Source organism: Emydura macquarii, unplaced genomic scaffold, assembly GCF_026122565.2.
Source record: "Emydura macquarii macquarii isolate MOO-44397 ecotype Brisbane River unplaced genomic scaffold, CSIRO-AGI_Emac_v2 contig_1551, whole genome shotgun sequence".
NCBI classification, from domain to species: Eukaryota; Metazoa; Chordata; order Testudines; family Chelidae; genus Emydura; species Emydura macquarii.
This window is the reverse complement of record NW_027131688.1, coordinates 14050538-14338895: the sequence shown is the minus strand read 5'-3', so window position 1 is coordinate 14338895 and position 288358 is coordinate 14050538. Positions and strand designations below refer to the sequence as shown.

Sequence of the window (288358 nt, the reverse complement as noted above, 5' to 3'; positions counted from 1 at the left end):
TCGTTCCCAGAGAGTAGTTATCAGTCAAGTTGGAAGGGCATATCGAGTGGGGTCCCGCAGGGATCAGTTCTGGATCCAATGCTGTTCAATATCTTCATCAATGATTTAGATAATGGCAGAGAGAATACACTTATATAGTTTGCAGACAATACCAAGCTGGGAAGGGTTGCTAGGGCTTTGGAGGACAGGACTAAAATTCAAAATGATCTTGAAAAAGTGGAGAAATGGTCTGAAGTAAAAAGGATGAAATTCAGTAAGGACTAATGCAAAGTACTCTAATTAAGAAGGAACAATCAGTTGCACACGTACAAAATGGGAAATGACTGCCTAGAAAGGAGCACTGCAGAAAGGGATCTGAGTGTCCTAGTGGATCACAAGCTAATTATGAGTCAGCACTGCACTTCTGCAAAAAAAAGCAAACCTCATTCTGGGCTGTATTAGCAGGAGTGTTGTAAGCTTCTGCTCTACTCTGTGCTGATTAGGCCTCAGCTGGAGTATTGTGTCCAGTTCTGGGTGCTGCGTTTCAGGAAAGATGTGGACAAATTGGAGAAAGTCCAGAGAAGAGCAACAAAAATAATTAAAGCTCTAGAAAACATGTCCTATAATGGAATATTAAACTAACACAGTTGTTTCAGTCTGGAGAAGAGAAGACTGAGGGGGAACATGATAATAGTACTCGAGTACATGTAAGGTTGTTACAAGGCCGAGGGAGGTAAATTGTTCTCATTAGCCTCTGAGGATTGGACAAGAAGCAATGGACTTAAATTGCAGCAAGGACAGTTTAGGTTGGACATTAGGAAAATCTTCCTGCCAGGGTAGGTAAGCAGTGGAATAAATTGTCTAGTGAAATCTCTGTCATTGGAGATTTTTAAGAGCAGGTTAGACAAACACCTGTCAGGGATGGTCTAGATAATACTTAATCTTCCCTTGAGTGCAGGGGAGTGGACTAGAAGACCTTTCGAGGTCCTTTCCAGTCCTATGATTTTATGATTCTATAAGGAATGATCTAAGAGCACCCATTAGTATATGGTACTCCTTCTCAGAACACATCAGGTCTCATTTACTGATCTCATTTACACTAATGTAAATCAGGAGCAGCTCCATTGAAGGTAATGGAATAAAACCAATGTCAATCAGATCAAAATTAGGCCCACAGAAAGGAACTCATTGCCAATCACCTGAATTAGCAACTATATAGAGGAACAAGCCTCTATTTACATCCAAAAGCGTTCTACACATGTAACGTCCCAGACAACCAACAGAGTCGCAAAACACTGACTATCCTTAATCTTTCTAACCTATGTATTAATACCAAGCAATTAAAAACTACCATGTAGTAGTCATTTCTGTTTCCTGGTATATATAAAACTTTGTTTCAAACTTTGACTATTAAAGCATTAGAAGAGAAGATTTACAAGAATTCTTCCAGTAAAATTGAAGCAAAGGTTATGAAAGTGACATGTTCAAAATGCTATTGATTTAACTTCTTGGGAAGCTATACAATCAAGGAAAGAGAGGGTTTTCTAGACCCATTGCCAAATTGAAATAAACTCAGCAAATCACACAGGCATTTCTGAGAGTGCAGAATGAAGGGAGGACAAAGTAAACCCAAAGGAGATCTTCAGCTTCTAAACCTCCAGCAGGCATGCCCTTGGAAATTAAAATAAAATCTTAAAGGTTTCCATCCATTAAACAAGATATAACAATATTTAACTAAACACTAATTTATTTGCTTTCTTTTTTGGTCAGCCACTCCAAGACTATAAAGTGCATGCAGTATATCAACTGCAAGTTCTGTTGCCTCAACTTGGAGAATGAGAAACTTTAAGCAATTTTCAGAGGAGTAGCCGTGTTAGTCTGTATACAGCAAAAACAACGAGAATCCTGTAGCACCTTAATGCATCTTCATGCATCTGACGAAGTGGGTTGCAGCCCATGAAAGCTTATGCCCACAGAAATTTGTTAGTCTTTAAGGTGCTACAGGACTCTCGTTGTTTTTAAGCAATTTGCTGGAATAAGATCAACACTTAAGTGCAGTTGGTCACTTTGGCTCCTAGGTTGCCTCTGTGGTTGTGCTTACAAGCAAAAAACCCAAGAGAGGTAAATTTTCTTCTGGTGTAAACTGGCACAGCTCTGCAGACTTCAATGGAGCTATGTCTCTTTACACCAGCAGATAATTCGGCCCAAGAATGGAAAACGGCAGCCCCAAATCTGTTCCCAGCAAAACTTCCTTTGAATTTCATGGGAGCAGGACTAGGTCCTGTGTCTGCTGAAATACTTTGTATACATTGTTTTTATGGTCAGAAGGGCCTTATGATCATATTGTCAACATCCTGCGTAACACAGACAATAGAATTGAGGTAATGGAGAATCTACCCCATCACTAGGTAAATTGCTCCAATGGTTAATTCACCTTATTGTTAAAAACGTACATCTTATTTCTAGTCTGAATTTGTCTAGCTTCAGCCTCCTGCCACTGGGTCTTTTTATGTCTTTACCTGCTAGATTAAAGAGCCCTCTTGCTTTTAACATATTACTCACTTATAGATTGTAATCAAGTCCTCTCTCTGTTACACTGAAGAGATTGAGCATTTTTGGTGACTTTCTAGCTCATGTCCGAATCTTTTCTTATTAGTCAACAGCCTTTTTAAAGTGTGGACATCAAAACTGGAGAGGGTATTCCAGTAATGCTCTCACTAATGCTGTATAGAGTGGTAATGACAGCTCCCTATATCTACCCAAGTGCCCAGCCTGAATAACTGAGCTAATCTCTAGAGAAATGCAAGAGCAGAGGAATCCCCTCACCCCCCTAATCTGATGAATAGCAACAGGGCCACTCCCTGGGTGCTAGTGAAGCTCAATGGCTGTAATCAGCCTGCAGACATCAAGTGTCCTCTTTGCAGGACAGAAGCAAGGACTATAAGAAGAGCCATGCAGCAGCAGCTCCTGCCATAAAAGAAGGTGCTATGGGGCCTCTCTCTGCCCCACATGCATGCTATGTGCCCAAGGCTCACCACTTCCAAATCCAGTCATCCATCTTGTTCTTGGCTGCGGAGGAGGGAACAGGATCCTCAATAATTATTTGAGGAAAATATAGTGTTCTGGCTGCCTGATTCCTTAATGTCCATTAAGCATCTTTGCCCTCAAACTCTACCAGTACCATTGGTTTAACATATTGTAACAGGCTCCAGGATTTTAACTTCCTGTCCTACCTACCTTCAATAGCCATTTCCACCAATGCAACATAATTCACCTACTTGGGTAATACCATATTAGCCAATGAGGACTTCAAGAAGACAGTGACATCAAAGATAGAAAAGGCATCCAGAACATTAAGTAGACTCAACAACATATGCAAAGCAAAGATATACAGCATCAGAACAAAACTGAGAATTTTCAGTTCAAGCATAATAATCTAGAGTGCCAAAATATGGCTGTGAGCGCTGGAGATTCACTAAAATATTACACAGAAAACTAGAAAGACTCCATCACCAATGAAGAGAGCTGAGAGATCACCAACCAGCAGCTCATTTCCACCAGAACCAGACATGTACTCCGGATGCCAACACACAGACTCCCACTTCAAGCTGCCATGTGGTATGAGGCAACAAGGGCCACAAGAGAAGTCTCAGGGAGAACCCATAGCAGGGAAGGCAGAACTCGGCACCAGAGAGCATATGGAAACTGCAAAAAATGACAGAGAGCAATGGAAGAGACTGGTTTCTGCTTTGTGCGCCAACATGAGGGTGGCAAGGATGGTAAAAAAAAAAGTGTAGTGCAAAATACTACCATTTAGATCTGGGAGAATTTTTACACCCACTTTACAAATGACTCTTCAGTGCCCTGCACTGTGTGTAATCTATATAGCTACAATGAATAGCACATTGCGGGCCCCTGGTATAGGCCCAACAGCTGCCACATCCCAAGAGATGTCTTGTCCATTTTGGAGCACTAAAGAACTTATTTAAAGCAAACACAGGCCTTTCTACTGTAACCCCCCATTTTCCCCCTTAGTAACTATTGCATCATCTCCCCCCCCACAAATATAATCCCCCATTGTGGTTGAGCCAATTAGATCCCCTCTTTAGACCAAGTTCTTTGGGGCAGAGACTGTCTACTACTGTGTTTGTACAGTGCCTCGCTCCATGGCAGCACCATTTTTGGTGGGTCATTAGGCTCTATTGTAATAAACATACATGATTAATAATAAATGACCCTAGCAGGTATGTTCTCAACAGAGTGCAGTCATGCAGTTTTTTCCAAAGTATAAATTTTCCAAATAAGTCACTGATCTTTTTTCAAATCTTCCCAAAAGAGATTAATTTTTTTTAAAATACCACCCTCATCTGATCTAAATAAGATTTGCTTTTCCCATCAAAAATTCACTGAGCAGATGGGAGATAGACCTCAGCAGTAACAATATCATCACTGGCAGGAATCTAGCAGCTAACACAAGCAATGTTGCTGTTTCAAAGCCCTGACTGGGAATTAAAAGAATATCCAACTTTTCAACCACAACAAAATAATTTTGTTATCTGATTACTTTATACTCTGCAATTTACAATGATTTACTTAGTTACATTACTTCTCATGGTCTTTGGTTAGAAAAAAAAAGAGTTTAGATTGGAGCCCAGAATGTGCATTCTAATTACTATAAATAAATGATTGAGTCAATGTATTTTCCATGGCAACTCCTGCGTCACACGATATATATGCTACACTTCTGAGAGAGACAAAGCCCCATACTTTAAGACATATATCAGTTTAATTTTGGAGTTTCTCTTTGGGCATAACACACTTGCCAATGTGTGAGCAGAAATTTAATGAAACAGAACAGTCTTGGCGCAGAACTAATGTATTCATGAACTAGACTCTAAAGCCCACAAACTGTTCTCTATCAGTGTGGGTCTTGTGAGTTTCACAAAACGAAGGGCTACATGGTACAATGTGTGTGAAGCTTCAATACAAGAACTGAAGTTATCTTCAAATATGAGACTTATCACATCCTTTTGCTTTAAGTTTTTTTAGTCTTCAAAAACTGCTTAAAAGTTGCTTATGAAAACAGCATTAACTGTGATCTCTACTTCTGTATATTTTAAAACAGCCAAATTCTGCACAGACTGCAATCATATTGAGGTTAACAGGACCACAATCAGCAGAGAAATTGGGTGTAGTATCATGCAAAAAGCAAAACCAGGATTTGTATTTATGTTAAGATTTGTTGTGTCTTAATTATCTATTTGCTTTCGGTGGATCATTTCCAGAGCACTTGTATTATTACCGCCACACATTTTATACCTATTTGCTGAAAATAGCCCATAACTCTTTAAGTATTGATTATGCCAACGTCATGTTTTGATCTTGGAACGTAAGATTTGTGCCCCCAGTTTGGAAATTTTATATGCATGCACAGTAACCTATCAATATGGATCCAATAAAAGCAAAGCATGAGCATCTGGAAAGCTTCTGCTACAACCCCCTAAATGTTTTGTAGCTGGAACAGTGCAATTCAAATGCAAGTCTCTGGAAAGAAAAGTGGCTAGAGTTTTGATTCAAGGACAGATCCAGAACCACCAAAGGGCCATGCTCCAGTACCAATGCAAGCAGAATTTCACACAAAGAGCAATTCTCATGAGATTTCTGTGGTGTTTGCTATGAATGTTTAGCACCATTATCCGGGTGGCCACTAGGGGGGATATAGTAAGAAGGCAAGTGTGTGTAAACAGGAAATAGCATCTTGCATTCACCCTCTTTCCTTTTAGCAGATGTGTTCTGTGGTTTGTTGGGTCCATATATTTCCTAAAATGTAGCACCCAGGATTGGACACAGTACTCCATCTGAGGCCTCACCAGTGCTGACTAGAGTGGGACTATTACCTCCTATATTAATACACCCCAGAAAGATGTTAGCCTTTTTTGCAGCTCCATCATATTGTGGACTCATATTCAACTGTGATCCACTATAACTCCCAGATTTTTGTCAGTAGTATTACCACCGAGCCAGTTATTCCCCATTTTGTAGTTTTGCATTTTATTTTTCCTTCCTAAATGAGCTGCTTTGCACTTGTCTTTATTGAATTTCATCTTAGTGAATTTGGACCAATTCTCAAATTTGTCAATTTGGCATAAGTAACCCACCTAAATAGGCAGCTTTGGAGATAAGGGTAAATGTGAAATTTCTTGTACAGTTTATATTAACATCTCTCTCACTAATAATGAATGTTGGTTAATCGCAAGAAAACCATTCAAGTAATAGCAATCTAGACTGTATTAATTGCCACAGCTATCCTGTTAAGGTGCCTGACTGCCTCAGAGCATACAAATGTGATGTCAAATTAAAATGACTTGTACCTCATCATGACAGTAAAGCAAAATCGTTTTATCCATACTCCAATGGGATTCCAAGACTTTTAAGCCAACGTGACATGAGTCATATGTTTCTCTCTGTTTGGGGAAAGTTACTAAATAGCAAAATTGGGAAAATCCTATTTGAAAGAGATAAAGTGCAATCTGTAGCACATCTTTCAGCTGAGAAAACACAATTCTCATGACAATGGGATGAATTTCCGACTACGCTAACCTGCAGTTTTCTAGATTATAGAATGAAATTATGTAGCCAGATCCTCAGCAGATGTAAATCAATATAGTTGCAGAATGGAGCTATGCCAGTTTACACCAGCTAAGGACCTGGCCCCATATGTAGCCTGTCATAGGTGGTGCAGGTATTCACGTGTTCAGAAGAATTCTAATATCGAGCCAAATTATATGTCATGTCCGTAACTATGAGTCCTACAGGAGGGGGAATTTAATTTTTCAACACTTGACAAGTATGGCATGCTTGCTGTTTTGTATCCTGAGCTAGACACACTTATCTTAAAATTGTAATGGTAGGAAATGTTTTGTAACCAAAAGATCCCTGTCCAAACTAGCCTCTTTGGTTCAGCTTAATTAGTGGTAGCCAATGTCTCACTCCCTGAAGCAACAGAGACAAATTGTTGCTGCACTGGTGGATGACGCAAGCAGTCGGGCAGTAGAGGATCAGAGACATTAGAGTTCCCTTCTAGCTCATTTAGTGGAATTGCTCCAACAATATTGAAAGTTTCCAACCACTTCCATGTTCTGCTAATTAGAAAAATTCCCAGCCAACAAAAAAGAAATGCAACAACATTGCAATGTGCACACCACCCAGTCAGCTGCTATGCTCCTGGAAGTACAGTACCCAATGAAGTATAGCAGTGAGAGTCCTTTTAATAAAGGCGCGGCCTGAGTTTTGAACAAACACATTCTTAAATAGTTCAACTCCAAGATTTTGTTTAAACAGTGTTAAGAGGATGAAATAGCCACACCAAAGCAATGAACCTGAGAATTTGGTCTGCAAATCAGCGTTGACACTGCAACGTTCCTTCTCGCTATTGTGCTAAGAGAAAGAAAAAGCAGGAAAAGACCCACAGGAACATTGGCAGTTTGAGTTAAGACAACAGTGTTTAAGCCTAGTTTCTCAGCCTTAACGCAGTGGTTCCTGGCTTAGCCATCTGACTCGTCTTTTTCCTTTTTGAAATTCCTGTGTCTTTGTCTTTAGGGAAGCACTTTTCACTCCTGTCATTTGCTTTTGAGTAACTAAACCGTTATTTCGTCATGAAACAGTAACGAATAAAACAACATTTGACGCTCTAACAGAAATCAGAAGGCGTAGAATTGTACTTACTCAGAGACAGACTGAGTAAAGGCCCAATGCCACAAGTATGGGTTACTGTCCAGCTGCCCCCACCCCTCAAGGAGATCTTAGAAAAGGAACTGTGACTCTTTGCTCCACCTCTTCACCCGGGGCAGATTGGTGAAGTAAGCATTCACTGCCTGTTCTGTCAAACAGCACATCAGGGGGCAGAGTCAAGTCTCTACCAACTCCTTGCCCACTTGCTTCTGGTGGGAAAGGACAGCCCATCAAGACCACTTTTTCTCAGGGGGCTTCAAAAAGAGCTGGTTAAAACTCAGAATTTCTGATCCAGGGGAAATTCTGATATTTTGAAATTGTCCCAAAAATCTGAACGAAAATTTTAAAAATCTTGACATTTCCAGCAAAACAAAATTTCTGAAAACTTTAATTTTGGAAATATGAAAATTATCTTGTCAAAGTGTTTCATTCTGAATGTACATTAGATTTTATATATTATAATAATTCATTGCGCTGTATTTGAAACAAATCACTTTGATAATTTTCACCAAAACTGATACATTTCCATGAAACATTTAAATTTGTTTGAATCAGTATTTTCTGGGAGAAAATTGTTCTGTCAGAAGATTTTCAACCAGCCCTGCTGCTAACATCAGAATATTTCTTCGCTACCCCTTCAGCAATCCTCACTGACACCAGCAAAGCCAGTTCTGAAGTCTCCAAAGGGGTGCTTGCTCCTCACTCCCTCTGCTGCTACTGCTGCTTAGCCAATGGCCAGAAGTCCCCTGGGAGTCCAAAGTGAGAAAAGGGTTTTTGCTGGATTTTCCATCCTTATTTACATCAGTTGCTCTGAAAAACTGGTGATTTGCTACCTGCAGCTGTTCAGTTAACTTCCCTAACAGCATTTCCTCTTCTAACTATAGGGAATACTGTAAATACACTAGCTGGAAAGAGTATAAAATTAGATCCCCTTTCAGCCTTCTTTTCAAAGTTAAACACATTGAGCTAACAAAGCTTTTTATTTTTTTTTATTTTGCCTTTAATTTAAAAAAAAAAAAAAAAAAAAAGATACTCACTCTATCCTGCAAATAATTCATGTTGTCTCATTTGGACTTTTTCCAGGTTTTTCATGCTTTTTTCTCCCAGTGTGGGGCCAAAATAGCAGGATTCCAAGAGAGACCTGACAAGTGAACCCATTATATAATGGAATCATTAGTTCCTTAGCTTTGTAACTAATTCCATTGTGAATGCATCCAAGCATTTGATTTGTTTATCTTACAGCTTCCATATACCATCCCTGCTCTCCCTCCAACACCCTCTTACCGTAAATTATTCACCAGCATCCCTTGATCAATTTCTTCAGAAGTTACTCTCAGCTCTTTATCCATTTAGATTTATTTGTTCTCCCAAAGTGCGCCAGCCTTGCTCTTTGGGATACTGAATTTAATTTAACACCTCCTTGCTCATTTCTCTAACCTGTCTAGACCCTGTTGTAATTGAATGAAGCCCTGAAGAGTGCCAGTGGAACCCCCTGTCTCAATATTCACCACAAATTTAGAAACCCAGCCATGAATCCTGGCCTTCAGATCATTTAGATATTGAAAAGCATAGCTCACAGCACTGAGTCTTGTAGGAGTCCACTCCAGACTTTTTTCTATGTGGCTACATTATCATTTATACCATCCTTCCGTTCTCTTACCATAAGCCAATTCTTCCCCAAGTCAGCACATTGGTAATTGTTCCTAAATCTTTCACCTCGTCGTTGATTAGCAGTCTTTGCGATATTGGTATAGTAACTCACCACAAGCTTTGATGAAAATGAGGTAGATTACAAACCCACCACCATCTGTTTACACCCCAGCTTGTGAGAACTCACATACCACATAGACAAGCTCTTTATCCACTGGAAGTCAGAGGCTTAGGGACACCCAGAGCATAGGTGAAATATGATTTGTTTAAGTGTGCTGTTGTGAGTTGGCTTACATTTCGCAAAACGGGAAAGCATTTCTCCAGTTCTCTTTGGACTATTCACCTCGCACCATCATCTCAGATCATGTCCCACTCCTCCGCAACTTACTCTAAAAAAACGCCAGGGAACTTGTTAATTATTTCAGAATTCCAAAGCGAATGTATAAGGATCTGACAATTTATTGATTTATTTTTAACTAACACATCTTGTACCATTTACATCTGCAGTAAGTCCAGCGATGTTAGTAGTTTTACACCAGTTTTTCCACAGAAGAGTTTTATTTGAACTTTATGATCTTTGTCGAAGTTGCTAGATATCATACTCCTATTGCTCTGTTTTTCTGCCCCCTCAATAATTTTAGTCCTTTCATGCACACAGTTTTTCTTCAGAATTCTCATCCACAATCTCCTTAGTTTATCTGGCACAACCATTTTTTTCCCTCTGAATATTTATTTCCGAGAAGAATACAATTTTGCTGAGCCTCATTATTGCACTCAAATCTATTCCAACCTTCCTGTGTATCCTGACCCTGCAGTAACACTGGCCAATTAACTGTGCCTATCAATTGTCTCATGCTGTTGAAACTGGGTCTTTCAAATTCAGAACCTAGTTGCCCCTTCCACCTCTACTTCTTTGTATATGAAGTTTAATCTAATAGGTATGTGATTACTGTTCCCCAATTTATATATCCCTTACTAGGTCTCATAATTAGTCATTATGAGATCTAAGGTTGCCTCATTTCTAGTTTTTTCCAATATAATTTGCATTAAAATTGTGTCCTCATCCAGTTCTAGAAAATGTATAATTCAGTCCCATAAATCCCACCAAGATGCCCAGCAATTATAGCCTTGATTCAGCAAGGCACGTTTATGTACATGTTTAAGCATGTCCGTCATCTCAATGACTTCATTAGGTGTACTCCCGTGCTTAAAACCAGGCATGTGCTGAAGTCTCTCTCTGAAAGAGGACATACAGCATGGTAACTGGAGTTGATTTAATATTTGTCACCTATAATAATTACATAATTAGCTGTCTGCTCTCAGGCAGACCAACGTACAGCGCACCCATACTGTGATCATCATCATTACAAACTTGCCAGTTTTACCTCTGATAAATAAGATTACCTCAAAATTCATCTCATTCTCTATATAAAATGTAGACCTTGATTCAGCAGGCTATTCAAGCACCTGAGTATTCCCACTGATTTCAGTGGGCTCACTCCTGTGCCTAAAGTTAGGCACATACTTAAGCGCATTGATGGCTCAAGAGAAGAGTGCTTAGCACCTTGTGACCTCAAACCCACACTCAGATACTCTTAGTATTTATCTAAGTCCATAGCAGGTTTTTAAGGGAGGGAACCACTGTAACTATCCATGAAAGTACTGGGGGTGAATTTTCCTCTTTGTCATTAGCCATTTGTATATTTCACCTATAAACAAACAGAGTTGGTCAAAAGTTTTAGGAAATGTCTTCACAAAAAAGTTCCCAAAAAAATTTTGCATGAAAAATAGTCACCAGTTGTTGCTCAGTTCTACAGATAATGGAGTCTGGATAGAGAAATCCAACGACAGGTGTCCCTGTTGACAGGTCTGCATTCATTAAAAGATATCACACCAAGTCATCTAAGGCATTATAGTTTTCCACTATGCTTCAAATAATAACTAATTTAGGTAACTTTGTTGTTTAAATGCCATCATCAGAGGCGATCTGATTGATTACTCTGCCAATGCAGGTTTGTTGTCTATAGTCTATTCTGAAGTGCTATGTGAAGTCTCCATTTTAAAATTCTACAGGAGGCAGTGTAGCCTGATGAAGTGCACACTGGCCTGGCGGTTGAGAAACGAGTTCTATTCCAAGGTCTGCTGTTGATCTACTCTATGACCTTGGGCCAGTCACCTCGCCTCACTTTGGCTCTTTTCCCTTTTGCCTATTTAGATTATAAAACTCTTCAGGGAATGAACTGTCTCCCATTACGTATTTGTACAGCACCTTGCACAGTAGGGCTATGATCACAGATAGTTCTAGCATGACTAATACAAATAAATGATTATTATAATAATGTGCCCCAAATTATGGGTGTTTTATCATTTGTATAAAACCAGTCACTTATTTTCCAGAGTGCAGGTGTGTTTATCATTTTCAAAAATCTCATTAAAAAGATAGTAAAAACTTTCCAGTGAATTCAGTAATAAAGGACCTTTTTGAATGTGTTGTAATCACTAAATTATAAATATCATATACACATATTAAGAACACAAGAATGGCCATAGTGGCTCAGACCAGTGCTCCATCTAGCCCATTATTCTGTCTACCAACAGTAGCCAGTGCCAGATGCTTCAAAGGAAATTAACAGAACTGGGTTACTGAGTGATCCATTCCCTGTCATCCAGTCTCAGCTTCTGGCAGTCAGAGGTTTAGGGACACCCAGAGCATGGGGTTGCATCCCTGATCATCTTGGCTAATAGCCATCGATGGACCTATCCTCCATGAACAGACTGATTCTTTTTTGAACCCAGTTATACTTTTGGCCTACACAACATTCCCTGGCAAATTGTTCCACAAGTTGACTGTGCGTTGTGTGAAGTACTTCCTTTTGTTTGTTTTAAACCTGCTGCCTATTAATTTCATTGGGTGACCCCTGGTTCTTGTGGAATGTGCAGGAGTAAATAACATTTCTCTATTTACTTTCTCTACACCATGCATGATTTTCTAGGTCTCTATCATGTCTCCCCTTAGTCGTAATTTTTCTAAGATGACCAGTCTCAGTCTTTTTAATCTCTTGTCCTTATATTTATACACAATGTTATACACACACTCAGATTAAATATGTGCACATTGCACAGGTATTTACTTTTCCTCCAAGGACATTATATAGTCTAGTTTGTTCAAAGGAAGTTAGAAAATATTTATTATATAGTTCAATACCCTGATAGATCTGAAAAACCAATAAAAAACACCACTCTTTCCTTAAGACTAAAAGCAAATAACCAAGATGTCTGGATACCAAGCTCAGCATTTTACTGCAATTAAAGAGAGTAAAATGGATTTTTCTATATTTAAAGGAAACTTGGCTGAATTTAATACCTTCAGCAGGCTCATGCTCTCTGCAGTACATCTGACTTACATCAGTCACCACCCACGTATGCCCTAAAGACTAAAGTTATTTGGTAGGCTAGCAGAACATCACAGTGGGACTTGTTTGCCTCTACTTTAGCCACCACAGCTGTACTTTTGTGCTGCCTTAACAGTAGGCCTGCAAAAGGTGGCCATAAAAAGGTGCTGAACTTTGGCTCAATTAACCATCCCTCACTGAAATCTCTTTGGTCTCAAAAGAGAACTAGTAACTGGCTCTCTCATGAGACTCAGATATAGTTTCATAGATTATTACAGTCAGGAAGGACCATTATGACCATCTAGTCTGACCTCCTGCATAATCAGAGACATAGAATTTCACCTAGATCAAGTCCATAACTTCCAATTGAATTACAGCTTATCTTGATATGAAATCTCCATGTGATGAAGAATCCACCAGATTGATTTCAGTTGTGTTGGAAATAGCACAAGACTAGCTTTTCTCATGGGCTATCTACTTCCCTCCTAAAATAAATTTAAGTAGAAAGAGACAAAAATGAAACTTACAAAGGTTCACTTTGGATTTGATTTGATTTTTGGATGAAGGTTCAGGTCAGTTCTATTCTGCATGAAGCAGTGTGCAAACCCCTAACATAATCACTTATCTATTGTTTACTTCCGGGCTAAACTGCTTTTCTCCTTGTCCTCCACTGTGGCAACAAAGATCAGTGGAAAATCAGGGATGCATTTGTAACATCAGTCAGTGAATATTAATAAGACACACAGACAAGCCTTCCAAAAATCTGGATTTGTGCCATGTGACTGGCCAGAAAATAAAGTTCAGGTTCTGTGTGTGTCAGACCAGTGTGCCTTTTGCTCTTGACACAACAAAAACAGAAGGAGGAAACCATGTGCATGTAACTGGGTCCCAATTAATGGTGTTTAGTAAATATACATAAACATGTAAGACCCAGTTACAGACACTCACTACTGCTCTGGGTGCATCTGGCAGTTTTAAAAACAGAACACAGTGAGCACCTCTAGAAAACTCACAAATTATTTAAAGGGATAATACCCTATTCTGATACACTACACAGACCTTTATTACAGCATATCATCAAACAGCTCTGGCCAGTGCTGCCTATTTTTTGGCTAGTGTTATCCCCTACTATATGGGGGGCAGAGGGATGTGACAGTCACACTCATCCATCTTGTTGGACTTTCTCTCCATTAGGGCTGTGCTCCAGGGTTTCCTACTGGCACAGGTGCTGGAATGAGCCTAGTTCAAGGATGACAGTTGTTAATAACGTTTTATATTTCATGATTTTTTAAAAGGCACTTCTGTGCGCTCAGCGATGGCCTGGGTGTGTTTCATAATATCGCAGAGGAAAAGTTAAAATGCTTCAGAAACTGGAAAAATATTCCCCTCCCCCCCGCCCCCCGTATCTGCAGAACACAGCTAAATTCTCTGCCAGGCACAGTTCACATAGGACAAGTTTCAGCCTGAAGTCAAATAAAATGACTGGGTTATAAACTGCTCAAAAGAGGGAATTTATAATAGAAAATCCAAGTGGTCCTTAGCTACAGTTTCACTGCCATTTTCCCTGTGTGGGTGGGAGGGCGAAGACTGGTTTGTTTACAAATAGATGAGCAAAGTCTTTGCGAAGGTGGATAGGGATTTATTTAGATCTTATCAGTTTGGATGCTGCTGAAGTAAAGAAATGGTATTGTGCTGCCTTACTAGTGTCATTACTGCCTTCCCCAGACTTTGACTAGAAAATAGAACACTGCTCCCACTTCTGTATTTTAACAGCAATATATTGGAGATTAGACACTGTCTGAATGATTATGCCTGTTTTATTATTCATATCAAACACAAGGCATTTGTTTCAAGCACCAGTAACTTTACAATGGTGTATTTGTATTTTCATTGTCTCCATACTGAACTGATTTTATCTCCCCTAGTGATTTGTATTTATTTTGTCATCTAGGCTGTAATTTCCAGTGCACATTTGTTTACTGATTCCAACTACAGACGATCATTAAAGGTGCGGGAGTGTAATGTGTGCTACCTTTTGCTCCTAGCATAGGAAGGATTAAGGAATAATTTCCTGAGGACCCCATCCAGAGTCCGTTGAAGTCAGTGGAAAGTTTTCCATTGACTTCAATGGGCACTGGATCAGGCTTGGAGTTGAGGAAGGATCAAGGGAGAAGTGGAAATAACAGGCAACCTTATGAGTGTGACGTAGGCATCTGGCTCAGTGATGCTGCTCTCTGGGTCCCTATGTACAGGGGCAATTTAGGAACCAGCCAGGTGTCCAAGCCCCTGCCAATTATTAGGATGGACTACCACTTTTAGCCACTTGTAGGCCTCAGTAGGTATAAACTAGTCAAATCAGGAGGGAGGGTTGGACAGTGAATGCATGAAGTGAGCCTGGCTCTATGCATTCTCTTTCTCTGAACATGCTGGGGCAGATGTCTATGAAAAAGAGGAAGTCTGGATATATTTTAGAATTGTCAGTAATGTAGCTATCAGACTAACAGTTAAAAAACTGCTTGCTTAACACAATTTTTTTTTAGTGATATGTCTCTGTAACTCCTGTTTTTGCCCAATGATTGATCTGTTTAGTCAGCTATGTAACATTCTTTTGACTGACATGTCTCTGTAACTTTTGGGGTATAAGAGGGAGGTAGCGAATATGAGTCAGACAGATCGCTGTGTGAACACATTGAAAAGATCTCCAGGCACAGACAGAAGGACAGGCCATCTGGAAATTGGTGACTGATTCACCCGAAGACTGCTCCAGAGTTGTGGAGTAACTATCAAGTTTTGGGGTACTCTAAGCACCTATTGTATTTGTATGCGCTTAAGACTAATAAATGGAGACTTCTGGTAAAAGTAATTCCAATGGAAATTGCTGGAGACCAATGAAGTAAAGCTTTATGTTAAAAGCACTTGGTTTTGACTTGTCGATATCAGCCATATAGCAGGCGGAGGTACTGCATTTCCTTTGGTTTATTTCCTGATGCCGACTCAGAGACTAAAAGTTACTGGGTCGAGGAACCCTGTGTAACACTTACAGAATGAAAATCACACTACAGAGTACAACTGGTCAAAAAATGGGATGTAGTTTTGTGGCTTTAAAATCTCAGACTAGTAGAATCTTTCAAAATGGAAGACATTTTATAAGTGCTAGTATGGTACCAAGAGAAAGACACAGGCAATACAACAGAGCTAACCCAAATGTTAATGCCAGGAGATTATCCATTTCTGTGGAACAGAAGGACAAAGACAAGGTCATCCAGGGGGACAGAAAGAACTGGACTTCAAAATCCCAGCAAACAGGATCAGAAGATAATTTCCTTGGCAAAGCCTTACTACATTTTGGCACCGGGAGAGATAAAACCTGAAGCAATTGAGTATACTAACCAGACTGACACTTGGGGCTACAAAATGAAAAAAAAAAGTTCTTTCAGTTCTTATCAGATTAAGAAATGTGGTACGACTCCAATAATGATATGTGACCATCATACAACATTATTATTGACACAACATAAAAAGGAATGTGTATTCCCTTGGAGTGTGTCCCAGTTCTCATTGAAGACTTCTTACAAGTGACCAAAATGTATTTTTAGTGGATAAAGAAAGGGATGTCACCTGTATGTTGGTCTTTATTCTTGTTGGCTGTTTGATTTTTGGGAATGATGCAGCATATCTCAGTCTTGTGCACTCTGGTCCCTCAACAGCTTCTGTCAAGTATAAACCCATATTAAAACGATGGGACAGATGATTTGGCACCTAGTCATAATGTAATATTTTGTTAAGAAGATCGAGGCCCAGGGACCATAAAGAATTGTACTCCCTCTCCAAAGAGAAAATGGTGAGATGGCGGCTTCAGCTGGGAGGGCAGCTAACACTAAATTATCCCACATTAGATTGGTAATATTTTAACATTTCATTATGAAGTTCAGCCACAGGAAACATACTAGAGCCAAGCAGATAAATTAATCAAATAAATAATTCATTATGAATTCCCTCTCTTTTTCAGTTTGCAAACTGAAGCAGATTACAAGCAGATTACAATTTTCTCCAGTTTACTCATGTGAAATGTATCTGCTGAACAATTTCTGCCTATAATTCTTGATCTGTAGATCATTGCAAACAATTGATATTCAAAATTAGAATTTCATTAGTTGCTTCTGAGTAGGACACAAGTCGCATAATATATTTCTTGTTCCCTGGGTGGATGAGTCTAACTCTCAAAATCAGGTTTAAAATGCAAATACTCAAAACACACTTTCTGCAAATATTCTCCAACGTTCAATTTAAAATTTGCTTAAAATTTAGTCACTAGCCAGTCTTGAAAATCTTGGTTTGAAGTTCCAATTCTTTCTGGAATCCTGCTAAGCACTTGGTCCAGTTTCACTGAGTATCCCCTTGTTCTTGTATTATGAGACAGAAGGAACAGACTTCTTGATCTATCTTCTTTGCCATTCATTATTTTGTATAGCCTTATATCCTCACTTATTTGTCTCTTCTCTATGGTAAACAATCCTACTCTTTTCAATTTTTCTTCATAAAAGGATTTCTGTGCCCATAGACATTTTTATCCATCACTGAACTCCTTCAAATTCAGTTATATCTTTTTTTTTTCCAGGAGATCACCACAAAGAGTGAAAGCACTAAAAAATTGATGGGAAATGTATTAGTGATCTCAGTCCAGCTCCTGGTGGACAGGTATCCACATCACAAGTCGTACCTTGTTCACAGCTTCTGCTGGGTGGAGTGGATTAGCATTGAGACTGAGTTCTGAGATGACCCTTCGAAATGCACCTTCCAGGCATACTGGACATACATTAGGAAGTGGTATATGGAAGCTAACCCTCCTATTGCCTGTGTGCTGTATGCAGTGGTCTTTTGGTCTCCAGGGCTGATCTTGACACCTTTCAGGAGAATTAAATTCCTACCCACCCACAATGTTTGTTTCACTTTAACGGTTATTTTTAACAAAGGCTTCCTTCCCTGATGACTCACGGACACCTGGGAATTAGCTGTGCTTTTCATTCATCTTAATAGAATCCCTTTTTCCCTTCTCCCTAGCAACCAACTGCCCAGTTTAAAGAAGCTAAAAGAAACAGGAAGGAACATGTAAAGATGCTCACTTTCTTATGGTACGAACTATGGCAGACGATGGAAATTAAATGCTAAATTTCTCAAGTTGGCTAGAGGTAGGGAAAGACTTTTTTAATTGTTTTTGTAAGTGGCTTCTTCTTTTGCTTTCCACCTGTGTGTTGTAACCACTTCCACCAACCCCCTTCCACTAAGTCATTCCAGATCAGGATTTCACTCAGGGCTCATCACCCACCCAAGCAGGAGTTTCTCCCTATATAGTACGTTTGCCCCCAGCAAACACCAGATGCACCAGAAACATGAGAGCAGCTAGTCCTGATGACAGTGTCATTCTTAGCTTTGCCACTATTGGCTTGACTAGTATTTTCCTAAGTGCACTAAGGGAAAGACAAAATGGAAACAGAACGTTTTTTTATTTGGGTCCATTCACTTCTGGAAAATCATTGCATGTGTTGCAGGATCGATTGAAGAAAGATTAAGCTGGGTGGAGTGATAAGGAGCGTTTATTTGGTTACAGCCTCTAGACTACTCGTTTCCTTCTCCTCACCACCAATGAAGTGAGCCCCAAATTAACTACTCTACAACTTTTTATCTAAAATAATATGTACAACACACACTTTTACAGCGCCCCATAAAACCCCTATTTGGTGACATAAATGGTTATAAAATGAATATTAATGGCTATAGGAGGCATATAATTATACCCGTCCCTGTTTATTATTTACTACTTAACCTGCATAACATATGCATTTTCGCCATGAATTTGGCTATCTTGACAACAGGAATGGCCATAAATTTCCTTAACGAACCAACTGCAAGGGAAGAACAAGAAGGAGATATCCAAGCTTTCTCTAACAGGCATGCTGTCTGAGAAAGAAAAGATAACACACTTCTAGATGGTGAGGGGAGGAATAGAAGGGAGGACGTGGCCTGCCCGTATTATAGCCCCGTTACCATGGTATCTATGGTATCCATGGCTCAGGTCATTTTGCCCTGCTGCAGCGTTTATTTCCCCCCATCCCTAACTCCAAGGCTAGGAAGCTGTTGTGTGATCAGCGCATGATTATTGCATGGCCTTTTTAGCCCAAGCCAGGGGTTCCGGGGAGGACAATTCATGCCTAAAGCCTGGGCCTAATTCCCAGCCCCCCAGGAATTTGGCCCAGCACTGACTTCCTTTGTCCCCATGCCGACAGCATGGTGTGTTATTTTGTTGCATTTTTTCTTTTATGGGATGTAAACTTTTAAGATAGCAGTCAAAAGTAAGGCTATCACTTAAGCCCTGATCCAGCAAAGCACTTGATTAACTTCACGCATAGGCATAGTCTCAGTCAATTCAAGAGAGCTCTTCACTTGCTTAAAGTTTAGTGCTTAAAGTGCTTTGCTGGACTGGGGTCCTAATCTCTGTCTTGTCATATAAGGGCCTGATCCAAAGCTCAATGAAGTCAGAGAGTGCCTTTCCATTGACTTCAGTGGGGTTTGGGTCAGATGCATAATGTACTTAAGTGGAAGCAAGTTGCATTGTTCATTTATAACTAATGAAAATCTTCTAAAAAGAAGAAAATATGTTGTGCAAAACCACTGCATCCCTACAGTTACAGAAGCAGAGAGGTTGATAAACAAATGACATGAAATGCTCAAGAATTTAAATATTTTGTTTTGTACAATTAGGGCAGAGGATTAGAAAGCAGAGTGTCATGGAAAGGAAGCCAGAAGAGGATGAGGGAGAGGAACAGTAACCAAAGTCACCAAGTGGGGGATTCCAGAAAACTCATTGAGGATGTGCAGATAAGAAGGGAAATGATATGAAGACATGTGCTTGGATGGGGTCTGCCAGTGGGGGGTTGTGGAAAAAGCAGGGATGATTTGGGGTCTGGTGAAGGTGTAGGTGTGTCTATTGAGAGAATATTCAAAATATTTGAGCCTTTAAAAAAAAAGGGGGAGAGGGATTCAGGAGAAAGGCTGGAGTCCTGATTGATTTTTAATTATTCTGAACTAATTTTTGTCTTTATAAATCTTGGTCAAACTGTTCATTGTTATTCTGTCACCTAATTTACTTCCAGTGTAGATAATCTTGCTTAGTCAGGTAACTACTTCTTTCTATTAGCATTTCATAGCTGTGGGACTATTTGTGAAAGGAAAGCGGATAATAATTAGGGATTCATAAACCAATCTATCTAAAATAAGAACTGGGTCCAATTTTTCCCCAAAACTAGAAGTGAACTGAACCCAAACTTTTTTTTGAGGAGGGACCAAAGTTCAGCTATCTATTTCTTCCTCTCCTTGTCTGTGCTACAAGCTTTCAGGCAGGACTGCAAGTGACACCAAAATATTGTGTTGCCATAGAGTAGTAGCTCCTTAGCAAGGATATTATATAATATATATAATTACTAGTGCTAATACGGATTTTTTCCAACACAACTTAGCTCCTGGCCCACCCTCCGGAAGCTGAAACTCATTTTGCATAAGGACTGGTATTGTGCATAGGCTAGAGAAGTGACTTCCTAGAACACTACATTTCTCACTCACCCACTCAAATGTACTAAAACGAGGGTAACAAAAAGATGTGAGTGTGCCATGTACATGGTGCTATTCCTCAAGTATTTTCCTGATTCTTTGGTGTACTGGTCAGAAGATTAAATATTGGGCTCCTTCCTACACACTCTTCGTTTGGGTAGAGCTATTTATGAGCTCATGGAAGTTTTGCCCAAGAAAGGCTAATAGGATTATGCCTAAGAATCGTGGGTGGAAAATAAGGGGTTATGTCACACCCTAATTTATGAAAAAAAATAGGAGAGACTCAGGAAAGACATGAGGACACATTGTCAGCAGGTACAAATGGTTATTGTCATCAGCCCATTGAAGTTGATTTATACTTGCTGAGGATCCTCCCCCATGGAAGGTATCAAAGCACAATTAAAAGTTGGAGTGTGGTGGGTAGCAGGACATACCATCTTCCCCTCACCTTGATTCCTGATTGCTGGTAATAGCAGCAAGAGAAAAGGAGAGCGACAGATGGCAAATAGAGACAGCAATTGAGGGATATACTGTCTATCTCTGAAGCAGAAATATCTTCCTGTGGAACAGAGAATATGAACAACTGCATTGACGGGTTACATTAACAGGATTTACCTGAAGGATTGAGGCAAAGCTGTGGGACACTTTCACACACTATATTTACTTTGGTACAAGTGATGCAGTGATGTCAGTGGAGTCCCATTTAGATCCTGGTCAGTACCTTGCTAGCCAGCCAATCAGGGCCCTGCTGCAGAACAACTGATAAAGACATTCATGGTATACATTGCTGACTGCAGCAGTAAGAACTTAACAGATGGCTCTTTGAAAGTAATTGGAAGGATTCTGGAAATAAATTGAATGATTTTTTTAAAAATCAAGTTATTTTAACATTTCAACAATATCAGCGTAGAGCCATAGTAGGACACTCAAGTGATTTCATAAACAGAACTGGACAATTAATCCCCTTCTCCTTAATAGTTATAATACCTTCTCCCTGAAACAAATACTGCTTTGTTATTGTTGCCGTAATCAAGTCAAAGGTAGATATTTCAACATGGGAATATCATTTATGGTAAGAGGATTCCATGCAAATGTCTTTTGTCTCACATGCAAATGTATGCAATACATAGAGCCTAGCTCAGTAACCAACACAGTAGAGTGGTTCTATTCAGCCAATGTCTCTACAGATACACAGATATATAACCCTTCAATAACTGCCACTGACAAGAAAGAAATGCATGAAGATCGAGATGTTGAAGAAGTGCCATTAGTTGATAAAAGGCTAAAAAAAATGCGATTTGAACACCAGCCTTGGTAATGTTAAAGAAACAGTAGATTTTAAACACCATAACACACATGCTGTATCCAAGTCTCCATTAACCTATGTTGACATAAACTAGGAGATAAACATCATTAAAGTCAATGAGTATACCAATGTAAGTGAGAAGAGACTAATTCTCCTCATCTTCCGGAATGATGTCACAAAACAAACAGTCATTGCATTGGCCACTGTAAACATTCCTCTGACTTTCATCCTTCCAATGGAAAAATATTTATGCAGACTAAACAGTAGTAAAGCCCAATGTGTGATGCTAATTACCCTCATTAGTGATCTGCAAAGGAGTGTAAATTCTTTCATACAGATGTGACCACACCTCTGGGATACATGTTCATTGGATAACCCAAATTCATTTGCCACCTCTGAATTCAGGTTACTCGAATTCGTGTCTGAATTTAGGTTACGTTAATTCTCAACATCAAAGATACACATACAGGGATAGATCTTCAACGTCATTGAAGCCAACGGAGCTACATCAGCTGGGACACTGGCCTGAGATTTATAAATCAAAAGGCTTAATATTTATAGAACAGCCTAACCCAAAAGCCTCCAGAACTTTGATAAAGTGGAGATACAGATGTAAATGTTGCATCACTACTAATAATGAAACAGAAATTAGAGTGATATCCTGATATCAAGAGTTAATAACTAAAATGGCTAATTAACCTTGTATTATAGCCTTCGGTTACGGGTATCAGTAGGAGGAAGGTACTAGACAAGCACAGAGAGACAAATGAGCCATTCAATGACAGAAGCAATGCTGAAGGAGGAGGGAAGGGGGGATTCTGTAGCCCTTCCTATTTCCACTACTTTAAATCTAATCACATAGATCAAACTGTTGCTTGAAGAATGGTTCCCCATCTTTTTAAGCTTTTTGTTTTGTAGCTAAATCTTGCTGTGAGCCTTTGTATGCATTAAATATTGCTATTTCCATTATACATTGAAGGTTGTCAGATCTAATAGTCATCTGACTGAAGTTATGGCTTCACGGCTCACGTTAAGTTAAATATGTTCATAAATGATTATGAAAGCAATAAATGAATGTGCATTAATGCTTGCAAATGGATTAGACAGTTTTTGACTGCATTGGTAAAGGCCTTTAAGGAACTCTTTACTGTTGGTAGGAGGCCAAAACTTCAGACCAATAGTATCTTTACCTAGACCACTAACCTCTCTTTTCCCCCCATAAATAAGAGGTGATACATGCCATTAACTTTCACTTCAATTATTCTGCAAAGTGGAAGCTTCCTTTAGTATTCACTTTCTCAGAAAGCTCCTAACAGGAAAACAGCAAAGCTGAACCCTGAGTGGCTGCCTGGTAATGGTAGTTATTTAAAATGAAGAAACTGATGGATAAACCATACACCTCCAGCCCAGTAGCATTCTGCATTACAATACTATTTTCTGGGTTTTATCTACTGGCTCTCTGTGCAGTAAATCACAAAAGGCTCCTCTGCCACAAGCGATCTGTCTCTAACTGATCTTTCGCAGTGAGGAAGAGGTCAAAGCTCTGGTTTCCAACCCCAGACAAAAGTGATCATACCACGGAATTCCCCTATCCCCAGTTTTGCTCATGTCTCCCACAGAACATTCATCCTTATGAGCAGAACTGGACTGAAAAGTTGCAAAGTTTGGATACTGCCTTGAAACACACAGAAGCTCAGAGTTTCCAGACTTGGTGTTTGAGTTCAGCCTGTTATTAAAAAAAAAAGCCCCACATGAACTGATGTAAGCCAGGCTAAACTCACCAACTTTGTAACGAAAAGAAGAGTTTTGCTGCTACCTTCCTTGTAGATCCATATCCCTGACAGGCCCTTTTATCTTTATCTCTTTCAAGGCTGGACAGTGTACTGTATCTGCTCCTGCCTCACCAACATCTTCAGGTGGTAGTTGGCTGTATCATGCCCCATTTCCCTGCCGTGTTTAGATGACAGGGGGCTAATGAGAAGCCCGACTATCCCCTCATTGCCCATGGTAATGCTGGTGGTACATGACTCACCATGCATATGCAATTGAAGGTGACATTTGACCCAAACTTTGTTCTTTTGCAGGCACAGCGAAGGGTTGTTCAGAATGCCCAAGTCCTTGGCTTTTCTAACATTATGCAGCTTTACTTTAACTAATCTCAAGAAGCAGAGAAAAAAGTCCACTCCCCAGCACTGCGGCAGCACCACAGTACAAGTAGTACCATTCTATCAAGAATTTTATATTCACATCTTAAACCATGCACATTAATACTTTGCTTTGTTCCCAGACAGCAGATTATTGCAGCCTGGCTGCCAAACATGATTAATAACTCAGAGAGCCTTTGTACTGCATGCAGCATTTGCCAAAAACAGCAGAAATCAAAGGGTGCATTGCAATGACAGTTATTTCACAGCCAGATGACTGTTTCTTTGTGAATAAAGAACAAACCCAATTACATGGAGTAAATTCAATGACAGGGTTTTTTCCTTTCCCTCACCCCAACCCCCACCACATCTTTTTTAAAGTGTTGCTTGGCATTCTTGAGATTAATTTCACAGATCTAAAATAAACACTTCCAAAAATAACAAGAGGCAATATGGTAATCCTGTAAAGTGGAGTCTCCATTAGCTTATTTTCCAGAGCCCAGAACCCCTGCCAGCCTGAAAATCTTATTACTGTACACAGTAAGCACAAGATGATAAATGACTTTCAGTGTCAGCAAATAAGGAGCTAGTGCTTTGGTGCAAAGGCCCAGGCTTTAGTGTATGTTAAAAATGGGTAAAATCCAGGAGAAAACCCAGGAACTAAAGTGGACTTCTTTTCTAGGATATGATGCCCAGCTTCTTTCTGCTGAACATATTAGTTATTACTAGTGCAATATGTTCTCCACAAAGATAATGTCTAAACAGAAGCTGATCCAACTAAGTACTAAATACCACCCACAAGCATCCCCAAAATGTCTGCTAGCCTAGTTCGATAAGTAAACCTATTATGCAATTTGACACCCCTCCTACATACGTGCGCACGCGCACACACCACTATCCAGAATAGAGGTAAGGATTTCTGATAGCCTAAGCCCTAAACTCTCACACTAGTGGAAAGCATCATCCTGTCTACACTAGTGATTCAAGTAATGAGCTTGCTGTGGACAATTGTTAGGAAAGGATTTTGGTTTATGCTGTAAACTACACCACCCTCCAGAAAGCTCACAGACACACTAGTAACCACAAGGAAAATTGAAGAGTCGTAAATGTAGATGGCTGCATTATAAAAAGAAGGGGACTGCTGGCAGAGCACACTATATGGTCTCCTTTCCTTTGAATCTCCCTCCCCTCTCAACCTGCCAAGGTTTGAAAAATCCCAGATTTGTTGAGCTCTCATGCATGCAGAAAAACCCATCCTTTGAACAGGCATTGGAGGAGGGCAGGACATCTTTCTGGTCGGGGTTGTAAGTTGTATCGGTCAGATGACTGCTGATTAAATAATGCTTGGTAGAGTGAGAGCAAGGTGAAGGGCTGCTACTTTGGACAGTTTTATGTTTTGTAACACTTCTGTGTTACCATATGTCAAGAGAAGTCAAAGTTTTGGATGGACACCCTTTGGGGTGGGATTAATTTTCTAAACAAATAAAATTCTACATTGATGTTGTACTTGCGGGGAGGGGGGGGGGGGGAAGAAATCCCGTTGGCAAAAGGAGTATCTCTATGGATTGTTTAAATGTGGGGATTGAACTAGATATCCTTCAAGACAAGCAAGTTCCATTGCAGAGTAGTCACCATGGCAAAGACTGGATTATCAGCCAACCTCAGTCACAACGGTGGAAACATTAATGTAAATTACTGGAGAATTCTGCTCCCCAAATGTGCTGCAGCTTTTGCCACAAAACTATGTTCTAGTAGCTAACCTTTCAGGAAAAAGTTTCTAAAACTCCTCCCACCAACCCAAGAAACCACAAGAACAAATCAGATGGTAAAGTTTTGCTTTCCTGAGTCTGCAGGCATCCTGAAACAATAGTTCTAAGAGGTAGAAACCACTTCTATCAATCTCCGAGGGGATGTTATATTTGAAACCTAAAGGGGATAATTTAAAATGGCAGCTCTTTCAGGGATGTTCATTCCACTAAATGTGCAACAGCAGCCAAACCAAAGCCAATCTGTACAGGACTAGACAACAGGTTATCACGGTTCAAGCATTACATCAGAGTAAACTGCTATGGGCAGAACATATCCTGAAGGCATCTCAGCACTGTCACTAACAAAGAGAAAGGTTTTTACCTTTTTTATGGCTGTCAAATACAATGCAGTCACCATTCTAGCTTAACAATTTTTGGCTGTCTCTTGATGAAGTCACACAAGAAGGACAGAAATGAATAATTAGACTGACTATTGAATAACCAAGCACTGATTTAGCAAGTAGTAACCATAAAACAGGAGTTAAGACATTCAGTAAACCTGTCAATCAAAAAGGCATAGATTAATTCCAGACTAAGACCCTGTAATCACCTAATTGTGATTAATCATAAAAGCATGAGGAGAACAATCTTGACCAAGCTACCTATGCATTAGTTACTCGTTTCCCATAAAATATTTCTTCTTCCACAGAAAGCAAAAATACTCAGCAATGCTCACTAGTGTCAAAGTATATAGAACTACTAGAATCTACGTGCCCTCAGTGAGCAGGACGTTATTGCTAATAATTTTCAATGGCATTGTCTTTTTTCCTGTTACAGCAAATTATGCTTAAAAATCAGACTACCTGCATGCTTAAAATTAAGCATGCACTAAAGTGCTTTGCTGAATAGGGACTGGATTATTCATTTGCTTAAAGTACCTTGCTGAATCAGGGCCCATAGCGCAAAGGGATGGCTAAAGTTTCCATGGCGGATGCCAGTTTTTCATGTTTATTTTGGTGCAAAATATTTGTAATTCTTTTTGAAGTGATGTGCAATATAGCACTGGGCAAAGTTTTTCAGATGAGTAGCACATTGGCCAAAAAAAAATGCAGTTTTGGGTTGACCAAAAGTATTCACGGGTTCGGTTTGAATTTGGTGAATAGTTTCCACCAAGAAAAATGAAGAAAAAATTAAGTCAAACCCTTTTATTTCAACTTTTTGTCCTGAAACAACATTTTGTTTAGAAATTTAGCTACATTTATTTAAAAACAAAAAAAGAGTAAGACCAACATAAAACAATGAGAAAAACCAAAAACAACAACAAAATGTTTTTCAGATTTTTCTGTTTGGCCCCTGAATAATCAATTATTCTCTCAGATCTAGTTCAATAGTGCTAAGGTTTGTTGCAACCACACACGCACAGCCCTGATTACAATCAGATATACTCACTTTCAGGGGGAAAAGAAAAAGAGTAAAACTAATTGTACCACAACAGGAGCGCTTGAGAACCTCTTCCAGGTTTAAGTTTGGAGTTCACTAAATCGTTCTCTTCTTATCTGTCTTGAGAAGTTACACAACGTGCTTTCAAAAGAACTGCTTAGATTCTAACACAGCATTTTTTAAACTTTTTGAGCTAAGCCCCCCACCTCTTTGAGTTACAATTTTCATTGCGCCCCACAACCCAGACAAAAAGAGACACATTCAAACATATGCTTGATAGCCCACTCATAAACATAAGAGACCTTAAGACAACTTTAATTACGTTACCTACACCTGTAAGTTTCAAATACACAGATACGTACCAAAGGCACAACCAAGGTTCTTAGCTGCGGGCTATTTCTACCCAGCAGCCAGGCTGCTCCGCTAGGGCAGGACCCACACCTGCCCCTCTGCCCCTCTGGTTTTCAGGGTGTGGGGCGGCACATGCGACAGTCTCTGGGGGCAGAGCTGGGCACGGAGGCTGCTGGGAGCAGAAATGGGGACAGCAGACATTGACCCACAGAGTGGGTGGCCTGCTGAGGTGAGTCAGGAGGTGAAGGGAGCCCCCCCCCCCCTCAGGCATTGAGGGCTTGCACAAGCTGCCTGGCATTGCCGCTTCCCCCTCCCCCTCAATATTCCTCCATGCCCCCACACATTGAAAACCTCTGTTCTAGAGCATATTGAGGCAGTAAATGGAGTGCCACTAGCAGTCCAGTTACCTCACGGCTAACCTACTCATTGGGCCCTTGCACGTGAGTGGCTGTAACAGCATCTTTACCTCTTCCCAGAGTGAGGACATAGCCACGCCCTCATTTTCTCCCTCTCCCACACAGCAAAGGCCTTCCCGGCTGGTAAAGTGATTTGGGCTTTGGTCCTGTGACCATGCCCAACGAAAGTCCTACCCTGTGGGGTAAGCAAGGCATCCTGACACAAGTCCTTCCCCAAGAGGCAGCGTTCCACCCTGGGTCCCACTCAGGCCAAACAAGGAATTAGTCCCTTCCCCCAAGGTCCTTCTCTGGCCTTTCCCCTCCTGGGGTAAGAAGGAAATGGGGGCTTCCTCCCACACACTCCACAAGACCTAGCCATGCCCCACCCAAGAAAGGAAGCTAGCACTTTGTGCCCCTCTGCAAGGGGGCCTTCCTCACCTGGCCTGTCTCTAGGCCTCCTCAGAGACTCTCCCTCTCAGTCCTGCCACAGGCTGCCTCCTCAGCTCTGCAGACAGAGCTGCGCTCTCAGTCTTGGCCCATCCCTGGTTTCTCCCAACACCCTTTGCTCCTTGCAGGTCTCTCACTTTAGATAGAAGGCTTCATTCACCTTATATTTGTTGGTACTCTTTCCCATCATGCCTTGCAGCAGCCTACAATTCCCAGGGTCCCCCAAGGAACTACATCTCCCAGAAGCCCCTTGTTCCACACTATATTTGCCCTATAACCTGTCTTAAATGCCCAATATTAGGAGCAGGGATGGATGGCCTACCCTTGAAGGGACAGTGCACCTTGTGACAGAAAAGAATCATATAAAAAAAAGGCACATCATCAGAAACAGATTAAAGCTTCAATCTTGCAAACACATAAGCAAATGTAACTTTACCCCTGTGAACAGCAGAAGTATGTGCAGAAATGGAATTCCTATTTTAGTCTCAAAACAGGTTTTACTAAACTTTCTAACTGGGTCTAAACATTCTTTCAAAAATATATGCATTTACTGCTGGAAGGCTGTAAAATAAAAAATTAAAGGAAGTCAAAATGATCATTCAAATGCCTTATAATTGATTGTTAAGCACACACAAGAACTGAGAAAACATCAACGAATACACTTAATTTTATTAAAGCCAGAGGGAAGGATTGAAGACGGAAAGAACAAATAAAAAGCATAAAGGCAAGGCTAAAATCCTGTAAATACAGAGGTTTGTTGAGCAAATGTTGTGAGAAAAATCTCTCCCAGATGGTGAAACAAGAAAAAATATTTCTGTGAATTCACTGAAAACTGGTCTATTTTATTTTATTTTGGTAAAAATGACAAGCAGTTTTCCTGGATGAGAAAGTTCCATTTCATTGCAAACAGGTGATTTTTTTTCGAAAGAAATGGCAAACTCCCAGTGGTGGCAAGCTTAAGAAACTTTACCCAGATGGTGGAATTGCAAAACTTTTCACTCAAACCTTCCCTCCTCAGTGAAATGACAGTGAGTGTAAACCCAAACCAGAAAGCAATCTGATGACTGAGAAGGAAGAAAGACTGTGGACCACATCCTCATCAGGTGTAAATTGGCATATGTCTTTGGCTGGCTGGCAATCTAACCCAGTTTACGTTGCAAGATTAAATGAAAGCTGGACCATGTTTAAACTAGGGTGGGAGGGGAAGGAAAGAATCCCAGACAAAAAAGATATGAACTGAAATCCCATGCAGAACCCAGTTCATCGCATTTAGTGCAGGATAGAGGTGCTTACCCCACCATGGGGAGGCATTGGCAGATGATAGATTCTGAACTGCGCTGTTTCTCTCTGGACACACATAACATTTCAATATGTGGTTGTACAATGCCTAGCAAAATGAGAACTGGATCTCTGTTGGTAACTGCAATAGAGAGCCAAATCTGTTTTGTTAAATGTTCTCCAACAACAGATGTTCCGTGAATGCAAGTCATAAACACAGCAGAAGACAGGGATAGAAGCATTTGCTCTTTGGAGACAGACACCTTTGTGGGATGTCACAGAGCATTGCCTGAGAACTCTAAGCACTTAGGATGATGTTACCTCGCCATAATGGCAGAAAACAATTGTAGATAGGTGAAAATCTCCTTACAGCAGCAATTTAGCAGATTGCAATAACATTGTCAATTGAGCAATGCTCTTCATACATTAATCCAAGGTGAACATTCCCAAAATCCAAGCAGGTTTTCTAATGAATAATTAATCTGTTTTCTTCTAATCCTGAATATTCTTCAGGGGCTTGTTAGTAAATATTTCAGTTCTTTGATACACACCATATTTCCTGATGAGCAACTCAGCCTGGGGTTTTTTGTTGTTGGTTTTTTTTTTAATGATATCTGTTGGAAAGTTCTGACTTTCCTCCACACCTCATTCATTTCACAGCTCCCCAACTCATCCCTTCTTAAATTTAGCCTGCAGCAACAACAAGTATCAGAAGACATTTCATTCCACCACTAACTTTTGTTTGGAAAATTTGCCATTCTGATGCAAACAGTTTATCTGTGGGCCCAGATATTTACTGTGTTACAAAGTCTCCCCAGGTATCTCAAGAGGAAGAAGTGAAAGCTGGAGCAAGTAGAAATGTGGAGATGTCAGTGTGAATGATATCATCATCAACAACACTCCTCGGGTGTCATAAGAGAAATACTTTGTGCTGCTAAAAGTGTGGTTCTATTCTGAAGAGATGTGTTTCAAGCATAAGATTGTGGGGATGCCATGCTTATTGTTATTCACTTATTTCTATATCAGATATTCTCTGTGTGGAAGTAAAGATATGTTTTTAGAAACACAGGAATTGGCATATGAGATCAGAGCAGGGGTCTAATAACAGGCAATACCAGATGCTTCACAGGAAGGTGTACAAATAGCTGTGGTGGACAATTAAGGAATAACCCACCCACAGAGAAAGGAAATTAGTGTTTGGTTTATGTACAGGTTGTACATCCCTTGGTATATTGTTATCCTACCACCCTAATTGTGGACATTCTCATCACCAATATAAATGCCCCGCATGATTCAAAAAAGGATTAAATGCTTCAACGCATGGCCCAGATTCTGAGGTCTGGCTCAGCTTATGCTCAGCACAAGACACAAAGTGAAGGTGGGACAAGGTGACTTAAAGCCTTTATGCTCCCCTGATCCTGGACCAGCCTTGGGGCCAGACCACTAAGCGTAGCAAATTCACAGCTGTCAGATCGATTTCTTGGGATTGATTGAGTGGAAGTGAAGACTCGCTCAATCGATCTGGAATCAACTTAATAAATCTACCCCCGGAAAAAGAATAACGCTGCTTCAATGGGACTGCATTTCCCGTCAGCACAGCATAGTGGAGGCAGCGTGTGGAAAAGTCTTTAAGAAGTCGACATAAGATACACAAGCTACTCTATGTAGAGATGGTGCTGAAGCAGAAATCTTCTCTCCTCTTCACTATGTGGATAAGAGGAGGGAAATAGCCCATATAGCCAGAGCTCAAGAGAGTCTTATGGGTGAAATACACCCTTCTGCAAAGGACCAGATCAGCAATAGGTCTATGCACCCATTAAGTTTAATGCAAGCTCAATTTTTAGGACGTAAGGGAAGCACAGGCTTTGTGCTGGCCCTTCTGAATAGGGGTGAGTTTCTCCCTACAAGCAGCACTCCGATTCAAGTAGAGAAGCACTGATCACATACTCGTAGCTCCAATCTGTTAGCAGCATACTAGGACAAGAGAATGGGGATCCAAATATGCTGTGCATTGCTGAAAAGTATTGGGTCAAATTCTCCTCTCACACCCACCAGTTTTACACTCATATACTTCTACTGACTGAAGTGGAGTCGCATCCTATTTACAGTGGTCAGTCAGGTTCATGAGTTGTAGTTGTATGGCCAGCTTTGTTGTTGTATGGCCAACATTTCCATGTTAAGGGAAATGTGTTATTTGATTTATTTAGTGTGCTGTGTAACATAGCCAATATTTTCAATAATTACAGCATTGTCAACAAGCATTTCTGACGAGGTAATGAAAGCCTTGTACATCTGACAAAAGGTTCTTTGGAAATACTGAGAATAGGCTCTCTCTCATATCATGGATTCTGTACTGTAATTCACCTTTTGAGAGCCTTACCATGTACATCATACTTCATGCTACTGACAACATGTCGCATTGTGAACGTTAATATTTACTGCAGCCAGAGAAGTAACATTCACTATATTTAACATAAGTTTCCACTAAAGTTAATGGGAATTTGGTCATTGATTTACATGGAGTTGGATCAACTCACAGGATGGCTTCCTATTATAAATAACAGGAATGTATTTTATTGGCAATGCAGCAGGAAATGGAAAGAAGTAGTTTATGCAACTCCTTGGCAAATTCCTAATGATATTTCCATAAAGTGTTATTTTAAATGCAACAAGTGTCATACTAAGGGCCCAACACTGGAACAGACTGCAGCTGAAACCGTGAGACCATGCAGGAGAATAAGAGGACATGAGGCACTCTCTTGGTCCCCAGCACCAACTTCCCTATACTCTGGGCAGCTGCACAGGGGGCAGAGCAGACTTTGTGGGATTGCTGCATCCCCAACTCCAGTGCATGGGGTAAATGTAGAAAGGAACAGGGCAAGGAATGGGGGTGGCTTGGCCCATTTTCACACTGGCCAGTACAGTTGCACCAACAGACATGGATGCTGCCAGACATAGGGCAGGGTCCAAATCAAGAGGAGATCCAGGAGAGAAATCATGGTTCTGAGTAGAGCCGAGAAAAAGTTTTCAACCAAAACTTTTTTCTGCCAAAGAAATGCAGATTCGGCAACACCAAAATGTTTTTCTGAACGGGTGTCAGTTTTGCCAAATTGTTTTGGTTTAAAAAAAAAAAAAAAAAAAAAAACAGAAAAAATTCTAAATGAAACATTCTGATTTTTCAGTTCAAAATGACTTTTCATTTCAAAATTTTCTATAATTTTCTTAAGAAGCAAGCATTTTGAAATGGTCAAAATCAAAATAAAATGTTTCATTCTGCCCAAAATGTTTTTTTCCCCCAAATTTTCAGAATTGCTAGAGAACCGGAAAAAAATCCATTGTTTGCACCGTTCTAGTTGTGAGTCACAACAGAGGGTCCCAGACACAGGCCCATGGTAAAGCCATGACTGAGCCCATTGTGTGTGTTAAAGTCTCTAGCAGAACTCCCATTGACATCAGTTGAAACAAGATACAGCCCTTACATTCTGTTGTAATGCACCAACTCAACTGGCAGAGGGAACAGACATTCTAGAGTTTTAAATGACATGATACAACAGAAGCATCAACTGCAACGTTTTCCAGAGGTGGTGTGTGCTCTCACTCTATCCCAGTATAAAACCGTTAATATCTTTATATTGCCCACCGAATGGGCTACAATAAATTTTAAAAAGATATATATCAAGTCCAAGGTTCTAAGTATGATTCATGCAGCACATAAATGCTTCTGAGCCAAGCTACTGTTTCTGTGCTTTTATTTTTCCTCTCAACTTTTTTGGGGGCAATGAATATCTGTGTTGAGCTGCAGATGAAAGCTATGAGGATTTTTTTCTATTTATCTGGCACTTCATGTGTCTTGCTACACAAGCTGTCCTCCAACTGACCTCAACCCTGAACTGAAGGGAGGGAAGCTATTAGGTGAGCGAAATAACAATATGCTTTGCCAGCTTTTCCTTGGATGTTTGCCTGGCTGACTGCCAGCTACTCCTCACTGTGCATGGCAGATTTGTGATGTGCACTACTACTCAGTGCCTTGGACCAAGATTAGGGTGCAAAGCTAAGTCACTTACTGTGAATTGGGGGTCGATTCTGGATCATTTCATCCTCCTGTTTTGTTGAGCAGCACATTGAATACCTCAAAGATAAGCATCTTTGGTGCAATCTAATGAAAGCAGCCATCCAGAAAGGGACATGGAATCCCGTCAATTTCATTACTCCTTTCCCTCTTGATTTCAAGTTGCATTCAGTAGCTTTCAGGAAAATTAGTTTATAATGTTTAGTGGTTACAGGTTCATCAGACATGCTCTATTTAAAATGTGTTCTACACTATGTAGCAAAACTAAGTTAATGTTTTTTCCTTGTATCTTCCCATTTCAAAGAATATTGACCTTTAACACCAGAGGTGCCAACCCACCTCTCCCTTTTTTCCTCCTCTTATAATCTTCCCTCACTTTCTTTTAAAATTTTTTACTAGAGATGATGCACAAATTTAAAGGACCTGCAGGCACATTTTTTTTCTATCACACCATTGAAAGAGAAATTTGGAATGCTTGGTCCTACTTGGCAATAGCCTAGCCTCTAATGGACTTCATGGAATCTCTCTCTTCTCCCTTTTTGGGTTATAGAAAGTTTTGCATACAGTAGAGTATTTTTAAAGGGGTGGGAGGAGAAGGGTGGTTGATTATGAGAATGTTGTTCTGATTCTGGTGGAACAGTTTTAGCAAAGAGGAAGTTTTTGCAGCATTCCTATAGGTGGGTAGACTCTGGATTCATCTAATCTCCTCTGGAAGCTGATTCGACAACTGGACCATCTCATCCAAGAACATTAAGTCTCCAGCTCTCGGATTTCATTCTGCATAGGCCTTAGAGAAGCACTACTCTCCGGGCAGGTCAGTCATCCTGCTAGTACAGGAGTGTTCCCTAAAGTTAGGTCACATGTAGAATTCTTATTTCTTTGGTATTTTCAGCACCAGCCTTTTCTGGTAGTGGAAGGCTGCTATGCTCCCTTCCTCCCAGAAGAACTATCTTGCACTTCTGAAAATGATCAGAATGGGGAGAAGTTTTGGGGAAAACAGCCCCACATGCAAAACCAGTTTCTGAAAGAGTCTGCTGCCATCTTAGACAGCCTAATTAAAGTTAATGGAAATTCCTTGTCTTTTAGATGTGCAAGAATAAAAATCATAAAAAACAAACTCTTAAAATTGTCTTTAGGGGCTTAGTCCTCTCTCTAACTTTCTCTGCTTTCTTTCTATGTCACTTTCACTGTTGCTTAAGTTTTGTCTCCAATACAAATACATCACCATGGTATCTGAACACTTCTTGCTTGAGAATGTCTTCACCACGCAGGTTTAAATCTCCTGGAATAATAATTTAACATGGTTATGTGGTTTTCCATATAAACACAAATAAAAGAGAGCAGGCCCTGTAGAAATATATAGTTATTGGATCATCTGTATAGCCCATAGGGCTAGGTTGTCTTTACTATATTCACTGCCTTCCCTTCATTATATTTAGCTGATTTTATTATATTCAGCAGTAATGCAAGAAACCTACAGGCCTGTATCCTGTAAGACATTAGCTTCAGCAAGTTAGCATAACGCTTGAGGCCTATGAACTTTTAACAGATAAACTTTGAACAGATAAATGGCCCAATGGAAAACCCCAAATATTGGGGAGCTGAAAATAAAGTATTTAAGGAGAACTTCTGCCCCCAGAAACAATCAACCACAAAAGCATCCAAGAGACCAATCATAAGAGTGTCATGGCAATGAATTGATGTATATAACAGGTACATGAGCAACATCTGCAGATACCTAACCACAACAGGGCCATGGTAACGAACTGTCATATATGATAATAAGTTGAAATCATTGCTATACTAACTTATAGGAAAAAGACACTCCAATGTTAGTAGGTGAGGATATACAAATAAGGAAAAGGGGAAATACCCCTATGAATATGCATCAAACATAGTCAGCATATCATATTATAAAAGTTGCATCGCAGCATAGGGGCAGCAGGAGGAGGGGGAGATGTAATCCTTGGGAAGTGCCAGAATGATGGTCCCTGGTGATGAGGAGGAAGGTGATGGTGATGAGGAAGATGGTGGCTAAAAAGCTAAAAAGGCTAAAAACGGAGCCAAGGAGGGGATAATATGGCAGCCACAATTCCAGTCAGCCCCAATATCCAAAAAAGAAAAGATTGAATGAATTGATTTAGTAGCACTACAGAAAAAGGATCCAGAGATAAAGAAACTAATATTAAAAGAGAAATATCTGGGATGGAAAATTTGGCAAAATAAAATGGGATTAGCACTAGCTACCAAATCAGAAGATAATATGTCTGTATGGGTAGCTCCAACAGAAATCAAATCTGAAATGATAGCCTTAGTTCATGATAATGGACATTTGGGAATACATAAAACTCTTAACAGGCTACAGATGACAGAGAGGTGGCCAAGTATTAGAACAGATGTAGAACAATATGTGAACAACTGTTTACCCTGTGAAACAAATAATGCAGATAATAAAATAGTAAAAGGACCACTAGGACTCCAAAGAATAGCGGGTCCTTGGTCCAGATTACAAATTCATTATATAGGGCCACTTGTAAGACTGCAAAAGGGAATCAGAATTGTCTGGTGATAATAGATCCTTTCACCAAATGGGTAGAAACAATCCCTACAAGAAATAATACCACATTAATTAGCGCTAAGGTTTTGGTGGATCATGTAATTACAAGATGGGGTATCTCTAAAGAAATAGATTCAGATCAGTGCCACACTTTAACAGGAGAAATTACAAAGGGATTATGTCAAGTTTCTGGCATCAAGCAAAGATTACACATAGTTGGACGCCCCCGACGCTCAGGTCAAGTAGAAAGAGTGAATAGAACATTGAAAACAGCATTAAGAAAAGTAGTGAATCAGTCGGGTAAGGATTGGAATCAGAAGCTTCCTTTAATATAATGGCTGTTAGAGGAACAGTAGCTTCACATGGAGTAACTCCATTTAAAGCCATCAGTGGGTGAGACATGAGAATGCCAGAACAATGGTGAGTGACTAGAGAGCCTCCAGATGGATTGCAATTTAGAATACGAACAGACCAATGGATGCAACAGTTGTAAAAATCCACTGCTGAAATACACAAATAGGTGGTAATCACACTCAAAACAAAAATATCCAACAAATGAAAATGGGGCCAATTTTACACCCTCAAGAATGGCAAATCGATGATATGATTATGTATAGACAAGTTAGAGAAAGAGGTCATGTGCTCAGCCCAATATGGGTAGGACCAGTAAATATAAATAACAAAGCTAGTCTTACAGTGTATCAATTGGATGTTTGACAGGGGAAAGAAAAGTATCAAAATGGATCCACAATTAAAAAGGTGGAAGGGAGAATCAAAAGAGCAACAACAGTGTCTTCTATAAAAAAAAGAAAAGAATAGAATAGAGGAAATAAAATGCAACAGGAAGGAATACATAAGGAAATGAATGAAAGAGAGTGGTATGAGTAATAAAATATATTGTTATAGAAAGTATTTAATAACATTATTTAACATATTGTATTCAAATGATTTAAATAAACAATTAATAAAAATTGTTACAAATAATAGTCCCAAGGGAGAAAAGATGTCTGTTATTTGTTTTACAGAAAGAGCCAAGATGAATAATCTTCTGGGTATCAGTGATTATGGGATTCTACTATGGTGGTGCAAATTCGGAAGCTACAAAGATGACAGCAACAATCCAGTGGACCAAGCCTAACCAGACCGCTATCCAAAACAGTAATGTTAGCTGTGTATTTACATTGCTGCATTTAGACAAAAATAAGATAATTCAAGTTACAATGGGGCCTGTGAGAGATGTGAGCTTCCTAATATAGACTAAATCAGGTAAAACATCTGTTACAGAAATCTCTCACAAGAGTTTCATTGCATTTGCCCCTTAAAACTTTGAGGAACTTTGAATTCTCATAATCTCCCCTCACCAGGGTTAACAGGATGTAAATGGACCCATCAAAAATATAAAGGCTTTATATGAGGAAGAGCAGTTACAACTGGACAATGGCAATGTAACCTAATAGATAGTTCAGAGATATTTGCACGTTCCACTGGTCTCCTTATAGCCCCTGACAAAATAACTAAATTCTCCTGTTATTAAACTACCAGCAAATAGCATACAGGAAACAGAAGGAAAAAACAACATTACAATGATATGTATATAGGAAAGAATGGAATTTAGACCATCATACTGGGATAATGAATGTAAAAGAGGGCCACACCCATTGGGTGACTGCACCCAACCCATGGGATGAAGGAGATAACATGCAGAGCTCCATCATTTTGAATGAACAAAAATGTCAATGGATCTGGACGAGCACAAGGAGAACATGGGATGTAATGGATATGGCATGTGCACAGCAGAGCACATCAGTTATAAATGATGGCCCAGGAAAAGACAAGCCCATGTTATGGTACCGAGAAGGAGGGGTCTGCATATGGTATTATACAAGATTAAATAATTGCACCCAGGTCTTAAAAGAGAACTCTTCTCATGTTTTTGTAGCATGAGGTTCCCTTAAGGGGATAAAGGAAGAAAGGAAAACCATAGTGATAAATTGGGCCCATAACGATGTTAAAATAGGTAATGTTTTATTTAATATCATTGATCCACAAGGAGGATGTATGACGATAATTCATTGTACCTCAGCAAAAACTGTGTCAGGGAATGAGTCAAGCTTACATGCACCTTGGTATGAACAATTGGTAGAACATCATCTTTGGTGTGAAGAGTGGTCTAAATTAGACTATTTGCTTATTGGTATAAGATCAGTTAGATGTAACCAGGAAAAGAGGAAGTGGGATCTGGAGAATTATCAACCCTAATAATTTTAATAAAATTGTTACCATTCTATGGGTATTCAAGCCTAAACAAATTAACATCAGTCCTTACATAGTGAAGAGAGATGTCAAAAGGCAATTAGAAATAGATCCCACTGATTCTTTAAAGAAAGTAGTGGTAGACCTAACTTCCATGAACATTTCATCCACATAGCCACTGTGTGTCAAATATACTGAGCCTCTGTTTTTAAGATGGAAAAGATGGCTAGAAACCCAACTCTTACCAAAGACTCTTATTAAGAAGGTAAAAAGAAGTTTGGTAGATACAGCTCTAGGAGGAGCAGAACCAGGTCTGGGAGTATTAACTAGCATAGATGTGGAAGTGCTAACTAACAAGTTAAATGCAGAAGAACGGCATTTGGGGGCTTTGTCTAAGCCCTTGAAAATTTCTCTAAATGAGATAAGCACTAGTCATCATCTAATGGCCAGTTTGCTTCCTGGTTGGGAAAAATTACAAGAGGCAGACAACTTAACTATATTACACTCAGTAGAGATTTTACAAAGCAATGTATCTTTGGCATTAGCTTGTATATAAGCAGACATGGACTAATGATGTGGTTAAAGACATAAGGGATGGAATGAGCGGAATTCTACCACTAGAAATAAGCATAATGTGGAAACATGTTACTACTTTCAAGCACAAATTATATTCCTGGTGGAAAATGGTGAATTTCACATATGAAATACAATTAAACCAAATTAATATATATATAATTATAATGACTGATGCTCAGATAGAATGGATATCCCCTATTGTAGCATTAGGATTGAATATCAACAACAGTGTGATGTATCCAGTAGAACACAAACTATGGGCTATAAAACAAACTTCCGTATGGAAGATGGTAGAACTTGAAGCATGTATGGAAGAACGTGGTATTGGATATGTTTGTAATAAAGATGCAGTACAGCCGTTGATATATGTCTAAATGCAGAAAGAGGACAACCCCATCATCAATTAGATCCTTTTACATGTAATGGATCAGTCATTGTGTATATAGGAAACAAATGTGTCTGTATTAGAAGCTGGTATAACTTACTTAAGTTTAATCATTTGTTTAATATAATTTATAATCCATATAAAAACAATGTTTTTCTCGTGTAACCTCGATGATTGATTGCGATTTTAATTTCATGATACCTGAAATTAAAAATGAGGAGATTAGGGATCAATTTCAATTATATGAAAAGATTAATCCAATATCAATCAGGATGAATATAAGTTTAGTCAGGTTACTGATAAACCCTCCAGACGTACAGAAACAATTGGAAAAGGCCCAAGAAAATGTACAAAAAGTTATGATTACTGTTCACCACTCAATTAACAAAACTGAACAAATTATAGAATGTATAAAAGGGGACACCAAACACAACTGGTGGGAAGAATTCTTGGGATGGTCCCCTATGGCAACAGGCTACTTTAATACAATTCTACATCCTGTTGTAGTAGTCTTAGCATTTCAGATTGTGAAGCATTTGTGCTTATTGTCCTGGAATGCTGGATTAAACAAAAATTTAGGTAGCTATGACATATACAGTTCATAAGTATTGGAAGAAACCATGATGGTGCACAAGAAAGTGTAGCCCTGGTGAGAATCAAGGATGGTGAGGAATTGTGCCAGTAAGAAGTGGTATCTGTTCAGTATCAAGGGAGAGCCTTGAGCCAATACTGGACAAAACCAAACATCCACTGAGCTCACCAAAACAATAAGCATTCGGTTGATAAATAAGTATATCATCCAATAAGGAGGCGACTGATAAGAGATTGCCAAACTGCTCTAGTCCACATAAGGAGATCTGCATCAGAGACAGTATTTAATCACAGCTGAAAATCTGACAGAGAGGGGGAGAAAACATCATGGATTTTATCTGTTCTAATTTTAATAACAAAGATGGTGACAGCATCATATTGATTCAGCATGAATAGAAATCTAGTTAGTTTTAAGTTTAAGGCTTTTGATAAGCAGTAAATAATGATAGTTTAAAGCAAGTTTTAGCTATTAATCTAAAATGGTGGCCGATGATATGCTGAGAGGGAGAGAGAAACAAAATAGAGGCGTTAAGAAACTGACCAATAGCAGAAAGGTAGACTGGGGGTGAAATAAAGGTTACTCCTAATTCCTGCAGGGACGGGTCAGTAGGTAGGAAGGACGATCGCAAAAAATTCCAAGTTTGAGGTAAACAAGTAAAGCTAATTACCATATCAGACAGTTGATTGGTTGAAAATGATATCATCCCTGGGTGGGGAAGATGCTGTTGATTCACATTAAGAAAGCAACCAATAAGGAAAGGGCAGAAAATCCTATATAATGCAGAAAGCTGACAGGCTTGAGTGTGGGCGATTGGAGGAGCAGGAGAAGACATCTAGAGCAACATCAGCAGTAGTGACAGCAGAACACAGCAGCAGCAGTTTGACAGAGCAGAAGAACCCGAGATGAAACAGAAGGATTTAACCAATAAGAAGGAGAGTAAGTACGACTCCTCTAAATATAAGGAATGTATGGGTATGATTGTAAATAAACCTGGATACTTGCATTTGAAGGCCTGCCTAACCCCACCCATTCTATGATTTCCTGATCAACACTCACAGAATGTTAGTTTGTAGCAGTATTATTAAGTGTGTTATTGTAATGTCACCATATACATATGTATAAGGGAATTGTATGTAATATTGTAATAAGTTTGATATGCTAATACAACATTGTATTAAGGCTTTATACATATGTATGAAAGCTTTCTTTCTCTCTCTCTTTCGTGTTATATGCTGCAACATTGTATGTTTGTCATGCCAAACTGCAGTTAAGTATTCATAGCATTATAATATGCACTAAGGAACTATTGTTTTGTGTTATGAGTACTGTATTGCAATTTTAGAGTTTTATGTTATATTTGATGGTGCACCGCATTAGGTTATATAGTTTATGATGTCTTGTATTGTCTTAAGCAGCTCATTTCATTTGTGTGACATTGATTTTCTATTTAAAATTGTATTAAAATTAGCATTTAATAAAAAAGAAACATTTTGTTTTAAAAAAAATTACAGTCTAAGTATCAATCCTTAGATCAGAAGACTGTATCCATGTCCTCCCAAGGATAAAGTGAGGCAGGAAAGTCTAGGGAGTTTGCCAATAATTTAAATGGAAACCCCTGGTGAACCCTTGTAAATTTCCTAGGGCAGACTGCTACCCCGCTTTTAGAATTAAGGCTTGGACTGGTTCATTAGTATACCTAAGCCACTATGGGATCACTTGGGTCCAAAAGTTTAGGGTAATACCCCCACTATAAAAATTGTTCCAGCACCCCTGGCAGAAAGGACTTTCTTCCAAAAAAGCAGGCATAACAAGGCATAAAAATTCCTGAGGCTTTTGCCATCAGCAAGTAACTGGGATACCAAGTTTTCTCAAACACCTCCAGAAAATGTAACTGAGCAAGGCAGTCAATGACTCAGACAAATGAATTGAAATACACTGGGGCAGAGGTTAGTACCATCTTGAAGGAGTATCAGTAAGGCCACATTAGCAAACTAAATGTACCTGTTAGTTGGTTTAGAGTTTTCCTTCTTCTTTTAATTAAATTTTCTTAGCAAAGTTTTTAACATGTTTATTATTATATTTAAGACCCATATCAAAGAATCTACAATCAGAACTAAAAAGACTAAAAGTGGAAGTAAGGATTACTATCTCCACTCTACTCATAGGGAACTGAGGCACAGAGAAATTAAATGACTTGACCAGTGTCATGCAAGGTGTCTGTGGCAGAGCCAAGAACTGAACACCAATCTCTTGAGTACTCGTCCAGCTTGGGCTAACCGCAAGACAATACGGTGAAGTGATAAGATGAAAATATTTAACAGCATTATTTCCTAATGTAAAATAAATTTTTATATTAAGGTTCCACATTAATTTGCAAGCAAACCCAGGAGCTTTTTTTGGTTTCTTTTTTGTCTTTTGCTGAACACAGTAAAATGCCAATTCAAGGCAAACATCACTGAGCAAGTGTGTTTCTAATGGGGTCCTGCAGGGATCAATTCAATGACCTGGAAGAAAACGTAAAATCACCACCAATAAAGTTTGCAGATGATGCAAACAGAGAGTAGTAAAGAATGAAGAGGCTTGGTCATTGATCTGGATTAAGCGATCTGGATCACTTGGTAAGCTGAGCACAAACAAAAAATATGCATTTTAATATGGTTAACTGTAAATATAAACATCTAGGACCAAAGGATATAGGCCATAGCTACAGGATGGGGGACTCTATCCCTGGAAGCAGTGACTGAAAAAATGTGGCGGTCCTAATGGATGATCAGCTGAACATGAGTTCCTAGCATGAAGCTGTATCAAAAAGGGCTATGTGACAACATGCCTGTTAGTGATCAGACTCACGGAGCTCAATTTATTTAATTTAACAAAGAGACAGTTAAGGAGGTGACTTGATCACAGTTGATAAGTATGGGGAACAAATATATAACAGGCTCTTCCATCTAGCACAGTGTTTCTCAACCTTTTAAGTAGCAAGTACCCCCTAACTTCTCAAAAATTTTAATAAGTGCCCCAACACTCAATTTTCCACTCTGGGAGTGGGAACCGGGCAGGAAGAGGGTGGCTGCCGCCTGCCTCCCTTCACTGGGTTTTTCACCGCATACCCCCTGCCTGTGTCTCGCGTACCCCCAGGAATATGCGTACTACAGGCTGAGAAACTATGATCTAGCAGACAAAGGCATGAGATGATCCAACAGCTGGCAGTTGAATCCAGAGTAAAATAAGGCGTAAATTTTTAACCACTACACCAATTTACCAACTGTTGTGGTGGATTCTCCGTCACTGGCAATTTTTAAAGCAAAACTGGATGTTTTTGTAAAAGATAGGCTCTTGGAATTATGATGTGGCAAGTTCTTTGGCCTGTATTAATCAGCAGGTCAGATCAGATGATCAAAATGGTCCCTTCCAGCCATGGAATCTGTGAATCTAGCTTGACCCAGAGAGGTACGTGAACAAATACAGAAGAACTAACCTCCAAGATAGATAGAAAAAACACAATATAATTTTTGTTAAACTGGCATGTCACATTGTTCCAGTCCTCGTTTACAGTGACCCGCTGCTGTGTATTGTTAATTGCTGTACTTTCCACTGTTCCACGTAGACACTGCAGCCTACCTCTGCACCAGACGGCTCAGTTACTTGGGGTGACAAGCTACACCTGCCCTTTTGCATCACTACTAAAAATTAACTGACAACTAAAATGAAGTAACGTTATCCCTTATTTTCTAATGCCAGTTTGGATAAAAGCCATGCCTGGAAAGTGTACATCTAAAATTTCAGATACTGGATAGATGACATTAGGTAAAGCTAGTTTTTATTTCAAGGCTTTGGCAAGTTTTTTGGATGCTGCTATCTGACTATCAGCTACTTAGCAGAAGTGTCTTTTTGTGCCCAAGCCCATCAGTCTCTTTGGCTATTGACGACACATAAACGCCACATACAGAATTTCCCACAAACAGTGCTGACACCTTAGCTTCTTCATGATGAGGCGATACACTGGCCACAGGCCAGCAGGGGCACTCACTGGAGCAGTGTGATGTCATTTTGGTGAGCAGGGAGTGATGCAGCCCCCTTCGGGCTCATGCTACAATAATGCCTCCCTCTCCCATTCCAAAACCAAATTCAACAGGCACTTTTTAGGACAGCCAACCACATGTATTTATAGGTATTTCTAGACATAGCCGTTTTGGAGTTAAGATCAGCTAAAATGCAGGAAACCTTTCCAAAAGTGAACAGGTTCATTTTCAAAATACCACAACCCCACTTCTGAGATGCCCTCAGCACTAAAATAAGGGGTCAGGGTTGGGCAAGCCTTCTACGTCTTGACTTTAAGCACAGGGCCTGCCCCCCCAATGTATGTTATGTCAAGCTCAGGACTGCTGTAACTCATCTAGATTATGTCAATTGTGTATAGGCAAGACAAGCAAGGCAAGGTTTAAAATAATAAAAAGAAAAGTTAAATGGTCTGGAGCCTCTGAATCAGCAGTGTTCAGTTTGAGAAAACCTCCTGGGAGCCCAGCACAAAAAGACCAGCCATCCAGCACATGTGATGCATCCTCCACATATGCACAGTAGGTTGTTTTGGGTGCTCCAGGCATGGTTGGTGTTGATGCAGTGAACGATGCGACATCCAAACTTCTTACGCTGGCTTTAGAGGTAGTGTGGGAGCCCAAAGCCAAGCAACCATTCATCTGGCCTAATGATGTCGTGGCAGAGGCTCTCTCCCATTCTGTCCACCTCTGTGAGCCAATGATGTTATCAGCTGATGGGGAGTGGGAAGCACTGTCCAGACAGGATTTCTGCTATGCAGTTGGTGTCAGGGTGCATCCCAGATACCCCTGAATAATGGCAAGTATGGTGTTTTGCTGTACCTTGATGATCAGTTTGTTGGCTGAACTCTGATCAACCATTCTCTAGAGAAGAAACAGAAGTAGAAAAGGCATTGAAATCAGTGAAAAGAGGGAAAGTTTTCAGTTTTGACAATGTACCATAAGAAATACAACAACCACTTGGGGGGAAAAAAGCCAATATTGTTTGTCTATCTTTATGTCCCACGTCATAGAGGAGGACATGATGGCCAAGATATGACAGAAAGCTAAGGTGGTAGCTTTCCCAAAGACAGGTACAGACCACTCTTTAGCAGCCAGCTATTGCCCAGTATCACTCCTGAGTTATAGCTATAAACTCCTGGAACAGATGGTCCTCCAAAGAACTACTTTTGACTGATGACCAGGCAGGTTTCCAATCATTCAAGCAGCTGTACCAAGTGCTAGCACTTACTACATACATGAGAATGGATTTCAAGAGAAGAAGAAATCTGGAGCTGTCATTTTTGATATTACAGCTGCCTGTGACTGGTCTGCTGTATAAAATGTAAAGAGTCCTTCCTAGATGGGTTGTCATGGCAATTGAGCCATGGGGCTTCTGGCCCACAAAATCAGCACCTGCAGGTTCCAGAAGAACAGATTACCACAAGGCTCAGTACTGGCACCAACTTTATGGTTAACGGTCCTAGCCAGAATTCCTCCATTTAATATCCAGTACCCACTAGGGGCCAAGGAAAGCAGAGAATAGCTAGAACACAGTGTGCTTCAGTCATATCTTCTCCTTCCCTCCTCTGACGATCCCCCAGCATACCCCCTAGGATGGGGAGCTGGTGTAACCATCCTGCCTATTCTGCACTATTAGGGAAGCCCCTCACACAGGGGTATTCCATGGGAGCCATTTAGAACATTACATTTATAATTGAAAGGTACCTTCATCGTTGGCTGTGGCTACCGTGTTCCATAAACTTTGAATGACTTTTTTAATACAATCCCTTTCCATAATGCATAATGAAATTCTTAGAAACAATAGTCAGACAAACTCTGTTCTCATTCACACAGGACATACTTATTAACTGCCATAGAAATTGTCCCACCGTGAGAGGGTAGAACTTGGCCCAAAGCGTTTCTAACAGTCATATTTACACTGAAGAGAAACTAATAAAATATAGACTCTAAATTTAAAAATAATTTTAGTCACAAACTTGGTTTTAGTTTAAACCATTTCTATGCAGTGTTCAGTTCTAAACTGCTGCTCAACAGAAGTACAGCTGTACGAATAATAGCTTTTCCAGTTGGATGGCAAATCTGAGAAATTGAAAATAAATTTATATTGCGTCTAACTGAAAACAAATTTTGGCAAATCTAAAAGCTGAAAAAAAAATCTATGTTAGGCCAAATGAAACACTTTCAAATTCAAGTATTTTTTTTACTGTTTTTAAATGTTTAAAAATAAAAATTAAAGGAAGTTTCAAAACAAAATGTTGTTTCAAATTGAAATGTTTTGTTTCAAAAGTGCTGAAAAGTTTTGCCCAGCTCTATAACAGAAGCAGCTGGATGAAATTCAGTGACCTGTGTTATACAGCAGAAACATAGCTTGGATGATTTAATGGTCCCATCTGGCTTTAAAATCTATTAAAATAATACAGACTAGTAAATAACTAAAATAATAATAGATTGTATTTATATGGCACCTATCTGCAATAATTCTCAGGCATCCTACAAGTAATATATTAAAATATGACACAGATAAGGCAGTTAGAACATCAGAAGGTGTGAGAACAATGTGATCTAGCAGTCTGAGAAGAGGGCTGGGAACCAAGAAAGTCCAAGCTGTAATCCCAGTGCTGACAGTTGGGATAGTGACTCTGGTGATGCTGAACTTACTTTTCTTCCCGAGATATCCTAGCTCTGAAAGTGAGGATAAGAAACACTTACTGAACTATGCACAGGATTGTTGAGGATAAATTAATGTTTGTCTGGCACGTGGAGGGTCCAAATTAAATTATTTCATTAAGCAAAATCACTGAGAAAGTGCTTGCAAATCATTCTTAAGAAACATTTTTTTTTAAAGAGAGACATGCTTATTCTTTTTAAGAGGCAAATGTAAATACATTTAAAGCATTACACTATTATAAACAACTAATAAAAATCCATTTTTAGTCAGAAAATCATTGTTTTGTAATATTAATATTAGGCCACTCTAATGCATACCAGTTTTCCACATATCAAGCAAATCCCTATGTTTAAAATGCTGACTAATTTTAAGTTCTAGATGTGATGCAATATGAGTGAAATTCATCTCCATAATAGTGAATGGGAAATACACAATGCCCCATCTTCATCTCTTAACATAGATCTTAAGTGGAGCTGTAGTGTTGCATTGAGGTGAATTTCACTCAGGGTCCTGAAATTAGAATTGCAGAAGACAAATTAAAGAACATATATGGGAATATACAAAATGCTATTAAAGCTTCGGAGGAAACGGGGAAGGAAATAAAAAACTGAGTTCAAATATAATTTGTTGGGCTGACATTGTACAGTATAACAAAGGGGCCATTCTGTAAAACATTACCTCCCAGACAGAGCCTTATCCAAAGCCCACTGAAGTCAATGGGCATCTTTCCACTCCCTACAATGGACTTTGGATCCGGCCCATAAATCTGACATGCCTGGAGTTAAGTAGTGTCTTCTACCCTCTAACTGAGTTGGCTGTTTTTGGAACCACTGAGTGCCAGAGTCTGGGCACTGACAGTCAATGACCTACAAGCACCAGGTTTGAGAGCCGGGACTAAGTCAGTGGGGCTCTTCTTTTGTAATCAAGTGGATCTAGCTCCCAGAAGTTTTGACTCTAATATTAGCAATAGACACAGGGTTTGATTCTCATATACACTGAACCCTTGAAGTGAAGTGTGGTCCTTTACACTGCCAATGTGGTGTGAAAGGGCCTTACTATAAATTAGAAGCAGGCTCAAAGTGTATGAAGTGGCAATAATTAGAGAACATTTACCATGATGTTTAGGAGGTTATGAACAGCATCTTCACATGGTGATTGTCTTTCTCAAGTGTGGGAATAAGACTGATCTAAAGCCTAATTAAAAATGGTTAGTTTTTCCATTTTCCAGTTGAAACAGCCAGCCAAGGGCTTTGAATGTGAAAAGCTTTTAACGGGAACGCAGTGAGCCTTTATTTATTTGGACACATCAATAGTAAACTAAAATTTTCAAACTACATTTCTATGTCCTTTATGAAAAAGTAATGAAGTTTTTATCTAGCAATTGGGTATTTATAGCTCTTCATGAATTTAGAATGAGTAGCAGCAAAGCACTTTTTTGAGAGCTAGCAGAACAATAGTGAATAAAGCATAAAGATCTGGACTTAAACTTTGGATGGGATGGCTTCTTTTCTTTTGATTCTAATTAGCTACAGGGCACCTTATAAGGAAGACCTTGAAATATGTAGGGTTTTTTTTTAACTATACATAAGTATTATCTTCACTCATTGAACTTCCACTCACTGTTTTGCCTGAATAAAAACTCAGATTTTATCACCAGAAGGGTCCATTATGATCATTTATAATAATCATAAACATTATATCCACATAGGCCAGAGATTTTCATCTAGTGGGGAGACCCAGATAAAAAGCACATGGCGTGTTGAGTGTGTTACGTGCACAGTACACACAGCTTCCAAGGAGAAGGCTTGAACTGGAGGTTTTTGGGTTCAAGAGTTAGTGTCCTGTTCTCTTAACACACCATGTGAGTATCAAGGTAAGAGTGTCAGTGTCAAACCAATTAATATAGCTCTGGCCTCAGTTAAACTCCAGTGATCCCTACCTAGCTGTTTGCTCTCTAAGGTTCAAATGAGCCTCAAATAAGGGACACTCTCTTGTATTGCCCCAGGAGGTTTATGGGCATAAGATTAAGATTTAGGGAATCACAATTTCCATCCAGTCTGCCTGCCACTTTGGGGAGACTGCACATAGTCTATGCACAACCACCTACATGCAGAGCAGGGGTGGGGAGAATAGCAACTCTGCTGAGCTGCCTTTAATGCAGGGGCATCTTGTGTCCCACTGTACTCCTGTGCCACCTTGTAGCCAGGCCATGATCCAGCCCTACCTAAATCAGCAAGGAACGAGATTGGCTGATCTCTCCTAAAATATAAGTGCCGTGGCAAAATAAAGAGCAGTTGTGACAAACACCAGCACAGAGCTACACAGCTGACAAGGTGCACTGTGAGATTTTTTTTTCCTTCCTCCACAGCATCAGTTTGTGCCTCCCGGTGCCCAATGGTCTGATCCAACAAACCCTGGGTTTGAGTCCCATCCAGGTCTTCTTCAATCTGAAGAGTAGTGACCACATTGTGAGTTCTCAAACATAGGTGAGGTTATAGAAAAGAGGGAAATGGGGGAGGGCTTCAGAGTTCCAGACATGATGCCCTCCTTAGGGGAAATGGCAACTTTATGTTTCAAAGTTGAAACAATCCATGCATGGTAGAGGTAGGCAGATGTTGTGCTCATCCTGAGCGTGCCATTGGAATATTTCATTTATTTGCACGGGAACATCAATAGTGTTTCCAAACTACAATGTGGGCCTATGTTCTTTCTGAAAAAATAATGGGGATTTTTTCTCTGAGTTGTGTATTTATGACTCTTCATGAATTGGGCATGAGTGACAGCAACGCTTTCAAAGAGCTAATTGAAGAATAGTAAATGAAGCACCAGCGTGTGGACTGCAGACAAACTTTTGATAGGATGCTTTGTTGAATATGATGAGGGAATGTTCCCCTTTGGTTAAAAAAGTCTAATAGTTCTAACTGCAGCAATGAGGTCTTGAATCAGCGCATTACCTTACATTTATGAGCAGGTGAACAAAGCCTGGGGGATGTACTTTTAAAAATATATGAACATTTTCGTGACAAAAGAAATACATGCACAAATGAAAGGAGAACAGGCCAAAAGAATCCATTAACCAGCTCCAGGGAGACAGAGGCTACGTAAGATGAAGCTTTCATTGTGATGAAAAGGTGTTGGTAGCCTATGTCATTCTTACAAAAATCCACAAAGAATAGGTTACAACATGCTATTCTTAACTGTAAAGTGGTAGGGATGCAGCCAGCCAGTCTGAGATCAGGGCCCCATGAAGCCAGACACTTTCCCTAGCTACTGTCCAATGCTGGGCACACTTGAAGCAGACAGGGCTTACCATTAAGAAGTCAGCATTTGCCAATATTCATCAGGCAGTGGTATCTGAAATTCTGGGTTTTCCCTGTACTGTACTTAGAACATGAAGTAATTTTGCAACATCCATTGGCAAGTGTTGGCTATTTAAATGGAGATCAAGGTAGGTTAGAGTAGAGAAATAGCAAAGTGATGGCATAGAAGAAAACTGGAACATCAGACCTCGCATACAATTAGTCTGGGGCTTATGCCAAGGCTGAGCCACATTAGTTGAAGAAGGAGCCCCGGTACCGAACAAAGTGAGGTCAGACTAGATGCTGTTGGCAGCCCCGCTAGATGTGACAAATGAGTCCTGGGACTGTCAGGATAATATTGTCAAATTACTGCAATGCTGTTCTTATTTTAAAACAAGTGCCTACATTTGCACTAACTTTTTTGTGCCCTAATTTTTGTCTACTGTGCTTTGATTTGTTAAATAGCTTCCTGCCGTGAGGAAAAGTAACAAGCTATCAACTTTCTGAAGTCTTTCTAGGCAACTGAATTCCAGACTTCAGCTGTTTTTTACCTCTCTCGATGATCTCATTCCTTATTAAAAACCAAACAAACAAACAAACCATGCCCTCAGCCTTCCACTGTTGTTAAAAGCTCTAATAGGACTAATAGAATAAATATCCAGTATTCCAAAGCGGGCATTGAACTCCCAAAGAATGAACTACGTTGCTTAAAGAAAGGGCTCATTAGGGTAACAAAGTGACAGTTTTGTGCAAGCTTCTTTCACTATTTCTAAATGAATGTGTTCTGACAGGAGTCATGATGCACTCCACCTATGAGTAAAGAATATCCTTAATGACGGATCCACCCTTGGCTATATAATTAAGCATTAAAACATGACAGGCAGTGCATCCTAGGTTATTTTTGCATGCCTCAGGTACATTGTGAGGTATAGTTGTGAAGACCAAGCAATCTCAGCCCCCTGAGTATAATAATCCCAGCAACATACTGCCTTATTATTATTATTCCAGACAAAAGTACTAAAACAAAAATCCCAATCTTATAATGTTGACAGCCAATCAGAGAACACCATGTGTATCCAAAGTTCTGAAGTTCCCAAGCATCGGGGACAAAATTCACCCCGGCTGCATAAATTCAGTATCAGGTTTTATACAGAACAACACAAGCATCTCTCTTCTATTTGACGGTGCATATTGTCATTTTATAGCTGCTAATAATCAGCCAAATCCTGCAGAAGACCCTGAATGCAGCAAGAATGAATGTAGCTCTGTGACACTAGAGGGCAGGATACACAGAAACAGCATAACGCTCATTTCTCTATAGCTTGTTGCTGACACGACTCCACCTGGTGTGTTAAGAGTGGAAAAATGAGGAATGGAAATATGTCACTATGTAAAGCCACCAGCCAAACCACCTCCCCACAGCACAAGCTTTGGAGGGCTACTGACACCTTAGGGTGGCAGTAATGACCATGAAGCAACCATAATACTGCCTAGAGGCACAGTGAGGTGGTAGGATCCCATCCACAATCACAGGTTGATTCTGCAACATGTATGTTGGCACAAAGGCAGACTACATATGCCCTCACCTAAACTGAGTGGCCAAATATGGTAGAAATCTGAATTTGGCACAGTCCATCTGCTATTCTTTCTGTACTTCCCCAAACACTCTCTGCTGTGGCTCTATATTCCTTGGGCCTCACATTTCCAAAAGTGACTAGTGATTTTGGGTGTCTGAGTTTTTGGGTGCTCATCTCAAGATACCTTCAATGGGCACTGTGTTTAGAGGGAGGGTGCTTCAAGGCATCTCAAGTTGAACACTCAGAAATGGAGACGCCCAAAAGGACGGGTCACTTTTGAAAACGTGATCATTCCAAGACTCTTGGAAACAGACTTCAGTGAATGAAAAGCTTAGTTCACATGTTTTGCTGTAAAGAAGACAGCCTGCACATTTTCTGTTTCTGAAAAACAGAATGCAAATTGACCGCATATGAGATCTCGATGTGTGACCCATACACAAAGTGCAAATCATTTAAAAAACAAAACAAAAATGAGACCTCACTTGGGAAATATTCCTTCGGCTCACAAAAGGCTAAATCATATGATCAAACATGACACGCACAATAAAATAGCCAAAACACTCAGAAATATGAATTTAGTCTATTCACAGTGTGTGTTCTGCATCTAGCAGGCATTCTTGCATTAAATTATAAAGACATCTAAACCATCATAGGAAAAAATATGAGTTAACCCAAGCATAACTTTTACACCTATTGGAGCCATTAAAGGCTGTATTCAAAAGAAATGGTAGGAGGTTTTCTGACTGGTATTACAATATTGAAATGTCTTGATTTGTCTGCAGATTTCTTCTCTGTTACTTTCCTGGACATTTAACAGTTCCTTACTGTACTCTACTTCTCTGGTACAGAAACAATGTGAAAGAGATCACAGAATGAGGCCCCAATTCAGGGTGGAATTCATGTTTAGGACAGCACTTTTACCTGTGCTTAACTAAGCACATGCTTAAGTCCTATTAAAATCAATGATAGTCTACTTTGAAGTCAAAGGCATGCTTAAGTCCATCCCCATTCAGGATAGCTCATAAGTACATGCTTAAGTGCTTTGCTAAATTGGGGTTTTAACCAATATACTGTGCTATTTGGAGGTTAAGTGAGAAGGACCCCAATCCTGGAATGAACTTCTTCTGGATGAATCCCTGCACAGTACATGGTCCTGATCCCACAATGAGTACCAGAATAGAAATGAAGAACTGTCTTTTGCTCCTGCTGCTCATGAAGCAGTTCAATTGGTACAATTACTACCATTTAACAATGGCATCTCACACAGAGCCACATTCTTCTAACTCAGCAAGAAGTTATTTTAATAACAAAAACAGGGTAAGTCCTAAAACCACTCCTTGGTGCCCTCTGGAACTTTGGCTTATAACCTCTGATCGTCTTGCCCCCTACCAGTCTCCCTGCTACAGTTTTAAAGAAACTGTCACATATCCTCATATGGCTCCTATGTGAATCTGCAGTAGATGTTAATGCTATGTTCACAGCACACACATAGAGAGATTAGATAAAAGCTCTAACAGGAAGTTTGCAGTGTAACATTACTTTATTTCTTAGAACTACTAAGAATGTGAACACACAAGAATCAGAAAACAGGCAGCTCCCAGACACAATTAAATCCATGTTACTCTAGACTGGCTTCCTGCAGGCTGGCTTCTGCCATCCCCAGCTCACATGCTTCCCTACAGAGCTTCCTAGCCTGCAAGCAGGACCAGGGAAAACCCTTACACTTAAAGGGCTATCTTACCATTTTAATACAGATTTCAATACACCACAGTTAATACAAGCAGAGTTATAACAATGATGAGTTTTGTAGCCCTTGCAGGACTACAGCTGGATAGCAATTTTCAGGTGTTTTAAAAGTTGCTTAAATGAACTGCTTGGTGCATGGGTGGCTAATGGGAGTTTCAGTGCAGCTCACTACACTCATTTTGTCCCAGTAAGTAAATCATCACTGACATTTTTCTCTAAGCATGCACAGAGTCCCTTTGGGTCTTGTCTTAATGTGAAGTTTCTGTGAATGCACATGCTGGGATACTTTTTTATTTATGCTTATCAAAAATTTCATCAGCTCCAGATTTACACAGCCCTCACATCCCCATTTCCTGAGTGTAGGGCCCATTGCACCATTGCCCTACATCTTGTGTAGTCAGTTACTTGTGTGCAAAGTGGATATAATATAATACTGTTCTGATTGACTAGCACATTACACCACTTTGGACTCATTTGACACAGGCATGAATGACCACCCAAGGTGCGGAGCAACAGTAAATCAGGACTGGGAGAGGGGTGAGTAATTGCTGGGCTAGGGGCTGAGCAGATGTGGGGGGCACAAAATTAATGAATTAGAGTTTTGGGGTTTGGGAAGAAGCTAGAAGCTCTTTAGTGAGAGCTCCTGCAACAGGGGCAAGAAATACTTTTTTAAATCTTTTTTTAAAAAATCTCATGAATTTGGGGGGTTCTGACTCATGATTTTTGAAATTTTTGGGGTTGTCACTATAACATTGCCTGCGGTGACTCAGGGGCATGAGTAGCAACCTCAGGGCAGATTGTTCAGAAGCAGGAGACAAGCCCCAAATTGATTGTGAATTCTATATTTCAATTTCACCATCCAATTATCAAGTGTAAACTTCTCAGGCACTATAACAACCTTAACATGGAATCACAGACAGTCCTCTTGGGTACTCTGATCTATCTTGCCACCTTGGTGAGTTTACCTTTGTGATAGATGGTCCCTTACACCAAGAAATCACAACAATATATAGGTTCCTCTCAGTCCCAAAGGACCAGTCATTTACCCCAGGTCAGTTGCTTCTCAGATAGCACACCAAAGACAGTGTTTGTAGCCAATTCTATAATGAACTATATAAAGATTTATTAAATAGGAAAAGGGAACAGGGTGTCATTTACAAGGTAAAAGCAGGTAAACAGATATACAAATGAGTTACAATCTTAAGTTTAAAAAAAAAAAATAATAAAAACTTCTATAATCAGCAAACTCTATATGTCCTTTAGGGCTAACCCAGGCTAAGCAGCTGGGGATCTCTCACTTCGGCCTAGAAACAATCTATCCCCCACCTCCACCCCGAGTCCAAGCAGCATAGAGAGATACCAAGCTCCTTTTATTTGGGGTTTTTATCCTCCTCCTGCCATGAGCTCTGAGCTGCAGACCACCGGATGGGAGGAGTACATTTGAATGACTCATCTTCATGGAGAGGAGAGTAGAACAGGAAAAGTCTTTTGTTCTGTTGTTGACAGTACATAGGGACATCCCAGTTGCACATAACACCTTCTGTTGAAGATTAGCCCTTCACGCAAATCAACATCTCTCTCCTGTCTAGTGATTTACACAGTCACAGAGATTCACAATACAACCACTCAAATATTATTGCTTAGGGTAAAAGTTGGGAAACTGAGTCGCAAGTCCACCCAAGTTAGCCTTACTCAATTTTCATCTCTCTTTATACAATTTCAGACATAATTATTGTCACATAATGCCTGGCCATACATTTATGCCAGACAAACAACAACACACAAGAGAGAATTTGTAAATGGGTCCAAGTTACCACATTCTGGGGCATCAGGAAGGTCTTCCAATGGCCGACTGTCATTAGCCCTCAAGTACCCAGCTTTCATCCACCTCCCCCATTGTTCTCTATGCACTTGTATATCTATGTTTCCTATTTCCTGTACCATTCTACCTCTGCATCTGACGAAGTGAGCTGAGTCTCACGAAAGCTTATGCCTACAAAAATTAAATTTGTTAGTCTCTAAAGAGCCACAGAACTCTCGTAGTTATTGTCTTCTCTGATTCCTTGGTCTGGTCCATCAGTCCTGCTCTTCAGTGTCTGGTCTGGTGTGTCTCCAGTTTGGGCCCATGTTCACGTAGGGCTTTTATACATTTCCACATTTCAGATGATTTAATCTCTACCCAATTGGCTTTTAGCATATCCACCCTTTGGGGTTTGGGTTACCCATACATTATGCATGGGCAAGCTTCAATTACCCAGTTTCTGCACTTTTTTCCTCCTGATTTTGGTGTCACGTTTGTGTTTCTTCCCAGAAAAAGGTGGGAGTTTGTGTGTCAATGTTTGTGTACCTTTTACTTATATCTTCCAGCACAACATGTTACCTTTGTTCTTTCTGCAAGAACATTTTAAGCAGATTAGCCATTCTGTGTAAAAGAAGACTTGGCAAACCCACACTTATGCTTCTAAAGCCTTGGCCTCAGTGTTACCTCATCTGCACTCATTCACTATACAGAATTACAAGTCATTCAAAATGCAGCTATCAGATCTTTTAACCTTACCATTGACTGTTCTTCATTGTACATCTCTGTTATAAATCAGTGCGTTATCCTGTGCAACCCTTAATCTATTAGAAAGGGCCACAGCAGTTATAGAAAACATGATGGTTCTTTAATGTCAACGTTTCTGATCTTCATTAAACATGGGCTTTTTATTCAAAGTTCAGTTTCATTAGTGAATCATTGCAAAGAAAATTATTAGAAATTTTCCTGTGAATGCATTTTGAGGGGGTGTCTCAATTTTAGGGCCTTGATATTGTCGCTTTTAATGGTACCCCAACAAGTACCTTACAATATGGGATACAGATGTTATAAGTGAGAGTAAATCAAGCATTCAATGAAGTCTACACACTAAACATATTCTGATAATTCTAACACCTATTTTAACAATACCACCACACAGGGAAGCCAGTCCAAGTCCAGCTGTGTATTTGTCAGTGTTCAGTTGAGACATGGGGACCGTGGCATGAGCTGGCACCTGGTCACTATCAAATTCAGGCTCCGTAGTTCTAATTACACCTTAACAAATTATTGATGATAATATTAAAATCTCAATGAACCCTTTCACAAAACTAAAAAAAAAAGTTTAAATCTGTCTCTGGATTTGAAAAAAATAATTTCCTTTTTGGAGAGGGCAGAAGAGGAAAACCAGATTAAAATCACTATTGTCACCCTGCTTTAGGGAAGGGAAGGATGGGTGAGTGTACAACACATGGTTCAGGACAGTGGTTTCTGTACAAGCCTTCTAATCTTAAAGGGACACTTCCCACAGCCAATCGATTCTAATTGTATACTTATTGCAAAACTGTCTTCCCTTTCCTACCTGTCTGCGCATTTAACAATTAACAAGGCTTATGTTCTCAAACTCTAGAGCTGCTCTTACCCAGTACTGAAAGTAACAGCCTTGCATTAGCAGCATGAATATTTAACAGGCAATGTTTTGCAATATTTAAAATCAATAAGAGCAAAGTGGCTGAATAGCGTCTTGCAAATTCTGACTAAAGCTGGTGCGCCAAAAAAATGTTTCCATCAGTAACTCCGCTCAGATCTTTTATTTACAGAAAATAACAATTAATGAATTGCAGAACTCTTTATAAATCCATTAAAAGAGACTCAGTTGGGCTATTCTGAGGATTCGTTTGTAAACAGCATCTGAATACGTGGCTCTGTAGAATGCATCCCCCCTGTCCTTCCCAGGAGTATAGAATGCTGGTATGTTTCAGAACCTAACAGTCCCCATTGAAATTAAACCCCATTCAATGATGTACAGTTAGGGCATGAATTGGCTATGAAACAGGAAGTTTACAGTATTTTAAAATTTGTATTTATTATATTCTCAGATAGCCTTCCATTATAAATTATTTTGGGGCAAGAAATCAGTCTTATTCTGTGCTTGATTCTCCTCCATCAGACTCAAAGGGAATTTCACTATTGACTTCATTGGGTGCAAGATCAAGCCCTCTAGTTATAATCAGAGCTTCGGCAAACTTTTGCAGCTAAATATTTTTGGACAAAAAAAATCCAATTTTTTTTGGCATTTTTGGAACAAAATGTTTTGATTTTAACTTATTTCTTGTTTTGAATTTTACCAAAAAAAAGGTTCAAAACCCTCAAAAATGAAATGAACTATTTCACTGTGGGTTAAATTAAACAAATTTTTTCACCTTTCAATGAAAAATTCAAAAAATTTCCATTGCAAGTAAATCGGAAACAATTTTTTAGTTTGGCCACCCAACTGACATCAATTATTTGCACAGCTCCAGTTTGAATGCATTGTGTCCATTTACACCAAGGGATAGGGCACTGCTTTGAAACTCAGGACACCGGAGCTCTACCCTGGCTCTGGCCTGCAGAGTAAACATGTGCAAATCATCTCACCTATCTGAGCCTCAGTTTCCTTATCTGTAACATAGGAATAATGAAACTTCTCTTCTTTGTAAGGTGCTCTGTGATCCACTGAGGTAAACTGCTATATTAAATCTTGCTTATTATATAACTGTCAATAATAAATTAAAAATATGACTGGGGAACCCCCTGGCCAGGGGCCTTTTACCATGGCAAGATAACCATTCAGAATTCTCTTCTAAAGGATCTAAAGGCATTTGAAAAAGGGAACTTTTAAGGAGGGGTCCAAGAATAGTACATCCACCTGAACCAGACAATAGGACTTCAGGAAACCCAGGTAGTGAGTTTTTCTTTTACATGAAACTTTAAAACTAACTAACTAAATCGTAGAATGAACATACCCTTTGCTGCTATCACATTGTTCTCTTTGCTGGTGTGTTATACCCCTTGCCACTATGGTGTGTCTGGCCTGTATATTAGATTGCAAGCACTTTGGAGCAGAGATTGTCTGCTATTCTGTTTGTGCAGCGCCTAGCACAAAAGAGGCCCTGGTCTCCAGGGACTACCATAATAAATATCAATAAATAAAATAATAAGCATAAGTGAAAAATGTGCTGTTGGTGCTCAGCACGGACCAAAATTTTCCTGCTGTCATCTCAGATAAAACAATCAAATGTGTAATTTTAAAAAGGGTTTAAAACAAAAAAAACCTTGTGTCTCATCCTGTAGCCATCAACACAGCTAAGTTACATTGAGAAATTTCTACTGTTAGTGAGGGATGGCGGTTCAAAACAAGGTTTGATTCTTTAGTTTGATTTAGAGAAGCATCCAAGGGTGCAGTTACTTGTGACTCATTACCACCATCATTCTCTCTAGGCAGCTTTAGTCTTGAAATGGGCCTGGAAACCTCATGTGACCAGGCTTTCTTGTGAGATTCCTAGCACTTCCTGCCATAGACCAGGCCTGAAGTACTCCAAAGACCCCAGCTTCACCCTGTGTTTTGTCACTTGAACTTGTCTGTTTTTCTTCAAGTGTTTGAGGTGGGTCTTGTTTTTGCTAAATGGATTATTCCAGTTTTGTCCCTCATTCATTCTCCATGAGTCCAAGAAATTTCTGTAGGTAGAGATCTCATTTCTATGACAAAATGCCCTGTAAATTAAATATTGCCCAATAAAGGCCCAATCTTCCACCTGCATAGAGCAGGTCCTAAAGACTTCCTATGTGCCTGTATAATATAGTGAAAATAAAAGGGACTCTCCACAGCACCATAAATGCTGGCACATTCATAATATCTGGCAGAATCCCATCGGTAGAGATGGGCCCTGTTAAAATATAGATATTTAGGCCTGCCTGTAAAGGCCTATGATTGTTTAAGTATATTCTTATCACTTAGCTAGTTATAGGGGTATAGAAACAAAGAATCAAAATCACAGGCCACCTGTCTATGGGCCTTCTCTCACGGTGATAGTCTGAGGCCTTGTACTTCGGCTAAGCAGCAGAGGCAGCCATAAACTGGGAAGCGTGCGGTCACATCCACACATTCCGAACAAGTTACATTAAAACAAGGCAATACCAGGCTGTTAAGAAGGCGATCCAGTCTAATACCTCCAGATAAAGGAAGGCTCCTAGAATGTTTAAAGAAAACTTTGTTTGATAGCATTCTGTCTGGTTTTTAAACACTTGTCAACATTTGTGGTTTTAGAATCATTTGGTTGGTCATTACGGTATCCACTCTTCTGATAATTTGTCTGATTCTTTGATTGTTTCTGCCTGTCCATAATTAATTGTAATCAGTTACGGTGATGGACTATGATTGGATAGAGAATTATGTTACAATGTTAGGATTGGTTAAAGAAATATCTTGTAATATTTTTAAGAAAGTGATTGGTTAAGATACACTATAAAAATGGAGGTCAAACAGGAAGTAAGGTGGGAAGAAGAAAATTACTGGTGTGAAGAATTGGGATTCTTGCTTGATTACCTTAATAAACCCATGGTATTGCCTGCTGCTGGTCTCTGGACTTCTGCTTCTGTCAGCAAACCAAGAACTGAGGGAGGGGGTCCTAATAGGCCTGAACCAAATCCTGTCTTGGAAGCCCCACTGATTTGGAGGATGTTTGGAACCTGAATATGTATGGATCCAAAGTATCTTTATAATGAATTGAACCAAAACCCCAAATCCAATCCCCCCAGGACTCTGGGTGTTCACACTCTGGATCTAAATTTTCTCTTTATCATGCAGTTAGCATATTCATCCTTAAATGATCAATCACCACAAATCAAAGCTGCATCAGGTTAAATCAAAAATAGCCAAAATATGGACTAGAAAATGTAATGAGGTAGGGTGAGACTGTGGTAAACATTTGGAATGATCTATTCCTAAATTCAAACACATGTGTAAAGAAAACATATTTATATAACAATTTTAAAATTGCAGTTTTTTAGGTATATGTTACCCTAATAGGAAAAGTGAAAATAAACTCCTTAATTAGTTTTCAGGATAATAAACTAATGGTGCCTTCTATAGGGAGGTAAAATATTTGCAGAGTGCTACAAATTCAGAGAATACATCATGTAAATACTTTTTAAAGAATCTGTATTTCTCCTCCTCCCGTAATACCGGGCAAACCAACTGAAGACTAGGAAATGACATTTGGAAGAAGTTATTGCTTTTTCATTTCTTTACAGTCTGACATGAAAGATCTGAATCTTCTTTGGCATCTAACACAAACACGAATAAATCTTATCCCAACCATCACCAAAGAGAATGAGAAATTCTCAGCTGATTCAGAGACAACTGGTGTCTGAGTTTTGATTTGTTTTTGAGCTTGTCAGTTTACCCCTTTAGGTAGTTTCAGGTTGTGTCCTGGAGAAATTCTGTGACCCTGTTGACTGTTTAATCACATATCAGAGATATTTTAAGTATTCAAGTAGAGCGAAGATCACGCAGTGAAAGAAGGAAGACACGGGATGATGTACAGGCATCATTCTTATATGATGAACTGTAGCTGCAGGCAGAGAGACATGACTGTTGTCAGCAACAATCAAACCCAGGTCCCTATCAACTTGAGCAAGGAGATTCAGGTAACAAGATACTAGAAGGGCCAGAAAGATGCTACAGCCTTGTCTTCATTAGGGCTCTCACTGCAGCTGAAGTAGCAGGAGTACTGCCATAGACTCAGCCTCTTGTCCTTGCCATTTCCACATGTCATGGAGCAAACAGAATTTTGCAGACAGGGAGGGCAGAATTAAAAATTAAACTCATGATGCTAACAAAATGTCCATGTTTGCTTGCCATATCTCCAGTGTCAAAACTGAGCCCCTTCCATGAGCGCTGGAGCTTCTCAGTCTCAAACTGCACAAATTAGTTGGAATCCCTAGAGACAATGCAATAGTCTATATTGGTGTTTGTTTTAAACTTTTCATCCCTCCCCATTTTAGGGGCACTTAAAATGACATTTCATCTGGTTTAAATAGATTCTGTTCATTCAAAGGAAGGTGAAACTAAGGTGGGAAAATATATTCTAACCTTGCGCCCTCTGTTCTGAACATCACCTTATGCGCAAAGGTTATAATGCAAAAGAGGGTACAAGATGCTCAGTCTGCAGTTACTGCCCAAGGTCCTGGTAAGCCTGACACTGCCAAGATAGGGCAGAGTAAAGGCAGGCAGGCTGACCTGAAAAATATTCATCTGGGGACAGAGAGATTGCACCATTTCACACCCAGGGAAATTATCCAGGGAAACATTTACAACTAAACACCTGGGTTAATGAAACCCATCCTGCATGCATCATTTGCAATTGCTGCAGATTTTTACAATGACAGACTACTAAACCACATAACCTGAGTACTTTTAAAAATATATTTCCAGGATGAAGCACAATATCTCAGCATTTACATTACTTAGGGGCAGATGACTCAGAGTAAATGGACTGTGTACAGAGGAGGTCTGCAGATGGCACGAAGGATCTCCTACAAGATGCAGTGACACCAGACCGTCCTGTGGCTGCTACTGCCCTGGTAACCCCATCTAGTCTATATATCTAAGGTATTTGCATGGCCCCATTACCACAGTATCTGAGCACCACACATCTAATGTATTTATCCTCACAACAGCCCTAGGAGATAGGGAAGTGCTATTTTACAGATGGGAAATTGAGACACAGAGAGTCTCAGTGCTCAGCTAATGTCACAAATGATACGGAAGAGATCAGGGATAAACCCAGGTCCCAAACACTGGATCATCTTACCTCTCAGGGCAGTTTGCCTGGCAGATCCACATGGCCATGGATTTATCAGTCGCACCTCTTCTCTAGACCACCCCCCAAGCTGTTGCACACTAGCGTGCAAGGGGGCTTCTATAGGGCTATGGATAGCACTGAGCAGGGCAGCTTGGCACCGCCACCACTCCTGCCACACCGCAGAACTGCACAGGTTCCAGTGCTTTCTGTCCCTTCCACAGCTATAAAAAGGGGCTAGAATTCGGCTCTCTACTCTGCCCAACTTAAGTGAGTGTGCAGCATTAGCTCATGTCAGGTTACAGCATGTCACATCTCATCAGATGTGGTGAAGCATGAGATGGTATAATGGAAGCCAACGTAAGACTAAGGGGAAAGAAAAACCTGTCTCATGTTGGAAAGGCTATATAAAGTTTTGATTCCCAAACCCATTTGGCTAATCACCCCATTAAGAGGTTTTCACTGTAATCCAATGCTCGACATCTCCTAGGCAGCAGCACTAATGATTTAAAGCAGAGATCTGGATGAATGAGCAAAAAAATAAAAAGGGGTTAAGTTAAAAATGCTACATTATTCTACTGAATGACTAACACGGCTGGTATTCAATAAGCAGCTCTTGTGAAGTGATAACATATACAGAAGGGTTGCCCTGTTTGGACGGCAATATAAAAGAAGAGCATGATACACTGATCACTCATTGCAACTGAATAGGCAGCAACAATTTTGTCTTGGATCAGATTAATGCACATTGCTAGGAGATAGCAGTTACATATCAATACAGTCTGAGTTGCTGCTTCTTTTCACTTTGATAAATGAATACGACAGAACCAGAGCTTAGTGCGTGATGCAATGTCTTACCTAACAGGTAGGTATCATGGAGCAATGAAGAGGATGTTTGTCTGGGTGTTCCCCTTTCATTTTTTTAAGGCATCCCCTATGACAGGGGTGGCCAAACTGTGGCTCGAGAGCCACATGTGGTTCTTTTGCAGTTAAAGTTTGGCACACAGAGCCCTCTACACCCCCACATTCTCCGCCTACCAGACTACGGTGCAAAGTTCAGAGCTTCAGCCCCGTGGCAAGGTGGTGGGGCTAGGAGCGTCTGCACCGAGGAAGGCACCTGCCAGGGCTCTGGGCTTCTGCCTCATGGGGCGCGCCTGCCAGGGCTTAAGCACTGCAGGGGGGGGGGGTCTCGGGGCTTCTGCTCCATGGGAGATGTGTGCCAGGGCTTGGGGCTTCAGCAGACACAGGGCTGAAGTGCTAAGGCCCAGCAGGGGCACCCCAGCTCCCAAACTTCTGAGAATTGTTGTATGCGGCTCAGAGTCAGTAAGTTTGGCCATCCCTGCCCTATAACTTTATACACATGGAAAATCCATTAACAACAATAACCCTTATCGGAACATTAACCTGGCTCTGAATGCCTTTATAGGTTTATAGGTTGTGTCAAATGAGCCAATCTGCTAATTCTATATGAAGAAGCAGCTGGGTTTTTTGTGGGGAAGCCAGCATTACTTGTAGTCTTGAAAATTTAGCTAGGAGAGAATAACCCATTAACATGTTACAGGCCAGTCTCAAATATGTTAAATGAGGTTAATGGACACCATCGTGAAGAGGATAGTCAAAGTGAGTACCGTCTAACAATCATGAATATTAGCAAGCACGACAGCTGAAACAGATATTCAAAAAGCAAATGTGTTCCAACTGTTAACAAGTGGACTCCCCACAAAAGCAAACCACCACTTAGGTCTGGTCCCGAAGATGAATATTATTTATGATTTGTATTGCAGAAGCAATCAACTGGGATGCATCAACTTGGGGCTTCTCCACTTGAGTATAATGTGGCTTCCCCAAACACATGCCAATAAAACATTTCTAATGCATCACTGTGACATTTTGCTCTACATAGCTATAATACACAAAAAACTACATTAGAAGAGTATTAAGGTTGCACAATCAAGGACTCAAAAGTAAGGAAATGCCAGAATTAAGGTTGCCTGTGCAATTTAGGAGATGGTAAGTACTGGATTACAGTGATAGCTTCTTAAAGGGATTATTACCCAAATAGGTTTTGGAATCAAAACTTTTTTACAGCTTTTCCAACATGAGACAGGTTGCCTGAGCAACCTTCAATCAGCCCCCTTGTGAGTAGGCATTAAGAGACAGTCCTCAATTGCATGGTCACATACTATGTTTTCTGCGAGATTTCTTGCCTTGTTCACTGCACAGAATGGATGGTAATCAAATAATGAGCAGATATTGAGCTGTAAGAATAAAACAAAATATTGAATATGTGGCCCCAGGCCTTACTTACTGCACACTATTCATAGCCTGTTCTGAAGACAGAATTATTAACTTCCTCTGTGGTGTTCATCACTATGGTATCAGAGTGCTTAAAAAGCACTAATTAATCTATATTCACATCTCCCCTTTGAGATGCAGAAGTGACATCCCTGTTTTACATATGGGGAGCTGAGACTCAGAGAGATTAAGGACAAAAGTATCCATTGATTTGGGAGGTCCAATTTGAGAAGGATAGAACCTGATTTTTCAGGGCACTTCGCCACACTTCATATGTTCAAAGTCCAACTCCCATTGGCATCAATTGCAGCTGACTGCTTAGCACTTCTGCAAATCAGATCCCAAGGGTTCAAGTTGGGCATGCAGAAAACAAGGAACACACAGCTGGTGAGCACCTGTGAAGTTTGGTTTAAGTGACTTGCCCGGTATCACATAGGAACCTTGTGGCAGAGGCAGGGCTAGAATCCGATTCTCTAGGGTAGCATTCTACTTGCTTAATTGGAGACAGTCCTCACTCCTCCTGCAACCCCCTGCCTCACTCACTGCACACATTCAGCAAATGAGATGGGGTCTACAGGCAAACACTTTCACTTCACTCCCTGCTCCACCCACAGAGCATATCCAGCTTGTGGACTGATTAAGGCAGCGTTCCTTTGCAAAAAATAATATGCCATCATGTAATTAAAGGTTGTTTCATAAACTATATGCCCAAGAGGGGTGAATTGAGGTTACACAGACAACCTTCAGGCTCCGAGGAAGGCCACAGCGCCTCTACTGAAGGGAATTAGCAGCCAGTTTAGAAGTCTGTAGCCCCGGCCTTCCCACAGGTGGGCTGTTTATGCAGTCTATCGCCCCGGCCCTTAGGCAGGGCGGGCAAGCAAGCAGTGGCTCCGCTGTCGGTAGCGGTAAGGGAGCGCATGTTTGCCCGGGGTGGCTAGGGAAGGGGGGAGAGGGACGCAGGCCCACCCATCTCCACTGCATCCCAGCCCAGGGCCCTAGCAGTGGTGAAGGCGTTTGCCACCGAGTCGGCGGGGTCCCACCGCAACACACCAATGGTGTTCTTGCCCCTGACTCAGCCACTGTCTATGGCTGTCCCTGGGCCACTTCCTCCCCCTGGTCCTCCGGTACCTGTGCCATCGTATTTCCCTCCGGGTTGCTAGGGAAGGTGGTGAGCGGGTGTCCGATGAGTCTCTCACCATCGACTGGCGGCAGGTCTGGAAACACCTGGGGGTCATCGGCGAGCGGTAGCTCGTCCAGGTCGCAGGGGCCCAGGGGTTCCTCCGGTCTGCTAGGGCCAATCCACGCTGGTGGGTCCTCCGTGCCAGGCAGCTCCTCCGAGTCAGGGCCGGCCACAGAGGGCTTCTCCCATCCAGCGGGCGGGGGTAACTTTTCCCAGCTACAAGGGTCCGGTGGCCCCTCCCCATCAACAGGGTCCGGCAGCCCGCTCCAGTCCTCCAGGCCGGGCAGCCCTACCCAGTCAACAGGGTCGGGTAGCCCCCTCCAGTCACTCAGGCCTGGCAGGTCCAGCCAAGGTTGGAGGCTCCGGTCGGCAGGGTGTCTCTGCCAAACAGCCGCGGGGCCTGGATCAGGCCTAGGCTGCAGCCTCCGGGAAGACATCTGCCTCCCGCAGCAGCCTTCTCCCAACTGAGCTGCTGGGCCTGTCTTTTATACCGCCTGCTCTGGGCCTGGCTCCCCCCCTCTGCTTCCAGGTGGCTGGGCCTGCAGGGCCTGGTTCTGTCCAGCGGGGGCAGAGCGACCCTTCCTTGGGCCCAGGCTCCGAGGAAGGCCACAGCGCCTTGCTACATAGGGTATCTTCTGTGTGCAATTTTCTAGGTTTTTAAAAAAAGCAAAACTGAAAAAAACAAATTCCATCATGTGGCATCATATTGAAACCCACATGGGTCATCAGAAGGGTCGGAACCTTTAGATCCACTGCACAGATCTCTATTGAAAGAGTTAAAAGTCTAAAAGAAATAAAATAGTTGTAGGTATAGAAAAGTAGTATTTTTGCTATATGCATATATTAACTTAGAAGTTACGTAATCAGCTTTAAGCTTGAAAAATGCTTGAGAAAGAAAGGAGAAGGGGGGGGGCTAATAGATAAAGAAGAAGTTGAAGGCCAAGCAGACATCAAGTGCCTGGATGCAGATAAAGGGCAAATCACAAGATGAAGAAACTAAGGTCTACCCCCTTCCTGCTTTTGCTAAGGTTATGTGCCAGCTTAGTTAATTAACGGGCCCAGTAGTTGGGAGTTGCCTTCCTTGAAAGAAAAACCCCTGATTAAACAATCCTGTTAAAAGAAGGTCAAAAAGGCACCCTAAAAGACGCATGCGTAATGAGGTGTTAGAATATTATCGCACACCCTGCATAGAAAATTGGTTCATTAGCATGAACATGTGATGACGTTTGTATAAAAAAAACCGTGTATGTAGTAGGCGGTCGTGAAAGGTGTAAACCTTTTAGTACCCAGCCAATGGGGAACGAAGGGAGGGATTCTTTCGGCCGGGATAGAAAATATATACTGCTGAATAATAAAGGAGGGGCGCGCTCCTTTCAGATTTTTATTCTGGAGTTGTGCCCAGCTTTGCAAACCTGTTAAAAAAATAAAAAGTAGTTTTCTTTTTACTCTTTACCTGTATCCGATGTTCTTTATTAAAACCTTTTTAGTCAAAGGTATTTTTTTCACTATCATGTGAGTTAAGGAGGTAACAGGTAGAGGATGACAACTTACTACCACTCATGGGCCAATACTAGAGAGAGATGAGACACATGGTGCAGCGAGTTTTACTGGTTTTTGCCGATAGCAGAGGAGTGGTGAGATTCTTGGGTTCCATTCCTTGCTCTTTAGAAGAGTGTTTTCTGGTGGTCACAGACCTCCTCTTCCTGTTCCCCCTAAGCTTGATCTCTTCTGCCCCATGCCCTCAAACCTGTTCCTGTCCTAGTCCTGTCTCTTCCCCACTCCTGGCTCTTCAACCCAGTTCCATTCTCCCTGCCTATACGTTCCCAGTCTCCATTCAGGTTTCTCATCCTAGTCCCATTCTCCCTTCCAGGCTGCCCATCCAAGTCAGGGGCTGGTCTACACTTACCTTAAAATTCGGCGGCAGTCGGTGGGATTTACGCAAGCTATGCAAAGCTAGCTTGCATAACTCCCATCCATTTCTTAACTTCCATTGTGCGCGGCGTCTTCCCTGGATAGATCAATCTGATGGCGGTGAATTTGCCACCGTCAGTGAAGACATACCCCTAGTCACCCCCCACAACTCCCAGCCTCTCCCACACACATCCCCAATCCTAGTCTCCTTGCTTAAAAATCCCAGTCCAACTCCCAGTTCCAGTTTCTTTAATCCCAGCCACATCAGGCTCCTTATTTCCATCTATTCCTTTTACTTCTCTGTCCAACTCTTGTTCCCTCTGAAATGCCTGACTTGGCAACCTGTTATTTTAACTGGGAGACCTATAGATATACTCAGTGCTTTAGCCATTCAAGTCTCACCGCTGCATATGGAAACATTACCTTGGAAATTAGCCTAATTTCAGCTCTGCAACAGCACTTTCAACCAGCTAATGAAATGGAAACTTTAACTACTCTCTCTCTCACCCAAAGGAGTTCCTGCCTTGATGGATTATTGTACTATAAAGTGACAGCTAGTTTTAGGAGAAACTAGAAACAGCTTCCTTTGTAACAAGGGAGGCTTCCTAAATACTGCAAGAGCAATCCTGGAATGACTATGTTTCTGCTGTTTGGAGCACAATGAGGAAGGCAATATGTTGAATTCCAGAACTGCTGCCATGACTAGCTCACTTGAAAATAACAAACTCCCAAGAATTCCTGACTATGTGGGTCAGACCTATCTTTAGACCAGAGCTTGATGCATAACTGATATTTTTGGTTTGCTGGCAGTTCCAGAAAAAAAAAATTTCAGTTTGACCCAAACCGAATCCAAAAATAACAAAAAATTTCAGCAATCGAAAAACATCTGGTTCCATTTCAAGCATTTTTAAAGGGCTAAATTCACAAGCTGGCCATATAGGGAAGGTGGTTCTCTATCTTTAGCTCAATTGTTAGGGCCCTCACCCATGATGTGGGAGATTGAGGTTCAATTCTCACCCCATGTGGAGAACGGATTTGAATTTGAGTCTCTTTGTAGGTGACAAATCTGAGGAATTGTCACAGATTAAGGTGTCAGTAGAGGAGGTTTTGGAACAAATTGATAAATTAAATAGTAGTGAGTCACCAGGATCAGATGGTATTCACCCAAGAGTTTTGAAGGAACTCAAATGTGAAATTGCAGAACTACTAACTGTGGTATGGGTCCTATCACTTAGATCAGCTGACCAGATGACTGGAGGATAACTACTGTGACACCAATTTTTTTAAAAGGTTCCAGAGGTGATCCTTCAGTACCAGACAAGTTGGTTGAAACTATAATAAAGAACAGAATTATCAGACACATAGATAAACACAACTTGTTGGGGAAGAGTCAACATCTTTTGTAAAGGGAATGCCTCATTAATCTATTAAAATTCTTTGAGGGGATCAACAAATATATAGACAAAGGGTGTTCCAGTGGATATATTGCTTGGATTTCCAGCAAACCTTTGACAAGGTCACTCACCAAAGGCTCTTAAGCAAAGTAAGCATTTATGGGATAAGAGGGAAGGTCTTCCCATGGATCAGTAACTGGTTAAAAGACAAGAAACAAAGGGCAGGAATAAATGGTCAGGTCTCAGAATGGAGAAAGGGAAATAGTGATGTCTCCCAGGGATCTGTATTGGGATCAATGCTGTTCAACATATGCATAAATGAGCTGGAAAAAGGGATAAAACAGGTAGGTGGCAAAGTTTGCAGAGGATACAAAATGACTCAAGATAGTTAAGTCCAAAGCTGTCTGCAAAGACTTACCAAGGGATCTGGGTGACTGAGCAATAAAATGGCAGATTAAATTCAATGTTGATAAATGCAAAGTAAATCATATTGGAAAACATAATCCCAACTATACAAACAAAATGAGAGGGTCTAAATTAGCTGTTACCACTCAAGAAAGATCTTGGAGTCATTGTGCATAGTTCTCTGTAAACATCCACTCAAAGTGCAGTGGCAGTCAAAAAAAGTTAACAGCATGTTAACCATTAGGAAAGGAATAGATAATAAGGCAGTAAATATCATAATGCCACTATATAGATCCATGGTGCACCCACACTTTGAATACTGCATGCAGTTCTGGTCACCACATCTCAAAAAAGATATATTAGAAATGGAAAAAGGTACAGAGAATGATTAAGGGTATAGAACAGCTTCCATATGAGCAGAGATTAAAAAGACAGACTGTTCATCTTGGAAAAGAGATGACTAAGGGGGAATATCTTAGAGGTCTATAAAATCATGAATGGTGTGGAGAAAGTGAATAAGGAAGTGTTATTTACCCCTTCACATAATATAAGAATCAGGGGTTACCCAATGAAATTAATAGGCAGCAGGTTTAAAAACAACAAAAGGAAGTAATTCTTCACACAATGCACAGTCAAACTGGGGAACTCATTGCCAGGGGATGTTATGAAAGACAAAAGTATAACAGGGTTCAAAAAAGAACGAGATAAGTTCATGGAGGATAGGGTCCATCAATGGCTATTAGCAAAGATGGTCAGGGACACAACCCCATGCTCCAGCTGTCCCTAAGTCTCAGACTGCCAGAGGTTTGGACTGGATGACAGGGGATCAATCACTTGATGATTTTCCTGTTCTGCTCATTCCCTTTGAAGCATCTTGCACTGGCAACTGGCAGAAGACAAAGTATTGAGCTAGATGGACCATTAGTCTGACCAGTATGGCCGTTCTTATGTTCTCCTGCAGTGCAGGAGTGTGCAGTAGCCCGTGGGCTGTGCGGTATTCTGGTATGGGGCTCTTCCCATCTCTCCTGTTGAAGCTGCTCCACTTTGTCTAAATAACTAAATAGTCATTGGACCAAGGACTTGAATTTCGGTCTTCCACATGCTAGTTGAGTGCCCTAACCACTGGGCTATAAAATGACTCTTTTCCTAACCCATCAACTATTCATTGTCACTGTCATTCAGAGTGACAGTTCGTAGCCATTCATAATGACAAAATAGTCATGTGGGAGTTCAGGTCCCTTCTCCACATCCCAGACGAGTGCCCTAACCACTGGTCTAAAAGTTACAAGAAGGGGCAACACTGGCACCACCAACACCGTCTTCTCATCATATTTTGTGAATGGCCTCCAAGTCCCAATTCCCCCCCCCACAAAAAAATTGGCCAAAACTATCAAATTCATGACTAGTTTCAGGTCAACCAATATGGCATTTTTCTGCAAATAAGCTATTCATCCAAAAAATTTCATCCAGCTCTAATTTTGACCCAATTATTCACAGATCTACATTGAGCATTTAAAAACCATCCAACGAAACCAGCCAATCCTATGGGACACAAGCCGAGTCTCTGATCTGCCATCTCATGCTCCATGGCAGTTCCAGCAATAGCAGAAAAGGGTTACCCACACCAACAGAGTGTTCTGTATTGCAACTGAAACATCTCAGCTGCTTTTGATCCAGGACTGAATGCTTCCTCAGATAAGTTCAGCTTTCAAAAAGAAGTGACTCACTGCTGAAAATCAGTATTTCTCCAGGATCTGCCTTCTATAAATTCAGATAAACAGAAATAGCACCAGTACAGATGGTCATGCTATCTGGTAATGGGCCTGATCCAATGGCTGTGGGACTAGGCTCATAATCCGCTCAGAGCCTGATTCAGATCTAACCCTAACTTTACACTACAACTGAGTTATCTTCAGATATACAACAGAGTAAGAGAATCAGGCCCAAGTGATTTTTAATGCCTAAAGTTATACTATTTAGAGGTAATATGTGTAGTAATTAAACAGCTAATGGTGATAATCTCAAATTATAAAAGAGTAAACATAGATTTTATTGAATCTAGTATAGCAGCAATTATGCGCTTCCTTCCCAATTCTAAAACTTAACAGCTTTATTCAGCCAGTCCCCTTGTGAGCTTAGTTACGGCATGTAAGTTAGAACAGTGGTGGTCTTAATGCTATTGTATATGTAGTCCTCAGATGGAATAACAACCTGTAAGCAGTACAGAAGTATTTTTGTTGGCAAAAGCAATGCAATACTCACTAAAGTGGTTCTCTATATAATAGCTTCGCTGGTAGTAGCAATAATTACTACTGAAACTCTACTCAGACACTGAGTCAGTAGTCTAATTTTCAGGGGGAAGGGAGCACACAAGTCCAAAGAAAGTCAATGACAGCGCCATATGTCTGAAAATCAAACTCAGATTCATTACATCAGCCACCCACTAAACAGATCTGGCTGTAGACTTCTAATAGGTTGGATGTACTAATTAACTCATCATTGGGAGACTGCCAGAGTGAAAGGAAAAAGGAAATAATAAGGAAAAGCAGTTTGCTTTAGCAAGTCCTCTCAGTTACTGGCAACAACCAGAATTGTTTAATCTGTTTGTCCAAGACATTACTTTTATCAAATAAAGCACATAGCAAGTCACTTAAGTTTCCCTGTGCCTCAGCATCACCTCTGTAAAACTGAGAAATACTTCCTTTGTCTATCTTGTCCAACTAGTTAATAAGATCTCTGGGGAAGGAACTATTCCTTACATATACACGACAATGCTCTGATTTTGTTTGGGACCTCTCTCTATCCTCTGCCAGAATACAAATAAACATTAATAAGACTCAGGAAAAAAATGTTTAACAGTTTGACAATCTGGATATCTCTAATTAAATAGCATAACCTTGCATTTGCAGACAGCTGTTTCAGCAAGCAGTATTCAGAAGTGCTTTCCCCCACATTTATCCTGACCTATTACTTTGCCCTCATTCATTCATTAGAACGAAACCTCTGAGCCAGCTGTAAAGGAAAAACAGCAAGTGTTTCATCACCCTACAAATCCGATTGTTGAATATTTTTTGCTTATTGCATTGCTTAATAGTCTAAGGCAACTAATTGCTTTTGATTCATTTGAACAAACAATTGGATTGTTCCCCATCGCTGTGGATCAATGCCACAGCATTGTGACATTGATAAATATGTTAAAAGCCTATTCAATGCATGGCTTTGTTGCAAATAAATGTATTCTTTTAAACAGATTGTTATACTTATGAAATAAACAGCAGGATCTTATTTAGGGGACAAGGCAGTATGCCGCGTTTATTATGAATACAGAAAATATTTCAAAAGAGCGATTGCTTAAACAAACCTACATGCACGCGCGCACACATACACAGTTCTGCAGGAGGGATATAACTACCAGCCTCTGTGCTGCTCGAGCTGAATCACTGGCCAGGTGACTCAGACACGAGGATGGAGCCAGGCTCTGTCGGTCGCGACACAATGCTCCTCAGGGTTTGCAGAATGAGCCCCGAGTCCAGGTTTCTTCACCCCATTTTTATACTTATCCATCCCCATTCGGGTCTATGGATTTTGTCATGTCAGATAGTCTCCTTGTTTGATGTAATCGTCAATGACGTTTGATATTGCAAGTGTGACAGCTTTCCATTCTTCTTTCATTCCTGTCTCACACTTTGTCTTGTTCCTGTCCTTAGGTGTTAACTCCCCTGTTTTCCAGGGTTATCTTGATCTTTGGCCATCTGGGTTGTAAAAGTTCTTTAAACAAAAGCATCTTCTCTCCCTTCTGCCCTTGGAGGCTGAAAACCATTACCTCAGCAATTACTTCCTCACCGTCTTATCTCAGCAGACTCAAACTGCATTCGCTCCTCATTCATACTTACTAAAAATCATTACATTCTTATCCCATTATATTGGTACATTATCTTATACTTACTAACATCATAAAATCCTTATACCTACACCAATTCTATTAATACCAATTTTACAAAAAGAAAATAAACATTCACAAATAGGGCCCCAATGTGTCATAAATGTTCAATCACAAAATGTTTAGGCAGGATGTTCCCACTCATATGTTCAAGCAGTCAATTATCATAGTGGAGCCTGGGGTGGCATGAACAATCAATGTGTCTGGAACATCCCTATCTATAATGCCTAGTTTTGTTCATTCTCAGTGTGAGGATTAACCCTTAAGCTTCAAATACATATCCATGATCCGGGCCTGCTCTGGTTCAGGCCTACATCACAGTGCTGGGTCCTACAAGATGTGTTACTCAACGATATTAAGGCAATTTTTCCTCTTCCTTACATTATTGCAACTACATTAAACTTAGCACATGTACAGAAATTAAAAAAGCTAGATGTATGGAAACTCAAATTCTCTGAAGTACAAGCCCAACTGGATGCTGCCATAACACAGGCACTTAAAGAGGCCACAACAATTGCATCAACAACAGAATTGGCATGGAAGAACTCGAAAGAACCAGTGCTTGCTGCTTTGAAATCCATCCTCACACAAGCCAAACGTAAGAATCCTGACTGGTTCAATGAAAATGACAAAGACATCTTCATACTTCTAGAAGAGAAACAAAAGCTTCACAATGAATGCCTTTCCAAGCAGACGTCTAATTCCCAATCCAAGCTAAAGAAAATCAAAGCAGAAGTGCAAAGAAAAATGAGACATGTTGGACAAATGGTGGAGTAACAAAGCTGAAGAAATAGAAGCAGTAGCTAGTAAAAGTGTCTCGAAGAGACTTTACAAAGCTCTCAAAGAAGTGTACGGACCAAGAAGTAACACCATCACCCCAATAAAGAGCACTGCTGGAAACCAACTAATGACTGATAAGCAAGACATCACCGACAGATGGAAAGAGCATTTTGACATCTTGTTGAACCAATCAGGAAATGTGGATCCTGATGTAACAGAAACTCTGAACCAACTACCTGCCCAATATGACCTCAACCGTCCAATTAGTATGGATGACTGGTGAAGGCTATCAAGAACATGCAGGGTGGTAAGGCACCGGGACAAGACAGGATTCCTTCCGATGCGTATAGGCATGGAGGACAAGAACGGAAGTCCCAACTACTCACTCTATACAACATGGATTGGGAGAAAGAAGAACTTCCCCAAGACTTTGAAGACACACTAATTGTCACTATATATAAGCACAAAAATGACAGATCAGATTGTGGAAACCATCGTGGTATCTCTCTATCAGTAGCAGGAAAAATTCTTGCCAAGATATTACTAAATAGACTTAGACAATAACAGAACAAGTGCTACCTGAGAGTCCGTGTAGTTTCAGAGCAGGAAAAACAACAAGAGACATGATATTCTCCCTTAGACAACTGCAAGAGAAATGTGTAGAGCAGCACTAAGACCTCTGTGTTTTTTGTTGATTTCTCAAAAGCTTTCGACACACTTGATTAGGAACACTCTCTGGAAAGTTCTAATAGCCTGTGGATGGCCTGAGCACTTTGTTAATATCAACAGGCAGTGTCACGACAACATGACCAGCAGAGTATCAGTGGCAGGAATTGTGACCGAAGCCTTCCCCATATGCCATAGGATGAAGCAGGGGTGTGTACTTGCTCCAACCCTCTTCACTTTCTTCCTTGCAGCAGTGTTCTCAAGCATGAATGCAAATCTCAGCACTGGCGTCTACATATGTACGAGAAGTGACGACAAGCTATTCAATCTGGCCAGGTTACGTGCTAACACCAGGGTGAGAGAAGAGTGTGTTAGGGAGCTTCTCTTTGCAGATAACTCAGCCTTGGTTGCTACACCCAAAAAGATATGCAGGAAATCACAACATGTTTTGCTGATGCAGCACGCATGTTTAGGTTGAAGATCAACACAAGTAAGACCAAATTACTGTTCCAACTAACCAACAGACAAACCGGTAACAACGTTAGACCAGATATTGTCATCAATGGTGAAGCTCTCAAGAGTGTTAAGTGTTAAGTCCTTCACTTACCTGGGTAGCGCAGTGACAGCTCTGCAAATGCTGAGATAACTTCACATCTTCAAGCTGCATCCAGGGTTTTGGAAGCATCAAAAAGCGACTTTGGTCTCAGTATGGGATCAAACTGGCTACTAAGGTCAAGGTCTACAGAGCAATGGTGATACCTTCTATGCTCTACTCTGTGGAGACACTGACACTGTATAGAAGACATCTGAAAAAGCTGACGACAACTGAGACACTTGTGGCAAATCATGAACATCAAGTGGCAAGGCCAAATTCCTAACACTGAAGTATTAGCAAGAGCTGAAATGCCCAGTGTAGAAGCAATAGTTACTTCCTCACAGCTGAGGTGGTCAGGACATGTCACCGTATGACAGAATACCAGCTTCCAAAAATCCTCTTTTTATGGTGAACTGAAGAAAGGTAAACGAGCTAGGGGTGGTCAGAAGCTACTCTACAATGACGTCATTAAGACACATCTCAAGACAGTGGACGTCAATGTGGACACATGGGAGACACTGGCAGAAAACCGTGTACAGTGAAGCAATACTGTATCTGAGGCTATTGAAAAGGTAGAAGAAAAACAAATAGCAACTTAACAACATCAGCTAAGACACAACATGGCTCGAAACCAACAAAGAGACATCTCCTGCCCTCATATGGCCAATGTTTCTGTTCAAGAACTGAACTATGATGTGCAGGGGATCGGATGCGATGACCATAACAGTCCCTTCTGGCCTTGGAGTCTGTAGGCAGACTGCACTGCCAATTAAAGATGAAAATGCTGCCGACGCACATACCACCAGTTGGAGCCCAAATTTTGCTCTCAGCTACCCTTTGAAACCAAGCAGAATTTGGCCCTAAGATGATAGCCTCAAAGCTCCTGGGAAGTCACAAGTACAGCTCTGCTCTGGAACAAGTCTAGATGGTCCCTTCTTTTAATTTCTCTTCTAACCAACATCACCATCCCTTCTCACTGATATCTGATGTGCGGGTTTAGGTAAAAATATACATAAGGTAAAACAATCAGTACTGGTGGATGAGTTCTCTACACAGCAGATACAGATGATTGGCTTTGGTGAGAAGGATAGATCCTGTAACAGAATACAGCTGGCCTGCCATAGTCTTTAACATAGAACCTTTCCAGATTAAATTATGTCAGATTTCACTGCTTCATCTTTTTCTTGAGCAAACTCAAGGCAGAAGTACTTGGGTTTATTTTATGGTTGAGAAGAGTTTGCTGCTGTAATAAATGAAAGCTTCAAACTACTGGATCACCAAAGACATTATCTGCGTCATCTCTGAACTTACCTTGACCTCCTTAAACTTGCCTTTGACAGGACTGTGCATGGACGGCGTGAAATGGGATTTAAACCTCCAGGCAATCAGCACTTTGCTTGCACAACACAGCCGTACAGGAAGCACTGAGCAGCTACTCCAACCCCAACTCACTAATGGTTATGGGTTGTGGATTTGCTTCTGCCTGGGGACATATGGGCTATGGATGATGCCTATAAAGTTTGCCTTTGGCAAAGAAATTCAATTTAGCTTGGAACTATAAACTAGATATTGAGATATGGATATTTCATCTACATCAGTTGTAGGAACAGGGCTGGAGTTTTCAAAGCTGTGTCTGGGACCCTTAATTTGGTAATTATGCACATACAGGGGCTAATTCTGAGTTCAATGTGAGTCTTTCTATTTTGTCTTTATTGGGCTTTGGATCGGATACACAATACATATACTTGTGCTGCTTTCCATAGGCTTTTTCAAAGGTTATTTTGGGTGCCTCCCTCTTTGAAGTTCTGTTCAGATCCCAGGTCGAGCTGGTAGGTTGCCCAGTACTTCACATTATAAGCCCATTTTTAGTGGTTTCTAACTTTGGCAAACTTGAACCATTTGGGCTGGAATTTTCCATGCCAGGTATCTGTGTCAGGCAGGAAAAAAAAAAAAAACTCTGGAAAATTTCAGCCAAAATAGTTCATTCATTTCAAAGAAAAAGATTTGGGGGGAAAATATATTGTTTTGCCCTCTAGCACCCCTTCCACTCACTCCCCGCTTTGGAGTAACAACTTGAAATTTGCCAGGGGACGGGGGAAGGAGGGAGTCCTGTGTGGCTTTTGCTAGCCCTGTAAAAATCAGCCAAAATTTGGCCAAGTTACTAATCTTTTTGAAAAAAAATCACAGTTCACAGGAGCTCAGTAGTTATTAGATCTTAGCAGTGAAGCTCTCCAAAGATGCTGTTCACACTGAGTTCTCCAGACCAGGGCTCAGCAGGACTTTTGCCTGCAACTGCAGCTCTGGGCTGCACCAGGTCTGCACCCAGGTTCCTGAACTGAGAGCAAGGAGCCTGTCTCTCGTGTGTGCTAAGTGACACCCCTGCTGGTCCCAGGCAGTGTGGAGTGGTAGCTACCTGATTTGAAAGCAGAGGGGACAAGAGCCAGACCGGCAAGAGGGATGGGGGAGTAGACTGGGGGGGAGTAGGACTCCCTGGGCAAGGACATCAGGACTGCGAACCAGTGGGGTGGGAGGGAAAGGATGTGAAGGGGGAGGAGAGGCAGATCTGACAAGGAGAACTGGCACTGGGTGGGAAGAGAAACTGGGACAAGAAGCCAGTGGGGGGTAGTCTGTGATGGGGAGTCCACAGGACTGAGACTAGGACTTGCTGGGCAAGGAAAACTGGGAAGAGTGGAGACTGGGACTGGGTAGGTGAGGAGAATGAAACCAGGACAAGGAACCAGGCGTGGAGAACAGGTACAGGCAACTTTATATTTGGCATTTCCCAATTTTTGAGTGCTCAACTTTGCAACCTGTATGTTTTTTAAGAGAATTTTGTGTGTAATATCTAGATACATTCTCTTTTCCCTACCCTTTGTCTCCTCTGGTTAGATGGTTAACATTTCAGGGCAAGGTCTATCTCTTACAACGCATTTATACAGCACCTAGCACTGCAGTCTCGGCTGGGGCACGTAAAACGACCATAATAAATAATAATTTTGCACACAGATTCTCCTTCCATTCCACCATTTTTATACTGGGATAATCTCATCAGATTAATTTGAGTTACTCCCCCTTTACACCACTGTCCGTAAGAAAACCAGGCCCTACATTTAGAAATTGTGTGCTTCCAAGGCTGGTGTAGGCCTAACTAGGATTTTCAAAAGTGCCTGGGACTGTTGTCTGCCCTGTGAGCATAGCTGCCCCTCCATCTTGCATCCATTTGTTCTTCATTCGAGGGGAACAAGGCCATTGGCCTTGTTCTGTACTCTACACAGAGCCAGATGTGAAGGCCTGCTGATGAAACGCTGCAAAGAAAACGGATGTGGCAGCAGAAAACTACACTGAGGTGTTATTTGCTGCTTGAACAAGTGACATTTCCCCTGAAATTCTTGTGAATTCTTCCCCAGAGTGAATCCCATTGTTTTAATGGCTGAGCTGCCACAAGGACCCCATTTCCTTGCTACAGAAAGCAGCACAGTATTAATACGGTGACCCACTGTTACCGTTATGCCTACACTCTGCTGCCTGAATTTGTCGGCAGATGAGAGTCCTGGGAGCTCCCATCTGCTACACAGGCGCGGTATTACCACTAGGTTGTTTGCGTTCCCCGCAGGCTGACTGCGCTGCCAGAAATGGACATTCCCCCTGCAAACTGCTCCCCCACCACCGTCTTCAGTCCTGCCCGCCCTTTAGTACGGATTATGGGTGTCCTGCGAGCTTCGCTCCAGGTCTGACACCTTGTTACTCATTCTGCACTCCAAAACCAATAGCCTGATATTGCCAATGGTCAGTCTCCCCCCGGCCCCACAGAGAAACAGTCAGAATCCCTGTTATGGAGTGTGGATGAGCAGACGATCAGCCCCGTTACCAGTGACCCTGCATTGGGTCACAGCTGTCCCTCGGCCTGTTCACATGGCATTTGCGACAGGATTCTTTGCTATGCTTTTCAACAGAGCCATCCAGGCTGAAGCCACGGTCCCAAGTCAACGCCACTCGGCACAAACCAGGGCTCCAGAGGCAGATATCCAGCTACTCAGGGGAGCCAGCATAGAGGAAAACCATTGGGGTGTGGGAGGACACATCAGAGCAGAGCCCCGCTTTCAGCACGAACTAAAAGAAAAAAAACCTATGAAATGAAAAACAGGCCCCAAAGTAGCAGCTCCTGGCCCACGGGGCTGGGCCCGGCTCGGGATGGTGCGACCTGGCGCACACTGCTTCAGTGCCACTCACTCAAATTGGCCCTCCTCACTCCCATCACGGTGAAGTGTGGAGCAGCAGCTCTGAATGCCCCCCTCTCCACCAGGGCCTTCTCCTCCGGCTCGGCCCAGAAGCAGGACCCAACCCCCTGCTCCACCCCGAACCTCACACCTTCAAACAAAATAAAACTACATTCCCCAAAAATAAAACAAAAACATGTAAATTTTTTACAAGAATGTCACGGGACTCTGCATCTGAGGCCTGTCCCTGCCTACAGCCCTCCACCAGAACACCAGTCACCCTGCCCTGGGCCCCTGAGCAAGGGGGTCCGATCCAGACACCGAGCCCCAAAATCTGCACTATACAAGACATCAGCCATGGCACCTCCAACTAAGAGGAGGAGGACAGCATGTCTCCATGGCATATGGCCACTGGGAATGCAGAGCACCTCTTCCTTCAGATGCTGTGAGCCAGAGCCCAGCACCTCCTGCCCAAGGCTATCTGGATGTATGCAGAGGAGAAGCTGGTGTCCTGTATCTTATTACCCCTGCAGGAAATTAGACAAGGGGCAGCTGGCTCTCAGTAGGGATGAATGAGAGCCTAGTTCCCAGCCTACCGCGCCAGAAGCCTTGACAAGTGGGACAGGTCCCCTGTGGGAGTCTGCAGGCATTCAGAGCTGACCTTAGCAGAGTCACTCTGGGAGCTGCTCACCCAGCACCTACATGTGCATGCTCCACATGGCACAGCACCCATTCATGAGGCATCCGGTGAGTCTCTCTCTTGCTCTTGGAGTAGTACCACAATCCCCTATTGGCTGCCCACAAAGATGAAGTGCCACCTCCACTAAATTTTCTTCCTTCCCACGCTCCCCCCACAAACCAAGCAGTGGAAGAACCAGATGCCCCTGCCTCCATCCCCAGGAGGTGCCTGCAGAACTCAGTCTTGGGCCAGTGAGAGTAGCTTCCTAGCTGGCCATATAGATGCCAAAGACCCCACTTTCAGAGTTATCACCTTTCACCCAACTGGCTTTTCAGTTTACTGATCAGTTTCACATCTCTGCCACCCCTTTTTCCTGACAAGCATTCTGCTGGTTCCATTTACCTCTATTTGGATTTCCCTCAATTGTTGCAGTTTCCTCCATTGGTAGGGAGTTTCTAACATTTGCTGGAAGACGCTCCAATGCCAAGGAGAAAAGTGAGCCAAGATTGGCCTACTACCTTGGAGTTGCCTAACTTTTCAGGGCATAAATCATTCTTACGTGGCCCTATGCCTAGTTTGAAAATTGCTGAAGGGTGCCCATGCCCTGGGCTATGCCTGCAATACACCAAATTTGGGTGCATTTGTGACAGCTGCTATCTTGGCAGGGATTGAACTATGAACTTCTAGAGCCAAAAGCATGAACTGTTACACCTTGAGCAAAGAGTCAAAACTTGCTACTTTTTGTTGTAACAAATTGATAACATCTGTGGATTGGGAACTGAGCGGCCCTGTAATGCACACTCACCGGTGAGTTACAGACTGGCCCCAACACACAAGGTGCTTGCATGCACTTCACTCACCTTTTGAAAATTCCTTAGGTGCTTATGTCCCTGGTGTATGAAAAGCCAGCCTGGTTGTTATGAGCATCTGTTTAGGATAAAATGTTTTATAACCTGGCTCAGTTAGCTAGACTGCTGTGAATGGGTAGATAGCAGCATTAGAACGGAGACTTTTTGTGGATAACATGTATTAGGGGAATGTGTGGCAATCAGTGATCATTTCTACATTATGGATCTGAAGTACATAACAGTCTGGGAAAACAGACAAATGACAGGGGTTTCCCCAAGAATAAGAATAAAAATGCTCATTGAGAGCACAGAGAGGACGAAGCTCAATTTCTTCCCAGGGAAAGGCAGAGAATAATAAAAAACCTAACCAAGATAAGAGCCACATCCTGTGTATGCATATAAGGTGAAATCCTGGCTCCCATTGACTTTCTCAGGATTTCACCCTCACCTCAGCCGTTCTCTTGGACCATGATGATCCTTTATAAAAGAAAAGTCAGAAGAGGGACTCTGGGGGGGATCTTGACCAACTTTGAGTTGCATCAACAACTGATTTCCAATCATGCTGTCATCATAACTCATTGTAAAAGGTGGAAAGAAAGTCTCAGTATGGGAGATCAGTTATTCCATGTTAGCAGGACTCCTCTCTTAAATACAAGTGCTTTGGGCATTCAGCACAGCCCAACTTCAGTGTCCCCTCTCTGCTGAACAGAGCCAGGGACTTTTAGATTCATTCTCTCTCTCTGCAACATGGGTTAGGAAGAAGCATCCTTCATGGGGCAAGCTATGGTATAAACGGTCTAGCATGGATATTTTACTTACAGATTCTTCTGAAGCATCTGGTTCTTATCCCTATAAGGCATAGGTTACTGGACTAGACAAACCACTGGTCCGATCCAATAATGCAATTCCTATGTTTCTATCAATTCTGCAAATATTAGGGATCTATTTCTGATCTAAACTGGTGCTATTGGATTTAATTGTAATCTTGCTGACTTCAAAGCTCACATCTGTCTCAGGGGTGCGGGTTGGTTTCTAACTTTAGCTTGACCCAAATTACTTACAGCCTTCCTTTGCAGCAGGCAGCAATAACAGTGAAGCTGTGTGTCATGCTTTTGATCATCACTGGAATAAATTGGTCTGTATGTCTGCAGAAAGATCAGTTTTACAGACAAGCATGTTTAGAGCAAGCCCAGGATTGTTGCTGCTATACTTAGAAGAAGTATGCCTTCTCATCTGAGGGAGTGGGGAATATGGGCTCCATCCTGAGGGTCTGAGCATCCAAAATTGCTGAATCCAAGACCAGCTCCTCTCATAAATGAAGATCTCTCAAGTTTTGGTTTTACATCAGCTGGTCATCAAGGCTGTGAAATAAATCTCCCTGAAGTTTTAATTTTCTTTGAAAGAGCTAGACCTGGTATTGTATCATACCACTGCTCTGATTTAGAAATCCCTGACAGAGAGTGATTAGGCGAATATTCATATACAAAGACCCTAAAAACAGAACTTCGTCTCTAATCCATGACTGTGTAGCCCACAACATGAGTGATCACAAGACAGTGGAGCCACTTTTCCTTTGCTATCCTATATGCTTTCCACACCGCCCCCGCCCCCCGTACACACACACACACACACACACACACACACACACACACACACACACACACACACACACACACACACACACACACACACACACACACACACACTCCACCAAAGCAATATTAAAACCATCTGTCAGGATGTTTCTTAAAATCAGGACACTGTGGTTGGAACTGGAAGTTAAATTATTGAAATAGCCAGCTCTGAAATTATTACACACAGTATACTAGATAAGTATTCCAGTTGCACACCAATTTTTCCTCAATACTAACATATTTTTTGTCATCATGAATAACCAGAACTCCACTGTTTCACCAGTGAACGTAGCTTAGTGTGAAATTCCTAAGGGGGTTCTGGATTTATAATTCAGATATTTCAATGGTGAAACAAGCAGAAAACAAAAATTGGCGGGGGGGGGGGGGGGAGAGGGGGAGAGTTTGAAGCCAGCTTTAAACATCACAAAGGATGAGGGCTAAAGCTGTTTGTGTATTCCAGAGAGTTGACAACTGCATGTTAACTGGGAGAAGGGCTTTTGATTTTTTCTGAAACAGCAGGATATCACATTCAAACCCATCTGGTACTAAGTATGAATGGAAACAACAAGACAAAATGGTCATTTTGGAGAAAATGAATATCCAACTGATTTAGGCATAAGTTTTAAAAGTGAAATCCTTCTGAAATTACACTGGCCATCTTTTCATAAACATTTATATTTGCACTTGTAAATTGTATACAGATACAGTAAAAGTATATTAAAGAAGTTTTTAGCATGCTAGATGTTTAAAACTGGGAATACACAGTTATTTTTAATATAATTCAGCAGTCTTATGTAGATGTCATCATTCAGAACATGGCTACATCATGAACAGCTATATATATGCCTATGGCTGCATTTCAGGAAAGAATTATTATTTAGGAAAGCACCTAAATACATGCTTAAGTCCCGCTGATGTCAATAAAGCAAGTTAAGTATTTGTTGTCACATATCAATAGCATCAGTGAGCTGGTGTAGAAGTTGCTTCTGTTCATATGGCAGTCAATAGCAAAACTTTTGTCACTTTCAATGGAATCAAGAGCAGACCCTGGCCCCAAATTTTCTCTCTTGTTCTGCTTTACACCAGTCTGGCGGGCATGCTAATCTGAACTAGCAGAGCAGTCGTGGGAAGCTGTAGAGCAGAGCCAAGATTGGGTACACTGCTGAGCAGAACCAAGAAGTACAAAGGTGGCTTAGTTTGCCGTCCCCTACCACTTGTGCTGTGCATCCTAAGAGATGTGTCCAAAACAACAATTATCGTATATTTTAAAGACTACAAAGACTGCAACTCTTATTCTAAGTCACTGTCATTTTATAGTAGGCCAACACTGCAACAGTTTCACTGATCACCCATTCAGCAGTAATTTCTGCAAAGTTAAGCAATAATATTGTCACTCATTTGCCCTGTGAGCTCCATTGCAAAAATATAACTGAGCACCTGAAAAAGTACCCTGTGATAGAAGAGTACATTTTGAGAACAATTAAACACTGCTTTTACTGCATGTAAATCAATTGAACTATCACGCCATTTGCAAAATGCAAACAATGATATCACACAAATGAATCCTGCTCTGAATTATGCATTTATAATTACCTGCCTGATATAAGCATTGTGAAGATGCGTTGTAATTTAACAGCTTTATCCAAGTAATGGTATTTTGAGGCCTGATCCTGCTACCATTGACTTCAGCTGAAGTAGGATCAACCTTCATCTGTAGAAATTAGATTGCAGGATTATTTAACATAACCAGTGAAATAGGTCCAATCCTGCTTTCCTGGTGCAACCAAAACTCCCATAGGACATAACCTGAGTAAGGATGTCTGGATTTAGCCCAGATACTTTATATTAGACATTAACAACCAGACTCTACCCTCAGATATAGGCAGGTAAACTGCAATTAACTTTCACGGGAGCTTGAGGTACATAACATTCACAAGAAGAATCTATGGCCTCAGGTATGAGAAGGGCTACTCAACGTTTTCACGTGAAAATTTTTCGGGTTGGAAAATGTGATTTTGTTGAAATTTCCCAAGGTTGTATGTCAGTTTTATTATATTTTTTTAAAATTTGTTTCAACTTAAAATGTCATTTTGTTTTGATTTCCAGCCACCAAAGAATGTAGGTTTCCCATTGCGGGGGGTAGGGGGTTATGCTGGCAGACCGGGTGTCAGCTCTTGCGGAGGCTTTAGGCCTCAGCCAAGTACGGGGAAATTCATTGCTGGAAACCAGTCTGTTTCACCTATGTGTTTGTATGGTTGAGATGGATATTGGCTTTATTAAATGCTTGTAAGTTGCTGTATTCATTATCTCTCAGTTTCTTTACCACCTGCTCTACGGTAATATTTAAATTTTCGCTTTGTAACTGTAAAAAATGTTTGCTCACAAACTGTGAACCTAGTCGGGAGGGATCACCTCCTGCCCATCGAGAAGACCCATCAAAATTAAATGGGCCATTGTGGGACATCACAATACAAAGACGTTAATTGCCTACTTGCAGCAACAAAAAGGCTACATGCAAAAGCGTTAGTCTGATCATCTTGGAATCTAGAAGAAGGAAATAAAAATAGCTGACAAGAAAGTTTTTCATCTCTTTTACTGTTTGAACTCCCACAGAGTCAGAGCTAAGAAACAGAAGCAGATAGCCGCAGGGTCAACCCGGGTTAGCCCTAAAAAGACTATCAGAGCTAACAGATTAATACAGCTACTCTGTCACCTTTCAAACACATAGGCTGTAACTCAGGTGTATATGCTTTCCTGCTTTAATCTTGTAATGATATGCTCATTTCTTTGCTTAGTTAATAAATCCTTACATAGTTTACTATTGGATCGGCTGCAAATGTTGTCTTTGATGTGAGATCTAAAGTACAAAGTGACCTGGGATAAGTGACTGGTCCTTTGGGCCTGGGAATAGCCTGAATATTTTGTGATCTTTGGTGCAAAGCAGTCATCTATCACTAAGTCCAGCTTGTCTGGGTGGCAAGACAGACTGGAGTGCCCAAGTCACAGTCTGTGACTCCAAGCTAAGACAGTTATAGTGCTTTAGGAGTTCACACTTCTTACTGGATTGTTGAAATCTAATTATAGGACATACACCCAGTTTGGAGTGTCTGCCCGGAGGTTGGCACCCACGGTCGTGACCCACTCCAGACAGCATGCAGGGGTTTTTCCCTCTTTCGCTTTCCTTTAGAAAAACCTTCTTTTCTCTGTTTCTTACTGTTTTCCAACTTTTTGTGTGGGTGGGGAGGATGGATGAGGGGAAGTTAGAAAGGGGAGAAATGGCAGGGGGAGCAGAACATGGAAAGCAAAACAAGTATTCGTAGGTTTCCAAAGAACAAAATGCAATGCCGTTTTAAGTCAAAAGGAAACAAAAAATTTCATTTCAAAGGGTTGTATTATCTTTGTTTTGTAACAAAAATTCTCATGGGAACTAGAATACTTTCTAATTAAAAAAAAATGTACAAACCCAGATGTTTTCCCCACAATGTTTTCCATAGGAAAACAATGGAGATTCCAACCAGCTGTAGTTGTGAGTCCAGTCATGTGCCCATGCAAGTGTGTAAGGCAGCATAAAGAGTCTGCTCACTCCCCTGCATGGCTCCCTGCATCAGCAGCCCTGTGCGGGGCCCAGGGAAGGAGAGCCACTGCTAGATGGATGGGGGTAGGAGGACAGGGAATGAGCAGTCTTGCTGTCACCCCTTCCCTGTCCCTCAGCCAGCACAGAACAGGGAATTAGGCAGTGTCTGGAAGAGGGCTGGAGGCTCCATGCCTAAGGAAAAAGAGAGAAGCTGGGACTACATCGTCACGGTTCAGTCCCTGCCCTGCTTCAGGAGCAGTGCAATCACATACTGCCCCTTACTCAATCCAGGGGATAGCTCTTTGGGGAGGGACTGTCTTTTTATTCTGTCTTTTTACAGTTCCTAGCACAGTGGCATTTAGGTCCACAACTGGGGACTCTAGGTGCTACCCGCAATACAAATAAATAAATAAAGTCTGTCCAGGCCTAAGTTATGAGTTGAGGACTGCAACCCATTATTCATCCCCAGTCACTCACATTCGGTGAAGAAATTCACTTGCTACCTTCCAAGATAGTTAATGCCATCAGGTTTTCCTGACATGAAAGTCCACAAGGAGTGAATTGCAAAGCACAAGTACTGGCTGAAAAAAAAATTTCAATTCACATGCACAAGTATTTGTGTTGGAAGTGCTATCACAATTAGTTACGGTACACAAACAATAGCATGTGACTTATCTGACCAGTCGCACCTAAACACTATACCTCAACAAGCAGCAATCAATGCTCAGAGATCTGTTGACAGCCACCCTAAACAGTTAAAGAATTATCAAACTACTTTGAAAAACAAATACAGTTGAGGAAAATGTGTTATGCTTATAGATATTCTGCAAGTAGAAAAAGGCTAAAATTGTCAGATTAAATTATACCAGTATATCATGTTTTATTCATTCATTTGCAGTTATGAAGGAAGGTTAAGGGAATTGAGTTTATTCTCAGTGAAAGAAAGGAGTCTGTCGTGATTTATGGGTTTGCAGAGTTCTCAAAGAGAGTGATGCATTTAAAATGGAGAGAGAACTATTTACCCTGGTAAAGCTGAAGCACGATGGAATGTTCGCTAAAAGTTACGAATGTTAGAAAAGTTAATAAAGAACACGGGCAAAAGCTACTTCACTCATGATAATAGATACGAAAAATAAATTATAGCTAAAGGCAACTGAAGTGAGTTCACAAGATGTGTTTCTGGAAAAGCAGGAGACCAAGCGTTGTGGCATCAAAGTGGAAAGAAGGAATTAGATCAATAACATCTCTCATCACACACGCCCCGCCCCAAAAAAAAAATCAATGCTCACTGCCATTGGCGTGGGGTGTTCTTGTTCATAACATTGTTTCTGTTCTTATGCTCTTTTGTTCCTGCTTTTGGGCAGCCAAGGCTGCAGGTTGATACGTGGAAACAAAAAAGGAGAATTAGTCACTATAGTGCATGAAGAGTGCAATTTTAGAGAGCTGCTAACAGGAAACACAGTCATCCTGTGGAATGTACTCCTGCAGGGGTCCGTCAAAGCAAATGCTGGAATTAGAAACCAGTGTATAGAACCATAAAGTGCTATTGAACTAGATAAGTAACAAAACAGTAAAAATTAACCATATTGGCAGTTATGCAAGTTGAGCTGAGGATCACTGTGTTCTGGGGGCATAAACTGATCACCTTCAGGAAGGAATTTATTCCCCCTTGCACAATTGAATAGGTGCATTATTTTGGAGGGGAGAGGTCTTCCTCTAATCCAGATTGGCCAATTCTCTGAGTCCCCAGTGCCATAGGAGTCCAATGTTTGTATTTGTTAAAGTCTTTCCCTTTCAAAGGTAGTTTTCCATGGGATCTGCTGGATGCTGTCAACGTCGAAACTCCCTCACCTGGCAACTCCAACAGCATGTTCAGCGTCCACAATCCAGAGATTTACAAGATAAAAAATGTACTAGTAGGATGTCCAAATCCCCGAGACGAGAATGTAAACCCAAAGAACTTTCCTCTGGTGCATTCTCAATTAAATGCTGATTTTGGAAAGAAGTCAAACCAATAAGCCATTCTTTCCTCAGTCAAAACCAGATTGCATGGGACAGCTTTCGGACAATATTTTAAACCAAGTCCAATTTTGCACAGAGGCAAAATTCTCATAAGCAGAAAAGAAGAAATTCATTGGGCATAATAATGAAGCAGAAAGATTCCTACATGGAAAAAAATCCCTATTGAGTTGTCAAGGGATCCTTTCCTTTACAAAATAAGACATGGTCACACAGGGCTAAATTCAGAAAGGGACTAAGGCAGCATGCTGCCAAGCATCGCCACACCTAACTTTTAGGCACAAAGACAGACACTGTGATTCACAAAGCCTCTTAGGCACGTAGGCTCCTTGTATAATGAATGGGGAGAAATAGGTGCCTTAGACTGTGATTGACAAAAGCCAGCGTGCTAGGTAGGGAGCTACCTGAGTCAGCAGTGTGCCCTGGTTGCCAAGAAGGCTAATGGCATATTGGGCTGCATTAGTAGGAGCATTGCCAGCAGATCGAGGGAAGTGATTATTCCCCTCTATTCAGCACTGGTGAGGCCACATTTGGAGTATTGTGTCCAGTTTTGGGCCCCCCACTACAAAAAGGATGTGGAGAGAGTCCAGCGGAGAGCAACAAAAATGATTAGGGGGCTGGAGCACAAGACTTCTAAGGAGAGACTGAGGGAACTAGGCTTGTTTAGTCTGCAGAAGAGAAGAATGAGGGGAGATTTGATAGCAGCCTTTAACTACCTGAAAGGGGGTTCTAGGGAGGATGGAGCTAGGCTGTTCTCAATGGTGGCAGATGACAGAACAAGGAGCAATGGTCTCAAGTTGCAGTTGGGGAGGTCTAGGTTGGACATTAGGAAAAAGTTTTTCACTAGGAGGGTGGTGAAGCACATCTATACTCTGTTAATGCTCATTACCACGCACAGTATTTATACTTCGGGTTCCAAAATCCCACTTAAATTCTCATTCTCATTTATTTTTATGACTTGAGCGAAGAAATCTTTACATTTTCCCATCTCTTTGGAAAAGAGGGTGCATGCCAGTGTTTCCTGCTTAGCAGAGTAAACATAAAACCCTCACTAATAGTTACACCTGTGAGATTTGAAATTCTACAGCTGGCTTTATTTCGAAACCTCATTTTTCCTGAGGTTCATAATTTAGTCATAAAATTCTCCTTGACTTGAGCCTAGCAGAACATTTGAAGCCTGAGGTTTCAGTTGGTTGGTTTTAACCACATAAAAATAGCATTGTCAGTTCAGGAGTGTGTCTTGTTTTATTTTCATGAATGTTAAAGGGGAAAAATTGTGATTTTATCCTGTTATAGATTTGTTAGAAATCCTATTCATATCTCTTTGGCTAGCCTTAACCCATTCTCTTCTACATTACATTAGATTATAAGGGATATAAACACACAAACTGCAGGCCATAAAAAAAGCAATTAACAGGGATTAGAAAGGTACTAATCTGTTTGATTATTGATTATTGAAAGCATGGAGCAGAATTCTGACTTTGGCCATAAGTGACAGATTCTGTTCACTGTTTTTTGCTAGAAAATGGCCCTATTGTTAATTTAAAAAAAGACTTTTCACCCAGTAAATGAAAAGGCAGGCAAGTATATAGAGGTGTTCCATGATTGTTTAAAATGTGGTTTCTTTTGCACCTCGCTCTAAAGATTCAAGTATAAACCACTGGTAGAGAGAGGATAATACAGAACATTGTTAGGATCATGCATCACAGTTTGTAACATATGAGCCTATGTTTTGGGCTTTTGCTAGCATTATTTCCCCCCCGCCCATATATCCCTCCAATTCTCAGTCAATATCAGAATGGGCAACATGCACATGCTTCAGTGAATTAAAATAGCATTTTCATGTGGCACCCTCTGCCTTCATTCCCCCCCCGTACTGCTGAATTCTTTATTGGAAGGGTAGAAATGCTTGTGGCAACAACATGACGCCCAGAGCCACTACCATACCTGTCTTACCCTGGCTAATATTACAGCACAAGGACTTTCCTTCCAATCTTGGAACATTCCAGACAGCAGGGCTATGCAAAGGGAGTGCAAACAGTGTATTTGGGGCACCACCTAGTGCTATGAACAGTGTATTTGGGGCCATATTTACTGCTTGTAAAGAGCGCTGTAATCCACACCAAAACAGGGGGGTATAATGAGATTCACTGGAGTTTGGGCTGTCTCCAGGATAGGGGCACAATGAGATTCAGTGGGGGGGAGTGGAGTCTTTCAGGGTGGGGGAGGGAGTGCAGTGGCAGCAGTGATGGAGAGGAGTGGGGGGAGTCCCTTGGGCCCATACCAGGGCTGCTGCCTCTGTCCTCCCATCCCCACTGCCCTCCATCCATCCCTGCTGGCCTGGCTCCAGACCTCTCCTACAAAGCATTGAGGGTCCCTGTGCCCCTACAGCTTTTCATGTCCCCCCCCCCCACCCCAAAGTTTCCACATCTGCCACTGCCTGGGCTGCTGCAGTTCCCAGCCTGAGGCTCCCCTCCTGGACACAGGCATCACACATCCCATGCGCTGATGGCTAGGCTAAGGAGTGGGCAGTGCCTACACACAGGAGAGTGGAGCAGAGCCCAGGGAGCTGGACGAGGCAGCAGCAGGAGGAGTGTGGGGGGCTATAGGCTACAGTAGCTCTAGAAGAAGCTTTGCACTGGCCTCAGCCATCCCTCTTCAGCTGAAAACAAAAACAAAGATGTGGGATCGTCTCCAATTCCCCTTTTCCCTCCCCTGCCCTGGAAGACTTTCACAGAGACACTAGTGAGATCTTTTACGACCTAGCCACGCACTCATGCAAATCTAGCAATTCATTGGGAGCTTTCTGGGGAATTCTCATGGTCAGCCTTGATTTCTGCCATGAATACTTCCGAGCACAAGAGCTCAAATGCACAAGCTGCAGCAGGCCTGTGAAGATGACGATCGGAAAAGTGCAAACGATCTACAAGTTTCTTGAAGTTTGACCCTGTTCCCGGTGAGTGGACGGTTCTGCTGCTCGCATTTCTAACCCTGCCTGGGGTGGTTTATTTGCCAGACTTTCTGGGTGCAGAAATCTCTCATTCCAGCACCGAGATTGGTGTTGACTTGTTGGGTACTGAAGTCTCTGATTCCAAGAAAGAAAGTTGCCCCTGGGTTGCTAATGTGATTGTTACGGATGTGGCTGCAAAAACCAGTTTGATTACTGAAAGCATGGGGCAGAGTTTTGACTTGGGCCACAAATGACCGATTCTGTTCCCTGTTTTGTGATAGAAAATGGTCCCATTGCTAATTTAGAAAAACTTTTCACCTAGCAAATGCAAAGGAAGGCAAGTATGAAAATCATGGTTCTTTGTCACAACTCCTAGTGGTGAATTATGCCAGAGACCGTAGCAGACACACAGTTTGATTCTTGCCTCCTTGTTCTGCTTCACTTGTTTGCTTTTCCAGCCAAATTCCTCAACTTCCCTGGTAAACCATAAAAATGAGTTCATGAACTTGTTCTGCTTTAGCATGAGTATGCCAACATGAAAATTCACAGGAACACATGGTGGCAATCCCTTGGTGGATGGAACTTGCAGAATGATTGGGAAAAGGGTATGCAACCTGTTATCAGATCCAGGAGGACATGTAGTACAAATATTTTTGCAGTCTCTCTTGGATATTGCTGTACTTAGAGGTGTTTAGATTGGAGATGTTCAGACAAGACATCAGACAGTCCACAATGGTAATTTTTTGGGTTTATTTAAATTGCTTGTAAAGTCATGTGGAATCTGTCAAGGCCAGTATCACAGACACACACAGCAAACGGAATTCAAAATTAATCTATCAGTAGGATTGCAAGAAAAGTATAGCCAACTATTTTCGACAAGGTTAGGAAAACTAAATATTTCTCTAGCCACCTCCTGAATGGAGCCAATGGCTCCGGTGTTAAGGAATGTTGAGGTTTTGAGAGATAGAGCAAAGATTGTTGCGAGCTTCATAGATTTCACAGATAGCCACACCAAACCAGGGGAGGGCATTAAGTGAGGGCATTTTAGAGAAACTGAAAAAAGATGATTGGCTGACTGCAGGAGGCAAAGCTACGCCAATGGAGCTAACGTGACTGCGGCATACAAAGGTGCTTAAAGTCAAATGCAGCCGGTAAATCAGTGCGTCTTTTGTCCCGTACGCTGCCCACTCACTGAATCTTGTTGGAAAAGCTGCTGCCATGGGTGCACCCAAAGTTGTTCTATTTTGGAGGATTGTTCAGAGATTGCATGCCCTGTTTCCTGCTTCTATTAGCCATTGGAGATTTCAGAATATTAATTTATCTAGAACAGGCAGTGCAAGAGGTAGCGAAAAGTTCCTACTCTACCCTGGAAGGGAGCACTGACATCCCAGTACAGCATTCAGTTCCTCTGTCCAGAGTGGCAGCGATCTTTGTGATGTGGACAACTTCTCTGTAAGGAACTGGACTGAACTCAGTGTCTCACAGGCCACCCCACATCCACCTCTTTGTATCAGCAGTTGGGCTCATTCGCTACTGAAGGAAAACACAATCCAAAAGCTACACTGAAATTGTTAATATTCTGATTTCAACTAACAGAGACCAGGATTTGGGCTTTCCTTTACCCAGTTTTGGCTTTGAACACTGGCACAGCTAGGATCATGTTAATGTTTGATCTTCCGAGACACTGAAATAGATAGAAAGTAAAGTGTGTGTTGAAAGGACAGAGTAAGAGTCTTCACCCTGAATTCCCCTGCTTATACTAATGTAAATTAGAGCTGTCACATTATGCTAACAGTTCTCCAAAGCACAAGACTTACTAAATGATTACAGCCCTTATGACCTTAGACACACACGTGCAACTTCCACCGAAGGCTTAGAAAATGCCTTACAATGAGAGGCTTAAAGAGCTCACTCAGTTTAGCTTCTCAAAAAGAAGAGTGAGGTGACTTGATACCAGGTAATACGGGGCCCTTCATAACAAGATCCAACGGCTGGAAGCCAGAGCCAGACAAATTCAAGTTTTTTAAAAAAAGGCTTATTTTCCTTTTTGAACAGTGCTGTGGTGTGCTGAGGACTGTGCTGGAATTGCAAGCTAACACTTTAAGGATGTATGTCGAGGAAGACTAGGGGGCTCTAGGGAATCCAGCAGTCAGACTCACTCTGGAACAAGGTGGGGTGAGCTGTGCCTCTCTGCCTTAGAAACCAGCCTGCTGCGTCTTTCTGGTTTTGGTTCTTGGGTGTTATTCTGGATTTTAAGAATAAAAGTAGTGTGAAGATGCAGCCTTCCAGCAAGAGGGCTTGATGTTTTTATATAACACGTGCGTATGCCAGGAATGTAACAAGTGAGCTGATCAGTCATTACAACAACGTACCAAGGAAAGTGGATGCTCCATCTCTTGCTTGTCTTCAAATCAAGACTGACTGCCTTTTTGGAAACTATGCTTCAGTCACATACAAGTTATTGAGCTCAATGCAGAAGGGTGAGTGGGTGAAATTTAATGGCCTGTGTTATTCAGATGGTCAGACTAGATGATCTACTGGTACCCTCTGGCCTTAAACTCTATTAATACAAGAATAACTGTACACACACTTATGGTGAAATAAGTCATTCCCATTAATGGCACAGAAACACCTACATTTCAATTTACTTCTGCCTCTGCTTTTCTCCTACGGGATTAATAAAAGGCCCACAATGAAAGGAGCTGGCAAACTGCCAGTCATGAGAACAAAGTCCTACAGTAAAGGATGCACCTGAAACAGAGCCAGCGTAAGACAATGATCTTTTCTGTATTACTACTTTGATATTATGCACTCTGTGTAGTTACTGCAGTAGCTGGTTTTGCTTAAGTTTACTAAGCAAGATTGCATGCACTATGCAATTTAAATTATAGGGCTCAGTGCTGCCCTAAAATATACGAACGCAATTTACATTTGTTTCTGTCCTTCCAATGGGATGAGAGCCAAGATGGAAGGGTATACAACTGATTGCTCATTCTCTATTTATATTTCACCCTATATGTATATTTTATACACATGGAGAACACAGTGGGAATGCAAAGAGAAAACCATTGACACTGATAATGCCAGTTATTCCATGACTGAGTGTTTACAGGAAGAAACAGATGTTATTCCCAGTTCTATAAATTTTTATGAAAGAATCCTGTGGAATTTAAGAGAAATTAAACCAAGAAGTTTATATAGAGATTCTGTAGCTTCACTTACTAGAAAATGGTGTCCAAGTTCTAAAATACTATAGGAGGGTTTTAAAATTCTCTAGAAAGGTTATTCTCCATTACATTCTATAAACCTTTCCCATGAGGGAGGTAGTATTTTGAATTCACAGAAAAATGAATGCCCTCACTGCAAAAATTATATATGCAACCTGTCTCTGTGGTGCTTAAATTATTCTTTAAGTATATCATTTCTGATTGATTCTCTTTCAATGAGTTGTTTCAAAGGTAATGGTTTGTGAGTTGATGCCCTTAAAATTTCATTAGTCAAAATCTGAAGTACAGCCTTGTTTAAGTTATTTATCAAAACTGGGATTTTCAAAGGAGTCAAAGAGCTGGTCAACATTTCTCTCACCCAAAGAAAATTATTGTTTTTTCTGTCAAATAGCCTTTTCTGGAAGTGAAGTTTTTCCATGGGAAAAACATGATTTTTTTAAAAAAAAAGAATCACTAATTAAAACCATTATAGAAACAATTATTGCAAAAAATATAATGGTTTCAATAAAGTTTTTTGAAGTCTTGAAATATTTTTTATATCAAGTCCATTTCAGCCTTTGCTAAATGGAAACAAGTAACTTTTTCCCCCCCAAAAGAATTTGTTTCTTCCCTTTCAATCAGCTCAAAGCCTAAGGAACATAAGCACCTGGTTCCCCTTAAAATTCATGGAGATTGGAAACCTAACTCCCTTACCCTTCTACGAAAATCTCAACCAACAAGTCTAAGTGTTTTATAGAAAGCAAATAAAACTGTGGCGGGGGGGGTTTCTCCATCTCAGTCTCTGCAACTTGTATGTCTAAGTAAAATGACATTACACAGTGTTCTGTAGGGAGGTGTGGCAATTTTCAACTTCCTGCTATAACTTACCCCTCCATAGCACAGTAGTGGCTATAGTGCAATTCTAGTCAGTGTCTAACTGGCACACCAACAATCAAATCTTTTTATAGGAATTATTTATGGACGGTACAACTGTCATGGTAAACAAGCAGCAGAAATGGGAGGCAGATAGCATATGTGGGGTTAGTCCTGCTAATTCTTGCATTTTACTTCTCTTAGCTGTGTTTTACTTCATCATCGTTGTTGCCAGTTGCTAAAATTAGCACAGGACAGAATATATTTTCTTTACTAAGATTTGCTGCCATCTGCAGACAAAGCCGAGTTTTATTTGCCCATCAGTGACTGACCAGGGTAAGAGAGAAAGACACAGTGAAACACTTCAATTAAAGGCTCCACTAAGTAGTGCTTCGCTGAATCGGGTCCCAAGACAGTAATTTACTAGAGGTCTGATTGCTCAGGAGCCGGAGCACCTCCTTCATGAGGACATCAGCTCTCACAGATACATGGTAACTTTTCAGGATAGCTGTAAAGCTCTCTCCATTACAGCCGATTGGAGAATTTCAACAGACAATTGCACTGAAAAAAGGAAACAAAAGGCCTGTAAACAAAAAGTATCTGTAAAATTCCCCTCCACACACTTGTTTTCTGAACAGTTTCACTATCTGTCTATACATTACAAGAATACACAGAGCAACAGCTGTACAAAGTCTTATTCCATAATAAGAATCTTATTCTTAGTAGAGCTGTGTGAATAACTGATTTTTTCAGTTTGACGGCCATTCTAAAAACAAATTTAAAAGAATCATTTCAGGTCAAAAGAAATATTTTGTTCATGGAATGGGGTTGTTTTGGTTGAGCTTTTTTAAATGTTTCAATTTTTGAAAATAATTTCAAAACAAAAAGCCATTTCAAATGGAAAAAAATCAAAATATTCCATTTAAATGTGTCAAAATAAAGTTTTGATTTTTTCTTGGGGGGAGAGGGGGGGTCCTTAAGGGTGCTGAGAAAAGCTTGAAAGTGTGAGCTGAGCAGAGGTATGTGGGTTAAAGAGGGACAATGACCACTTTAAAAGGTATCTGCTTCTTGGGGCCAAACCACCATGCAAGAAGGCCATGCTAAGACAGTAAGGGCTGTTTAGCCTGATGCTGACCAAACCCAGGACTCACAAGAGGCACGAGATTAGACTTCAGAGGGCTGAGTTCAGGATTTTGTTGTTTTTCAAAGATGAATAACTCTCTAGTGTGCTTTGTGAAGAGTAGAGTGCCTGTGATTAGGTAATCCCCTTGCTAAGCTTGCATTCCTTGCTTTCCTGCCATGTTGTCCCTGAAGGGAAAAAACTAGAAGTCAGAGCCCCCACAGAGTTGGTCAGGAAATTTGACACAAAAAAATAAGTGTGTCAGAAAACGCCAATTTGCCAAAACCAAAGTTTTTCCACAGAAAAGGTTTCTCAAGTCCAGGATGGAATTTGTGATGAAAACCAGAAAGAGAGAGACCCCACCCCACAACAACCTACAGTTCGGACACTCATCTGGGATACGTTCGAGTCCCTGTTCTGAATCAGTCACAGCAAGGAATTGAATGTAGGTCCCACACATCCCACAAGTGCCCGAATCACTGGGCTATGGGCTATTCTGTGGTGGAGCTTGTCATGGTCCCTTGGTAGGCTACCGCTTCTGAAATCCTTTCCCAGTCTCCTGAATGCCCCCCTTTCAAATGGCAGGTCTGTGCCTCCACATCTCTCTGGGGTGGGATCCTGCAAACCAACTGTTCTCCAGGTTATACCACCCTGGGGAGGTCAATTGTGTTACCTAGCACGTCCGGCTGGGCTTGTCCTCTGCCAGGCCGCCCCTTTGGGACCCTGCGTCACTTGACAGTGTGCAATGACAAGGAAGCTGGTTCTTCAAAACAAAGTATGGTTTATTTGCCCAAATGATACATGGAGCTGAGAGAAGTAGATTAACAAGGAGTCCTATATGCCTTACCTACACTTGACAGGTGTCCATGACTTAGACTTGGTGTGCCCAGTTCTCTCTGGGCATCCAGTTACAGCCAGCTGGCTACACAACGGGACTCTGTTGTATGCAGTGTTGTTGTAGCCATGTTGGGTCCAGGATATTAGTGAGGTAATAGCTTTTGCCCAATAAAAAGTGGTCAGGCTGTCTGTGTCAACCTCACTGCATGCTGACTGTGTCCCTAGTAGCTTCTAGCCAAGCTGACCGCTTCCCTTTCTCCCTTTCTGCTACAGGCATCTTGTCAAACCACTGAGGGTCTTTTGACCTCAGCCATAGCCTTGGGAAGAGAAAAGTTTTAATGTGGATGGTAGCAGCCAGGTAGGTTTATCGTCCCAATTTATGGCTCAGCTATTATTGTCTTAAGACCGTGGAAGCAGGAATTAGACAGCTGCCTGATCGGTCACTGTTTTACCCATCCGGGGTTCTTTAACAACCACCCTCCCCGTTACAGATTCCTTTGATTTAAATCTATGCATTCACTGAGGCAGCAGTATCAAATTGAACAGGGAAACAGGGTCATACATAATATTAATAAGATAGACATTTTCCTGGTTTATTTCTGAGCTCAGTCTCTGCTCTCTAGCTCTAATTTTTCATTGAAATATTTCAAAGGAATTCAAATGGGGAAGCCTTTGAAATCCTAAAAATTTCCATTGGACCTGAAAACTGTTTTTCCACACAGCTCTACTCCCATAGCTAGAGGGACTCTGGGAAATGGGTCTAAGCAAATAGGGCTTGAGAGGTCTGTGGCAGTGGTTCCAGGTGGCTGGACTGAAGGGTCCCGCTGATTTCCCTCTTGGGTTCACACAGGGTCTGCACCTCCAAGTGTGCCTGAGAGACCCAGAGCAAGGAACAGTGACTAGCCTTTGCTCAGAACCAAAGAGGCTTCAAAACACATGGGCCCAGGATTTGGGTCTGTTGTAAACAAACTGGTGTGTCACCAAACAAACTGGAGTTCACACTTTGACCCAGACATATCCTCAGTCTGTCACAGTAACTTCTTTCTTACCAGAGAGAGAGAGAAAGAAAGAGGATACCTCAAAGCAAGACAAAAAACTTCAGACAGTTAGAACTTTCAATGCAACTAGATGGAATTTATTGCAAAATTGTCCACAAAAATATTTCCTGTTTTTCAACCCACTCGGACTTATATTCACGCACACGTTTCTCAGGGCGTACTTGTTTGAATGTAATCTATGTCAATACTTGGCAGTTGTCTGTTGCCCTCTAATGGTAGAAACAATTTTTAAAAAGCCAGGCTTTTTACTACTGACAGACAGGAGAGAGAGCATCAGCAACAAGGATGTGTGAAGAGACAAAGGGGGCAGAATCCACTTTTGCCATAGATGAAGTAACTATTGACTTCAACAGAATTGAACCTTCTTACCGCAAGGGCTAGCTCTGTTTTAGAAAGAGGAGCTGCCATTTAGGAGCTCTGAGTGAGTGTGATCCAAGAGCCACTTGATGCCAACTGGCAGAGAGCACAAGGGTGCATAAGAGTTACAGGGATTCTCATGGATCCGGTATTTACATTTTAGTTCACGGTTTCTACTGAAAGCCTGGGTCACACTGGTCCACACCCAACCCCCACCTCCCACTTATGTTTATATATAGGATTATATATGTAGGAAATTATGTTCTTAAAGCTTTGAATTAAAGGCAGATCATCCAGAGGTAACATGCCTTAAGACAGGAAGCAGGAGACACTTCTCTCCCTGGCTGACTAGACTTCCACTGTAAGACACACAACACACACTATTTTGCACGCTAAGTCAAATACCAGTGAAGAGATTGTGAGGACTTCAGAAGAAGAAATCATCAGGAAGCAGTGAAGAACAAAGGACTGGTTTAATATATCTAGGATGCAGAGAGACAAGCTGCCAGGAGGCTTGGTCTTATAAAAGAAAAGTCTCAGCCAATATGGTTGAAAAATGTCGTGAGAAGAACTTTTGCTTACCCAGAGGGCATCTGGTTAGTTAAATGTAGGCACTAGAATAAGTGTTATGATTTTATTTTATAGGTAACCCTTTGTTCAATATTTCTGTTTGTTATCCCCTGAATCTTCATTCTTTGTTAATTCAACTTAGATTTGTTTCTGTAGAAAGTAAGTGTCACTGCTGTGTGATAAGCAGAGCTGCGTCCCAAGGTGCAACTAGTAAACTGGGGTGTACTGTTCCTTTGGGCACAGTGGGCCAGGTAGTTCTGTGAGTGCCCAGTGGATAAGGGGCTGGACACCACAGGCAGATGTTTGGAAGATGCAGGAGTTGGAATGCGCCTATCACTAGCCTGCATGAGGGACAGTGGAGTCCGTGTGGGCTGAGAGGGGTGTGCCTGGTGTGGCAGAGTCAGTGATCTGTCCTTGGCAGGCACAGACAAGGGTAGGTGGTAGCGAGGTCCCTCACAACCATGGGCACCCCCAGGCAGTGTCATATTAAGGGTCTCACCAGTCACTCAGCATTCATTGCCTGGTTGCCAGCATTCTAACCCGGGACTCCTGCATGTGGGTGGGCAGCCTCTTAACTTTTACAGTTACAACCACGATTACACAAAAGGTAACAATCCACCCACCCCGTGACCTGAGGGAACCAAAGAACAGCCAACACTGGCCACAGAAAATAGACCAATCAGGGCTCAGCAGAGATGCATCAGCAAGTGGGGTTCCCTAATTATAGGGCCAGATCCTTCATGCTGAGTAGCTACTGAGTCAGGGCCAGGAGAGAGAGAGAAACAGGCCGGGAGAAGTGGAAGGAATTGTTGGAGTCTCTCACCAAAGATGCTACAATCAGGATGAGCCACAGAACCAAGCGATGGTGTAAACACATGGCTCCCGGCTGCACATCACTAGTAGGTTTAGCCTGTAGCATTTAGGGGACACAGGCTCTCTGGCTTCAGGCCAAATACTAGCTAGAAAGCACCTGTTTCACCCTGGGCCTGAATCATTCATTCTATGGCCAGTTTACACCACTCTGGCAGTGTAAAGGAGCCAGAAAGTATGCTTAAATATCTCTTACACTCATCTCCAGAGTAGGGTGCGGGTGTTAGAGTGAATGTCAATAAGTGCCCCTCAGCTTCCTCAGGGTCATCCCTGGCCTGTTTCAAAGTTATCTTACATCCAATAGTCAACATGATTTTGACATTTCTCTTCATGAGTGATGAGAAGAGGAATAATTCCCAAGGCATGGTCAGTACAGGACTGGGACAGTTCTAGATACAAGTGTGAAGAATTCTGAGGGCTTGTGTAACACGGGGTCCTGTCCGGCCCCATCGTTGTGGCCCTTCCTCGGGCCCAGGCTCAGAGGAAGGCCACTGCACCTTCCAAAAAGGGGAATGTTAGCCACTCCGTACACGGTTTAGTTCCGGCCCGCAGGCCGGGCAGATGACCAAGCAGTCTAGTGCCCTAGCCCTTGGCAGGGCGGGCAAGCAAGTAGTGTTCTCTGATCAGTAGAGCAGGGGACAGTAATCACTCCTCGGGTGGCAAGGACAGGGGGGGAGAGGAACGCAGGCCCACCCGACTCCACTGCACCCCAGCCCAGTGCCCTAGCAGTGGCAAAGGCGGTGCCACTGAGTCAGCAGGGCTCCCGCCGCAACACGCCGATGGGGTCTTGCCCCTGTCTCAGCCATGGCTATGGCTGTCCCTGGACCACTCCCTCCCCATATCCCCAGGTACCTGTGTCAGCTGGGTCCTTGGGGTCGCTGGGGTACATAGCCTGCAGCAGGCTCACCAGTCCCTCCTTGTCCACTGGCAGCAAGGCAGGGAGCTCCTCGGTGGAGGGCAGCTCCTCTAAGTCACAGGGTTCCTAGGGTTCCTCTGCCGAGGGCAACTCCTCCAGGTCACAGGGCTCCAGGGTGTCAGCATCAGGAAGCTCCTCCAGGTCAGGACCAGCCTCTGAAGGTATCTCCCAGCCCTCAAGCTCAGTCCTTGGGGCCCGGCGGCCCAGTCCAGTGGGGCCCGGTCGCTTGGGCCATTCCCGGGGCCTCTGCTCCAGGGGCCGCTCGCTTGGGGAAACGGCCTGTCTGGGTTCAGGCTTTCATTACAGCCAGCGGGACAGCACATCTGCCTCCGGCTGCAGCCAGTCTCCTACTGACCTGCAGGGCCTGCTTTTTGTACTCCCAGCCCCGGTAGAGGCTCCGCCCCTCTGTGGCCGGATTGGCCAGCTGGCGGGACCTATCGCTAGCCGGCTCCCCGGTTGCCGGGCAGACTGGCCTGCCAGCCCTTCCATTGTCCGCTCTGGTCATTGTGGCCCTTCCTCGGGCCCAGGCTTGGAGGAAGGCTACTGCACCTTCCTACAGCTTGGAACTCAAGGGTGACAAAAAGTTTCTGAGACTCACCAGTCAAGTGTTTTCTGGCTCTCAGACTCCAGACTTGTTAATTGGGATTCTTTTGGGCACCAATTGTGACATTGTCAGTGGTTTTACTTCTCCTCAGTAGACACACAGGATCTATGTATAAGTAAAAATATAGATAGTTTGACTTAAATGACTCAGTATAATAGTGCCATCTACAGGGAAAAAAGATTATCATTCCACAGCTAAAGAAATGAAGCTATATCCCACAAAATACAATTTAACAAATGCTAACAAGTGAATACAACCCTAGCAGTTAAATCCCTAGACTATGGCATTTGAACTTTACAAAACCTCTTTATATACACACTTAAATTCCTCTCTATTCAGCTGCCATAGTTGCAACTGGTCTTCCCTGTCTGCTATGTCTTTGTTCTGCCGAATGCTAAATAACAAGTCATTGTCTGTGTTGTTCCAACCTTATAGGGTTTCTCCCTCAAGATATACATGCTGGTGATTTGTGACCCTAAGTGATAACACAGGGGACAAGATCAACAGCCCAGGAAGGATCGGTGCCACACCAGAGTGTGTTTCAGGCCCTTGCTCAGGGCACAATTTATTGATAAACAAAGCACCAAGATGAAGTAGCTTCTCTACCCAACATGGGCTACAGAGGCTTTGCCCCCACTCTTCACAGCCTAATCAGGGACTCTCTAAAGAGCCTTGGACTCACAGCACTTCTCACTCACTGAGGGGCGCCTCACCTAATAGCTAACCTCTGCACCACCTCCTTCAGTACTCCAGCTCACCTCAGGGCTTAATGGTCTTTATAAGGACCAGCTGCACCACAGCTGACCCCTAATTCCACAGCCTTACCTCGGAGGCACTTGATTAGTCACAGGTGGGTTGGGCTCATCTTCCCTTAAAAGGACCCACTCCTCCCTCCCCTCCCCACAGATTTATGTTTATTTTTCTAGTTATTGCTTTTCTTTAAAATGTTTTATTGCCCTATTCTATATATTATGTCCAGAGCTTTATAGCCACAATAAATTAAAGCTCAAGGATTCAATCCGGTCATTAAATATCCACAGCCGATGCATGTTATGAACAGGTTCAGACCGTCATCAGGATGGTGCTCGTTTGTCTCTGCTCAATGCATCACTGATACTCTTCCTGTCATTTCTCTCTGGACTTGTAAAATGTGCTGCTGTAAGTAACCAGAAAGGGGTTTGTTGCAGTCCCACTGATGGATATCGAGGTGGAGGGATGAGCTTGTGTTTGAGATGTAGAACTGAGGGAGCTGGGTTCTCTGCCTGCCACACATTTTCTGTATGTTCTTAGCAAATCACATAGTCTCCCCATACTTGAGTTCCCCCATCTTCACAATGGGGATAACGTCTTGCCTACCTCACAAAGGTGCTCTTTGGGGCAGAGACCATCTTTTTGTTCTGTGTTTGTACAGCACCTAGCACAATGGGGTCCTGGTCCATGGCTTAGCCATCTCACAGCCCAAATAATAAGGCTGTCAGGATTAATTCATTAATATCTGTAAAGACTTTCTGGAATGGTGGGAAACTTGAGTGGGTTTCCAAGAAACAGCCTAGGGTTATGGAGTGACTAACATTTGAAGAGAGCCAGGCGGGGGGTTGGAAGAGGTAGATAATATAGATTTCCTCTGTGGGGCAGGAGCGGGAGGGGAAATTTTCAGACCAAAACAATGAAACAAATTAAATCTAAAACATTTTCTTTAAATGTAAAAATAAATGGTTACAAAGGAAACGGGTGAGGTTGTTATGAACAATAAAGAAACAAGTAAAAGCTTCTATGAAATTATAAAGGACCTAGGCCAAAATGAATGGAACTTAAATGACCTTTTTTCATCTCTCTGAATCTTCATGGTGTTTCATCTTCCCAACTTTCCTCAGAGCAGGAAAAAAAAAAAAAAAAAACGTTCATTTTCTCTTCTCTTCCCCTGGTCCTTATCTCAAAGGGCTTGAGGTAGGACCCTCAAAGATACTCAGGCACCTAAATCCCAGACTCAGGCACTAAGTCCCAGTTTTGGCTCCACTGCAATCCAAACAACTCCTGCCGAGCCTAGGGTGTCTAAACTTACTTGGCACCTCACTTTTCAGGGAAACGTTCCCTAGGCCTCTACATTTCTGCCTCTTATCACACACATTGCTGCCTCCCACCTAAGACCCAGAGCAATTCACAAACCAGGGGAAAATAGGCATTCAGCCACCTCATTCATGCATGGGACTCAATGGGGGTAGGCGTCCTCAGATTGGATTGGGTCTCATCTGAAATCTAGTGGCCCCAGCTACTCTATAACTCTAACCCACTGGTTAGCACCTGGGTAACCTAGGTTCAATTCTGCCCTCTCTACCAGTCCCCCAGCTCCACCTACCCTTTAAGTATTTAACCACAATGGAACAACTTCAACTGGAGGGACTGAGCAAGCCCCACATCACAATCTCCCATACTGGTGGTTGGAGCACTCTCCTGGCTGGGGTGGGCCCCTCTGCAAATCTTTGCTCCCCATTGGGAACCACTGAACTTGGATCTTCCACATGCCAGGTAAGCACACTAACCACTGGGCTAAGCTGGCCATGGCCCATTATGTGGGGAGCAAGGTAGGTACCTAACGCATTCCTGCAAAAAACCCCTTAGGCTTGGTCTACACTTACCTGGCGATTCGGCGGCAGTCAACAGGAGTTACGCAAGCTACGCGTAGAGTGGCTTGCGTAACTCCTGTCGACTGCTGTGCTTCCCTTCTATGCGGTGTCTTCATTGCACTGCACTGATGGGAACTGTGTTCCCGTCGACGCAGCGCTACGCCACTTGAGGTGGTTTTAGTACGTCAGCTTCCTGATCGATTGAGCGGGTCTACTCCAACCACTCAATCGATCCAGATAAGTCGCTCTGACAGCGGCGACTTTGCCACCGTCAGTGTAGACATACCCTTAGGCACCTAAGCTGTCTGGGTGTAGCTCCCATTTGCGAATCACTAATCAGGGGTAGGCACCTCCCGGAAGCCTGCACTTGGGCACCTAGCTTTAAAAGGGGGTGGGGCTTAGCAAACACCCATCTTGTCAGCATTGCCCATTGGCTAGCGCAGGAGGCTCCCCGCCTCTCTCTCTCCCCATTCATTGTGTAGGGAGCCTCAGCACCTCACTCGCCTTTGTGGCTGGCAGTGGTGTTCCTGTGATGTTGGGCGCCGCGACCCTCAGCGTTGCAACATCCTTTGCGGATCCCACCCTTACTGGATAACTGAGGGGGAAAGAATAACGTCAGCTCAGCTGAAGTTTGCAGAGGAGATGAGAGTCTCCCAGCCAAAGGGGATATCTTTACTTGCATAGTCCCTTGCTCATTCTCCTCCTATGGATGTTAGATGCAACCTTACCTTCCACTCTGAAGCTGGGTCCCGCCATGGCCACCTTCTCCCTGCTAATAGCTGCTATTAGGCACTAACTATCCCAGCTGTGCATAGTTTAAAACCACAGCTACGCCACCGAAAGGAAGTGAGGCAATGGGAGTCATTCTGCTGCTTTATAAAAGTCTTGAAAGCAGCATTCCCTAGCTCATTTCTGCTAGGAGCCCCAAGGACTCAGCATATTCTAGTCTGGCTCGGAGTATCAGGGGTTCTCAAACTGGGGGGACTGCTCAAGGGGTCGTGAGGTTATTATGGGGGGGGGTCACGAGCTGTCAGCCCCTGCGTAGGCTGTGGCTGCAGCTGTCAGCCCCGTGCATGGCTGACAGCCAGAGCCCTTCAGAGCTGGGTGGCTGGAAAGCAGCGGCTGTTGGCCAGGTACTCTGAAGGTAGCGCCGCCCCCCCCCCAGCAGCAGTGCAGACGTAAGGGTGGCATGGCATGGGGGGGAGGGGCGGGGTCATCACAGCCTGAACTATTTTCAGAGGGGGTCCCCAGACAAAAAGTTTGAGAAGCTCTGGGCTAAATGGATCTGGCCTGACCTGCATGGAATGCAGGGTATGCAAGTGGCTCAAGTTCACACTCCTCTGCTGCCAGAGCGGCCTCTGGACCCAGGTGCACCAAATGGGGACCACTTTCACTTACCGTGGCTGTGAATGGCTACAAGCAGCCCCCCACACACAGGTGACGATCAACATAGCACAGCCTTGTCTTGGCCGTGCCTGTTTCCCCTGCTCATCGGGCAGGCCAGGGAGCGGCACAGAAACCCTCTCTTGGCTCTGCAGCAGTGGAGGATCAGAGTTGAAGTGGAGTGATTCTCGGTCACTGGGTAAGATGGCTGTAGGGCCAAGTTCTGCCTGTGGTGTAAAAGGGACTGCACTGAACTGGAGGCCCTGCCTGCAGATCATAACGGGGACGCTGTTACCCAGGGTTTTTGTATGCCTGACTCCAGCACATTTGTGTACAAAGGTACCCTCTTTCTCCCAGGAATGTGGGCTGTGCCAAACACACTTATGCAGGGAAATAGCCTGCAGTGATCCCGTGAGTGCTGCGTTCAGTTCCCCCTTTCGAGTAGCAAAGATGAGGATCTATCATGTAGTTCAGACTGTAGGATTAAGACTTACGATTTTGTTTAGATTAAATTGTGTTAAACTTGAAAATGTTAAAACCATCTCTTTGGGATGATAAATAAGTTTGTATGGCATGAAATAGTCTTCATATAAATTGATCACTGTACACTTGGAATTTTTGAATGAAAGCTTGTGTGTTTCAATAGAAATAGATGTTTTATTGATAACATGCACACATATATATTTAAAATACATGTACACTTTTTTTCTACCATTCACTTTAGAAAACAACCTCATAAAAACCTTAAGTTAGGTCCCAAGTAATTTTAAACATTAAAAACAACATTTTTCCATGATTATACAACAAATATGTATTACTCTAACTAAGTGGTATAGAATCACCATCTAACATTATAATGCAGGCTTACGCATTTCAGTAGAAATAGATGTTTCCTTTTAATGCTTTACTAATAATATCAAATATATGACAATATATTTGACAATGCCTGCACCAGCTATTATACGCAAGAGTGATTCCCTGCTTCAAAACATGGTATATAAGGGATTTAAATGAAAAAGAGAATTTCTTTTTGCAGCTCTGTCACTGAATTCATATGAAGAGCATCTTGTGTATACCATGCAGCCGTGGGTAAAAGAGAACTCAAGGAGTGTGACAAGAACTGGGAAAATATCATTGCATGAACCGTGAAAGAGAAATCACTGGATAAGAAGAGGAAAAAGTAAAGCCTTGGTCTATATTTGTGAGAGTCTGAAATCCTGCTATTGGTTTCTTTTAGAGTGATGGCGTTTTAATGTACTCCCAAGTATCAGCCTGGATCTTTGGAGAATACACAAAATTATCATCAGCTGTATTGTGGTTTAGAGTTTTCACAGAAGGCTCCTATGATGACGGGACAATAAGGCACAATATTCTGTATACTCAACTGAACACATTCACTAAACACAAAGTTCCACTGACAATGCCGGATATATGCATTCAAGAACTCAAGCAGTAGCTCAGGAATCACATCCATTGAAAATTTGGCAATTCAGGACTGGTTCCACTGTATACATCAGCCTCGATCCTGCAAATGCTTACACATATGCTTAACTTAAAGCACATGAGTATCCCATTGACATCAATGAGACTACGTGTGTAGGTAAGTTAAGCACATTGTAAGAGCTTACAGAATCAAGGCCACCGCAGTATTTCTAACTGCAGGTGACTTACCTGCAGGTCTGTAATGCAGGTATGTAAGTCCTCTAGCATTTAACTAGAGGCCACTCTGCCTTTGGCGAGTGATAACAATGAGCTTGATCCTGCAAACACTTACGGCCATGAGTAGTTCCACTTCAGGCAACGAGACGACTCAGCGCAAAATACTCTATGCCTGCTAGGAAATGTTTTCAAGGTCAGGCCCGACATTAGACGCCAACCAGGAAAAGCGGTACAAAGAAAACGTAATAATTTACATGTTTATAATAAACAGTCAAGTGAGTTTCTGTGTAAATACATACAACGCTGCGCTGAACATTAATTTAGCTTAAGCCAGTCATTTGCAAAATTACCAAAAATCGTTACCAAATCTTTTCCTGTCAGACCGATCATTTATATTCTCCCCAAGGTGTAATATAGTATTTTTAGAATATTTTCCTAGACAGCTGGTTTTGAAAGGAAAGACTTTCTTTACACCCAGTACAAATAGAACCTGTGTGTGTGTGTGCATATTACAACTGAAAAATGAACATTTTTTTACACTGGAGTCTGATCGTGGGCCACCTATAGATAGGGTCTCTTAAGAAAGTTCAGGAAAAAAGTGCTGCAAAAGTCAAACTAAACCCTGAAAGGTTTTATCAGTAAAGCATCTTTTTATCTATCTGTACTACAGTATTAAATGGTGGCGTGATAACTGACTATTAAAGCATCACTAGATAATTTAATCACTTTCATACTCAAGCTGTAGGGTCTGAGTCTCTTCTTCAATGTGCCTGTGTGGTTGTTTATACCTGTGTAGAGTATGAGTAAAGCTCTGCAGTAGCACAAATAACTATGTGAAGTTCAAGGTGATGGAGAATTGGGGTGGTTGAAAAGGTTCAAAATTTTAAAGATTTTATGAAATTTTTCTTCAAAATTTCAACAAAAAGGAGTAGAAATTTTCACAGAAATTTTATCCAGTTTCTGCTTGAAAATTTCTAATTACATTTTTCATAAACAAAAGAAAAAAATAGGAACAAAACTTTGGCGAAAATTTTATCCCATTTTTCAGCCAGTTCTGAGAGAACCAAACCCTTGATCTTCTGAAATGTCAAGCAGTTTGTTACCTGAGACCCCATTCAGAGTGTTTTTCCTTGATAGCTTTTTAACAAGGTACCTTAAGCTGCAACCCATCACACAGCACAATATAAAATAAACTTTTAACAGGCCAGAAAGCAGTTACTTTTTTCCCAGACAAAGGAACTATTTTTCAAAGATGACATCAACATGTATTATGGTTCTGGTAAAGGTTAAAGGCTAAATCATGCTCCATTTTTTCCCTCCCTTTCTTGCAAAACATTAGCAGAAGTAACATTATGAATGATTTGTGAAGTATAATTTAATATAATGAGTCTTGCCTTTCAACCCAGAACTATGGTGTATATACAGTATAGTAGGTACCATTGTCAGTCAGTGAGAAGGGGTTATTTAGTATTTCATACAATAATCTGATCATTACAAATTAATCTGAAAATGAACACAAAGAAAAAAGTGCATGGATCTATTCAATTTAGAGCAGAAAATTATATATTTTTGAAACCAGCAGACAAAAATAATTTTCCATAGACACTTATTAGTCCCCACCTCTACATGCACAAATGGTATGCAATGTACTATCAGAGATAAGCGCACTCTTTGAGTAATGCTGGCTCCTCTAGCAACACTGATTTCATGAAATTCTCCGACATATCCTGCAGTAGACTCATTTCACCACCAGTTTTTAGTGTTCCAGTAATTATGCACATTAGATCATTGGAGCCCTTTCTCTAAACTAGCCTGGCCTTTTCTCAGTTTTTCTTGTTGCGATACGTAACTTTTATTAGTAGCTTTTAACTGATGCCTTTTCAAAATGCTTCAGTTTACAGAATGCAAGCTGATGTTTGAAAGTTTGGGCCAGTTTTTCTGCTGGCATTACTCCAGTGGAATTACACCAATCAGCCAACAAAAGGTCATTGATTTTTAAAGAAGTTATGTTGCTTTACACCAACTGAAGATCTAGTCTTCAGACAATTTGACCCCTTTACCTCCAAGATAAATATCAAAATTTTGCCTCTAAGAAAAATGAAAGTGGCTTCTCATAACCTAAACATTCACAACTACTAATTTCACTTAAGAAACAGCATTGCCTTATTTTCCAGATTTCCTATGTCTGTGCTCTTGGTATGTTATTGAATATTAATGCCGTTTCACAGAGCTGTAGATTCTGAAATTTGAGAGTAGTATTTGTGTCAAATTTAGGTCTGAAAATGTTCTCCTAAAAATTCTCTTCTTTCCTGAATTTGTAGTTCTCTCTCTTCTTATCTCTGAAACCTGGATTAGATGAATTTCATCCCCGACTCACTTGTCTTTGCTCCTCATACTTCCTGCCTTTGCCTTTTCTTTTTTTTTAAACTGTACTGTTAACACATGCCTGACAGCAGCAATTGTGTGTGCAATATACAAGAGCAAGGCATTCTAAGAAGGGTGACAGATGGAATCTTAGTTCTATATAAAGCACCTCCATATAAAGCATTTTTATTTGTTCTTACTTTATAACAGTTGAGAAATAGCATCAGTCAAACCTACATGAGAAAACTGGTTACTTGAATACATCCACCTCCATTGTTAGAACATTCTATTATTTCCCTTTAAAGCTCCAATGGCCATAACCTGCAACACAAAGCTGATTCCCTCACTATAATCTTATAGTCTATAGGACTCCCACTGACTTCCAAAAGCTTTGGATCAGGCATATTTCATAGAATTATAGAAGATTAGGGTTGGAAAGGACCTCAGGAGGTCATCTAGTCCAACCCCCTGCTCAAAGCAGGACCAACCCTAACTAAATCATCCCAGCCAGGGCTTTGTCAAGCCGGGCCTTAAAACCCTCTAAGGATGGAGATTCCACCAACTCCCTAGGTAACCCAACCTAGTTGTTCAGGAATTCTGTGTTGCAAGTCTTAAGTGAACAACAAATATCTTGGTAACTGTGTAGTTTACTGGCTTAGTAATAATGTTCTCCCACGTTATAGTGCAATCCCGGCTTTTGACTCCATTTATTTTAATGTCATCCTCTCCCTAATACTACTCTTTGGTATTTTCAGAACATAGCTCTGGCAGCTGTGACTTTCCCATTCTAGTCATCAGTTTGCTAAATGTGTCTCATAGGACATGCTTGATATATATTCTCAAGAAAACTCCAAAAACTGAAATTAGACACCTCACTCAACCTCAACACTGTTACTAATGCAGATTAGACTCATCTCAAATGAAAGTCCTCTGAGTTTTGACTACAGTCTGTCAACTATACTCATTTTCTGGAGTTAGGTTTTGTTTTGAGTTTTTTTTTTCCAAATCACAAAAAATGCCCCATCAAAGCTCTAACACGGACCGTGTGCTGAACCACATGGTAGGGTAGTAGACAGCACACACAAAAAACCTCACAGCATGCCAGCTAGGCAACCTGGAGGGCATTCAAATCATGTTTTGAAAACACTGACACCAAGACGAGGAAATAGTCTTTCTTCTGAATCATTCAGTTTTGTTGCAAAATTTGTGTCAACAGAAAGTAAAGTAAAACGTGAGTGCAATCTAACGGATCAATTAAAAAAAACCCCTCACTATAGTGCTGAGTTCAGTGTAGCACTTCTTGGAAGTAGCAATTCAGTTATTTTGCTTTTTTGAAACTCCTATCCAAAAGGGTATTTCTTTTGGCACTGCCTCCCGATTCAAGGCATTTCTCAAAGAAAACTTGCTTTCTAAACTTCACAGAAAACAACTCCCAGCCCTCAATCTTCACTGTCACAATAATCTGTCACTTTCAGTCTTCCCTCTCATCTGGGACGGCACAATTTAAATACAAAGTAGTTAAAATGTTTATATCTACACATTGACAAATTGATGTCACTCTGTTTCTACAAAATACATTGCACACGAGGTCGCTGCTTATAAAAACCTTTACAGTGCACCAGCTATGTGTGCGCACGAAGGTACTTTATAATCATGGTGATGATACCAATGACTGCAGAGTATTATTCAAAGTACCCTCCGTTCATCTCTGTATGTATCCCGTCTTTGATCACGTGTGTTTACAATTAGTGCCTCATCTTAGCATGATAATAAGCAGTTCAAGCAGTCAGAAACAAAACATCAGTAGATCTAACAGCTACTTCAATTCATTTTATAAATAAGCAACTGAGAATTTTGCTCCAAGTGGCTGCTTGTATAGCCCATTCCATAAATGGAATTCTCTATAGGATAAGGCACAATATGATATGAATGCAGCTCTTCATAATAGAGTGACTGTGAACAGCATTCTTGTACCATAAACTTCAGCCGTTTTCTTGTATCAGAGTAAGCGGTCCTATAACAGGGGGCCTCTTTAAAGTATTCATAGCTCTCTCTGTCTGTCTCTAGGTGGATCTTCCTCAGCAAATTGTTAATTAGCACAGACCTACGGAGATAGGTTTCAGGGTCTTCAAGGAATCGAAGTTTCTGCAGAGAAAGTTTCAGAATACAAGTCCGGTCCTCAGGTAATATCAGGTGCTGAGAAGTAAAAACAATCAATATGTCTTTAGGACCAAGGAATGAGAACAAGAGCTTTACACTTCTGGAATATTTATAAGAAACATACTTACTTTTGGAAAATACCCATGGTAATCTTGATGTAAATCTTCTTCTTCTGCATATTTTCTCTTAAAGTAGGCTACTTTCGACGTCGTTAGTGTATTTGTCAATACCCTGATTGGATCAGCTCTGCAACAAAAAATAACAAAAAGCGTATCAGCAAATTGATGTCCCCTATAATGTTAGCCTGCTATGTGAGAAGCGATGTGTCTATACACCTGGACTGTTTGGTTTCTGGGACCCAACAGGGTTTTATTTACAGGCCATTAGCTCTAGCTGCATTTTTTTTTTCAAACCCAAAGGTTCTGCTAGACACTTTTTGCAAAATTGAGCGAAAAACAAGACCCCTGCCATGAAGATTTACAGTCTAACTTTTAAATGTGACTCAGCTGAAAGTAATGCGCCATAGGAAGGGTGTGAGGCTAGGTTACAGAAAGATGATCACACAAATCAAATACTAGTACAAATGGTCTGCTTTACCTATTGAGTCCAGATATGTTAGTACTTAACCTAGGAAGGTCGTTTAGTACCATTGAACGAGGCTGTGAGTTTACATCCTATGTATAGATTTAAAGGTGTCTCGGCCACACTAATGTATATGGAAGGGATACAACAACAGTTGTTTCTTTACTCTTCAGTACAGCAGCTTTATGGTTCAGAATTCTTTACCCAGCATGCAAGAGGGACCATGTCACCTCCTCTTCCTGCAGTGAAGTGCTGGAGATGTGGTTTCATTGAAGAGCAATTCTCATTCTACACGCTAGGTGATGCTGTTGTCACAGAAAAACTGAATGAGGTCTTGCAAGTAAAACCTTTGCTGGCTTTCTGTGAGGATAAGTCACACAGAAAGTCTGCAGCAGAGCAGGGATTTGAACCCAGGTGTCCCAAGCAAGCACCGGATCACCCTTCCTTCCACTGTGAGCCTGTGACCCAAGTTTCCAGAGCCTTACGTTTGTTCACCAGCCACTTTAGTGAAAAGACAGGAGAAAAAAAAACATTGGAGTAAAATTGTATCTGTGTGCGTCAGTGCAGGATTAGCGCGCGTGCAAGGCAAAGACAAGAGATTACAGCTTGCAGGAGATGTCTACTGCAGAGTGTATAAATTAGCGCTCAGTCCGGCAACTTCTCCGAATTATTCTTGCAACCAGTTCCTTGGGAGTCAAGGGTCTTACTCATGGGAGTAAGCATTACTCTCCTATATAAGGGTTGAAGCATCAGCATTGATTTATTGACTGAATGTTCCTTGGGGCCCGGATGATGTTTTCCACGTATTTGTAAAGCATCACCTGTACGTACGGTGCTATAGAAATAATACTATACAGCACATAGCGTCTCCCTTCTTGCCCCTCTCACAGCAAAGGATAGGCTGGGCAGGTGGAATAGCCAACCCAAAGGGATAATCAGCCGGCTGAATTTACCTCTGGACAGAATCCAAATGGAACGGGAGGGGATAGAAAATCACAAAGGAAATTGGTGCTTTGCGAACAGTGGCATCACTCGATTGCTTGCTGCAGTCATCCCCAGTGTGAAGGGCCAGCTGATGGTCCTCAGCCCCTCTTCAGGCATTTGTAGGGTCTACACAGGGAGTCTTCCAGCACAGCAGCTGCCTGCACATCCCCCGCCTACCAAAGAACAGTTCTGCGCAATAGCCATGTGTTGCTGGTCCCTTTGGGGGTGGGTCAGGGGAGGATCCACAGATCTGTGCTTATGCAGATTGTGAGAATGGTGTGGAGGGGATGCAGCTTGCCCATCGTCTGGAATAGCAGCCCCTGGGAGCCTGCACAGTGGCCTTACTGCCTGACCCTGGGGTTGGGGAGGTGAATTTCACACATTCCACCCACAGAGAGCCTGAAAACACAAGGCATTGTGCGGGTGGAGTGAACTGTACCCCCAGGGTACACACACGTCAGTTAGTCCCTCTAAGAGATCAGTTTAGAATCTAATTGGATCCAGCACCATCAAACCTCAGAGCTTCGGATGCAATTTGAACGCTGTGATATCCCATCTTTTCCGGTTTTACTACCATGTTGATACTTAGGGGAAATAGGCTTCACTTGATGCAACTCTGGAGTGCCAACGCAGCTTTAAAGGTGCTGCTCCCATGATCTTGGGAGTATGAGTAGTGAGCTGCTCCCAAGCACAATTTAGGAGCAGCCTGAAAGCTGCTCTAAGTTGCACTATCTGATTCAAGCCCTGGGGCTAAGAGAGACAGTGTTTCTCAATAACAAAACAGACCCTAAACTAAACAAGTAACTCAAAGGAAAGGGCAATTTTTTCAGAAATCTGAGGCTTACTCGTGTGCTTAACAAACATGAATGGTCATGCACTGTTATTTGTGCATATATCTGCTGCAATCACACATGCAGGTGGTTAACTGCCCAAGTAGCCATTTTCTCAGATGTTCACTAATTTATACGTGGAATGGTGGAGAAAGTGTGTGTGGATGTGAAAGGCCAAAAACTTAATGCATCAGGAGAATGAAATGTCACTCATGGACAAGACAGACAAGTGAGGTTTGATCCCATATTCCTTGCACACCCAAAACTCTCAGTGACTTCAATTATCAACTTACACAAGACACAATCTGCGGATATTCCCCAGTGCCACCCAGAGATCCCCTAGTTCTGTATTAATAAACACAAAGAAAGTCACCCTAACTGAGGTTGGCACACAACATCAGTCGTAAAGAGTGAGAGTATTTTCTGACTTATGTACATCTTTCAGCCTGCTTTCAACTTACAGCAGCATAAAACTGAAGTAATGCAGCAGAGAACTGGTCCTTAGTGCTCTGTTTAAATATAAACTCGCTGGATCGGTGCTCCTTGTGTCCAAGGATCTTTCTGGAAGCCAAGTGTTTTGACAGTTACATCAAGGTGGCATGAGTCACTCCCCCTGGCTCTCAAGCTGGGAAACAGATAAATCATAACCATCTCAAATGTCTTCAGTAGCACACCACCGTTCACAGCACGGGGCCAAATTTTGCCACTGATGCTAGTGGGTGCAACACCACTAACATCACTGGTGATGTCCCTGCTTACATCAGTGCTGGATTTGGCCCATATGTCCAGAAAATAAGGTTCATCACATTCAGCAAAGCACATAAGCACACACTGAAATCCATTCCTGTTCAGCAAAGGCAAAAATAAGAGTCTGTGGCCTCTTTTTCAAAGGTGCTGGGCAGTGGCGGATCTCAACGGCAATTAACCAGGTTAGTCTTCCTTCACCCTCCCATTGGTGCGCTGTTTACTTCACACCACACACGCGCTGAATGTCTGTTCTCAGTACATGATGCAGCGGAGCATTGCATTTGTAGCTTCCATTAATGCTAATGGCAGTTAGAAGCATAACTCCCACGTGTCAGTGAAAGAATAGACGCCTACGTCTCTAACCTTGATTCCCCAAATGCATCTTCACAATGTCTTTAATTACATGTTATAACTGCATAATGTGCCTCTTTCTATTAATTTCAAGACTAACAATAGTAGTGCTGAATGCCATGGAATGCAGTGGTGTATTAAGCATGCTTGGAACAGAGGCTTATCTTATCTAAATTGATGTGGAAACATATTCAGACTGTAGCAATGACATACTCTGACTGAAAATTGCAAGAAGCTCTTTAATTTGACCTGTGCGATCATAACAATGGTCTCAATGACAGGGCAAACTCTTTTGTATGAATCAGTCGATGTAGAGTGATTTTTAACGATGCAGTTTAGATCAGAGACATGAGGCATGACTGGAGTGTATAAATGGCCGTCTAATTAGGCAAAGAGGAAAGATGGGCTTGTGGTTAGTGCTCTAGAATGAGCCTCGAGAGACCTGAGTTCTATTCTCAGCTTTTCCACAGACGGCATGTGTGACCTTGGGAAAGTTACTTAATTCTCTGTGCCTCAGTTTCCCCTTTCTGCTTCACTGCCTAAAGGTAAACTTGTTCATGTTTGTGATGTGTTCAGATGATGCAGTGGTGGGCGCTTGGTGACCCAGATAGCTGCAACTGTTAACCTCTCAGACTCACTGGCCACAATACAAACTTAATGCCCATTTCAAGGTGAATAGTAGTAACGTGTACCTACTTAGATTCCTACCACAGCATAAGGGAAGATCATCAATATGCAGGTGGGCTAAAGACGACTGAGATGTGTACCATAGCTAAGTATCTTTTGCATACTCAAATAGAAAACGTCAAGCTTTTAAACAAATAGAAATTGACATTTATTTTCAATAGAAGACATGACTGACACCCTGGGAAATATTGTAATGTCCTGCGACTGCTGTCAAAATGCAGCAATAAATTCTCTTTCCTCTAACCCAAGCACAGCTTGCACTTAAGGAGTGTCCTGGCTGAAATCTGTCTTTGATTTAATGCACTAGGTTGCTGAGGTTCTGTCCTTCATGGGCACTGAGAGTAGCTGCTGTGTTGTAAGACTCCTGTTTGATTCTGTGAAACTACTGCACCGTGAGCAGGTGAACGTGGAAGGGAGGCACTTTGCCAGCAGAGATTTCACATGGATGCAAAGTCAGCTGCAGTCTCTTTAAAAAATGAGAATAAAATCTTGCATGCCTTGCTCAGACCTTAAGCAGAGAAAACTCCCTTCAACTTGCATGGAGTTTTGCCTGAGCAAGGACTGCTAGGCTGTATCCATCCTGTTGTAATGTTACTGAAACTGCTGACTTTGTGCTTTCAAATGACATTCTAAAGGATCCCACTAATTAATTCTATGCACATATGTGTGGAGTTTTCCTTCACTGATCCAAATATCCCTTTGCTCCTGAAGGTTTGACTTTTACATTAGTGAAGATACTGTACTTAATTATAGTGAGAGCATCACCTTGCTTAATTATGGAGAGATCACCACCATTGGTGTCTTTGGGACTATTCACTTTAGCAAAGTGAGCAGGATTTAGCCTGTGTCTAGCAAATAAATAAGAGAAAATCATCTTTTCTGTTTGCTCCGCTTTTTAAATCGCTATAAGTAAGCAATCCCTTGTTAAACTTCTACACCAAAGTGGTCTCACTAGAAAACAGCCCTTTATATTGATTGTCCAAATTATATTTAAAGAGAAATTTATTCTGTATTTAGACAAAGACCATTGTTTTTAGTCTGCAAACCTGCTAGTTACCTTGTGATGATGAATCAATCTGCAAAGTGCCTTTCCGGGATGATTTCAGCACTTCTGATAAAATGTCCTCTTTGCACAGGTTCAGCTAGCATTTCTCACAGCGCCTCACTGCCGAACAGTTACCTGGCATGGTGGATCAAGGAGAGACAAACACATTTCACTTGGCGAAATCAAAATATGCATTGAAAACTGGTAGATTGTAGAAAAGCAATATGTTATTATTTAAGGAGCCCCTATGATAGTTCATAACATAAAAAGCAATTTCCTGAAGTCACATACAATGCTATAACTTTGATTTTGCTTCTTAGACGTCATTTGATGAGGAAATTGAAATGTTACAAAACCTCCTTTCACTTAGGAGTGTTTGTAATTACATAAGAGGGAAATCTGTGAGTCATATTGCCTGGTTCTCTGCACATCCTGAAATTACCTGAGCTGTAGCTTTTCACTGTCTTGAACTCTTCCTTTCAAATGACACTTTTCTGTGCTTTGATGGATTGCTGTCAGACTTCACCTTTTCGGAAAAAAAAGCTGAAGTATTGTGAGCAAGATTACAACATAACCTTGTATAGCCGTGACAATCCATACACAGCCACAATGTGCGTATAACAATGTAGCATTTGGAAACGTCAGAATTGATCTTTTACAGTCAGGCCAATTATTGCAAGGTGGATGTCTCAATCGTTGCCCTTTAGGCGATAGGCCACTAGGAATGCGAATGAGCGTGTGTCTGCAGGCAGCTTTCCTTCTCTAGCAGAGAGGAATGTTTAAGCACATATGGACTCCGCCAGAAAACTCCAAAGGGCGTGGGTCTGCACCTGCATCCTCTGTGTGTGTAGACACACGCCCACACTTTTAATACATACGAAGAAGAAAAGCCTAGGTGTAAACCCTCCCCGCGTGCGTCCCTCCGATCTGGGCAGTGCCGATACGTAGCTCGTTGTCTCACCCCCGAGGACGGGATTTATTGAGCAGGGGGAACCCACCGGCGGAGTTGCTATGGTTCCTTTGCAGAGTTTGGACGGGAAAGTCAGGAGATGCCTGTGATTCAGCGCTGCCCTTTCCCGGAGCCCGCCCGGCTCAGCCTGCACTAGCCACCCGGCTGGCCACGGAGGCTCCCTCTAGCTAAGCAGCCCCCCCACCCCCCGGTCCTTGGTGCCCCGGCCAAGCCGGAGCAGAGGCAGGGGAAAGTTCTCCCCAGCGCAGCCGCGGAGCACGATCCCGGCCCAGCCCCGCTCCCGCAGGGCCCCGGCGGGGTCTCAGCCGCACGGAGGGGCCGCTGGGCTGGGCGAGGAGGAGGCACTTACCGGGCAAGCGAAGCACAGCGAGGGGCTGGCTCCCGCGCGCGCCCCGGGCTCGGAATGCAGCCGGCTCCTGTCTCCGCCTGGCCGCGCCGGCAGCTCCCCGCAGTCAGCGCCGAGCCCAGCGCAGCGCAGCGCAACCCCTCCTCGCTGCCGCGCGGGAGGCGGGCGCCCAGATGTTCCGCTCCCGGATTGGCCCGCGGGGAGCAGATGTTGGCCCGTTGCTAAGAGAGCGTCTAGGCGGCGATGACGCTTTCGGCGGCTCAGGAGCAACTTCAGGGGCGGCGTGAATTGGCTGCGGGGAGAGGGCGCGGGGGGCTGCCCGGAGCCCGGGGCTAGGGGTGCCCGGGGCGTGCAGGGGGAGGGGGGCACGGTGCCCGGGGCTAGGGGTGCACTGAGCCTGGGGCGTGCAGGGGGAGGGGGCACGGAGCCCGGGGCTAGGGGTGCACTGAGCCTGGGGCGTGCAGGGGGAGGGGGGCACGGAGCCCGGGGCTAGGGGTGCCTGCACCGCCTGGGCGTGCAGGGGGAGGGGGGCACGGAGCCCGGGGCTAGGGGTGCACTGAGCCTGGGGCGTGCAGGGGGAGGGGGGCACGGAGCCCGGGGCTAGGGGTGCACTGAGCCTGGGGCGTGCAGGGGGAGGGGGGCACGGAGCCCGGGGCGTGCAGGGAGGAAGCTGCACTAATTCCCAGGACTAGGGGTGCAGGGGGAGGGAGGATGTACCGGGGCCTGGCTGGGAGATGAGGAAAGGGCCCCTGCCCTAGGGGGTGCCCTGAGTCTCCAGCCCATGCACTGGGTTTTAGGGGTGAGATGGGAAGGGGGCAGGCCCGAGGCGCGCTGAGCCGGGTGGGTTGGAGGGGGAGCGCCCCACCCATCACCAGGGGAAGGGGGGGATGTGGCAGGGGGATCGGGCCTTGGGCTGAGGCGGGGGTGAAGTGTCACTTTACCATGATCCCGCCCATTGCGTGTGGCAAGACCAGGAGGGAAGCGGCAGCCGCGGAGCTGGGGCCTTGGTGGGGCGGTGGGACATGGACAGCGCGTTACCGGCTGCAGTGCTGGGGGGAGGGAGGCGCTAGTCTGAGCTGTGGGGGAGCCTCCTTGGGGACCCAGTGCTGGCTCGGGGCATGTGTGCGGGAAGGTGGCAGCAGGGCTGGGCAGTTCAGAGAGCAGGTGTCCCAACCCCCCACTCTTCTCACTGCCCTCCCCACAACTCCTAGCCCCCCTCTGCACCAGCCGCCTGCCAGCCCCCGAGCGCCTGGCCCAGGATCCGCTACTTCACCCCGTGCAGCTGGAGCAGGTCAAGCCCTGGAGCACCGCACTCTGTGCCACAAAACCTCAGCGCCTAGCACAGGCCACCCTGAACAGAAGCAGCAGGACCCAAATCCCTTTAAGGTGGAAGGTCAAGGAAAGCCGGGGAGAAGGCGGCAGAGATGAGGAGCAGGGCAGGTACCCCAGATTTCAATACGCTGCGACTGGCCAGAGCCCCAGACCCCACTGCAAAGCGGAACCGGGAGTGGCCTCATCTCACCCACCCCAGCTGCCTGTCCAGAGCAGCGAGGATTCAGCATCCCTTGACAAACCAGGCCAGCACAGTCAGCACCACAGCAAGCCCTGCTGGCAAGGGACGAGATGGCCCATTGTTTAGTTCATTGTGGGTGAAAGAGAAGGCAATGGCCAAGACTTGGCAAAGGAAGAACAGCGGGTAAAATCCTGCTTAGCACCTCCATGGCAGTGTGAATTCTCCCAGTGCCAGGGGAAGGCTGATTTCATTCCTGCCCCCACCCCCTGCCCATAAAAGATGACTCTCAATCTAGAGATGAGTTAATAGCCATCAGCTGGGCTGTCCTGTGTATTGTTGTTATTATTTGCAGCTCCTCCCAGCCCTAGCTGTTAATCAGGGCCCCGTTGTACTAGGTGCTGTACAAACAGAAGACAAAGAGACAATCTCTGCCCCCAAAGAGTTTCTCATCCAAGTATAAGACAACAGGTAGATGCAGACAGGCGGGGGCACCAGGAAGCAAGGGCAGTATCTGTCGAGCTGCTTCTGTGCCTCTCCACATTATAGTAACTGGGCATCTTCCAAAGAATTGCAAAGAGGCAGTTCAAGGATAAATATGCTGAAGTGCCAGATCCTTATCTACTGTCAATCAGCCAAGCTCCATTGAAGTTCATGGAACTCTGCTGATCTGACCCATGCTCTCTCTTCCATGCTTCCCCGTGGTAGATCACTTCAACAGACAGTGATTTCTTCCCTTTGTGTGCACCAGTTATATCTATGTCCACCTACCTGATGAGGTCTGATGAGCTTCAACAAGGACAAGTGCAGAGTCCTGCACTTAGGATGGAAGAATCCCATGCACAGCTACAGACTGAGGACCGACAGGCTAGGCAGCAGTTCTGCAGAAAAGGACCTGGGGGTTACAGTGGATAAGAAACTGGATGAGAGTCAGTAGTGTGCCCTGGTTGCCAAGAAGGCTAATAGCATATTGGGCTGCATTAGTAGGAGCATTGCCAGCAGATCGAGGGAAGTGATTATACCCCTCTATTTGGCATTGGTGAGGCTGCATTTGGAATAGTGTGTCCAGTTTTGGGCCCTCCACTACAGAAAGGATGTGGAGAAGTTGGAGAGAGTCCAGCAGAGGGCAACAAAAATGATTAGGGGGCTGGAGCACAAGACTTATGAGGAGAGGCTGAGGGAACTAGGCTTGTTTAGTCTGCAAAAGAGAAGAATGAGGGGGGATTTGATAGCAGCCTTTAACTACCTGAAAGGGGGTTCCAGGGAGGATGGAGCTAGGCTGTTCTCAGTGGTAATAGATGACAGAACAAGGAGCAACGGTCTCAAGTTGCAGTGGGGGAGGTCTAGGTTGGATATTAGGAAAAAGTTTTTCACTAGGAGGGTGGTGAAGCACTGGAATGGGTTACCTAGGGAGGTGGTGGAATCTCCATCCTTGGAGGTTTTTAAGATGCAGCTTGGCAAATCCCTGGCTGGGATGATTTAGTTGGGGTTGGTCCTGCTTTGAGCAGGGGGTTGGACTAGATGATCTCCTGAGGTCCCTTCCAACTCTAATCTTCTATGATTCTCCCACATACACATACTTTCCTTGCAGGCTGCTGTTCCCCAGTGGTGCAGACTAGGCCACCACGATCCATACCTTTGCAATCATTTAGCCTTGATCCAAAAGGGTTCTCTACTTGGTGCTATTGCCAAAAGTAACTCAGAAGTTCAGCCACTTCAAAGTGCAGAAGCCTGTCTTTTCACTATGGGAGCATAACACCAGCTGCCCCCTACACACTGCCTACCTGTTTATTCCCATGAGCAATTCAAGAGACTGAGGATCTATCATGCCCTATAGGGTCTGCAACCTGGTTGCCCGAGTAGATCATCACTTTGTTTTTTCCTCCCTTTCAGCAGCTGGCAACAGGATGGTCTCTGCAAAGAGCCCATGCATTTGGAGGCCTCTCCCTGCCATCATCAGTCAGGCGGTAGGTCTGATTCGCAACTCTCTGACACTGGAGTAAGCGTTCACTTCAGTAGAGTTACACCTGCTTCATAATGAAGCTAAGGAGAGGAAAATCACATCCTCCAAGTTCTGCAAATTGAAGGTTAAACTCTCAGCAGCTGTACATCAGCACAGCTTTTTTCTAAGTCCATAGAGCTATGCTGATGTCAGCTCACCGAAGATCTGGCTTCATTTGTTTCTATGCAAAAACACAAACACACACACACACACGTTTTTTTGTATATTTGGCTTTAATAAAATCAAACATGACCATGTTTAAAATTATTCCAAAAATGCCAGTCCCTTGATTGAATTCACACTAATTTTGAATCTGACTATTCTCTGGCAATATGAAAGAGCTGGAATTTAATTGATTTAAATTACCTTTCTTTTTATAGTGCTGCTGGCAGCAGTGCTATAGTTTAGGTTGGAATAATTTTAAAATTTACCACGTGACACATTATGGCATTCCCTCCCACATACTCTATATGCTACTGAATAGAGGAATCCATTAGCAAAATACAATAATTCTTGAGCACTTTACAAAGATGTGATAATGAATTCAATAATATAGCATCTGTATAATGGAGCTGGAAAGAGAAGGCACAGAAACCGCATCTTTACATCTGGTTAAGCAGTGAATGAACTGCAGAGGTAGTCAGTGACAGCCACTGTTCTGGGAATTGATTGCAATGTTTATTTTTTAATCAGTTTTACATTTACTACCACTTCTGCCACAGACACATCCTCCCCTGTACAGCTCCAGAATGTTCAGCATACAGCCAGCAATCACTATCTAGCTTTAATTTCCAGCTGAAAGAGCCAGCCATGCTTCCTGTATCTGCCCCGAGAGCCATTTTCATTCCCTGATCAGCACTTAACAAGGTGCTGTTAAACACACATCTAGTATTTTCATTGCTTTTCTTAGCCCTTTTTTTCTGAAGACTTTAGGGGGAGGGAGGGGCCACCTTCTTAGCTGGCATAAATAGCATAGTTCCATTGAAGGAAAGGGATTTACACAAGTGGAAGATCCAGCCCCTCATTTTAAGCAGATCAGCTTCTGGACCAGAAAGTATGGACGGCCCTGATTCTCCATGACATTGGAGCTGTGATCAGACATAGAGAGACAGCTGCAGGAAGTTCATTGCAGTTATCTAATTCAGAGTGGCCTATGCTTAGCACCTGGATACCTCCTGCTCTAATATATGCTATCGGTGCAAGGTCATTTTCACCAATGAAGGTCAGGCGTGGCAGAGCTCCCATCCTGGACATGTCCCCCCCCCCCCGCCCCTTACTCCAGAGGTGGAAATCACAGCTATAGGAGGCAGCTATGTCCCTTCACAAGCAATATACCAGTGGAGAGTCCCCCTGCAAAGGAGAATTCTCTTCTGGCAATTTCTGGCCAGTTGAAGGCCATGTAGTACTGCCTCGCACACAAAGTGGCTTCAGGAGAATAGAGAATCTGGACTGACATCTCTGCTGACGCTAATATTTGAAAAACATAAGACCTAGAAGGTTGTACTGCACAGGATAAAACACCTACCCAGACCAATGATAGATGCCTAGCTCTTTCCCTATAGCACTCGCTCCGAGATTCCTTTGAAAACTAGGCTAGAGCGGCTGGGATAACACAAACCATTAATTGTTCAGAGTGACTGTGATTATACCAAAATCAGGTAATTATTTTATTATAACAGCTTCAGTCACTGAAAATGCCACTTCCCAAATCGATAGTCAGTCTCTTCTACCCAGATCTATTGCTTAGGGACACAGAATTACATTAATATATTTTCTAAAAGCATCCATGCAGACTAAACCTAGGCATTTGCAATATTTGTAGGACTGCTTACACAGAGGTGCATACAGGGTGTATTTTAAAAGATTGAACTGGACCCGTCCATGCTTAGGGTTATATCCTCAGGTGGTGTGAATCAGTGCCATGTTACTTACCTCCGTGGAACTGCTGGTACATGCTCCAGCTGGAGGAATTGGGCCTAATTCTTTTGGAGACTTACCTTGCCTTCACTGAAAAGCTAGTCCTTATATTTTCCCCTGGGTAATATGTAGTTCCTCATTCACATCTTAAAACTTGAGTCCTCTGTCTTTTTAATATTTTTTTTAAAGTAGAGGAACTGGACAAAGCCCTGGCTGGGATAATTTAGTTGGGGTTGGTCCTGCTTTGAGCAGGAGGTTGGACTAGATGGCCTCCTGAGGTCCCTTCCACCCTAATGTTCTATGATTACTTTTATGATGTAGTTATATATATATTTCATTTTTGAAGGCGATTTTTGGAACATTTCTGCAGTTTCTATTTACTTTTATGCGTATTAAAACTAATCTTTCAAAACAACACTACAGATTGCTTTAGACAACATTTAGGAACTCTTTTTTAATTTCCATGAAAAAATTATCCCATTTTTGTTGAAATTCTACATTTTGATGAAAAATTTGAGCAAAAAAATGAAAATACTGAAAATTTCAACCACCTGTGAAAATAGTAAAATACAACAAAACTCTCATCAGGGGTCTTGGGAGATCAAGTTTTTCATGTAAACTGTAGGGTATCCTCAGGAAAACCACATACACTCTGCTAAACCCAATTGCTTACTCAGATTTGCTGAGCTCCAGCAGCTCCCATTGACTTCAGTGGTGTTCCTCCTGATTTATACCAGTATAAATGACAACAGAAAGCAAAGCCGAAGATTTCTTTCCACAATCACGGTGACATTCAAGGATATGCTCTGAGGAATATAAGCCTGTGTTGCCTGCCAAAAGCTAGCACTTGTGTATTTAATGATGGTATCTTAAGATACACTTAACAGTCTTGGGAAATGCAGTCCCTTGAGGTATTGCAGCAACACAGTGAGCTTGAATAATGAGAAGATCCTTGTAATGACACTGTGGGGCTTCTGAATAACAAAGGCAGGCAAGTCAGCTGTTCCCCCAATACCCAGTTCTATTAGCATAACTATTATCTCCCATCATTTGATTTACAAACTATACCACAGAATGTCTATGGATAGAAATTCCATGCTTGAATAATAAGAGGATAGCAGTAGGAATATACTACCAGCCAGTTGACTAGGATGGTGATAGTGACTTTGAAATGTGCAGGGAGATTAGAGAGGCTACACAAACAGAAAAACCCAATAATAATGGGAGATTTCAACTGTCCCCATATTGTCTGGGTAACATGACATGTCAGGACACAGAGATAAAATTTCTAGACACCATTAATGGACTGCTTCTTGGAGAAGCTAGTCCTGGAACCTGCAAGGGGAGAGGCAATTCTTGATTTAGTCCTAAGTGAAGCACAGGATCTGGTCCAAGAGGTGAATATAGCTGAACCACTCAACCATAACATAATTAAATTTAACATTCTTTGGGGCGGGGTGGGGAGGAGAAATACCAAAGAAACCCATCACAGTAGCATTTAACTTCAAAAAGGGGAACTAAACAAAAATGAGGAAGCTAGTTAAACAGAAATTAAAAGGAACAGTCCCAAGAGTGAAATGCCTGTAAATTGCATAGAAACTTTTAAAAAACACGATAATAGAAGCTTAAAGTATGTGTATGCCACAAATTAAAAAAAAAAAGAGAACCAAAAAAATACCACCATGGCTAACCAAGAGAGTAAAAGAGGTGGTTAGAGACAAAAAGACATCCTTTAAAAATTGTAAATCGACTCCTACTGAAGAACCTACAAACAAGCATAAACTCTGGCAAATCAAGCATAGAAGTTTAATTAGGCAGGCCAAAAAGAATTTAAAGAGCAAGTAGCAAAAGACAAAAACTAACCGCAAAATTTTTTAAAGTACATCAGAAGCAGGAAGCCTGCCAAATAATCAGTGGGGTCACTGGATGATTGAGGAATGCTCAAGGAAGCACTCAAGGAGAATCTAAATGAATTCTTTGCATTGATCTTCAATGCAGGGGATGTGATGGAGGAACTCAAATATGAAATTGCAGAACTACTAACTGTGGTAGGTAAGCTATCATTTAAATCAGCTTCTGTACTGAATGACTGGAGGATAGCTAATGTAACACTGATTTTTAAAAAAGGCTCCAGAAACGATCCTGGCAATTATAGGAAGGTAAGTCTAAATCCAGTAGTAGGCAAATTGGTTGAAACTATAGTAAAGAAGAGAATTATCAGACACACAGATGAACACGATATGCTAGGGAAGAGTCAACCCAGCTTTTATAAAGGGAAATCATGCCTCACAAATCTCTTAGAATTCTTTGAGGGCATCAAGAAACATGAAGACAAGAGTGATCTAGTGGAAATAGTGTTGGACTTGGACTTTCAGAAAATCTTTGACAAGGTCCTTTACCAAATGCTTTTAAGCAAAGTAAGCAGTCATGGGATAACAGGGAAGGTCCTCTCATGGATCAGTAACTGGTTAAAAGATAGAAAATAAAGAGTAGGAGTGGTCAGTTTTCACAGTGGAGAGTGAGAAATAAATAGCAGATTCCTCCAATGATCTGTACTGGGACCAATGCTGTTCAACATATTCATAAATGATTTGTAAAAAGGGGTAAACAGTGAAGTGGCAAAATTTGCAGACTCTAGATAGTTAGATCCAAAGCTGACTGCAAAGAGTTACAAAGGGATCTCACTAAACTGAGTGATTGGGCAACAAAATGGAAGATGAAACTCAGCGTTGATAAATACAAAGTAATGCACATTGGAAAACATAATCCCAAGTATACCTACAAAATGATGGGGTTTAAATTAGTTGTTACCACTCAAGAAAGTGATTTTGGAGTCATTGTGGATAGTTCTCTGAAAATATTTGCTCAATGTACAATGGCAGTCAAAAAAGCTAACAGAATGTTAGGACTCATTAGGAAAGGGAAAGATAAAAAATAGAAAATATCAGAAATCCCCATATAAATCCACAGTATGCACACACCTTGAACACTGAATGCAATTTGGGTCACCCCATCTTAAAAATTATATACTAGAATTGAAAAATATACAGAAAAGGGCAATCAAAATTATTAGGGACATGGAACAGCTTTCATATGAGGAGAGATTAAAAAGACTGGGACTGTTCAGATTAGAAAAGAGATGACTAAGAGGGGGATATAAAATCATAAATGATATGAAGAAAGAGAATATGGAAATGTTATTTACCCCCTTCACATAACACAAGAACCAGGGAGTCAGCCAATGAAATTAATAGGCAGCAGGTTTAAAACAAACATAAGGAAGTACTTCTTCACACAATGCACAGTCAACCAATAAAACTCATTGCCAGGGCATGAAGGCCAAGACTATAACTAGATTAAAAAAAAGAGTTAGATAAGATCATGGAGGATAGGTCCATCAATGGCTATTAGCCAAGATGATCAGGTGTGCAAACCCCATGCTTCGGGTGTCCCTAAACCTCTGACTGCTGGAAGCTGGGATTGGATGACAGGGGATAGATCATTGCCCTGTTCTGTTCATTGTCTCTGAAGCATCTGGCACTAGCCACTGTTGGAAGACAGAGTACGGGACTAGATGGACCATTTGTCTGACTCAGTATGGCCACTCTTACGTCCTTATGACAGTTTCTATGAGTCCTGATATTCCTTCAGGAAGAGTGCCGTGGCCAGATATGATGGGTCCGTCCGTGTTCCTTTGTTTGTGTATCTTCGGAAGCCTGTAGAAGGCCCCCGAGGAGGGTTTGTGGGGTAGCCTGTCTTTTAGACTGAAAGTGCTGTGAGCCAGGACTGCCTTTGTATTCGTCTCGTGCTAATACTAATCTGCATGGCTGAAGCTTCCAAAGATTGAGATTTCCAAGAGTTCTTGAAAAAGAAACTCTATTTCAAGTGTGATCTTGAAAACTGTCCAGCAAACACAAGCTAAATCCAAAAAATCTTGCCCTATTGTGTGCAGAAACTGCAGATTTCTCAGAGGTATTATGGTGCTATTTTGAGTGCAAGATAATGAATTACCAATAGTCACCTGCAATTTTGTATTTCTTAGTTTTTATGTTTGCTTCCTTTAATGTATGTATTGGTAATGCCTTTTACATGACTTCCCTATAACACATATAGTATATCCTGTACTAGTGTTTATATGGGTATATCTTAACGTAACACGAACTGTTCTAATATTTGATATATTAAAACATCTGTATGTATGCCAACACACCAGAACAGTGTGTGTGCGCATGCATATGTATTGGTTAATATTATTTTTGAGGTTAAAAACATAAATACTGTTAATGATGAGTCAGATCTCCTGCAGCTTGTGGCGTTGCAACAATGCAGGGTGAATAAAAAAGGAGTGGTGCTCTACTGAGTCTCCCACCAACGCCTGACCCCAGATCCGCTCTGAAGGGAGAAGGGGTTCACTGAGCAAAGGTGATCCTGTGTACGGTAATAATGACTGAGTGCATGTTAGCTAACACAAGGCAAGGATGCTGTGGAGAGCAGCTCCCTCCCCAGCCCCCCTCTAGATCCCTGTGCTGTACCTGCTGAGCGGCTCTGGAAGGTGCTGGTGGGGACAAGACGGCTGAGTCAGTGTTCCCTCCCTTCCACATATACAGCGGGCTGAATGTTTCAAATTTTGAAATTTGGGGGGTGGAGAGAAGGGAAGCAAAAATTTAAAAATAATTAAATTTCCCCCCACCCCCACCCCTCTCTATCCACATGCCAGAAGTATTCCCTTGAGTGTGGATGGACAGGGAGACAGTGGAGCTCAATATTTCCTATTTACATCAGTCTGTCCCAGGTGCTGTAAACACTGCACCTTTGTTCTGAACAAAAGAGAAGCATACTTAAAAAATCCATCACTTTAAGATGCATATTGATCCTTTGGATTAAGTCTGTTACAACATGCAAAAAAATGAAGACACACTGTTTTTGCATGTCTACGTGAACCATCTGCTTAGACTTTATTGATAAAAACCAGTAGCAACCGTGTTCAGCATAACAAAGTAAGAATGTTTGTCAACTTTGAATGGTCATATGGGTGCATATAGTTTCAGTTAGACATTTTGCAGAAGTTGGGGTAAATGTTTTTTCCAGTGAAAGCTCATCTAAGACATTAATATTCCTAACGTAGCATTAAATTAGCAAAAGGCAATATACTACATGATCATGCATGCTAGTATTTAAGTTGAATAAAACAATTTTATTTTCAAATACAGGAAAAGCAAAGTGTAAACCCGTATCACTCATTCCTCTTTAGTCACTTTTTTCACCAGTTTTGCACTTTAGATCTCTCTTTTAAATAACATGCCGAACAGGTAAAATTATGGTCCTGTCATTCCAGTCAATACCAGTTATTTATTAACTAGGCAAAAGATACAGTTTCCTATTTAATCTTTGAATGTTACAAAAGTGAAAAAAGAATCTGAGTTTGATACTTTCCACGCTCACCGCAATGATTCTCCTCCTGTTACTGTACCACCTTTGGTTGAAGGAGATCACCAATGAATTCATGCTCTAGAAGACTTGGTTTACTTACACAGAAGTTAGAAATCTGACATTTTATTAATGTATTAATTTATGTGTCCTAAGTGCTGTCAGACGTACCAATCTCTCTGTTACTTTTAGCGCCTATTCACCAGAACATTGGTCTGTGAATTATTTAGAATGTTGCTCCCATTACTGTCTGCATGTGACCCGTGTTACTTACACAATAGCAATGAGGGGGAGTGGGGAAATGGGATAAAACAATCCAGATTTCTCTTCTAGAGACCGTATGATGTTAAACACCATCAATTTGGCCTAAAATGCTGTTCTATGAAAACATCCAACGCTATCTATTCATGTCAACCCACAAGCCAGGTACAGATGGAGCATTGTAGTATGTGTTTCTAAAGGACATGGAATACACTAAATATTGTACAGGAGAAATACTGGAGTATATATAAAGCCAGTGCATCTCCAGTGTCCAGCTATAAATGCAATAGTGAGACAAGAAAAACCTATACTTGCCAGAAACATTATACTGATAGAAAGAATCCAATACACACGAGAAATAGCTTATGTACAGTATATTCAAAGGAACCAGTCAGATATATATTTCAGTGTGCTTCATGCAAATGCCCGAGGACACATTAGTGTAAAAAGTTTACGTAAGATAAAAATGCAATAAAATATTTAAAATGCTAAATCAAACTAATAATTACTTCTTTTACCTTTAATGATGGAGAGCAGCAAGCTAAACTCTCTGCTGACGTCAAGGCAGTTACACCAGTAGAGACCTTGTCCCAGTAAACCTAAAGCCCTGTGACCGTGCAGGGTCCTGGGAAGTATGTAGCGCATGCTCATTTGGAAAGTGTGCGCTTGAGAGGCCGCGTAGTTACAGCAGGAGACCAGGTTTATCCTGAGCACCAGGCACCTAAAATATTGCATATTGAACATGGAAATATTGAATATCCTGACTTGGAGCAGGTCTTTGCAGTTATGAGCAAGTGAAAATGGACACAAGCGGATGGACACGGTGATAGGCATGAAGGATTCACTGGAGCAGCGTATAGGAAGGGCTTGTGAAACATGGGACTGGAGTTGTGGAGGAGGTCCTGTATACATAAGAAACTTTTTTGCCCCCTACTAATTGTGAGTGCTGGAATGGTATAAGATGAGAAGTCTGAGAAATGATGGCGGAGGGGGGAGAAATTTGGCCGACAGACGTGTTTTTGTTTGAGTTCAAGACTCATTTTTATTGGAGTTAGCTGGGATGCACAGAGGAATTCAGCCTTCCGTGGAATCAGATAGAAGCTGAATCTGCAGGAAAAATATGTTTGTATTGATGAAAGTGAGTATACCATATTCATGCTAACCCATGTGCAATGTTCTTCACAAGCTCTTCTGAGGACATGAGAGTTTCCTTCCATCTATTGTTGTTCTTTGGTTATGGCCATGGACTTCCAACATGTAAAACACTGAGTCAAAAGAGACTCAACAGTGAAATCTGAAGGACACACGTGTCTAATTATCAGAAGAAACACAGGGCAGTACAGTCCATTACTCCAGGCTGTTGGCTACTACAGGTATTACCAACAGGATGGTTGAAAAACCTATTGATGGCCTTGAGTTCCTATGGATAAGTTCATCTGTGGTGCCAGAAGGCAAAACTCGAATGAAGACAATGGAGTTATGCCTAAATTTGCCATCCACCACCAGATCTGCTTTGGTTTAAGTCTGATTGCATAAGCCGGTATCACTGGACATGTGCCAGCTATATGACTGCACAAGACCCCAAAGTATCCAGCACACCCCACTTGCAGACTTCTGACTCCACAGCTACAGAACCAGCTAGGAAGGCAGCTTTTCTGTCTGAATAGGGCCCGGCAAAACCTAGGGCTAGAATGGCCCCTGGAATGGTTTGTCTTCTCATTACTGAAAATATGTCAACATGGGTACGTTATTTTAAGCATGGCCCATATTGGGGGTGATGTTCCAAGGGATTCTTGTTGAGTATCCATTTTGCTTGGTAGTTGCTGATTACAAGTGGCAGCAATTTGGTCAGCCAGTATGCTTCAGGACCACAGGTTAGCTGGTATCTCTCCATTCCCTTCTCATCTTCTGCAAGTTCCTATACGGCACTTTCAAAGGTGTGCTCTTGTTAAATGAGACCCAAGCCATGGTGTCTCCAAACTTCCTGAAGATAGACATTGACAAGCCTTCATTGGTTCAGGGAAGCATCCAGCTCTTTGCTGCGGCTCTGACTCTGATCTTCAAACGGTTTCTTCTTGTTCAAAGCTCAGCCACCTGATTACTCCCTGGATCCAGTATGGGCGATCACATCATTCTTCCCGTTCTCAGATCCTGCTGCCTGTGCTTGTGTCACAGTTATCTTGTGCAAACACTTTCTCTCTCTCTCCTCGCTGTCTAGCTATAACAGCAATCAGAGTGGGGACCACTTTTCCTAAATGACCATGAAAGTTAAGGTGCCTATCCCCAGGGGATGATAAATTGGTAACGAGGCACCTAACACTCATTACATGCCAATTGGAGCACCCACCTATGGAAGTGGATGCCCTCACTTAGGCAACCAATTCTAAAAATTGGGCTTCCCATGGTCTGTCTGTAAAGATGTGTCTAGATAGGGAGCTTTATCTTTCAGGATGTGCAAACCCAGGGCCCAGTCCTGCAGCACTCACGTCCGTGAGCAGCTCTTTTTAAAAAAAAGCTTGTTAGTAAAACCTGCCTTTGGGGTCAAATTTGACAATAAGAAGCATCACTCATCACTATGGGCTAAGATGGTACTTTTAGCTCAGAGCCCGGGGGGGGAGGGGGAATCTGGAGGCATGCTAGCCCTGGGAGAGTGCATTCTAGGGCTCACTGGTTGAGCTGACTTTTTGATGAATGAGTTTGCATTAGGAAGGGAGGGACACTCACGCCAGAAGAGACGAATGGCCCATTGAGTACCATCTCCAGTACTGACCGATATCTAGCTATTTCACAGAAAAGTGAAAAACCTTGGCCAATTGTGCAATCCTATACCACTGGAGAGGGAGAAGGGGGGGGCGCTGTGATACCAGCTGCAGATCAGCTTGTGGCCTGAAACAAAACTGCAGATACCAACATTATTCACATGAGGTCTGATCCTTTCTGGATTCTGTGCCTGAAGATTTTATTCCAAAGACGACACTATTATTGTGAGGCTTTTGAAAAAGTCACTCAAAAATATTTGTACATCTATTCCATAGCCTTCCCCCTCCCATCTTCTATTTGTACATCTATTCCATAGCCTTCCCCCTCCCACTTATACTTGTACATCTATTCCATAGCCTTCTCCCCTCCCACCTTAGATTTGTACATCTATTCCATAGCCTTCCCCCCTCCCACCTTCTATTTGTACATCTATTCCATAGCCTTCCCCCCTCCCACCTTCTATTTTAGTTTTAGCTTTTAATGTAATCGTTTATTAAACTTGTAACCGAATCAATCTAGCCAGTTGAATTATATATTTTCAATGATTATATGCATCTGCTCAAGCTTTAAGACAAAGCATGTCACAGCTTTTAGAATACAAGCTGCTTTACTCCTCGTGAGAGTCATTGTTTTGGCTGGAGACTGTCTGAGCTATGGACACCACTTGTCTCCAGTGTTGCACACTGAACGGAAAAATGTGTCGAATTCAAAAATGTCAGCTGTTCTATGAAGACTGACTTTTCTCCATACTGCCCTAAAAGTATTGTACTCAGTGCATTTCATGGGGAAAGAGGATGCTCTCGTATGTTAAATCCTGTTATTTCCTTAGGCATTCTCGCCCTTTGTAGGGTGTAACAGTAACCAAAGAATGCATTATATAGATAAGGCTGTAATCATTAAGGGATGAATTGTGGCATGTAATGGCTGACCCAAGTAGAGGGCAATGTGGAACGGAGTCCCTCTAATGTTAGCTTAGGAAGGAACCCAGCCCCCATTGCTCTAGTCAGTGTATATAACAGAAGTCATTATTATTCACTTATTTCTATAGGTGAGAAGTATACGGTGTCACTGTATGGCACCATACATTAAATAATAAAGTCCATGGGCCAGATCCTCAGCAATTGGCCTGGCGGCACTGAAGTCAGCAGGGTGATGCTGATTTGTGCCGGTTTAAGCCAGCTGAGGATCTAGACCTATGTACCTGGAACACAGGCTTCATTCAGGAACCAAGGAGCGTAAAGACAAACAATAACTTCTAAAAATCACAAAGGCCTAGTGCACATTAGAAACTGGTACTGCTTTACCCAGACCACTGCATTTCACGGGGTACAACTCCCCCGAAGATGGACACAATTATATCGGCACAAAGGTGCTTTGTAAAAGGGAATAAGCTGTACTGCTATCAGGGCCCTTTGTACCAGTATAGCTCCATCCACACTCGAGGCTTTGCTGGTATAACTATTTTTGTTTAAAAAACAAAACTGCCACCCCTCCTACCAACATAGTTACACCAGTACAAAAATCTGTGTGCAGACCAGGCCTGGGTCAGACAGAAGCTTGTAAATTACTACCATAATCTTCAGGTTAACCCACTGCTTTCCTGGGAGCCCATGATGGGGCATCTGCCCCACACTGGCATGTAAAGGGTTAAAAGAGGCCGATGGCAGTTGTGGGGGGAAGTGGCCAATAGGAGGAGCGCTGTGAAGAGCAGCCAATCTGGGCCCAGCAGGCCCATATAAGAGCCACAGGGCAGAGCAGGGTCAGTGAGTGCTAGGAACTTGAGGAGGCTGCAACCCTGTAGCACCTTGGACAGAGCGGTGCATGCAGGAACCTGAGGAGTGGAGAAGGATCTCTGAACGGGCTGCTGGGACTGAGTAGGGTGCTGTGGCTGCAGGGAAGTGGCCGAGGGAAATGCAGCAGTAATTGAGGCAAAGGAACGCAGTAGGTGACTGCGGTTCAGAAGGTCCCTGGGCCAGGACCTGGAGAAGTGGGTGTGTCTGGGTCCCTTCTCCCCAGCCTCTGGATAGTAGCTAAGGGCATGGGAAATGCCATCCAGACAGCAGGATTTGGAAAGATGCCGATTCCCCAGAAGGAGAGGACTTAAGTGACCTGGCCAGAGAGCTGCAGATCCAGGAGTGAGCAGAGCAGCGGATCGTGGGAAAGCAAACATGGAAGGAGGGCCTGAATTTTGAGCTAACCCCCAAAGTGAAGAGGAGGCAGCGCCAGACAGCGGTGAATGGTGCACCCTGTGACAGCCAATGAAACTGTAATATCAAGGTAACAGAACGTGGAAGGCCATATCCCACTCTCCAGCTCTGTGTTAGCTACTCCTGTTGAAGGGTAATAGACAGCCGGTAAGCAAAAGGATGAAGTGAAGTAATCATATGGATTAAAGTCGATAACTGTGGGACTGACAACAAAAAAACCCAACACACTTCAGCACATACGCTGGCTCCAAGGTCAACACCAGCTGTACCTGAAGAATAAAGAGACATGCCACCAAAGGAAACCCTCTCCCTCCACAAGATGACACCTGAGACTCTGCGCTGGAGAAAAACATCAATAGCAGCTGGCAGTGTTTAGTTCTTCGACTTCAAGAACATCTGAAGACATTCATGACTGAATATCAGTCAATTATGTAAAAGCATCAAGCTGCTTCATAGGCTCTGCAGGAGCTAAAAATACTTCTGAGTATTGTCTGCATATCCATGACACTGTAAACGTTAGCCTGCAAGGAAAGCACAGGAAACTCAGAGCATTACCGGAAAAAGCTTTAGCACGGCAGAACCCCAGGGGTAACATAGGCCAAATTAGAGAAATAACTGCCCAAAGAAATTGAGACATTGATGAAAAAAATCTGAGTGCGACAGTCGAGATAAAACCTTTGCAAATAGGCAGCTCTGGGACCTAACTGGTTATAAGATTATGGCTTGTCTATAAGTAGAGTTAATCCTGATAAGAGCATCCACACATGGAGTTTATCAGAGTAGTTAATACTCTTTATTATCACATATTACCTTATTCCAGATTAGTTTTCATATGTGGACAAGCCTTCAGACTCATCTCTGAGGATCTCAGCTTAAATTCAGCATTACAACAAGAGAAAATAAATTTGGTTGGCTCATCCTATTTGCCATTGGTGCACATTAAACAAATATATAAACAGCAGACTGGCCGTGTCTGCAGAGAAGAGAGCCCAGAAAGGAACAGGTCATAACTGGGAGAAGTGGATTGGCAGAGATACAGTGATGTTTTCAGAGCATCTACCATAGCATGCCTGGCTCAAGTCGGTGCAATTAGTTCCTCCGCCTTTAAGAATACAACGAATTTTTAAAAAGGAAAGAAGAATCCAAGCAGGATACAAAGAGTCCAGTCAACAGTGCCAAAAGGGGGAATGATTATCCACAAACGTGAGCACAATGGGAAGTTGCTGTGAACTGACACTATGCCAACTCAACCTCAGCCTGCCATGTGCTGCATCTCACTGAGTGCTCTGCAGGCCTGGCTAGCCCCTGGGGTCCTGTGAGATCAATGATCAGTATTCCCTCTTTCCCTCTCTGCATCACAGGATCCTCCACACCCCCTGGGAGAGCACAGAGCGCAGAAACACACGCCTACAGCTCCCTGCCATTTCTGAGCTACGTGCTGAGTGGAAATCAGAATAAAATGCATCCAAAGGTGGTGTCCAGGAATGGAAGCATTTCCAAAGACTCACATCTACCAAGTTTTTCCCCCCCAAAAAGTGCTTGAGAAGAGGCTAGAGAAATGACAAACTGCAGCCAGCTTTGCACCATGTATGTGAGCACAAGCCCAGCCTAGCTTCATCAATACGAGTAATATCTGAATCCAAGGCATCTGCAAAGGCCCATGTAGGAGAGGGGACATGGGCTCAGGTGGGAGCATGCTGGTGCTGAGTAAGTGTCTTAATCTCAACAGAAGAATTAGAGAAGCAAGTCGTTAACAGCAGGGCAACAAAAATGAACAGAAACCTGTCTGCGGAAGAACTGAAAGGGAAGTCTGCCCCAACGCTACTGAATTTCTCCACATTTCGGCAGAAACTTGATGAACCACAAAAACGTGTTGCTCTGGACTGAGCCATTCTATTGATTAACAGGTTTAAGTGATTCTGAGCATCCATTTACCCGCTGAGCAATTTTCCTTGGAAGGTACCACGACAAATCACTGCTGTAACAATTGTTACAAAAACATTTGCCTAACCCCAAATGTCTTAGCCAAGTCTGAAACATTAATATAATTTTGATTAAATTACCTATTTTGCTGTACCGTTGCCAACTTTTTACTACTGTGTACCTATATTTTAAAATCCATGTCCCTTTATAATGCATCTTCAAAATGATCTTGGTGTGAAATGTTGTGGAAGTCCCAAACCAGTTATCTTCATTCCTCTGAAAAACGATCTTTTTCAAGGCTGAGTGAGGATGGAGTTTAAAAATACCACAGATTTATAATGATGTATATCTCCACTAGTGGCTGAAACGTCATATCCATACGTAATTCCCCTTTATAATCACCTATGGCATTTTGCTTGTGTGGTAGGTTAATAAGCAATATGTTGTAATTTCACTAGTATACACACATCTCACACAGAACAATTATTTTAAAAAGCACACATATGAACATTGTGTGCAGGTCAGAGAAAAATGATGCAAAGATTACAAAACATAACTAAACAAAGACATTACTGCCCTTATGCAGGGCAGTTTACTGTGCTTTTATCCTGAAGGGAAGTACATTAGAAACATGTAATGAGCCTCAGACTGCAGGATTTACCACTTAACTCCTCAACTGAACTCCTTTTTCCTTTCAGTCAGTGATTCCCTAGCATTAACATTGAGGCCAAACAGGAATTTGTTTGCTAGATGACATGGGCCAGATCCAGCTCTGGCTGCTTTGTGCTGCTCCAGTGGTGCACAGCAGCTGTACTGCCAGCTTAACTAGGCAGTGGAGGACATTCCCCCTACAAGGGAGAAACTCCCGATGCAAAAGAGCCAATGTAGCAGAACAGGAGCCTAGCCAGAGGGAAGGCTGTGCGCCTTGTGTGTCCCTCCGTGCTGGCAATTCCCATCTGCTGGACTGGCGCTGTGGGGACAGAGGTGGGCTGGGTGTAAATCAGAGCTGACCCCAGCCAGCTTTCCTCCCACCATTTCCTGGGATGCACTGAGCATAGCTCAGATACAGTCCAAGGCAGAGACTTATCTTAGGCCCTCTATATGGGGCCAAAGTTTGCTCCTGCTTAGATGTGCATAGCCCCACTGAAATCAGTGAGACTGCAGTGGGGCCACAGAGCAGAATTTGGCCCGTTCTCACTAAGTGGTGAAAACAAAGAAAAAGAGAAACTGTGAATCACACATTTGAAAGGCGTTTGCAGCTGAGTATTTTTGTGCCTCGCTATGGTCAGTAGGAATGGAGAGACGCCAGCTGAAGGGTTTTGGTTGGAGACTTGGAAGTGGACGTTATTTGAAATGACTTAGGGAGATGGCACCCTATCTTCATCTGGTAGGACCAGTACAATCACTCTATGGCTCTGCGCACTAGGTCACTGCTCCTACAGCTCTGCAACACCTAGCACTGGATTGATCAGCAAAATTAGCCTCCTTCCCTTATCTACTGCCTCTACTGGGCTTGACTGATTTTAGAGGCAGGAAAACGATGACTATTACAATTGAAAAAGTGTTGCTACGCGCTAAAGTGTGACTACGTCAAAATCAGCTCACCTTATTCAGCAGACCTTTGTGGGTCTGCAGACCTGGTGTGAACAGTCAGGCTTTTCACTTCTGTTAGCCCTCCAGGGCCAAAACCTCTAAGAGAGCAAGTGGGATTCTATTCCTTCTTGTGCACCAACAACACTGCTGGAGGTGGGTTTGCACAAGGGGACGTGATATCACCATGGGGACCTGCATATCCTCTAGTGCTAGAGATGTCAGAGAAGGAAAGAATTCACAGTGACTTTCAGATCCCTGGAAGATTGTAGAGGACGATTGAAAAAGCACTGTTTTACTTGGAGCAGATTTGACACAGTCAATGAAAGACGATAAACATGTACAGAATCATTCTTCCAAGTGAATCTCACATTACGAAACAAATAAGAAGAGAGAACAGTGATCCAGAATAATCATGATTTAGGCACAAAGGTAGAGATGTGCAGCTTGTTTTGGTCTCTTTTTTTCCCCCCCCCCCTTTTTTTCTTTTTTGTATTCACAACAATGGAAGCCATGAGCTAAGAAAACATGGAAGCCTCTAAACATGCATTATGCAACTGCTATATTAAACTGACACCCATCACCACATGCCAACATCTGGCGACACGTTGCAAGAGAAAGGAAACATGCTTATTATACTAGTAAAAAATATCATCACTAATGCAAGAGAGTAATGGCAATTTCTAGGCACTTAAAAGTTTACAGAGAAATCTTTAGTGCTTTCCCATGCTACCTGAATCATAGAATCATAGAATATTAGAGTTGGAAGGGACCTCAGGAGGTCATCTAGTCCAACCCCCTGCTCAAAGCAGGACTAACCTCTGCTATATCATCCCAACCAGGGCTTTGTCAAGCCGCAGCTTAAAAACCTCTAAGGATGGAGATTCCACCACCTCCCTAGGTAACCCATTCCAGTGCTTCACCACCCTCCTAGTAAAAAACTTTTTCCTAATGTCCAACCTAGACCTCCCTCCCTGCAACTTGAGACCGTTGCTCCTTGTTCTGTCATCTGCCACCACCGAGAACAGCCTAGCCCCATCCTCCCTAGAACCCCCTTTCAGGTAGTTAAAGGCCGCTATCAAATCCCCCCTCACTCTTCTCTTTTGCAGACTAAACAAGCCCAGTTCCCTCAGCCTCTCCTCATAAGTCCTGTGCTCCAGCCCCCTAATCATTTTTGTTGCCCTCCGCTGGACTCTCTCCAACTTGTCCACATCCTTTTTGTATTGGGGGGCCCAAAACTGGACACAATATTCTAAATGCGGCCTCACCAATGCCGAATAGAGGGGAATAATCACTTCCCGTGACCTGCTAGCAATGTATTAATAGCAATATATTAATCAGTCTTAAGTGGTATCAAATGTTTATTTCTAGGATTTAGAAACCCTGTAGTAAAAGGGAGAGCAAGTGGCATGCACATCATCTGTGTATCGAATACATTTGCATACATCAATAATATGAATGGAGGTGGGCGAAAGACATTACACCAGAAAAAACAGAAGCAAAAGTAGTTTAGATCAATGAGGCATTGGCAGCAAGAGGGTCGAAGTAGCTTTGTGTTTTTCAGTACTTCCCTTCTGGTTATAAATGTATGAAAACCCTCAAAGGCAACAGGTAAATTTGCTCACTGGGCCTCAGCGCCTATATTCACTGAGTGCGCTGAGTCTTAAAAATAGACCCAGATGGTTCATAATGCTTGCTGTGGGACGGCTGCTTTCAGCGGGGTGATTATGGGAGGGCCAGTGGGCGGGTCCCAGGAGCGCAGGGGACCATTAGGATTCCAACAGGGTATGCCACCTGCAGACCTGCTGCCCTTTAGTTTCTTTCATTTCCTGCCAGTGGTCATGCTCTTCCTCCCCACTACTGTTCTGACCCATAGAAATCCAGCCAATCATCTCCTTGCGCTTCATGCTGCGCCGGTTGTATATGGAAATCATCAGCGTCACATCAGAAAGCTGGAACAGGGCAACCTGGAAGACGAACGTCTCCTTGTAGATGGGGTTTGGTTGGCCTCGACGGATGGATGTCTTGCAACGAGACATCTCTTGGCCCATGGAGTTGAGAAGGCAGAGTTTTCCGTAGGTGTCTGGGATAAAAGAGAGAAGATAAAATGTTTAGCTTTGTTGCTGCTAGTGAAGGAATATCAAGAGGCCAAATGGAAGCTTTGTCTGAGTAAGACCTGAGTAAAAGTGAAGGCCAGATCACCCTTTTTCCATGGTAACCCCTATGGGAGGGACATAAGAAGGGAGGAAAATTCTGAGGCTTGGAGTTCTTCATCATTCAGTCTGGATGGGCAGGCAGGGCTCGCCCTTTGGCCTCATGGAGTAAACTGTAGGTCTGGCCCCTAAATGCCACAGGTGCCTCTGGGAGACCATGACCATCTCCATGGAATCTCCACTACAGCTGAGGTTCCAGCACCCCCTCTCCATTTCCTGGCAGCATGGCTCCATTGGAATTGCTCCACCAGGGCCTCCCTAGGCTACATGCGTCTCCCATGACTCCACATTAAAAAGAGGCAATTACCATCTACTATCCTGAACAGCTCATGACCCCATAGATAGCTCTTCATAAGGTTCTGCAAGGGAGAGGCAGGTTCTATGCAGGCTACAGACCCCTCTCTTCTTTCTTGTAGGAGAGGAGACATCTGCACGATCTGGCCTTAAATAAGGACTTCCTGATTTGTCCAGCTTGTAATAAAATCCACTTTTTCCTTTTCCTCCTGAGCGCAGCAGAATCAAGGTCAATTTCATTCACGGTTCAAATTCTTCAGTGTACAGATTTCTATATTAACTACATTACCACTGTGCAGGGGGCTGGACTTGACTTCTTGGGGTCCTTTCCAGTCCTAGAATTCTGTGATAATACCATCGCTGAGATCATGTGCTTTCTACAGGCAAAGCTCCCCAGTCTCATCGCATCATCCCACAAATCCTGCTCAGTGCAAGTTTACAGCCTATTCCTGTGTGCCAGGTAAGTCCAGCTCTAGCCTTTTTAAAAATCAAAGACCAAGGTTCTGCAATTTAATATCTCACAGTGCACTGAAGACAGGAAATAAATTACAACCCACTGTCTCCTTCCTACAGCACGTCTATCCTTTTCTATTCCTGTTTGATGTGCTATTTTACGCACTTATCTGCTGAGAAACACAAGGTGTGAAATTACACTTCAGGTGTGAAAACACTTCTGTATCTCAAAAGCAGGGCTCTCCAGTCCTCAAACTGCTCCACAGAAAAAAGCTGTCAGGAAACTGACAATTGAGGAGTAAATTGTGAGTCTGCACAGCTGTACAGCTATCAGGTTATTGCAGAAAAAGTTCAGCCCTATCCCCAGCTAGCTATGGCAATTTGGCTGCCAACATCACACTAGAGACAAAAATCTTGCCGACAAAGATCTTCTCCACAGAGAGAAAAGGAGAGCAATTTTGGTCTTTATTCTGTCATGAAAGTCTAAAAGCATGAATAGACCAGGTGGCAAGCAGATGACAGGTCCCATGTACTCCACCAGCAGCTGGACCTACTTCCGACAGGACGGCCCATGCTTTTGGTGGCACACAAACTGAATCTTGCAGCAGCTTCAGATACGTTAAAAACAAAACAGAAATTTTTGGGGGGGTTTTTTTAGCTGGACTGCATAAAACAAACCAACCAACGACACCAGGATTCCTGGTGTTATTCATGGGGATTTTAGTTTCTTTTACCCTGTGGATGTCGGTCCTGACAAAGCATAACTGCACTGTAGAAATGTGGCATGATGAAGACAGAGGCTCTGGCCACCACTCAGGGTACTATGGGGGCTTCATGGTATTAGAAGTGGTTGGGGGAAAATGTTTCAGGAAAATGGGTTCCAGTTAGGAGCTTGGAACAATGGGTCTATTGGTCTACTAGTTCCTGGGACTAACTGAAACCAAGAGGCCAGCAGAAGGAAATGACAGAAATCTCCACTGGGATACTTAAGGTAGGCCCTGGACATCTTCAGATTCTAGACATTTGGAGGTTCCTCTGTCACTCAGGTGCACCAATGACCAGTGGGTTCTAGCACGAGAGCACCCTGTCATTTCACCCTATGGCAGAAGACAGGGTTTGAACCCAGCTGGCCGATGCGTGCTTCACTCACTGTACCACCCAGTCCCTGAGAGGTGCAGCACTAACATCGACTCTGGGAAAGAGCTCATGCACCTAAAGCACAATACAGACACCTCTCTGGATGTGCTAGGTGTCAGTCCTTTCAAGGGAGGGGGAACTTCACTATCAGTGCTTCAGGCAACCAAGAAGTTGGTTTTTTGCTTACCTGTCAGCCTCAGAGAGTGGATGGGGAGGGACTTTAACTGTGAATGAAGTGTCAGAGGAAATCCCTAATGCCTCAGCTCCTATATCTAGAGTTTAGCACGCCCATTGTGTTACATTAACAGATGGCAATGAATGTATCAAATCAACATTACTATACAGCTTGTGGAGGGTATTATTCTCAGCAACGCAAACAGTAACTCAGCTGTAGTCCAAGGAAAACAGCACTTAAAGCTTCCGTTTCTTTATTTATTGGGTTAACACCCATTAGTGCTGCTTTATTTTATGACCTATCAGCACATCCCTTGTAAATCCTGTTCTTCAGGTTTGTTGCAGATTTGCTGCAAACATTCACCTCCACGTGAAACTTGGGCTTAACAAAGGAACCAGTTTATATTCTTGTACACACTTTTGAAAAAAATCTTTTGACTTGTTTTAAAAATATAGGGATGGAGTTGGTGCTGAAATCAATATATAGCCAGCTGCAAATGCCTTCCTTTAACTCAAAAATAGCTCTGCTTTTTGTTTTCCAGGAGGTTAGTCTGTAGTACGGATTAGACTTTTTTATCCTTCTTGAACATTTAAGATAATTGAGTTAAGCAAAGTTACTGGGTACCGTTGACTGCTGGGCATGTAATAATCATTTGAACTTCCATTGCACTTCCCACGCAAAATCTTTACGCACTTGCCAAAAGTTAATGAATTTTATAGCTTGATTTTCAGAGATGCTGATCACTCCCAGCTTCCATTCCAGGCCATAGCATTCCAAGGGTTATTTGGGGGCAAATTCGGGGGTGGAGAATAAAGGGATACTGAAGGATAATTAAATCACTCTCTTTTTTTCTGGCAAAGCAACTGGTTGTAACTCTGTCTGTAACCCACTAATGAGTGTATGTTGCAGGTCCCCATTCTGTGCCTGATCTGCAGATGATAGGAGTCTGGTAAAGCCCCTACCTAGAGAGCTTAGCTCAAGCTGTATTAGGTCTAGTTTTAGCTCTGGAGGTTCCCAGTTCAGTGCCTGGTATGTTGGTATACGTCTATATATCATCAGCTGTGGACTTTACTTCTACCATCTTATGTTCTCCTTACAAATTAGTCCAGGCACTATGATTTTTTTTTTTTTTTTAGACAGAAGGCACAGTGAGAACCCTACTTTCTTTCTCATCTAAAACTGCTGATATTTCTTGAAGGATGCCATAAAAAAACTGACACCTAAAAGTCTCACTGAAAATAATATGAATTATAGTCAACCACCATTTCAGCTAATCTACTAGTTCATCCGATTCTCCTGAGGGATCAGGACATGCTTCATCATCCAAAGAGAACTGCAAAATCTGCTAGATAAACCTTAGAAAGGGCTGGAGAAGTTTTGATTTGTTTCAAATCATGGTATATGGGTGCCCAAATCTTACTTGACAGTTGTAAGCATAGGGAGCTGTGTCACTTGGGTAAGTGATGAAATATTCCCAGGGGAAAGTTTTGTGCTAGTGAATTATGCATTCTCATTATTTAACCCAAATTTGGTCCCAAGTTTTTCTAGATTCACACCTCTCCCTCTTCAAATATAAATCCCTATTAAAGAGAGCTCTTAATTCACAAGGAAAATAATTATCTAAGTTGTAAACATAGCACTCTAAGTCAGGCATCAGATAAAATTTAAGACCTGTCAAGGTTTCATGTTCCTCCTAAATCAAATCAGGCCTGTGATATCAAGGTCACACTAAGAGCTACTTGGTCATCCTTGTCTTGATCACTTTACCCCACTCAAATACAGTACAAGGTAGGAAGGATGTTCCAGTGGAAAAGCACTTGACCGGGACTCAAGAAACCTAGGTTCAGTTCTTGGCTCAGCCACTTTCTGTGTGACCTTGGATGAGTCAATTAATCTATCCTGTAGCTCAGTTCCCATGTGGGGTTAACAGGACTTCCTTACCTCACAAGGGTGTCAAAAGGATAAAATCTTTTAATGATTGTGAGGCACTTTGATACCAGGGCGATAAGGATCATATAAGTACTTAGATATATAATCTGCAATATCTTCTGCAATTCTTGGCCCCACTATTCACAGCACAGATTGGGGTGTGTTCATCAGCTGTTAAATCTCTAGTCAAGGAACTTCTCCCTTTCCTATTTTGATTCGTTCATTCTCTCTCTCCCCCTCTCTCTTTTCTAAAATTAATGCTATTGTGTTTGTTTAATGGGGTTAATATGCTGCTGGTATGATAATGATCATGTAGGGTTGTAATTATCATGTGTGATTAATTCTACACTTGCTGAAACGCTGCGAGGGTTATTCTCACCAGAGGTAAAGTCGAACAATAGTGTTTGACAAGTGGCATTGTACATTAATATGAACCGCACAAGAAATGCACAGAGGGAAAGAATGAAGATTGTGAACAGAAGGAGAGAAGTCAAACAGAACAGCAGGAAATGTTTGGCACAGGGTTACAAGCTTTTTGTTGAGCCCATGCAGCTCCTAGCACAGTGGGGTGCTGGTCCGTTACTGAGGTTCCTAGATGCTACCCCAATACAAATAATAAAAATTAATAATAAATCAGACAAGAGCACCTATTAAGGCTGCAGGTCCCAGCATAGGCATGCGCAGCACATTTAATTAGGGTGTGCACCCAGGGAATTTTCGTTAGGGTGTGCACATTTTAATTGGGGTGTGCAGTCAGGTAATCTTTGTCAGGGGTGTCAAACTGAACTCCACCGGTGGGTGACATTTGAATTACCCGCCGGTGGAATTCTCGTACTCTCCGCTGAAAAATGACCTGACACACCCCATGCGCACTATAGGTCCCAGCTGACACTCACCGTAAAATAGCTCCACTTAAATGAAAATACCAAGTTTTTGAGGAAAACATTCAGGAGACTAAAATATAAACCCCAGAACCATGCTAGGGACCCAGTAAAATAGCATGAATGGAACATGGAAGGAAAGGAGGAGAAGTTCTTCTCTTCTATAATGGATGGAAACCTGAGCACAGGTTGATGAGTTTTTGGAGGGCTAAATAAAACAAGGTATATATTATACATACATCATTAGTGCTAAAATACGGAGAGTGTCGTCATGGAAAAAGGGACATACTAAAGGTAAAACACTCGTGTGACACTTTCTCGGGGTGCCTAGGACTGAGAGCCACCTTGTTAAACCCCTGCTTCAGTGAGAGAGAGAGGTGTTCAATGAAAGGGCAGCTCCCTGACACCACCAGTCTGTTAGCCATCCAAACAACCTCCTCATGGCTCAGCCAGCCCCTTCTTTGCCATTCCAATAACAATAGGTGTATAAACAGGGATAATTTAGGCTCTGAAGCTGCAGCCCTTACTTTTGTGTGTATTCCCGGGATGCCCAGTAAAGTTAATGGAAATACTCAGGCAGACTCAGGCCTATAGCCCGGCAGGTCCAGGTGAACAATTCCTAAAGTTCCATCCTTGACAAAGCTACCTTTAAATGCCACTTTTGAGTAATTCTGAGGAGCTGCTGCATCAGAAATTAAAGCAGCAAAACACGGCTCAATTGCATCATAATGTTGAGATTTAAAAAAAAAAAATTAACATTAATGGATCACCGTCATTTCTGAAGGATAAATAAGGGAGGTTGCAATATGTAACTGATTCAGCTCAGCTCTCAGCAACATTTTGTTTCGAAGGTTTTGTGACGCACAAGATAAATCCAGGGGACAAAAAACCCTTTCCTTACCCCAAAAAACTGTCTCTTAAAGCTTTTGCTGCCAGTCTAAATCACAGAGGCCCAAATGCAGTTGCCCTCCTCTGCAAGTGTAGAGGCCCCCAAGACACCAGGACCACTGTACAAGGGTCTGGATTCGGGTGGGCTGACTAGGGGCCATGCATGCCATGAGGCATGGAGCTCAGATATGCAGGGACTTCGGTGTGGCGGAGAGCAGGGTGGAATGAGGACAGATCTTGGTTGGCTTGGAATGGAAGATTCACTGCTGTGTAGTTTCTCTTGCTGTTTCCCCTACACTAGGGTGGAGGCAGTGGGTGGGTGTGGGTCTGGCTAACAGGCAGCAGAGAATACTGAAGGACTGCAGTAGCATCCATAGAGTGACTCTGCAGCTGCTATGTAGTCTGTGTGCACATTGAGGGGGGGAGGGTGAGAAAGATTCTTTCCCTCATGCTTCCTCCCCTGAGCATCTGCCCAACGCCATCTGGAGAGTAAACATTACATGCTTATTTCAACAGCTACTTAGCCGGCAGGGGCTATGATATGGGAGTTTACGTACAGCAAGTCCCTCACTCCTGCGCTGCATGCTCCCTCTCAAAAAGTCTTCTCGCGTGTGTGTCTGCACTGCCGAGCGGTTTGGTTTTCCCCTGCCTTCTCCATACTTTAAGCTGTTCCAAAGCCCCATTATGCTTGAGCTCCCATTATGCTTTTCAAAAATAGCTCACCGCACTGCACTGGACCCCAGAAGATGTTGAACTGAGAGGAGAAATATTGGCCAGGTCTCTACGGCTACCTCCCTGCTCTTCAAAAACAAGATGGGACTGTTAGTTTCTACCTGGTGAAGGCGGCTTGGTTTAATAGCTCCTCCAAAGAACAGCGCCCTTCTCAGAGCTGCAGCCAGAGTGCTTCACTGAAGTGTCAACTGTGGTGACAGGGGTTTGGAGCCAAGTGTTCACTTTTTCTTGCTCTCTTTTTGGTTGGGTTTCCCCTCACATCCCATTACCAGTCATTTTCCAGGAATGTAAGTACAGAATAGAATGGAAAATAATGGTGTGGTGTGACTTTGGATGGGGAAATATATTGTGATGGATATGGAATTTCCCTGCAATAAATTATGAATACTGTATGCTGGTCTGGCTATGGGGAGGGTGGTTACTGCATGAATATATTGATTTAGTTCAATAGTGAGCTGTCTGGATACAGGCAAGAATGGGGAGAATGGCTCAAGATAGCCACTTATCAGCAAGTACTTAAGCGTTAAGGGATACTGCCAGATGTATTAGCTTCGTTCACACTGTCTCAGTCTCCAGTCAGCCTACAAAACTGGTTTAACCAGGGCCCTGCTAACACGAGAACAAAGAACTTGTGCAAGTTTTAAAACAATGTCTTCTCAGCTATGCCTTCATTGCACAGTTAACCTAGGCTTTTACCCAGGTCGTAGGCCAACCTCCACGATAATCCACACAGAAAAACCTCTGATCCAGGTTTGGAGATGCTATAAACCTTGGCTACCTGGGGGTGGAGTTACAACCAGGGCTGGAAGCTGTCCAATTTGCAGTGAAGATGCAAGCTAAACCATGCGAATGATGACAGTCCTCCAGTGCCTTCCCACAATTCCCCCCATGTGCCCAGAAGAACAGACAAGTTCTGCTACCGTGCACTGGGAACGAATCACAAAATGGCTCAGCTTACTGCAGCACAAAGAACCATGGGATATGGCCGCAGAACTTGGGGATGGCTTTGCACTGTGGCTGCTCATACCCGAGTTAGGCTAATCTGAGTGCCAGTCACCCAAGTAAACTCTACAATGAAGCCATGCCCTCAGCGAGACAGAGGTCTATGGGGGCACCATGCAGACAGGGGTCTGCTGGGTGTGTGTGTGTGGGGGGGAAGTTAGGCCTGCTGATGTCACTCTTCGTGGGAAGTAAGGACTCAAGGCAATAAATACAGAGTTGTGTGCAGATCATTTGTTGTTTAAAATCCCTTTTCTCTTATGCTTTGTTCCCATTGCCAATAAATAATACTTTGGTTTTAAGAAGGCTCTTTGGTTCCTATATACCACTGATCACTTGCTCCTGAAGGGAAGAACCACAGGTGCCTGAACCCAGCAGGACATGCAGGACAAGAACGGTTCAAACACAGGGTAGTGTATAGCCAGGCCCTGTTCTAAAAGTTGAAGAACTGCATGATTCTACCCTGAGGCAGGAAAGAGCACAAGAGAGGTGCACCCAGAGAGACCAGAAAGGGGCAGCTAGACCTGTGACCATGGCACATATGAAGATTTTCATTGACATTCTAGGGAAAACTTATTTCTTGAGGGTCTGGCTAGCTCCGGGCATTAGGTAATGGGATATAGGGCGTGATCCTGAGCACTCTAGCCAAAGTAGAAAGCAATCGAGTACTTCAGTGGAACTACTCACATGCTTAAATTTAAGTATGTGCTTAAATGCTTTGCTGGATCAGAGCCAAAGGTGTACAGCACCCTGCCCCTCCCAGAGTTTTTACCTAGAGATCCCCAGTTCAAATCGAGCCCAGGACCATAATGACCAAATGTTGTTGCCATCAAGTAGATGTCTGCTGGCTTATATGAAATAGTCCAAGTCCAGTTCCCAATAGACAGCTAGCCACATCTCCAAAAATACCTCTTCAATTGACGCTAGCTCTCAGATGAGATGACAGGCCAAAGACTGAAGGGCCATGAAGTTAGATCGCATCCCTAGAGGAGGCACCTCCTAGTCTTGAATGAGGCACAAGGGCAGCAAAGTGTGCAGAAGCATGCACTACCGTGCTTGTGTTCTATCAGCACAGTGCATAAAGAGAGGACTTTGATCAGCATCGCTGTCAATCTGTCAGACTTCACAAGCACTAGTTACAAATAAAGCATTAAATATGTACTCTTAGCTCTAATTTTTATTTTTTATATTTTTCATTTTAGAGAGGATGGCTGGTCTAGTGATTAGGGCATGAGTCTAGGACCTGAAAGACCTGGGTTCAAGTCCCTGCTTTCCCACAGGTTTCCTGTGTGACCTTGGGCAGATCACTTAGTCTCTCTGTGCCTCAGTTCCCCTCTATAAAATGGGGATAATACCACTTTTTTACTTCACTGGGATAAATACATTAAAGATTATGAGACACTCAAATACTATAGTCATGGCAGCCACATAAGTAACACAAATAGATATTTTACTCAAAATACACATACAAATTTACTGAAAATGCACAGGCAAATTTACAGCACTTGCATTTTGGAATAATATTTGTATTTCACTATTAAATGTCAAATTCAAATGCGCAGAAACTCAATTAGAAAATGCTTTAATTGGATATCTTGATGTTTCAAAAACTGTATGAAGAAAATAAAGTCAAGTTGCGGCTCAGTGGCACTATGGAGAAGGTGCGCCATTATAAAAGTTTTCACTTACCGGGAGGCCGGTTAATAGCAAGGTTTCGGAAATGGCTGCCTTTGATCATCTCTACTGACAAACGTCCAGTAGTGGCATTGTACGACAATCCCACCAGCAGCTCTGGTGTGCCTCCATGCGACAGGGACTGTGTTGAAGAAGCGCTATCGCTGTGAGAGATTGCTGAAAGACTGATCTGAGAGTCTCCGCTCTGCAGGGAAAGAGCAAAAAAAAAAAATCCCATTGGAATGTTCAACATCGCTCTCCCTTTAATGTATATCTTGTAGCCTACTTTGGTAGAGTTGTGATGTTCTTCTAGGAGTTGCCAATGACTAAGAATCATCTCTATGAATAACAATGGGGCAGAAGATAGAATTGCAGAAAAAGTCTCCAACATCACTTTGCAGAAACACATCTTTCAATATTCTCTCTCTAGAGGCCAGGAGCTCTGCCTAATGCATTACTACCAGTATAAATCAAAGCCTTTGAGATAAACATATGCTCCAATACATCAAAAGTAGAGTAAATTTCCCTGAAAATGAATTTCTGATGGAATGTGTCTAGCACAATCTTCTATCTTTTATGTCACTTACTGTATATTTTCTTGCTTTCTTCCTTGTTACCATCATGTTCAGTTCTCCCTGCACCCACCCAATTCATGGTTTATTGTTCATTTTGTGTCCATAATCTCATACTGAGTTTGTTTTATATGGTGAAAAGTCTTAGGCCTTGTCTACATGGGGAAATTGTCCAGCATAGCTACTGCAGAAAAAGCTTTTATGCAACAGCTATTCTGGAATAAGCTCTCTATATGGACACTACTCTGGAATACAAGTGACTTTTTTCTGGAATAATTATTCTGCTCAATTCCGTCCTCTCCCTACCTCCATGTAGACAAGGCCTTAGAGGAAAGGGCGGTATGTTTTAATACCTGTTAGTATTTTTCTTTTTACCAAAGGATGGACTATTAGTACAAGACACAGTGTGTTTGAAAATCTAATTTGTCCCAACAAAAAAAATGAAGACGCTTAATAGCTATAGTTTCAAAATCAACTTGATGGTATAGCAATTATCTTGCTGCTCTGATATCATTGATCATCTAATCTGGGATTGGAAATTGTGATTTTCCAAGGAGACTAAAGGAGCAAAGGGATCAAATCCTACAGAAGCAAGGGAACAAACTTCTTTAGACTCTTTGGAAAACCCCAGCTAGAATGCTCTTGTGACGAAGTTCACTGTCTATACAAAGGACTCTGAAAACTGGGCAGCTCTCTGGCCCATACAAGAGGCTGCTTAAGATGTTCAGGGCCAAACTTGGAAACTAAAGTGTCCAACTGGTAGAAAACATGCATGGATGGATATAAATGGGTAATTATGGATGCAAAATGGAAGGCTGACTGTGTGGGCAATTGACTTTTCTGTGGGTTCTATTACATATTTTATGAACAGTTACCAGTCTGTGCCCATGAACACATCTTTTGTGGATGGAATTTGAGTGCGTGATTTTGAAAACTTGGCCCTCTAAACTCAGAACACAATAGATTATATGGAAAGATCTGGTCCCTGAATGCTTACAAGGTGGAAATTATGTCTTATCAAAACAACTTCTTTAAAAAACATGCACCCTTGCCTCCTTTCAATCCTACTGAAACATCTAAAAGGGAGCATTAGTGAATGCGTCGGGTAACATGGATGCTGAGCACTGAGCTTCCTCTTACTAGCACTGACGTTCATCACTTGACACCAGGATGCAAACTGGGATCCAAATAGTGGTGCTAGGATATGGGCTGGCAGCATCTTTAAAGATCCTGAACGAAGAAGTTGATGCACTAGCCAAATATGCTGCACCCCTCTACCCTGCAAGGACACAATTTTAAGAAACTGAACTGTTTAATAGACTTACGCTCATATTGCTCCTTGGCTCCAAAACCAGTGTCACCTTCACTTCCCCCTCCTGGTTTAGGCTGCTCAGATAAAACAGTTTCTCCCCCATCATCCTCTCCCGGATCATTTTGCGCACTGCATACAGACGGAACCTGAGTGCATAGCTACTCAGCTCCTTTGGCTCCAGCTTATTAAAGGTCATTTTGTCCTCAAACACCGGGATGGGTCCTCTCTGAATGCTTGTCTTTCCTCTCTGTTTCTTGCTGGGCATCAGGACTGTGTGAACTTGCCAAGTGTTCACACCACTGCGGTCCTTGTCCGGGATATCCTTAGCTTCCAGGATAGTTACCAGCAGCTTTTGGCTGGAGGCCTTATAATTGAAGATGACATCTAGGTCACCGCATTTAGAAATGGGTACATGGGCACTGTGATGAGCTGGAAGACTATTCCCTCCATCATGTTCCTGCCATGGGGAGAAGAAAGAAAGGTGTATATTAAAAAAGTGTTTTCTTATACAAGTCCTACTAAATCAAAGCCTCCCACTCCAAGGCTTGAGAGTCAAGCCCTAGCCCAAGCAGCAATGTCTACATCGTTATTTTTCTGTCAACCCAGTGTGGGAGGGCTCCCTCCCACATGCAGTGTAGACATACTCCAAGTGTGAATACAGTACCCACCTTGGGAATGTGATACGGTCATGTGAACCTACAGGAGTTGGACCATGCTTTGCAGTGTCAACTCAAACAAAATGGCTTTTATTCTGCTCCCCCTTGTATCTGGAGAGCAGGCAGGTGTTTAGCAAAACAAGCATCTAAATGCCCCTTCTTGTTTCTTGAGGTTCCAACGCTGGTTCACTATTGGATTCTGTGCTGCATCTTATTCACAACTGAGGGATGGGCTGCCGCTCTGCATTTGCTTGCGGCAAGAGCAGTAGAAATGGTGACAGAAAAAGTCAGATCGGATGGGGGAGGGGTAAATAATACAGAGGACAGGTCACTGATTCAGTGTGATCTGCATCGCTTGGTAAACCCAGCACAAGCAACAATATGCCTTTTAATACGGCTAACTGTGTGTGTGTGTATATATATATGTATGTATGTGAAGAAAGAACACAGGCCACACTTAGAGAATGGGGCACCATATTGTGGGAAGCAGTGACTCTGAAAAAGGTTTGGAGGTCCTACTGTTGAACATGAGCACCCAGTGTGATACTTTGGCCCAAAAAAAACAAACAAAAGAATGCAGTCCTGACATGCATAAACAGGGGAATCTCAAGAATGAGTAGAGAGGTTATTTCATCTCTGTATTTGGCAATGATGCAACTGCTGCTGGAATACTGTGTCCAGTTCTGGTGCCCACAATTCAAGAAGGATGATGATAAATTGGAAAGGGCTCAGAAAAGGGTGATGAGAATGATCACAGGATTAGAAAAATTGCCTTATAGTGATAGACTCAAAGAGTTCAATCTATTTAGCTTAACAAAGCAAAGGTTACAGGGCAACTTGATTACAGTCTATAAGTATCCACATGGGGAACAAATATTTAACAACAGATTCCTCCGTCTAGCAAAGGAAGGTTTAACATGATCCAATGGCTGAAAGTTAAAGCTAGATAAATTCAGACTGGAAATAAGGCATACATTTTTGATAGTGAGGGTAATTAACTATTGGAACAATTTACCTAAGATCGTGGTGGAGTCTCCATCACTGGCAATTTTTATATCAAGATTGGATGTTTTTCTAAAAATCTGCTCTAGGAATTATTGTGAGGAAGTTCCATGTCCTGTGTTATACAGGAGGTCAGAGCAGATGATCACTACGGTCCCTTCTGGCCTTGAAATCTATGAATCAAACACTTTTCAGCTCCTCTTCCACTGTGTGTCTCCCTCCAAAGTGCCTCTAGCCTTCTCTTCACTTTGAACCCTAATATTTTCATGGTGAGAACTCAAAACATACAAATCTCAAATTACCCTTTCTTTCAGCTTCTTTAAAACATTTATTTTGATTAAACAAGATAAAAACAACCCCACTGTTCCTCACTTTACCTGTTGATGGGTGTGCACATGAGTTTCTGTTTAAAGGTTCTTTTTATCTCAGAGATAGAATGTGTTTCATGTGATAAAGGGGTTGCTATAACAATCAGTCATTTGTATTTAAACATGCGTACACTGTACCAGTACAAGATTTTCAGTTAATACCCAGAAGGTGAATCAAGGCCCATTGCTGACAGTCGAAGGAGGAGGAGGGCAACTCACATTTATCTTTTGTTTTTAAGATAACATTTCTTTTCAATATATGGATCTAACTACAGCTTAGATTAGCAGCAATAATAGTGATCCCTTAAGAAGCACTAATGGGGTCTCTATTTATCAAACAAAGCCAAATTTTTAATCACCTCCCATCAATCTAGCTGACAAACATTTAGGATCTTAAATTTGTAAGTGCAAAGTCCCACATGTCTGTTTTCACATAGGCTGGTTACGATAGTTTGCAGTTACCTGACTGGTGTGTGCAAATACAAGTGTGTGTGTGAGAGAGAGAGAAATGCAGTGAAAAACCAGTCCTCTCTGTCCATGCAGAAATCTTGCTCATGCTAGCAAGAGGAGGAGGACACCCGGTGAGCACATACAAATGGCTTGTTCCAGCAGACCTCAGACACCGGACTTCACATGGCAGGACTGGTTGTTCCGGAGAACCTGATCATGTGAATGACTGCATGGCTGTCATGGTGTTATTGAGTTGAATATCAAGGAGTTTAGTGCGACTATTCTGAGATCACACTGGCACACAGTATTCAGCTGCAGAATGTACCAAGGCAATTGCTGCAATCCATAGGGTCCATGGACTGGAGCCCCATGATGTTCCAGCCAGTTTCTTAAGAAGTGCGACACGAGACCTGACCTTATCACGGGTTTTCTCGTGGTGTTGTCAGAAGGTTAAACTCTAGTCCAGTGTAACACCAAGATACTCTAGGCTAGCCTCATGGCTGACACTCTGACCACAGAACTGCACATCAAGTTTGGGATTAGCCTTTTTATTGTTCAGATGGAAAGTGGTCACCATGGGTGTTTTTAGGTTAGGCCTAAGTTTTCAGAGTTGGCAATAATCAGACACTGGGCTAAGATCTCGAGTTAGGGTGAAGCTGATGACATGGAAGCTCGTGTGCTGAGCAGCTAGGGCAATGTCATCTGCATACATACATTCCTCAACTCTGTCGTCGTATACCCGCAGTGTACAAGTTAAAAAGTACCAGGGCCAGGATGTGTGCAGTTCTGCTCTCCCCATCCAAAAAACCCATAAAAATACTAGAATTGGAAAAGGTACAGAGAAGGGCAACAAAAACGATTAGCACAAGCATGATAAAGATTGAACTTCAGCCTGTTTCTCCCCAAACGCGCTCACTCCCATATTTTACCATAGGCATTTGCCATTCAGGAAGTGGAATCGCAATGGGTTTGAGCGGGCGGTACTACACTTCGTGTGTCAAGATAAAGTATGCAAAGATGGTCTTTGTACTCCCCCTCCACCCCGGCTGGCTGTGCCATTCTAGCCTCTTGGCAAAGCTCTAAATCATGGCAACTGCTCGTGGGCCCCACCCCAAGTACTACTACAGTAGCCATTGACGAGTTGGATGTCAGGCTGTCCTGACCGAGCTCTCTCAGTTTTGGTTATGCCCCTTACACTGGCACTAAGGAGGTGGGAGGAGCGGCAGGAGCTACACTATGGCACCAGAAAATGTTTCTCCAGGGGCATCACCCTTCCATGGCTGGCTATAACACCTTTAGTGATGACTTGTGCTGGTGGTGCAGCAACAAGTCAACAGCCAGCTGGCACTTTCAAAGCACGGTCTGCTGTCTGGAACCTGCTCGTGTTCAAATTTCCTACATGGCCGAATTTGCTTGCAGTCCTGCTCCTAATGAAGTCACTGGTAAAATTCCCATTAGCTTATATGGGTTAAGGTTGGTCTCTAAATATTCTGTTAATGTACTGGCTATACGAGGAATTGCATTGAAATCCAAGTGCTGTGTGGAGTTAAGTTTTTCCATAGGAAATAAATGGGGTTTTTTTTCAGTAAGGTGTAGTGATGTACTGGGATCAATACAGGGGTAAGTGGAGGAAATGTAAGGGTCTGTGATGTACAGGAGGGCAGACTAGATAATCTAATGGTCCCTTTTCTCCTTAAACTGTATGAAACTACAGATTTAAGACAAATACCCCTCTTAGTTAGTGTGTCTCTGATAACAGATCTGGGAGATGGGGGGGAAAGGAGGAGAGAAATACACATTCCTGCCAGAAAAAAAATAAATCTGACAAAGCAGGTAGTTATGGAGCAGCCTTGAAATGGCCTTTGAGTATCCACTGCAGAAGCACAACATTACAATTTCTGTCTCAAAACAGAGGTCTCTTTGAATGTAGCACAGCAATGTTTGGGTATTTCTGGAATGTCAGAACATTTCGTTCACCCCCTAAAAAATCTTCCATTAAGCCACACAATGCAGTCAGATGAGAAGCGACTCGCAGCAAACAAATCAGGATCCAGGTGTATCTGAACTCTGTAATTCTCTACGTGCTGTTCATGTTGTTAATACACATGCACGTGGGGCAGAATGATAGGCACATTCAAAATATAAATGAAAAGAGGACACTCAAGATTCCACACTAATTGTGCACCATGGTGATGAGCACAGAATAGACAGAGAAATGGACACGGGAGCCACAGCTAGATAAACATCATGGCTCACAGTAATGTGGCAAAACAGGAGTCAGGATGTTCTGATGTATCAGGGCAGAGATGCAGAGCTGATCTGTGCAGCATTCAAAATGATTGCCTATTTTTAGTGCCTCTATGTGAATGGCAGCTTTTAACATGTCAGAAATCCATACCTTGAGAAGCTGCTTCTACTCTCTTCAGTTGGGTGGGAGCACCTTGCTCACAGGAAGGGAATATTTTCTGCCAACTCCTGTGTTTACTGGGACAATGAGATTAACTTGGGCAGCTAAGGGATGTTCTTTTTTGATTCAGAGATGTGATCTCCTGTGCTTTTTTAAAATATTTGATGCAATTCAATACTCTTGCAGTAATTCATCAGATGGTCAATGATAATCACCTGATTTTTTTTTAATAATAAAAGGAACAACCCATATTTAATCACATAGAAAGAGGAGAAGGAGGGGTGAGCTAACCCAATTAGGGCTTTCTTAGAATCTGGAATATTTGCTTGCAAGTACTAGCATTGAATTAAGGGCCAGATCCTTTGGTCTGGCCAAAACCTGCCTGGTGAAATATGCTGGCTGTGGGAGAGGAAAGGGGGCTGTAAACTTCCCCAGCCATGACCCTGCCTGTCATAGAAATGTGCTTTGTGTCAATGGAGGGCAGCGTGACGAACAGCTAGCTAAGCCAAGGAGCTGCCCCTTTAATGCAACTTTCCAGATGTTTCATGCTGTCTGAGCAATGGAAAGCAGCCAGAAGGAAAGCCAAGGATCTGACCCAGTAATCACACACTGTATCCCTACAGACACACGCCACATACACATGCAGTCACAAAACCACTTACCTCCTCAAAGCATGACAAGACATTGTTAGCTAATTCATAGTAACTTCTGTCTGCGGGAAATGGTTGTGGTGTGATTACTGCCTGAACTCAGAAAAGAAGACAGCCTCTCTGAAGGAATACTAGTGAAATCTATTCAAAATTCCAACAGGCAAAATATCAGGAAAAGGGGAAACACACACGAAGGTGCATGCATTCACGCACTAAGGGATCACTATCTTGTGTTGTGCTAATAGGTTTTTCACTTCATTTCTTCCCTAACATTTTGGACAAGAAGCCCAGACACCTTTAGAAAACAGAAACACTGTGTGTAATACAGAATAATTCACCATACCTCAGGACTCCAAGCTGATGAGCTGTCAGTAGCGTCATTTCCTTCAAATCCCTGGTTGCTGAATGTCGTCTGTGTTTCCAAGCTTCCTTCTGTGGCAGGTTGGCTAAGGCTATGGGCAATGCAAGCCTCCATTCCAGGGCCTGTAGCTTGCATGGTACCCCTACTCTCAGAGGCAGTTCTTGAATCAACAGATATGTGGTCATCTTCACGATAGGAGAGGTTGTCTTGGTAACTCAGTTGGCTTAGACCATCCAGATCTAACAATATTCAGCAAGAAAATCATTTCAGAGTGATTAAAATAAATTCCTTTTTTCTTCCTAATTTATCTTCCACCCCCTCCCCCGCCCCCCAATACAGTACGAGCCTGGCAGGGACAGCTCCATTTATGAGACTGAGAGATCCTCAGCACTGAACTCGCGAAAAATCACACATCCCGCATAAATCAGCATTGCAAGGAGTAGAAACAGGTGCTTTCCCCTTGCATCCCTAGCAAGGAATCAACCTGCCTCACACAAAAAAAGACACTGGTCACACAGGATGATCAGAGGGACGTTTGGGTGCTCAGGATGCCTGGAGCCTGAAGGCATAACCAGTCAGGAGATAGATCAGGCATGAAATGGAATAGCATAATGCACAGGCCTGATCCTGTGAGAAGGGTATGGTGGAGGGAAACCACAACAATTTCCTTTTCTGGGCCTATGTCTACACTGGCCGCCAAATTCGGCAGCAGTCGACAGGAGATACGCAAGCTACTTCCTAACTCCTACTTACTGTGGTGTCTTCAGTTTGCTGTGCCGATGGGAAATTCCCTCCCGTCGGCACCGCATTACTCCACCTGGCGGAGGTGAATTAATAGCGTCGATTTCCGGGTCGATTGAGCGGGTCTCCACTTCTGCTCAATCGATCCGGATAAATTGATCTGATGGCGGCAAATTTGCCACCGTCAGTCTAAACATAGCCTTAGTTGGTGAGAAGAAGTCAAGAGTCAGCATAGCCCAATAGGATAGTGCCAGTAGGGGAAGGGGGCATGGCTTGGGTAATTGATAGAATGCCTCCCCTCACACTGCATCGTCCACCCGCAGAGTTCTGGGGCAAGCTAAAGCTGCTCTCCAACCAAATGGAAATGCTGAGGAAGGTGGTAATGATAATTCTACCAGTCTGAGCTAGGGTCAAACCCTCCCTGGGGCACAAGGGTGCTCATTGGTGCAGGGCGGTGTACATTTCAACTCCGCTGTGTCCCCAGGCCAGCTTTCAAGCATCTGACCCAATAGGTCTATCCCACATGATTGAAGAAGAAACGTTACTCACCCTGTGCAGTTACTGTAGTTCTTCGGGATTTGTGTCCCTACGGGTGCTCTACTTCAGGTGCGCATGTGCCTCTCAAGGCCTTGGTTGGAGATTTCTAGTTAGCAGTGTCAATTCAGCCCACACATGCGCTCTATGCCTCAGCAGACACCAAGGCTATATAGGGGCTTGTGTGCAAACCACCCTCAGTTCCTTCTCTACCCAGGCAACCCCGAAGGAACAATTAAAGCAGAGGGGAAGGAGGGCGAGTAGTTTTGAGTGTAGTTTTGAGTAGAACCCCCTGCCCCTGTGAGAGAAATGGACCAATTCTATTGCTCCTACTCAGAGAAGAGAGTTCATCTCTTGCCTCACTAGAAGCTCATGAGGTGGTCCCTGAAGAGGACTGGGGAAGGCAGGGGAAGTGAGGAAGTGACATAAAAGGGATGGTATAGCCCGACGTTATAACCTCCAGGACCCATTGGTCCATGGTGATCCATTTCCAAGCCTGGTGGAAATGGGCAAGGCCATTCCCAAAGGAAGGGAGATGGGCTAATGGGCGCAACTGTAAATACAGAGGAGTGGGAGGATTTGAACCCTTGACCAACCCATCAAAACTGCTGTTTAAATGACATTTGGGTGGTCATGGAGGATGGTTTGGCATTTCTCTTCCTCTAAAAATTGTGTTTCTTTCTAGGGGTTCCACGAGTCAATAGTACCCTGAGAACTGAGTAGGGCGTGACCTCTTGGCAATCTGTGACCTACAAAAACATTTCTTACTCATTGGTGTGTAAATGCCCAAGTAATGTAGGGTAGTCCTAGAGTACTTCAATGTATGAAGAGTTGTTTGTGGTCTCCGAGAAAAGCTTATGACCATCAAAGGGGAGGTCCTCTACTTTGTTCTGAACCTCTCTCGGAAACCACGGAAGGTGGAGCCATGATGCCCTGAGCATAACTACTGCTGTAGTGACGGATCTGGCAGCGGTGTCTGCAGCCTTTAGAGATACTCAGAGAGCTGTTCTGGTGAACTGCAAGGGCCTCCCTGCATGAAGGCAGATGCCCGAAGGGGTATGTAGGAGAACCCTTCACTGAGCTTGAGGAGACTGCTTTAGAATCCTCTTCATCTTCATCAGCATCCTCCCATGGGGAGGGGAGCAGCCATTGAGGATGCTGGAGAGTCCTGTGCTACAAGATGGACACTTGGAGACCGAGGTGACAGTACCAAGAGATGTTCTGTACCCATTAACAATGGGGATTCTGGTTCATCTGACCCCGAGAGGTCCCTGGAGCATTGGAATTCCTATGGTACCAGAAAAGACCTTGGGACTGATGCCATAGTCGAGGTTGCCATAGCTGAAGCCGATGGCATGGACAATGATGGGCATACTGCAGGCTTTGTAGATGTCAGGCACTATTGCTTGCTCAGTACAGAGAGTACCTCTTGCACAGGACTCCATGTCTGAGCTGCATGCATCAGTACTGGTGCCTGGGTTAAGGCGAATGATGGCACCAACGGCTGAGTAAAAGGCTTTGGTGCCAATGACCGGGATGAACTCAATGGTAGTTTGTCCTCACCCTCCTTACTGGTGGAGGGTACTACAGCTCTGTCAGAGCCGTGCTTCCTGTACCTGGAGATCCAAAGCTTAACAGGCCCACTGATACCGGAGGAAGAGTCCTTGGCCCCCGTAGTAGCCTTGGAGACCGAGGACCTCAACAGGGACCTGGTCTTTTCTGGAGCTGGCTCCTTGGAGTGAGAGTCTATGTTCCCCTTTCTGGGAGTCTTCCCAGAAGGCTGCAAAGACTTTCCTTTCTTAGGGGAAGCATGTCTCAAGGTCGACCAGGGCGCTGGATCTGTCTGGAGACATATGTATTGGGGGGCGGGGGTCTCCTCACCTGGCTCAGAAGGAGGTTGCAGGGAGTGTCCCATGGCTAACAGTCTGAGCTTTATCTCCCTGTTCTTACTCACCGTGGGCCAAAGAGAAGGAACACTTCTGGGAGATGTGGGGCTCCCCTAGGCAACAGACACACTTGGAGTGCCCATCGCTTACCGGGACAGCCTCCTGGCAAGAGAGGTGGTGTTTGAAGCCCAATGAGCCAGGCACACTCCCACCCAGAGAAGAAAAGTCTCCCAGAGGGAAGAGAGGGGGAAAACTATCCTCTCACCTAAAACTAACAATATTAAACACTAAACACAAACTTACAACTATAAACTACCTTACTGCAAGAAAAAACAGAGGGCTGAGTATGCTTTAGGAGGTGGACATGCTAGGTTTCCATCCCAGGATAAGCTGGTAGAGAAAGAACTGTAGGTGGTTCACTCGCGCACCTGTATATAGCCTGGGTATCTGCCAAAAGGTGGCACAGGGTGCATATGCAGGCCGAATGGGCACTGCTAGCTGGAAATCTCTGATCACAGGCTCAAGAAGCACATGCGCACCTGAAGTGGAACACTGGATAGGGACACTACTCGAAGAAGGTTAATTACTGAGGGTAAAATTATCCTCCCTTGTCCAAACTGTGACTGTTTTATCTCCACAGTGAAAATCTCTACTCATTATATATAGCACTTGTTCTTCTCCCCACACAGAATCTCCACTGGTAACTGAGAGAGTTCTGCAGGTTACAGAATAGTTCCACAGTATGGAACTAGGAGGAAAATTCTCTCTTAATTTGGCGAGATTCCATTTATAATTTAATCAGAATCATTTATGGCTTAATCAGAAAAAGAGGTATCTTCTGATTTTATATTCTTGAATCTAAAAGGCTTTGTTCCAGACTTAAATAAGCTTTCCTGTGGTATAAATCAATGTCCTTCATTGGAGTAAAATTAGTTACACCACCGTAAAGCTGATGAAAATGATGAGATCAGAATGAGGCATACTGTACGTACATAACCAGTAAGCCGCAGCCATTTTTTTATCGTAGAGATTTGTTTTCTAGTTCCTTCTGAGTATTACACCATTTGTGTGGAAAGTGACATGATTTTTACTATCATATTTTTACTCACTTTCTTCTGCAAACACAGAAACAAAAAATAAAAGCAAATCAAGAAGACAGATCAAGCAAGAAATAAAATAAAAAGAAACGCATGTATAAAAATGTACTGAGACTGTACAAATATGGGCTCTTCTTAAGGTGTTTAATTAGCAAGCCAGTGTCTTAGACACATTTTAAACAGTGGGTCATCCATCAAAGCATACACCACGCAGCAGGCTTTCAGAAGAAAACGTTAACTAGAGTAAGAAATTATCCCCATGTAATTGTCTTGTGGTTTTTGACTCCTGCCAGGATAACATCTAGATCAATAATAGAGGAATTTTCAAAAGCTACAATAAAGCCTTGAAAAACTATTCATAACTGGAATACTCCAGAACTATATTAATATGACAAACAACTTTCTCTAAGTGTTATGAAAGCAAACGTGGTATAAAGTTTCAAGGGAAAGGAAAGAGAAGTGTGATTCACCATTGACTATTTTATGGATCAGTCTTGCCAAATCTTTAAATTTACAGTAGTCCTGTCAGTGATAATTGCTCATGTATACGCGAGAATGTACGGTGACACAAAGAGGTTTAGCTAACATCTGTGACAGATCAGAGAGGAATGTAGGAAGAATTAACTCACTGTACCATGGACAACTATTTCTGCGGGGGGAAAAAACATGGACAACTGGAGAGGTTGGAGGACTGTGGTGCTGGTTCTCAAAAAAGAAAAGAGGAGTGATCCTGACCTTTATAACCACAAAAGTCTACCACTCCCACCACAATGCAGCTAATGGGCAAGGGAAACATTGGGAGTTATCAGACACTGGAACCGATTCTCAAGGGATGTGGGAAGATTCTCTGTCGCTTGGCATCTTTAAGACTAGGACATCTTCCTAAAAGAGATACTGTCATGCAACCACAAGTTGTTGGGCTGGATGGTGTAATCACTGGGTGAAATTCTCAGACCTGTGTCATGTAAGATGTCAGACTACATGATCACAACAGTCCCTTTAAGCCTTAAAATCTATTAAAATTTTAGGGTGATACAAGGATGAATTTAAACCAGCAGAAACTTTTCAGTTGAACATCAGGGAAAACTTCTTATCAACATGATGTATTAGAACATGGAATAATCCCTCTAGGTTAACGATGGATGCCTCAGCATTTGAAACTGTGATGAATTGGGAATATATCTGTACAATTGATGAATTCTGTGTGAGATTATGAACCTTGGCTGCAAACTCCATTTTGTATGTGTGGCCTTTTGCCTTCTCTATGGTCTGTTTGGAGTTTTCAATCCAGCATGGAGGCAAAGGCTGGTGGCAAATGAACAACAATAGAAAGTAACTGACTTCTACGTTCCCGATAATTGGACATCTGTTCACTTGAGACACAAGATTGGCTCCTACCCGAAGAAATGGTTTAGCAGGAAGGAAGTCACCTAGCAGGTTTGTGCTCATATAGTGAAGCTGGCCAGGGGGCTACCTGACACTGGGGCAGGGGAGGGGCTGAAGTTTTTAAAAGGGCAGAGGCTGATTTGCTTGGGGCCCATTTTTTCCAGTCCATAAGGGAGGACCACTCACCATGGAACAACCGGCATAAGACAGGGGACACTGCCTGCCTGGACCCAGATAGTTCCCCCAGGACTCAAAAGGAAAAGTGAGGGACACTGCAGTTTCCGAAGTTTATTGTTTTCAATGATCTGTTCTCTCCAGTGCCTTGCATGATTAAGGGTAAAAGAGCATAAAGGTGTTAGACTGGGCAAAGTGTGCGTGCGCATGTGCACCGATTGCTTCACAACTGCTATGTGCCCCTGAAAGAGTTAATCTAACCAGAAGCTTCGCACCTTTGAGGTGGCGTTCTGGGAGAGGGTGTATTTAAGTAACTGGGGTATCCTGGGGCCTGCATGCCCGAGAAGGGGTAACAGACAGAGTCAGTGCCCAGGAAATGTGTCAAAGAGGCCAAGGAAGGAACCAGTGTTGCAGCCTGCTGAGGTTTCTGAAGCTTAACACACCGCAGGGGGTCCAGCGCACAGAGGCCATCCTAACGGGTGGCCATGACGATCTGCTACTGAGATACTGAAAACTACACTGAGAAAAAACACTAGAAAATATGGTCAAGACCAATCCTGAAAGCTTCAGCATCCTTCCATCTGCCTCGGGGGAAATGTGGGTGTCTTTTCCAGAAACTCAGTGTCACTCAGAGGAATTCACCCTGCAGAGTCTGACGTCCTCTACAGTAGATGTGGGATTTTAAGGGTCCAGGACTGTACTCTTGGCTTGGAAATGCCTTCACTTCCTGCCACAGGATTTACGTGGATGTCTTTTTCCAGGGGAGGGAGGAACGGAAACCACGTTTCTCTTTCAGTGTCATCGGTTAAATCCTAATTGGGCCTTGCGAAAGATGAGAGCCAGATGCTAAGCTGAAATGAGGCTGCTGCTTTGTGGCTAGCTAGCCACTTACACAGTGGAAGGATGTCTTTATAACCCATAGGAGAAGGAGTATGCCAGGAAGGAGGGAGTGTGAAGAGGACCCACCATGCACCAGCAATTCCCAGCATTTGGGGACCACTGCAAACAGTTAAGAGAGCAGCTACTTTTGCTGCATGGCTGAACTCGAAGATCAGGACTTAGCTAAAGTGCAGCTAGAGAGAAGGGAAAGATAAACCCCATATAACTATCTTCATCCTGCAGCATCAAAGGAGATGAGAGGGAGGGGCAAAAAAGAATAAAAGACAACAGAGTATTTAACGAAAGGCACCTTCTTGGGTTACTGAATGTCCCAAGAGAAGATCATGCAGTTCCTCGCCAGATCTTGTTGATACTCGTGATACAGAACAAAGCATAACTCACTGAAGGCTTCTGAGGATCTGATCAGGGGAAGCTGGGTGCGATATACTCTGTGCAACTCAAGAGGGAGAGAAACAAAGGTGACTTTCCACCATCTCTACACTCTTCTGATCCGGGGGCCAGCTTAAGTGACAGCAGCCTCAGGTCTTCTCTAATTTACACCTACCTTCCTTTGGCCTCCAGGGGCCATTTCACCCACTGGGAATTACCAGAATGCAGAGACTATGGCCACTCTCCTTCCCCATCAGGAGTTAGGGGGTTGGGTGGCATATATCTGCAGTGGTGGCTCTACCCCAGCCATGGATTCCCCAGGCTGGAGGAATAATCCTCCATCATACTGTTAGGTTAGCAGTACAGCTGCTTGGTGACATGAAACAGCTGAGGATCTGAGAATATGTAAAACAAAAATAAGGGGATGTTATTGGGAATGAAGGGCCTAATCCTGCTTCCGTTAAAGTAGACAACAGAACTCCCAATGACGTCAGTGAAAGCAGGGCTGGGCTCTAACCATTTTTTTAAACACTTATAATTATTAAAATAGTACTAATCCTAATAATTCAGGTTTACAAAGACAATAAAAGGAACTATAGTAGTCCACATTCTGACCCAACAACAATTCTACAGAGGGGCCTAAATCAAAATGAGCATAATAATTAACAGGTGACTAAATATTTCAGAATCACAACTAAAACCACACAGGCAGTTTCCTGAAACTTTCCCATGAAAGGTTCTCCCAAACATGTCCCATATTACAGAATGTCATTGTGCAGATCAGTTTCGCACTTAGGTAAATTTTTGAAAACCAGGCATGCTTGTTTGGAATATACAAAAGCGACTTACAATAACTGACAATGACTGGTCAAAAAAATTGTTCCCTTTGGTACTATAAATTCTTACCTTCTGTCATTGCCTGACATGTAGTGTATGCATTGGTGAATGATGCAACATAATTCATTTGCTATTTAGCTGGTATTTGCAAAGCTGCTATAAAAAGAGACATGCGACTTCTATTCAAAAGCTTGCTAAAACACACCGTATTGATAAGAAATGCAGTTCAGGAGATTTCATCAGGCCCAAATCCTGCAGTCCTTAGTCAAACAAAACTCCCACTGAAATCCATGGGAATTTTGCCTGATAATTAAGGAGCCTAATCCAAAACCCATGCAAAGATCATAGAAAAATTCCCATTGACTTCAGTGGGCTTTGGATCCAGCTCTAAGAAAGTACTTTAGGAATAAGCTCCAGATGGATTTTACCTTGAGCAGATCAGAACCAAGACCTGCCCCTTCCACAAAATAAAAGGAATCTCCCCATGTTAGGAGGCTGTGGATTCAAAGCAAGTGTTTTAATTCTCATTTGAGACAGACAATACCTTCGCATTCAGATGCCTCGGTACTGTACTCCTCATGGTTGGACAGCAAGCGGTTGAATCTGGATTTACGTTCTGAACCTGCTTGTGTTGTCTTTTCAGATACCCCTGATCGAAAACTCTGCGAGCGTGACACAGAGATCTCAAACTGTTTAATCACTTCTTCGTCGCTATCTGAAGATGTTGTTAGTTCTTCATCCTCCCCATAACTGTTCACTGGGAGAAAAACACAACACAGGCTCTTGACAATTTCACAGGACACACAGCAGAAGGAAAACATGGTACATTTTCAGTTCAGATATTTGCTTTTGAGGGAAGGGAAAGGAAAGCAACAAGACATATCTACCGTGGGAGAGAGGACGAGGAGGGCGCATTCCCTCAGACTTTTTGAAATCTTTCGTGTGTGTCACTGTGTCTGCAGTCACTCCTGGCTTCCCACCCTGCACATCCCCCCAACTTTTTAAAAATGGGATTGTTCCTCCCATACCCAAAACCTAAAAAAGGAAAACCATTATCTATATATATCCATTCGCATGTGCAGACACGAAGTAGTAAACACAGGACTCTAAAACCTTCTCGACATTTCAAGAATTCCTCCGTAGCCCTCTGAAATAAAGACTACTGAATGCACAAAAAAAAGGAAACAGGGGGTTAATCTGGTCTTGGGTTGCACCACGAACATGAAATTACAGTATATAGCTAATAGGCATCACCAATTCCGCATGTCAGAGTCAGCAGAGGAACCTTCTGAGAACAATGTAAATTCTAACCTTTAAAGATGAAGATACATATCTAAACATTTTGCTGCAGCTGCCCTTCCCCCTCCTACTGACAATGCTGGCTTTTAATATGGGATCATTAGTGTTCTCATATCCTTTGGGGGGTGGGGGAGAGGGGGAGAGTGGAGGGGTTTGCAGAGAAGAAAAGGGATCTGATGTCCCATACTTGGCCTGCTTTTTCAAATGAAAATGAATATGAAAATACAATACCACACTGAAGATTCCCCAGCCATCTGTATCAGGCGAAACAGAATAGAAGGAAGTTTTCATTTGTGAACTTGCAAGGCAAAGGGAATTGTGGGTCTAATGGACAGCTGGAGTGTGTGTGCGTTTGTGTGTGCATGTTAACACGCCAGCTGTCAAGTGTGTTGCTATTTTGTTACTTACTCTTGAGGATAAAGAACAAAATAGTGGCTGCCAAGGCTTGTTTCAATAAGCCCCCTGGCAAATTCAAGCAGCTGAACAAATGAACAATATATGCCAGTGCAAAGGGGTAGGGCCATTTTCAATGCCAATGGCTGATTTTTGGCTTCATTTACATCCCATACACAGTCACATGGCTAAGATTAGGGCACAGAGCTCTGCTTCCACACATCCAAACTCCATTAAATGTCTCCAATACAAATCCAATTAGAACTACCCCCACTGCTTCTCAAACCTACCTCCCTCCTGTCATGACAGTTACCGTAGGCAGAGACTGCAGTTGATCGCTAGGGAGGAACTGATGGAGACCAGGACAAGGGAGTTCTCAGTGGCTGTGAAATTCGCTTCCACCACGAATCTATCAGAAACTGAATCTCATTATGTTGCGGTTGTGTTGTCAGATATGCCTCTGTTGTCTGGCTTTTCAGTAATATTGGCAATAAGACCAGATGTGTTGCTCCCAGAAACTGGTCTCCTGGTAGATAAGTGGTATTTTCCTATACCCCAGGGGAAGTCTCACTACTGGGGGGGAGGGTAAGAGGGGGAAATAAATGCTCTCTACTTTGAGAAAATATACTATTTTAATTGTTATTTTGTAAATGGCACCCAGTGATCAAAGCTGCATCAAGGAGCCCTCTTGAAATTTGAATGAGTTGGACAAAATTGGACAGGGACAGGACATTTAACTACCGAGATCAACTCAAACTTTGTAAATCTCTCTCACTGTCATGTACTGCATTAAATAAGTATCTATATTATTTTCAGACTTTACAATGGGGTGAATGCAGGTATTGACATTTTTTCCAAAAGTCAGTACTGGCAGTTTCTGTTACACAGAAAAGCTTTTGCCTTAATTACTTTTGGTTTCATTTTAGTTAACTGGTGCAGAGAGAATATTTGCTTCATCCAGACTTCTGCATTTAAAGTTGAGAAACCAACAGGGAGATGAAAAAGCAAGAAAGTGTATTCATAGAATCATAGAAGATTAGGGTTGGAAGGGACCTCAGGAGGTCATCTAGTCCAACCCCCTGCTCAAAGCAGGACCAACCCCAACTAAATCATCCCAGCCAGGGCTTTGTCAAGCCGCACCTTAAAAACCTCTAAGGATGGAGATTCCCTCCCATTCCAGTGCTTCACCATCCTCCTAGTGAAAAACTTCTTCCTAATATCCAACCTAGACCTCCCCCACTGCAACTTGAGACCATTGCTCCTAGCCTTGTCATCTACTATCATTGAGAACAGCCTAGCTCCATCCTCCCTGGAACCCCCTTTCAGGTAGCTAAAGGCTGCTATCAAATCCCTCCTCATTCTTCTCTTCTGCAGGCTAAACAAGCCTATTTCCCTCAGCCTCTCCTCATAAGTCATGTGCTCCAGCCCCTTAAACATTTTTGTTGCCCTCCGCTGGACTCTCTCCAATTTGTCCACATCCTTTCTGTAGTGGGGGGCCCAAAATTGGACACAATACTCCAAATGAGGCCTCACCAGTGCCGAATAGAGGGAATAATCACTTCCCTCGATCTGCTAGCAATGCTCCTACTAATGCAGCCTAATATACCGTTAGCCTTCTTGGTAATAAGGGCACACCATCGACTCATATTTAGCTTCTTGTCCACTGTAACCCCCAGGTTCCTTTCTGACAAACTGCTGCCTAGCCAGTCGGTCCACAGTCTGTAGCAGTGCATGGGATTCATCAGTATTTTCATTAAAATGGAGTCAAGAATATGTTTATGAAATTTGCAGATGACTCCAAACTGGAATGGGTTGCAAGCACTTTGCAGGGCAGGATAGAATACAGAATGACCTTGAGAAATTAGAGAATTGGTCTGAAATCAATAAGATAAAATTCAATTAAGATGGAGTGTAAAGTACTACACCTAAGAAAGAATAACTGGCTAGGTGGTAGTACTGCTGAAAAGGATCCAGGGGTTACAATGAATCGCAAACTGAATGTGAGTCAACAATATAAGTCTCTGTGTGGACACTGCTACTGCACACTTAAACTTTGAATATCTGTAAAGCAGAAGTCAAAGTGTAACAGCATCATTTGCTATGATATGGGGTTCTATTTCTTAGCTGCATTTTAAAATATACATGCTAATTAAATGCTAGAACTAGAAGATCTATAGCAAATGCCTGATATGACGGCTGCTGCTGAAGCTCTGTGACAGCTCCATAGGTTGTCGTGCTAATCTCCATATTAATACAACCAAGTTTACTCCTGGGGAAAGAAAAAAAATCCTCAACATTCAGATTTACAAATGCTCTGATTAGAAAAGGGTGGAAAGCATTTTCAGAATCACCATGGAAACTTAAATAAAGGGCCCATGATTACAATCTGAACTCGTGAAAGATGATGAACGCATCTTGTGATTTGCACGTGTTGCGCAGTACATGCATTTCTAGCAGTTTCAACACATTACTCATACACACAGCCTATTTTACAAATCAAATCTCCCATCATTTCTAACAGGGGGGGGGGGGAAGAGGGATTGGCAGTACATTTCAAATTACCAGACACTTTTTGCAAAGGAGTTTCAAATACCTGCTCACTATTAAATCTAGGTTACAGATGTCCAAATACTACACATCTAAAAACAGTCAAGAGAAATGGTCCAAAAATTCATTATAGTTACCAGGTATAAAGAATCAAATATTCTTTATTCAAGGCCTATACAGAAAAAAAATGTATTTCACCTATCTGATAAAATATATTGTGCATGGTGTAAAATATATGTATTTTGCATACAACCCTCTCTCACCCCCCACTTGCATGTTAAATGATGGTTATTTAAGCTGTGAGGTCAAGCACTTAAAATGTAAACAGTGCCAAATTTATCCTTCCCACGTAACCTTAATTCTTTCTTGTCTGCACCCATTCTGTGCTGTGAGAGGATGATCCTGCTCCACTGAAGTCAATGGGAGTTTCTTTATTGACTTCAATGGGAGCAGGATGATGCCCTAAATGAACCAGGGGTCCAGTGGAAAAAAATAGAACATGGCCACATAATTAAAAATTGTGTCATATTGTATATGCATAACACATATGCCTGGCAGATCACAGATGTTCTTAGTACAGTTCTGCTGCAGCGGTAGCAGAGACACCGGCCAGACCTTAGAATGTTCATGTTCTATTATTATTTTGCTGTGTTGCCACAGTTTCCCCAGGGAACGCAAGTGACAGAAGGCAAATGGAGATTTTCAATAGTTTATAACTCAGCAAAATCTGAACTGAATTCCTTGGGACAAAAAAAGGGCAATAGCCGGAGGGCTTTACCCCTGCCAAACTTCAAAGCCTTGCTGCAAACAATAGAGGTGTTAAAGTTTGTCAAAACAAAGGCTGAAGAAATCTTCTATAATGGACGTGTAAGGCAACCTAAATATAGAGCAAAAACAACGAGAGTCCTGTAGCACCTTGAAGACTAACAAATTTCTACGGGCATAAGCTTTCGTGGGCTGCAACCCACTTCATCAGATGAATGAAGTGGAAATCACAGATAGGAGGTATATATATACATCCAAGGGTAAGAAACAACAATGGAGAGGGCAAGTGCTAACAATTCAACCATTGATTAGAGGGTGAGAACGTGTGAACTTCCACGTGGCTGATCTTTACAAAAACAAGACAGGCCATTTACAACACTCATTTTGCTTCTCTACAGAGGAAAAAGGACTGTAAACTATCTAAGCTCCTACATGCCACAAGGGACCACAACTGTGATACCCCTGACTCATCCAACAATATTGTAAATCTATCCAGCTATACACTTAACCCAGCAGAAGAGTCTGTCTTGTCTCGGGGACTCTCTTTCTGCCCCACCACCCGCACACACGATACAGTTCTGCAGTGACCTTTCACCGTCTTCGACTCAAGGAATATTTCCACCACACCACTGAACAACACACTAACCCACAGATACCGTCCTACCAGCACTACAAGAAGAATTCTGCATGGACTCCTGACAGTCGAAACAACAGACTAGACTTTTACAGAGTGTTTCCACTGACGTGCACAAGCTGAGATTGTAGACAAGCAACATCGCTTGCCCCATAACCTCAGCCGTGCAGAACGCAACACCATCCACATCCTCAATGACAACTCTGACATTATAATCAAAGAGGCAGACAAAGGAGGTGCCGTAGTCATCATGAATAGGTTGGATTACGAACAGGAGGCTACCAGACAACTCTCCAACACCACATTCTACAAGCCACTACTGTCTGATCTCACTGAGTAATACTAAAAGAAACTACAACCTCTACTTAATAAACACAGGAACAAATCTACATAGACACACCCCATGAGCCCCGACCAGGGTTATTCTAACTGCTACCCAAGATCCACAAACTTGGGAATCCTGGACGCCCCATCATCTCAGGCATTGGCACTCTCACAGCAGGATTATCAGGCTGTGGATTCTCTCCTCAGGCCCTCTGCCACCAGCACCCCTAGCTATCTTCACGATACCACTGACTTCCTGAGAAAATGACAATCCATCGGTGATCTCCCAGAAAACACCATCTTAGCCACTATGGATGTAGAAGCTCTCTACACCAACATTCCACACAAAGATGAACTACAAGCCATCATAAACATTTTCCCTGATGATGATCTGGCACACCTGGTAGCTGAACTTCGTGACTTTGTCCTGATCCACAACTACTTCAGATTTGGAGACAATCTATACCTTCAAGTCAGTGGCACAGCTATGGGCACCCGCATGGCCCCACAGTATGCCAACATTTTTATGGCTGACCTAGAACAACGTTTTCTCAAAACTCGTCCCCAAGCACCTCTTCTTTACCTACGCAACATCGATGACATTTTCATCATCTGGACCCACAGGAAAGAGGACTCCTCAAATCAATTCCACTGGGATTTCAATAATTTCCACCCCACCATCAACCTCAGCCTGGACCAGTCCACACAAGTTAAATATCAAATCCCCCCTCACTCTTCTCTTTTGCAGACTAAACAAGCCCAGTTCCCTCAGCCTCTCCTCAAAGTCCTGTGCTCCACAATCATTTTGGTACTCTCTCCAAATTGTCCACATCTTTTTTGTAGTGGGGGGCCCAAAACTGGTCCACCAATTAAGGGGAATAATCACTTCCACCTGCTGGCAATGCCCCTCCTAATAGCCCAATATTCCATTAGCCTTCTTGACAACCAGGGCAACTGCTGACCATATCCAGCTTTTTATCCACCGTTACCCCCAGGTCTGCAGAGCTGCTGCCCAGCTACATGTGCATGGGATTCTTCCTTCCTAAGTGGAGGACTCTGCACTTATCTTTGTTGAACCTCATTAGATTTCTTTTGGCCCAATCCTCCAGTTTGTTTAGGTCACTCTGTATCCTATCCCTACCTTGCAGGGTATCTACCACTCCCCCCAGCTTAGTGTCGTCCGCAAACTTGCTGAGGGTTCCACCCCATCCTCCAGATCATTAATAAAGATGTTGAACAAAACCGGCCCCAGGACCGACCCCTGGGGAACTCCGCTTGTGACCGGTTGCCATAGACATGGAGCCATTGATCACCAAGTTCACTATCCATTTTATAGTCCATTCATCCAACCCATACTTCTTTAACTTGCATAAGAATACTGTGAGAAACCGTATCTTTGCTAAAGTCAAGGTATATCACATCCACCGCCTCCCCACATCCACCCTGGACACATTACACGATCCATTGTCCATAGCCAAGCCACAAGATACAACTGAATTTGCTCCGATCCCTCAGTCAGAGACAAACATCTACAGGATCTCCATAAAACATTCTTATAAAACATTTTTAAAACTACAGTACTCACCTGGGGAGGTGAAGAAACAAATTGACAGAGCCAGACGGGTACCCAGAAGTCACCTACTACAGGACAGACCCAACAAAGAAAACAACAGAACACCACTGGCCATCACCTACAGCCCCCAGCTAAAATCTCTCCAACACATCATTAAGGATATACAACCTATTGTAGAAGATGATCCCTCACTCGCTCAAGCCGTGGGAGGCAGGCCTATCCCTGCTTACAGACAGCCTCCCAAGCTGAAGCAAATACTCACCAGCAACCGTACACCATACAACAAGAACACTAACCCAGGAACCTATTCCTGCAACAAACCCCGTTGCCAACTCTGCCCGCACATCAACTCTAGTGACACCATCATGGTCCTAACCACATCAGCCACACCATAAGGAGCTCATTCACCTGCACATCTACTAATGTAATATACGCCATCATGTGCCAGCAATGCCCCTCTGCCATGTACATTGGCCAAACCAGATTGTCACTACGCAAAAGAATAAATGGACACAAATCAGACATAAAAAATGGTAACATCCATAAACCAGTCGGAGACCACTTTAATCTCCCAGGACACGCTGTAGCTGACTTGAAAGTTGCCATACTTCAACAAAAAAACTTCAAAAACAGACTTCAGGGAGAAACTGCAGAGCTGGAACTCATATGCAAACTTGATACAATCAGACTGGGTCTGAACATGGACTTGGAATGGTTCTCTCATTACAAGAAGTAATTGTCACTGTTCACACATTCTCCCCTTCTAATCAATGGTTGTGAATAGTCCTCAACTACTCTAACTGAATGGACTTTGCTAACACCTACCCTCCCCATTGTTGTTTCTTACCCTTGGATGTATATATATACCCCCATCTGTGATTTCCACTTCATGCATCTGAGTGCAAATTAGTGCCAACTGTTCAATCATGTCACACATACCCCTGACGTGAGTGACTGTATCATCTTATTGCTGCACTCTGCCCACTACGTTGACTGAGTAGAACTAAGCAAATAACTGATTTTTCGGTTTGATGGCCGAACCGAAAAATCCTAAACAAAAAACAAAACCAAAAAAGCAGTGGTTCATTCTGAACCAAAACTGAATTTTTGGGTTTTTTCTTGCCAAATGACAAACATAATAAATTTTGTTGTGGTTGAACGACATGTTTTCAAAATGAAACAGTTCATTTTTAAACAAAATGTTGAAATGGAGCATTTTTTAAAAATGTCAAAACAACCTGTTCTTCATCTTCAGAAACATTTTCCTCATTTTTATCTAGCTGAAACTAGTCACTGAATTTTATGCAAATTCACAGATAGTTTCAATGGCCCCCAAACTGCAATTTTTTTGGTGAATTTACCATACACTGAACATTTTTTGCCAGCTCTAGTCACGAGTCAGATTTCTTGCAGGCAGGGACCTGGTACAATCTACATGCAATGTGAAGCACCTACCATAATTCTGAGTACTGTATTAATAATAGGATGGCAAATAAACTTTGCTCCGATCCTGCTAGCTGAGTGATGTAGTGAGTGATGTAATAGGCCACCCATGGGGATCAGCTTGCTGGGTTGGGGCCTTTATCTTCCAATTCCCATATCTGGATGTTAAAATTTTTTTAAATGGGACTCGGATCCAAACCACCATCTGGGCTTCTATATCAGCTAAATGAAAAGGCAAGCAAGAAGTTTTTGCAAAACCAAAACTACCCCTGATTTTGCCCATTCTTTACTGTGTGTTGTACGTTTGGGGATTAAGTATGAATTAGTAGCAATACAAATTGCTGGATCCCAGAGATCAATTAAAATGCTACAGATGGGGCCTAGGAAGGCCAGTTTTTGTGACACATCCTTCCTTCATAACAGAAAAGAAAATTGTTTATACTTCATATGTGTAACTTTCACAAATATATTCTCTACCAGGCTATACAGCACAATGGTTTGAATTTCCTTCACATACCACCCCCATGTCCCCTTTAAATAAAACAAACCTGTTTACTCTTCCAGTGTAAAAGCATTATTTTGGACACACTCTTTTCAAAAGATCATCCAGCAACAAAGTCAGACTTTACCCCAGATTTTTCATTTAAGTAGAAGGGAACTTCCTGAAAGTGGAGTCCTGTTTTTTCCCCAGAACTACTTCATGGCTGGCAGAATTCCAGGTGGTACATTGAAATGCATTGAAACAACTCAGAACTTTCACTCTGATTCACCATAAATGGAGTTTCACTATAGTTCATTACCAGCTGGTTCCTGTGTATTGCTGCTGATTACATACAGTTCAGTACACGCAGAGTCTCTTACCTATAAAGTGCACACCCACCATTCTTTGTTTGCTGATTAACAGGGCGGGAACAAAATAGCTAAAATATTTGTTTAGGGCTGCTAAGGATTCCTATGGCTCTGCAACAAGGCAGATATTTATTTTTCTCTTTAATATAATTTTTTCAATGATACAAGCTTTTTGGTTAGTTACAGTGGGGCTAGTTCATCACAGCCTAACCCTAGTTCTATACCAGCAGAACTCCACTGATTTCAATGGAGTTGCACTCCAGAGACAAGAACAAGGCAGTGGGAGCTGGGCCCACTGTTTTTATAACTGCATGACTGTATTTATTGTAATATGAGCAGGCCCCTAAACTGAGACCACAAAGCTAGTTGGGATGCAGGTCTTGGACAAACCTCAGACCTTTCACCAAACTGAACTAAGTCCACACATGTAAAAAAGGCTGCAGATTGGGTTGTTTAAGGAGACCCCATTTCAATCAGCCCTCAGATTCTTTCTTTCACCATCCCTACAGCTTTCTATGGCTAACCGGCTAGCCTCTGGCTTCTCACCATTTGGCTTCTCAAAGCTTGCTGAAGTCAGTGGACTGCCCTGCCACACCCACCCCCTGACCATACCTTCCTCGTGTACAGTTCTGTACAGTACAGCGGTGAGCTCTGCTGAACCCTGGCTCTTCAGCACACCATTCCCACGAACCTTTGGCTTGATATGATCTAGACGAGCAGTTCCCAAACATTTTCCCTGCATGACCCCATTTTCAGATGTGTTGTTTCCCACTACCCCAGACATCATGGAAGCTGCCGTTTAAAAATGGTCTCCTCTATGCAGAGTGACTTCACACACCCTGTACATGCAAGGTCACGCCACACAGAGGATGCCATTTTGCTTTGCAAAAGGACGTCCTCTGGACCAGTGTTTCTCAACCTTTTAAGTAGCAAGTACCCGCTAACTTCTGAAAATTTTAATAAGTACCCCAACACTCAATTTTCCACGGGATTTTATATTTACAGACTAATGGGAGCCATATGTTGGAAGAAGGGCTGAGTAGATAAGGCCGTGATATGACAGATGTCAGACCTAGTGTAGGTAGGATTACCACCTTTACACTAGGGGTGTGCAACTCAAGTATGTACCTGGGCTAGAGGTGATGTTGGCCAAAGCTAGGCGGCTTTGAGCAGTATGCCAATGCTGTGGAATATAAAGTGCCGCACCACATTTTTTCCCATAGATTTCAGAGGAGGAAGGGGTGAGAGAGAGACAGGGAAGGAGGGTAACTGGTGAAATCTGGGGCTGTCATAGATGTCAATTTCACTGCTCAGCTAGAGCAGTGAAATTGACAAGTTTTCTGGGCACTGGGCTTTGAGCCAGGGAGTGGGGCTGCCGCCTGGCTCCCAGCCCAGAAGGTGGGCGATTGCCACCCAATCCGAGCTGAGGCAGAGGAGGCTTCCACACCAGCTGGGACCCAGGGATGTGGGCAGGTGGCTGCTGACCATTTTCAAGCTGGGGCGCTGGAGGATGTCCCTCGGCTTGGAGCCAGGGCGTGAGTGGGCTGCCACCCAGCTGCAAGCCCAGCTCGCGAGATGCAGGAGGCTGCCACTGGGTTCCCATCTTGGAGCTGGGACCCGGAGGGAAGCAGAGTGCTGCTGCCTGCCTTCCCCAAAAGTTAGCAGCTGCCACCTGCCCCCCAGCTGGAAGCTGTGACTGAGCGGGAAGCGGGAGACTGCTGCCCACCTTCCCCAGAAGTCGGCAGCTGCCGCCCGCCTCTCCTTCACTCTGTTTTTCCCCAGGTACCCCCTGCCCGTGTCTCACGTACCTCCAGGGGTACGCATACCACAGGTTGAGAAACCATGCTCTGGACTGCATGACCTCACACGCATACAGCATGTGCAACATCATACTGCATTGGAGGGCTCCGTTTTGTGGAGCAAAATAGCATCCTCCGTGCGACGTGACCTCGTGCTTACGGGTGCGTGTGAGGTCACATTGTGTGGGGGAGGCCATTTTGCAAAATGGTGCCTTCTGCACGCTCGAGATTGGTGTGACCCCATCTGCTGATGAAGCGGCCCCACTTGGGGTCACGCCCCACAGTTTGGGAACTGCTGATCTAGACTGCATTGCAAGTCAGAAATGAGAGGTGGAGGCACAAGGACCCAACACAAATTCCCCTTAACCTCTCAATGTCTGGACAGGAGGGGAAAGGAGATAGTCCTATGGGCCTGGATAGGACTGAGAAGGAGAATCCCAGGGCCCGTCTGGGAGACAGCAGGAAGGGGAGCTCAATGACCTTGGGTAAAATTGGACAGGTATCTGAATTTCAAAAACTCCCAAATATTTTGAGATATTGTCCACCACTGAGCTACAAGCAAACGTTAGTAAGCACCTCCTTAGTTCGATCTGGGGAAACCATCTCAGAATCACATGAATAACATCTCCAGTGAAACAGCCCAATTACACCAACTTACTAGTAGGCATCCTACGACCATCAACTGCACATTTTCCCACATATATCCCAACTAATCCATGCAGAGGAGTGAGTTACCAAATCTTTATCTGTGGATCTCACTGGATCTTAGTTGTCCTCAGAGACTCAAGGTGTGATCCTAAAAGTTGTTCAGATTTTGAGTAGAACAGGTCTTAATATTTCATAGTGGAGTTCTCAGAATATTGTTTTGTGTATCATATATCAGTACATTCTCCCAACAAGCTTGACATCTGTGAAAGTTCAGAATCACAGGTTCTAGAATTAGACATTCATACAACCTGCAGTCTGTGTTCAAATCTAGATGCTATAGAAACTTGACTCCTGGAATCAAATGGCTGAATATACCAAATTAAGTGATGTGACCTAAGATTTGGATGAGCATCCAAAAGTCCACGTAGACCATGCAACGTCAGTCCCCTCCTTCAGATCCCTCTAAACACTCATCTCTTACCATAGTTTATCTCCAACAATGACTCAAGAGTCCCAAACCACCCAAATAACATATAAAGGCAGTTCTAAATTATGCTAGCTGTCAATGGTCAATTACAACAGCCAGGAATTGAAGGGGCAGAAGAAAGCATTAATCATATCCCCATATTAGAGAAATGTAGGAGCTGTATATCACCTCTGTGCTACAACAGATCTCCATGCACTGGTATGATCCTCCGGAGACCTCATAGCCTGGCTCTAGGGTTGCTTGTGCCACTGTCGTGCTGCAAAGAGGCCAGAATGCAACTGAGGATCGAGTTTCCAGTAGTCCCAGAGAGTGTTCGGTTTTGTCACATTTGCTTGCAATGAACAGTTTACGCAAGCAACCTTCTACAAACAGGGCCAAATTAGTAAGTATTGAAACTACAAACAAAAAAAAGCAAAACTGTTTCAGTCGGTGCAGAAAAATACAATGTTCTAGTTCTGCAGACAACATTGTTAGTATTGTACAAGTCTGCTTGTTACCTCAAACGTAATGCAGTGAGATCATTCCCACCTTGTATAGAGCTGTAGTAAAGGGGCATGAGAGGTGAAGAGGCAGGTTTTCAATGAGAGATGCAACACTTCTCAGATGCTGCCAAGATGCTGTTTGTTGGTAAGTCTCAAGTCCTAAACCATATCCCAAAGGAAAAGAGAGTCACAGCTGCCATATGGAGAGTGGGAAGAGGATGCTGCTTGGCAAAATGGCTCAGAAAACACAGGCACAAATACACACACACACAATTTGCTTTGTAACTGTTGTGAATCATAACGCCCATGTTTTCCTTTTAAATACATTCTTTTTAGCTAATAAATAATTAGAATAGATTATCAATAACAGATTAGGTTGTGTATCTTTATACAACCTATTCATTGCTAAACGTAGAAGACAAACGTCTTGCAAAGTATACCTTGGTCACCGTCTGTCCTCATGCCTTTCAGGTAGATAAGAGGCAGTGTGTCTACTGTAAAGAGCTGTGAACGGGGTTAAGGATATTTGGATGCTATCCATGGCTCTGTCATCGACTTGATGTGTGACCTTGGACAAGGTCACTTCAACTCTACATACCTCTGCTCCCCCTCCAACACACACCCCTATGTCTTGTCAGCGTAGACTGTAAACTCTTTGGAGAAGGAACCGTCTCTCACGATGTTTTTGTAAGTGTGTTGCAGAGCCACCAATGTGGCCTGGCTTTGGGCTAGCTGCTGCCTCAGTTTCCCCTCAGTTCTAGGGACTGACTGCCTACCCATCCACATTCTCCACCACATGAAAGTGTGCTGGCCTGTGCCTCCAGCCCAGGAAGGGCTGACACCACATCTCAGGTCTTTCAAGCCCTTCTTGTAAGGCACAGTTTTATTAATTCAAACAAAACCTCACAAGGTGCCACCAAATTCCCAACCAAAGCAAGCTGTCAGGACTCCAAAGCCTTTCACCCTGCACCCCTCTCTCTGTTCCAGGGATACTCACAGGAACCAAACTCCTTCCCACAACTCCCTTCAACTGAGCCTTCTCAGCCCTTTTATAAGGAACACCAGGGTTCTTTCAGCTGCTTCTGACAATCAAACAGGGCTGACTGGCCCCTGGGGCCCCTGGCCTTTAAAAGGGCTGACCACCCTGTTCCAAGGGCCTAGCACAATGGGCGTCGATCTTGGTTGGCCTTCTAAGTGCCACCATAATACAAAGAATAAGTCTGGCTATTGATTAAACAGAAATTTTTTCTCTCAAAGAGATTTATCCCATCAGCCTATGATAACTGTTCTTATGTGACTGGGTGCTTTGTGCTATTGGCCATCCATAGCTCATTTTCATATTTCACAAGTTAAGGTCCATAGTATGAACTTTAAAACCCAAGCAAGGGATCCACAGCAAAATCATGAAACACTGCTATAACTGGAGAGAAATGACCGACAGCTACCCAGTTCCCTGCTGACAAGTGCTCCAAACAGGCAACTTTACCATGTCAACCTCTTTTTTCCCCCCTCATACCGCAACATATAAATACTGGTTTTCTGAACTACGTCTTTGGGGAACACTGACATCGACAGGGTCTGAAGTGCCACTTCCATTTTTAGTGGGCCTGGTTTACAAAGGTGAGGTGCACCCTCAACGCTCACTGACTCCACTAGCACTGCTGAAAATTAAGCATAAGGCATTGTAAGGTGGGCATCCAAAAATGAAGGCACCCAAAATCAACTGTCATCTTTGAAACCCTCTTTTCAGCCTCTCTGTGCATCAGTCTTCCCATCTGTAAAATGGGCTTGCTACTGACCTTCCCCCATGGCCATGCTGTGAGCGTCATTCCTTTTTTGCACAATGTTTTGACATCCTGGTTGAAAGGTACTTTATAACTGCAAAGGTTTGTTACCTGTTGTTATTCTGCAAATCTTAACACTTTCAAACAACGGAAGAGATTGAAATTTTGTAAAAGGGAAAACTTTGGAGTATGAAAAAAGAGAGTCCTTCTACTACACCCAGAACAGATGTATGTGTACACAATAAGTCTGAGCGGATGCTGTAAGTTTAAAAGCTCAATGCTTATCTCAAAATATTAGTGGACACAGCTCATGTCTACTGCATCATTTCAGAAATCTTCAGACTCCCACGGTCAAAATACCAGATGTATATCCCCGCTTGTACTTGTACTCTCTCCAACTCTGTTAGGATAAATTTTCTGTACATTGCCTTTAATTCTCTTCATTCACTCCTAGTGTTCCTCTTGATTTAGCACTTCCTTTTTTGAATGCAAGGCACTCCTGACTTCTAGGGGGGCTCCAGAGTACACATTCCAGCCACATTCTTACTAAGTTCTTACCAGGAGGCTGCTGCATTCAACATCCCTTGGAATCTTTATATTGAGACTGGATGTCTTTTTAAAAGATATTCTCTAGTTCAAAATGTACACTGCAAGCAACTGGGGCAGGGATCATCTTCTCATTATATGTGTAAAGTGAACAACGGGAACCCAGTCCCTGTTTGGGGCCTCTCACCTCTACAAATATTAATTAATTGGGATCACACAGAAGGGAAGAATAATTGCCTCCATTACAATAATTACTGGTTGAAATTCAATGGCTTTTGTTACGCAGGAGGTTAAACTAGATGATCATAATAGTTCCCTCTTGCCTTAAAATCTATGATTCTATAATTTCCCTGAGCCTTTTAGTGTGTGTTTACACTAGGAAAGTACTTCAAAGTTAGTTATCTTGAGGTAGCTTCTCGATGTACACATCAACTTTTTCTCTAGTGTAGATACAAAATTACTCCTCCTACTTCAATATAGCTGGTTGAGGTTCATATGTTCATAGATTTTGAGGCCAAAAGGGATGATTAGCCCATCATAAACACAGGCCATAGAATTCCATCCAGTTACTCCTATATTGAGCCTAATAACTTATGTTTGGCTAAAGACTTCTTTGGGTGTAAAGGTATGTCTAGGTGCACACTGAGGTCGCTAACCTGGGTGTATTTTCTTAGTGAGGACAAGCCCTTGCGTGCATATGTGATCACAGCCAGAAATGTAATCTTCAATTGTTAAATTCTAAATACTATTCATATATCATATAGGTGGCCCAGCCCACAGCCTACCTACAGATTCCTGGTTCAGCTCCAGGTCACTGGACAAAAAACAAAGTCCAGGTCCTTAGATTAAACAATACCAACTACTAAGGATAATCTGACACTTCTTTCTGGCAGTCTCTTGCTTTCTGGTTCCTTTGGTAATGGTAAATCTTCATATTTTTTGTTTACCAAGGTCTAATAAACTCATTTCAGTGTGATCTGAATGTAGTCTTTAGCTGGCATGGATCTCGTCTTATTACAGAAAAAAAATGAAAATCTCGATTTTGCAATTTTAAAGTTGCCTCCTGAGAATGTTCTAATTTAGTGCTCACTCATTTATATTGTAACGTTGTGAACACAGTGTCAAATTGACAGCCCTGGAGACTTCATTTGCAGAACTGGCACTAGAAATACATACTGCCCCGATGCACTTCAATTCTGATCTAGGGGATTCAATTCAAGAGGTATTTCAGTCTCCATGCCGATTCCAAATTCAGCCTCTCTACTGAAACTGCCAACTAATGTTCATGGCGACTGTGGTTTTTTGTTTGTGTGGGACATCAGTCCATTGGGAAGTAGGCTCTGACCACCATATTCATTTCACTTAGGTACCTAACAGCCATCAGAGCATTTTGGGGCATTACTTATTTGAACTAGATTCAAGCCTGTGACCTTGGCTCTATATTCCCATTACCAATTCCCTAAACTAACAGATCCCCTCTTTTTAGTCACTAGTAAACCACCCCATCAACTGTTTTCTGCAAGGGACCTATAAGGACTTATTTGGTTCTTATGCTATTTCCACTAGAATTAACGTTTCCTCCACATTGGTGCTAAGCTGGTGTGACAGAGGAACATGGAGTAAGGCAACTGAGCTTCAGTAAAATACTGATAGGGTATCCGGTCTCCAATGCATCTTATACCGCTCTTGTATGTATCTAGCTTTCCAACAATGGACCAAAAGTGTCCAAAGTGAAACTGTGCTAGAACTTCTCAATGCACTTGTTTGAAATTCTGGCACATCTCATTTGCATCTCAGTTATAGACTGGGGGCTCAAGACATTGGGACTTAGTGGCATCAAACCTGCACCACAGCAAATCAGCATTTGCTACATTAACTATCAGCAGTTTGATTTGAGAACTCAAAGATTTCAATGCTCAAATACTTAGACCCTCCCCCTTAGCCTAGAGATAACGTTCCATAATCTACGCTTGGAATGCACCGAGGCCATCAGATGGGCTAATTTAGGAAATAGGGAGCATGTTTCTTGAAAACAAAGAAAGTGCGGCTAAAAACCATCTATTAAAAAACGTATCGGATAAAAAAATTGTGTGGAAAAGATGGATTTTAACTGCAATTATATCATCTTTACTTCACCTAGCAAAGGTGATGTTTTTCACCAAAAGGCTTTTCTTTGTCTGCTGTTTTTTTAAAAACCAGTAAAGCCTGTCCTGGGATAATCCTGTAATGGATCTCTGTGCCTTTTAATCATCTGGGGCTGCTAACTGAAGTGTATCTATTTTCTCTGTTACATTACTACTGGCAACCAGGTCTTCAGTAAGTACCCAGAAATATTTCCATGGCAACAAAAAGCATTCAAGCATCGCTCTTCTTTTGTGCTAATTTAGCTTTAAAATCTTCTGTTGTAGAGGGGAATATGGTACATTAAGTAAAATAAAATCAAGATGCAATGTTCTGAAAAGAGTCCAAAGATAAACAGGAAACGTGTATTTTACAGGACCAAGGGAAAAAATGCCAAATGTAAGATGACAATTATTCAAAACTTTAATATTTATGCTAGTGAATGATTCTCCTTTACCGAATGCCAGACAGCCCATATGCTCACTTATGTTGTCATTTGGGGTTAGGAACAAGGCTAACAGAAACAAGGATACCTCTTACATTTCCCTTGATCATTTCAATCCAGAACTGAAATTTGAAGTTGTCAAGCTACCGCCATCTCCTCACATCTCAATTATCATCAGATCATTTCATATGCTCAGTGTCAATCAACAGATCCAAAGAGCAATGGGAAAGATGAAGGAGGGGCACGTATGTTTAGGAAGCGACATGCCACACTTTGGGTAGCAGAACATGTTCTATCATATCTGAGACGGGAAATTTAAAACACAAATCCCCAATCGAGACATTTTCAATCATAGTTCAGTGCTTTCACATTTTATATTGAGCTGCTGCAATGTATGTTTTAGATAGCTCTGAGATCAAAGCAGCCAGAGCTTCATGCCATATCGTGTCCTTGATCCATGCATGTAACTTCTTCTCATCAAGTCATGAGGGCACAATATAGTCCTCAGTACAGCGCACAGTGGAGGAAAAAGCACTAGGAGTGTGGAAAGGTGGTGCTTAAAGGTGAAAAGGAAGGGGGTTTCAGGGGTCCACACAGGCTAATGTGGAGAGAAGGTGGTAGAAGTCAGGTCAGAGGAACTAACATGGATCTGGTGGCCAGGAACTCTCCAGAGCAGGCACTGAGGGAACATGGTCGCTATTCCAGTCCTTTAAAGTCAAATTCTGCCCTCAGTTGGGGGAAGGGGTGAGGGGGACTGGATTTCATCCCCCTTCAGTCCCAAGTTGCACAGCCACATAAAGGCCTGATTACTCTGGCTTTATGCAGCATTTGTGAATTTCACCCTCTAGCAGATGCCACTACTGAGGCTTGGATTTCTAATTTGAGAATTAACATTTGTCCATCTCTAAACTATAATATCGAAGGCATCTGGCAGGGGAGCTAGGGGAGGGGGTGACAGTGGGAAAGAGTCATTCCTTTCTTTCTAATGATTTACTTATTTAAAGGGGATGATGCAATGGGTGGGGGGGTGGAGAGAGTAAAGGACAGATTTACATTTTTCTTAAAGGGCCACCGTTCAGATTTACACCATCTAGATCTGATCTCCTCACCAAGGATCAAACAAACGGCCAGGTCCTGTGCAGTAGCAAGCACCATACCGGAGGTGCTGAGCTCCCACAGCTACCGCTGGCAACAGAGGGAGTTGAAGGTATTTAGCCGCTCTCCAGAGAGCTTTTGCAACACTGGGTTCACATTTTCAAAAGTGTCTAAATGCCATTTTCAAAAGAGAGTTGAGTACTTGAAAGTCTTAAGACTTGTCTGCACAGGGAGTTATGCCAGATTAACTATTCCTGATTAACTACGTCCGTGGATGCTCTTATTCCAGAATAAGAATGCTTTATTCTGAACCAGCTTGATCCAACAGCTATTCTGGAACAACCCCTTGTGCAGACAATTCCTTAATACTCTTTGGAAGTGGATTAAGCCAATATGGAACAAGGCATTCTTATTTCAGGATAAGAGTGCCCAATGCGCAGAGTTATTCAGGAACAGCTATTCTGCTTTAAACCCAAGTTAACTTCCCTGTGTAGATAAGCCCCTGTGCTCCTAAATCAATTTTGAAAATTTTACCCTAGGCCAACAGGGAATATAAACTCCCTGAAACAATGGCTTTAATACAACATTACCCATATACAACGTAGTCAGGATGCTAGTTTTCATGAAGCCCCCACATAGGTTTATACCTCTGCCAGCTCTCTCTGATAGCACATGGAAAGCGGGTTGATAATGCAAAGTCCACACAATGAGGTCACATGCAACATTTTGTCAGAAGCACAGAAAACCCAGATCACCACCACCACTCACACCTTGAAGGATGCTGTGCTTAAAGTTGCCCATAGCCAGAGCTTTAAGATTATTGCAGCCCTCTCTCTCCATCATTAGGGGGATACCTTTGGGTAGCTGAGATTCCGACCTTTGAAACTATATATTTAACTTATAGACTCATAGGCCAGAAGGGGCCATCATGATCAGCTAGTCTGACCTCCTGCACATTGCAGGCCACAGAACCTCACCCACCCACTCCTGTAACAGACCCCTAGTTTCTAGCTGAGTTACGGAAGTCCTCAAATCGTGATTTAAAGACTTCAAGATACAGAGACTCCACCATTTACACTAGTTTAAACCTCCCCAGGCTGCAGAGAAAAGCAAAAAAAAAAAAAAAAAAAAAAAAAACCCAGGGTCTCTGCCAAGCTGACCTAGGGGAAAATTCCTTCCGGATCCCAAATATGGCGATCATTTAGACCCTGAGTATCTGGGCAAAACCCCACCAGCCAGACACCTGGGAAAGAATTCTAGGTAATAACTAAGTGCCCTCCCCATCTAACGTCCCATCACCAGCCATTGGAGATATTAACTGCTAGCAGCGCAGATCAGCTACATGACATTGCAGGCTGTCTCATCATACCATCCCTCCATAAACTTATCAAGCTCAGTCTTAAAGCCATTGTTAGGGGATATCTGGTATGCACCCTGTGGGTAGCTGAGATTCAGACCCATGAAACTATGCATTTAACTTAATTTAAAAAAAAAAAATCAAATTCTGATCCATTTCCTGTAATTTCCTGCCTACTGTCCTCTTGGATCTTATTTGAAATGTTTTGAGGAGAAAAAGTCATCTGGGAGTACTTCACCTGTAACTCTCAAATTACATCTTGCTTTCAGTAGAGCATTTCACAGCAAACAACACAGAAACATCTTGAGGTTCATGGCAAGGTTTGATTTTTTTTTTTTAATTCAATGATGCACAAGCAGATGCTTCTCAAAGTGAAGGCTGAAGGCAAAAAGATCCCTTTGAAGGGTTCTGCTACCTGAAGCATTTTGCCTGAAATCCACAGCACACTAACATGTCAGGCTCATGAGCCTTAATTGAATAAATCTGGGAAATGAACTGCATTTCTTAATACGGTAATAGGGCCTGATTTTCTTCTAGCCTACCGTGTTTTTACATCAGTTGAACTCCACTCACTTTAATGCAATTAATTCTGAAAGACAGAGGAGAATCAGGGCCATTAGCATGGCTGGTTTGGGGATTTTGAAGCTGTGAGAAATCTGCAAGCGATGACGTCAAATAAAATGAGCAGATTAACAACTAAATCAATCAAAATCAAAAGGAGAGAAATGGGCCGTCTTGCATAATGCTGCTAGGGTGGTTACTATCCTCTTACCTGCCACACATGCCTTTCCATTAATATTTTCTAATGATCCAGCCACATCAAGATCATGCTGAAGGTCCCTTATCTGCTTGTTGAGGTAACCTTCCTCCTCAGGTATGGCAGGAAGCATACCCAGCAGCTGGTGGTCATCACATTCTTGGTAAAATCCACGGGAAGCCAGAGAGCTGGTATCATCTGGACATTGCTCTGAGGAGCTAGTGCCGCTTCTCACTCTTTTCTGCCATTGCAGACCCACGTTGGAGCCAGAGGCCTGGGAACCAAAATCCTGATTTGTCGATGGAAAGTGGCCGTCTTCAGGGGGCATGTGTTCAGCACCCTTTGTGTTCTGGCTAAAGCTTCCTTCCTCTTCTGAATCTTCAGAGTAGTCCTTATAAACGCAGTCACTGTCTTCTGAGTCCTGGTTTCTATCTTCCTCCGGTTTCTGGTCCACTCTGCTCAAGTTGACCAGTGAAGCAGATAAGGAGTCTCCCGCTTGTTGGACAGCTTCATACATCCGGGACATCCAGGAGGAGAGTGGCTGGAGAAAACTCTGAGCATTCTGAGAAGCCATGCTTATACCATAACCAGTATCTGATGATCAGTTGTTCAGTTTTGCCAGCATGCGACACTTACAATTCTGGGAGCTATAGAATAAGCATTATAAGAGATTACCGTAAATCACTTGTCCATCAATGTCTATGTGTTATCTATCAAAACTATCCAGCCTAGAGAGAAGGAAAGGGAAGAACCCTTCCACCAGCTTAATGATACCACCACTAAGAAATCCAAGATTACACAGCAAGGTATGCATTTTGCAGCAGATAGCAAAGAGCTCCAGGTAATCTTACAGCAGTTAAATGAAAGCCATTATGACAAAAAGTTAAAGACAGACCACTTGAACACCAGTACTTCTCGTGATGCACGTAAATTACACCTATTAGCATCAAAAGGATCTATATAAAATACTCTGTGCTTATATAGCAAATTTCAGCCAAGGTTTTCAAAGCGTTTACAAAACTTGATTCTTTTAACACCCCCGTGAGGTAGGTATCCTATCATAACCATCTTATAGATGGGGAAACTGAGGCACAGAAAGTAGTTTTGGGTTTGTTTGTTTTTAATTGACAGGCCCAAAGGTCACATGGTCAATCAGTGGCAAACAGAAGCAGAACTCCCCACTCCCAACCCTGTGCTCTAGCTGCTCACTACACAAACCTCAGTCCATGGGGGAACACGAGTCCATTGGCTGTATTCATTCCTATGAGATGGTTTAAAAGGAGCATTTTGACATCAGTTGTCGGCAGAGGAAGGGGAAGCTGAGCATATCAACGTTCTTTTGATGTTTAAATGAAATATAACCATTTTCTTCACCGAGGCCCTGATTCAGCAAAACGGTTCAGCACATGTCTAACTTTCAGCACTGTCAGCAGTCCCATTGAATTAAGTGGGCACATGCTTACATACCTTGCAGAACCAGAACCTAAAACAGATTCTGATTTTTTGGAAGTAAAATGTGGAGAGAGGTTAATAAATCTCAATTTTTAAAACTAATCTCAATCCCAAACAGCAATGTGTGGCATTTTTTGTCTTCATAAAGATTGCAGGAAGGCAATGGGCCTTTTTCTGCATACCTCTGGCATATCTGCACTTTCCGTGCCTTTGAAAAATCTTTCCCCACATTACCAGAAAGATATTGGCAAATTCGGGGGGAGTTCAGAGAAGAGGACCAAAACTTGCCAGAAAGCTAATGGATTTAGAAGGAAAGATTAAACCACCCGTACTGCGCTTGGCTCAGTGACAACTACGGGGAAAAAAGAAATCTACAACACAAGGGGTGAAATCTGGGCTTCACTGATGTCATTGACTGCAAGAGGGACAGGGTTTCACAGTGGCCCTGTACCTCAGAGTGATATAGCTAGGAATAACTACATTAAGAAAGGGAAAATAGAGGGCGACCATCAAGAAAAGCTCTCAAGAATTATACATATAAGCTGCAGATTAGTATCCAGAGAAACTGGTGGGAACCCCATTGCTTGGGATATTTAAAACTCAAGTCTTTTGTCCAGTCTTTTCTAAGGGAGTAGTCCTCCACTGAATTAGACATGGATGACCTAATAGATCTTTGCCATCAGTACCTTCCATAACTGATTATTTTGCCAAATGATGTTCCCTGAACTGGTTATGGTTCATTCTGTATAAATCTCCAAGAAGCGTACTGTCCTTAGAACGTATTTAACATTATAATCATTATCCCGGTGATAAAAGCGTGGATGACTAAATCTTTGACAATAAATGTTTAAAAGTTAATGGCTACCACAAAGCCTTCCCGTACATGCGCAGACACTGATCCAATGCCAATTGGAGTCAACTGGAATCTTGCCATGGATTTCAGTGGTCCATTAAACCAAGGTCATATTTCCTAGGCAATCAATCACACTCATTCCCTTCACTTTCCCCCTGGCTCCCATCCAGCCACTCTTCCTTGTATGATCTATTTGTTTTGATTCTGAATTCAATTCATTTTACACTGTCTCCAAATGATATGTTCTCAGCGTGCTGCAGATTTTTCTAGTGATGAGTCACTGCACTGTAGAAGTTGTTAGGGGAAGCTGGCAGCATTGACAGCTGGGAAGGAGAGACTAGAGTTAGGCGTTTCAGGGCTTTTTAGGTAGGAGGTGGTTCGGGTTTGCTACGTCCAGCAATGATGGCGAAGCTCAGTACTAAACATTGCTGCTAAAATGGAATAGTTGGTTTAAAAATAAAGAGAACAAAACTTTGCTGCATTTTTGTAAGGGGTTACTAGCTGTGACTCCAGGTCCTCTTGATGCCCACTGGCAGAGGGCACAGGGATACATATGATTACAAGGATTCCCTGCATTCACCAAGAAAGGTCATGTAAATTCTCTACAGAAAGCATATGTCACACTGGTCATCATCATCATTGTGGGATGTACGTGCAGAGACTGTGTAAGTAGTTATCTATGTATAATGAAAATTATATTCTTCAAATATCTAAGTTAAGACAGGTCTCCAGAAGGTGATAAAGAGATTCTAGGCAGAAAGAGGGGTGGTAAATACACATCTCTGGCAGGCCATTGTGTATTGTATGCCTTCAGGCCAACACAATCAGCATAAAAACAATAGGCATACTTTGAGACAGGCTATGTCTCCTGCCTGTGTCAGGAGCTGGCCCAAGGATTTACAAAGACAAAGAAACCCCAGGTTCAGCTTCCGAAGATAGGGCTTCCATATTCTGTAACTGCACAAAAGAAGTGGGAAGTGGACTAGGTGCTATCCTTTAATTTGAAGACAAGCTGCCAGCAGGGTTGATCTTATGAAAGGAAGGTCTTAGCCATTCGGTTGAAAATGCCGGGAAAAGGACTTGGAGTAGGTGATCCTGTAGGAGACACAATGTCCTATGAGATAAGTTTAGGCTCTAGCAAGGATGTTATGATTTTGGTTTATATGTAACTATTTGTTTCCAATATTCTCATTTACTATCATTTGAATCTCTGTTCTTTGATAATACATTTATTCTTGTTTTCACTATAAATGCGTCTAAGTGTCGTACGTTAAGTAGAGTGATGATCCTGAAGTAAAACTAGTAAGCTGGAGTGTACTATCCTCATTGGGGGTAGTGGATCTGTGAGTTCAGTGGATCAGGGGATGGGCACTCCAGAGGGACACTCAGAGGGCTCACAGTTTAATGTGTGCTTATCACAGCATAGCCCGGAGGTAAGGGGGCTGAGAAGGGAGTACTTGTGCAGCCTGTGGCTGGAGTTATCATGGAGCTGACCCCTGGCAGGAACAGACAAGGCTCTCGCACACTAAGGGCAGGTAGCAGCAAGGTACCTCACAATCCTGGGTACCCCTGGAAACATCATAACATCATTGTTAGGTTTCAGAGTTAACACCCTGCTGAGATTAATGGAGCAGTTCACAACTCCTAAAGCTATTGCTTCAAGCTGACTGTAGATTCAGGCAAACTTTGCTGCATTGTGGTATATTCAGTTCACATTCTGAAGGTTGTCTTCACAACCAGAATGCTAGAGAGATTTTTTTAAATGTAAATCTAGATTAAGGAGCATTTATAAGCAGTAATTAAAAACAGAACAAAAAAACAGCATCTGCAGGACCTTGGATGACAGAGAGTTTTGGTAGTCATACTAGGCTGCCCCAAAATTGGGGTTACCTATTCAGAAGCTAAGAAAGCCTCCATTTCCATAAAGCCCAACTAAACTGTTCAGTTTATAGCAGGTTGTGAACTGGCTTTGGGGGGTGATCGTTTCTACAAACTGTGTGGAGAGAAGCCAAGGGAGTTTACATCAGTTGCAGACTAGCTATTTCCCCAGAAGCTCAAACCCTAATTAACAGCACTGCTGAGAATTTTCAGGCTGAATAGCCTGTTTAATTGCTAATTGTTTCTTTTCTTTTAGAAAGTCAGATGAGTAGAAGGGTCAATATTAGGCATATAAGAGAAACCGTCACAACCATTACTATGGAATCCCTACAATCAATACACTGATTTCTCTATGAATTACATTACGAGTGATGGTAACTGTAAGAAGTGAGTACTGGCCCTGAGGACTAGTCAGCCCAGCCTTCAGGCAGATTAAGGAGCTCAGACGGGTTGTGGCAGGATGGCCTAATTGGCTGGCCCACTTGATTGGCTGAAGGGAGCCAGCAGACCAGGCCTAACTTTTAAACTCAGCAGCAGATCGCTGGCTGCTTGATTCTTATGCCTGCAGATAGGATTGCTCCTCTGTCTGACTTGTTCCCAGCCTTGCTCCTGTCCTGTTCCACTCCACTCCGGCCTTGCTTCCTCCTGACTATCTGGCTTATTACTTGATTCCCAACTCCTGCTCTGACCAGTAGGCCTGACTCCCGTTTCAACCACTAGGCCTGCCTCCTCACATGCCCATCATGACAGTAACTGTGGGGTGTACAATCATTCCATTCCTAGGAGACTCAGGAAGAAGAAAGAACATGGGGAGAAATTCAACCAGCAAAATTCACATACATTTAACACCTAGTGTAAAAATGATCTAACAGTTTGCAACCCCATAGTTATTTCTTTAACATGAAGTGGGAACGCGTTCCACAGCTTTGCTGTTCTCTACAGGAACGTTCTGACCTGTGTTCGTTCCGCATCAATGAGGGGAAAAATAACTCAGTGTGTGCAGCAACTTGGTTCTTCAAGGCGTCTCCCCCCTGCGGGTGCTTCACTGCAGGTGCACATGCATCTCTCGAGCCCTTGATCAGAACAATATCCGTTCAACCCACGTGTGCACTCTATACAACCTCATGCTGCACTCTGAGGGTACAGAGGGCTACGCAGGCGAACTGCCCTCAGTTTTTTCTCTATGCAAACATCCATCAAGAACAGTCTGAAGCAGAGAGGAAGGAGGGCAGACAGTGGAACACCCATAGGCAAACACATCTTGATGAACCCCAGTTACTGCACAAGGTAAGCAGCCTTTTCTTCTTCTTCGAGTAGTGCCCTATGCATGCTCCGGAGGTGACTCCCGAGCAGTATCCTCACAGGTACCAGGAAGCTTCATAATCAAGTCCAAGACTGAAGACAGTAGAACAGAACCAAGTGCCACATCAGATCTGAGAGCATGGACCAAGGCATAGTGTTTAGAAAAGGTATGTACTTGAGGCCCACGTAGCAACTCTTCTTATCTCAGACACTTGAATGTTTTTGAGTAATGCTGTGGAAGTTGCTTATGATCTGGTAGAGTGAGCTATTACCCTTTGAGGAGGCAACGGCACCAGCTGTATTTAAGCAAGCAGTAAAACACTCACAGATCCATCTCGACAGTCTCTGTGAAGTGATCATGGACCCTTTTGATCCTTCTCTGGTGGAAACAAAGAGTCTAAATGATTTCTGAAATTGCTTGGTCCTTTCCAGATAAAGGACCAATGCCTGTCATACATCTAACATATGAAGGGAAGTTTCCCATTCAGATTTATGTGGTTTAGGAAAAAATACCAGTAGATGAATAAACTGGTTCAGGTGGAAATCCGACAGCACCTGAGGTAGGAACTTTGGGTGCAGTCATAAACAGAGAGACCCAGTCCTTGAAAAATATCATAAGAGGGGAATCTGTCACCAAGTCTCCAATTTCTCCAACCCTGTGGGCTGACATGATAGCTACTAGAAAGGCAGTCTTCATAGATAAGTGAAGCAAGGAGCAGGTTGCCATAGGTTGAAACAGAAGCTCCATAAGGTATCTAAGTACCAGGTTGAGATCACAAGTCATAGGAGCACCTTTAACCTGGTGGTAAAGACTACCCAGACCCTTAATAGATCTCAAGGACAGAGGCTGCACAAAAGCAGAATACCCCTCTAGTGGGGAATGAAAAGATGGTATCACAGGGTGATGAACCTTAACAAAGCTAATCGATAAACCTGATTTTTTTAAGTCCATCAGGTAATCCACAATGGCTAAGCACGGAGAAGATTCAGGCCCAAGATGGCGATGGTGACACCGGTGGTTGAACCTCTTTTGTTTCTGAAGGTAAATAATTTGAGCTGGCTCCCTTCTACTGTTTAATAATATTTGTACTCCTGTTGATCAGGTGGATTCTAATCCCATGAGCCATCTGGGAGCTGTGCTTGGAGCCATACTTCACCCCTAGGTTGGACCGAAGCACAAGACCCAGGTCCTGGGACAGGAGATGAGGGACAGTCAGAAGCTTGAGCGGTGGCTGGACACACAGGCAAAGCAGGTAAGGATACCAACCTGGCCTTGGTCAGATTGGTACTACAAGGATAACCCTGGCCTTGCCCTGCCTGGTGCAGTTCATCACTCTTAGAATAAGTGGTGTTGGAGGGAATGTGTAGAACAGGCCCTTTGCCCAAGGAAGGAGAAAGGAATCTCACATAGTGAGGCAACCTAGGCTCCTCTGAAGCAGAATAAGGAGCATGTCCTGTTGTTGGAGGTAGCAAACAGGTCCACCTGTGGAAATCCCCACCTCTGGAATATCCCATGAAGGATCTAGGAGAAGCACCTGCTAAGCATATCAGCTGTGACAGCAAATCCCACACATCCCCTGTCTTTGTGCCCAGGCTAAGTGTGTTGTCATTTTTTTCAGATAAATGGGCATCGCCGGACTGGGATAATCCCACTTCCCCGGCTCTAAAACTACTAACCTCTGCATTCATCTTCATGAATGCTTTTCAATGACTTGAATTCCCTGTCTGAGTTGGGAGTCACTGGCTCACAGCCTGGGTAAGTGTGGCCATGCATTCACTGGTCCCATGCTTCGCCTGCCTAACCAGTGAATCTTGGTGGTGGATTGGTTTTTGTGTGGATGGTTTATTGGGCGTAGAAGGGTTTGTCCATGCCCTCTTTTCTATCCAAAATATTAAGTGTGCACAGGTTCCTTTTCTCTTGTACCTGTTCAGCCCGGATACCTGGTAAAGCCTTTGGCATTTAAGGGATAGGAGCAAAACAGGATACCCAACAGGCAAGGTGACCAGCTAAACGTTATCTGATTAAAAGGAAATAGTTTCCCTGTCATTCCCCAGGATCCTGCTTTCCCTCCTTCCCAACCATTTTCCAAGCTGAGGCATCCCAGCTCCACCATAGTTAATACCATTCCTGTCTTCAGCTGCTATAACCTCCCTCAACAAACAAAAGTGGGTCAGGGCAGGGTTCACCATGTAAATCTCTACGGACATTTATCAAGCGATGATCGCCGTCATAGCGGGGATACATCTACACAGCAAAAAAAAAAAAAAAAAAAGCCATGGCGATCAGCCTCAGAGCCTGGGGCAACCAAGTAGCTAAATACAGCAACACAGATGTTTGGGCTCCAAAACCTAGTGAGGCGGGAGGGTTTCTGTGCCCACACTCCAGCCTGAGTCCCAACTACTCTCATGTCACTTGCATTGGACTCTGAGACTGGCTGCCAAGGATTTTTTTTTGGGGGGGGGAAGGGGGAAAGCTGGGTAGACGTATCCTAAAGCTATGTTTACACTCCTCTGCAGTTCAGACTACAGGGGCATGAACAGCAGTGCACACCCAAGTGCTGCACTGTAACTCCCATGTGTCGGCGCTGCGGGCACAAATGAGAAGGCTCCTAGTTCGCATTACTGTGATTCATTTGAAGAGGACTACGTTAACATGAACTAGGAACTTTTTAGTTCATGCTCACAGTGTTGACATGGGGGAGTTACAGTGCAGCCTTTTGTTGTGAACTGCTATTCACACTCCCATAGTCCCAACTTGTGGGGCAAGTGTAGACAACCCCTAAGTGCTGTAAATGGATTAAAAACACAATAGATCTGATTCTCCTCTCTCACTGGAAGTGACTCCATTGAAGCCCATGGAGTTACATGAGTGTAAAATGGATGAAAGTGAGAGATGAGTCAGGCCCACTGAAAACTGACCCCAGAGAAGTACCTGGATGGTATATTCTTCATCCTGCTCTGATGAATAAACAGGACTCTCCCCTCCAATACTTGGATGTCAAAATCCAGTGCAAAGAAATCCCAGTAAAAATCTTCAGTCTCAGAAATGAAAGATACGGAGAGCAAAAGCAAGAGTGACTGTCTCTCAACATAACTGCCATGAAAACTGGCACTTTGAGTTAAAATTTCTCACGTCCAAACCCTTCCCATACACCTGATCATTTCTGTTCGCTTGAATCCCTAACGGAAATGCTCAAATGAGCTTTCACTCACAACAGATGCTCAAAAGCTAACAGCAGCTCTGTCGTCTGGTGCTGACTCAGTTTCCCGAAGTTAAAAACAAAACCAAAAAAAAAAAAGCACCTTGACACCCTTCCCCAAGCAAAGGAGAAAGTGACATGTTTTAAAATCACTACTTACAGATTTAAGACAAAAACAAGCCAGAGAGACTTTCAAAGACAAAGGAGCAGCATAAATGCTTAACCCTAGAGCACTTCATCCAAAACATGGTATCACAGTAATGGGGCCAATATAAAACCAGGATCAGAGGCTGTGAAGGCTCTAGACCCCAAGCAGTGAATTCTGAAATTTCTTATTCCTCTCTTCACAGGTTTGCATGATGCTAGCTATGTTTGGAGCTGTGCCAAGTTTTGTTTTAAAAAACTGATTTCCAGAGAACAAACCACATTTTTTGGTCAGGATATTTAGCCTTGTGGTGTTTCTCCACCTTTCTTTCTGATCCTTGGTCACGTGCACTCTTTTTGTAAAAGAATGGCCACTATAAATTACTGTCCCCTGCAGTTACCACAGGGGGAAGAGCGGGGAAAGAATGATAGCAAGATCTATTGTGTGACAGTGATGGTTTATAACAGGTAGGAGCTGTTTCCCGAATCCAAGGTTGACTTCAATGTAGAGAAGTGGTATGAAAACAAGATGGAAAATGTTTCTGGAATTCCTAAACTCAAACATTGTGAAATAACATCTGCAGTAGTGTCATTAAATCCAAGGACAGTTTGATTGCAACCTGACCCCAAAGGGTTTATTCCACTCTGTGAGTTGTTCTGTGTGACGCAAACTACTTAGTCCATATATAAGCACATTACTATTTTCCTTAGATTGTGACCTCTTTGGGGCAGGGACCATCTTTTTGTTCTGTTTTTGTACATCTTTGACAAATACGATAATTTTCTTTAATATTTTATAAAGTTTCTGCATGACTCTGTACCTAGCACTTTGCACTGCTACCTGTTGGAGGAAGAATTGATTGGTCTCCCTGAGATATAGGAGCTCAGGTTTGTTGCAGAGGCAGCTGAACATGTGAACACAGCACGATTTTGCAGCAGCAGGACAATGGACACAGGAACCTGTGTTAAGAACTGGGCTCATAGACACAGCCACAGAGCTCTCTAGGGACTGAGACAAAGAGTGAGGATGGAGCACAGGAAAGCAGAGCATGGCAAAGTTCTGGCTTCCAACTCTTTCATGCTAACCCAAGGACTTTCAGATTCCGTAATCCAAGTAACTAATAAATTGTTCCCTTCTTCTGCAAAGGCCTGTGTTATGGTGTCGCTGCAGATGCTTCCTGAGGGCACTGTGCCCAGAAGTGGGGAGGATCGCCCATAGGAGTCAGGCTTGGCTGGACTGGCTACAGGGAGCCACAGAGGCTATGTATACACGGCAAAGAAAACCTACGGGCCAGCCCACTCCGGCTCACAGGTTTTGGGCTATGGGGCTGTTTCATTGCTGTGTAGACTTCTGGGCTTGGGCTGGACTTCATGGTCCTAGATTCTGGGCTCCTGCCCAAACCCAGACATCTGCACCGCAATGAAACAGCCCTGCAGCCAGAGCCCCATGAGCCCAAGCTGGCTGGCATGGGCCAGCTGTGGGTTTGTCTTTGCTGTGTAGACGTACCCAAAGAGAGACAGGGAGAGCTGGGGCCAAAGGCCCAGATTCAGAGTTGTGGAGGCCACGCACCAGCCTGATGGGACAGTGGGGATCCTTGGGGTCCAGCACACTAAAAAGAGATGGATTAAAGGCCAGGGCATAAACCAGATTCTGTGGCTCCATGACACCAACGCCTAGCACACTGGGGTCCTGGTCCACTGGAGCTCCTAGGCGCTAATGCAATAAATATTTATATTCTTGGGAGAATTTTAGGTAAGTGGGGAGTAGGGAAACACATATCTGGACTATATTCTGTTGCCTATGCTATAGTGGATAGCCAGATTCTGATCTGATGTCAGTGTAAATCAGGAATAACTCCACAGCAGCGGATGGAGTTACATCAGCGTAAAATCAGCATGAGACCAGAAACAGGTCCTTAGAAATTCAATGTCCGCTTGTCAAATGAGCACAAAAACCTGGGTGGTTCCTTTCTGAGTTTCATTTACTGAGTAGTAACAAGAAGGTGGCACAGCAAGTAACTTTCCTCCTCTACACGAGTGCACGTGTGCTCACACCACACACAAGGGCTCTCACACTGTTTTCACAGTGCAGACCCCACCTGATTAGACAGATTGACTCCTGGGTTCTGACCCTTTGCAAGCACATGGCCTAGCTACCTCCCCTCTGTTCTGTGATCAGGTAACAAGCCCGTGGCAATTACAACAGTTGCTTGCATGGAGCAGTTTTGAAGCATTTCTAGTTTCCTGTGATAAAGATTTTTTTTTACTCTTTTGAAAAAAAGTTATAAGCACAGTATCTGCTGTTGCTCTTCCTTTCATCTCCCCCATACATCTGTGGGGCTCTAGGAGGTCTGCTGTCTGCACAGTTAACTGTCTGGGAATAGCCACAGTGCATACTATACACATGCGCAGACTCACACATTATGCCACATGCTACACACTTCAGACACACACCTCTCCACTCCTTTTCACAATGCCACTTATGCACAGGCGGATCATAAGTCCCTGAACTGACCTATAAATCCAACCACCCCCTCCTCAAGATCCTCTTCTGTCATGATGCCTACAGAAATCAGATCCCTAATGCTGGCTAGGCCATGAGACAGACAGAAATGGTATAGTATTGATATGTTCAAACACTGCATTAATATAGAGCAATAGTAATGCCTCGCTCCTACACAGTGCTTTTCATCAGCGAATCTCAAAGCACTTTTCAAAGGAGGTCAGTGTCATTATCCCCATTTTACACAGGGGGAAACTGAGGCACAGAGTAGTGATGTGACTCGCCCAAAGTCAGCCAGCAGGCTACTGGCAAAGTCAGGGATAGAATCCAGGTTTCCTGAATCCCAGGTCATTGCACTAGCCATAACAAATGCTGCCTTTAAAAGAAATTCAGAGCCATAGATCTATTTTAGTTAACTATTTAGGCATGGTCTTACTGCAGTTACCCTCATCCTTCCTCCCACTCACAGCTTGTTTTACTCACTTGTGCTGTATTGCTTCAAATTCGATTCTAAGCTCTTTGGGGCAGGGACCAGGCCTTTTTCTATGACTGTACAACACCGAGCATACTGGGATTCCAGTTCTGGATACTACAGCAATGTAAGTGATGCTAATAGCAGCCATAACTGTATTGTTCTGGAAAGACACAAACTATTGACTGTGCTGTTGAAGGAATACAGTCTACACCGCCTGTAAACCATGTGTGCAACTTACTGCCATCCTGCACCCATTTGCTTCCCCTTTCTCTACTTCATTCACGAATAGGCATAAGAGTTAGCCTGCTGTCAGTACCCGATGGGCAAAGCCTCTGCTCCTTTGACATGTTCCATGGAGGAGACACTGAGAAAGCTGTTGCCAACCCTCATGATTTTATCCCAAGTGTTGTGATATTTTGAGTTTTCCTTAAAGCCCCATCCCCGATACATAAGAATTTCAGCTTTTTTTTAAAAGTAAGTTTCTAGTCCCTGTGGCTAGGGAAAAAAGCTTTAAAAAACAAACTGAGGCGCTCTAGGATTAAAAAACTAAAAGACAAATAAAAACCAACCCTCCATTTTTTTTATTCATGATTTTTAAGCTGGTCTCATGGTTTTGGGGGAGGAGGTGATGCAACTTGTGATTTTTTAATGCTTGGGGTTGGGAATATGGTAATTATTTGATGAAAAGGCAGAGTCTGTGCATTTTTCTCTGTAAATTGTGTAAAGCAGAATGAAGAGACCACAATTTTCTTCCCTGGCTTCAGTGTGGGTTGTAAGTTTGATCATTCTGCTCCACTCTGGAATAAATCATATCAATATAACAAGTGCTAAATCAAGATATAAAACAAAGTGAATTGTTTTTGTTTTTTTTTAAATGAGTCACAGCCTTGCAGTTTGTGGTTAGATATGGCTCTGTACACAAGGGTTTGCCCTGTGCTTGTTACGTATTCCTGCAAACAAGCTGGTTTCGCTTGTGAACTTTGCAATTGCTCAGCAACACCGTAAATATTGTAAACTTTCACCACTCCAAGGGTAAACGTTACCCCACAGGAAGGGCCTTTGCAGCACAGACAACCTCCAGCTAGAGCTCAGTTGAGACTCAGGTGGTTCACAGGTGTTGTACTGACCCTCTGCACAGGAACCAGATTCACCCTGCTTGCACTGTATAGATCAAATGGGAAATATTTCCTCCCCACCGCCACAGATTCTTAGAGCAATGGCTACCAACTCCCGGGGGGAACTGCACCAGTTAACCATGCTAAGGCTTAGCAACCCAAGTAGCTACCGCTTATTTCTTCTGTTCAGTTGCACACACTCTAACTCAGAACTGCTCTGGGCTGCTCCAACATGGCTTGGAGTGCACACAGTTGAATAAGAGACAATCAGTGGCAGAGCATCATGGTCCAGAACACAGCACATCGTTAAGGTCAGAAAGAGGAATCTAGAGTACTAGACACAAAAGCCTCAAGTACCAGAAATGATAATCATTGTGTACCAGTAATTACAAGTCATTGTAGTAGAGTTTCCTAAAGGCTTTTCAATTAATACTTCTTTTTCCATAAAGATTCTTCAAGTGTATTGTTCCTTTCAGAAAGACACAGGCCCTTCTATTACAATCAAATTACGACTAAAATGGCCAGATGTGTCTTACAGAATCACAGCGATGAAAACACGTATTTCACTCAAGTCCTTTTGCCATTGTACAGCCAAATTCAGTAAAATCTTTGCTCAGATTTTATATATATATTTGAAGGCTAACATGAGAACATTCAGTGTACAAACCAGATAGATTTATTCTTCCTTTCAACTTTATTTTTATTGTTAGATATGTCAACATTCAACAACAAATCCAGCAAGGATATAGGTGAAACCTGTCCTGTACATCAAATTCAGACAGATATTAAACTTCTTGGGCCAGATTCTGAACTTATTCACAAAGGTGTAAGATCAGAGTAATTCCACTGCAGTTAATAGTTACTCCAGATTTACACCAATGTAGTGGAGATCAAAATCTGATTCCCTACACTTGCCCTTAGAATTGGCCAGTTATACAACCAATTTCAATCACGGAGAGAAGAGGTGTTTAACCAGTCCAAACCCCACCTGAAGTGGAGTGGCTGCATTTCACTATTTTACCATATCTACCCATCATCTACTTACTAATATAACAACTTACATCTTAACAATGAATCTGGCCCTTTAATAATAAAGGCAACCTACCACCAAGAAGAATAAAGAAAAGAACTGAAAAACAGAATCACAAGCAATTTATATACTGTATATACTGTAATAATATATATCCATACACACACATATACAGACACACATTTATTAGAGTAAAAATCAAACTCCATGGTATGTAAAAAAAAACCTTACTTGTTAGCAGTAATAACTGGGGATTTTCTTAGTTATACTAACTACAGCTATCACATAGAATGATTTAATCATAAACCACAGCTGTCCTGCTGGAATCAGACTACTTGGCAGCCCCATTATCAGCCCAGATGCTAGACTTCTGCAATTGCCATATGATGTGATACGTAACCATTAGGTTTTGGCCCAGTCTTTCATGTTTATGTCTATAAGAAATCCTGGTTTCTTTTGCAAGCATATCTTATAATGGTCTTAAAATTACCTATATAATACATCAAAATTAACTTAAACATCAAAAGGCTGATATTTTGAATGACTCTAACTTCAAATTTCATGATCATTTTACTTTGTAAAGGAGAACATAGTCTCTGAGAGTAATCTCCCATTGTAATTAATTATTACAATGTACTCCTCTACGGTATCAGATTTAGCACGACATTAATGTGTATGGTATTTTTCTTGTACGGCACAGCTGTAGTTAAAGTTGAATTAGGGTTTCCATTATAAACCCATGTTTTCAAGGTTTTATTACTCAGTCATAGAAGATTTACTTTGAAATGAAAATTGCCACAGAGTGCTTCAGCTTGGCAGCAATTTTATGCCTTCAAAATTTGGGAGGGAAAAAAACCCACCCTGTTTATTAATAATTCACATTTTAAAAGGCACGATAAATATATGTTTGCATGATAGTCTTTGACAGCTCCAAAGAATGTCGACACCTACACATTGCTGGGAGATGTGTCATTTAAAAAAAAAAGTGCCACACTCTTATACTACTTACCAGAAAAAAAATAATAAAGACTTAAAAATAATACTGTTAAATTTCTTTTAACATAGAAAAATCTATGCTCAAGTAATGTTAAATTTATGACAGAGCCCGAAAAGAAAAGGAAAAAAATGACATGCAAGCTGAGCCCTCATTCTGGGTTAGTCCTGTTGGCTTTGTTACTGAAAAGATTTACTGGCATGCTTAACTAAATAGGTAAGTAGTCCCACTGACTTCTGGGTCAACCTGTGTCTAAGTATTTGTTTGCTTATTATTCAGGCCCTAGTGTGGGTGAATCCCAGCCACCTGGGCATAGCTACACTGACGTCCAGGAGGTTTTACACAGGTGCTGTGGCCAATCCACAGGAAGACAACTGCAGGATTGGAGCCCACGTATTAATAGGTTTAAGACCATCTGTAACTAGTCTGTAAAATTGAGCTCCTTGCCCCATTCTTTAATTAAAAGTACACCGAGGGATATATTCTGGAAGATAAACCCAAACACATGTAAAATGCAACTGACTTTGCAAGCAAATCTGAGAAAAATATTAAAGAAAGGTCCAATTCTAGCCTACAGCCTCAGCAGGAACGCTTTAAGTACAAATGTGTGTGTGTTGATATATTTTTAAATATTTATTGTAGAACCTACTGATACACAACAGGTGATTTCTACGTAAAGTCTGCCATTATTGCCATTAACATTACCCAGGAGAACATTTACTTAGCATTTTTTCCTTCCACCATAAAATTAAGGAAGCTAATGGCTGGATTTGCATGCAGTTCAGCATCTCCCACTGAGACACTTAGGGTCAGATTTTCAAAAGGGCTGCTAGCTCCCCATGTACCCCAATTTCAGGTGCCTAGACAGGAGCAGAGCCTCTTCTGAAAAATTAGTCTGGTTCTGTTGTGAGAAAATTCCAGATTACGTGTCGACATTCCTAGGTAAAACAACAAAAGTACAACTCCCCCATAAGCCTTCTCTGCAAGCTACAATAGCTGAGCGTGTCACAGACCTGTCTAACATATGTTCCTGGAATTGGACTAACGCAGAATGATGTGTATGATAGCTAATGCAAGGAAATCAGGATGCATGCATCCTACACTGAGCAAATAACATTCCCATTGCTCTGAGGAAATGCCAGAAATGTCCAGCTTTTCTGCTCTTTGCAATAGCAAAGCACACCCACAAGATAAGGGTGGGAAAATGTGTTTTCTTTAACCTTTTCTTCCACCTTTCAAGAAAACATCGCCCAAGACAACAAAGATGATGGGTCCCTTGTAGCAACTGTGTGTTCATTATAGCTACAGTTAAAGGTTACACCACTATACCTCAAGCCCCAGCTATTTTTTCCCCACAAGCAGCACTAGACACAGTAAAATGGCTCTACGCTCTTCTTAATCAAAGCCTCCATGAGTTTCTGTACATCAAAGGCACTGAGATAATGATGCTTACCCAGGCCCTCGCGAACCCCAGACCTCTCTTTGTAGTGTTTTCGTCTCCCTCGGTGTTCCAAGCATGGGAGCCCACCTATCCTTGCGAAGCACAGTTTCTTGTTGATTAAGAGGAAAAGAACTGTGAGGAGGACAATAAAGACTCCAACTGCAGACAAGAAGCCAATGGCCTCTGGAGTAACTAGTGACAAAAAACAAAGAAATAAAATGTTATTGCAGTGGTAAATGCCTATCTCCTGGCGAAGTGTGGTTCACCTGCCTCCGCCCCCGCACCCACGCCCATCCGAATGCATAAGCAGCCAAATTCAGCAGAATGGAGCCTGTAGTAAGTGGATGCAACCTCTATATTGGGCCAAATCTACTGGTGACATAAGCAAAGGGGGAAAGTTACACAAGTCTGATTCTGCTCTCCTTCTGGGTTTGAGTCATAGCCCACTGAAGTCAATGGAAAGACTCCTATTGACTTCTACAGAGTTTGGATCAATCAAGTGCATACACCAGTGTAATTCCATTCAATTCAATAGGGTCACTCTTGATTCACACAGGTGTAAACAGGATCAGGCTCATTGGGGGCAGATTGGTCCTAAACCATTCATACACAGCCACATGCAAAGAGGGAGTACTATGTCTATAGGGTGATAAGGTAGCATTCATCTTCTCAAGTCGGAAGGAGAGCGAAGGAGAGATCGCATTTTCCTTGGGGAGGGTGAGGGGAAGAAATGGCTGAACCTCTTGGCAGAGAGAGAAGTACTGAAGGCAAATACCTCTGGAAAATTTTTACACTTACTCCAAAAATACATGAGACCAGCACAGATAGAGAATGGTACAGGAGAATTGCTTTGCCATTTACAAAGAACCTGGTCTCTTCAATGTACCCTGTTAAAATGTTTTCCCCCTTTAAAATAAGACACAAACTACAAAATCATAATTACTACTCTTAATGATACAGAGCCACATCCCCAGCAGGTGTAACGTGGCATATCTCTGCCGACTTCAGGCCTGGCCCTAATTAACTTGTGACATCCCCAGATCTACACCAGCTGAGAACGCAGCCCTGTAAGGCAACATTTTTGTGTTAAACTGTAGCGAAACATTCTCTTATTTCTACTTGTTGCATTCTGCCTGTGCTGCTGGCTCTGGAAAGAATTATGGATGCTAGCAGAAAAGCTTTTAAAACTGTCTCACATCACGCGCACTGAAGTGCCGCAACCAAGGACAGACATTACGTAGATCATCTGGTACAGGTGGCAAAGGCACATGTGTCAAAAAATGTAAGCACCATCTGCAGATTAATTCAGCATATTATTTCAGTCATTACTAAATTAACAGCAGTCGGCTGTGAAGTTCATTTGCACAGTTCAAGTCAAAGACCCCATAAAAATGAAACATTGGTGGCATGTGTTGATTTCGAAGATATGGCTCACTGAAGAGGCAGGCAGCAAGAAACAAAATAACCGGGGTCAGCGCTGCATATCGTGTGCCCAACTAAATGTTTACAAGATTTGATTGAGCAGGTACTCAGGGGTGAAGAAGGCTGAAAGGTCTTCAGTTCCTGTACAGGCAGCAAGCAGTGAGACTGCAGGAGAGAGGATTATAAACAACTAAGGCAGACTGATGTGGCTAATTAGAAACAAAAATCACAACTTCTCAGAAATAAACCACATTGAAGAAACATCGACATTGTTTGGAATGAAACCTGGCAAAGCAGAGAAACGCCAAGGTAAAGCAGAAGCTGTCTGGCTGATTCTGATCTTGCTCACACCCGCGTAAATGAGCAGTAGCTCTTCCAAGTCTACGCTTTACTTGCTCTCTTCTCCCTGGGCACTGAGGCAAATAACTGGTCCAGTTCTACAAAGCAATGCTGACCTTTCGTGGCAGTCCAGCAGCAAAAAGGGTACGTAAAGAGAGCAATTCTCTCAGCCAGGAAACCACGTCAGTGTAAATGCTTCCCTGGTGGCTTAGATTCTGTGTGCCACTCTGCCCCTCTTCTCTCCCCCTCCCCCCCGTTGCATTCCCTGGCAGAAGGGGTATACTGTGGCATGGCCATGGGAAGGGGTAGTTTGGTGATGCCATTGCTTTCCTGCTATTTTCATCTGCTGCTACAGCCCTTAGGTGGCTGCGGTAGCCGAGCAGAAGTTAGAGCAGATTTGGGGCACAATCCTGGAATATAAGGAGGTGCAAGGCTGGCATAACGCCTCTTTTGCCCTCCCCGCACTGACCCTTCCCTTCACTGAATACAGCTCTGGCGGGGAAAAAATTGCAGCCATGTATGCAAACCCTCCTGCCCCTCTTCCTCTGAATCCCCGTGTCTCAGCCAGTGTGTTAGGGATTATACATTTAATTTAAGCCTTACAGCCGGAGACTCTTGGAGTGATTTGATCACAGGATTTTTTAGTGGTTTGAAAAAGAGAAGTGATGTCTAGTGGCTGCAGGAGGAGATGGAATTGTCATTTATTAAACTCTGAGTGGGACACAAAATGAAGACTGCCCAAGAACTGTCAGAGCTCCTGGGTTCTGGCCACAAACCCTTGAGCCTGGGTAAGACACTCAATTTCTCTGGATGAGTCTATATTAGCTGGCTTCCATTTTCTCCTGCTGACAGGGCTCCAATTTGCCTCCAAAACTCTGCTCAGAGCAGGTGTAAATGTGCTGGTGATGAACACACCAACACTGCCTTGTCTACACTAGCTCTCCAATCACTGCATCCTCTGGTGGGGCTACCAAGCTGCTCGCAAGAGGGGTCCACTTCCCAGAAAAAAACTGTAGTGCAGACCAGACTGCGGGGCCTTCTGACTGTGGCCATCTGAAAGGACTGTTGGGAAGCACAGGGCCAAATCATGACTTGATATCCACCCAAACTTCCCTAATAGTGGAGCTGTTCTAATAGTGGAGGAGGTCCGAGATGCCCTTTTTCTCACATGAGCAAGGAAAGAGTCGATACCCACAGCTGCCTGTTTGCTGTCAGGGGCAAGACTTGTGGGGAAAGTGGGGGGCGTCCATGCCACAGGGGCTGAACTTATTCCAGCAAAAAACTGCAATAAGAGTCACCAGGAAAAGCAGGGCCACTCTGGTCTCTCTTATCCGTGGACAAGCTAGTTGCAAAGGTGGGAGGCACCTGCCATCAGAACTAATCAAAAGCTTTTCTTCTCCTGCATGTGGAAACCCCCAAGCTACTTGTGCTGGGTGCTACCAATCGGTGGCTTAGTGCATCTGAGCGAGGGGTACATGATAGCTGTCTTGTGTATCTAGGAAAGAGACATTCAGATCGATGAACCTGACAGCCGACTGGAATAATTTAACCTGTTGTGTGGGTAGCCAAACTCACGCTGTATGGTATGTGCATCAATCGGCACAGGAAATAAAGCACCCCACATACCTGTGCGCTTATCCTAGATGCTTTCCAGATTTCCCAACCCTTCTCTCCTGTCATTCCTCAGCTGAAGGTTTATTCTTCAAACTCACGCCTCTGGGCTGAAAGCAAGAATGGGGAATTGCTCCAAAACGTTTTTCGTGCTTTTTTGCACTTCTGTTACCTTACCCAAAAGATTACAAGGGTCAGAAATAAAAGTTTGCAGCCACCATTGTGTATATAGCACCACAGGTGTGCATAGGGCTTCACAGGCAAATGAAAAGGAGCAGACTTTGACCACAGTGGGTACAGCCTACGTTAGACAGAAAGAGATGACAGAGCCCAGGAGCAAGTGACACAATGACGCAACAGGAAACATGGTCTTGTGGTTAAGGCACTGCACTGGGACTCAGGAGATCTGTGTTCAGTTCCGGGCTCTTGCACGTAGTTCCTGTGTGACCTTGAGGAAGTCATTTCCTTTATGCCGCAGATCCTTTACTTTCTGTAAAGTGGGGATAATGGTACCCTGCTGCCTGCCAGAGGTGTTGCGAGGATAAATTAATTTAAAAGATGTGGCACGCACACATACTATGGTGGTGGAGCTATGTAAGCAGATAGATGACAGTAAGAGATTAAGCTGTGCTTTGTTATAGACATATTCTATTTTGTCCTGCCCCCTGTTTTTTAATTGCATACATTAATATGACGGCAGGTACAAATTAGGTCTCCAATTGCACATATCATTTTTGCACATGCAATTGTGCAGGCACAGTTTAGAAAACCAGAGCACACAATTTGAAGGGATAAATTTGGAGAAAAGAAGGTCTGTGATGGAAGTGAGATTTATAAGAGATATCTGAAGGCGGATATTCCAGGCATAGAGTGCTACAATCGTGTCACTATTGTACCCACACTATCCAACTATCTTAGGATTGTAGGGAGCGACTATATTTTGCAGAAAAGGAACTGTCCAGTACCCCAGAGGTAAAATCCTGGCCCCACTGAAATCAACAGGACCTTTCCCATTAACATCAATGGAAGTCAGGATTCCAAGCCAGCTGTTTGGCTTGGTGTGAGTTTCACAGCCATTTCAGAAACACATCGTTCCTTCAGCTAGAAAAGGAATACAAACAGAGGAAGTTTCTCAGTGCACCTAGTATATACATAGTTCTTTCACTGAATGGAGAGTCTGCAATGAAAAATCTTATTCCAGTTCATCATAGCTGGCCTCCCAAGAGTTAAATTCTGGATAAAATCTTATTTCAGACAATAGTTCTTTAATTCCAATTGATTCCAAGCTTTCTGCAATAGGAGTGTTTACTGGTACTTTTTAATTACAAAAAAACCCATAAATTGTCTGTTTTACTGTCTGTGCTAATTACATTTCATTATATATTTGGAGTAAGCTATTATTTTCCTGCTGGTTCCCATGGCATTCTTCATTATCAACTGCTAATTGTCTAGCATGCACACAGGATTGCGAACTAAGTAGGCTGTTGTGTGGGCAGAAGTTCTAGGGAAAGCTGCATGGCATTAGAAATGAGCATTATTATTATTGTGGCGTATTAGAAAGTTTCCACCTACTTGCATGCCCACATAATTTGTTACACATCATCCCTATCAACAATGTCACTGTGCAACGAAGCATGGGAGGCCATCTGTACTGAGCTTTATGCCTGGCAATTATCAGCAGCTATCGAGGGAGATGATGCAGGGCCAAATAACTGCTGCAGTGACAGTGCAGGAACAGGTCTGTCAATGGGGTAATTCAAACGGAAAGGGCTCTTTCAAGGGTTCCATTTATTCTTTGCTTGCAGAACACAAATCTCAGGAGGTAATCTGGGATCACCCCATCTGTCTGCATGCCAGGGTCAAGTTGATAAAGGGAAATAGTGCAACGCATGCATTCTGGAGCGAATTTACTAAACTAATAACGGTCTCAGGGGATTTCGTTAGCCAGGACTAATGCTAATTTGATTTTAACAACATCCTGAAGAATCCATATCTATGTGAGCTCAGGGAGTGCTATGGAGGCTATTAAAGCAACCACCAGAGTATGCAGAATTTCACAAATTTAGGTCAAAACAGTTGTAGGAGCAACTTCCTTACAAAGAGAACTGCTATACCAGGGAGCACACATGACTGATGCGCTGAGCCACGGTTATCAGTATGGAGCAGGTGGCACTTCTATTCATGTGCGTTGCATACACAATGTACAAACACTTCAGAAATAAAATGTGTGTTTTCACAGGATTGCAGCTCTCTTATGATATCTATCTCAAACAAGACAGAGCCTGACCCTTCGCGGCAGCTATTATACCAGGATGGAATGGTTGCATAACTCTTCTTCTCAAGGAAACTTGCAAATATATTACCAGAAATGAAATCAGACAGATCCGATTCAGCCCTGGGGTGGGAGGTGCAGCTCCCATTTAAGATAATCTGACTTGCATTTCATCCAGGCCGAATTTGGCTCCATGTATTTTTATGCACTGCTTCTTGCCCCAGATATCAGGCGAGGATGAGGATGTCCCTTAGCTCCTTTTCCATCAGATGAAGAGCAAATAAAGATATGATGAATCTGATTCTGCTCTCATTGAAACCAATTGCAAAACTTCCACTGCCATCCATGGGAGTAAGGCTAAGCCCAGTGACTTTGCTCTTGGTAATACATTTGCAGGCCACCTTTAAAGGATCACGTTGCTTTGAGGGGGAGCTATGTTTTCTCACAGACATGCCTTTTCTAGAGCCATGGGAATAGTAAAGTAACTTCTATCTGCCTCAGGTACTTGTATAATCCTTGTCACCATAATATCGGAGCACCTCACAATCTTTATTTTATTTATCTTCCACACTGCTGTGAGGTAGGGCACTGCTGTTATCCCCATTGCACAGATGGGGAACTGAGGCATGGAGAGGCTAAGTGACTTATGAAAGATCGCACAGGAAGTCTGGAACCGACCCTAATCACCCTAGGCCCAGCCCTTCCTAACCACTGGCCTGTGCTTTCAGGCCTACTCATTCCCAAGTATGGATACCAGAAAGAGACTGCAATAACCCAATAGAGGCAAACAAGACTACGCCTGTAGATGGTTACAGTGCAGCATGTGGCTTCCTTCTGGGGATGGTTATGAAGAATATCTTCAAGTCAACAACTGTCCCCCTCCATTATGGCGGGAACACTTAATGACCAGGAATTTAATGACCAGGTGTCTCTCTCTCTCTCTCTCTCCCCCCCACCCTCTAACATAGGATGCACTGCCTGCATCATCAGCCACACCATGCTAAGACCGACCTTCAACTTTTAATGCTGATTTCTGGGTTACTGTTTACCTTGTGTCTACAGGAAAATATTCTGGCATGTGGAGGGCACCCAAAAGCCTCTGTATGCTTTGCTGGATCTATCAGGAAGACCTTCAACAACAATCTGTGCCTTCCCAAGAGATATAGAGTGCACATCTTCACACTGCATCCTGCAGTATTCAGAACTCTTTTGCTCTTTAGCAAAGGACATCTCAGGGTAACTGAACATTGGCGATAGAGCCCTGCACCTCCAGAGCACCAGTTCTAATGCAGAGCATGGAGAGCGTGCCTGAACAAGGTTACCCTCTGATGAGCTACAGCAATGGAGATTGGCAGTCTCGTTCCATACCCCAGTAGACAGATATCCCTACCCCTCACACACAAAACAGGATCACAGTTGACACTAATTGTCAACCTTATTACTAGTCTCAGAAGAGGCCCCAGTTTAGAAAGATACTTAAAGTTAATGAGACCAGAAAGGTCAAGAACAACACTGAAGTCAATGCAACCAGAAAGGTCAAGGACTGAAGGAGTACAGAGAGTGAATTACCATTCACATTTTTAGAGGTGGTCCCTCCAGGTCAGAGCTGAGCCACATCGGTGGGTGAGCACAGGGAAGCTTGCACTACTGTTGTTTGTCCTGCAGATAAGTAGGAAGACTTCAATTTCCAGGGCTGAGTCTCTGCAACCTTTCTTGAACACTAAAATGCTGTTTTTTTTTCTTTCTTTAAATATAGTTCCTTCATTACCAGGGTACCACTAATGCAGTATTTTGAGACAGTGAGGGTGAGAACGTGCATCACTGCGATGATACATCCTTCAACTGCTATCCTCTCAAAAAGAGTAAATAAGCAAGCACTCAAATACAGACTTTAAAAGACATACCCCCATCCCAAAAGGCATGGTCTACAAAGTACTCAATTACGGCTCCCCGCTCTTCCATTGCTCATTTCCTTCCTTGTGACACCAACTGCAAAACAAGCTCATAAGAAACCAAACTCTCACATTCATGCCTGCCTGCTCCGCACACTGAAAGCATGAGATGATTGCTCCATAAATCCCACAGACATCCCCTGCTAGTTTCCTCCTGCACTAACAGGGGTTTGCTGAGCATGACCCACCTTCACCTCAAGGATGAGAGAAGAAAAAAAGGTAATTCTGATGGTGTAGGCCCAAAGCTTGATTCTGTTATATTAATTCTATGTAAAATACCCTCATTCTTTTAGTACGTAACAAACCACCACAGCAGCTTCTGTGAGGCTTTGCATTTTGAGTATGTAGGGTGATCTGTTCGCTATTAATAAGTTGTCCAAAACTAACATCCGGTCATGAATTATCCTGTCTGTAAAGTTACCAAAAATCATTCTGTGAAACTGCTGCTATTGTTAAAGTACACGTTTTAAAATCACTGCTTAAAATAACATCAGCTAATGATCTAAAACAAAAAAGTTCAATGTTAAATAAAAATGTTTTGCAATAGTAATAAATATTTTAAATAAAAAAGTTATTGTTTCTAAAAAACACTTGTCTTTCAGTTACGTTTTAAGTAAATATTAAAAATTAGTATGTAAATAAATAAATAATGTGTGTATGTAAAACCAAAGAGTAACAAAAAAAAAAAAAAAAAAAAGCACCAGCCTCAAATGTTCAAAAAAATAAAAACAACTTTTACGACCCAGACGGCTGAAAAATGCCCACTCTGATGACCCTGGGATCTACCTCAAAAAACAAAAACAAAATAAACTGTAATAAATAACAACAATGGTCATGCTTGCAAAATATGAGTGATTAATAATCACACCAAGATGCAAATGCAGATGCAGCATGACAAAGCAAAACCCATAAAATAGTATAAAAGCTTACCCTTATTAAAAAAAAAATTTAAAAATGAAAACTTTGGGTTTGGTTCTACAATCATCCTCCAGGAGCATCAGTGCGCACTGACAGACACACTCCCCCGTCCCACCCCCCGCCCCCGCTCTCTCCCTCGTTTTAGCCACCTGCCCAGTGAACTAACACGAGCAACTGAGGCTGGTAACTATACTCCATCTTTGTAAAACTGTGTGTGTGTAGGCAATTGCTTTTTAAAATTTTTGTGTTCACAATAAACATGGCATATTGCGTTGTCCCTCTGAATAAAATCCTGCTGTTTATTTTATAAGTAAAACATTTTGTTTGTCACCTAGTCTTGATAAGCAGTAAGAGAGAGGTCTTGTTACCACCACCTGCCCCACATCTCCTATAAGCCGTACTGCCACCCACAGAACTTTTTGCAAAGGACTTCAATTAATAAAAGGAAACAAACACTTTGGGATGTGAGGTTTATTATTTTCTCTTATTTTGGGGATAGCAAAGAATTGAGCTGTCTCCACTCAGAAGCAAAGCCTAATTAGAAACCTCCTGTCCATATTGTTCTCATTCTATAAACACCAATCTTCCTAGTCTCTCCTCTTTGACCCTAAACATGACGACTCACCACAGCCAAAGGCTGGACAGCAGCTCCCTTCAAAGACCTGAATAACCCTATTCCATCATCAATTGACCAAGGACGATGTACCAGAAAACCTTTTGCTGAAGGCTGTGTGTGTTCCCTTGACAATCTGTCTGACCTCCAGAGAGTGAAAAAGTGCTGCCAATAAGTTTTCAACTAGTTATAGGATTTCCCATCTCTGGATAGCGGGCCGGGTGCCAAAACTGAGCAGAGCACTCTGAATACAGACTGGCTTCATTTTGACCTACTGCTTCTTAGCTCTCTCCTTCAGCTGCAGTCTTCTCCTGATGGTTACATAATGAGAAGAACAATGAGGCCAGTGAACTCTCTGTCCTGGGCTTTGACAGCTATTTCTAATTGCCCAAAAGAGCCATTTCAGCATACCCAGCTATGGAAAGGAAGCGAAGATGACCATTTACTGTCTGAGAGCGAGCTGAACATCATACCTATGAAAGGGTTTCTGCTGTAAATGACCCCACTGAAGAGGGTCATTGTGTGTGCTTGCGGCCCCAACTGCATTTTAGACACTTGTCAGAGTCCTACATGTACCACAAGCTCAGCGGTATGCATCGCAGGTGCACCAATCTCTGCCCACCCCCACTCTTGGTGGGTTCCCATTAAACACTCACTTGTAATAGGTCATAGAAGATTTTTACTCTGGTTGGTAGCAAATACCCTAGATACATATTTTAGCATGTAGTGACAGAAGGCAGATAGGGAATCTGTAAATCCTGCCACGCCACAGGAGCAGTCTAGTAGGAGGGTAAAAGGCTTGCTCTGCCCTCTGGGTTCATTTTTTCTTGTTAAATCCTTCTCTCTCAGGGGACGGAATACAAGTCCCCAGTCCATGATCTCACAGGCTGAGTCTTGCTCAGCTTCTAGTGTTTGAGGTATTGACTGATAATCTTGTCAGGGAGCGTGTCCTACACATTCTCCAATCTTTCCTCAGTGGGGCCCCACACTGCCTGGCTCCCATGTTACCCCACCCGGCTCCCCAGAACCCAGTCCAGCTCCTTGGGCTTAGCCCTGGGCCACTAAGGAATACAGTCAAGGAAACCTTGTGTGAAAAGCTTAGTTTTTCAAGGGATACTGCAAGAAGAAGAAGACTGATTATAACACAGGGTGTGATTTCCAGGAAAGAACGTGCCGTGGGAGATTTCTGGACCTGTGGCATCGACCAAGTCTCCTGCAGCCGGTGAGTGTGTTCTAAAAATAACATGTCATGGGAGAATGAAAAAAGCCGTAAAGCAAATACTAAGAAAAAATGACTGTGGTTACGGGCTCCATTTATTTAACACAATGGAGTATTTTGCTAGTGCTACCACCCTCTATACTAATACTGGCAGGTGACCTTTCATCAACATATTGGCATAATGAACCTGGTGGCTTGTTACAGGGTGACCTGGTGGGAAAGAACTGCCCCACAGTCCATTCTGGAAAAGGCAGAGGGCCAAACTAGCATTTAGCTAGCTGAGGGCTTCATGAGCAGTGAGAGGAAGGGAAACTGTGCGAGCATGGCCGATCAGGAACTGAAACTGGCTTTAGTGATTGGGAGAACAGCTGACTCTCTACACCTTCCTCCCACCTTCCCTTGGCATCTCCATACGCTGCCCTCTGCAGTGCAAGGTTGAGCAAACACTGCACAATCAATGGAGTTCAACCAAGGATGAGTTTGGCCCAGTGTATTTGCTACTACAGGGGGATGATACCAAAGCCACTGAAGTCAAAGGAGAAGTTTTGCCACTGAGTTTAATGGGAGCAGAAGCAGGCTCAGAGAACGCAATGGCTGATGATTAATTATTATTTATATCATCATAGCACCTAGGAGCTCCAGTCATGGTCCAAAACCCCACTGTGCTAGGTGCTGTACAAAACACAGAACAAAAAAGACAGTCCCTGCCCCCCAAAGAGCTGACAATCCAAGTATCAGACAAGAGAAAACGGATACAGAAAGGTGAGGGCGTACAAGGAAACAATGAGACAATGTTGATCTGCCTGATAGACAATGGGCTCAGCGCACTAGCATACTAACCACTGTCAAGATTTGTAGGAGGGATTTAAAGAAGTATAATGATATAGCTTTGTGTCTATTTACAGGGAGCTCCTCCCAATTGTGAGGGGCCACATGGGAAGAAGCACAAAAGGTGCTTGTTGGAAAGTTTAACAAGTGGGCAATGAAGGCTGGCCTGGTGGGCTGAGCAGAGGAGTCAGCATTTTGATACTGACAGGTCAGGTGGGGATAGGCTGTGAAAAGCATTGAAAGTTAAAACTAGTGGTTTATGTTTCACGCGATAAGAGCAGGGGGAGCCAGTAGTTTATGTTTGATGCGATAGAGAAGGGATACAAAGAGAGCGGTGACATGGTTCAAATGACTGGCAAGGAAAACTGACTATGCAAGTTACTTCAGAGTCAACCATGAGCCCTCTGAAAATATTATATTCTAGTATTATATAGTCTATACATACAAGGTTCCTTATGAATGAAAGTGATTGCGATTCTGGCTGGAAAGATTCATATGTATCAGGAGATTGCAAAATCAATACCCAGGAGTTTTTCAAGCAGCACATGCTACACTGGCCATTCACGTGGTTAGCATCTAAGTGCAGCATGCCATAAGAAACAGAGGAGGAGGTGAAAAATAATCAAAGCTCTCTAACTGAATTTCATTCAGTGAAAAACTACATTAAAAATCACATCTACAGATTTTTATAGGCTTTTGTATTTCCAGCATATACAATGTTCTGCCTATTGCAGAAAGGTCCCCAGAAAATTGTTCGTAAAACTTTCAAATGCAACCAACAACAATGCTTGGCTGTTTTAAAAGAGATAAAGCTATGCTATGGAGTGTTTTTATTTTACATACATTCTGGCTCCCTCCAACCATTATGCTACATTTGGGCCCTATATAAAAGGCAATGCTGTGTTCTTAACCAAAGTCATTCACAAATAACTGCATGCATTTGTAATTGCCCCTGTATAATGATCTGAGGATATGTTTCTCTCTGTTTGAGGAGGTGGTAAATAGTTAACACCTATGTTTATCCTATATATACCCACTGTTACTGCATAAGTACAAAGAAAAAAGAGCATTGATGCTCTACATTTGGTTACCTAAGGCTTCCAATACCACTTCAGAAAACGTACATAAATGTGGTTCTAAATACAAGGTAACAGATGTTGGCAACGCAGGATTTATTTTAAAGATATATCACTAATGAGGTTACAAAATGAAAAGTTTTGCTTCACTCCAGGAAGTATCTACAGAACATTCAAAATACTAGACTTACCTAGTTTCCTTTACATAAAGTAGCAGGACAAGTCAAACAAGAAGAGAAACTTCCCAAGTTTCTGACAGTGTATGTTGTGAATAATACGACTCCAAGGTCAATAATAGTTTCTTTGTTTTCAATCCAGGACAGATTCCTAAATCCTGATTTCCTTTCAGATCTGTGGAGTTCACACTAACTGGACGGAGAAGGATAGCCGTATAGACCTGCATTTCACATATGGGAGTGGTGCTTTCTCTCCCTCTCTCTGTACTCTGCACTACTGTCCCAGAGAATGAGGAAGGCTGCTACTTTGTAAACATGTGACAATCACCAAAGGAATGTTAACCAAAGAATAGGCAGAGACAGCAGCCTGAATCACTCCCAAGGGTGGCTGCTTATAAACTTCTACCTCAATAGTAATATTTCTGGAATGTGTAGTTACTTGTATGTGTATTAGCTATCTCTTTACTTGGTCAACTATCTTGCTGACAAATTTACAAGAAAAAATTTAATTCAATTACCATTAAATTATAAGTAATTATTCTCTCCAGTGCAAGGATATAATTTCCTGACCTGTCTAAACTCAAACTTTGGCCATAAATATTTTGGATTGGCTATTGAAATGTATCTTTTCTACTGCTGGATCTAACAGGCTTGCAATGAAAAGTAAACTAAGGATCACAGCTGGCACTGATAATGTTTCATCTCAAGAGAGTAAGTATCCCACTGGTAGCCAGGAAGAGAAATACATTATTTGCCAGGACTCAGTCAAGTCAGTCATTACTTCACTGAACAGATCTACACAGTCTCAAGCTGAGCCCAATTTCACTTACTAGGATTCCAAAAGCTAGGAGAGCAAACAAGTTGCAAAGATTGTGCTTTCGCAGGTAGGATTTGTGTACATTACAAGGTAAAATGTTCTAACAGTAAAAAGTGAAAGCTTGTGTCTTACTCTACACGAGCAGAACAGAATTGTTCACAATTGCGTACCGGGTGATATATTAACCAGTTACATGCCCACTGGGCATGCAAATAGATGCATAATTAACATTTGAAAGTGTTTCTTGTACAACTACGCTTCACTGACAAAGATACAAAATGCACTTTTCTTTTAAAAAAAAATTTAGTGCCCTTTTAAGGGAAATTTTTGAACATATAATACTGAGTTTAGTGTCATATCATGTGTTCAGCGCCCACATGCAACGGCCACTAACATCACCTGTATGTAGGAATCATTAAGGCGCAATATGGCCCTTAGTTTACACTGAATAAAGGGCTTCCATCCCTGCAGTCTTTAGGGCAAATCCAGACCCATTCTCCACGCCTGCAGAGGGCCCCTTTGCATCAGAACTAGAGCAATCCCCAGCGGTGGCAACACTGAGAGCAAGATATTTTAAAAACCTTTAACATCTGGTGCGTATCATAGAAATCAGTGGTAAGGCCCTCAATAAAACTGCACATCACTGGGCAGAGTTATTGCTGCAAAGACTAGACTGAAAAAGAAAAACCCAATGTGATATCTGGCCTCAGAGGTCAGTGGGGGTTTTGCTATTGACTTTACTGGGGCCAGGGCCTGTTACAATGCTTTCAGCCTTTGAAGAGTGTTCCAATTTCCTGAAGATTTGCAAGGGGCAATCTATTTGTCTGCCAGTTTTAGGTACATAAATGCCCCCCAATCACCATAGTATCCGAGCACCTCAAACTTTAATGTATTTATCCTCAACATCTCTATGAAGTAGGGCAGTGCTATTATCCCATTTTACAGATGGGGATAGAGGCACAGAGAGACTTTCCCAAGGTCACACAGGAATTCTGTGGCTGAGCAGGGAACTGAACCCAGGTCTCCCAAGTCCTAGACCAGTGCTCTAACAATTGACGATTCCTTGTCTCATATCCCTCATGACTTCACTGCTCGTGGCAACAGGGGCCAACATTTCTACCTGCGGAAATCCATACTGGGGTCTATTTGTATTTGTTTGAATTCATGCATGTGACATGAAAACAAAAAGCCCTTGAATGTCCATCTAGTGTGAAAAGCTAGGTATTGCACATCCAGGTGCTCCACCTCTCCTGGTTAGCATTCTGACACTTCCACGCCTCCCACTGGGTTCCATCTTCTTAGTCCTTCAGGGACTTAATGGTGCTTTTCAGGACCTGACTTCTTCTTTTTTTTTTTTAAATGATATAAATACTGTTCTTTAATCCTGTGGTCAGACCCCTGGGCTCCTGCCGAGACAGAGTTACCACCTTTTCGGCCATCCAGATTGATTTTCAGGATGCTAAAATATATCATCCAAACATATGACTGGGCCTCCAGGTACCCAGCAGAAGAAAGAAAGGGTGCAGGGCTTATGTTATTTTTCTCCAGTCCAGGGCCTGCTGTAAAACGTCCAGCTGCAACATAGGACTCCAGAACTGCATTTTAGTGATGGCTGACTTTACCCTTGTATAGGGATATACCCCGTCTGTAGAATGCTTTATGACTCCATCTGACCATAATGTGTCATTAAAAATGGAATATTGTTATAAGTGGAGTTACTAGCAATTCCCATTATAAAACCCTGTTTTCAGTTGCTTATAACTTTGTCGAACTTTAACCATTGGAGTTGAAATTTTCCATGATGACTAACGAAAAACACGTTTTTTACCCATTAAAAAATTCTGGTGATTTTTACTTTGAAAAGCTCTAGAGTCCAGTTGTCCTGTCCTTGTACCTTCACCTCCACCCCTCCACGCTTCGGAGCAGAGACTTGAAATGAGGCAGAGGGGTTGCCTTTTTGTCAGTCCCCCAATCCACTCAAATTTGGCCAAATTATAAGACTTTCCAAAAAAAAACAAAAAAAAACCCCAATTCATGCACGCTCCATAAAGACTTGCCCACATTGGACATGCTCCAGCCCAGGGCTGAGCAGGACTTCCCCTGAAATTGCTGCAGGCCATGGTGAGTTGGGGCACCTGAAATGAGAGTGGGGAGGCTGTCTCGTGTGTGCTTTCAGTGGCCACCCTCTGCTGTGGCCCAAGCAGCACGGAGGAGGAAGCTAACTGATTTGAATGCAGAGGAGATAAGAGACAGATCTTGCAAGGGCGTGGAGGGAGGGTAGAGTATAAGAAGGAACAGATTGGGACAAGAAGCCTTGAAGGGAAGACCAGGACTGGCAGAGCAGGGTAGAGGGAGTTTGGGATGGGGAATTGGGGCAGAAGGAAGACTGGGACTAGGAACTTGGGTAGGAGACAAGAGCTAACTGGGCAAGGAGGCTTGGAGCCAGTGGGGGACAGAGGATATTAGGACAGGTTGAACAAGGAGACTGGGACGAGCAGCCATATGGGAGGAGACTGACTAGCCGGGCAAGAAGATTGGGACTGGGAGGAAGCCGGGGTGCAGGGAGAGAAGTGAAACTAGCTGGGCAAAGAAACTGGAATAAGGACCCATGTGCTCCTGGGGACACTGAGTTTGGATGAGGAGACTGGGACTGAGAAGTAGTGGGTATGGCAAACATGGGTAGAGAGATGACTGGAGGTTGGGGGAAGGGAGAGAGATAGACCAGGCAAGAAGCTGAGAGAGGAGAACTGGAATGGCTGGGCAAGGAAACAGGGTTTAGGATGAGAAACCTGCTGAGCAAAGATTAGGACAGGTTTCATGAGGAGAGTGGGACTGGGACAAGGATCCAGAGGTGTGGGAGACACAGGCCCGGGCCAGATGGGTTAGAGGGGAAGGGTCAGAAGTGTCTGTGCCCACTATAACACACACCCCTTCAGAGCCCAGAATGGAACTCAAGATTCCTAAGCCTCACCATTCCTCTGCTTTCAGCAGATAGCTGTGAAACCCTCTGACAAAGTGTCTCATCCCCCCTCTGGGTTGGTACGCAGAGGATGACAACTTACTATGCTATCAGTTACTTCACCAGCTGAAGTGTCAGAGGTCTGTGCAATGGAGCTAAAAGTTCCAACCTTGCTGATGAACTATCTGGGTATTAATATGCCATATGATGGAATTTCTGGAGGTGGGAGGTTCCATTTGTCTTTTTAAAAACCCAAGAAACTACACACAAAAACTATGTTAAAAATATTAAGGTTCCACAATCAAGTACTCAAAAGTTAGGAAAAGCTAGGTGCATTCATTGCACAAGTGGACCTTCTCAGAGGATGAATCAGGCTTGTATAGCAAAGGAAGATATAGCCTGTAGGACCATTGCTTTATTTGTTGCAAAAGTTGCAAGATGCGACGTGAAAGGGGCAGGAGATTTCAGGAAGAGAAAGGACTGTCTCAGGGACAAGGCAGCTGAATGTTGCCTTAGGGAATTAGTAACTCTGCGACAGCAGTGAGGATAGATTCCATGGGATACTAAGCAAGTCCCTCAAAGCCAGACTTTTCACAGGTGGTCACTAATTGTCACTAATTCTGTGTTCCTCATTTTCTGGGTGCCTGAGTTGAAATCTTGGGGTCCAATCTGCAGAAGTACTGAGCATGCTCAGTTGCAACTGAACTCAGTGGAAGCTGTGAACATATAAAATGTACATGCAACCTTAATTCTGGTACTGCCTAATTTCTGGGTGCTTGACTTTGTGAATCTGATGGGAGGGGGAGAGGGGTGTGTGTGTAACAGTATATATTACAGAAAATTCGGCTCCATAATATGTTAGGGCTGTCACAATCAGGAGAGCCCTGGAGGAATATTTAAGTCATCAAATCCAACTCCCTTGCATTTTGCAGATTTACTCACTACCATCCTTCCCAGCAATGTTTCAACCTGGGCCTATCTTGTTCTTGAATTTGTGCAGCGAGCTATAACGAGCCAATGGAAACACTAGCACAGAAACCTTGTTATATAATGTAAAGAGAATAAAACTTCCATCCTTGTCTGCTTAGTACGTCTCTTTTTCATCCTACTTTTTTATTTTTACACAGTTGTGCTAACAAAGCTGAAGCAGAAGCTGCAGAAATTCAATATCCTTTTTAAAGAACTTTTTTTTATTTGTCAACCATCAGCTAAACTGCAGAAATATTCCTTTTATGCCCCATTAAATGTCAAGCTGTTATTTTTAAAGTCTGGACAATAGTCTTCACATAAACCTTTGCACTGTTTTAAAGATCAAACATCCTTTCACCTGAGAATCAAAGAGACGAGTTGCCCTGGTAACAATTTGCTTCCAGTTCAATGGAACAGTACGATCCTTTTCATGGGTTCAGTGAGCATAGCAGCCAATCAGTGCTCAGGAAATCAAGTTCTCTTTCAAAGATCTATAAAAAGTCTGTTGCCAAGGTGTCTTTGTAATGTTTAAATGAAGCTGTTATAGACTGATTTTTAATTCTTCTATTTAAAGCTACACTCAAGCACAGATCTCCCAAAAAGCCATAAGTCATAAAAAGCCTAAACCTTTTCATTTATCTGCACTTGCTTTTTTTATTTTAAAACTAGGCAAACTTCTTGGCATATTCTCACACCATATTTTCTCCTTCAAACAGCAATTAGCTAATTGAACAAGGCTGAGTTCACAGGAATATCATTTAGAACCCACTTGCCCTGATGTTGGTACAAAGACACGTCATAGTGTAAAGAACCTTAGGCCTTCAGATGTCATATAATCATTTCACAGAAAGGGCTAGATCATCCTTTCCCTCTTAAAAAAAACAACCAATGCCTCAGAAGACGGGCAAAGTCATTCTGTGAACCTAAACCTGCAGAACCCCAGCCTCACTGAAGAGTGACAGAAAAGGGAATAAAGAGAAGAGCTTGTGAATAAGGGAGAAAGAGAGGCCCTCTAGCCACAGGGATGTTGCAAAATATCTAGGAAAACCCTGTAGATCTCAGGAGGGCAGACCCCATGCCACAACTTTCCCAGCCCTGAATAACACAGCTCTCCCTCTGAAGCCATTGACTCCCCATCCACACCTGAACCCTTCCTCCCCACACTGAGGAAAGAACAGTATGAAACAGAACCAGGGGATGAGATTAATGCTGAAAGGCCAACATGAGTTGAGAGAGAAATTCTCTCACAGATGATGTCACACAGAGCAGCTAGGCTCCTCTCATTGGCTATACCCCGTAAAGCAGGAGAGCTCAGCCTTCCCACAAAGGATAAGGATCCTCAGCAGAAGGATACTGTGTTGGTTCCTTGTCTCTCCTAATACACCATAAAGGAAGAGTCCCACTTCTTTCAGCCCCACTACACCCTGCAGCAGCAGGGGCCATAATATGCTGCACAAATGGAGAATACACTCCAGCCACCACTCCCATTTTGCATGGAAGTAGCTGAGAAAAATTCCTTGCTCAGAGGAATCCTTGCTCATACTCTATCAGCTACACAGCCCTGCCATGGGAATGACAACTTGTGAGAATAAGAACGACTCACTGACTAAAGCACTTGACAGTTGTATAGGGGTGTGAAATTTTAGAGAGAGCTATACCGGTAGAATACCTCATGCAGGTGTGGTTATTTTGGTATAAAGGTGCCCTATGCTCATATAGCTTATTCCCCTTCCTATACAGGATTTCTATGCCAGTATGTTTGCAACTGCACTACACAGGTTGTACCACTTTACCTATACTAGCACTTGCTATTATAACCAAGCCTTTTGTTTTGCAGGATCTGGCTCATAATTTGTATGCATAACTTGAAAAACCTTATGCCAAAACAAATTTCAAATCTCCTTATTAAATGCATTTGGATAATCAGAGAGAGGACAAGTCTTTCTAAATCTCACTAGACTTTCAATTTCATCAAATTTCATTTCAGAATTTGTTGATGTTCACCTCCTGATACATTTTGATGTTACCATTAGCATTTAAATACCTATCATCATTAATGCCTATTGTTCAAATCTGAAACAGATCAACTGTGCACCTGGTGTGATGGCAGCTGTAGTAATGATTGGCGTGTTTCCTTTTCAACTTATTTTTAAAGTGCCAACACCATTTTAAAAGAACTCCACAGTCTTTGCCAGTATCTAATATAGCGGTGACATGTGCCATTGTCATTTTGGTTTCGCTGTAAATTGATCATCATGGAGCACACAGCATGTACAAATGCATCTGCAGGCAGTCATTAACTTAATGGTGAAGCAAAGTTTCAAACGTACACATGGGCACACAACCAGCACAGTCACCATATTTCATGTTCATAAAGATTTACCAGTGAGCACGGAACAAGGCTCTTTAGACTTATCAGAAGGGAGAGTGCCCCTTAGTGCTGTGAACTCACTGAAAAATGGGCCCCTCTAGTGAGAAGAAATAAAAGACAGTAAAGGGAACATATAAAATATACTCAGGACACTGTGAACTGGGTAAGAATTGGAACAGGAAGGTCCATCCACAAATTAACTGAAGGTCCCAATTGTATGGACAATTAAATATGGACAATTGTATGGATAATTAAATATGGACAATTGTATGGACAATTAAATATGCCTCAAGGCTCCTTACCAAGCAAGAGGTACAATCAGAGATTCCAGTCATGAGTTGCTGATCTTGCCCACTATTTACTTCATCTGGGGTGATGTGTCCCAATGGAGGAGAAACTGGGAAATGAACTGTGCTATGTACACCCATGTTCAATACCATTTGTCCAGCAGGATTCTAGGCCATGCTCAACAGCCATTTGCCAAGATAAGTCACAGGGTTTCAGAGCCCAGGAGAAAAGGGTTTTGTTAAAACCAGACAAGCAGAGGCCACATATAAACTAACTCTATACCATGGTTCTAGTATATTTTCTCACACAGCTTTAAATACAGAGTGTACCAGCACTGAACGTGCAGCCACATTTAGCTGTTACCATATCTGAACACAGTACAGGCTATAACGTGGACAGAGATTAATAGTCCTACCCATACTCAGAATGGCTAACAAAAACCATGCCCAAGCTAGGCCAAAGTGGGGAAAGCCCTTTACAAGTCTGGTGTGTGGGAGTACCCAGGGCGAGAACACCTGGTGTGAACATTTGTGCATGCCTGGTGAAATTATTCACACTAGCATTTCAACCAAACTGCAATCGTGTGTGGTTCATTGGTGCCAGCACGTTCTTCCAACTATTTCACAGCCAGGCCGGCTGCTGTACTACTTATTCAACTGAGAACGTACCGTAGAGCACAGCTGAGCTTGTTGGCTGGGTTCTTTCCCTTTCTACTTTTGCATGCTTTGCACAAGACTTAAGATTCAGTTTTGCTCTCACAAAAGGCCCTAATCCAGGGCTCACTGAAATCAATGGAAAGCCTCCCACTGTCTTCAATGAGGCTTTGGAACAGACCCATAACGTACAAATCCCACTGACTTCACCATAAATTGCAGGGGAGTCCCTGAAGGTAACGGGCTTGACTCTCCATTGGAACATGCATCCTTTACTCTGCTCCAGTGGCATCCTTTGCCCCAGGGCTGAGGGCTCTCCTTAGCCACTGCCAAGCGAGGGTAAGGGCTCTGAGACACCTCCCCTCCTGATCCTTGGCACAGGGGAGTGCAGAGAAAGCAAGGAGACTGACTGGTGTGTTCTGTGTGCCTGCAATTCCTGGCTGCTGTAACTTACACCAAGGACCAAATGACTGTCCTGAGAAAACAGGGAGCTCACAAGTTGCTGAAAACCAACTGTCCTTCTTCCTGCCTCTATCCTAAGTACAGGGACAGAGAGACAGAGCCCAAACTGGGCCCTGAGGCCAAATACCAAAATCCATACTTAGTTCTTCATTTGGGAAAACTACTGCTGATGTTAGTGGTGCTTTTGTCTCACTCAGGGCAGCCTGATTTGTCCTTCCATCACGGTGACATGAGCCAATTGCGTTCAGGTGGGTTAGTTCTAGGGTGACCAGATGTCCCGATTCAATAGGGGCAGTCTTGATATTCGGAGCTTTTTCTTATATAGGTGCCTATTACCCCCCATCCCGTCCTGATTTTTCACACTTGCTATCTGGTCACCCTAGTTAGTTCTTCACTTGGAGAGCATAGAAGCCACCAAACGCATTAGGCACCTCCATGATGTTCTGCCCTCGGCCAAGTCCGGAGCGTTATGGGGCAGACTGTCTGTGAGGGACAAGTGCCTGTTGATACCATCCACACACACACAGTTGTGGCTTTCATAGCAGTTAGGCTCAAGTGAGGGATTGTTGGCCCGTCTGAAGGCGTGGATCATGCAGGAAGACATGAGTGGGCTTCACCCACTCTGATAAGGTTGGTGCTGCCCTTTGAAGTGCATTTAGTGCAGGCGGGGAGGCTGCCTATTGTTGCATTCTCCATTACCTTTTCTTTCCTCATATTACTCTGGGGTCAGGAGTTGTTTCTTTTAAAAGCATTTTAAAAATATTTTTCAAGTTAAAAATGGAAGTCTGATCCCCTTAGATAAAGAGCTGTAACAAAAGGAGCATAAATACCACCTTGCCTTGCAGCTCTAACTCATTCAGCAGATCAAACAAATATCCTTCCTCGGAAGCTTTATCTGGCAAATGAACCTTTGCTTTAAGCCAAGGGGAAGTCATCCCAGCAAAGAGTGATATCTAAAAACTAGTGCATGCCAGTAAGCACCTGGCAACTAGAAGTGTGCTGTGCCAATTCGTCAGCTTCTATAATCAATGGGACACAGTAATAATAGGGTACAAAATATATTGGAAGGATAGAATAGGTCATACTGGTGGGGGATTGACAATATATATGAAACAAAGTGTAAAGTCAAATGAAGTAAAAATTTTAAATGAACCAAACTGTGCCGTAGAATCTCTATGCTCAGGGAGATTAGAGAGGCTATAAAAATAAAAAAACTCAATAATGGGTGATTTCAACTATCCCCATATTGACTGGATACATGTCACCTCAGGATGAGATGCAAAGATAAAGTTTCTGGACACCTTAAATGACTGCTTCTTAGAGCAGCTAACCCTGGAACCCACAAAAGAAAAGGCAATTGTTGATTTAGTCCTAAATGGAGCAGAGGATCTGGTCCAAGAGATGCATATAGCTGAACCGCTTGGTAATAGTGACCATAACACAATAAAATTTAACATCCCTGTGGTGGGGAAACACCAAAGCAGCCCACCATATTAGCATTTAATTTCAGAAAGGGGAACTACACAAAAATGAGAAAGTTAAACAGAAATTGAAAGGTAAAGTGCCAAAAGTGAAATCTCTGCAAGCTGCACGGAAACTTTTTAAAGACACTATAATAGAGGCTCAATTTAAATCTATACCTCAAATTAAAAAACATAGTAAGAGGACCAAAAAAGTGCCACCGTGGCTAAACAACAAAGTAAAAGAAGCAAAAAGGCATCCTTTAAAAAGTGGAAGTTAAAACCTATTGAGAAAAATAGAAAGGAACAAATTATGGCAATATATAATGAAAATATAATAATAATCTAATTAGGAAGGCCAAAAAGAATGTGAAGAGCAGTTGGTCAAAGATTCAAAAAGTAACAGCAAAAAAAATTAAGTGTATCAGAAGCAGGAAGCCTGCTAAACAACCAGTGGGGCCCCTGGATGATCAAGATGCTAAAGAAGCACTCAAGGAAAAGACAATTACTAACCTTCTGTAACTGCTGTTCTTCAAGACACGTTGCTCATGTCCATTCCAAGTATGTGTGTGTACACCACATGCACAGTTCACCAGAAGGTTTCCCCAGCGGCTGTTGGCTTGGCGCTAGTGCCCCTGGAGTCGTGCCCTCATGGCGCCATATAAAGGGCCCTGCCGATCCTCCACCTCTTCAATTCCTTCTTGCCAATTGACTCCAAAGGGGGGTAAGGCAGGTGAGTCTTGGAATGGACATGAGCAACACATCTCAAAGAACAATAGTTACAGAAGGTTAAAAATCATTTTTCTTCAAGTGCTTACTCTTGTCAGTTCCAAGTAGGTGACTCCCAAACTAGACCACAGGAGGAGAGGTTGGAGTTCAAAGCCCTGAAGATTGAAGCACTGCTCTGCTGAAAGCGGCATCCTCTCTGGCATGCTACATAACAGCGTAGTGAGCAGCGAAGGTGTGAATAGATGACCACGTTGCCACTCTACAAATGTCCTGGATCAGCACTGGGGCTAGGAATGCTGCAGAGGATGCTTATGCTCTCAGGGAATGGGCCATTAACATTGGGGCAGGCACATTTGCCAAGTCATAACAAGCCCTGATACACAATGTGATCCATGAAGAAATCCTTTGAGAAGAAACAGGTAGTCCCTTCATTCTATCTGCTATTGCTACGAAGAGTTGAGTTGTTTTCCTGAACAATTTAGTCCTTTCTATATAAAAGACCAAAGCACACCTGACATCCAGTGAATGCAGTCTATGCTCCCGACGGTTCGTGTGTGATTTCATGTAGAAAACCAGAAAGAATATGTCCTGGTTCACATGGAACTGGGAAGCCACCTTTGGAAGGAAAGCTGGGTGAGGATGAAGTTGAACTTTATCCTTGAAGAAAGTTGTATAAGGAAGTTCATTCTGACATGAGTGCCTTGAGCTCAGATACCCTCCTGGCCAAAGTTATGGTCACCAGGAAGGCCACTTTCCAGGAAAGATAGAGGAACGAGCAAGTTGCCAGGAGTAAAAATGGCGATCCCGTCAGTCTTGACAGTGCAAGGTTAAGGTCCCACTGGGTAACTGGCTGGCGTGTATGAGGGTACAATCTGTCCAGGCCCTTCAGAAAACATCCAACCAAGGGGTTAGCAAAGATTGAGTGGCCTGCTACCCAGGGATGGAACACTGAAATGGCTGCCAAGTGGATCTTAACTGATGACTCCAATAGACCCTGTTGTTTCAGATGTAACAAATAATCCAGTATAGTAAGAATTGAAGACAGTATGGGTGGGACGTCCTGAGCTGCCCAAACTGAAAATCTCTTACACTTAGCTACATAAGTGGTCCTTGTGGAGGGTTTTCTGCTGCCAAGGAGGACCTCTCTGATTGACTCTAAGCATGCTAGTTCCAGAGGGTTCAGGCATGGAGCTTCCATGCCGTGAGGTGAGGGGACTCCAGATTGGGATGTTGGAAGCTGCCATGCTCCTGAGCAATCAGGTCCGGAAGTAGAGGTAGAGCGATCGGGGTTTCCACTGAGAGGTCAAGGAGCATGACGAGGCCAGACTGGGGCTATCAGAGTCACAGAGGACCTCTCCTGCCTAAGCTTCAGCAGGACTTTGTGGATGAACGGAGTAAGTGGGAATGTGTAGAACAGATGATCCGTCCATGGGTTAAGAAACGTGTCCGTGATGGACCCCAGGCTGTGATTCTGAAAAGAGCAGAACTGCAGGCACTTCCTGTTGAGCTTTGTGGTGAATAAATCCAGGTGGGGAACTCCCCACCAATAGAAGACGCTGCTCAACACATCCGGGCGAATCGACCAGTCATGACTGAGGACGGATCTGCTGAGGCTGTCAGCCAATATATTCTGAGCTCTGGGAAGGTAGGATGCTTCCAGGTGTATTGATCGGGTTATGCAGAAGTCCCATAGTCTGAGGGCCTCCCGGCACAGGGGAGAGGAGCGTGCTCAGCCTGTCTGTTTATATAAAACATCACCATTGCAATGTCTGTCAGGACCGATACCCACTTGCCTTCCAGGTGGCCTTGAAAGGCCTGACAGGCCAGGCGTACTGCTCTCAGTTCCCTTACATTGATGGGGAGTAAGAGTTCTGCGTGGGACCAAAATCCTTGGGTCCTGAGCTCCCCTAAATGAGCTCCCCTGCCCATCGCCAAAGTGTCTGTCACTAGACACAGTGAGGGGCAGAGAAAGGTACTCCTGTACATACCATACATGGGTTGCACCACCAGTCTGGGGTCTCTAACACCGAGGGGGGAAGTGAGACTACTCTGTCTATATTGTCCCGAGCTTGAGGGTATATTGAGGCTAGCCATGCTTGCAGCGGCCTAAGGCGTAGCCTCACATGCTGAACTACGTATGTGCATGCTGCCATGTGTCCCAGCAGTTTTAGATATTTTCGAGTCGTGATGTTGAGGTAGCGTTCTAGGATGCCGCAAAGGGTCAGAAAACGAGATTCCAGGAGGTATGCCCTGACCTGACCAGAGTCTAGCACTGCACCGATGAACTATCTTCTGGGTGGGCATGAGAGTCAATGTCTGTTCATTGACCATAAGGCCCAAGCTGTCAAAGGTAGACTTTACCAGGCTTAGGTCTTGCTCCACCTGCACCCCAGTGCATCCCTGGACCAGCCAGTCATGGAGGTAAAGATATACTTGTACCTTCCTCTTTCTCAGGAATGCAGTGACTACTGCCATACACTTAGCGATTATGCACAGGGCCGCAGATAGTCCGAAATGCAGGACCATGAACTGATAGTAGGTCTGATTGATTACAAAGCAGGGGACTCTCCTGTGGCTCAAGGAGATGGCCAAGTGGAAGTACATGTCCTTCAAGTCAAAGGCGGCATACCAATCACCCAGATCCAGAAAGGGGGATAATGGAGGCCAAGGAGACCATGTGGAATCTCGGCTTCTTCCTGAATTTGTTGAGGTTTCGCATGTCAAGAATGGGTCTGAGCCTCTCCTTGGCTTTTGGGATTAGGAAGTAACGGGAACAGAATCTCTTGCCCCTTAGCTCCCGAGGAACCTCTTCCACCGCTCCCATTCTTAAGAGAGGTTGCACCTCTTGTAGTAGAAGTTGCTTGTGAGAGGGGGTCCCTGAAGAGGGATGGGGAGGGTGAGGGTTGGGAAGGTTGGAGTGAGTATCCCAGTTTCACTGTGCATAGAGAACCCAGCGGTCTGATGTGATCTGGGACCAAGAATGGTAGAAGTGGAATAGTTGGTCTGAAAATAAAAGGAGGGATGGATTGTGGCGCCATCCTTGGGCGTACCCTCAAAAGTTTTGCTTGGAACCGGAGGATTGTCTCGCCTGTCCAGAACCTTGGCTGGAGGAGGGTTTGGGAGACCTCCTTCTGTGATTTCTGCCCCTTCTTCGATTAGGATCCTGCCTAGGCTGGCTTTGGTAGAACCTAGGCATGGGCTGAAGCTTAAAGTACCTCCTTTGAGGAGTCAGGGTGTGAAGGCTCAGGGACTTCAGAGTAGCCCAAGAGTTCTTCAACCTATGCAGTTTAGAGTTAGATTGTTGAGAAAACAGAATTGGGTGAAAGGGAGGTCTTGAACTGTCAGCTGGACCTCATGAAGGAGGCCCACGGCTTCGAGCTTCTCCTCATGGCTACACCAGATGACATGGTTTAAGCTTTTGCATCCGCCACGTCCAGGGTCGTCTGGAGTGAGGCCTTCACCATAGTCTTGTTTCCTGTACCAGGGCTGTGAATTCAGTCTTGGAGTCCAGTGGTACCGACTCAGTGAATTTGGCTGTGGACTCCCAGGAGTTGAATGCATACCTGCTCAGGATAGCCTGCTGGTTCGCAATGTAAAGTTGGAGCCCCTTGGTAGACTACACCTTTCTACCAAAGAGGTCCAACTTCTTAACATCCCTGGCCTTTGGCATGGGGCCCTGCTGATCTTGCTACTCAGGCTTATTGGCCACTGTCACTGCGTATGACCCCGAAGGAGGGTTAGTATAAAGGTGCTTGTGGTCCTTGCAGGGCACAAAGTACTTTCTCTCTGCCTTCTTCGTCATGGGAGGTAGAGACGCAGGGGTTTGCCATAAAGACCTCATCATGTCCCATACGATCTTTATCAGCAGTAGGGCGACTCTGGAGGGACCTGCCAGGGCAAGGATGTCAACCATGGGGTCCGCTTCCTCTGTGACTGCGTCCACTTGAAGCCCCATATTCTGAGTCACCCTGTGAAGCAGCTCCTGGTGAGCCTTGCTGTTGTCAGCCATAGGCGCAGCCACTGTTCCCACCACAGCTTCCTCTGGTAATGAAGAGGAAGATGCTATGATGGGAGCACTGCCTCCTTCTTCCCCTTCAACACCCCAGGAGTTATGCGATGCCAGTTCCTTGTCCTCAGTGCCCGGGTCAAAGTCGGCTCAAGGCCCAGTGCCAGGTTCGGAGCCTTCTCCAGTGCTGCACAGCAAACCCCTGACAGCATGTGATGGTTGGGCTCTGGTGTCAGAGATGAGCGAGAGCGACCTCATCGAATGGAACCCTTGCGCCTGGTGGAATGCCCACGGGTCCAGAGTGGTCATTGAGCCAGCATCTGCCATTTGGGAGGCCACGCACTGAAAGGGAATGTGCCACCTAGATCCTCTGGCATCTGCTCGAGCGGTGCCAGCTCCTCCTCGAGGTATACAACTCTGCTTCAGAGTCAGAAGAAAATCGCTCGCTCCCGGGAAACCATGGTGGTGTGGTGCCGGGGAGTGGCGCCGTGGGGAAAACGACCTTGTCATCATGGCAGGTTTGCCTTTCATGGTATTGTGACTCTTATTGGAGCTGGTGGTCTGGGGTCCTGTTCCCAGTGCCACCTGGGAAGTGTTGATGCCATGCTTTTGATGAGCTCTCTCGCCACCTCGAAGGTCTCCAGCATGGAGGGAAGCTGCAACTCCTCCTCACATCTCTCCCTGGATGGGGAGTCCAAGGGCCCCAGACTCAATGGATCCCTCTGTGACGCTGGAGTCGGTGGCACCATGCCAGAGGGTAAAAGGACTGGAGTGACCTAGTGCGGGTTGCACTTTACTCGAGCCTTTACGTCTGGAATACTTCCACATCATGCTGTCCATCTTCTTTTGTTTTTTGTGCAGTACCAGGGATTGGGAGCAGTGCCGTGCTTCGTTACGTGCCGAGTCTCTCAGTGCTGGGGAAGCATATCGGTGCTGAGAGTCTCTAGACAGAGTCCTTTCTTGGTGCCATATCCCTTACTGATGCCAGTGCACTCTGCACCAACGCCAAAGTATTTGGTCTCAGTTCCGCTGGACTTTGCTCCGTGGGTCAGAGAGCCTACTCCGTAAGTAAAACCTGAAGTCTTTGGCTTCTTTCCTTTTGGATCCTGGGATGAAAACCTCTGCAGATCTTGTCTCTCCCAAGCTCTGATTTTCTCTGGGCAGAGGTTTCTTTTACAGGCCCCAAAAGGCTTGAAGCCAGGCATGCCATGTCCCTGGGGCGGGGTGGGGAAAAAAGACCCCCAATAAGCAGGGTACTAACTATGCTTCTCCTAAGAGCTAACACAACTAACACTAAGTATTAACCATTTACAGGTACTTACAGAAATTTCACTGGGGAAAAGCTTGCAAAGCAAGAGAAGCAATGCTCCAGCAACCGTCACAGGCAGTAAGAAGGAACTAAAAAAGGCAGAGGATCGGCAGGGCCCTTTATACAGTGCCATGAGGCCTCGACTCCAGGGGGCACTGGAGCTGATCCTACAGATACCACTGGGGGAAAATCTTCCATCAAACTGCACGCACACACTTACTTGGAATTGACATGAGCAAACACTCAAAGAAGATAAGGCCACTGCGTAGAAACTAAATTAATTCTTTAACGGTCTTCATGGCTGAGGATGTAAGGGAGATTCCCAAACCAGAGCCATTGTTTTTAGGTGACAAATCTGAGGGCCTGTCTGAGATTGAGGTATCATTAGAGAAGGTTTTGGTACAAATTGATAAATTAAACAGTAATAAGTCACCAGGACCAGATGGTATCCACCCAAGGAACTCAAATGTGAAATTGCAGAACTTCTAACTGTGGTATGTAACCTAGTATTTAAATCAGCTTCTGGACCAGATGACTGGAGGATAGGCTAATGTGATGCCAATTTTTTTAAAAGGCTCCAGAGGTGATCCTGGAAATTACTGGCTGGTAAGCCAAACTTCAGTATCAGGTATATTGATTGAAACTACAGTAAAAAACAGAATTATCAGACATGTAGACAAACATAATTTGTTGGGGAAGAGTCAACCTGAGTTTTGTAAAGGGAAATCAAGCCTCACCAATCTACTAGAATTCTTTGAGGGAGTCAACAAGCACGTGGACAAGGGTGATCCAGAGAATATAGTGTACTTAGATTTTCAGAAAGCCTTTGACAAGGTCCCTCACTGAAAGCTCATAAGCAAAATAAGCTGTCATGGGATAAGAGGGAAGGTCCTCTCCTGGATCAGTAACTGGATAAAAGATAGGAAACAAAGGTAGGAATACATGGTCAGTTTTCAAAATGGAGAGAGGTAAATAATGATGTCCCACAAGGGACTGTACAGGGACCAGTATTGTTCAACATATTCATAAAAGATCTGGAAAAAGGGGTAAACAGTGAGGTGGTAAAATTTGCAGATCACACAAAACTACACAAGATAGTTAAATCCAAAGCAGACCATGAAGAGTTACATATCGATTTTACAAAACTAGGTGACTGGGCAACAAAATGGCAGATGAAATTCAATATTGATAAATGCAAAGTAATGCACATTGGAAAACATAATCCCAATTATACATATAAAATGATGGGGTATAAATTAGCTGTTACCATTCAATAAAGTAATTTTGGAGTCATTGTGGATAGTTCCCTGAAAACATCCACTCAATGTGCAGCGGCAGTCAAAAAAGCTAACAGAATGTTGGGAATCATTAGGAAAGGGATAGATAATAAGACAGAAAATATCATATTGCCTCTTTATAAAGCCATGGTATACCCACATCTTGAATACTGTGTGCAGATCTGGTCACCCCATCTCAAAAAAGGTATATTGGAATTGGAAAGGGTACAGAAAAGGGCCACTAAAATTATTAGGGGGTATGGAAAAGCTTCCATCTGAGAAGAGATGAATAAGAATGAGACTTTTCATCTTGGAAAAGAGATGACTAAGGGTGGGATGGTGGGGTGTCTGCCCTGCACCGGCCAGGAAGGGGTTAAGAGGGCCCTTGGAGAAGCAGCCAATGGGAAGGGGCTGCAGGATAGCCAGTCAGGGCCCAGGAGCCTAGCATAAAAGGGAGCTGCCAAGCAGAACAGGGGCAGTGAATCCCAGGAGCTTGGGAAGGGAAGGTTGGCCGTCCGCCCGCCCTGCAGGCAGGAGGAGGTCAGCACCCAGGACAGAGCAGTGCCTGACTGCTGGAGCTCAACAGAGCAAATGCCCTGATACCAGTGTGGAAGAGGCACTGGGGCTATGGGGAAGTGGCCCAGGGAAGTCTGTCAAGGAGTTGGGGGAGAGGTGGTGAAAGCTGGCTGCACATAGGGTCCCTGAGCCAGGACCCGGAGTAGACGGAGGGCCCGGATCCCTCCCCACTTCCCCCAGACTGCCATTGGCGTGGTAGTAGCCATTGAAGTAAGTGGCGGAACCAGGACTACAGAATCCCCTGGAAGAGGGGGGACACGGATTGCAGCTTGGCAGGAGGGCTGGGTCAAGAAGAGGATGCGGTAGATCCTGATGGCTGCAAGGAGGACTACCGGTGAACCCCAAGGAAGTATGATGGAGCACGCGGACGTTGGTGTCTGCTTGAGCTATTCCCCAGATGACCAGCAGGAGGTGCCAGTCTAGCAGTGAGTGCTGTGAGTCCATCACAGGGTGATATGACAGAGGTCTATAAAATTTTGACTGGTGTGGAAACAGTAAATAAGGTAGCGTTATTTATCCTTCTCATAACACAAGAACTAGGGGTCACCAAATGAAATTAATAGGCACTAGGTTTAAAACAAACAGAAGTATTTCTTCACACAACGCACAGTCAACCTGTGGAACTCCTTGCCAGAGGATGTTGTGAAGGCCAAGACTATAATGGGGTTCAAAAAAGAACTAGGTAAGTTCATGGAGGATAGGTCCATCAATGGCTATTAGCCAGGATAGGTAGGGATTGCTGTTTGACAGATGCTGGGAATAGCCGACGGGATGGATCACTTGATGATGACCTGTTCTGTTCATTCTGTCTGAAGCACCTGGCATTGGCCAATGTCAGAAGACAGGATAGTGGGCTAGATAGACCATTGGTCTGACCAGTATGTCTGTTCTTATTGTCTTATAAATCCATCAGGGTGTACTGTGTGCACTTTACTACAGCCTAACTAGAACAAGACATTAATCTGAAGCCTTATCGTTTTTTCACGCTAATTTTTACTAAACTACTCTTGAATCATCCCAAGTATCAAGGGGAAAAATGTCCTTCAACGGGCAAAGACTGTGGCTTCTCCTGCAGCCCCTAGAATATGGTTCGGTGGGCACACTGAAGCCACAAAAGCTGATGTTGTCCCCACCAGTTAATTGCCCCAGCCAGAACGGAATGAATTCCCTGTTGGTGCAGGACTAGCGGAACAACATCCCTGACATATGTACAGCCAGTGTCATTAACAGAGGTATTTAAGACTATAAGCAAGCTCTGGGGCAGGGACAGTTTTCATTATGTGTACAGGGCCTAGTACACTTGGGCCCTCTTCCCTGACTGGCATCTCTAGGCACTTTCTCTTCTGTGTGGAACACAGTGAGCTTTCATCATTGCCAATCTCCTGCCGCAGTCTTAGCTTTCAATTTGGCTTCTACTGTGTTTTCATGTTATTCTTTGTCTACCATGTCACATCTTTCCCTGGGGATTCCAATCCAACACCCGTCTTATGTTACGTTATTCAGGTCTTTCCTTCACATATATCCTGGTTAACTCCATTTTCATTTTATAATTTGCTGCCCTATCAGTTTCTGTGTTGTCCTCTTTCAGAGTTCTTTGTGATTTTTTCTGGCCATCTGCTACTGAGGATTTGCCTAAGGCAGCTGTTTATGAAAAGTTGGATTTTAGATAGTAAGGTTTTATAAAAGTGTCCAAGTTTCAGTACCAAGCAGCAAGACTGATTTTAAATACTCAAAGTTTAGTTGGAGATTTCTGTTTCTCCAGATTGGCCGTAGCGTTACAAAAGGTACGTCTGGCTTTCATTATTCTAGCTTTAATGTCTTTGTCTTTTCAAATTGTTGTACTTACAGAGCTGCCACGATACATGAACTATCAGACCTCTTCTATGTCAGTCCCAGAAAGCATTACTGGTGTTTACTGTGGGGTGCTGAGTCTCATGATTTTACTTCTCAGTGTTGATTTTCAACCCTACAAATTGTGCATAGGCCTGCAGATCATTTGTTTTGGCTTGCATGTCTCTATGGGTATGGGAGAGTAAGTTTATATGATCTGCAAAGTCAAGGTACTCTAACTTCTGTGTGAAAGTCCATTGTATGCTCCATGTTTGTTCTGTGATCTTTTTCATTATCCAATCCAAGTAAATAGATCATGAGTGATTTAAGACATTCTTGTCTGACATGGCTAGTAACCTGAAACAGCAGTCAGTTTGCTCTCACAAATGTCTTTGGCATGTCATATTTTCATAGCAGCTCCGATGATGTTCACAAATTCCTGAGGGATTCCACAGTGGTGTAGCAACTTCCATAATACTGTTCTATCCATTGTATCAAAGGCTTTGGAAATCATAAAATTCACATAAAGCAGTGAATGCCATTCGATGGCAAGTTCTGTGGTAGACAGGGTTACTATTTGATCTATACATAATTACTTCTGTATGAACCCTGCCTGTTCTTGTTGTAACCTTGAATATATCACTTTCTTTATTCTGTCTAGAAAAATACGTGTAAATATCTTACTTGGGATAGAGCAATTAAATGCCCCTCCAGTTTTCACAGTGACTGAGGTCTCCTTTCTTTATTGAGCAGCCTCATTATATGATTCTTTTTCCATTTGTTTGGTATTTTTAATTTGTCCCATATCCTTTATGAGGCCTACCAAAATGTTCTGTGTTCTTCAAATTTCCCTAAAAAAATCTCCATTGGAAAGTTATCTGGACTTGATGCCTTTCCACTTTTTATAATCAATTGGCTGCACACTCTGTCCATCTACCCTCGTGATAGGCCCTAGTTTGAAGTCCAGATCTTCTCCACTCTCTGTATCTGAGGAATTGGCCATTGGCTTGCCATTCAGTAGTTAAATAGGAGAAGGCAGCACTTGTAGTCAATTGTTCAGAGGTCTTCGTTAAGTTTTTTCCCATTGACAACTGTTTAATGATGTACAGTGTCTTCACGTCATTTTGTGCTGCAACAGTCTGTGCATCTATAAAGTCTTGTTTTTCTTTCCTAGCACTCCTTTTTGGCTCTTTATTCTTTACGGTATATTCCTCCTGGCGTTGCTGTGTCTGTGTTCTTGTTCTTGCTTGATTTAGGGCTTGTTCACACTTACCCAATAATTCGGCGGCAGTCGATGGGAGTTACGCAAACCACACAGAGTAGTTTGCGTAACTCCCGTCGACTGCTTCTGTGTGCTGTTCACATTGCGCTGAGCCGACAGGAACAGCGTTCCCGTCAGCTCAGTGCTACGCTAGTTGAGGGGGTGGACTTATTCAATCGACTCCTTCATTGATTGAGCGGGTCTCACTGACCGCTCAATCGATCATGAAAGATTGATCGGGCGGCGGTGAATTTGCTGCCGCCAGTGTAAACATAGCCTTAGTTTCATTTTAGTTTTGTGTCTTTCCTTTCTCTGCCATGCATCCACAGGTAACCTCTCGACACTACCTCTGTCTAGACACTACTGCAATACAAACAACAATACATGGTCTCTCTCTGGTCCACTGCAACTGTTGAGTACAGCCAGCAGCAGGTGTGTACCACTAAGGCAGGGAAGGTTCCACCAGAACTCCACGAGATAACCCAAAAGGAACGCTGAGGAGCCTTAGCCAGCCTGAGCCCACAGCTGGTTGAAAAACAGTTAAGTACACATTTTGTGAAAGAAATTAAAAATTATGATTTTTAATAGAAAAACAATTGTAGAGTTTTTTGGGGGGGCGGGATTTCCTTTCTATCCCTTTTCCCATAGCAAAAAGGAAAAACACAAAAAAGGGGAGCAGGGAGAGTCTATTGAGGAAAACGGAGGAAAAACCTCACAAAACAAAAGTTCAGCTTTCAGTTCTGAAAACAGAAATCCGCTTTTGAATTAAAAAAAATATGGCCTTTTTTTTTTTTTGGCAGGTTTTTTTGCCAAAAAAGTTTTGAACAAATTTTGACCAGCTCTACCTGGGACCTAGTAAGCAGAGGGGAACAAGGGATGAGTGAGTGAGAAGAGAAAATGATGCGATAGTGGAGAAAGGAAAAACCCTAGAGCAGAGACTGAGAGAAAGAGGTAAATTGCCTGAGTAGAGGAGAGGGCGGGTCCAAAAGAGAGAATTTAGGGCTGCACCTGGGGGAGGAAGGTGGTGACCGCACCACCAAAGAGAGGCTCTGCTTCTATTTTTTATTCTGAACCCTCAAAATCCTGGCTGAAAGGGTTGGCTGAGAAGGCTTGAGGTGCAGGGCCTGTAAAGCTGCCATGTTCGTCTTCTGTGGCTCTGTCCCCTTCTAGTGTTAAGAGGTTTGAGTCTACTAGAACTTTCATGCTAATGGGCTTAGTCCTTTACCTCAAGCAGGTGAAGCATGCCTTTAGATCCAGTATTCCTGAATTCAGTCTCTTCAAACAACCAAATCAGTCTCATCCGTCTAGAGAAACATATCCTGACATTCAAAGATCAACAGCAGTTCAATGCCCCAGCTGGGCTGTCATTTGTAATGAGGCCTTGGGATGGGGCAGCTACAGAGATTGAGCCCAGGACCTCTCCATCTAAAAGCATGAGTTGCACCTGCTTAAGATAAATAATGCAGCTCTTAGACATCTTTTCATGGTCCAGCCACTAGATGGAGACAGAAACCAAAGTGGATTTGCGTGGATTGCACACACAATTTGTGTGGATTGCATACTTCCAAAATAAACCAGTTTTAGCACATACACTCAATGGACTTGATCCCTACAGACCCACACAGAAAAGTTATCAGTGCAGCTCAGCTTTAAGTACTGCAGCAAAGCACCCCCTCAGTCTTGCTGAGCTACGGCTGTCTCCCCTGGTGGGACAGGCCTGAGGTAAATCTGCTCCATGCTGGATGAGCCTTTTGATTCTCCCCTCAGTGTTTCTGTCCTAGTGTTTGGGGTGGGCCTTGGTTTGGGTCTGAGGAAGATCCCTCTGACCTGGGGGGAGGGGGCAGGGGGGAATATGATGTCTCTAAACACCCAGGCCCCAGCAGAGTATCTTGCCTTGGCTCCTTTGGTGGGGCTGCAGTTGTTGTGGTGCAGCCCTGGGGAGGAAGCAGTAGCCCTTTCCCCAGGCTTGTGCTTGGGTGTCTTTCTCCCCCCTTTGCTGCTCTCCTTCTGGAGAGAAGCGCTGTCTCCTATACTGGGGAAGTCTCTCCTCCTACTGCCACAAACCTTCTGGCAGCTTGTGTTCCCTCCCCCCTTCTCTCTAGCAGAGTCAGGCTTTTTATAGGCCCGGAGTAGCCTTTAATTGGGCTCAGGTGCCTCTAATTGACCTGCAGTAACCTCGCCCCTGCCTGCAGGGAAAAAGGCCTTCAGCATTCTCAGGCTGACATCCCTGCCCCCAAATCTGCTCAGTGTCCCCTTCTGACTCCCTTTGTTTAAACCTGTGACCCTCACATCCCTTCCTGTTTTTTCATTAGTTGTCCCAAGTCATCAGTTGCGTTCCAGGCTCAGTGGCTCCTCCCCTTAGGCTGGGGGAGGGCCTTTAGCAGTGGGCGGGCTGGCCACTTCTTGATTTGCAAATAGAATACCCTTTAGTAGCCCTCCTGCCTGACTTTATCACAGTACTTAGAATTTTGTTTTTCTTTCCATTTCATGTCTCATTGATATCTCTCTCTCTACCCTCACTCCCCAAAAATAAATTTTTAAAAAGCCAAAACGGGGGAGGGGGGGAAGGAGAGAGGGAGGGAAGTAATTCACATGCAAATCAGATTATGCAGTTGTTATTCACAAGCAGCGGGGAAACAACAAAGGGAAAGGGGTGGAATTGGCACAAACACTACCTGTCAGTTGATGAATTCACACCTTGTAATTTTTTCACTAGAGAGAATTGGACCGGAAGAGAGTCTCCTCTGCAGTAGGTACCAAAATTATTTTCATGCTGTTTAACACTTTGGTGGCCAATGTGAAGACCATCCTACTTCCTCTTTTATCTAGGTTCCCTTCTGCGAGGTGCTCTGTGGCGAGCTGTACCTAAATTTTATGCCAGGTCCCTTGATTTCTGTATCAACTTCATTTAAATTCTAAAACAATTGACTTTATTGAATTCAGTATGAAAATGAATAGTAATCAGTAGATGAGACAGAGATCCCAGGGGATAAGAACCATAAATACCTAGATAGATGTGTTATACAGCACCCAGACGTTTTCAGTGACCCTCATTTTTGTACCAGCAACACATAACTGTGCTGTAGAAGGTAACAGGGAAAGCTGGAGGGTTTGAACTACAAAGGAGAGCACAGTGGGGACTCTAGCACCTGTGGGATGGTGAGCTGCAGTCTGACAAACCAATTAGGTTGATGTTCTTTCTACAATGATCAGCTAGTGAAACAGGTAAAAAATGTTGACATATAAACAAACATCTTTAGGCTTCAGAATTAACACTCAGTGCTATGAATAGGACAGTTCACACCTCTCAAGAGGAATAGCTGCAGGCTGTTTGCAGACCCTGGAAAACATTACTGCATTGTTACTATTTGGTTCACACTTTTAAGGTGTTCTTTGAAACCAGAGGGAGAGTGACAGAGACTCTGGAGCACAATTCTGCAGCAAGGGGTAGATTCCACAGCAAATTTGGTAGGATCACACAGTACAAAGGGCCCTAAACTTGTGGCAAAGAGGCAAAGTAGGAGCTTTCTCCAATCAAAACGTATTCACAGAGCTGCAAGTTCAGATTTAAACATTTCTAGCCAATATTTTGACTAGTGCCTCAAAGTTAAATGAGCTAGTTTTATTTTACACTTGAGAATGGAAAGAGAACCATCGCAAGAAAATCCCAGTTAACCATTCCTGTGAATATGGAAAAACAGACTGCTACACTCTTCAGCAACAAGGTTAGCAATGAATTTACAACTGCCAGTTATTAACACAAACATGCAGCTAGTCTTGGGAAAAAACAAGGTTACTTACCAGTAACTGTTGTTCTTCGAGATGTGTTGCTCATATCCATTCCAATGTAGGTGTGCGCGCGCCCCGTGCACAGATTCCCGGAACTTTTTTCCCTAGCAAGCCCCGCATGGCCAGCTCAGGCGCCCCCTGGAGTGCCGCGCTCATATCGCGGTATAAAGGGCGCTGCTGGCTCCGCGGGTCCCCAGTCCCTTCTTTCTGCCAACTCCGACAGTGGGGACGGGGGTGGGTTTGGAATGGATATGAGCAACACATCTCGAAGAACAACAGTTACTGGTAAGTAAACTTGTTTTCTATCTTCGAGTGATTGCTCATATGCATTCCAATGTAGGTGATTGAGTAGCCATACCTTGGAGGAGGGTAGGAGTTATCGGTGACCTGCTCTTGACAGCACGGCTCTGCCGAACCCTGCGTCCTCCCTCGCTTGTTCCACGATGGCGTAATGCGACGTGAACGTATGGACTGACGACCAGGTCGCTGCCCTGCAGATGTCCTGCAGGGGAACCCGCTCCAGGAAGGCTGCGGAAGAGGCCTGGGCCCTAGTGGAGTGTGCTCTCACCGCACCTGGGAGGGGTACTCCTGCCTGCTCATAGCATGCCTTAATGCAGGCAGTAATCCACTTGGAGATGCGCTGGGTGGAGACAGGCGAGCCCTTCATCCTATCTGCCACAGCTACGAAGAGCTGTGTCAACTTCCGGAAAGGCTTGGTCCTATCGAGATAGAAGGCCAAGGCTCACCTGACATCCAGCGAATGTCCTCTCCTTTCCTCCTCCGACCCATGGGGTTTTGGAAAGAACACAGGAAGGAAAATGTCCTGGTTACAGTGGAACTGAGACACCACCTTAGGCATAAAAGCCGGGTGAGGCCTCAGCCAGACTTATCCTTATAAAAAACCGTGTAGGGGGGCTCCGAGGTTAACGCCCTCAGTTCGGAGACCCTTCTGGCCGAGGTGATAGCCACCAGGAAGGCCACCTTCCATGATAAAAGGAGAAGGGAGCATGTAGCTAAGGGCTCGAATGGGTGACCCATCAGCCCGTTGAGGACCAAGTTGAGGTCCCAGGGTGGCACCGGGTCCCACACCTGAGGGAAAGTCCTCTCCACCCTCTTAAGGAACCTCACCGACATGGGGTGAGAAAATAGGGAGCGGCCCTCCATGGGCTGGTGGAAGGCCAAGATGGCCGCTAAGTGTACCTTGAGGGAGGCCAAAGCCAGGCCCTGCAGTTTAAGCTGCAGCAAGTACTCCAAGATAGCCTGTATAGGCGAGATGCTTGGGTGTAACCCCCTTGCTTCTGCCCACCCCGAAAACCTCCGCCACTTAGCTTTATATGTTTACTTGCGTGGACGGCTTCCTGCTGCCCAGGAGGACCTGTTGAACCTGCATGGAACAGGCTCTCTCTCCCTCCGTCAGCCACAAAGTCTCCAGGCGGTGAGGTGGAGGGAGTCCAGGTCGGGGTGTAACAATCTCCCATGGTCCTGGGAGATCAGGTCGCACCGTCTGGGTAGCGGAATCGGTTCGGTGATGGAGAGGTCGAGCAGCATGCTGTACCAGTGCTGCCTCGGCCACGCTGGGGCGATCAGGATAATGTCTGCCCTGTCCCTCTTGACTTTGAGGAGGACTTGGGGCAGGAGCGGGACAGGGGGGAATGCATATATTAAATCCCCTGTCCAGGGAACCAAAAAGGCATCGGACAGAGAGCCCGGCTCGCGACCCCTGAGCGAGCAAAACCTCGGGCATTTCCTGTTCTCTGCTGTAGCGAACAGGTCCAGATGGGGAGTACCCCACCGTTGGAAGATGAAAGCCACTATGTCCTGGTGTAAGGACCATTCGTGGCGGGGAGAAAAAGATCTGCTGAGGCGGTCCGCCTCGCTGTTTCGTACCCCCGGGAGGTGAGAGGCAGATAAATGAAACCCGTGTCTCACCGCGAAGTCCCAGAGGCGAATAGCTTCCTGGCAGAGTGCCGAGGAGCGTGCCCCTCCTTGCCTGTTCACATAGAACATGGCTGCCGTATTGTCCGTGAGGACTTGGACTACCCTGCCCCTCAGGAATTGGAGGAAGGCCTTGCAGGCCAATCGGACCGCTCTGAGCTCGCGCACATTGATGTGCAGAGCTCTCTCCTCCGGTGACCAAAGCCCCTGGGTGCCCTGGTCGTGAGAAATGTGGGCTCCCCATCCCCGATCGGATGCGTCTGTGATGAGCGTCACAGATGGGGTAAACTCTCTGAAGGGGACGCCCATCATCACTTCCCTCGGGTCCCTCCACCAATCGAGGGACGACAGCACCTGTGGGGGAACCAGGACCATACTAGTTAGAGAATGCCTGTGCGGTACATACACCGAAGCCAACCACGTCTGGAGAGGTCTAAGCCTCAATCGTGCTAGTCTTACTACATATGTAGAAGCCGCCATATGTCCCAACAGCTGCAGGCAGTGCCTGGCTGTCGTCACGGGGGACAAGTGGAGATCAGATATAATGGCTGCCATCGCCTCAAACCTTGCTTGAGGGAGGAAGGCTCTGGCTTGTACCGCATCTAGCCTGGCTCCAATAAACTCTATACATTGCACCGGAGTGAGTGTGGACTTTTGCTCATTAATAAGCAACCCCAGTCTAGTGCACAATTCGCGTGTGAGAAGCAGACTATGTCTCACATGTGAACTCGACTTCCCCCTGATTAACCAGTCATCCAGGTAGGGGAAGATTTGAACACCTCTACGGCGCAGGTGGGCCACCACCACGGCCATACATTTAGTAAAAACCCTAGGTGCTGAAGAGAGCCCAAAGGGTAGGGACCAAAACTGATAATGGCGTCCCGCTACCACAAACCTCAAAAACCGCCTATGGGCCGGTAATATTGAGATGTGGAAGTATGCATCCTTCAAGTCAAGGGCGGCATACCAATCCCCTGGGTCAAGGACCGGAATAATTGTGGCGAGGGAGACCATACGAAACTTAACACGCCTAATATACTTATTTAGGTGACCTAGGTCCAGAATGGGCCTAAGGCCTCCCTTCGCCTTGGGGATTAAGAAATATTTAGAATAAAAGCCCCTGCCCTCCTCTGGCACTGGGACCTCTTCCACCGCCCCCAGCACGAGGAGAGACTCGATCTCCTGCACCAGGAGTTGGGCCGAGGCCAGATCCCCGATGGGGGACAGCCTCGGAGGGGTGTTGGGGGGGGAGGCTGTGAGCTGGAGGGTGTACCCCTTGGCAATCACCTCCAGGACCCACCGGTCCGTAGTAATGGCTTCCCACTCTATAAGGAAGGGGCGAAGCCTATCTGCAAACGGCCGGCCAAGATCCCAGAGAGAAGGAAGAGTACCACCCTCCTGCTCTGGGTCAAAAACGTTTATTAGAATTACCCCCTTTTGCAGGCCCCTGCTGGCCCCCCGCAGAGGACCCTTGGCGGCCTCCTCTGCTGGGACCGCGGTAGCGCTCACAACCCCTCCTCTGCTGGGCGAGTCGAGGAGCCGGCCTGGGCAGGGGTGGTGGTTGCCTCTGGGCCTGAGGTCTGGACTGCTGTCTGGAGGCCTGGGGGGTATACAACCCAAGGGACTTCAGGGTGGCCCGAGAGTCCTTGAGTGCGTGGAGCTTGTCGTCTGTCTTCTCCAAAACAGACCCAGGCCATCAAACGGCAAGTCCTGGATGGCCTGCTGCACCTCTTGTGTGAGGCCAGAAGCCTGAAGCCACGAACAGCGGCGCATCACGACCGCCGAGGCCATTGCCCTGCTTGCGGTGTCCGCCGCGTCGCTAGCCGATTGCAGCGCAGCGGTAGCAACCGCGGCCCCCTCCTGGAGGATAGTAGAAAAGTCTGCCTCCTGGTCAGGGGGCAGCTGGGAGGCAAACCTCTGCATAGAGGCCCACAGGTTTTTATTGTATTTCCCAAAGAGGGCCTGGTGGTTCGCTACTCTAAACTGCAGCGCCGCAGTAGAGTAGATCTTCCTCCCAAATAAATCCAGCTTACGACCCTCCTTATCTTTGGGCGTGCTACCCTGGTTTCCCTGACGGTCCCTCTGGTTGGCCGAATCGACCACCAGGGAGCTTGTTGCAGGGTGGTTGTAGAGGAACTCAAATGGTTCCTTGGGGACATAATATTTCCGTTCCACCCCCTTGGACGTGGAGGGCAGAGAGGAGGGGGTCTGCCAAAGTTTCCTTGCGATCTTCATGACATTGTCATGTACTGGCAAGGTCGCCCGCGAGGGTCCCACAGAACTCGAGGGCCCAAAGAGGGGGTCCTCCTCCTCAGACATGAGCTTAAACTCCATGCCCAAGTTCTCAGCAGCCCTCTTTAGGAGGTCTTGATGAGCCCTGAAGTCAAACAGGGGCCCCCTACGGTCCCTGGCTGCCGCCTCATCAGGCGATGATGAGGAAGAGAAGGGTAGGGGCGCAGTGGAGGGTCCCTCCCCTGGGTCCGAATCCTCCGAACCCTGCTCTTGAGCCTTGGGGGCCGGGGGTACTGGGGGAGCCACCACCGATTGTAGTGACACCGAGCCCTGGGGCATAGGGGCATTCCAGGGTCCCCAATACGGCCACTGCCAAGGCCCTTGGGTCCACCCGGGGGCCTGCAGGGAAGGCTGATGCAGCCGCACCGCCTTCTTGTCGCCGGAGCCCGCCGTGCGTCGCTTATGTCACCGACGCGTGGAGCGGTCGGACAAGGACGACGTGGACCGGTGCCGACGTCTGCGGTGCCGGCGATACGAGGAGGTCGGGGACGATGATGACGATGTAGCCGACCTGCCCCTGCGGCGAGAGGACTTGCGGTGCCGCTTCCCCGCCCGGGACCGAGAGCGGTGCCGATGACGGCGACGCTGAGGGGAGTCCAGCCGCCCCGATGTCGGTGCCGGCCCAATCGGTGCCGGGCCCATCGGTGCCGGGGCTGGCCTCGGTGCCGGGGCCATCGGAGTCTCCGGGCCTTTCGAGACTACCAACGGTGACCTGGAGCGGTGCCGGGACGGGCTCCGCGCCAAAGAGTGGTCCGAATTCCGGTCCCTGCTGGCATTGGAGCTGAACCCACGGCTCCGGCGACGGACTCGGGACCGCCCACGGTGCCGCAGTGCCGAGTCGCTCAACGACCTAGAGTCGGAGCTCGGAGGGGAGCCGACGCTCTCCACCCTCCGTGACCATCTGGAAGGAGACTTGGATTGGGAACGTCTCCAACCACCGAGACCACCCAGCGCGGGGTTGCCTCGAGACGCGGGTCCCTTCTCCCTCGGCCGAGGGGGGGACGGAGGCATAGGCATGGCCATGAGGGCTCGTGCCGCAGTAAATGCCTCCGGCGTTGACGGTCCTTGCGGGTGCACTCCCCCACCCCCAGGAGTCGGGGGAGGCAACCCGCGCGGAGACCCCGGTGCCGGAGTAGACTCTACGGCCCGTGGCTGGGGCGTCTCCGTACTCCCGCCGCCCTGCGAGGGCCGGGGGGAGATCTCCGGTGCGGCCAGGGGCCGTGCCGACTTCTTGGGCCCCTTCGAGCCCCTCTGCGGTGCCGAAAGCGGGGCCGGTGGGGGGGCGCTCCGCACCGACGACACACTCGGTGCCGACGGAGACCGGGACGGCTCAGAGGCTGGACGGAGCGCCGACTCCATAAGGATTGCCTTTAGCCTCGCGTCCCTCTCCTTTTGGGTGCGAGGCTTAAAGGACTTGCAGATTCTGCACTTGTCTCGACGGTGTTCTTCTCCAAGGCACCGGAGACAGCGGTCATGCGGGTCACTGATCGGAAAGGCTTTGGTGCACAAGACACAGTTCTTAAAGCCAGTGGAGCCCGGCATGACTCCCGTAGAAGGAACCCCATCCGGGGTTCTAACTGAATGCTTAACTACAAACTAAACTAACTCTATAACAACTATTAGAACAACAAACTTTGAAAAACAGTCAAACAACTAGGGAATGAGCTACTTGCACGCAGCAAGAGGCGATAGTTCCAGCAACCGTCACAGGAGGAAAGAAGGAACTGGGGACCCGCGGAGCCAGCAGCGCCCTTTATACCGCGATATGAGCGCGGCACTCCAGGGGGCGCCTGAGCTGGCCATGCGGGGCTTGCTAGGGAAAAAAGTTCCGGGAATCTGTGCACGGGGCGCGCGCACACCTACATTGGAATGCATATGAGCAATCACTCGAAGATAGAACCCATATTGAGCTGCTACAAGTTTCACAAACAAGTGCTTTTATATTTGCAACTTTCAGCTTCAACGTTTTCAATACATAATGTATTTCACCAAGATTGTCCTTTATACAAGTGTTATACCCCTTCCAAAATAAAAATAAAGTTATCTTATGAATTTCATAGCTTTTATGTATTTAACCATTTTAACAATTCCACTGCTTTTATGGCTTTGATTGGAAATCTGCTCTAAATAGGAAATCTACATCTACAGTAGAAGACTACAGTGGCACTGACTAATGACGCCATCTAGTGGCACATATGTTCTTCATGTTCCTTTCAATATATAGTAAATTGAAATTAAATGTGCATGACCATCAATTAAATTATTCTTCTCACAGCCTATGAATTTCAATACACCATCTGTTCACCTTCTGTGTGGGAGTTCAGTCATCTTCTTGGCAGCAATATTATTCTAGAGCAATTACCTGTGTCTTTATCACCTGTCATTGTGCTTCATCATCTTTTCATCATGTGTAAAACCAACCACTTTATTACTACAATTTCTGTAGGCTGCACAGTCCTGTTAGTTACCATGGAGATGATCTGTCAGAAGAAGAAAGTCTGCATTTAAAGTAACAAAAGCAGTGGGGGGAGTTGGGGGAGGAGGGACCAGGACCTGAAATGAGCTTGTTTCCCATGTTGGAAAGTTTAGCATAAGAATCACAGTTTTATACTGCGGCACAACAGTAGCAGCACTGAGGTGTGACCAGCAACATAGTTAGAGATCATTCAACCTTTCCCATATGTGGGATAACTCAATGATTTAAAAGCAATACTATGTGCCAGGGAGACTTGGCTTCACTTCTTGGGCCGAGTCTCATGTTCTGCTCTTAGAGTCTGTCTATGCTGCCAGTAAAGTGTGTTCTTCACTCAGGATAGCTAATCCAGGTTAAATCCAGTAGTGATGGCATGGTATCTTGGCTTTTAAATCAGGGTAGCAGTTCGTGTTCAATCCCAGTCTCCCCTATGTGCTTTAACTCAAGTTGCTAACCTGCAGAAGAGTCCCGTTGCCATGTCTTCACTACTACTTTAACTCACGTCAGCTAACCCGAGTTAAGAACATACTCTCAGAAAGGACATTTTTGTCATCACTATAAATCAGCAGTTAGGGATGGGGGGAAGGAGATGGGAAAGATAGGCCAGGTGGCAGAAATCTCCACTGAAGTGATGGTCCCTAATGGAGGCAGTCATTTTTGTGCTGTCTTCTCTGTTTTATGCCATCTCTTGAAGTTATCTTTCAATTAACTGACTTCTGCCCTGACTTCAGTCTGTGGTTTTGCGCTGTTAGCTTTCAGCTCTTCCATGGATCGCTTTCTAGGTCTACTCTTTCAGCTTGCTTCTTTCCCCCCATATAGCTGCATTTGCACACTTCCACTTCTCCCCTGACCTCTGGTGTTTTGCTTCTCTCTCTCCATATTGCCATCATCATAACCCATCTACTTTTTCTCTCTGCTCATGCTGTTTCCCCCACCCTTCCTTTTGGGCTTTTTAATTCTTTTCCAGTTCTCTCTTCCCAACGTTTCAGGCTCCAAATGCTCTCTCATTATCTCTGAATAGTATTCAGTAAAATGCTACCAAGCCACAAAGCACAAGCATGTTGCTGACTCTGTAAGCATTTGCTGCTGCTCAAAGGTTCCAAGATATGTAACTATCAGCCCTGAACTGAAACACATCAATTTTTTCCAGGAACACAAGGGCAAGTGGCAGCCATTTCAGATCCATCCCGTTTGTTTACTACTAAGTACCAGTGCTATGAATGTTACATAAGAATGGCCATACTGGGTCAGACCAATGGCCCATCAGACTGAGAGTGACGGGTACCAGACGCTCCAGAGGGAGTGAACAGAACAGGGCAGTTTAACAAGTGATCCATCCTGTAATCCAGTTCCAGCTTCTAGCAGTCAGATTTAGGGATACCCAGAGCATACGGTTGCATCAATGACCATCTTGGCTAATAGCCATTAATGGACCTATCCTCTATGAATTTATCTAATGCCTTTGTGAACCCAGTTATACTTTTGACTTTCACAACATCCCCTGGCAACAAAGTCCACAGGTTGAATATGTGTTGTGTGAAGAAGTACTTCCTTATGTTTGTTTTACATCTGCTGCTTATTAATTTCATTGGGTGACCCCTGGTTCTTGTATTACTTGAAGGGTTAAGTAACACTTCCTTATTTACTTTCTGCACTCCATTCATGATTTTACAGACCTCTCTCCAGTGACGCTGGAATAATTTTTATAGTGGGGGTGCTGAGAGCCATTGAACCAAACTGTAAACCCTGTATATGATGGAAACCCCCCAGCACTCCTAGTTCCAGTATCTATGCCTCTATCATATTCTTGCTCGGTCTCTTTTCCAAGATGAACGTTTCCAGATTTTATACCCTCTCCTCATATGGAAACTTTTCCATACCACTGATTATTTTTGTTGCCCTTCTCTGTACTTTTTCCGGTTCTAATGTATCTTTTTTGAAATGGGGTGACCAGAACTGCATGCAGTATTCAAGGTGGGGGCATACCATTGAGTTATATAGTGCTATTATGATATCTTATGTATGATTATCTATTCCTTTCCTAATGGTTCCTAAAATTGTTTGTTGTTTTGTTTTGGTTTTTTTTAATCATCAGTGCACATTGAGCAGATGTTTTCAGAGAACTAACCATGCTGACTCCAAGATCTCTTACTTGAGGGTAACAGATAATTTAGACCCTATCATTTGGTATGTATAGTTTGGATTCCAATGTGCATTACTTTGCATTTATCAACATTGAATTTCATCTGTCATTTTGTTGCCCATTCACTCAGTTTTGTGAGATCCCTTTGTAACTCTTCGCAGTCTGCTTTGGACTTAACATCTGCAAACTTTGCTACCTCACTCTTTGCCGCTTTTTTCAGATCATTTATGAACATGTTGAACAGCACTGCTCCCAGTACAGATCCCTGTGGGACACCATTATTTACCTCTTTCCATTCTAAAAACTGACCATTTATTCCTACCTTTGTTTTCAGTCTTTTAACCAGTTACTGAACCATAAGAGAACCTTCCCTCTTATCCCATGACTGCTTACTTTACTTAAAAGCCTTTGGTGATAGATCTTGTCAAAGGCTTTCTGAAAGTCCAAGTACACTATATCCACTGAATCACGCTTGTCGACATGCTTGTTGACCTCAAAGAATTCTAATAGATTGGTGAGGCATGATTTCTCTTTACAATAACCATGTTGACTCTTCTCCAACATATTGCATTTTTCTGTGTGACTGATGATTCTATTCTTTACTATAGTTTCAACCAAGTTGCCTGGAACTGAAGTTAGGCTTACCAGCCTATAATTGTCAGGATTGCCTCTGAAGCCTTTTTTTAAAAATAAGCGTCACAGTAACTATCCTCCAGTCATCTGGTACACAGGTCAGATTAAGGAATAGTTCACATAGCACAGTTAGTTCTGCAATTTCATATTTTAGTTCTTTCGGAAGTCAAATGATGTAGATCCCCTTTCTGACTTGCAAGGATACCACATACATATTCTTATGTAGCCCTTCACACCTTCAAAGTGCTTTGCAAAATATTAATTAATTTATCCTTAGCTCTCCTGCCTGGGATTATTTTCCTCATTTTGCAGATGAAGATAATGCAGTGGGGTTAAGAGTGGAAGGGCCACATTTTCCAAAAATTTCCTGTAATTTTAGGTACCTCAGTTTCTAGGTACTTCAGTTTCTAGGTGCCCAACTTGAGATTCATTGGGTCTGATTTTTCAGAAGTGCTGAGCACTCACAACTTCCATTACTTTCAATTGGAACCTTTGAAAGTCAAACTCAATGTGTGTCAAATTGAGCATCCAGAAAAAGAGAAAATTTTTAAAATTTGGCATTAAGCAATTAGCTCAGGGTCACACAGTGAGTCAATAGCAGAGATGACACAAGGATTCAGGAGTCATAACTCCCAGTGTCTGCTCTAACTTCTAAGGAAAAGAGAAAAGGGACAGAAAAAGAGAGACATATGAAGAAATGGAGAATAAAAGGAGAGTGAATGAAAAAGGAAAGTTAAAGAAGAGGTAGAGATTAGGTCTCAGGGAGAGTCCAAAAGCAGAACTATCATTAAACTAAAGCACCAAGTACCTAGAAAACTGAGCACCTGTTCAGAAGGTATGGAATTTTTAAATGAGGCACCCTGGTGTTTCTTTTACCCAGGGATCCTCAAAAATTCATTTTAAAGCGAAGGACTTTTCCAACTCATTCCTTGGAGTAAGATCTGCTAAAAGAAGAATGAAATGAGGGATTGGCCAGGGCACAGAAAGAGGAAATTCCCTGAACAGTAAATGGTTTAATCACTTTGCAGGAGTCATCAGTTCCTGTTCTCCTTCTGAAGTCATTCAGATATCAAAGCCAATGGAGGAATTCCTGTATCCCAGATCTACTATATATTTGACATCTTATTCCGCACACACTAGAGAACATCATGTGGGTGACATTTTGGCAGAACTGTCTTTTTCAAACCAAGCAAACTGCAGCAAGGGGTAACTCTCGTATACCTGCTGATCCACAGCAGACAACAAATCCATGCCGTTAATTCACTGCCACCTCTGTAATATCAGTCCAGGTTTCTACAGAACAGTCATCACACCATGTATCAACATTCACTAGTATTACATAACCAAAGATAATCTGATCAATACAACCCCACAGCAAACATATCTCCCCAGCTAATGGCCACATTCATATCTGGGGTAATTCACCTAAATTCAGAACCACAGCACCTGCATATGGCCCCATGTGTCTAATGTAGCAAACTAAACAATCTGTGTTTTTGATGCGTTATTTGTATTATGGTACTACCTAAAGGCCCCAACCAAAATCGAGGCCCCCATCGTGCTAGGTGAAGTACAAACACATGGTAAAAGACAGTCCCTGTCCTCAAGACAGACAACAGGTTGGAGGGGAAACTGAGGCACCAAGAGGTGAAGTGACTTGCCAGAGGTCATACAGCAGGTTGGGGGGGGGGGGAGGAATGGGGAATAGAACCCACATCTCATGAGTGCCACTCCAGTGCCCGATCCACCAGGCTGCCTAAATCTCACAGCTCAGTGTTGCAGAGGCTTTATTAGCACCTTATCCTCTTTCCTTTAGACTTTGTAATATTCATATTGCCACACATAAAAATTCATTCTTCTCTGATCAAAGCTGTTTTAATTATTTCAGTTCATAGCATGTTTTCTATCCTCATTCAGCTGTGGTCGCTACACATTTGACAAAACTTCAGAACAAAAATACTCTGCCCTCCTCCACCCAGGATGGCAGCTGGCTTAGAACGAGACAGAAACTCTCACTCAGCCCTGCCTACGGCAGCGCATCCGGCTGAGAAAGGAGCAGTGCCGACTGGTTTCAAGGCAGCCCCATCCTGTTCTCCACGGCAAGTGAGATAGCGACCACAAACAGAGGGTGGAAGTGTAAATCATGTGGAGAAGGAGGGCTCCTCAGAGCCTGAAAGATCCTGAAGAACCACTACACAAACTACAGACTGTTCCTTTGTCATATCAGGAACACACCATGTAAGTAACACACTTGCTGACTGATTTTATTGACATACCTGTCGTCTCACAAGGTTTTATGGCTTTTTGGCTGAGCAGTAATTAAAGCCAGCAACTGAGTTGAAATAGATTTGTGGCACAATATCGATGAGGAATTGAGAGAAGGGCTGCCTCCTCCCTCCCATAAGGAAGGGAGAAGGAGAGAGACCCTGAATGGTTAACCTTTGACCCCATGTATTCACACAGAGCTCTTTCAAATATCATCTGGGACTCCACACTAGTCATTTTCTGGCCTTAGAGAAAAGGTTCATTGCTGTCCTGGGAGCAGAGAGAGTCATTCTGCTGCCATTTATTACTATTAGAGATGTATAATGACAACAGTAGACTCTAGGGGCGTCACCCTTGGACCTTTAGAGTGAAGGCAAACACAAAGCAGCAGACTTTCTGTGGAGCAGACTGGTAAAGTGCAGACACACGGGCTGAGGCCTTTCATCCCCTCAGCAGGGCTTGTACATAAACCTGTACCCAACAAATCCAGGATCTTTGTTCCTAGGAGCTAAGACTCCCACTTCCAACTGTTTAAAGTGAACATAGTGCTTATGGACAGCCCTGGAGATAAAATCTCTCTTCTCCCCAGAGGGACAGGACAGGCAACAGCAGCAGCACCCCATCCACATGCCTCAGTCCTGACTTGGAACGACATGTAAGAATGAAAGGGCAGAATCAGTCTCTTTGTCCAGTCACTCCCCGGCCTCACTGCTGACATTGTCACCTAGCCTCTAAGCTTCCCCAGCCAGGGACCCAGTCTGTTATTTGTCTGTAAAGTATCATATGCACCTGAGGCACTGTAAAAACACCATACATCAAAAACAAGTGAGGCCAATTGGGCTGGTAGCTTTTTTGACTTATCTCCTACTAGGAACTCGCTGAGATCACCAATTCATTTTGCTTAACACCTATCAAACAATAACAAATTTAAGCAATCCCTGCCCCAATGGGAGGGCTGAGATCTAGAAGCAATGAGGCAATCTCCCGAGCCATTCCATTCTCCTACTATTTCATTTTACTTTAAACCACACAACTAAAAATTCTTTTGATTGGTTCAATGGCAGATGAACTCCACAGGATTTTCAAGCTTGCTGGCTATGGAAACACAAAAAGGGAAGTCTGTATATCTTTACTGCTCCACCACAGTGAAAATTCTATGGTCCCAGATACACATGTGCCATTCCATCGCAGCTGGTGGAATGGAGTTGCAAATATTTACTATATGTTTTGTGGTATGCCTTGAAGGCCAGCCACCAACCAGGACCTCATTGTGCTAGACACTGTATAAATACAGATCTGAAGGCAGGATTTGAAAAGGCAGGATTAGAAAGTTTAACACAACTGTCACCTCTCTATCCAGCCCTAAATGCTAGACATCAACCAAAAAGGCAGAGCCAAAATATTAAAGCAAGACAAAGTGAGGAGATGAAAATAATCACACAGAAGGGAAGACAGAATTAAAGTCAATTATGCAGGCAACTCTCCATTATATTTATGACCTGGTTGTAGAAGAGTACTTTCATATCCTGTAGCTCTCAAGTGCATCTGTGTAGGAAGTGGCAGAGAACAGACAAAGCCTTGAGTATTTAGTTCATCTCCAATGAGCAAAATCTTCCAGAGTCATTTTAATGCTATGTTCCAAGCACTCCTGCATTGTACTCCATCAATTTTTATTTGCTTCTCTCAATCAATGTAAAGATGCTTTATGCTGAACACAAAAGCTCTTTACACTACAGGAAAGCCAATTACTCCCTGCTAGGAGCTTGACTATGGCAGCTGACATCACGGAATTAGCCACTATTCTTTGCATGTTTCTGCCATTTATGGGAAAGCAGCACAGGTCTCGCTTACTTGGGGTTCATTTATGGCTTTGCCACAAGCCCCCCATATGGGGCAGTGCGCAGCTGGGCTGTCTCACAAGTAGATTGGCCAGCTCAAATTCACTGTCTGCCTCCTGGTTCCACCACGGCTCCAGATGTGTGCCCTGCCCCCAGCCCTATATCCAGCACAGAAGATTGCCCTGGGCATGCCTGGTGGAGCCAAGACTGTGTCTATTCCCTGCCTCCTCCTACATACATGCACTGAGATAAGACCTAGCAACCCTGATAAGGCTGTTCTCCCCAGACAATATGGGTAGACTGTGTAAGACAGTAAGGGCACTTCCTTACGGCCCCCCAGTCCCTTGTGCAGGTGTGCAGGATGAGACACGAACTGGCCCTTCGATCTTTGCTAAACTCCAAATACTGTTGTAAGAACTAACTCCTCAGCAATGGATACTTTAAAACAGCATCTTCTGTGTCCTTATGGAGTAATTCCCCTAATGCTGCTACCAGTTTCAGACGGGTGTCCAGATTTTAGCTGTGTTGAGCAACGCCACTGCACAAAGAAGGGAGAAATGGTCTTTCCTATTAGCTAAAAGGGATTGAACATTGAAATTGAACATTAAAGGCCAGACCCTCATCTGGAGTAAATCAGTGGAGTTCTTTGACATCAAGGACATGTCAACTTTTTTCCTTACTTAGGTTATTAAAACTGAAATAACTTTAAAAGTCCAATGTATTTGTCACTATTCCTACTTTGTTCGCTCTGCATTTCTCTCTGCCTGCCCGATGAAAATGAATAAAATCACTATCACTTTCATGTACAGTCCACTTTACTTTCTGGTTCTCAGTGCCGGAGGGTTTGGGTTTTAGACACTGAAGGGGGTGTTTATTTGTTGAAACCAAACTGATTATACTGAATTTATTTTTAAGTTCCTAATAACATTTCTTCTGGTGTTAAGTTTTAGAACAGACTTAACTTTTTAGTAAAAACAATTGGCTGATAAATTTTCTATTGACTGGGAAGCAAGAGAGTCGGTGAATGTTACAAAACACAAGTATTTTAAAATTGAGAATCCAATTTAGAGTTTTCAATTGTGAGAGAAAATGTAAATGGTTTTCACCTATGTTACTCATTGTACGAATAGCATTTGTGTCAAACAACCCAGAAATAGTGTGTAAACTCTAGAGAAAGTTCATGGGTTGGAAGAGAGTACAGAAGCACCACATAGTGTGAGACCTTTTTCCTTCCCCAGTCATATAAGGCATAGTTTCTCAATCTTTGGTATGCGTACCCCTGGGGATACGCGAGACACAGGCAGGGGGTACCCGGGTAAAAACAGAGTGAAGAGGAGGCAGGTGGCAGCTGCCGACTTCTGGGGAAGCTGGGCGGCAGCAGTCCACTTCCCACCCCACCCCAGCTCCCAGATGCCCAGTCGCACCTCCCAGCTGGGAAGCGAGCGGCAGCCCCCAGCTTCTGGGGAAGGCAGCTGGCAGCCCCCTGCTTCCTGCCTGGTCACAGCTCCCAGCTGGGAGGCGGGCGGCAGCCACTAGCTCCTGGGGGAGGCGGGCAGCAGCCTCCCACTTCCCGCAGGGTCCCAGCTCCCAGGTGGGAGCCCGGTGGCAGCTTTCTGCGTCTCGCGAGCTGGCCTCGCAGCTGAGTGGCAGCCACCCGCGCCCCGGCTCCAAGCCGAGGGACAGCCTCAAGAGCCCCAGCTTGAAGACAGGCAGCAGCCGCCTGCCCACATCCATGGGTCCCAGCCGGCGCAGAAGCCTCCTCTGCTCCAGCTTGGATTGGATGGCAGTCCCCCTCCCTGGCTCAAAGCCCAGTGCCCAGAAAACTTGTCAATTTCACTGCTCTAGCTGAGCAGTGAAATTGACATCTATGACAGCCCCCGATTTCACCAGTTATCCTCTTTTCCTGTCTCTCTCTCTCGCCCTCCTTCCCTGTCTCTCTCTCACCCCTTCCTCCTGTCAACTCTATGGCATAAAATTTGGCGCAGCGCTTTATATTCCCCAGCATTGGCATGTCGCTCAAAGCCTCCTAGCTTTGGCCAACATCACCTCTAGCCCAGGTACATACTTGAGTTGCACACCCCTGGTGTAAAGGTGATACCCTACCCACACTAGATCTGACATCTGTCATATCACAGCTTTATATACTCAGACCTTCTTCCAACATACGGCTCACATTAGTCTGTAAATATAAAATCCCATGGAAAATTGTGTTGGGATACTTATTAAAATTTTCAGAAGTTAGGGGGTACTTGCCACTTAAAAGGTTGAGAAACACTGATCTAAGCGTATGTCTGTAGAGCAATAAAAGACCCACAGCACAGCTGGCTCAGGTCAGCAGACTCGGGCTCATGGAGCTCAGACTTCAGGACTAAAAATATTCCTAGCCCTGAGACCCACCCCCTCGCCAGGTTTGAGTCCAGGCTACAGCCCAAGCCCAAAAGTCTTCACTGCAATTTTTAGCTTTGCAGCCCCAGCCTGAGTCAAATAACCTGGGCTCGGAGATCCGGTGCTGCAGGTTTTCTATTGCACTATAGATGTGTCTAGCCCCCCACACTCAGAGGGATATGCTCCTCGGAGGGCAGAGACTGAGAACCCAACCATGCAGACACACACATGCTTAACTTTAGCCACATGAATAGACCCCACGACTTCAATAAGCCTATTCACTTGCTTAAAGATAAACATGTGCATAAGAGAAACCTAACAGGGGAAATGGTGAAAACCCTCAGGGCCCGAAGATGGCCTTGTACAGTATCTTGGGACAGAAAAAGAATGTGGCAGAGACTTTTCAACTCTCCCAAAACAGTAAATCAAACAGAAAAAACAGAAAACCAACCACATTGTTTCTAAAGATGTAACATATAGGAACAGGATAGTATCCCCCCTTTAAATAGTTTGTGAGCCCTCTTTTGCCCTTTACCCAACAAGGAACTTTCCATGCTAATTCCCTAGCTAATCTCAAAACTTGGAGAGGAGCCAATGTGACAGGGCATACCAGATCATTTCAGGCCTCCTACTGGAGGCCTTGCAGGCTGACCACACCCCACCCCAGGAAAAGTAGCAATGGAGGTGGGTCCTCCAGGCCTGCCTAGAAAGGCTGCAGGGAAGCAGCCAATCAGAGCCCAGCAGGCTCAGCTAAAAGGAGCTGCAGGGGCTGAACAGATCAGCTGCTGGCTGAGACAAGAAGGGTGAGGAAGGACTGGAAGGTTGTGAAATTCCCCAGGCGAGGAAGCCTGGGAGACACCCTGCTCAAGCAGACAGAGAACCCTGAGGTAAGGGTGAAGAGGAAGGGACTACATGGGAAGTGGCCCAGGGAAAAGCAGCAGCAACCGAGTTAAAGGAAGCAGCATGTGGCTGCTATTTGTAGGTTCCCTGGGTTGGGACCCAGAGTAGTAGGCGGGCCCAGGTCCCCCCACTGGTCACTGGGGAAGAGGCCTAAGCCCCAAGAAGGGAATAAGACTCAGTACTAAAAGCACAAGAAAGGAACTAGAATTTAGTCAAGCCTAGAGACAGGGCTGAGGACCCTGAAGAGGGCCAACCACTGTTGGACTGTGTTACCCCAGAAGGGGTTCCTTCATGTATTAGTCTATGTGTGACTTAGTCGGAGGGCTGAGCCATTGAAGATCCGCCTGACAAGGGCAACAGATGATGGGGGCTCCAGGAAAAGGAAAGAGTGCAGGCTCACACCTGGCCGACATGAGGTATTCACGAGAGCGTACACCCTCGCACAAGGATATATCCTTGCTACAAGTGAATCACAAGTATGTAACAAGACATGAAAAAAAATCCTGAAATTGTAGCTGGAGTAAGGAGAGCTAGCAATTTCTCAGAGACAATATGAAAGGCACAATCGCAAACTATCCCAGTGCAAAGGAAATATAGGAAGAATATTATGAGGTCAATATGGCTGTTTAGGAGTTTCTTAATGACCTGGAAATCAAAAAGAAATCCTACAGAACGTGGAAACATGGACACATTGCTAAGGATGAGCACAAAAGAATAGCATGAGCATGCAGAGACAAAAATCAGAAAGATAAAGGTACAAAATTAGTTACACCTAGTAAGAAATGTAAAAAGGCAATTAAAAAAAGAAGAGGAAGACAATGGAAAGTGCAGATCCATTATTTAACAGAAAAAGCTAATAATGGACAGCACCAAGATGGCTGAGCTGTTTAATACCTATTTTGCATCAGTCTTAATTAAAAAAGTGAACTGTGACCAGATGCTTAACACAATATTAACAGAAATAGGAAAAGAACAAAGTTAAATATTTAGATAAGTTAGGTGTATTCAAGTCAGCAGGACCTGATAAAATTAATCCTAGGGTAATTAAGGAACAAGATGAAGTAATTTCGGAACCATTGGGGATTATTTTTGAGAATTCATGGAGGACAGATGAGGCCCCAGAGGACTGGAATAGTTCAAACACAGTATCTATCTTTAAAAAGAACAAAGAGGACCCAGGGAATTACATGCCAGTCTGCGTAACCAATAACTGGAAAGATTCTGGAACAAATAATTTGAAAATACCTAGAAGATAGTAGGGTGATAAGTAACAACCAACACAGACTTGTCAAAAATAAACCTTGCCAGCCCAACCTAATCTCCTTCTTTGACAGGGTTTTTGGTGGATAGGGAGGAAACAGCAGACATGATAAAACCTGAATTTTAGCAAGGCTTTACACAGTATCATATGACATTGTCAAAGCAAATTAGGAAAATGTGAATTCACTTTATAGTTATCTCAGCTAGACTACAATTGGTTAACCACAGGGTCATGTGTAAGACAGGGGTGTAACTGTTCCACTCTAATCAACACTGCTGAGGAGTGTGTCCAGTTTTGGACGCCTCATTTTAGGAAAGATGTAGACAAACTGGAGAGAGTCCAGAGAAGAACAAAAATGATAAAAGGTTTTGAAAACCTGACCTATGAAGAAACGTTTTTAAAAAGGGCATATTTAGAGCTGATAATGCTCTTTAAATATGTCAAGGACTGTTATAAAGAGGAAGGTAATCAATTGTTCTTCATGGTCACTGAAGGTAGGACAAGTAATGGGCTTAATCTGCATCAAGGGAGATTTAGGAAAACCTTTCTAGCTAGCTAAGGTAGCTAAGTACTGGAACAGGTTACCAAAGAAGGTTGTGGAATCCCTATCATTGGAGGTTTTTAAGAACAGCTTAGACAAACACCTGTCAGGGATGGCTTAGGTTTTCTTGGTCCTACTTCATCATGGAGGGATGGACTAGATGACCTCCTAAGGTCCCTTCCAGCCCTACATTTCTATTATGTTCATCTCTCATTCAAAATAATTAGAAATCTTATGCTTATGAAAGCTCTGAAGGAAATAAACAAACTGGATATAGCTGATGGGGAATATACTGCAAATTCAGAATCCCAGAGATACCTGTAAGTAATTCCCATTTATTTGGATTGAATAAGCAGCCATGTTTCTTATTTTGTAGCTTTTACCTGGTTGCTCAGTCATTTATACTACTGTATCTGTGATCTAATAATGTCAGTTTCTCATCTCTTATGCATCTGTTCACTGTCCAATAATATTTCCCAAGCCACCTACATTTCCCACCATCTGATGAACAATGATGTTAACTGCATAATCAATACAAAACAATTACTTCAATACTCCATTTTGCAATTAGGCATACATTATGTATTATGCATAACTTATATTTAATGTACCTCTTTTTCCCAACCTGTTGCTGCTAGAAATAATCTTCACACCTGACAGAAAAAGATAGACACTAGTTTATGTTTCAGTTCACACAGGCACATTTTTGCATAAAATTAAGTATTTAGGAAAACCCCCTCTGCCTCGTTTAAAAAAAAAAATTCTTCACTCTGAGATTGTGAACATTAATGGAAATCCATTATATATTGACTTAAGAACTACAGTGATAGCAGTATTTTTTTTTCAGCACACCTTTGTTGGGTTTGGATGTTAGTCCATCAACAGATTCAGCCACATTTGACAGTGAGGTGCATGAAGCTATTGTGTGTGTAAGTGTTCCCCCACAGCTGAATTAGAGGCAATCAGAGGCACTTTAAAAAGGACTCAGTTAATAATGCAATAATATTGTCTGACTACTCTGAAATAGCAGGTTTGGTTGGTATTCTTTGATACATCAGCCTCTTCAGATACTATCAGGGAGAAAGGGAACATAGGACAAAGATTTCCACCCTCACCCTAGAAAATAACTCACTACCCTAAAAAAAAAAAAAAGGTAACTGATTCCCCCCAGCCACAAAGAAAAGTGAAGGTGCTCAGGTGCGGGTTCCCCCACCCTGTCCTACAGCAGGGGAGGATGGGTTGTTACAGCAGCCACAGGCTCCCCAGGCCCTGTGTGATGAGAGAAGCCAGGGTCCCAGAGGGCTGTGCACATGGCCCTTTCATTTGAAAGATCAGCCAGCCATGTCAAGGCTGTATCTGATTAGAGCTAGCCAAAATTTTTCAACTGTAACTTTTTTTTTTTTTGATGATGATGAAAAATGCAGATGTGGTGACACAGAAATTGGTGGCTAAACTGTTCCATTACAACAAAAAAAATTCTGAAAACAATTCAAAATGTTCCCTTTTGACAATTTCTAAATGAAACATTTTCTATTTCAGCTCAAAACAACTTCAAAATTTCCTACAATTTTCTTTTTAAAAATTCAAGAAGTTTAAAAATGCTTGAAATCGAAATGTGATGTTTTGTTCAGTCCAAAACTCCCCTGCATCAGCATCCAATTTTTCAAAATTACCAGTGAACAAAACAAAACAAATCAGTTATTCACCCATCTCTGCTACTGACCCCTTCTGACTGCATGAGCCCAACCTACAATTTGACTCTAAATATCCTTAGGTGTACCTTGGCATACTGAATGGATGTCTTGTGTGATTTAAAATGCATGTCTATGATATCACATGTACATATGATGCATCTTTGGGCCACCACATGAATGACAATTCCTGCAACCTAACATACCCTCTCCAGGCAAGAAGGCATCAAGCAATGTGAAAGCTAAGATCTGCTAATATTATGCCTAGTGCCTCTCTGCAAGAGGATGGCATAGAACTCCAGACATCAGGATACACAACTGGGAAACATTTTGTAGGTACTACTTGAATAGCTGATTTGTATCACAAGTGAAGATTCTGAGTTGATTTGGACAAAAATACAAACATATCTCATGAAATAATATAGCCGGGATAAGAAGCAGTTATTTTAAATTTGCATATATTTTCGCAGATCTATTAATAAGAGGGAGAAGAGCATTTTCAGAGAGTGTGTTAATGGAAACATTTGTTGTCATTTTCTTCACTGATCTAAAATTTCTGCCAAAAAAGAAAATTTTCATTTTGTTCCAAATTAATTTTTATTTTAGACCATTTCTCAGAGTCAGGCTGCTGCAAAGCTAAATTGAGTTACACACACTCCAAGGATGCTATACTGTCCTCTGGAGGAGTATTGTATAGGTACATAATTTTGGCCCAGACAGAGGTTGCTATATTACACAGGCTCTACGAGCATTACAGAAGTGAGTGCAGCTTACTGTAGCTATTGAAAGGGGCTAGCAATTGAGACAAGCGTTTAAATCCCAACTCTTCTATTGGCTCACAGTGTGACTTTGGGGACATCTCTGCCTCAGATTATCTCTCTGTAAATTAGGTATAACACCACTTAGGATAGAGCTGCAAGCAGGGATATAAATCCTTGATAGAAAAATGCGCCTGTCACACTGACCTTTATTATCTCATTGTTTCCTTGTACTCCTGTCTGTCTCCTTCCGTTGTCCCATCTTATATTTACATTGTCAGCTCTTTGGGGCAGGGACTGTCTGTTTTGTACAGCACCTAGCACAGTGGGGCTTGGTCCATGACTGGGGCTTCCAAGTCTACAGGAATACAAATAAATTGTTATCCTTTTTCTACTTCCTCCCTTTCCTCAAAACTGACAGGAAGCGGAAACAAAAGTTAAAGGATATTGAAGTTATTTCTGTAACACAGGCCCAGGAGTTACACTTTTCCTGCAAATGGCCACATATTATGGTTTGAATGGAGGCAGTATCTGAAGGCCCTAGCTGAAATCAGGGATCCATTACAAACAATAAGCAACTGTGCCTGCCCAAAGGAGCTTCAAACCTCAAGAGGGCAAAAGGCCCATGAAGAGAGGAAGAACAGGATACAACTACCACGCAAAGTTGTCAGGGTTATGACAGAAACATGTTTCAGTTCCATTTCTTTTTCCCCATTGCCCCAGGACTGGTGACGTACAAATGGTGTGGGAGATGGTTAACAAAATATATGCTATACACACACACTTTAAGACATATTATATGCACTGCCTATACCTGCCGGCCTGTTGCCAGCTGGCCCATGGATTGTGGCATCGCAGCAGAAGTGGGTTGAAGAAAGTTGAAGAAGAGGATCTAGGCCTTGTGAATCAGGGCATGGAGGAAGTTCCACATGCAGGGGGCAGTGTGAACGAAGAGGCAGAGATCTCTGTGCCAGAAGCTCACAGACAGGCTAGTGAGACTGGATAAGGGCTGGACGTGATGCAATAAGAGACCATCACCAACCTTCCCCCACACTCCCACCCATCCAAAAAAGAAAGGAACAGGGAAGAGCAGAGTCATAAAAGGCCCTGAAAGTCAGGATATGTCATGTACAAACACAACCAGATGAAGCCGCCCTCTTCCTAGTGAGAGTTTCACGGACTGTGCCCTGACCAACTGCTGTATAGCAATGGTAATACCAGGGTGACTGTCCTTAGGGAGTACATTGAACAGTCATAGTGCATGTCCCAACACAGGAGGGAGTGGGACATAATCAGGAATAAAAACGAAAAGGAGGCCATGTGGCAGAAAGTTCCATGCTGGAGTCGGAGGATTGAGCTCTCTGGCCCTTGTCTGAGCTCCATGACACAATAACTCCTTCTCTGGGCCACAATGAGCCATCAGCCTTACACTTCGCAGCACAGCACGTCCAGGTTGCCCAGCAGAATGCCAAGTCATATACTTTTGCCTAACACCCTGTCGTCACGCTGTCTGCAGTGGCACACGAGTGAGAATACTCACCTCAGGGCAGGCTATGAAGAAGCAGGGCACAAGCCTCAAACTGGCTGTGAGTTCTATAATTAGATTTCATCAACCAAGTTACAAATGTAAACTCTTCAGGCACTAAGGCAGCACAACATGGAGTCATAGACAGTCCCCATGGGCCTTCCAATCTATCTTGCCACCCAAGCAAGACTGACTCAGTGATAGATGATCACTTTTATACCAAAGACCAGGAAATATTCAGGTTACTCCTAGTCCTGAAGGACTGTCACTTATCTAAGGTGCAGATTGACCTGAGATCTCACCAAAACAACACTTGAACCCAATCCTGTAATAAACTAACTAAAGGTTTGTTAAGTAAGAAAAATAAACAGGAGTTATTTACAAGGTTAAAACAATAAACATCCACACACAAATCAACTGCAGTCTTCGGTTTCAGATAACGATAAAGCTGCTGAAATATGCCAGCGCTAAATGTCTGTTAGGGCTAATCTAGGTTAGTCCAGGGGATCTCTTGCTTATGTTTAGGAATCTTTGCCCCTTTGAGTTCAAACAGCATAAAATGATCCTAGTTCCTTCTTGTCAGGGATTTTTATCCTATTCCCTAGAGTCCAAGCTAATGGGATCAGTGCTTTTGCAGATAACCTCTTCATGGGTGAGTGCAGGGAACAATCTAAGTCTTTGTTCCATAATGGCCCATTTGGAGTCAATAGTCCTTCCATGACAGGCAGGAGATAACACCATCTGTATGAACCCAGCATTTTGCATTAGGTGATGTTTGTTTCTTGTGTGGGCAGCTGCATAGTTTCAGAACAAACATTTTAGAGTTATAAAGCACACACTTAAGTATTACTTTATAGGATGTGTGATGGGGTGACTACATCACACTCACCCCCTGCAGGGTTTAATGGGCCAATCAGCCCATTAGACAGCTGATTAAGGAGGCTCAGCTGAGCAGGAATAGGCGGGGCCTATAAAGCCCAGGAGCTGAAAGGAGAAAAGGCTTCTGGGAAAAGACAGACATTCCCAGGAGAAAGGAAGGTACGAGTGGAAACTGCAGTCACTCCCTGGGAACAGGTAGGCCCAGGAAGAAAGGAGGAACTAGTGGTAGGAAGAAGCAAAGGGATAGACTCGTGAGGCCAAAGACAGAAGGCCCAGATTGCAGAACTGAGGGTCCCTGGGCTGGAACCCAGAGAAGAGAGTGGGCAAGTGGCACCAAGACAGTGAGCAAAAGGACTGCCTAGGATTATTGAGGAGCTAAACTCCCCTGAACGGGGGGAACATGGACAGTGACATGGCTGGAGGGCTGAGCCCACAAAGAGGATGCTGAGGTGCCTCAGGTTGCAGGAAGAGCTGCAGGCAGACAGAGTGACGGTGTGCAAACCACAATCAAAACCTGGTGGGCAGATGGTTGGGTTGGAGACGGGAGGAGTGATTAATGACTCGTCGCTGACCGGTCATTATGCCAAGCAGGTTCCACAGTGAGATATAAGTAGGGTTAATACATGCAGCATCCTACAAACATTGCGTAAAGTCTAAACGTTCTTATAATACTAATAGCTATTTTAACTACACTAACCCACAGATAAGATAGACTGGTCTCCAGCCATGCATTTGTCACTGTTCAGTGAGGCCTTGGGCCCTGCCACGAGCTGCCACGTGGTCTGCCAGTGTCACACCTGTCTACACAGAGAATTGCACCAGTTTAACTAAATCGGCATAGTTAAACCACTGTAAGTTTGTGTGTAGACAAGATATGCATAATCCATCTCCATTTCTATGTTCCATATAGTTGCCGCCCTTAATATGTTTACATTGCCTTAGCTAGCTCAGTCATGTTATCCCATTATTTCCATAGGCATTGCCCATAGGAGCTACTGTAAAATGGACACTGCAAATACTGAGGTACTGTTATCTAGCAATTGGAGGAAAGTTTTTAAAAAGGTGGCCAAATGTACATCACATTGAATTATTCTCTATTAACCTAATCTGATATTTCTGTAATGAAAACATACATTTTCTACGAGCAGTTTCTGACTCAATCCCATTCCTTTGGTGTACACGAAAAATGATTTGAAAAACCATCTGTCCTCTTTAAATAGAGGAGCTATTTTTACCTTTATGATGAGCGCAGGCAATCATAAAACAAAAAGTGGAGAATGGAGAGGGAGAAACAGCTGCTATCGTGTGGTTCTCGGAGTACGAACATGACGCGGAGCACATGGATCTGAGCGCTGACAGTCCCACCCCTTCTGTCTGGGTTTGCAGCCAGTGACTGAAAAAACCACCTTATGGCTGTTCTGTATTCTGTGTGTAATGAGTTGGTGGGTCTCAGTGCAGTTTCTAGTGAAGAGATATCCCTAATTGGCTCCAATTAACACTCGTTGGCACTCTCAGCAGAGGGACCATGCACTCCAGTCAATGCTCCAGGGAAATCTGGGAAGTCTCAGTTTAACCAGGAGCTCTCGGAAATGCCCCGATTCCCATTCTGGAACTACCCCGTCATGGAGTTATCTACTGGTGTCAACAGGGAATCTAGCAACTGGTGCTTGGCTACTTCAGGAAGACAGAGGCTGCCAAGCAGCGCAGCACAGGCCAAGAGTTCGTTCCCATCTCCTTTGGGCCAGCGCTGCACTGCTCCCCCATCTCCCAGATCTACAGGGAGAGCTGAACAGACCCCAAAGCAATGGCAGAAGCAGCAGCTCTAGCAGAGCCAGGCTGGTGGGAGACGGGGACAGGGGAGGAGGAAAGAGCTACAAACATGGAGAGGAATGAAAGGTGGATAGCAGCAATAGAGGCAGGGGGATACTGGGTATGAAAGTCACTCCTTGAAACAAGCAGACTGTGCATATGCCTTCTGCACAGTTCCCACAAGGCAGGCATAGAAAACAAGCGTGGTTAGGGTGGCCATTGTTTTCACCTATGCAATATTTCACCAGGAGGCCCTCACCACATACCCCTCCTCCCAAATGAAGTCTACTGCTCCAGTGCTGCCATCTCTCAGGATTTTATCACAAGTCTCATGATAGTTGGTGTTTTTCCTAAAGTCTCAGCTCCTGGACGCATGTGATTATGAGCCAATCTCAGCTTTCATTTTTTAAAAATTCCTAACCCTTGTGTTTCAAGAGGAAAATATGCTCCATATGTACTCTCAAGGCTCAGGAATTAGGCAGCAAAATGGAAAAAATATACATTACTTTTTAAAATCTCCTGATTTTTAAGCCAATCTCATGATTTTGAGAGGCCCGACTGATGATTTTTTAACACTTGAGGTCAGCCACACTGTTGCTCTGACTTCCTGCAAGACCCTGTGTCAGTTCAGAGCCATCTAACCCTGCTACAGCTCTTCAAAGTGATTAGATAAATCTCGGGGAAGTAGCATGCACCCCTCCACTGTGCTTCCTCTAACTCTCCTGGCTCCGGCAGTCTCCCACTACAGCAAGTTCTAATGAGAAGGAAGGAGTTCATCGGTGACATCTAGGCTGTAGCCAAGCTGGAACATGGTCCTGAGGCTTACTCAATATGCAGCATATAGATGATACATCTGGTAATTTAAATCTACAGAAAGAGATCCAGAGGAACTGGAGACACAAGAAGCCTGTTATTCCAACTCTCTCTTTAAGGACAGCCTACACTGATACAACTGGGGAGAACAGAAAAGAGGTAAGTCTATCATGCAGTATCTGCCAGATATAAACTCATGCTTCTGATTTTCTTGCAGCTCTCCCTCACCGGTTTATTCTCAATAAAACATGTTCACGGACAGCAGAGTGCCATATGCCAACATCTCACTATATTCTACCTCACAGTCTCTTCACAGCTCTGCAGTCATCGTCATTTTGTGCTTTCTCCACAGTTTTCCATGTCTTTTCAGCAAGTCACTTGACATTTCATAAGTTCTTGCCCTGGAAAACACATTCAGTTTGACATCCTTAAAATTAAGGAGCTAATTTCTGAAATGGCAAAGCTCGGGGCAAAAAACACTTTGAACAGCCTACTTATTTGAAAAGTCCTAGAACTGTAGACTCTCACCCAATTGCAAATTTGGAGCCAATTAAAAATAAATAACAAAATTAAACCTTGAGTTTTAAATGCAATTGGTAATGATTTATAGCTCACTGCAGGCACAAGATCTGTGAATGCCTGCAGACAGAGATCTTTGGTTACAGCTAAACTTGTTTTTAAGCAAGAGAACTTTCCAATGAGGATTTCACCTCAAATCATATGCAATTTGTCTTTTGAATTCAGAAGCATCCAGTCTATTGTTGATCATCTGTGCCCCCAATCGGGAATGATGAGGATGTACCAAAGGGAACTTTCCAAGAAAGCATGATCAAGAGCAAAGTTTGGGAAGGAAAATGCTTGTACGAACTAACTAAACCCTAAACAATAAACCAAATGCAGGTAGCAAACCAAATGCTGACAAATAATTAAGGAACAGAGAAGGAAAAAAATCACATTGGGCTTTTTGTTGTTTTGTTGGTTACTGTTTTCTTTTTACAGATTATAATCATCATGTCCATTTTAAATATGCCTAGAGTGCCACTCATCACAGCAGTTAAATGCTATTATGTATTACATCATCATTTGAATTGTGGTAGCACCTAGAAGACAGGATCAGGGGACCATTGTGCTAGGCACAGTACAACAAACAAAACTACGGTCCCTGTCCCAAAGAACCTGCAACCACTCATTTTGAAGATGCATATCACTTCAGTGGATAAGCACCAAACCATGCACGCAGGCATGTACCATTCAGGTTGTTAGATGTCTAACTGCCTGATTTGTGCATGCAGACGCTGTTTGCTTCTGACACAAAGGCCTGGATTGTTATTTATTGAGCACCAATATTCTGCTCTTCGTTGAACACAGCACAGTGAAGACAAGACCCCCCTGCCCTGAGGAACCTACTATCAAAGGGGCCTGAGCAAACACCCACTGAAGTAAGTGGGTAGATGCCCATTGAGATCAGTGGGCGCTGGATACTGCCCTAAGAAAACAACAAATAAAACCAAGGTTCGGATTGAGAGGGGGAAAAAAGTGGAGATGCTCTTCCAAGCTCCTTCTAGAGGTGGAGTGGGGCAGAGCGGCTGCACTCTTCCAAGCCTGCCCACTTCTGGTGCCAAAATGAGCAGTCACTCACTGTGGACTGTGCAGATCTTCATACTATGCTCTTCTCTCTCTTTTGTGACGTGCTCCCATGAACAGTGAGTAGCTGATACTTTAAATGTCACCATTGTTATCAGCAGGTATCTGAGTGATCTCCCATTGAGATGAATGGGGCAGATCACACCCATCACATTTTCCAAATTTCACTGCGTCAGCTATCCCTGAGTCACATTTTTGAGGCTCTCTCAGCAACCCTAACAGAAGAGACATTTTAAAATGAAAGCTTAGAATGATTCTAGAAACTAAAAGGGCAGTATGAAAAAGGTACTGGTCAGCCATAGTGATCCTACCCCAGTGAATTCAGTGGCAAAACAGTTGACTAAAGCATGAACAGGACTGGCCCCCAGGTGACCAGCAGATGGATTTTTTACATATTGAAATATGGTGAGCAAGTCCTTTGTAGAACTGCAATAGCATCACTTTCCACTTCAGTTTTAACATTGGCCTTAAATTCTTGGAGACAGAGGCGTGGGGGGCTGCCAGTGTTCATAACAGCTGAGGATTAAAGCATTTTTATACTACATTATGAGTATTGTATCGCTTCACTTTTTACAGAGAGGTCTTTGGACTAGTGGGATGGAATGAACACACTGGGCCAAATTTTCAAACCAGCATCAGCTAGGCCTCTACTACAAACTTCTGCTAACATAGCTGGGTGAGTGCGGTGTGTGATAAGGCAGGATCCTTGACCAGCATAACTGTTCTGGCAAAAGCCCTAAGTGTAGACGCAGTTAAACTGGCAAACCTGCACTTTTACTGGGATAGCTTATTCCACTCACGTGTGGGGAAGGGCTGGAATAAGTTATACCAGACAGCCTTGCCAGCATAAACTGGATTCTACTAAGAACGTTTTGCTGGTATAGTATACCAGTATAGCTATGGTGGTAAAGCTTCCTAATGTAGACATGCCCTTGCACACAGTCATTTGTGCCTAACAGAGACAGTGTGTGCACTCAAATGCATGTGTAAGCAGGGTCTGAATGAACTCTCCCCTTGACATCCAGTGATGAACTGGGGGAGAAGACTTCAGGAACTGACCTAGTTTACATAGACACACCCACTATGCCTAGGAGCACAGCATGATGGAGCTGCTTTGCCCAAATGATCGCTTTGGGCTGGTTTTGGATCGCAAGTAGCTTTGTTATGGGGGAGGGAGGTCAGCAGGGGTAATAAAGCATTGTTACCCTTGTGTGAATAAAGGCAGCAGAACTGTGCTTGGCATGTCCTGATTGAGGGAGTCATCCTCAGATGAACTGCACTCGCTAGGCAGGGGTGCCAAAGTGCAACGGAGATAATAGAGGATAGGATCAGGTGTTTCTGCCGAAGAGTCCTAGACACCATTTGGCACACAAACACACCCCTCCCTCCACTGTGTAATGACAGAAACGATTAAGACTCAATTGAGAGTCTTTTGTTGCAGATCAATGGAGCTGAAATCACTGATAACCAGGGATCCTAGAAATCAGTTTGTCCGGGAAAAACACAGAATTTGCATATTTACAGAGAATCTTTTGTTTTTACTTTTTGTGAAAAAATAAAAGCATATAGAAGAACCCCATTTGTCCGAGCCTCCATTATCCAACTCTCCATATTAACCAAACTGGGGTTGACAGTGGGAGCCCCACCACCTGGGGCTGACAGGCCCGGTTTGATTAATACAGAGAACTGGATAACAGGGGCTCCGATAAAAGGGGTTCTACTGTATATCAATAAAACATTGTGTTCAACTGATACCTGTATATATTATGGCTAGGGAAACTAAAGCTCAGTGTTTCATTTTAATCGTGGAAAGACATGGATTTTATGGTTTTTTATCAGATAATTTTGGGGTTTTTAATCACAGAAAACTAGGATCCCTGATGATAAGCAGGTTTCAGCATTAGACCTGCTACAGGAGAGTGTCTCTGATGAAAGAAACTGGCCAGCTTGCACCAGCAGTGAAGTTCCCTTACTGAGAGCTGAAATCAGTGAAAGCTGTGTTAAGCAGCGGGACCTCAAACATCCCAGAGACTGCAGTGGAGTGAATGGCCAATGGTGGAGCGAGCGACAAGGGTGACTGTCTGATAGCGGAACGAGTGGAACCCGCTGGAGCAGCCAACACAGCGAGCAGCCAACAGAGCTGATGACAGAGCAAGCAAGGTGCCTCATCACACCCCACCCCCAGATATTGGGAGGTGAACTCACACGAAGGTATCTCTGAACTCTGGGTCTTCACTGACCAAGACAACTGTGAGTGGGGTACGGTGGAGGGGGAGAGGAGAGGCACATTAAAGGAACTTTTATTTCTTGGACTTTCTTACTGCAAGATGAGAACCTGAGGCAAAGGATGCTGCCCTGCGCAGAGGGAGCACGTGAGGCGGGGGGGGGGGGGGGGGGCGGGGGGTGTGGTGGTGTAGGCTTGGCCCCTGGGTGCTGGAGACCCATGGTACACCACTGGTTTTTACACATCTTTCATCTCCATCAGATTCCACGGGCCAAATCCAGAGTTTAGAGGCGTCAGATGGTGGGGGAGGGGTGACACTCTGTTCGTGTGGTGTTTTTCCCATCTGTGACTGACACATTATGGATGATACCCTTCAGTTAATGAGAAATCTAAGAGGCAATAAAATGTCCCCACCCTTCTGGGTTGTACAAGCCCACTAAAGGCATGTATGCCTACTGTGCAATAAATCAGCTCACCAGAGGAAAAGGAAGGGCTGCTGCAGAAAGACAAAAGAGCCCGCCCTAGGGAGCAGCAGAGAGATCCCTTCCCATGCAATGCTATCCCTACCCTGAATTTATCCCTCTTCTCAATGGGACAGTCAGGAGATCCCAGTTTTCAGAGATACATGGTCACCCTACAAATGAAGAAGTCTCACACAAAATGCAAGAGGGTACTGCAGCATTTGTGCCATATAACCCCTCCCCTCTCTCCCAGCAAAGTGAAAGGTGTGTCTACATGCTGCCTCTGAATCAACCCAGTCTAGTGGGCATGTCACAGGCAAAAAGCCAGCTTGCGGTTTGCCCTGCACGTCACAGAGCCAGGCCACAAAATACCTTCAGAGCAAAATGGTCCAATGTAAGTCAAGTATGCAAAATTACTCGTCTATATCTAACCTGTGATTGCAATAGCTACACACAGGAGATGAGAAATGGAGCAAATGCCATCTACACTGTCTTTCCCACTCTCAGGCATCGTAAGTAAATTGTTTGGACCTGCAGTTTCAGTTAATTGTTTACTGATCATACAACACTGTCATCAGTCACTGTACTGGTCTATGCTACATTTAATTTAGTAAGGAAAATATTTAGAAAGCTATTCTAGATTGGGCAGCCAAAATGAGAGCCATAGTAAATTAAAATATACACAAGCAGGACCTATTCACAACCATTTTGATGGATTAAAATCCTGTCAACTGTGTTTTGAAACACAGATATGAAATTCCTGCCCAGAGATAGATAGAGCTGCCAAAACAGCATGAGGAATACACAGCAAAATTGTGCTTTCAGGCAGACAGAGATATGATAGATTTATGGGGTTACTCTCCTTTTTTATTTCCAGACAGATCAGAATCAAACCCTTAATGAATAATTGATCAAACACTCAACGCACAATCAGTAATAGATCAGACAAAAGGAAAATGAACATCAAAGCTACTTATCCTCGTTGTTCAGGACATCAACCTGTCTCAAGGAAATAAGAATTAATGATGCTGCTTTTAAATGTAGATGTTGCCTAGCCTTTTCAAATAATTCCAAGTGATGTTTATTACCATTCTTATTTATATTAGTGTAATCCTACAGTTCAGCAATGCTGGAGGAGAACTCAGCGAGACAAAATGGTCTGATGTTGTTTGGTACACCAGGATCAAAAGAACACTCAGATACTGCAACATGCTAAAATGTTACAGAACATTGCAGATGGCTCATTACAGAAATGATAGCACCATCTGGAATAAATCAGACTAAGGCATAAACAAAGCATAACATAGAACCTGATCCGGCAAAGCTTTATTGAGGTAAGTGACTTGGTTTCTCACCTGAGTATGCACTTTTAGCACTGGGCCAAAGTTAAGCTGTCTCATTTGCTTGAAAGTTTTGCTTAAAAGTTACTCTATTTGAATCCCAGCTGTTTACTGAAAGAGCATATGCACCCATTTCACTATGAGCAAAATACACACTAGTAGCTTTAGCTAGTGCATATCAGATATTATGATGATTCCTGGGGCCAGATTTTCAAAACTCTTTAGGTGCCTGTAGGGAAAGATAAGTGAATAGTAGGATTTTAAAAAAGCACCACCACAGTATATCACAATCAGGGAAGCCCATTAAGTTCTCTCTAATGTGACAAATGCTGCCTACCCCACTTAATTGTCTACCATTTCTTCAGCAGAATCACACCCTCTCCACTTCCAGAGGTGCACACAAGGTTGCATATTTCCACAGAGAACAATGTTAATTCCATGAGCTAACCTGTCCTCCTTCGGTTCTAGATTCAGATTACACTGCCAAATTAAAAATGAACATTCCCCTTGTACAGAAGGCTTTCTTTTGAACATGGCCTCCATTTGAACACTAATCAAGAATGAAACAGTGATTTAAAATATCCTCCAAGTGAAATATCACTGAAGTTTCAATCCACATTTTCCTTTCATCGTTTTTCACGGAGACATGTTGTAAGCACAAATGAAAGCATTTAGAAAATTCAGTGTACCCCAAGTATTAAGAAAAGAACCTATGATCACAAGTGATTTTTCTAACTGAGCAGGATTTTTCAGTATTTGCTTTACATTCACTACAAATAGACACAACACAAGCCTCCAGTTAGAGAATGAGAATTCAACTGAACATCAAATGAAACAATAATGGTTAACACAACAAAATCTAGATATCTGAGGGTACTGGATACCTGCAAAGAAGTCAAAAGGAAGCATTTTTGTATGGACCTGTGTAACACCATTCAGTAAAGTCTTCTACAATTGTGTTTTAGCTAAAGTCTTGTATCTAAAATGCACATTCAATGGGCTGGTGCATTCCCTTCTCAGACAGCGCAATACAAGGTGTTTACCCCATACCAGCCAAAAGTTGCAGGAATCATCTCCAGCAATTCTACAAACCTAATGTCTTCATGTTATCCAAAGAGATGAGGTAGGTCACCAGGCGATTCAATGAGACTTCAAATGTTGTGAAAGCTTATTTTTAACAGACATCCACTAATCCTGTCTGCAAATTTTTGAGCACGCATTCATGTGCTAATCTTGCCCCCACTCTTTGCACATGCACAGGTGATGGTAACTATCTTGGCTGGCACCAGGGATTGAAGCAGGGACCTCTAGAGCTAGAAGTGTGTGTTTCTACATCTTGAGTTAAAAAGCCAGGCTCTGTAACTGAGGGCTGTAATAGACCCATTATTTTCTGTGGATTCCACACCACACCCCCGAAAGATGATTATTCTGCGCAAGTTCTGATACCAGGGCCATCACCAGGGTAACTTGTTCAGTTAAATCCAATTCAAAGTAGAGGCTTTTTACACACCCTGAGAGAGATGGTGCTTTTTGGAGCACGTGCGTATGAATGATCCAGTACACTGATGAGCCCATTGGATTTGGGAGTTAAACAAATGGGACTGAGCCATGGTACCACTGACCCGCAGTGAGACAAGGCTTGAAAACATAACTATAAGCTTCCTTCTCCACATCCAGGAGATTTCTAAATCAGCTATCCAAAAAGTATCCAGATCCTTTGTTCACCTCCAAAGCATGCACCACAAAAACAGTAGGCACTGGAAACTCTCTCATTTCAGGGCCACACTTGCTGATAAATTTAGACCTGGCCTTATTGGAACTCTAAGTGTTAAATTATATTCACACTGGTGCCAACCCTCTTGGCTTCAGAGTGGATGGAACTGGTGTCACTGAGAAAAGAATGCAAATACCTAGCTGTGATATTAAAAATACCCTTGCTATCTTCAGACAAAAATTCCATTTTCAGGCACTTGTAAGAGTCACCTCCTGTGACTGGATCTACCTCAAAACTGGCAGGTTTCATTAGAACCAGAAGAGTCATCCTTCTACAAAGGAAGCACCAATCAACTCCAAGTCAGCAAAAATAGTCAAAACAGCTATCAAGCACAGTTCTGACAGAGAAAGTCATGTACAGCAGATGACAAGAAAAGGAAGCTTATACCAACAGGGGAGGTGTCAAATGTAGTCCTGTTGATATCAACGAAGCTATTCACATAGTAAAGTTAAGCACAGGCATAAGTGTTTGGAAAATTGGAGCCTAACACTTGTAACTGTAGGTTTTCTTGTTATTTCTATAAATCTCCAGTCCTCTTTTGAATCAGACTATGCTCTTGGCTTCAACAACATCTTGTGGCAATGATTTTTCCTAGACTTCTCTGTAAAAGTTGCCACATGCAAACAGGTAACTGAGCCCACAGAACTAGAGGTACAAAATTAGAAACATGTGGAGCCTGTGGCCCTTTGTAGCTACATTCTGTGCAACTCTTTGAAAACACAGACACATGCCTACTCCAAGATTACCTGAAGCTACTCCGACATTAATATAAATATAATAAAACACCTTTAAAATAAATATCCAGAACAGGTACTTTATTATTATCATCATAATCAATCCCAGGTAAGGAAATAAGAAAAATACTAAAATGTCAATTTAAAAAACATCAAGAAGCCAACCCCCCCCCCGACGCCGCGGTCAAACGGCGGTCAAACGGCGGCAGGGTCTCGGCGGCGGGTATTGATCCCTCCACGCAACTCCGCCACCGCTGAAAGTGTTATTTACCGAGTTCCACTCGGGCCAGGTACAGTCAGGTGAGAACTGCTGGTCTAGGGAGCATTAGCTTACAAATTATAAAATGTTAGGTTCTTCTCAGATCAACTTTTACCTTTGACAGTGTTTCTCAGATCAGGACACAGCTATTTTTAAACCAATCAACAAGTCTGTTGATTCAACAACCATACAGAATATAATCAACAGCTTTATAAATCATGTTTAGATATACCAAACATTCCAGCAATGTTTTGAACACAAAATACACATGCAGTCCTGCGAGCAATTGTCATAGGTCAGTGTTGGGGCCCAGCAGCTGTACCATAAAATACCAATCACCAGGACTTCTTAATATATTTACTTGTAATCATCAGTTATCAATTCTTCACTCTTTCTGATACACTTACCACATTTCAAATAATTCTCTTAAAAGTTAGGATGCACTTTGTTGTAAGACACTCTTAGGAATACTCTGGTATACTTTATGCTTGGTTTGAGAGGGACTAGTTTATATCACCAAAAGCATTTGCTTAAGGTTATTGTTTGAGGTTCTCAGAGGCCAATCTATTTGGACTTACACAGGAGGAACATGCATATTGAATCACTTAGTTAAAAAACAGAATATGGCTCCTTGAGGTTTCATTAAAAAGAGTGCAGACTCAACAAGGGAACTTTCAGTTACTTCTATTAAAGACCATCAAGAGAAATACAACCTCTGAAATAAGATTTCACCACTTCTCAGTCCTTGCAATATCGGAGCGCTATCCACATGGCTGTCCCAAGTACTAGCACTTTATGAGTTAAACAGCTTATTCGGTGGGTTCAGCGAATTCTGAGGTCCCACATGGTAACCTCAATTTTACACCCTGTTTTCAAGGGCTGTCAGAGGGGGAAAATCTCTTATTTGTATTGGAACTTGCCAAATGGGCTCTCACGTTTATGCTCTCAATTTCTCTGTTCCATTGCTGTTCCGTCAACATCTAGAAGATGTCATCAGTGTGTAACAAATTTCTTTAATCCTTTCTTCATCAGAGAATTTTTATGTTTTATTCATTTCAAGGATTGTAATTCTCTATTAATCCAGACCATTAATTGGAATTTCCCCACTCCTTTTAAGATATTTCTTTTTATATTGTAGTGTCATACACTGGTTAGGTGCTGATATCTTTCAATATTCTTTTTCTTTCTGGTGCTATATAATTTGTATCACCTGTAGACTGCAACAAACATTTAGAAAGAAAAAACAACAGAAGCCTTTATAGTTCCTCTAAATTTAATGGACATATAGTCCATACATTCCTTATTCATATCCAATACCTTTTATTTCATATCCTTCAGGGATTACAACAAAAGAAGAGATGTTATATTTGAGGAATAAGGCAGATCATCTCCATATAAAGGGAGGTATACCTGATTAATAAGGCAGACAAATTAACCTGGGGATGAAAGATACACTGGACTTTGAGGATCAGAAAGCTTGACCCCTATAGCTTTTGTCTTTCTGTAGGTCACTCCATAAACTATTCTTAACTGATTTAAAGTTCCTTCACCCCTCTCAATAACTTGATTAACTTATGCTTTGTCTACACTAGAAAGTTTTGTTGATGCAAGTTATAGCGATGATCAAAATGAGCTGTAATTACGCTTCTGCCTGTCCACACAGCACTCGTGTGGCCAAAGCACATCCATAATTGGTGCTCTAGCATCGGCAGTGCACTGTGGGAAGCTATCCCACTATGCAACTCGCCATCTTGTGCCGCTAGGAGTTGTGAGACGGTGAAGAGGACTGCAGTGCATCATGGCTGCAGGCTCAACATCTCATGATGCAGTGATTTCCGTCCTATCTTTCCATGGGTTTTCGACTGCGTTTCGTGACATTTTTCAACAGCTCCAGTTTCCTGAGCGCCCACCATCTTTATCTGAAAGGATGGATCCTGCACTGCTTTCCACTGTTGTTGTCAGTGTTCTGAACACATTGCAGCTGGTCATGCAGTATATCAGGAGCTCCCAATCAGAACTGGAATCTGAGGCGCCTGACCTGCTGTGTGCCATACAAACAAAACGCCAGATTACTGTTTACATTCATGGAGCATCTGCACACAGTGCATCGCTGCTTTTGGGCACATGAAACAAGCACTGAATGATGGGATCACATTGTTTTGCAGGTCTGGGATGACGAGCAGTGGCTGCAGAACTTTTGAATGCACAAAGCCACCTTCATGGAATTCTGTGTGGAGCTCACGCCTGCCCTACGGCACAAGGACACCAGAATGAGAGCTGCCCTCTCGATGGAGAAGCACGTGGCGAATGCCATGTAGAAGCTGGCAACTCCAGACTGCTACTGGTCGTTAATCAATTTGGAGTCAGGAAGTCCACTGTTGGAGCCATGTATGTTATTACAAGTTTGCTGGGCCATTAATTGCAAGGACTGAGGGTCTTGGAAATGTGAGTAAAATAGTGGATGGCTTCGCAGTGATGGGATTCCCTAACTGTGGCAGGGCAATAGATGGCACTCATAACCCAGTTTTGGCCCTGGACCATCTTTCTATTGATATACTCCATTGCAAAATATACTACTCTGTGGTACAGCAGATGCTTGTGGATCACTGTGGGCATTTCACTGACATTAACGCGGGTTGGTCAAGGAAGGTGCCTGATGCACACATCTTCAGGAACACTGGCCTGTACAGAAAGCTGCAAGCAGGCACTTTTTTTCCAGAGCAAAAGATTCCAATGGGGGATGTTGGAATGCCTATAGTGATTCTGGGAGACCCAGCCTACCTCTTACTGCCATGGCTCAGGAAGACTTATATGGGCAACCTGGATAGCAGCAAGGAGCGCTTCAATAACCGGTTAAGCAGGTGCTGAATAACCGTTGAATGTGCAGATAAAAAGCTCACTGGCACTGCCTTTATAGCAAGTTAGACCTAAATGAGGAAAATATTCCCATGGTTATAGCTGCCTTCTGGGTGTTCCACATTTGTGAAGCTAAGGGTGAGAAGAGTCCCCCTTAGTGAAACGTAGAGGCAGATCACCTTTTGGCTGAATATGAACCAGATGTCAGGGCTATTAGAGGGGCCTCACGGGGGATGTGGGGGTGGGATTTGAATCAGGGAGTCCTGTGAGGAACTATTTTGACAATGAGCACCAATAAGGTGTCTTTAAACAGCACTATGCCATGCTATGACTGCTATCCAGCTTGCATTGTGTATCAATGTAAGGTGCAACCAGTGTGTGCAAGAGACAAATAAAGAAAGCTTGTTCTGCACAGAAATAGTCTTTATTAAATAACAATTATTCACAACACACAAAAAGTTGGGCTGCAGGAGAGAGAGCAGGGAGGGGCAGTGTGGATCTATGACCACAGGTTGAAAATCCAGCTATCGTTCTGGATGCTGTCTGAAAGGGTGGAGTGAATGGGGTACCATGACGGGTTACGAGTTTGGTAGGAATATGTGGGTGGAGTTTGGGGAGGACATGGAAGGCAGTTCTGTATTGGCTGCAAGGGGGGACGAGCATGCATGAATTCAATCAGCAGCATTATTAGTGACTTTAGCAGCTCCGTTTGCTCCTCCATGACTTTTATCATGCACTTGCGACCTGCATTCACTCGCTTCTGATTTTCCCTCCTCTCCTGCCTATCCATTTTCTGATTTTCGGGCACTGTCTCCCCATACCTGTTTTTTTCCCCCCTGACTCAAAGGACTGATGTTCCTGGAACATCTCCTCTTTGCTTCCCCATGGTCGTTTTCTTATCAGCCACAGGTGTGAAGGGGTTTCCCCTCAAGGGCACATCTGTAGAAGTGCAAGCATGATTGTCAGTGCAATAACAGCATTGACTCATTACTGTAAAATGCACCTCTTTCTCACTGTCCCCTGGCAAGCGCACAGCTCGGCGATCGCCCAGAGCATGGTGAGTTGTGCCCAGGGGGACAGGGCACGCAAGCCGGGGAAAAGATTCTGGGTGGTTGTTTGGGGTATTGATGCAGATAGGGACAAAATTTAAAATTGTGCCACCATTTTACACAGGCGGAGCCACAGAAGCCGATATCTCACTCCTGAGAATAAGCAGGGATGCTAGGTGGCATCTCCACCATGCAAGCAGCTTCACACCAGGTTCTTATGCTGCTCACTTGTGTGCCACTTTGGTCCCTGCACAAGTGATTGCCAGTGGGCGCTGGAAAGTTTCCTACAATGGGGGAAAAAACAAAGCAGCTCTGTCGAGGAATCTCTGGCAGAGGATTGGCGAGTACCTCCAGGATAGTTTCCTAGAGATCTCTCGGGAGGATGCCCGTGAAATCTCAGTGTGTATTAACAAACTTTTCCGCCACACTGCCTAGCAGCACAGGGTAATGGGAAGCACATGCAAACACAGCTACTCTTGTGCATTTCTATCCCTTCAACCAGCTGTATAATGCAACAAAGGGCAGTTGTACCTCATGTAACCGAGCAGCATCAGCTCAAAAAAATGTCTTATCTAAGCTCCCCTCTCCTACATCCTGCACACCAGAGCTGGAGGGCTAGGACTGGCTTGAACCCTCTGCAGTTGAGAAGAGGTCCTGGCTCCCTGTGTCAGTAAACAACCCAGTCCCCTGCTCTGCGTCATCCTCCAACTCGTCCATAACTTCTTCGTTGGGATTAAGTCCAATGTGTGCTGCCTCCACGCCCATGGAGGTATCCACAGATCTCCTTATAGAAGCTGCAGGTCTTTGGCTCTGCACCAGAGTGACGGTTTGACTCCCTAGCCTTTGGTACCCCTGCCACAACTTCTTGATTTTTGCATGGCACTGCAGCATGTCCCATCCATAGCCCTTCTCCATCATTAAACGAGAAATTTGACCATAAGTATCCAAGTTCCTTCAGCTGGAGCAGAGCTGGGACTGCACAGCTGGGACTGCAAAGCCTTCTTCCCCCAAAAGCTGATCAGATCCAGAAGCTCCGGTGTGCTCCATGCAAGAAAGCGTTTGGTGCATGGAGCCGCTATGGTGAACTGGGAAGATGCGATGTGAGCTTTCCACACTGACCAAGCAGGAAATGGAATTTCAAAAATTCCCAGAACTTTAAAAGGAGAGGGGCAGATGACTGCTGGGCAGCAGATTTCAAACTGATGGCCAGAGCAGTCAGGATGGACACTGTGGGACACTTCCTGGAGGCCATTTACTGCTACATAACCAAGCGCAGTGTCTACACTGACACTTTATTGCTAAAAGTTTGGTGCAAAAAGCTTTACGCCTCTGTCAATGTGGTTATATTTTGTTGGAAAATCAGGAGAGTTTGGTCGGTGGGGGCAGGAGGGATCACAGTGTGTATACCACCATTTTGATACAAAAAGCTCACTTTGGTGGACAAAAGTCTATAATGTAGACCAGGCCTTACAGAACACAATGGTGAAAAGTTCCAGAGAGGTAGCCGTGTTAGTCTGTATACAGCAAAAACAATGAGAGTCCTGTAGCACCTTAAAGACTAACAAATTTCTGCGGACATAAGCTTTCGTGGGCTGCAACCCACTTCGTCAGATGCATGAAAAGACAATGGGTCACTGCATAGGCCAAGAAGATGTTACCCTTCTTTGCCAGCCTGTGGGAGGCTCTTTTTAGCTAGTCAGAGGGAGAGAGAGACTTTTGCCTTCATGTATGTTATGAGACTTGCTCAACTAGTAACAGCTTGAAAATTTTGTTTAAACATCCCGTTTCCTATTCCTGGAGGAACATACATGAGGTAAACAAAGGTACATCTTGTGACCTTTTTTATGTTCTTGATGGTGGAATAGAGTGATAGCTTTTTGATTTAAGGGCCAAAAGACTCTATAGTTATTAACAGTAGATTCAAGGCATACAGATATCTATACATCTTACATTTGTGCTGCAAGGATGATGCAAAGCAGACACTATGGGGACCAGAAGCTGGCCTTTTGTATTTTCATATATTTGTAAAATATTACAAAGACCATTTTTAATGATGTATTCAGCACCGACGCTGCCCTCAGGTCCCAGCTCTAAGGAGCTCACTTATAAAAAGAAAAAGAGGAAAGCCAATGTTTGAAAAAGTTGTAATATAAAATTGAACAAATCAGGTCTTTCCATAGTTCTCCAAAGGCCGCAATAAAAGCACTGCACAACAATCTGGGTGTCATCAAGGCCTTGCCCAAGACAATCTTTCCTTAGGGAGATGCTCTTGAAAGAAATCAAGGAACAGCAGATATATTTAAATACCACTATATGATTAAAGGCAGAGGGAAACTGAGATTCCCTGAACAACTTGCAAAAAGCTCAAAGCCAGGCTTTTGTTCTTGACCATTTATAACTTGATACGTACCATCATTTAAATGACTCTGTCCTATTTTTCAAAAACAATTCTTCAATCTGCCCACATGCAACAGGACAATCAATTAAGCAACCTTAAATAATCACTAATGTTTATGTTTCTGCATAAAATAAGATGACAAAGATTGAGATGTTGATTCTAAAAGTTAAGAGGACTGCCCTAATCTAGGACTGCACTAATTCAAAGGTGGCACACTGCAAACACTAGAGTGGCTTATATCAATTAGCAGAGGTGGATGTCATGCGTGTGCCCATAAAACTGCAGCAAAGACTTAAGCCTAGACAGCTCTTGTCACTATGCAACAACTGTATGTAAGATGAGCCAAAACAGAAGCTGGCCATTATAAGTAATGATAGTGTCCAGAGCAGCAGTTCTCAACTCGCGGCCCAATCAGTACACAGCTGCAGCCCATGTGACATCCTCAGGGCCATACAGGTAACATATATATTTTGTGGTTGCGGACCACATGACACATAGAGAGCTGCATACACGGGCCACCATGGTAAATAGGTTGAGAAACACTGGTCTAGCGGCTGCAACCGAGATCAGGGTCCCATCACGCTAGGAGCTGTATGCACAAATAGTAAGAAGTCGTCCAGTCTCTCAGGAGGTTACAAGCTACCCTGTGAGGCAATCTGCTTGGGGGGAGATATTCTAAACAGATGGGCCAAAGCATAGGTGTAGTTTGGAGGAACAGAGGGGGCAATGCCCCGCAAACTGCAAGCCTCAAGGAGGCACAGAATTTGCCACACACACATGCGGCCCTATTGGCCTGACTGGAGCTTTCCCCCCGCCCATAGAAATCAAACTACACCTATGGGCCTAAGTCTTATTCTCGCTAAAACAAAATGAAAAACAAAATCACTTCCATTAAAAAAAAAAAAATCACTCTTCCTGGCTCTCTCAAGAAACATCTACATTTTATGTAAAAGGTGCCACTGGAATATCTGGCAGGCGGAGATAGCCGGGCTGGGCCTGCCTGATTTTCCGCATTCTAGCAGCAGGATGGGAGTGTAAAGCAAAAGTTCAGTGTCAGGCCCTGCCTTTTACAGCCAACATCCCTGGAAGCCCTTCTTCTAACAAGCGGCATTTCCCCTCTGCTCTGCAGCTTCCTGCCCCTGTTGGGTGGTGCATCCATTTGACCACAGGCTTTTTGGGAGTAGGGCTTCCCTGGGCCCTGCCGAGAAAACCCAGGCGGTTTTCATGCCCCTCAGCATTGGAGAACAGGGCAGGAGAAGGGAACTGGAAGGGGGAAGGCAAAGGGCCAAGGACATGAGGGGGCAGGGCAGGGCAGGCCAGTCCGTCCTCCTCCGGAGGAGAGGAGCTCTCCCTTGCGCAGAGCTGGGGCGCAGAGGGGCCCTCCTGGAGTGGGAAGGCTGGGGAGGGTGGGTGCGAGTGGAACCGGGCGGCCCGGTGGGAGGGAGCAGAGAGGACTGCAGACAGCGAGGGGCAAAGGGGTGAGAAACTAGGGCTGAGGGGCTGGGGGCCCGCAGAGGTTGGGCAGAGGAGGGGGGTGGCCGGGCCTGGAGCCAGGGCAGGCTGGGGAGGGGCAGAGCAGGTGGCACGAAGGCGGGGGAGGGAGGTCACGCTAAGGGGGCAGCAGAGAGGCGGGGCCGGGTCTGTGGCTTCCTCCACGGCCAGGCCGATTCCCCTGGGGCCAGCTGGGGGGGGGTCCCCGCCGCAGCCCCCCGCTGCCAGCGCCCGCCCGCCCCTCGACATGCCCCGCTCCCCTGGGCAGGGGGGGCGTCTCCTGCGGCCCCGGCGCTGGCCCCCCCCGCCCGCTTGCGCGCCGCCGGCGGAGGGGAAGGAGAGCCCGAGCGCCGGCCCCGGGTCTCGCACTTACTGTCAGCCGCCATGGCCCAGCCCGCAGCCGAGCGCGTCTCTCCCCGCCGGCTCCCGGCCCGGTCCGCCGGCCCGGCCCAGCCACGCCGCCAGCGCACCCCCGTCGAGCATCCCGCACCTGCCCGCCGCAGCCTGCGAGCCGGCCCCGGCCCCGCCCCGCTGCCCCGGCAACCAGCCCGCCCTGGAGGCCGGCCCAATGCGCGGGTCGAGGGGGGGGGCGCGTTCACCTGCCACGGCCCCGCGCGCGGACTCCTGGGCAGAATCGGGGCCCTTCTGCCGCCGACGAGCAGCGCCCAGCCCCTCCAAGTACCGCGCGCCCAGGGCCAGGAGCCCCTGGCGCCTTAGCGTAGCTGCTGAGCGACCCTCTTCTGGGCCGGGGTCGGGCTGCAGCCTGACATAACCCATCACCTCGCCCAGCAGGTCCTGGCCTGTGGGAAAGCCCCTGCGGGGGAGGGAACGGGGGTGTCAGGCCCCTTTTAGGAGAAGCAGAGCCCAGCCTCTCTGAGGTGCACAGCCCCCCCCCACTGTAAGCAGTTAGCTGCCTAGGTGGGTGCTTGGCAGCAAACTGGCACTGGAGCACTTGGACCCAAAAAGGCCACCCACGCGGTTAGAAAGAGGGTGGCCCTAGAGCAAGAAGGCACCTAGGGAGAGGAAAAGCTCGTGGGAGGATTGCTGCCTGAGTCAGGAGTTGCACAGCTCTCCTCCTGGGGCCTGGGTACTGTAAGCCAGGTAGCAACCCACCAAGTGTCCCTGGGAGATTCTCTCTCCAGGAGCATGCTTTCAAACTGAGCTTTGGTAGCCTTTGATCAAGTCCAGCTGTTCATTAGTCAGTTAGCTGCCATCCCTCCATGTAGGTGGTTCATTTCTTGCAGATGGCTGAGCCTGGCTCCTTCTCCTTAAGACACCAGAGTGAGACCTGACTCCCAATCAAGGGTAAGCCATCCTGTGACATGGAGTCTCAGTGAGAATAGGTCAATTATTGGGCATGAAAGATTTGAGCCTAAAAAGCAGCAACCTAACCTCTCTTCCCCCAGCTCTGTAGAAGCCTCTTTTATATTTGGGGGCCATAGCTGGAGAGGGAGGTATCTATCATCCCTTCAAACCTGGGTTTGAAAGGCTGTAATAATGCTGACTGCTTCCTATGACGTTTCCTCCTCTCTCCACTGAAACATACTCTCTGGTCACCCAAGGGCAATTTTGGGGCATACTATAGGAAAGTTTTCTTTGAAACCACGTTGCAGGGTAAGCTGTGCTGAGACACTGGGCCCATGTATGGTACGAAGGCTGTAACCGTCAATGACTGGAGATCTGTTTGAGTTGCTGACATGTCTAGAGACAGTCTCAAGTTTAGAAGATAGTTTCCCCACTTGCTCCAGAACAACTCTTAGATTTGAAACTGTATGTATGAAACCTACTGGATGTAGGTATTTTCCAACAGAGATGGCCCCTCCTAATTCAAAAAAAGTGAAGTGGTTGAACTTTTTCAAATTTTGACCCCGCCAAAAAAAGGGAGAAAAAATGTTGAAATATTCACAATTATAGTACATTAAAGTTAGTTATAAAGGTGGGAGAAAGGGGACATTCAGCCCAAGCAAGAGCTGTGAAGAAATCTGACTAGCAGTTGGACTCGGGAGGTAGGTGGAGAGGGGTTGTAGTAATAAAATGGGGAGACTCAGAAGAAGTTGTATTATACTGTTGGCACATTGCCTTTAGGTTGTTTGTATGTGTCTTGTCTTTTAGATTGTAACAGGAATGTTTTCTGTTGTGTGTGCACGCACAAGTGCCTACTGCAATGGGGTCCCAAATGTGGTTGGGGTGTTTATAACTTTTATTTGTATGCTGGTCGCACCTAATGAATAAAGGTACCCAAAAGACACTTATAAAAGCACTCAAAGGATTTTTTTTAAATAGTGCATTATTGCATCATCAATTGCAGGATCCACTAAAGGGCAAAGAAAATGGTCATTCTGGTGACTAATTCACTGAGGTTCGGATGCATTATAAAATGGATCGCTGACACCCAATACTGTATCCAGTGTTGGTCACCCTACCTTAAGACATAGGGAAAATTGAAAAGGTACAGTGACAATGCTGAGACATAGCAGGATTATAGTCTTGTGATGAAAGATTGGAAAAATTGGCATCCATTAACCAAGAAGTTGATGATATATGTGTAGCACCTTCCATCCAAATATCAACAAGCTCTTCTCGGACATCAGCAATGTCTCATTATTATCTACATTACACCATACCACTAGGAGACCCAGTCATGGACCAGGACCCCACTGTGCTTGGTGCTGTACAAACACAGAAAAAAAAGGCAGCCCTGCCTTACAATCAAAGTATAAGAGACAAAAGGTGGATACAGATAGGGGAGTATGAGAAAACATGGGACAATTCCCCTTTACTCTCCTCACCCCTACACACCCATAGGGCCAGGTGTCTTCAGTTTTTAACTGCCAGACCAATCTACAATCTTACTCCTCTATCTCATAATACACACACCACTGAGGGACAGGGCTTCCTAGGTGAGGGTCTCAACTTTACAGCTGTGCACACAAAGAATGGACTCTCCTGGGCAGAGAGCTCCATCTTAAAGCCCCCTGCTCATCCCTAGTTGTTTGTTGGGGTCCCTAGACAAGTGTCTTCCTGCTCCCCCACCCCCGTCTCCATCCGCCTGTGTGATACAGTATATCAGTGCAGAAGGATTTACCTGTTGGAGGTTGCTGGGTGAGAACAGAGATTCTCCTATTCATATCACTTTTCTACTGTCAGTGCCCCTAGGAATGGTTTGGAATTACCATGAGAAGAAAGTATCTTCACCCCCTCAATCAATGGGGAAATTGAAGCACCACAACCCTTGGTAACTAGCCCAGGCTACACACAAAGCCCTGTGGAAGAGACAGGAATAGAACCCATGCTTCCTGATTCCATTCCTGTGCTTTAACTACTATGTCATAGCTTCTCTCAGGAGCAAGCTGTTTAAAATGAGGGCATTTTGTTTATCATCACAGGTGATGTGAAAGCCATGCTCAGTGATGGTCACATGGCAATGGCATATGTGCAGTTGTGCCTGCTTTGATAGGGCACTGAGCCCTACTATTTCAGGGGCTACCCCATCCATCCCTTCCTGTGTACCTCTCCTCTAGCAAGGGTATCAGTTTTTCCCTCACATTTTCCTGCCATTCTCTTGGAAGGTTGGAGCTGCCAAGACTGCTGTTATTGGTAATAAGCATTAGCACTGTGGCAGTACTGCCAACCCTAAGAATTAAAAAATCATGAATCAGATCCTCCAAAATTACAAGATGTTTTAAAAATAAATGTGGGGTTCTTTTGCTTTGTATTCTGGTTTCTGAGTCTTTAGGGAACACCTGGCTTCTTTTCAAAGCTTTTCTCTGCAACATGGCTAGAAATGTACTTTTTGGGAGGGTTGGGGGGGAGGGGCATGACAGTTGAGGTTTTCACATAATCACTTGCATCTGGAAACTGTGGCTTAAGTAAAACACCTAATAGCATGAGACTCAATAAAATCTTGCCCCAATGATAGCGCTTTGTCATCAGCAGCTAGATCTCAGCTAGTGGAAGAGGTTTTGGGGTTATCTTTTTCATTTAAATCAGGTGTTTATCTACATGATTAGAATATTTTACATAAATGTGTGTTGGAACTATTTATACAGGGTATTACCACAACGCTAATTTAGCCATACATTTCCTTTATTAAATCCAAAGGCCAAATGTATTTATACAATTGCCCTAAACATGCCTAAAAAGCCATTTACTATACCCAAACAGTAACAAAACATTCATAAGCCTTTGATCAAGATATTTACAAACAGGCTAAACCTAGGGCTGCTTAAACTTTACCATGTTGGTCAGCTCCAACTTGGGCAATGAACCCTTTAAGAGTTTACTTTTTTATATCCTTTAACAAACAAGTGATGTCATTGCCAATTCTGACTTCAGCTAAAACCAAGTTGAGGCAATTCACCCTTATTTCCAGTCTTAATCCTGATAAGATTTACAACCTCCTTTCTCCCCAAGGCCTTTCCTTCCTCTCTTCTCCTCCTTCTTGCTGACGAACAGGTTTTTCCTTTGCACCTGCATTTCCATAGGCTTTACTTTTAAGATAATGCTGGTGTGCGGGTGGGAAGCCCCATGTTGGCTCCTTTTAAGATAGATTCTTTTTGTCTTATTTAAAACCATCTCTAGTCATGCTATCAGTCAGAGACTTTCTTATTAGAAACTCTGCCTTATTTCAGTGGGTATACTTTGACCTTGACACCCTCCTGACTTCATTTCTTCTGGCCTTATTACTTTCAAGGCCTTTCTTTTACTCTCTAGATAGGGCCTTTCTTTACAACACATTTCTTTAACCAAACTTAAAACTAACCTTAATTTTATATTTGTTCTACAATATGTATTTTTTAAGTGGATATTTACATTTGTGATCTGATTGCCTGCCATTTAAATTCAGATAAGAACAGGGCTGAACGCATCAGAGTGTAGTTTTGCTTCCAGTTAACAAGTTCATAGATTATAAAGCCAAAAGGGATCATTGTGATAATCTAGTTGGACTCAGTCCAAAGTTAAATTGTAAACTTTAGTCATGAGTCCGTAGAAAACTGACTCAGACCTGTTTCCAAACAATAAGACATTATTTTATTTTTGCATGTTGCAACAAAATGAGGCCCCGATCCTGGAAACACATACGTTTAACTTTTAAGTACATGAGTGGTCACACAAGTCAATGACACTTACAGGCTAATTTTGTTGGACTGGGCCCCAGTTACGGGAATTTTGTTTTTTAAAGTATTTTGAGTGGATTTTTCCTCAGTCAGATGTGACATTGAAATCACTGTTGCAGCCGCAATTTCAATCCATCTTCCAAATACACGAAAAAACAAGGATAATTTTTAATGAGAAACACAAGGAATGGGAACAAATGGAACCCCATTTTAAATGGTCTATAGTCAGCGTTATGTGATCTGCATGCAGTCACTGAGTGTGTAACTTTTTGCTTCTTCCTGAGTTTCCATAGCAGTTCCATCGCACACTGAAGCAGCTTCAATTTCTTACAAATTAATATCAAACACATTTAAGGACGTGATGCAATAATATTATGCATATAGGGAAATAGGGAGTTGTGCCACTCAGCTGTCCTAAATGGGCAGCAATGGAATGGAAGAAAAAACGAGTCCTGTAGCACCTTAAAGACTAACAAATCTCTGCGGACATAAGCTTTCGTGGGCTGCAACCCACTTCATCAGATGCATGAAATGGAAATCACAGATAGGAGGTATATATATACATCCAAGGGTGAGAAATGTAACAATGGGGAGGGCAAGTGCTAACAATGTCAATTCAGTTAGGGTAGATGAGGCCTATTCACAACTGTTGATTAGAAGGTGAGAATGTATGAACAGTAACAATTACTTCTTGTAATGAGATAACCATTCCACATCCCTATTCAGACCCAGTCTGAATATGCAAACTTTCATATGCAAACTTGACACAACTGAATGTATAGCAGACTGGCCCAAAACAAGCAGTGTAATACGTGGGTTGGTGAATTTCAAAATGAAATTAATAGATCCAAAAAAACATGCAACGCTTTACTGTTTCAGTTAAATAACATTGCTAATTTGTATGTGTGAGGAGAAAACTCTGACTATATATGTTAAGCAAATCATCCCAAACAAATAGCAATAAATCCTTCATACCACGTTATCATGTAAGCTGTTTATGCCTTATATTTTACAGAAAGACTCTTCAAGTTTAAGCATTGTTAGTGGTGCCGATCCTATTTCTCCATCTGAAATGCCAGCTTGCCTGAGGGTTATAGGTCAAACTGTAAAGACCACTGAAGTGGAGGGAAAAAATGAACAGATTATAGAAACCTCTAAAAATGTGT

The 288358-nt window shown here is 43.4% G+C and overlaps 1 protein-coding gene across 4 annotated transcripts; it reads right to left on the bottom strand.

Moving 5' to 3' along the window:
* Positions 1-139058: 139058 nt before the first annotated feature.
* Positions 139059-282598, bottom strand: SYT16 (synaptotagmin 16). Of its 4 annotated transcripts, none has more exons than XM_067555146.1 (7): positions 282449-282598; positions 202535-202714; positions 165332-165544; positions 156846-157102; positions 150983-151426; positions 149101-149290; positions 139059-139793 (listed from the first exon to the last, which is right to left on the bottom strand). In XM_067555146.1, the coding sequence occupies exons 1-7, from the start codon at positions 282459-282461 to the stop codon at positions 139480-139482; spliced, it is 1611 nt and encodes a 536-aa protein (XP_067411247.1). In that variant the 5' UTR covers positions 282462-282598; the 3' UTR covers positions 139059-139479. The 4 variants fall into 4 exon arrangements, with proteins under 4 accessions (XP_067411247.1, XP_067411245.1, XP_067411248.1 ...); XM_067555144.1 differs by lacking the exon at positions 282449-282598 and adding an exon at positions 186151-186782 and having other exon boundaries at positions 202535-202644; XM_067555147.1 differs by lacking the exon at positions 165332-165544.
* Positions 282599-288358: the final 5760 nt, after the last annotated feature.

Bases quoted from the DNA above. Each gene is read 5' to 3' on its own strand.
- SYT16 (XM_067555144.1), bottom strand. From the start codon at position 186,709: ATGGCTTCTCAGAATGCTCAGAGTTTTCTCCAGCCACTCTCCTCCTGG. The intron at 157,103-165,331 runs GTATTGTCTGTC...GAATATTGTTAG, and splicing joins CGAGGCATCTGAATGCGAAG to ATCTGGATGGTCTAAGCCAA. The intron at 139,794-149,100 runs GTAAGTGAAAAC...CTTTTATCCCAG, and splicing joins TGCTATTAACCGGCCTCCCG to ACACCTACGGAAAACTCTGC.